General features: G+C 43.3%; 5 protein-coding genes across 7 annotated transcripts; 3 read left to right on the top strand and 2 right to left on the bottom strand.

Moving 5' to 3' along the window:
* Nucleotides 1-3,259: 3,259 nt before the first annotated feature.
* Nucleotides 3,260-34,431, top strand: LOC147437681 (ABC transporter C family member 14-like). 2 transcript variants are annotated; one of them, XM_086487178.1, is made up of 11 exons: nt 3,262-5,589; nt 5,823-6,143; nt 6,248-6,334; nt 28,230-28,916; nt 29,046-29,210; nt 29,294-29,588; nt 29,687-29,901; nt 32,544-32,849; nt 32,965-33,028; nt 33,365-33,604; nt 33,707-34,431. In XM_086487178.1, the coding sequence occupies exons 1-11, from the start codon at nt 3,541-3,543 to the stop codon at nt 33,808-33,810; spliced, it is 4,533 nt and encodes a 1,510-aa protein (XP_086343304.1). In that variant the 5' UTR covers nt 3,262-3,540; the 3' UTR covers nt 33,811-34,431. The 2 variants fall into 2 exon arrangements, with proteins under 2 accessions (XP_086343305.1, XP_086343304.1); XM_086487179.1 differs by lacking the exon at nt 28,230-28,916 and having other exon boundaries at nt 3,260-5,589.
* Nucleotides 34,432-84,052: 49,621 nt separating this feature from the next.
* Nucleotides 84,053-117,476, top strand: LOC147437680 (mRNA splicing factor, thioredoxin-like U5 snRNP). The gene is made up of 4 exons (XM_086487177.1): nt 84,053-84,298; nt 98,844-99,001; nt 99,081-99,147; nt 116,998-117,476. The coding sequence occupies exons 1-4, from the start codon at nt 84,167-84,169 to the stop codon at nt 117,094-117,096; spliced, it is 456 nt and encodes a 151-aa protein (XP_086343303.1). The 5' UTR covers nt 84,053-84,166; the 3' UTR covers nt 117,097-117,476.
* A 7,919-nt stretch (nt 117,477-125,395) lies between these two features.
* Nucleotides 125,396-191,634, bottom strand: LOC147437679 (uncharacterized). Its single transcript, XM_086486591.1, has 2 exons — nt 191,316-191,634; nt 125,396-125,643 (listed from the first exon to the last, which is right to left on the bottom strand). Exons 1-2 carry the CDS (start codon nt 191,632-191,634, stop codon nt 125,396-125,398), a joined length of 567 nt encoding a protein of 188 aa, XP_086342717.1.
* A 6,800-nt stretch (nt 191,635-198,434) lies between these two features.
* Nucleotides 198,435-248,665, bottom strand: LOC147437678 (RNA binding (RRM/RBD/RNP motifs) family protein). Of its 2 annotated transcripts, none has more exons than XM_086487175.1 (12): nt 248,386-248,665; nt 204,375-204,475; nt 204,136-204,274; nt 203,734-203,988; nt 203,505-203,640; nt 202,709-203,334; nt 202,537-202,629; nt 202,298-202,415; nt 200,007-200,068; nt 199,801-199,907; nt 199,419-199,506; nt 198,435-199,330 (listed from the first exon to the last, which is right to left on the bottom strand). In XM_086487175.1, the coding sequence occupies exons 1-12, from the start codon at nt 248,515-248,517 to the stop codon at nt 199,016-199,018; spliced, it is 2,172 nt and encodes a 723-aa protein (XP_086343301.1). In that variant the 5' UTR covers nt 248,518-248,665; the 3' UTR covers nt 198,435-199,015. The 2 variants fall into 2 exon arrangements, with proteins under 2 accessions (XP_086343301.1, XP_086343302.1); XM_086487176.1 differs by having other exon boundaries at nt 204,063-204,274; nt 248,386-248,604.
* Nucleotides 248,666-266,461: 17,796 nt separating this feature from the next.
* On the top strand, nt 266,462-283,783 carry LOC147437677 (pyruvate decarboxylase 1-like). Its single transcript, XM_086487174.1, has 7 exons — nt 266,462-267,123; nt 281,173-281,336; nt 281,434-281,995; nt 282,072-282,160; nt 282,546-282,663; nt 282,891-283,079; nt 283,329-283,783. The coding sequence occupies exons 1-7, from the start codon at nt 266,593-266,595 to the stop codon at nt 283,497-283,499; spliced, it is 1,824 nt and encodes a 607-aa protein (XP_086343300.1). The 5' UTR covers nt 266,462-266,592; the 3' UTR covers nt 283,500-283,783.
* The last annotated feature ends 4,575 nt before the right edge of the window (nt 283,784-288,358 follow it).

Below are 288,358 nucleotides of genomic sequence, written 5' to 3'. Positions count from 1 at the left end.
GGTCCCTCTCGCTCATGTCGCTGAGTGTTTCTAATTATCTCCACACACAAGTACATCTCGTACTTGATAGGTGTCATATTTCTTGACATCATTATATGAAACATATTCCACATGAAGAGAATACGAGTCTTAAGGACTCACGCTGGCACCTATTTCTTAAATTATGTGCCACGACAGAGTCCCTAAGTGCAGGTCAAATACGTTTATTTAAACCACTCTAAGTACATAGTATCATGAACAATTTCAGTGGCCAAAACTTGTCGGATACCTAGTAAGACTTGTTAATGTTACAAGTAATATTAAACAACAGTAATAGAGGGTTGTTTCAAGGTTTTTTAGGCTATAATTTTGCTTACCTATTAGGCATATAGCAAGGGTACGTCCTGTTAGTGAAAATGTTTCATTGTTTGTACCTAGATTTGATTTATCTTCACATTCTATGGTCCAAATGTTTTAGCAAGTCTATCGAGTGATTACTGTGGGAATATTTAGTTTCTTTTTGTAGAGATAATTACACAATTTATTCCCTCATTTTTCAAGAATGCTATGAGCATAACATCCACCATAAGAATTGGCAATTGCAACAGTGATGGAAATGCATGCTCGGATATGTTTTTGTTAATACATGCACACTGGGTGTTATGGGCCCTAGTGTTTAGCAAAGGCCTATTTGGAGCGGCATACAAATTCATGAAATTGATAGCTTATGAATCTTTTGCACCACAAGTGCAGTATCTCTATGGGATTTATTGTGGGTCTACCAACCACCATACGAGGTGATGGCTTGTATGGGTGCTTGTAGATAGATTTCCTAAACTTTGTAAGTTTATTTTAATCAAGTCCACCCTTTAATCAAGTTGGTTGTTCATAATCTGTATAGTTTTTGGAAGACTATTGGTAAACGATCGAGGAATACAACTCAATAATGCCAATCATCTAGACACGGATGGGCGGCTTGCAAGTGTTAATCTAGTGGTAGAGGATATGCTAAGAGCGTAAGTTAGCGAGAAGCAATCCAATTGGAAAGATTACCTCTCCAGTTTGGAGTTTGTTTATCATGATGCAAAGCATGTCGCGACTTGTTTATGTCAGGTTTTCAACCTCGATTCTCAATTATGGTGGCTACTGATGAATGAGGAATAACAACAAGTCAAGGGATTAATCTGTGCTGACTAGTTATGTCAGCAAGTTATTCTTACATATTCCAGTACCTTCAGAAATTCTGGAAACTGGTCATTCATTTAGCTACCTCTTAGTTGTAGTAACTCGTTTAAAATACTCGAGTCAGTTATAAATAGAGTCTACACACTATTTTGAATACAATCCATTTACAAAAAAACGATTACAAAGGGACAAATGTAGATAATCAAAATGTTCTTGTTGGCTTCATTGAACCTCTTATTGTACTGTGTATCGGTCAAATGGACAATTGGACTCGAGGGAGGTGCCACTATCAGTGTTCTTAAGAAGATATCCACTTTTGTTTTTGTAGATGAAAGCGCTTCTCCAAGGGGGGAGTAATGTCAGGCCAAGGGAAGGGCTAGGACACACATGCAATACATGGGTCTATATATAGCTATGAGCCAGAGGGCCAAGGGCCTATTTATAGTAAGGTTGGGTGGAGATGGCGTGTTTGTCCCCGAGTCCTTTCATCCAAGGCTAATTACGTTGCAGTAGAGGTAGAATAGCAGCTTCTTACGATAGCAACGGCGTCACACAATAGAGCTTACGACTGTGAGGTTATTACAACACCCAAAGCTTGTGCACAAAGAGAGAGAGAGAGAGAGAGAGAGAGAGAGAGAGAGAGAGAGAGAGAGAGAGAGATACCAAAGGATGATGATGATGTTCGTAGATCATTTGGGTTGTGATGCCTCTTAAGTTTGCTTCGTGATTGGTGTCGCAAAAATCTTGGACTGGTGTTGGTCGACACTGGACGTGGCAATGCTATATAGGCATCAAGAGCTACTAACTCTATTCGGTAGAAGCTATTTATTAAGCTTTAATTAAGTGTTGCTAAATATGCTGTATTGTCAAAAGCTAGTTGTTATGCGACATTGGATCTTGTGTTGATTAAGGGCTTGTAAGTATACACATTGCTTTGTATTAGGTTAGTTTTTTTGTCTAAGCAATTGAGGCCAACCAAGTAAATACTTTTAGAAGGTTAGAAATTAATTTTCATAGCAATGGAATATTTTATTGCTTCAAAGTTTTTCATGAGAGATTGCCCTTGATTGTGTGGACAAAAACCAGGCAAAGCTCTGTTCGTGGTGGGTGGTTTGCACAAACCGTCTTGCCTTAGCACATAAGTGGGGGAAAAGGTTGAAAGCAATAGCTTCACAAAAGTAAGCTCTCAAAAGTAGCAATTTCTATAGTGTTAAGTTTTGCCCCAACCCACATGCAATACATTGCCTTGTCACTCTCTCTTTGCAAATCACAAACTAGTGCCATCCAAGCATGACACATTTTTGAGGTAAAATGTTGAAGTGTATTAAGAAAGGAAAAGTTGCAGATGGCTCAATGGCATATGGCAGACCAGTGAAAGAGAAAGAGCTAGTCCTAAAAGGGGGAGATGAGCAAGGACACTAACCACATTAAGAGAGATTAGCCAATCAAGACACCAACAAGAGTATAAATGAACTCCAAGGTCCATTGTCTAAAGACCCACAAGATATAGAAAAGATGTGATAGTCCATGATAAGGCCGATCGCCCATTCTAAATTTCCATTCCAAAAAGAGTCTGCTGGCTACTAATCTTTTATATTAGGGTTGGTAGTTGTTCTGTGAGTGGATGGCATAAAGAATTCTTCCGAGGAAGTTGTAGGAGTATCTTCTCTAAATGTGGCAATATAGAAGGCCAATACCTAGATCTTGTGACCGAGACCATCGAGCACACATACCACAACTAGCTTATGCATTCGCAAGAGTTCTCTTCGAGAGTGCAAGCAACACTCCCTCTTGGGCGCTCAACTTTCCCTTCTTATTAAGTAAAATCTGCGACCCACAACACTCTTTTTTTGGTGGCTTTCCGCGCTTTGGGCACATGCGAGACAGGCTAAAAGAGAAGAGCAAAAGCAAGCTCTCGTTGAGCCTCCTCATTGGATTCGAGCGAGGATTCTGTGTGGCACAACTAGTCAAAGGAGAACGGGCTATAGCCCGTCTACGGCCGGCCCTGCCACGCCTGAGGCCGTGAGGGCTCTTCCCGCGCGCCAACATCCTTTTGCGTGACCGGCAAAGCCGGTGCGCCGGCTGGTCTATTCCCGCTCGACGCCACACATATCCTCCATGTTCCATGTGCAGTCGCTTATTAGAGTAAGCACTACTAAACGGGTTGGATCCTCTTCGATTAGACCAGCTCTGAGCTCTCTCTCTCTCTCCATCCATGACCCAACTCACATACCCACCCACATACAAACCCTCTCTCTCGCTCACACGCACACGGACATCGTCCCCCCTCTCATTGACCTGCCCTTACGCTTCGCCCCCCTTGCTCGATCTGAGCCGGCTTATGCTACCCCACACTCACCTCTCTAAGCTCTGGCTATGGCCTGGCTCCTCTCCCTCTCTTGCTCCGGTCCTGGCCCCCTCTCCTCCCAACAAATCTCCTTCTTTGAATGGATCATCTACGTCCTCTTCTCCGCTTGCTCCCATCATATCCTCCAATCTGCTCTCCACATCTTCTTCTTCACTCTCTACTCCCTCTCCCTGTTGACTCACAAACGCCACATTACTGAAGATGAGCAGAAAAGCGCCAAACACGCCATTGCCGGACCTCTCTTCATTTCAACTCTGGCAGTTCTGTGCCTGGCTACTTGTCTCTCATATGCTTCATTGGGGTGGCACATATGGTATGCATGTACATTGGCTGGATGGACAGAAATTGCAATCGCAGAGGTGGGTTTCTCTTTTATTCAAGCTATTGCTTGGACTACATTTGCATTGTCAGTGGGTCATGAGCTGCCGCAAAGGTTGGCAAAGCATCCCCATGTTGTCCGTGCATGGTGGTTCATCACCGGGATCGTCTCCAGCTTGCAGTTCATTTCAGCAATTGCTAGAATTTCAGGTTCTGGCTTCTCTTATGCAGCCTCTCTTAGAGTAGATGATGTCGTTAACATTGTAATATTTCCTGTTTCAATTTTCCTTATGGTTATCTCAACACGAGGTCGTACGGGCCTTAAGCAGCAAACAGAAAGTGGTGTTTTAGAGCCATTGCTCAACGGGGAATTAGACAAGAGAAAGCATGCCAAGGTAACAGGTTATTACACCGCAGGATCCTTTAGTAAAACATTCTGGCTATGGCTCAACCCTTTGCTTGCCAAGGGGTCTAAGACCACACTTCAGGTCGAGGACGTACCAGAGTTGTCGCCAGATGATAAAGCTGAAAAATTATATGCTCTCTTCCAAGCTAATTGGCCAAAAAAGAAAACAGATCACCCAGTAAGGTCAGCACTATTGAGATCCTTCAAAGAGCAGTTGTTATTTACAGGATCAGTAGCTTTTGTCAAGGCCATATCTATGTATGTCGGCCCGATGCTCATTCAGAGTTTCGTGAACTTTTTGAAAAGTGAAAACAGATATTATAGCGAAGGATATGTGCTGGTTTTCATCTTGTTAGTCGCAAAATTTGTGGAAGTGCTCTCAACGCATCAGTATCAGTTCCTCTCTCAGAAGCTGGGCATGATGATAAGGTCATGCCTTATAACAAGCATTTACAAGAAAGGTCTTCGGCTATCGAGCTCATCCAGACAAGCACATGGAGTTGGCAGGATTGTGAATTACATGACAGTGGATGTGCAGCAGATCAACGATTCCATTGTCCAGCTGCACAATACATGGATGCTGCCCCTCCAGATCATTATTGCTCTATTCATACTTTATCGGGCAATTGGTATCGCCATGCTGGCAGGATTTGCAACAATGCTTGTTTTGGGTGTCATGGTAACCAACAATAGCAGACTCTTGCGCTATTACTCTTTGCAAGTTATGGCCAAAAAGGACATCAGGATGAGGGCCACTGCAGAGGTTCTCAACTACATGAGAAGTATCAAGCTGCAAGCCTGGGAAGAGTATTTTCGTAAAAAAGTGGAGGATTGTCGGAAGGCCGAGTACAAGTGTCTGTCAAAGTTTCAATATGCACTAGCATCAAATGTAACTGCGTTAACCATCTCAACCTCAGTTGTATCTATAGTCGCCTTTGGTACCTGTTTGCTTATCAACATAGAATTGACAACAGCCAAGGTCTTCACTGTGATTTCCACATTCAACATCCTTTCGGAGCCCATTCGAACTTTTCCCCAGGCTATCATTGCTGTTTCTCAGGCCTTTGTATCACTTGACCGCCTTGACAAGTACATGTTAAGCACTGAGCTAGAAGGTTATGTAGTCAGGGATTCCCCTGGTGAGCCAGGGTGCTCGATCATTGTCGAAGGTGGAGATTTTACATGGGATGATTTAACAAAGAAGCCTGTTCTCCGGGGCATCAATTTCATGATTCCTGAGGGCCATTTGGTTGCCATTGTTGGCACTGTTGGTGCTGGAAAATCTTCGTTGCTAGCGGCGCTTTTAGGGGAAATGCCCAAATTGACAGGCAGTGTAAGAACCTTCTAGCCCATGTTATACTACTTTTATTGGAAATCTTTTGTTATCCAGTTGAGGTCAATTCCTTTTTGGTACATCTGCATCTACAAATATTTAGGATATGCTAGCAGCTGCTATGTAGCTTTGCTAGCTGGCATTGTAAATGTTCAATATTCATGCATTGCCAGGAACTTAGCCAGCATATTATCGTTTCTAAGCATTTGCTTATGTGTTTCGATTATTGTCAGGTCCAAGTCTATGGGAGTACTGCGTATGTTCCTCAGACTTCGTGGATTCAGAGTGGAACCGTGGAAGAGAACATTCTTTTTGGAATGCCAATGGACAGATTGAGATATCAGAGGACATTAAAAGCATGTGCACTTGAGCAGGATTTGGGTCTCTTTGAGTTTGGGGATCAGACAGAGATAGGAGAGAGAGGCATCAATTTGAGTGGTGGACAAAAACAAAGGGTGCAACTAGCAAGGGCAGTGTATCAAAATTCTGATGTCTACTTCTTAGATGATGTTTTTAGTGCAGTTGATGCTCATACTGGCTCTGCCATTTTTAAGGTCTCTTGTACCATGTTTCTGTTCTTTTTGACTACTATTTGATGGGGTTGTACTAGTTTTTGGGGCTGCTCTTTGGTGAGGCTCTTATATGGACATGTTTGCAGGATTGCTTACTTGGAGTCTTGAAGAGGAAGACAAGAATTTTAGTGACTCATCAAGTTGAATTTCTGTACAAAGCAGATTTGATTTTGGTATGTCGTGTCTTTCTTTCCATTTACGCAGAGCTGTACATTTGATCTATGGTATGGCAAATTTAGGATTGTGAAATTCAGATTTTAAAGTAGCAGGAAAGTTTTGAAGTTGTTCTGGTTCAATGCAGCATTGTTATGATAGAAAAATTACTTAGCTACATAGATTTGATTTTGCTCATTAGAAAATGCAGAAACGGAAGCTTAGACGTATCTATGTGTAGAAATAATGCTAACCATTATACGCTCACTCCATGAGATAAGAAGTAAGTGTGAGCCAATGAAGTGGCTTATCGCAAGATTGACTTGAAATGATTCTGATCACTTAATCAAGCATGCATAATGCCATAACCGCATGCGCTTGTGCGCGCGCGCACACACACACACACACACTCACACTCTGGCAATGATATAGAGCAAAGATACCAGACCTCAGTCTTGCTTAGTTAGTTGTTTGTAGTACCTCTCCTCTCATATGTGTCGAAAGAGGACAGAGGCTCCCCCAGCTCTCAAGGGAACTTTATATGGGCCTAAAGGCTCTAGGGGCTTTTATATAGGCCTAATGCCCCAGGGTTTGCAATAACTTTAAGAACACCCACACACAAGCTTTATCCTATGTCCACTTAGAGGAGTTTCCCATGCACGGGTTGTTCTAACACTCCCCCTCAATGCCGACTTAAACAAATGTCCATTGCGATAGAGTGAGCATTGCAAACATGGTTATAATGTGATGTGTCACAAGCTATAAATTAAGTGTTGTGAGATTCACGCCTTAACATTGGTGTCAGTTTGGGTAGATTGGGGGGATGTACTGGTGATATATCGATTCCCTTTTTTGCGACCATGGGTACATGCCATGGTTGTCTTTTGCTGTGAGTGGCTATGTAAATCATTTTTGACCTCCCGATGACTTAAATGACAGAGTGGGCATGATGGCATTTGGACTATTTTGGACAAGTTTAGTAAGCAGGCTCACTATACCAATGAAGAAGGCAATCGAAGCCGATCATATGGCTAAGGGTGTTTATTGCATCACAATTGTGATGATGTGGCATGTTATCTTAAAAGGACATGTTTAAGCGCTCGAGAGTGGCCGGAGAGTCATCCCATTGCTGAGGTTTACGACAGATGGCAGAAGGCCATCTACACTCCGACCAAGTAAGCAATGAAGACCACGTCAAAGCGGGGTGCAAAAAAGCAGAAGCTGTACTTGCAGGAAGAGTTTGATGAATCTCTTAAATTGAAAGTTGGCGAGTGATTGAAAGCACTCTTGGAAGGGCAGCATGTGAAAGGATTGTGCTGGCTCTCTGGCCCGGGATATCTACTTTCGAAGAGGCAAGTGGATCACAGAAGTGTGTTCCCTTTGAGGAACGACTCAAGTTCTTCATCTTGTTCCAGCAATTCTTCCTCTAGTTCCAATGAGGAAGAAAACAGACAAAAAAACAGTGTAACAAAAAATATTTCGTGTGTTTTGTTGTTTCGAGGCATTTTGTTTTGAAAATGCCAAGACGAAATGCAATACGAAACACACATGTTTCTAGAGGCTATAGGAAACCTAATATTTAGGAGTCTAGTAGGTGGATACATGAGCATACAAATGGTAAAATATGTTGCACATCATATACTACATGGCTAATTTTGTATTCAAAAAATTTAGACCTTTTTAAAAAGAAACTTGAGAAGTACATTTCATCACCCTGTTTCAAGTTTGTTTCGAAATGTTTGGAGACTGTTTCGTGTTTGGTTTCATTTCGAAGGGACAAAACACGTTTTCATGTGGCACTGGACGGAAGAAGCGAAAAAAGAACAAGAAAATAGTTTTTTTAGTATGGTTGACACACCACTATGAGCAGGATGTGATCACAGCATGGAACAATTTGAAGATGACACTTTGGCTACCTATAGTCGACGTTTTTGGGGTTTTGCCAATTGCTTTTGCTTCTGTTTGGAAGATCTCTTTTCGGGAGTAGATGGAACGGTATTGTTGCGGATTACCTAAAGAGATACGGTGATAATGTTTGAAAGGAAGCCCAAGAGCATTCAAAAGCTCATGGAATGTCACGTGCGCACTGCACTTGAGCCACATGGACAAGCTACTACTACAGGTGAGCATCAGCTTTAGTTACTATAGCTTAGGATCGAGCCTGACAACTTTGTGAGCCTCTAGAAGGACATGCATGATCAGGCAGGTCAATAGTTGCATACCCTCACTTGTAGGATATGGCCACTTAAGCACATAGGCATGTGAATAGTCACTAATGCCATTTAATTGAAATGACCCCCCTTCTTTTTATGAGGTCGTGGAGCTTCTTTGGTTATTGCTTGACCTAGATCTTTTTCCCTATATATGAGAGCTTGGGGCTCTCCCTATCGCCATCAGAACCGAATGCCCTCGCAGAGGGCAACCTACCATCTCAAGAGTTTTCCATCATACTACCCATAACATGAGATTCAGCCTAGCTTTTTGCATCAGATCAGTTCACAACATCTCTCTCTCTCTCTCTCTCTCTCCAAGCCGAGCTAGCGGCCCCTCCCCTCGTGGTGGAGGCATTGACTAGATTAGTATCCTTTATGCATGGTCTATGGGATCTCCCCAGGGACAACGCACGGTCTATGGGATCTGATAGGGACAGATACACTCGGCTTGCCTTGGAGTCATCTCGACAACTAGCTCTACGAGGCGATGCAACATGTTGGTATGGACATATGGCAGCATGGTTTCAGTCGCATGGTTTCAACATGGATAGATTGCCTCCGTTTCAATACTCCCTGGATGCACCCTTCTTGTCTCTCACACGGCAAGAGATCACCAGACTCATATTCCAAGATTTGATTCGGCTAGATACTAGGAGCACATGGATGCAACCGACACAGGAGTTGGGGACGAAGATGGCCTTCTATAGAGAGCATCTTCTCCAACTCACGGAGGACGGCTTTTTGGCTTGCATACATGGATACACACTTATCTCATGGGATAAGATGCGCTATCGGGCAGATACGCACATCCTCACATCAGCCCCAGATCGAGACTTGCCGATTTCGGGGGGTGCCAGCAGAGGCCAGGATATGTCACCTATGTAACTTAGAGCCAGAGACAGAGCTGCACTACACGTCATTGCCCGACGTACTATGAGATACGCGGCCGCTTCCACTTCTTGTTTAGAGAAGGTTTCGGACCTTTTGCTAGTCATGAGATACAAGGATCAGAGATGTCTCGGATTGTTCCTGCTAGAGCTGCGCAGACTTAGGGAGAGCTTGCTGAGGACATCAGGGGAAAGCCAGTCTCAGAGACGAATCACAAATTTCTTTACACCAGCCAGGGGAGAGCCAGAGTAGTCATTACAGCAGATCTCAGAGCCCACCCATACTAGAGGTGCGTTGATGCCCACAACCTCGGGGGGTCTCCCACCACCAATGAAGGCTGCAATAGAAGATACATCACTCTAGCTCGACGTGCAAGACGCCCAACTAGAGTACTGACCATGGAAGAGGTGGATGAGATCCAACAGCGACCGATGAGAGATTTCATCTGAACCCACCAACACCCCCCCCGTATCTCATCTCAATCTCGAATCAACCTCAGATTTATTTCCTTTCTCCTTAGTGTTTTAGTGTTCTAGTGTTCTAGTGTTAGTTTTTTGTAACTTTGTAATTTCTGTACTTAGGCATGATATCAGATTCACCAATTGTAAGTTTTTGGTCTCATAGGTCATTTTGGCCTTTCGAAGACGTTAATATAACATTTCATTTCATTTCATCTCTCTCTCTCTCTCTCTCTCTCTCTCTCTCTCTCTCTCTGTGCCTCTCTCTTTCATTGTGTTCAGTTTAGTTTCTCTCGAGTGAAGTAAAGTAATTTTATATTTGTGCGAAGTACTAGATTTGAGTTAAAGTTCTTAAACCGTTCTGTTGAACTCGACATTGGTATCAGAGCTCTGTATGTGCTTCGCCTTTGCAAACACAAGGGAAGAAAGGATCTAGTAAGAAGAACCAAGAACCCACATAACCTCTTAGATGTTTTTTGCTCTCTATATTGAAGAAGTTTCGTGTCCTTGTCTCGGACGCCCTGTCAATGAGGGTGCCTCTGGTATGAATGCGGGTACAACCTTGTGCTGGTGGTTGGTCTCTTGGCTCCCTCGATCCAAAGAAGTCTGTGATCTGTCTCTGCGACTGTCGTACTCCATGTCTCCTCAACAAACTACCTCTATGTCGGTGTAGCTCAAGTAGATATAAGCCAAGGCATCTTTGATCCTGATACCTCATGACTCTATCTAGGGGTCCAAAACCTTCCCTGAATAAGCAATGGAAGCGCCCTCGTATCTCATAATACACAGTGCAGTGGCATATGTAGTGTAGCTCTGTCTTTGGCTCTCTACCGCAAAGTTGACATATCCTAGACTCCGGTGGTATCCCTCTGAATCTACCCGTCTCAATCTCCAGCTGGTGTGAGGATGTGCGAATTTGACCAATAGCACATCGTAGACCATGAGACAAATGAGTGTCCATGTAGCTCGGACGAGTCACAAACCCATCTCCCGAAAGTTGGAGAAGGTGCTCTTTGTAGAAAGCCATCTTCGTGCCCAACTCCTGCATCGGCTCTACCCATGTCCTCCTGGTGTCCAACTGTATAAGATCCTGACGAATGAGTAGTGATCTCCGTCTGTGTGACTCGCAGGGAGGGTGCATCTAGGGAATACTGAAAAGGAGGCAATCTATCCATGCGGAGACCATGCCTCTGAAATCATGAGGTCATCTGCGCATACCAACATGATGCGTCTCCCTGCATCGCTAACTGTCTAGAGGACTCAAGAGCCAATCTAGTATATCTGCCTCTATGTGTATCCCATAGACTGTGCATAAAGGACACTGATCTGGTAAGAGCCTCAATCTCTATAGGAGGGGCGGCTACCTCCGCTCGAATAATCGCATGTGGTACGGAGGCCTTGGCTCTAATCATCCGGGATATCATAAATTGTGCACTATCCTCTGCAAAGTTGTGCAATGCATCCAACTGTCTGTGTGATGCCCTGTGGCGACTCAGATATCAATACAATATCATCAACATATAATAATAAAGGGATCCATGTCCCTGCTATCTGAGCGCCTCTGTCACCCTCTCTGTCAATGTAGTCAGAGACCTCATCTACATGCATACCAAAAAGTGTAGGGGACAAAGGACACCCCTGTTTCACTCCAATAGTGGAATGAACAATGTCAGAAATCCCCTCAAGAGTGCGTACCTGGCCAGTCACTGAGCCGTTTAAAGCCATGATCCCCCATATGATCTCTGTGGGTACTCCCAACTTTAGTAGCCTGTGCATCAATCTGGCCCTCGGCAATGTGTCAAATACTTTGTGGAAGTTCACAAAGCAACAATACATCCGTCTCCCATGTGCCCGACCCTCCTCAATAATAGCTCTGAGTGTAAGAATATGGTCCAAAGTGGAGAAACCGCTGCTCTTATGCCCTCATTTTCTGCCCATGTACTCAGTTGTTGTTCAAGAATGGATGCATACAACCGTGCCAATGTGTGCCCTATCATAATAGTACGGTAGTTCCCTTGCACCGTGGGGTCCATTGCCTTGAAGAGAGGTACAGTAGTAGATAATCTCCAGGACTCGGGTAGTCCCTCACACATGACACGTTTAAACAACCGCGCAAGAACCTCTGACAGCAAATCTCTAGCATGTATCAAGTGCTCTGCGACCAAACCATCATGATCATATGCTCTCCTAGTCCTCATCTTGTCAATGGCGTTCTTTACCATCTCAGTGGTAAAGAAGGTACTAGTGGTTGGACATGGCTCTAGAGGGTCTGGTAATGGTGGTTGCCCAGGTACTGTATATAATGATGCTGCATACTGATCCCAGATCTCGGGAGAGGTAATCACTGGAGGAGGTGAGTGCTCATGGAAGAGACGCCAGGCCTCACCTGAATCTCGACTCAAAAAGAGCTGATACAAATCACGTTCCATCTGGGCTAAAAAGGCCCGCTTCTTCCGTCGCACTTAACGCCGAAGGGCAATCCGAGACTGTCTATATGTAATGACTCCAAGTATAAGCTCACTCTGAATTTGAACTCTCATCTCTTTGCACTCCTCATCATACCAACTATTCTGAGGCATGTTCCCAGAGCGCCTTCTCTGATCTGGTTGAGTGTGTGGATATGCCTCTGCTGCTGCCCCATGCAAGATCCCCGTCAATAAAGTGGTGATCTCCTCCACTGTATATACAGGCTCGGCCACATCCGTCTGTAAATCTCTTCCACATAAACTGAATCCGTCTCTGGTGTAAAAGTATACCCCGTGTGTGCAATCCTCCGTGGTGGTGTCTGAGAGGCACTACACTGGAAAGAGACTGAAAAAGTCAGGAGAGCATGGTCCACTGCTACTCCAACAGGCCTAGGACCCACACTGAGATCCTAAATATTAGAGATGAAGCTCGGTGAAGTCATGACATAGTCCACTGTACTGGTCCCATGTTTGTGTGGAAAGCATGTGAATCCCCTAGACGAAGGAAAAATCTGTAGACCATTAAGTATGGCCAGACCATGCGTAGTCGTCATCTCCATGAGATATCTCCCATACTTTGTGTGCTCTCTATCCTGTGAGTGTCTGTCAAGCCCCATCTCCGACATATCCATCTCTCTAAGCATCTCCTCCGAGGTATCATAAAATACCGTTTGGGAGTTGGCCGTCCTGGCATTAAAGTCTCCCAAGAGAATGATATCTCCATCTCTAGAGAACTCCCATATGCCATCAAGTATAGAGAAAGGGGATTGCCCTCTAGGTGAGGTATAGACTGATGTGCTAGGGGGAAAGTAACATATAGCAATGTATAAGAACACCCACATGTATCTCGCCTGGTCATCTCTCCGGACAATCTGTAATAGCGGCTGCAACCCCTCCTTGAATAAGACTGCTACCTCTCCTGAACCTCGACTCCCATGTTGGGATCTAGCGTCTGGCCGACAAGCTGTCTCCCATAAATAACCAGTCACACTTGGCATCAACTGTCCAGATTTCTGACGTGTCTCTGAGTAAAATACAATGTCTCTATCTCTGAAGCTATCCTCAAAGGCACCCACATCCAGCCTATATGATCCATTACAATTCCATGCCGCCATCCGGAGTGTGGTCCCATATGTCTCTCACCGTCATGTTGTGCGTTTTTCCAAAACCATTACTGCATCTTTTCCTTCATGCACTTTTCCACATTGGTTTTCCAAGATTCAAAGCTTGCAATTGCCTCATCCAACTTTTTCTGCATAATACATTCCATTACATTCACTTCTGCCCGCATTAGAGCCTGCATCTCTAAAGGTTGAAATCTTCTAAAGGCTGAAATGACCTATGAGACCAAAAAGTTACAATTGTTGAATTTGATATCATTTATGAGTACGGAAATTACAAAGTTACAAAGAAGTAACACTAGAACACTAAAACATTAAGGAGAAAGGAAATAAATCTGAGTTTGATTCGGGATTGAGACGAGAAGGGTGGGGGGGGGGGGTTCGGTGGGTTTAGAGAGAGAGAGAGAGAGAGAGAGAGAGAGAGAGAGAGAGAGAGAGAGAGAGAGAGAGAAATGAAATGAAATGATATATTAACGTCTACAAAAGGCCAAAATGACCTATGAGACCTACTGATTACAATGATGAGTCTAGTACCAAGTCTGGGTACAAACAAAGAAAAACACAAACAAAGAAATTGATAGGAGTGCTACCGACTCCTATGGGTCGCTGGTAGGCTGATCAATGGTATCATGCCATTAAAGTACAAAGTGGGGATAAGTGTCACCATGATACAATATAGCAGTAGCATGAAGCCTATCCTGATCGACACTCTGGGTGTCGTGCTAGAATCCTGTGGATCCTCTGCCACAATCTCCGCCGGTGCTGCGTGGCTCCCCTCCTCAGTCGCGGTCGTCTCGATCTCCCTAACTCTATAGCTCGATCGATGAGAGTACCGCTGGTGTGTGTATGGGTGGGAACCGAGCTCTGTGATGGTGGTGTCCCCTCTGCCTCTGTGGTACTCAGGCTGAAGAAATCTGAGATGCGTCTCTGAGACTGTCTATGTCTTTGCCCACTCAATAGAGCGTCTCTATGTCTCTGTATCTCAAGTAGGAATAATCCAAGACATCTTTGATCCTGATATCTCATGACTCTATCTAACGAGTCAAAACCATCTCTGAATAAACAATGAAAGCGTTCCTGTATCTTATAGTAGACTCTGCAGCGACATATGTAGTGAAACTCTGTCTTTGGCTCTGCATGGCATAACTGACATATCCTACTGTCTGTTGGTATGCCTTTGAATCTACCTGCCTCAATCCCAAGCTGGTGTGAAGATGTGCGAATCTGGCCTATAGCAATCGTAACCCGTGAGATAGATGTGTGTCCATGTAACTGGGCCGTGTGACAAATCCGTCTGTCGTGAGTTGGAGAAGATGCTCTCTATAGAAAACCCTCTTCGTACCCAACTCCCGTGATGGCTCTATCCATGTCCTCTTGTTATCAAGTTGGATAAGATCCTGCCGAATGAGTCTAGTAGTCTCCATCCGTGTAAGAGCCAAAGATGGTGCATCAAGAGAAAACTGGAAAGGGGGCAGCCTGTCCATGCTGAAACCATGCCTCTGAAACCATGAGCTCATCTGTGCATACCAACATGATGTATCTCCCTGTAATGCCAGGTGTCTAGATGACTCAAGAGCAAGCCTGGCATACCTGTCCCCGGTGGTGTCCCATAAGCTGTGTACAAATGATACTGATATGGTGAGAGCCTCAACCTCCATAGGTGGGGCAGCCAGCTCCTCTCGTATGATGTCATGTGGGACTGAGGCCTTGGCTCTAATCAGCCTAGAAATCATAGATATCAAGGGTCTCTCCATGTTACTCCATCCAGCATTGTCAACAGACGGTCCCCAAACCTGAACCCCGTAGTGCATAACTGAAGCGACCAAAGTGTCGAAAAGCCAGAGCTTTGTTCGGGGTTCCTGGAACTGAACTTGCGAACAAATCCTCTCTAAACCGCCTAGGGCTGCATAGGCACGAGTCAATCTAGTGTCTGCTGCCACTTTCAGTGTGCCTCGGTCCACTAAAGACCACCCCAAGATATGTGTATGCATCAGTGTACTCCATATTGTCCTGCCCATATGTGAAAGTAGGTGCTGATCTCCTAACCCACTGTTGCGTGGTATTAAATACCATGACCTTGGTTTTACCAAGGTTGACAGACAATCCACTATCCTCTGCAAAACTATGCAATGCGTCCAAATGTCTCTGCATACCCTCTGGTGAGTCTGATATCAACACAATATCGTCAGCATATAATACAAGAGGGATCCATGTCCCCGCAAGCTGAGCACCTCTATCTCCTCCTCTGTCAATATAATCAAAGACCTCATCAACATACATACCAAATAAAGTAGAGGACAGTGGGCATCCCTGTTTCACTTCGATAGTGGAGTGAACTGTGTCAGATATCCCCTCTGATGTGCGTACATGACCCATCACTGAACGATACAATGCCATAATCCCCCATATCAGCTCTGTGGGTACCCCCAATTCTATAAGCCGGCGCATCAATCTGGCCCTCGGTGCTGTGTCAAAAGCTTTGCGGAAATCCACAAAGCTGCAGTATATCCGTCTACCATGTGCTCGACCCTCCTCAATGATAGCTCTGAGTGTAAAGACATGATCTAGTGTGGAGAAACCCCTCCTGAAACCAGCCTGCCCAGGTGCCCGCATGTCCATAATCTCTGCCCAACTGCTCAATCTATGCTCAAGGATGGATGCATATAACCGTGCCAATGTGTGTCCTACCATGATAGTACGGTAATTCCCCGATACTGTGGGGTCTCCTGTCTTGAAGATAGGTACAATAGTAGATAATCTCCAAGACTCAGGGAAGCCCTCACACATGACACGGTTGAATAACCGTGCAAGCATCTCTGCCAGCAAATCCCCAGCATGTATAATGTGCTCTGCTACCAAACCCTCATGATCCTGTGCCCGTCTGGTCTTCATCCTGTCAATGGCCTCCTTTACCATCTCAGTGGTAAAGAAGGTGCTCGTAGCCGGACATGGCTGTGGTGGATCTGGTAGTGGTGGTTGTCCAGGTACAGTGTATAAAGATGTTGCATATTGCCCCCATATCTCTGTAGAAGTAATCACTGGTGGGGGAGATTGCTCATGGAATAGACGCCAAGCCTCTCCTGAATCTCTACTAGGGAAGAGCTGATATAAATCTTGCTCCATCTGGACCAAGAAAGCTCGCTTCTTCCGTCGCACTAGTTGTCGTGTAGCAATACGAGACTGTCTATAGGTGATCACTCCCAATGTAAGCTCCCGCTGTATCTGAGCTCTACTCTGTCGACACTCCTCATCATACCAGCTGTTCTGAGGCATGTGCCCAAAATGACGTCTCTGACCAGGCTGAGTGTGTGGGTATGCCTCTGTCGCTGCCCCATGTAATGTCACTGTCAGCATAGATGTGATCTCCTCCACTGTGTATATTGGCTCTGATGTGCATAAAAGCCTACGTATCTCCTCTGCATAGACTGAGTCAGTCTCTGGTGTAAAAGTATAGCGTGGATGTCTACCACCCCGTGAGGCCTGAGATGTACTGTACTCAAAGGAGACTGATAATGTCAAAAGTGCATGATCTACTGCTATCCCTACAGGCCTCGGCCCCAGTGTGAAATCCTGAATGTGAGATAAAGCTCGGATGTGTCAGAACATAGTCTACAGTGCTGGACCCATGTCTATGTGGAAAACAAGTAAAACCTGTAGACAATGGGAAGGTCGGTAAGCCATTCAGTATGGCTAAACTGTGAGTAGTCGTCATCTCCCTCAGGTATCTCCCATACTCTGTATGCTCTCTGTCATGTGAGCATCTCTCAAGTCCCATCTCCTAACTCTCTAAGCATCTCCTCTGAGGTGTCATAGAAGACCGTCTGTGAGTTGCCTGTACGGGCATTGAAATCCCCCAAGAGTATGATGTCTCCATCTCTGGAGAACTCCCAGATATCATCATCAAGTACAGAGTAAGGAGACTGTCCTCTGGGTGAAGCATATACTGAAGTGCTGGGAGGAAAGTAGCATATGGCGATGTACAAGAAATGTCCAGTCTTTGCCCTCAGCCTCACCCACAAGTATCTGGCCTGATCATCTCTCCGAACTATGTGCAGTAGTGGTTGGAGCTCCTCTCTGAAAAGAACTGCTACACCTCCTGATCCTCTAGTCCCATGCGCAGATCTGGTGCATGTCCGGCAAGCTGTCTCCCATGTGTATCCTGATATGTGCGGCATCAATTGTCCTGGAGCCTGATGAGTCTCTGAGTAGAAAACAATGTCTCTGTCTCTGAAGCTGTCCTCAAAGGCCCCCACATCAAGTCTATACGAACAATTACAGTTCCAAACCGCCATCCTGAGAGTGGTCCCATAGGTCTTGCACCGTCATGTAGAGCGGTGCTCTGTAATCACTACTCGTCCATTTGCGTTAAAAGCTAACTTTCCCTTCTCCCTTGCTGCTATAATCTCTGGCATGACCTCTCTCATATGTGCAAGCTGTGAGAGCGTAAGATCATCTCCTAAAAAGATACCTGTTTTCTTGAGGGTTGGCCTCTTCTTTAAGAAGTCTTTCTTTTCTTCCATGGAGGGAAAGGGCAAAATGAGAGCCCGCTCTTTTGAACTCTCCCCATTACCTTCACTCTTCTTGCCCACTCTCCAAGCTTGTGTGTGCGAGGGCTTCTCCACCCCCATCATGGACATGAGGCTCTTCACCTCTTGGTCCACCTTATCTGAATCTTTTAGGCCGGTCACTCTCACGTGTAGAGCGCGTACCCTTCTTCGTTGTTCCTCTTCAAGTGTCTTGTTGATGATGTCGGGTGTAGTCGGGATTTCCTTGCCCTTTCCCTTCTTGACAACTTCAATCCATTTTTCAGCCTCATCCATCTTCTTTTGCGTTTTGGAGAGAACCTCCACCCATGAGGTCTTCTTTTCTCCTTCCTCCTTTATTTCTTTGACTTGTGCTCGTATACTATTCAGATCATCGATCATTGATGGCTGAATTTCTCCATCTTCAAGGCGTCCTCCCTCTTTGGTTTCGTCGAGTTCCTTCCTAAGGGCTGAGATGCTACCTTCTAGAGCTTGAATTTCATCCCGGAACTCCTTGCGTTCTAGTTCCCTCGCCTGTTCCTCCCTCTTTTTCCATTCAAGAATTAAATTCTTCTCTTTCTTCCACTCATCCATGTGGGCTTTGCATTCTTTCAACTCCTTTTCAATGGCAGTCATCCTCTTGCTTGTGACCATGTAGTGCGCCGCCATTCTTCTTGCCTTATTTGTTTCACTTTCTAAGAGAGAGGAGAGAGCGACCTATACGCACCGCATTATGCATACATGTGTTTCCACATTCAGCCTACATGGCATATATTTGCTTTCTGTACGTGTCAATGTGCAATTTCTGTGAGTTCTGCAGTTCCCAAATTTCTTGTAAAATCCCTGCAGGTCTGAAAATTGCAGGATTTTGAAATTTCAAAAGTTCGGAAAAGCTGAGACTGTGGAAATTCTGGTGGAAATTCCTCTTGCAATTTTTTGAATTTTGCCGGGTGTATGTACCTGCGGGTTGAGGCGGGGGGGGGGTTTGATGTATGTACCTGCGGGTGCGCTGTCACAGCAGCAGGTGTAACTAAGTCAGACTTTGTAAATAATTAATTTATTTACGAGAAAAGAATTATCTAATTAGTTGTGTGCACACCAGAATAGACCTAGCAGTTCTAAGGCCTCAGGTGAGCCTAAATGCTGGCTAGAACACCTCAGAGGGACCTTAGCAGAAATTACCCTGAAGCCCTAGTGATTGGGAAATCGGGTCTTCAGAAAGGGGTAAACAGTAGCCTCAGATTTTAGGCTCAGGAAAAATACGCGCGTCAGTACAAGCACATATGAGATGGGGTCCTTAGAACAGTGACCCTAAGGCTAATAAAGCTAATAAAGCCTTAGGGTAAGTTTCGTTAAATTAAATTTAACGGTCCATGCCCGGGCGGGTGGCCGGACAAGTGTGAACAGGTAAAGGCGGTACAGTGCCGGTGCGGCATTGCGCCGACAGACCTTTGGTGTTCTCATAAAAGAATCATTGGTAGCAGTTGTTAGTTAGTTGCACATTTTTAATTAATGAGCTAGAAGTTTTTAAAGTCAAAAGTTGAATGGTTTTTAAGTTTTTAAAGTAAGTGTGCCAAGTGGCACACTTACCAATGCAAACTAACTCTCTTTCTCACTCACTCTCACCCTCTCTCTCTTCCTAGCGTCCCCTCTCCCTGATGGCTATTTAGGAGCCCCCCCTCCCCCATTTTCAGGGCTGGCAGTGCACCTACCCCCCCTAATGTGAGCGTGCTCTACGCGGTGGAGCCCTCCATTGAAGCTTGAGAGCAGCCCCTTGCGACATATGTGGTAGCCTTGTGCTCCCATTGTCAAGAACAAAGGATCTCACAGTCATAGACACCTTCTGGTGAAGTTTCATCGCGAGAAGCTGCCGTAGACGCTCTCTTAGCAGAGTGCGGCTGCTGTAATTCTCTGTTTTCAGCCCCTAATCACCTCGATTAGGGCTGTTTTCAGCAAATCAGCCATAGAAATTCTCTTCTCTCTCCTTATCCTAAGTCTACATCAAGTTTGGCGCGATTCCATCGCGAAGAAGACCTCTGTTTCGGCGTAGGGGTGCGCACAGGTAAGAATTTCAGGTTATGTGCAGAAAATTACAGCAAGCATGTGCGTGTGCATTTTGCTTGTTTTCTCTTTTGTGTTCGATGCATGAATGAATGAGAATGAAGGCAATACATAACGGAAGATGGACTCTCCTCTGTGAGAGCTTCCGACGAGCTGTTTTGGAAGATAGACTCTCTTTTCGAGAGCTTCCAACCAGTCTCGTAGAAGATGGGAAATCCCCGAAGCAGAAAGAAAGTGGAAACACTTTCTCAGTCAGTAGTCAGAACAGAACAGAAGAAAGAATAGAGGACGGGCGTATGCCCCGTTCCTGTGCTTGTAAAGATTCTCCCTTAGTAATAAAGATATTCTCTTTATGGGGGGGGACCAGCCCATCTTCTGGTCCCCAATGAAGTGTCAAGTTTTCTCGCTCCCTCTAATTCTCTTGAGTATTTGAAGTGCAATTAAACGTCAGTTTACGCTTCCGTATTTTTGTGACAGTGGTATCAGAGCAAGGTCCTCTCTCTCTTCCTGAAGGGATTGACGACTCTTGGCAGACTGCAGAAATGGGAGGATGCGAGATAGAGTTATCTCTCCTTCAACAGCAGGTGGAAGAGTTGCAGAAAGCTCTCTCCCATCCAGAAGTCCAAAAGATTCTCCACACTCTTGAAAAAGGGAAGGAGAAAATGCCGATGGGGTCGGGAGAAATTCCGCAGAACCCAAAGGCGCCACAACCAAAAAAAAGATCCTTTGATTGGAACTTCCCGCATGCACAAGAGGCAGAAGAAATCTCCAGAACGTCATGTGCGGTTTAATCCAAAAGTTCAAGAGCAGGATCCCCCTGATTTCCCTCAGTTCTCTTTCATGAAGGATCTGGAAGACATAGTTTCTCCGGAAGACATGTTTCTCGACGATCCGTCGCAGCAAGAAGTACATTCAAGGGAAAGGACTCCTGTCCCCAAGGAGTCTAAGCATCGAAAGAAGGAGCACCATAAGAAGAAGCACCACAGGCAGAAAACATTCAAGTCGGGAGATAAAGATGTGAAATTCGACACCTACAATGGACGGCGTGATAATGACAAAGCTTTGGCTTTCATCCGCCAATTTGAAGTTGCATTTGCTGAAGGGAATTTCAAAGAAAGATCCAAGCTTCGCCATGTTAGTTTGTACCTGAAAGGCACCGCCAGCAATTGGTGGTTAACCCTTATCTTGGAAGATCGCAAACCCCAAGATTGGACCACTTTCAAGAAGGAGTTCTACGCACAGTTCCTTCCTCCAGACTATGAGGAAGAGGTAAAGAAAGAATGGGATCGACTTTCACAGTCAGAGAACGAAACCGTTCCACGCTATGTGGATAGGTTTTGGGACGTTCTCTTGAAAGTCACTCCATTCAAGAAGATTGACGATTCGGAGAAGATGCGCAAGTTTGAAGCAGGTTTGCATGAAGCCTTGCAAAAGGCTATGAAGCTTTACCCTCGAGGTAACTTGCAGATACTTATGGAATCAGCCTGCATAGCTGATGGAATACATGACAAGGGTACTCCCAGGAAGATGGAGCAAAGCACTTACCATGCTAAGCAGAAGGCTCTCCATGAGCAGCCTACCTCTTCTACTTCTTCTCAAAAGAAGAAAAGAACCGCCTCCGAAGCAAAAGCAAAGCCAAATCAGCCCAAGAAAGGGAGATATCTCTCTCGTGCTGAGTTGCGAACATACATTAGTGAAGGAAGATGCTTCAAGTGCGGACAAGTTGGTCATATGAAGGGTGACTGTCCTACCAAACCTCCACAACCACCCTCCTCCAATGCAGTCCCAGATGTACAGGGAAATACAACCAAGGATGGAAAAGAAAGAGCTCTTCTCAAAGCATGGGGTAGTATCAACAACCAGCGGGCTCTTATTTTGTTTGACCCTGGTAGCACAGACAACTTCATCTCTACCAAGCTAGCTGACGACCTGAACTTGCAGCCCAATCGTTTCGGAGTCTCTATTCAAGCGCAATCTGCTTTCAAAGGGCAGAACTCAAACTCTACTCCAATCATAGGGAAGTTGAATCTAAAGGTCGACGACTACAAGGATCAAGAGTCTTTCTTACTAGCTTCACTTGAAGGATGCGATGTTATCTTGGGAATGCCTTGGCACTACAAGATGCATCCCATTCCTGACTATGTTCAGAAAACCTTATCTTTTGCTCATAAAGGAAAGGAGTATCTTGTACTTGCAGATGCAGGTGATTGGCGTATTCCTATCGCCAACCACATTGCCATCAAGAAAGAAATGAAAAAGTGTGTTTCAGCGTACTTGATTTTTGCAAGAGAGAGAGATGTGTCTGTTTCACAACTTTCTTCCTCTTTAGAGCAAAAAAGACTTAAGTTAATAGAAAGATATAAAGAATGTTTTGCAGATGAACTTCCAAATGAACTCCCACCTTCGCGACCTGAGGATCATACCATTGATTTGATCCCAGGAAGTTCTCCTCCAAATCAGCCCCCTTATCGAGTTAGTCTAATGCAGCAAGAGGAAATTCTCAAGCAGGTTAACGAACTTTTGGAGAAGGGCTTAATAAGGCCTAGTACTTCTCCATATTGTTCACCTGTCTTGCTAGTACAGAAAAAGGGATGGCACATTCCGCATGTGCATAGACTATAGATCTCTAAACAAGATCACAATCAAGAATCGATTTCCAATCCCTCGGATTGACGGCATTCTTGATAAGTTACAAGGAGCCAGAGTCTTTAGTCGTATAGACTTGAAGAGCGGTTATCATCAAATCCGCATAGCTCCTCAGGATGTGCATAAGACTTCATTTAGAACAACCTTCGGGTTGTATGAATTTCTAGTGATGCCTTTTGGGCTCACTAATGCACCAGCTACATTCAACAGAATGATGGATAGAATCTTCCACTCATACAGAAGCTTTACAGGCGTTTTCTTTGATGACGTCTTAATCTTCTCAGAGACGGAAGACGAACACTATAAGCATCTCGCCTTAGTGTTTGAAGAATTACGCAAACACAAATTATTTGTGAATGCTAAGAAGAGTGAGTTCTTTCTAAAAGAAATCCACTATTTGGGCCATATAGTATCTCACAACCAGGTGAGAATGGACCCTGATAAGATTCAAGCAATTGTAGAATGGCCTACGCCAACTACAGTACATGATGTACGAAGTTTCCTTGGCCTCTGTTCTTATTATCGGCGTTTCATTCGAGCTTTTGCCGCGATAGCAGGTCCCCTCCATGACCTGACAAAGAAGCGGATTCCATTCCATTGGGGGTTTGGACAAAAACAAGCTTTCGAAAAGCTTAAGTATCTACTCAGTCACGGACCTGTTCTCACCGTCCCTGATCTTCGCAAACCTTTCGAGGTATACTGCGATGCATCTGGAGATTGTGTAGGAGCAGTTCTGAACCAAGAGGGTCACGCGATAGCCTATGAAAGTCGGCGCCTTAAAGATGCAGAGTTGCATGCCTCCATATACGAAAAAGAGCTAATGGCAGTAATTCATGCTCTTTCCATTTGGAAACACTATCTATTAGGAGCTGATTTTATTATCAAGACAGATCATCAAAGTCTTCGCTACTTTCTCACACAGAGAAAGTTATCAGAAAAGCAGATGAGATGGGACAACTTTCTTTCAATGTTTCATTTTCAGATTTTACACACTTCTGGAACAAAGAATGCAGTTGCAGATGCTCTCTCCAGGCGTCCAAAGATCAATGCACTCACAACAATTTATCATGAGGAACTAGAATCTCTCAGCGAGATGTATCCTCAAGATCCAGACTTCGCCACAATTTGGGCAGATCTTCAAGCTGGTCACTCAAAGCCACCTTATTCTATCAGGGATAATACACTCTATCGTCAACAAGCAATATGCATAGCTCAGCCCTTACGACAAAAGGTGATGGATGAAGCACATAATTCTCCTTATGCCGGGCATCGGGGAATTGCTTCCACCACTAGTGCCCTCGAAAGGTATTTCTTTTGGCCAACACTCCGTGCGGACATTGAAAAACATGTACGTGAGTGTTTAGTATGCCAAAAAGTGAAATATGACAGACATAAAGTTTATGGCAAACTTCAGCCGCTCCTTGTGCCTAACACGCCATGGGAAAGTATTGCCATGGATTTTATTACGGATCTTCCTCGATCCAAGAATGGAAATGATGCAATCTGGACTATAGTAGACAGATTCAGTAAGCAAGCCCATTTCCTTCCAGTAAAGAAGACGATCAAAGCTGATCACATGGCTAGAATATTTCTAGCTCAGATTTTTAAACACCATGGATTGCCAAAGACTATTGTGAGCGACAGAGATCCCCGCATGACTAGTCTATTTTGGCAGGCATTGTTTGAAAACTTGGGAACTAAGCTTGATTTTTCATCAGCTTATCACCCTCAAACAGATGGTCAAAGCGAAATCGCTAATGCTACTGTTTTAGATCTTTCAAGTGCTATGTTTCGGAACGACAATCCGAATGGGAACAGTACTTACCAATAGTTGAGTTTGCGTATAATAATACCATACATTCCTCAACTGGTAAAGCCCCCTTCGAAATTATTTACGGGAAGCCACTCTTACTTCCTATTATGTTGACCAAAGAAAACATCTTCGCCGCAGATGAATTTGTGCGCAATATTGATATTGCCCATCAACAAGTAAAGCAAGCGATTCTTCGAACTCAAGAGCAACAGAAGAGAAAAGCAGACAAGCACAGAAGGAATCTCAATCTTGAAAAAGGACAATATGTCCTGCTTCGGTTTGAGAAAGCTAGATTGAAAAAGCGGGTCGGCAATGGGAAAGTTGTCAAACTTTCCCATAGATTTTACGGCCCTTTCAAAATTACAGATAAAGTCAATGATGTGACTTTCAGATTGGATTTACCTTATAATTGGCGAATCCATAATACTTTTCATGTCAGTCTCCTCCGACCCTATGTTGGACCTCCTCCAGTGGCGCCAATACAAGAAGATCCTCCAGAAGTCGAAGAGACTGAGGAAATCCTTCAACCTGAACAGATAATACACCACTCGGAGAGACAACTCAAGTCGGGGAGTCTACATCGAAAGTATTTAGTCAAGTTCAAGAATTACACTCCTTTAGATGCAAAGTGGATGATTGAGTCCGATCTCAAGGACTACCCTGACATCTTGCACAGTTATGTTGACGCTCTACAGTTGAGGTCAACTGTTTAGAACCAAGAGGGATGTAACTAAGTCAGACTTTGTAAATAATTAATTTATTTACGAGAAAAGAATTATCTAATTAGTTGTGTGCACACCAGAATAGACCTAGCAGTTCTAAGGCCTCAGGTGAGCCTAAATGCTGGCTAGAACACCTCAGAGGGACCTTAGCAGAAATTACCCTGAAGCCCTAGTGATTGGGAAATCGGGTCTTCAGAAAGGGGTAAACAGTAGCCTCAGATTTTAGGCTCAGGAAAAATACGCGCGTCAGTACAAGCACATGAATGAGATGGGGTCCTTAGAATAGTGACCCTAAGGCTAATAAAGCTAATAAAGCCTTAGGGTAAGTTTCGTTAAATTAAATTTAACGGTCCGTGCCCGGGCGGGCGGCCGGACAAGTGTGAACAGGTAAAGGCGGTACAGTGCCGGTGCAGCATTGCGTCGACAGACCTTTGGTGTTCTCATAAAAGAATCATTGGTAGCAGTTGTTAGTTAGTTGCACATTTTTAATTAATGAGCTAGAAGTTTTTAAAGTCAAAAGTTGAATGGTTTTTAAGTTTTTAAAGTAAGTGTGCCAAGTGGCACACTTACCAATGCAAACTAACTCTCTCTCTCACTCACTCTCACCCTCTCTCTCTTCCTAGCGTCCCCTCTCCCTGATGGCTATTTAGGAGCCCCCCCTCCCCCATTTTCAGGGCTGGCAGTGCACCTACCCCCCCTAATGTGAGCGTGCTCTACGCGGTGGAGCCCTCCATTGAAGCTTGAGAGCAGCCCCTTGCGACATATGTGGTAGCCTTGTGCTTCCATTGTCAAGAACAAGGGATCTCACAGTCATAGACACCTTCTGGTGAAGTTTCATCGCGAGAAGCTGCCGTAGACGCTCTCTTAGCAGAGTGCGGCTGCTGTAATTCTCTGTTTTCAGTCCCTAATCACCTCGATTAGGGCTGTTTTCAGCAAATCAGCCATAGAAATTCTCTTCTCTCTCCTTATCCTAAGTCTACATCAAGTTTGGCGTGATTCCATCGCGAAGAAGACCTCTGTTTCGGCGTAGGGGTGCGCACAGGTAAGAATTTCAGGTTATGTGCAGAAAATTACAGCAAGCATGTGCGTGTGCATTTTGCTTGTTTTCTCTTTTGTGTTCGATGCATGAATGAATGAGCATGAAGGCAATACATAACGGAAGATGGACTCTCCTCTGTGAGAGCTTCCGACGAGCTGTTTTGGAAGATAGACTCTCTTTTCGAGAGCTTCCAACCAGTCTCGCAGAAGATGGGAAATCCCCTAAGCAGAAAGAAAGTGGAAACACTTTCTCAGTCAGTAGTCAGAACAGAACAGAAGAAAGAATAGAGGACGGGCATATGCCCCATTCCTGTGCTTGTAAAGATTCTCCCTTAGTAATAAAGATATTCTCTTTATGGGGGGGGACCAGCCCATCTTCTGGTCCCCAATGAAGTGTCAAGTTTTCTCGCTCCCTCTAATTCTCTTGAGTATTTGAAGTGCAATTAAACGTCAGTTTACGCTTCCGTATTTTTGTGACAGCAGGCGGGGGGGGGGGGGAGGATGCGCAGCGTGAGTGGGGTTGTATTCGTGAATTACAGCAGCAAGCGGGGGTAGCGGATGCGCAGCGTGAGGGAGGGTGCAGTTTGCGTGAGTGGAGTGCAGGTTACGCGAGGGGGGGTGGCAGCAAGTTACGCGAGTGGGGTGGCAGCAGGTTGAGAGAGAGAGAGAGAGAGAGAGAGAGAGAGAGTTATAGAATGGCGAAGTTCCGTTCCCAGATGCATTGGCCCCAAAGACTGGCGCCCCTTTCAGTATTTCTTTCTTGATTACAACTCTCAAGGGTCCAACTCTCTGCGACTTTGCATCTAGATGCTCCTAGAGAGTGGCTCCAAGGGTTCTTATAAATTGTACAAGGGATGTCCAAAAGCAAAGCCCTGAAAGAATCAGGTTGAAAAAAGCGCTTGATCTAAAAGCATTCGTCTCCAATTACATGGCACTAAATCAGCCCAGAGCCTGCCGTACAGGCCATGTCAGCAGTGAGGGCGTTTTTCGGCCCAACATGCCACAATATCAATCAGCGCAATTTTCGGGATTTTCTGTACAGCCACGTCAGCAGCAGCTTGGCAATTCTTTTAATTTTTAGTGTTTGCCCCCCCCCCCCCCCCCCCCCCCCCCCCCCCCCCCCTCTCGGCCTAACCTTCAAGTTGGCTCCAAGTTCCCCAGGGTTAGGTTTTAAAAAAAACCCTAACCCCTCGTCCTTAGTGTATGCCAGGTCACAAATTTGTGACAGGGCTGCTCAAGTATATTCTTACACTCAAGGTAGTTAAGCAAACAACACCCGATATCAAAAAGGTTTGAGGGAAAATTACCAAAATGTCCCTTGAATGTGTGGAAATGCTTGAAATACCCCTCAAATTTGAAAAATTCACAAAATGCCCTTGATTTTTGACAAATTTTGTAAGAAGTTCCCAAAATGCCCTCAAATTTTAGCAAAGTTCCCAAAAACCCCTTGTCAATCTCAGAAGCATTCCTGAAGACATTAAGGTTTGCATTTTTTTCTCATAGGAAGATTGGTTCTCCCTAAATTGAGGATGACAAAATCAGGGTTTTGATGATACTTTGAGATCATGACATGAAACACTTTATTGTTTGTAGACATCATTGCCACTGTTTGTGAGCTAATTAGTGAAAATTTCTGTATAAGGCAATTAAAACAGGGCTTCATTATCTGAAAATTGGAGCAATTTATCCAAAATTGATACTGATGTATTTTGGGAATTTTCAAAATTTCAGAGGTGTTTTGGGAATTTCTACAAAATATAGGGGTATTCTGGTAAAGTAACCCAAAAATTATTGCACCTGCCATGGTTGGAATAAAAATGTACAATTGCCTGTTTCTGTCCACCAAAGAAACCTGATAACCACCTGGTGATGGGAGGCCAGAACTAATGTACAAGGGTGGCCTGCCCTTGGTATTTGTTTGCACAGAATTTTTTGTCCCTCTATGATAACCGTTTCTGATGTGGTAGGTGTTGCAAGATGGTGTTATACAACAAGCAGGAAGCTATATGGACTTGTTAAAGGCTGGTGCAGAGTTTGGAGCATTAGTAGCAGCTCACAAAAAAGCCATTGGGAGTGTGGAGTCAGACTCAAAAGAAGACTCTATGGAGGTGGAAGATTTAAGGGTGGGCACCCCCACCAGTCAATTTAGTGATGCCTTTGATGAGAGTGTCAAGATGCTGACACGGTCAGGATCAGGATCATTTTCAAGCTCACAGGATTTGAAACGCAAGATCTCAAACTCTTTCTCACCATTGACTTTAAACGAAGTTCCGGGGAAGCTTGTTGAAGAAGAAAAAAGGGAGACTGGCAGGGTGGGCTGGAATGTGTATTGGTTGTACTTGACAAAAGCTTTTGGTCCCTTCTTTCTTTTGCTAGTATTGGTAGTGCAAATCATCTCCCAGACCTTTGCCATAAGCAGCGATTTCTGGCTTTCTTATGAGACTTCAGAGAGCTCTTTTAGTGCGGGTATGTTTATACGCATATATGCACTGCTTTGTGCATGCAATTGGCTGTTTGTAATCATCCGGTCAGTTCTTATGGCTCTCTTCAGCTTGAGGAGCACACAGAAATTTTATCTTGACATGCTAAAAAGTATCTTCAGAGCACCCATGAGCTTTTTTGATACCACGCCGACAGGAAGAATTTTAACACGGGTATGCATTGGATGAGTTCGTTTTTTGGAAGTAATATACAATGTATGCTTTGGGAAACCTGCCAGGAGAGGGAGTTTGTAATTAGTGGTATCACAACTTTCTTACTTGCACTATTCTCCATATTGACAGGCTTCGACAGATCAAGCCACTATGGACATCTTGCTGCCTCTTTCTGTCATGCTGGCATTGATACTTTACTCTGCAACTATAGGGGTTGTGATTGTGACCTGTGTAGTGACTTGGCCAGTCATCTTTGTGATCTTGCCACTTGCATGGGTGTATCTGCATTACCAAGTAAGTATCCCTTTTTGAATCTGCATGTACTTCAGGTTGTGAAAGAATGATCTTGTAATAGGTGGGTCATTCTGGTGTGACAGTCATTTTACATCAGCTCATCAAGAGAAATCACCCGGCTCGACTCCGTAACAAAGGCTCCTGTTATCCACCATTTTACAGAGACAATTGCTGGGTTTATGGTCATCAGAGGGTTTAGAAAGGAGGATGATTTTTTCAGCACAAATTTATCTCGGGTCAACACCAATCTCAAAATGGATTTTCACTTCAATGCTTCAAATGAGTGGCTTGGCTTCAGACTTGAGATTATTGGAGCAACGGTACTTTGCGTGGCGGCCTTTCTTCTTGTTGTTCTGCCTGAGAGCATTATCAGACCATGTGCGTGCCCACAATTTTTGTGATATCTTAAAAGTGAGAGGTCATTATGTGCCTGTTTGTCTCACTCTTCTGATGAGAATCGTTTCCAATTTTTGCAGCATTGGCAGCTCTTGCACTCTCCTATGGATTCTCTCTCAATACCACCCTAGCAGCATCCGTCTTCTTCAGCTGCATGATTGAGAACAAAATGGTTGCAGTGGAGCGTGTTGGTCAATACACAAGACTTCCAAGTGAGGCTCCAATGGTGATAGAAGGACGCGTACCTTACAAGGAGTGGCCTGGAAGGGGGCACATCAGCATTCGAGACTTAACTGTAAGCACAGAATTTACTTCTCCCTTTATCCCTTTCCAAAACTCAATACCTGGCTGTCTCATCAAATGCACCAAGCAACGATACCAAAACATTACTTTCCGTTTAGCATCTCTGTGGCCTTTTGATTGAAGTACCTGCAGTTATGTTACAGAATCCTTATAAGCATAGCCCACTGCAGGTATAAGATGGATCATATTTACATTCATGCAGTATCATGCTCATTCAGTGGATCCTCGGTATAAGGTGCCTCTGCCTTTTAAGGGTTGCATTGTGTGCAAGAGTTTCACTATAGGATATTCTGCTGATCTTTTCCCAAACCCAACTGAGGGATCCTGCATTTGTAAAGACGTTGCAAGATAGTTCATTCAGAGCTTTCATCCATCTAGTTCATTCAGAGCTTTCATCCATCTGGGCAAGTCAGGTTATTACTGCCTCAGGAGCATTGCTTTGTATATAAAGCAACCCTTTGTGCTGTGTGTGAAGCCGATAATCTTGCTAAAAGTCATTCCGAAAACACATCTAAAATGCCCTCAGCTTTCCCATAAGAATCTCTCACATATGTGTGATCTGCCCAATTGATCTGAGCCCTCTATCTAGTGTGGCTTTACTGAAGGAAGTCATGCGGTCTCCAAAAATGTCCAGGCAGCCAAGACAACTCTGCAGGACCACTCAACTTCCACTAAGGACGTCCCTTCTCAAATCCCAGGCATCCACTCAGACAGAGTGGCTCTCAGTAATAGCATGGCAAGAGGCACGGGCTTTTACTAGCCTCATCTTGAAGTTTGCAGAGTCAAAAAACCCGAATATGTTAGCTATTTAACAGTTCTTCTGATCCCAACTTCCAAGTGCTGTGTGAAGAGGCTTTAATTCTAGATTTAGGCTCTTTAGGAGTTTCTGTACTTGTTCAGTCCTTCGACTTTATAAAGAAGTGGAATGAAGGTCAATCATTTGACTCTTGAGATTGAATCTTACACACTCACCCACTCAGGGAAACTTTTAAACATGGGGCATCCATAGTCACCCCACTCAGGGCAACTTTTGAACACGGGGAATAAATGTGGAAAGCGAGAAATGCTGTGTTGGGACTGAAAGGCACTAGTCCTCGACATAGACTCCAGAGCTGTCTGATTATTTGGATGCAGCTTTTTAAAGCTGGGATGGTAAATGCGTGCTAATCAATGCATATGACTGTTAAGCCAGTCAATAACTCGAAAACTCTAAAACTTGCTTCAAAACTCTCTGTATTGAAACTTCGTGGCTACTCTGCATGGTGGTTGTGCTTTTTAAGTCAATGGGAGAGATCCTTGATTCCTTGTACCTGCTTTTTTTGAACTTCTTGTGAAAGATTTCATGTGATACAAATGCAGCTTTGATGCAGAAAACATGACTCTTATCCATTTAGGCTAGACAGAAGGAATGCTCAGAAATGTGAGTAACGAACAGTAAATTCAGTCAGAATGGTAATGTGAGGCTCTGGAAATCGTGGGTACTCTGGGTACCTCCAAGACGCACCATATCTCACCTTGGGGAATGGTAGAGCTTGTGTCTATGGGTACTTGGGTACTATCATTCGCTTTAAAGTTTGTGCTGGGCCTCAGCCCCAACTCTTGGGATAATTAAAGAGGTTCAGAATGATTAAAAAGCGAGTGTCCTCTTTGCCAAAGTTTTTGAACCATTAAACAGATAGGAGACAATAATTTCATATGCATCATGATTAGAGTAAAGCCATCGTGACTGAAAACACGTGTTGGGTTTTTGCCTTCCAGGCACTAAGCAAGAGATACTGAGGAACCCCCTAAGTAGTGCATTAGGAGCAAAAATATATATTTGTCTGCTAAACTTGTAGTCTTGTCGTGTGGGAATTCAAATAAAGGGGGTATGTATTTCTGCATAAATAGCTCTTTGTTTATCTACAGTCAGTTGTTAATTTCCTGGTCTGTGTATAGTAAGAGAGAACATAAGACGAGGTTGGGACAATGCTTTTGGATGGAATATTATTGCAGGGAAGAACTTGTTTATATGCTTATCAGACATGGTACATAAACCCTGATGGTTGTTTACACATAAGATGTCAATTGCAAGAAGCCAATTGTGTTAACACTTTTCTGCATGTTCTCCTGTCACAGGCTTCTGAGTATGCTGTGTGAAACGCTCTGCATTATCTGGCTTCATATGGTGCTTGTACAAAGCCAATAGGCTTAATCAACATGCTTAATCAATGAAGTTTACTTAGTACTATCTTACACCTACAACTAGGGTTGCTATATGTAAAGCTTAGAATTATGACATGCTTTGTACAAGTACTATCTTACAAACGTACATACAGGGTCGCTACATGTAAAGCTTAGAATTATGGCATGCTTTGTACAAAGGCTCAAGCGCAGGGTCTTCTGGATTTCCGTACTTTGCACGTTCACTCAAAGAATGGATGAGTTTGACATGGAAGTATCTGTAATGTATTTGCACCGCCTTACTGAGCATCCTACCCTGATGTTGTTTATAGGCTCGGTATCAGCCAACTATGCCCTTGGTTTTGAAAGGGATTTGCACGTTCACTCAAAGAATGGATGAGTTTGACATGGAAGTATCTGTAATGTATTTGCACCGCCTTACTGAGCATCCTACCCTGATGTTGTTTATAGGCTCGGTATCAGCCAACTATGCCCTTGGTTTTGAAAGGGATCAGTTTAGATATTCTGGGTGGACAGAAAATAGGGGTGGTGGGAAGAACTGGGAGTGGAAAGTCGACACTCATTCAAGTGCTTTTCCGCATTGTGGAACCAGCTGGTGGATCCATCTTGTTTGATGAGGTAGACATTACTTCTGTGGGGCTCTACGACTTGAGATCAAGATTGGGCATAATTCCACAAGATCCTGTCTTGTTTGAAGGCACCATAAGGACAAACATGGATCCTCTTGATATTCATACCGATGATGAGATTTGGGAGGTATTTCCATACTTACATTCCTTTGTGATGATCGATGAATAAGCATCAGTTTTCCTTTCTGTGTTCATTAATTTCAGATGATGAGCATTTTAATGGTTTTTTTTCTGAAAATCAGGGACTACAGAAATGTCAGCTGGCCGACATTGTCAAAGAAAGGGCAGATAAGCTGGATGCAACAGGTACGATTGTGGTTTCTGGTTTTCTGCTGTTTTCTGCGAAGCTTTCCTTGATGCACTCACATCCATACATACACGTACGTACGTGTTTGTATCTATGTATTATAGAGCTTTCAGTTTCTAGTTGTTTCTGTATGAGGTGCTTGTCATCAAGGATTCCTTCAACAAACTGACAGACATCTTAGAAAACTATTTTATGAAGCTTGCACCAAAAAGTGGCTTGTTTAAATTCAGAGCAACGTAGTTGGCGTCTTAGTCCAAAAGAGTAAATTTTGATGGTGCTCACCATAAAGTGAGTCTGGTCATATTTCAATATAATGGGTTTAACATGATTTCCAGTTGTTGACAATGGGGAGAATTGGAGCGTAGGACAAAGACAACTGCTTTGTTTAGGGCGGGCTCTTTTAAAAAAGAGCCACATCTTATTTTTGGATGAAGCCACTGCCTCCATTGATGCACAGACGGATGCTGTGCTTCAAAAAGTTATTAGGCAGGAGTTTCGAGACATAACAGTTGTGAGCATTGCGCATAGGATACCTACTGTCATGGATTGTGACAAGGTTATGGTACTTGAGGCAGGTATGGATTGTCATAGTTCATGATCGCTTTGCATTCAAAAAGAAGTTAGTTTCTTTGTATGTGGCCATCATGTTAATAACATTTTTGGCTTCTCCCCAACAGGTTACCTTAAGGAGTTTGATAGCCCAGCCAAACTACTAGAGCAGCATCCTACAACTTTATTTGCAGCTCTAGTCCGAGAATATACGACAAGATCTAAGGGGTGATGTTTTCTATGAGAGGATATTGAACAATTGTTCCACATACGGAATGGACGATGGTGGAGCACACAGCGCTGTTTGATGCATAAAAGATTTCTGCAGTCCTTCAGCAAGAGGCCAAATTCCACTTCGACAACCCATTCTGATGTTCAAAAGTCCTGTCATTGGCCTGCAATCGATGAGAATAGCGACACTAAAGTGATGGGACCGCCATCACCACCCTTACTACGTTCTAACACCGCATTCTTTACATTCTAACATCCTATATGTTATTCTTTTGGCAAAGCTAATCCAGTTTTGACCTAACAACACGGACCTGACGGTCGCTCCTAGAATTTTCCCTTCGAAGTTGGCTACACACACACACACACACACAACACTGAAGCCCCTTTTATTTGGGTCATGGTTATTCAGTACTCACTTGATAGTAGAGCAGGGAGGGGACACTTTTTGAATGTTGAGATGATGTGCCATAGTAGATGTGCATACATTCTTTCAAATTTGCAGAGCTGTAAAAAAGGATATTGCTACTTAACGACAATTGTCCATATCGATCTCTAAGTGGAGCCTTGGTAAATTTGTAAACACTCACTTCTTGATGGCGGTTCCAAATTGATTAGATCTTAACGTGTTGCATTTTTTAGAGAGTGCTTGTGTAGTGCTAGCAGGCTTTTTTGTTAGGCTATCCCAAGGGTAAGGCCATAGTGTTGCTTAACCGTTGTGGCTTACTAAAACTCTAAAATTCCAATTCTATTCCAAGAAATTTTCCTGTTGGTAGAGAATGAAACTATCAGTGAAAAGTGAAAGTCCTTGAAAAGTTATTGTTGCTGTCCTCTCTCTCACACAAGTTGAATGCAAGTGTTTTTTTACAACTTTTGGATACCATTCCATGGTAGATACTTAAGTTTGAAGAAGAAGAGGTTAACACATAGGCTATCTTTCATTCTGAACAGGTCTTTGATACTTTGGATGGAGTTTTTCCCACGATACTACACAAGAAGTTTTGGACAAATTCTCACAATATTTCCCACATTGTGACTTACCTCAACATCATGAGCTTCTGTGAGGGAGGGCATTGCATACCTAGCTAGGTATGATTGGGGGTAGGGGACTGTCGGCCCGGTGGGGGGGCCGAGGGTCCCCTGCCCCCAGTCGTACCTAGCTAGGTATGCGGTGCCTCTCGAGCAGAAGCTTATGATGTTATGCATTGTATGAAAAACACCGAGAAAGACTCTGTTTTCCTACATGAGAAAATTTATACATCTTCTTGTGCTAGCCCTTCTGATACAGTTAGTGTTTATGTGCTCTTGTTACTTGGTAAGCCTAAGGTTGGGTTCATACAAGCCTGGCGGAAAATCAAGAGCTTTCGCCTGCCTCCAGGCTTCTTTCACAAAGGACAGAGGCAGTAATTTTATACAAAACAAAAACAATTGAATCGGCTATTTATATTAGTGCAGTGGAAAGTTGCAGGCGCATGGTGTGGTGGGCGAGAGATCGAGCTGCACCCTCTGTTGCAAAGTGCAGGGTTTCTTGTAAATCATGGCATTAGAGTGATCCATGTGGATGGATCTTAGGCTTTAGCCATCCAACTTTCCCAAAATCAACCCGGTCTAATGGGGGTAGGTGTTCTGTACCTCGTCGTATGTTTAAAGCAAACGAGTTGATGACACAATGCAACCGTCACAATAACAGGTTGCAGACTCATTGAGGACAAGACAGTGATCTGAACCCACAAGCTCTCTCTCTCTCTCTCTCTCTCTCTCTCTCTCTCTCTCTCTCTCTCATATGCAAGAGATAATGCCGGATATTAGAGCGGTAGAGGAAAAGGGAAAGATTACTTTTTATCAAGACGGAAGAATGGTGATATTGGAGCGACGCCCTCTCATGATGGTGCGAGACCTATGGGACCACACTCAAAGTTGCTACTTGGAACTGTAATGGATCCCTATGCCTTGATGTGAGTGCCTTCGAGGATAGTTTCATTGGGAGGAACATCATATTTTACTCTGAGACACACCAAGCTCCTGCCAGTCTATGCCACATGTCAACGGATACAGATGGGAGATAGCCTACAGACAGGAGACTCGATTGGAGCACAAAGGACGAGGCTCGGGGGAGTGGCAATTCTCTTCAGGGAGGAGTTGCAACCATTGGTACATATAGCTCGTAGGGATGAGCAGGCAAGGTACATGTGGGTGCGACTGAGGGCAGAGACATGCAAATATCTCTACATTGCCATTTGCTACTTTCCCCTGAGTATATGCACCACCTAGAGGACAATCCCCCTTTTCTATTTGGATGATGACATATGGGAGTTCTCACGAGATGGTGACATTATCATCCTGGGGGACTTCAATGCAAGGATTGCCCAGTACCATACAATATTTTATGATACGTCAGAGGAGATGTTGAGGGAGTTGGATATTGCGGAGATGGGCCTATCTAGACTATCACAGGATGTGGAGCATACTGAGTATGGACGATACTTGATATACATGGGAATTGCACATGGCTTGTCCATCTTATAGCCTACACATATTTTTCGATGCGTGAGGTTTTACATGCTTTCCACACAGACATGGAGCTAGCATAGTGGATTATGTCATGGCGCAACCAAGCTTTATCTCTAGTATCCAGGACCTCACAATTGGACCCAAACCTTTTGGGGTGGTAGTAGATCATGCCCTTGTATCGAAGACCATTTGTTTCCAGTTTAGCACACATGCCACGGGTAGCATCCCCTACTCGCTACACCTTTATGCTGCAGGAGACAGACTCTATCTACATAGATGCGATCTACAGACACATGTGCACTGAGGAGCCTTGGCTACCCCTAGAGCATCTTACTACTATACTGACACAAACTCTACATGATGCAGCAGCGGAGGCATACCTACACGCCTAGCCTGATCAGAGATGACGCTCTGGGAGCATGCCCCAGAATAGTTGGTATGATGAGGAGTGCCATGAGATGAGAGCCAGACTTTAGAGGGAGGTGCTTTTGGGGGACCTCACTCATAGACAGTCTCAGATTGCCTTCCGACGCCTAGTACGATGGAAGAAGAGGGTTTTTTTGGCCCTCGGCTAGAGCAAGGTCTATATCAGTTATTCTTGAGTCAAGACTCATGGGGAAGCATGGCGACTTTTTCACGAGCATTCCTTCCCTCCTGCCATTACTTCTATAGAGGCTTGGGACCAGTATGCATCATCTCTGTACACACTTCTCGGACAGCCACCTCTTCAAAATCCCTTCAAGCCATGCCCACACACATGTGCTTTTTTCACCGCTGAGATGGTGAAGAAGGCCATTGATAGGATGAGAACTGGGAGAGCTTATGATCATGATGGCTTAGTGGCGGAGCATTTTATACATGGTTGGGACTTGCTTGCAGAGCTTCTAGCAATGATACTTGGAGTCTATCTACTAGTGTACCCATCTTCAAGTCAGGAGACCCAATGGAGCTTGGGAACTATCGCACTATCATGATTGGACACACATTGGCACAATTGTACGCATCCATTCTCGAGTAGCAACTGAGTAGATGGGCAAAGAAGGAGGGCATACGCTCAACCGGGCAAGCAGGGTTCAGGAGAGGTTTCTCTACTCTTGACCACATTCTGACACCGAGAGCCATTATTAAGGAGGGCAAATCACATGGGAGACGGATCTATTGTAGTTTTGTGGATTTTCACAAAGCTTTTGACACAATGCCCATAGCTAGATTGATGCGCATACTATAGGAGATGGGAGTACCCACAGAGTTGGTTTGGGAAATCATGGCATTATATAGATTAGTAGTGGGGCATGTACACACTCCAGAAGGGCTATCTACATTGGTTCAATCCACTAACAAGGTGAAGCAAGGCTGCCCGCTCTCCCCTACTCTATTTTGTATATATGTGGATGGGGTTTCTGACTATATTGAGAGACATGGTGATAGAGGGACACAGCTGGCAGGGACATGGATTCCACTATTGCTATATGTTGATGATATTGTGTTAATCTCCGACTCTCCAGGGGGGGTGCAACATCACTTGGACGCATTGCTTAGGTTTGCCCACGACAATGGTTTGTCTGTCAACCTTGGTAAAACCAAGGTTATGGTGTTTAACACCACCCCACAGTGGATCGGGAAGGCAACACCCACATTCACCTATGGCCATGAGACAATGGAGTATACATATGCTTACACCTACCTGGGGGTGGTCTTTAGTGGACCGGCATTCTCAGCGAGGAGAGCAATAGAGACAAGACTGACTAGAGCCTATGCAGCATTGGGGGGATTGGAGAGGATGTGTTCATAGACCCAGTTTCAGGAGCCTCGGATGAAGCTCTAACATATTGACACCTTGGTGGCCTCCGCATTGCTCTATGGAGTTCAAATATAGGGGCCCCTCTTTGGACCATCATGGGAGGTCGGGTCGCACTGATGGATGGAGAGACATGGAGAAGCCCTTGGTCTCTATGATCTCGCGACTCATCAAAGCCAAGGCTTCAGTACCCCATGACATCATTTGAGCAGAGCTAGCTGCCAGTCTCCTTTATACACCGCTTATGGGACCTCCCTAGAGAGAAATATGCCCGCCTAGCACTTGAGTCCTCTCGACAGTTTGCTATGCAGGGAGATAAAACATGCTGGTATGGGGAGATGACATCATGGTTTCAGGGACATGGGTTCAACATGGGTAGATTTTCCCCTTTCCAATACTCATTGGATGCACCCTTGCTGACTCTTACACAATCTGAGATCACCAGGCTCATTCGCCAGGACTTGACTCAGCTTGACACCAAGAGGACCTTGATACAATCGGCATAGGAACTGGACACGAAAATGGATTTCTATAGAGAGCATCTTCTCGAGATCACTGAGGATGGTTTTGTGACTAGACCCAGATACATGGACACCCACTTATCTCATGGGATACGACGCGCTATTGGCCATATACGCACATCTTTACACCAGCTTCGGATTGAGACTGGTAGGTACAATGGAGTACTAGCAGAGGCCAAGACATGTACCCTATGTCACATGGAGCCAGAGACAAAGTTGCACTATATATGCCACTGTCTAGTTTACTATGAGATACGAGGCCGCTTTCACTGCATATTCATGGAGGGCTTTATACCACTTTCTAGAGTCATGGGATATGAGGACCAAAGATGTCTGGAACTATTTTTGCTCGAGCTACATAGACACAGAGAGAGCTTGATGAGAGGAGAGGCTAGCCGGTCTCAGAGATGGATCACAAACTTCTTTAGAGCGGACAATGGGCGGCAAGAGGAGCAGCTACCTCAGGAGAGCTCACATTCTCTGTATACTAGAGGTACGCTGATTGATCGAGTGACCGAGCTTGGGAGATCTAGATGCACTCGACAGCGGAGAACTACACAATACCGTCGAAGACTGCATCAAAGGATTTGGGTCACTTTGGCTCGGCATGCACACCGCCCAATTAGACTATTGACCATGGAGGAGATTGATGAGATCCGCCAACGACCAATGATGGATCTCTTGTGATTCAACTTTTTTGAGGACCGTTCACCCTGCTCATCTTGTACCACACACATACCCACATTGTGTCATATTAGCCCTCATTCCCTACTCTGATCCTTCCCCTGCTCGTATCATACACAGTTCCCTTTTTTAGTACCTTTTCTTTTCTTTATACTTTTGGTACTTTGACATTTTATCAGATTCACCGCATTGTAACTTTTTGGTCTCATACGTCATTTTGGCCTTTTGAAGACGTTAATATAACATTTTTTTTGTGTGTGTGTGTGTGTGTGTGTGTGTGTGTGTTCATATTCAATCGTGAATGACCATCGACTCAGATTTCAGTGTGGCTAGTCCTCTACATGATCTGCTGAGTTTTTGTTCCTGTCCAGTGGTGCCATCAAATTGCCTGATAATCAGTACGAAGAGTAGTTTGATAGAACTTGCAATGTGAATTTGTAGACTTGCGAAAGGCGAAGTGATACTCTGATGTACGCATGCTATGGACTCATGTACATACTTTTGTGATCTCTGCACAGAGCTTCAAGTAGCTAAATTTCACATTTCTTCGCAATGCTTTTATCTAGACGTTTGCTCTTTAGGTAGGGTTTTGTTGATATATGTCCAAATCTTTGTGCGTGTTTAAACGTTGAAAAGCCATGGAAAGTTTTTTGGATGCCATTAATGAGATGAAAACTTGTCTTTATGAGGACTTTGAGGAGGCTCAAAAAGCTTGGAATGGTATGGCACCTGCTCTTGAAGTGTGTATTCCTGTGCAGGAACTCATTGACCCAATTGCGAAGTATGTTGTGAATGCAGTCATCTTGTTTTTTCCGAGGAAAATGCATACTATTTTTCCTATGTAGGATGTGGGGCAATGGATTGATTTTCTTCTCAAATGCCAAGCTGTCCATGGTGTTTATTTTGGTGCTTGTAGTTTTTATGAAGTCCTGTTGGCAAATACTGAAGCTAGAAATCTGTTGATGGAGATGTCCACTCTTCTTTAGCACACACATGAGCCATGTTCTTTTGTGGGCACTGACAAAGGATTATCAAAGTTTTATCTACCATAAATGCCTATTGTGGGTGAAAATAGTGGAATTCCCTCACACATGGAGACACTTTCTACCATTGTTCGTTGCATAGCTTGGGAATGTGATTTGTCCTCCAAAATTGGACGTGAACAGCAATAGGTTTTGCATTCTATGGGGATACTGACAAACCTACCCCTGAAGGCATTATGGTCGATTCAGGGGACCCGAGAGTGGGCAAGCACCCATTCAAACTCAAATGGAGCAAATTTGCAAACTCATGTTTTCGATGTAAATTTGGGCACATGCAATCCAAATGCCTTGAACCCGGTTTGTAGTCCCCCTCCTCCAACGATTCTGCCACTTGCTCCAGTCCCTACGTGCAAACCTATCAGTGAGGTTGAGAGGCTCAATGGTTAATCTAGCTCACAATGTGGAAAAAGGAAAAGCCAAGCCTTTCCAGTCTGTTGTTCCTAGTAATGGCAATGCTGTGAAAAGTAAGAATGTGGGGTCCAATGATTCTAATGCTTGGGAGGTGCCTAAAAAGATGGTCAAGATTCACACTCCACCCTCCTCTTGCAACTATGTTCCACCTGTCAATGCTATTAAGAATGCATTTAATTGCACGTTGATTGATGCATGGGAAAAAGTGATGCATTTTTATAAAGATGTACTTGTTGATGAGACTGCCACCTTGCATGTAAATTCTGTGGAAACTTTTTCTAAATTGAATCGATAGATCGGCTCTAGTGCAGATGTGGTGGAAGAAGACGTGCACATAGGCAAGTCTGACTAATTCCTCATGTTCTTTTGCCACTTGTACATATGATTTACCACATTAGATGCATCTCGTACAATGTGTGTGGGTTATGTAACCTTGATAAATGGCAGCTAACATGGCACTATGTAAATACATGTAGGGCAAAAATAGTTTATTTGTAAGAACACAATCAACACAAGTTTATTGATTACTATTCCTATTTTTCAGGTTATTAATTAGCATATGCTAGCTTGCATGGTTACTCCAGTGTTTTGATGAGGGCTCGACATGAGCTTTAGCTAGTTCTTGTGAGTAATGACCCACATGATCTCTGGGTGATGTACAATGTTTGCTGAATGGTCAAATGGAGGCATCTATGCACATACAGCCTCTGCACAAAGGGCCACCTTATGGCGGGATATCTTTTCTTATCGATGGACCTCCAATGCACTCCTTTGTGGTGATTTTAACAATACTTCTAATATGCATGATAGCACCACAAGCAATTCGCACATGTTGCTCGTGGAGAAACAAGCATGGGATCATCTCATTGCTTCTGCACATATGCTTGATTTATGGCATATATATCTTGATATTTTGGGATTTACTTTTCATCATGCTGCTCATTACTCTTATCACGTACGTCTAGATAGATGGTATGTAAACTCATAGAAGTACGATGATTGTGTATGCAATATGAGAATGGATTACACTTTGCAGCTATAAGATCATCATCCCGTTTTATTTAGTTTTTACTTTGTGCAATCTCTTTGTGATAGACCTCTTTCTTGAAAGCGCATGCTGCATATTAACAATGTGTATCTTACTTATGAGGCCTTTCGAGATATGATCTCTAGATTTGTTCCCCCTTGCTTGCTCACATGCATCTTGATCTTGACGTTTCTTGGTTTTGCTTTGTATTACGAGTGCAATGTGCTATTCAAGATTATGGTAAACAATACATTTGTTTATAAGATATTGGCTAAGTTGTTGGTGAACTAGATTAAAGACCACCTTCTTACATTTTTCTCATTAGTGACCTATTACCTTGATGCATTGTTTATAAGATATTGGCTAAGTTGTTGGTGAACAGGAGTAAAGATGACCTTCTTTCAAGAATTTATGAGTCTCAATGTGGTCTCATACAACGTCACCAAATCATTGACAACTTGGCTAATGTTCTAATTGGCATGGAATATGCAAAGTACACGTATCAAGATGTACTTGTTATGCAAGTTGATATTGAAAAGGCTTTACTACATTGCTGCTAAAATGCGGTGTCTTAGGTTTGATCCTAAATTAGCCAATATCGTTTATTTCTTGTATGCTCGTAGTTTGTCTTCGAGGATTCTTGAAGGTGAGATGATGGAATCTTGGCCTCTTGGCTCTTCAGTTAGGCAGGGCTGCCCACTTAGTGCATTGTTGTATGCTATTGCAACACACTCTTTGTTGATGTATCTCGATCATTTAACTTCCGTTGATTTTCTTCATGGCTTGCAGTTACCATCGGGTCACAATTTCATTGGGCAGGCTTATGGCGATGACTCTTTGTATATGCCTTGCAATTTCCACGTGATGTTCAAGGATGCTTTGGAGTTGTATGGGCTTGTGACTGGTCTTAGAGTCAACAAGCTTGAAAATTTATTACCCTACAAAGAGTAGCTGATGACCAAAGTAATCATCGATTAAGCAAAGTATTGATTCCCCATGCATCCCAAAGGCTTGATTTTGCATGTGATCTACACGCCATGATTTGAGTTGGTTTTTCACAACGGAGCACTTGTCCTACAAATGAAGGAGACACTCCAAAATCTAGAACCCACATTGACTTCTTCACCTCTGGAGGCCTTTGTCCCAAGCAATCATCCCAATGTCAAGAGATGTAGTACTTTCCCCCTTGTGATTGATTGTTCCCCTCAACATCGTGCTCTATGAAAAAGATACAAAAGAATTGTGCAGCAATTATGCAAACTCCAAGTGAGATCAAACTTGCAATAGAGCATTCGCCATGAGACCAAATATAAGAAGGTGTTAGATTGTGACCAAAAACCCGAGACTCCCAACTATTTTATCATGCCAAAATTATCATGTGAAAAGAATTAGTGTTCAAAGGAGAGTTTGCCTCATGTCAAGATTGAGACCAATATGCATAATCATGGTGGTGCATTTGAACAAGATCATAATGGTGCATTTGAACAAGATGCCAAGCATGACATGCTCTAGAAAAGGCCCCACCTTAGTTTTCATAAGCAATTACTTTCATGATATTTTAATATGAATCTTTCAATACTGACTTGTCATGCACGGTAAGCCTTGTCGTAGTAGCAATCTACAATTTCAAGATGAAGTAGACTGTTGGTAAATGCTTGAAATTTTTTTCTAAACAAAAGTTATGTCAAATTAAATTATTCCGCAATAGCCATGTCATCAATTTGTTAATCATGCATTCATTGTAACAGATTTGGATCCCCATTTCTTAGTATCTACATCTACATAAGTTTAAAGGACAACAAAAAGCTTAGTAGTAAAAGCTAAAAAACAAACAGTTTATTGATTAAGACAAAATATGAGCAATGTGGCCATGGGAGTAAGTTTGCATTAAAAAACCACACCTTTGCCAGGAGCTTTAAACAAAAAACACGAGTTAAACTTTTGTTGAAATTAAAACTATGAAAAGATAGGCAGGACACGCTCTAAGTGAGTGTCATACGGAAGTATGGTGGGGAGTTGGCACAATTTGTCTATAGAATTTTTAAGAAACCAAAGCTGCATCTTACACCATAATACAATTCCTACTATGTAAGCATGGTATACAAGAAGAGATAACGAACCTAAAATTCTCATCCATAAGTTGATGCAGGCACCACATTTTATCACTTTGTTATCTTTGCACAATTACATGTTTGCATCTTGTCATTTGAGTTTCTAACAATGCATAAAATTTATGAAGTTGTGACATTGCCAATTTAGATGCTATATTTTTTTCAAACTTTTAGCACCTTGTTCATCTTTGAGTTTGGTCTATTAGTTGGCTTTAAGTAGGTATGAGGACCTTAGGCTAAACTAGGCCACTTAATTGTTGATTTTAATTCCTAAATAGTCTATTAATTGTAGTAAATTTAGTAATGTTTTAGGCTATGAGGATATAGTTCTCTCTAGCTTATTCCACCTAAGTGTGACTTGTGTTGTGGAAGTCCATGTGTTAAGTTGGTATTTGGGACCTCGAGTCTCCCGGCTAGTTTATGCTCAAGTTGGTATTTGAGACCTCGAGTCCCCCAGCTACTTGTAGCAACTATGACAGCAAAAAAAAAAAAAAAAGAGAAAAGAGAAAGCAAATAGCACAAACTTCTCTTGTATTTTATGTTGATCACACTTAAGTGGTATAAGTGACAAGATCACTAGTCTTTAGACCCCGACAAGCATTCCTAGGGTTAACTACTCTTTAGTCGACAATTTTTAATTAACATTGGTCAATCTAGTACTTACTTTAGTCCTAGCTCTTGTGTACTTCTCTTAGAATCAACCTAATAGACCTTAACTCAATTGCATTTTATTTAGGTACTACGCTTGTTCTAGTTGGCAATGTTACAATTCATGTTTTTTTTTTCATTTCCTAGAATATCATTTATGCATCTCACTTATTACATGCCTGCACATGCTGCCTTTGAGCTTTCGCAATGTTGTTTTTCTTATGCTACAGGTACTCCTATTCGTGGATCCCGATGCTCCACTGTTATATTCCGAGGGTGGAATCTACATCAGGAAGGGGGGCATGTTAACCTCCGACATCCACTTCTAGTAGTCATGGGCAGGGGGCTTGTCCATCTAATAGGAAAAGGGTAAGAGTGATCGCCGATGAGAGCCGCACTCTAACTGGAACATTCAAGGGTTAGTTGGCTAAGCATGGGCGCCCAAGTGTGAATGGGCGAGCTCATATACAAGTCACCTAAACCTAAAAATTACTCATTCTCTCATTTGTGCAATTGAAGAGTGCTCTTGCTTCATCTCCATCTTCTTCTGCATCTCCTTGTGTGTGTGTGTGTGTGTGTGTGTGTGTGTGTGTGTGTGTATGAGAGAGAGAGAGAGAGAGAAGAGAGAGAGAGAGAGAGAGAGAGAGAGAGCATTGCAACAGCACAGTGGCGGCAAGGCGGTTGAGCACAGCACGACGGTAGCTCCCTCTTCTTCGTGGCGAGGAATCCTCCATGAAGGCTAGCGTAGGGCGGTGAGTGACACACCCTTGCACTCTTGAGCTTGCTAGATTAATCTGGTTGTGTACTTGCAGTCATTTGTGACTCGCACAGTGTACAACAAGTCCCCTTCTTTGACACGTGCGACAGATGCACACACAAACTTATGGGATGCCAATGCAGACATTCAATTTGTCCTTAATACACAAAACGTGCTTTGTTGCTTAAAGGGAAATTCATGCTAGAGCAACTTGACCCCTCTAGCACTGACCTATTCTTTGAAACAATGGTGGAAAAGTATGCTCACAAGCCAACGACATTCCACAATGTTTGCTTGGATGACTTTGTTGCAAACTTCAAAAAATGAGAACCACTTACAAGAAATCAAAGAGAGCCAAAATCATTCGCTACATTTGTTACAACACTATCAATGCCCGATCAATATCTATAGAGAGCAATGCTTGCTATTTTTCCCTTGGAACCAAAATAAAGAACAACTCTTGTCACATCACTCATCATTGAAAGATATTTACGATGAAAACTTTGAAACTTTGAAGGGAAATGAGGCCAAATTCATTAAGGAACCCATGACGACACAAAAAACACACAAAAAATAATGACTCCAACAACACAAGATTCTTCATGTGCCAACCACACCCATAATGAGACTGGTGGCGCCACCAACCTAGGGATACATCAGTCCAAGACATAAACAATCTTTCCAAGCATCTAAAACAATAACAATGCCTAATGAGGATTTCTTCAATGGTTTAACTATGCTTAACCCACAACAAGAACATGTTTTCAATGATGTAATGTTGAACAAGCATTTGAAACCAAACATTTCATTCCATCTCTTCCTGACAGGTGGTACATGACTCATCCAAGGCTTGTTGTGTTTAAATACAATCGCGGATCACCCCAAGAACCTGAAGTAATAAAAGCTTTACTCATGGCATACACAAGGAAATCTCCTTTCAACATTGGAGGTACCACCATACACTCGACTCTACATCTTCTATTGGTGACAATCGCAAACACGCAATATAGGCAACTACAACGAGTCATATTCGATGAGGTGTCCCTAATATGGAGCAACCTATTGCCATCATCGATGCACAATTGTGCACTATGTAGTATAAAACAAGAACATGATAAGCCATTCGGTGGTATGGAAGTGCTCCTTTGTGGTGACTTATGCCAAGCTAGCCCTATGAAAGATTCTTGGATATTTACTAACTAAACTTCCATACTTGAAACAATTGCACCATCTTATTGGCATGAATTCCCCGGGTGTTTTGAGCTGACAACTACAATGCACCAGACTCACTCTTACTATGTCAGCATTCTAAACAAAATACGCACAAATAGCCAATCCATTGAAGACATAGACTACCTAACTAGCAAATACCACCATTCAATACCAAACACCCATTCAATTTCATAAATATTTTACTCAAACAAAAACAAAGACGCCCACAATCTTAGAATTTTCCATGAAATGGAAGGAGACACACCACAATAGACATACACAACTCAATATGTAGCAAGAAGATACAAATACACTCCAAGTTGGGTTGGCATGGATGTGCGGTGAATGAGATGTGTGGAGTACTGCCAGTCCAAGTACTCCCAACACTCACTGTAGTGATATTCTCATTATACCGACCACCATCATCTCCTTTGAAAACCTTCTACAATGAATTGAACTCCATCCTAAAGCAAACAAAATCTCAACATCCCAATTCTTATTTTGGGAGATTTCAACATTGATGTGTGTGCCAAAAATTGGAACTACATAAAATCAAAGGATGTTCTATCATCCTACCAATTGATAAAGTTTATTGCCCAACCAACCATCATCTATGGGTCAACACTCGATCAAATCCGAGTGACAAATACTATCACATTGAAGAAATTTGGAACTACGTCTACTGGTCAGATCACTCATCCACTTACATTAGGCTTTAAATTTTTCCATTACATAGGTCACTGTGAGTTCTTACCTTGTTATTTAAATAAAACATTTCAATGGCCATTCAAAAGATAAATTTAATCCACAAATGCCTTTGTTTTCAACATATTGTTGTATGAACCCATAGTGTGTCTTTCCCATTGTACTTATAGTCCACTACATTGAAAGATTATGCACTCGGAATTGATTGAATAAAAGTTGCATTCAAAAAGTGACTTGATGTTGGGATCCTTTATCTCTATGAAATTTTCTCTTTTATCCAAAAACATTGTATGTGAGTTTTTTTCTTTTATTTTTCTAAATGCATCAACCTATTATTGTGCAACTACTTGGCAAAAAGGAGAGAATTTTATGTGTATATAGCAATCCTCAAAGAGGAAAACAACCAATGAGGCCATGGAGAATCTATTTGGCCCTATTGAAGATGATTTGGAGGATTTTGATGATCTCAAAGATCAAAATTGTGGGGATGAGTTGAACGTGGGCATGGAGATTTTGGGAGAGGAGCCACTTAATGCCACTTCTACAAGTATCAAAGAGAGCAAAGCACCATAGTAAAAGAAGAAAGCATCCATAGGAAAGTTTCAAAAAGAGTGGACACAAAGAGATACATTTTTAAAACACATTGTTTGAGGTAAAGAAGAGTTGATGAAAGGTGAATGGTGTGAAAAATAAAAACTTGTACTTGCAAAACCATTATGCTAAGTGATATTAAAAAGCATAGGCTGTCTAAGGAGCATACATGGGGTGATTGATGGTTTAATAGTGAGAATGGTCTGCAATTGTCTGCACACATGGGCATTGTGCTTACTATGAATTGTTCTAAGGTTATCTCACTAATATGAAACATGAATATTTTAAAACAAAAAAAGACTTGGCCTTGAGTAAGTATGAGAAAACATGCAAGCTATCTTCTCTCTTGGGCTTGATAATATGCCTATGCAAAAAGACTACTCTTCTTTCACAATACAATAACACACTACTCTTCTTTCACAATACAATAACAGAAAATAAATTTTTGTTCTGCATACTTGAGTATGTAAAGAAGTATCAACTTGAGCAACAGGTTTAGAGTCCTTTTAAAGACCAAGTCATTTTACATTAAGATATACACATTAATAATAAACATTGATAACCCTATAAGAATTCCTAGTTGTCATTATGTTCATGTGTGCAAGCAATTACACACCATTCTCACTACAAAACTATTTAGCATCCATTTATGCTCCTTATACTCTTTGTGCTTTCTAATAGCACAACATAATGGTTTTGCATCCATTACCCTTACCTCAAGGACCTTCTAGTTTGTAATTTTCACACCATGCACATTTTGTCAACTCTTCTTTACCTCAAACAATGTGTTTTAGAAATGCATACCTTCATGTCCGCTCTTGCTAAACCCTACATATTGATGCTTTCTTCTTTACTTTGATGCTTTGCTCTCTCCAATACTATGAAAGTGGCATTAAGAGGCTCCTTTCTCAAAATTTCCATGTCTAGGTTCAAATCATCCTCACAATCTTAAATTTAAGATCATCGAAATCCTCCAAATCATCCGCTCTAGAGCCAAAAATCTCCTCCATGATTCATCAATTATTTTCCTCTTTGAGGATTTCTCTATACACATATAATTCACTCTTTTCCTCCCAAATAACTGCACAAGAGCATGGTGGTGCATCTAGAAAAATAAAAGAAACAAACTCACATACAATGCCTAGTTGAATGAGAAAATTTATATAACAGAATAATATATCCTAACATCATCACTTTTTGAATGTGGCATTTACTCAAGCACTTCCAAATGCATAACCTTTCAATGCAATGGACCGGAGTGTATAATAGACTATAAGTTTATAAGTACAATGGGAAAAGTCACACCATGGGGTTTATACAACAATATGTTCAACTTACTCTAGCAAAGATACTAAGTGGAAACAAGAATGAAAGTTCAGTATGACCTACATAAGGCTGTTGAGAGGATTTTAATAATAAGAGGCCTCTTTATGAGAGAGAAAACAAGAAAGTGACACTAATATTTTCAAAAAATCTGTTATCATAATAAACTATTATGTATTTTTAAAACAAGTGTAACAATGAACTATTCATATTACAAATTAAAAAAACAAGGTGAAGAAATCACGGTGGCCTGATAAGGAAATGTAATGCAAAAGTAGACGAGGGTTGTGTTCGTAGAATTTATTTTTCCACAACAAATATTTTAAAAGGTTGTAGAGAGGGTATATTAAAAAGGGAGTAGTGGATATATGCCAAAAGGTGACTAATTGGTCAAGTTGTTTCAGTTTAGTTTGTTAATTTTTGAGATAAATATTGTAGTGAACTATTAAAGAAACCAATGTGATTATTTTAATATATTTTGGGATTTTAGATTTAATATCGACAGTTAAATGACATCGAAGTATGATCAAATGACATTGATCATTCCATTATGGAAACATTTCTAAAGGAATTCTGGTCCTAAGCAATTTTGTGTGACAATTGAAGTTAATAATAATATTTTATGAAAATGACAATAATCAATGTCATATCTTTTCTTGCAACGTTCTCTTAATAAAGTGTTACATGTGACATGTATATATGGGTTTCATTTGAAATGTATTTTATCAATATTGGGGGTGTCTAAACCTAATCTCTAATAATGTTACATGTTAACCTAAAATAACAAAGTGAGATTTGCATATTTAAACCAGAAGTTGAAAAAAATATCTTAATTGTGACGAAATTCTTTCATTTAAGGACAATTTACAATTTTTAGTTGTAAATTGTCTTCAAATGAAAGAAAAAATTACAACTAAAAAAGTATGTTTTTTTTTAATAAAAAAAGGTGAAAAGAAAGTCATTAGGTCCTTAAATGAAGGGACTCATTTACAAACTAAACAAATATATTAAAAAAAGGGAAGTAAAGTAAGCATTAAATGAAAGGACCAAGTTACATGAAATTAAATGAAATGGTACTTGTCCACCATCAACAACCTCTGTATCAAGACTCAAAAGGTGTACATTTTCTCAACCTTCCCCTATGGCTTTTTGCATGCCAAAAAAAGGAAGAAAGTTATAAATATTGAGTGTGACCCAATACTCAATTCCCCTCTTTAAAGAGAGAGAGACACAAATGTCAACACCCTCTCACAAGATTTTACAAGAAATATTAAAAAGGAAAGTTCGTTACCGTGTGGCACTAATCTTCTAGCTTTATCCATGGTCCACAATTGCACTCAAAATGCAACCCTTTACTAAGGCACTAATCTTCTAGCTTTATCCATGGTCCACAATTGCACTCAAAATGCAACCCTTTACTAAGGCTTTATGTAGTCCAAAGAGAAACTAAAATAAAGTCGCCCAATCTAAAGAGTCACAATTCTTAGAATCTTTTTGCATTCTCGCTTACATGATACAATGAGCATCCGTGAGCGCTATCGGGGTTGCTTGGCCACACTTTTACCTGTGACCCGAGTCATGGAGGGCAAGTGCTCAACCAACCAAGCTATCTCCTTTGAACAACAATTCTTACAATCTTTTTAACTAATGAGATGTTGCCAACATATCAACCTAAAAAATTGGAGTCAAAATTCTACTACAATGTTGAACCCTATCCATGATCATTCATACCTTCATATTACTCATGTGCATGATGTACCCGTGTGTCTATATAAGTATACATCACATTGGGTTGCGGGGCAAGTGCGTACGTGCACGCAAGCACACACATAATATATCCCCTTGATGCCTTTGGAACTTTTCTAAGGTATATATGTATAAACCTTAGAAAAGGATATGTACATATACCCTTGACACCTTAGGGTCCTTTCTAAGGCCTCATTTGACACCTTGGGGTTTTACCTAAGATTACACTTTCACACCTTTGTACATATACGAAGGTATATTTTGATGCCCAATTTAGGCCTTGAAGGCCAAGACGGCATTCAAAATTTTGGCCTAAGGCATGGGATGTTCTAGCAATTCACGGTTTGAGAGCATAGACAACACGTTGCAACAAATTTATTTATTTTCAATCAAATTGAAAATAACGTTAAACAACAAAGGACATCCATTCATTGAACCTTTGTTACCCAGCATTGGAAAAAATGTGTTATGCTATATGTACCCCTGTCAATTTGATGGGAGCTTAGACTTGAAGCAACAAAGTGAACAAGATGAAATGCATTTCATCAAATAGACTTGAATTTCACTCTTATTTCTTGTTCTTAACCTCCATGTTTCTGTAGAAGTGCCTTTTGCAACTAGTACAATTTCTCAAATATGCAACGATATTATTTGTGTTAAATTTAGTTAATGTTATTTGTATCTTATTTGTAGATTGACCTCTTGAATTTGTAACTCTTTTGGCATATAGAATTACAAAAAAAAAAATCATTCATAGATAAAAGGAAGTACTATACCTAATATAATGGAGAACATCCGTTGTAACATTTAAACATCCATTGTCATTTTCCTTTGAAGGCATCGTTATGTAGTCACAAACTGCACAATAGTCACCACCAAAATCCACCTTCCAGAGACACATCAGTGGGGGAAAAAAGAACTTTGCTAATCACTAAACTCTACAATAGAAACACTCCTATCGAACTAATCCTACCTACCCTCCATCACTTAAGTAATGAGGATCAACGTAAGTGGAGGTTGGAGAGCTCGGTCAGTAGCTCTAAGGCTAAACCGCCATCCTCATCATCAAGGTAGGTGTAATCCTCTTCGGTAAGTCCGTGTGTCTTGTCTGTCCAATCAGCATTATGGTCCTCGTCCTCTTCTGTGCATAATAGTATTAGGAATGTCACGAGGCGTGCATACTCAGCCTTGGCAAAAGGGTAAACTTGGGCAATTGGGCAAACTTCCTGCACAGAATAGGGATCCATTGTAGTCAAGAGGCGGACCAGCCACATTTCTCTCACAAGCGAGTGTTTCAACTGAATCCCATTCAGAGGAAATATGAGGATAACATAAATGCATTACTTGGGACATGTAAAAAGAATATTTGTAAGAATCATGCACATCTGTGAACACAAATAGAGGATGGTTAGGTGTTTGATGACATAGGTTTCTGTTTCAATTTACCTGATGTGACATGTGTAAGTCCAGGTCAATGATTTTGACTAGTATTGTGCACATTCGTTTGCTAATTGCTCTTGCTCTTTACCTTTTTTTTTTGTTAAACTAGGGTGGTTAGTTACTAGACACACACACACACACACACACACACACACACATATATATATATATATATATACATACAATCCCTAAAATTAAAAGCTCAAGGGTCAGGGAAAGAAGGGTAAGAGGAAAATAATTCAATAGGCTGACGTGAATGAAGACTCCCCCCTTCCTTGGGTAGATTGTACTTTAAAAGGATGTCATCACCTTTTGGAACCAGTTATTCCAATTGGTGATAGGTGAGGATTTTAGCCAATAGTTCTCTATTACCTTGGGTGCCTCATCGAGTTGCAAGGGTGGTAAGGTACTCTCCCATGAACGAACTTGAAGTAGTGCATCAAGTAATAATTGAACATGGAGGGTGTCGAATCTTTTGTAGCTTCATGGAGGCTGCCTATGGTAGGTGGAGGTTGTGTAGAATCTTTTATCTCTATGGATGCATTACATGAGGAGCTAGAAGCTTCATGGAACTCCCCCTTTCTTGAGCAAAGCCGAATAGATTGGTTTTGCCTTGGAACCCAAACTAGCTCTGGAACATGTGTGTAGCATTCTGTGATCTTTCCCTTCCCACGGTCTTCCATCAGCTTTGGAATCACAAGGTTTGACTCACATCATTTTATAGTGGAGAGGGAAGGACACGATTTACGTTTAGGTACCCAAATTTGATCATTTCCATCATAGTAGCCTTGGGCTTCTAATAGTTGTTTGGGAATCCAACATGATTTGGTTTTCACCTTCTTAACCTGAGTGGACGCCCTTCTTCGAGGTTTCCTTTGTGAATTAACTTGAACCATAGAGGGGTCCAATAACGATAGCTTGGGGACCCATTGATATGTACCCTTGGTCAGATCATGTGGAGCCTTTGCTGTAGCATTGTGTGTCGTAGCCATGGAAGTTGAAGCTTTAGAGGGTTATGCTACGAGCAAGGATGTTGTGACTTTTTGGATTGACAATATTTTGATGTTTTTTATGTTAAGAAGAGGTGAGATTTCAGGTGTTATTCCTTGAGCCGTAGGGCCATGAGTTGGTTTCTGCATCGTGATACTCCCAGTCTCCCATTCGATATTACATTTGACTGTAGACATCCATTTGCACCCCAGGTTTATATTATCCTCCATAATACCAATAGGCATGACCAAAAAGCTTTGAACCACGGTTCCATTGTCATAAATAACAGGAGTCTGTAGGATTCCAAAAACAATGGTCTTCTTCTTATTGACACCCTTGACTTGGATAGTGCTTGTGGATAGGGGTGGTTTTCCTAGCTGACACCAAACTCCATAGGATAACAAATTAGCTTGAACTCATGTACCAATAATGCATTATATAGTACTCTCCCATAGAGGCTATTTAGTTCAATTGGATATCATAGAGGTGGCTCAGATTCCAATGAATCATCATCAATGTCTTCAAAAAATGCTTCCGTGATTCCCAGATTAGCCTCTCGTTGGCGTCTAAGACGTTGTTGTCTTTCTTGAGCCTCAACTCTTGCTTGGATGTTTTTAAGCTCTGCATGTTCTTTGGCTGCTTTATTTTGATGGATGGCTTGTAACTCTTCCCGGATTAGAGGATCATAGTTGAATTTACTCCCATTGAGGAATCCAATGGTTTCAACTCCTTCTAGAGTCTCCACACGAATGGTACCTTGTGGGGTAATTTTACACACTCGATGTGGTCCTTTTCTCGCATATTTCAAATTTTTCTTTTTGTTACGCACTCCATACATAAGGACTTTATCACCAACATTGATATCTTTGTTCTTTAGATGACGGTCAAACCATTTCTTCCTTCTATCTTTCTCCACAAGTGCATTTTGTACAACCAATTGTCTTTCGTCATCTAGGATGTATAAGCGCTCAACTAAAGGGTTACCATCCCAACCTTCTTGTGAAGCTATGCGCAAACTAGGCATTACAAAATACCATGGAATAACTGATTCTTGGCCATATACCATTTTGAATGGTGTACAATTAATAGCCACTTTGTAAAAAGTACGATAAGCCCATAGAGCTGAAGTCAGCTTCATATCCCAATCTGTGTGATGAGCTTCCATCATTTTGGTAAAGATAGAGATTAGGTCTTGTTGGTACTCTAAGCTTGGCCATTTGCTTGTGGATAATAAGGTGTGGACTTATGGTGAGCTATCATGAAATTGGTAATGAGTTCTTTTATCACTCCATTTATAAATGAGTGCCATTGTCACTCACAATCTCAATGGGACAACCAAATCTTGTATTAATGTTCTCAAAGAGAATTTGGCAGTTGATCTTGCATCAGCCTTACGTGTCGACCTGGCTTCCGCCCACTTTGTCACATAGTCAGTGGCAACGATAATATATCGAGATTGAGTACTACAAGCTGCCAGACTAATTGGGCCTACAAAGTCCAAACCCCATTTTTCAAATGGTTGAGTCACTTAAAGAGGATGTAAGGGCATCCCATCTTTTTGTTGCGTGATTTTGTAATGTTGGAATTCATCACATCCTTTTGCAAAAAGTGATGCATCCTTGAATAAGTTAGGCCACCAATAGCCTAATTGCGACACCTTTCTAGCAGTTAGTTCCCCTGAGAAATGTCCTTCGGCTATACCCATGCGGGCTTCTTGTAGTATGTATAAATACTCATCCTCACGGGCACAACGTCTAAGAATATCGTCCTTCCCTAGCCTGTAGAGAGTTCCTTCAATGAGAGAATAAGGTTCACATTCTTTTAACAATTTTTGAGCTATGTCCTTACGAAGCTCTTTGAATGGAAAACCATTAACTAGAAAGTTCACAATCTTCTCACTCCATTCAATCATGATCTCGACTAGAAATAAGGAAGTATCGGGAAATTCATCATCGACTTCAGTAGGGGCTTCACCATTCGGCATGCGATACAAATGATCCGCGATGACGTGTGTTTTACTAGATCTCACCACAACGGTAAAATCAAACTCAAGGAGAATTAATAACCATCATGCTATTCTTCCCGTGGAACAAGGTTTATTTACTAGATACAACAAGGCTTGATGATCCACATAGAAAACAAACTTGTTGGCAAGAAGATAGTAGCGAAATTTCTTCACTGCGTAAATTATAGCTAAACCTTCCCACTCGATAGTGGTGTAGTTTCTCTCGGCATCATTCAATTGACGACTTGCAAAGCTGATGGGGTAGTCCAATTTATGTTCTCCTGGTTGAGCTAGAACAACACACCTAATAGTAAAGTTTGATGCATCAATATGCACATGGAAAATTATATTCCAATTGAGAACTCGTAGAATGGGAGCACTTGTCAAGGTCTTTTTCAATGACTCATAAGCATGGTCACACTCTACGGTCCATTGGAACTCAATAAGAAGCTTGTACAAAGAACAAGCTATATCGACAAAGTTTAAAATAAACCGTTGGTAATAACCAACATGGCCCATGAACCTTTGAACTCCTTTACAATTTGTAGGTGGTGGTAATTCAACAATGGCTTTAATTTTGCTCTCATCTGTGAAAATCCCATTTTTGGACACTATATGCCCTAATATGTCTCCATGTTTAACCCAAAATTGGCATTTGAAAGGGTTTAAGGAGATGTGATACAATCTATACTTCTCAAACACTTCTCATAAGCATGCCAGATGTTCTTTCCAAGAGGAATAAACACAAAGGTCATCTAAAAAAGCTTCGCAAAACTCCCTCAAATATTCTCTAAAAGCAGTGTTTAATAATCTTTGAAAGGTAGCAGGGGCATTGGTTAAGCCAAAAGCCATAACACAAAATGCGAACACTCCAAATTCGGTTATAAAAGCCATTTTAGCTTGGTCCTCTAGTGCAATTGTGATTTGATTGTATCCAGAGTACCCATTTAAAAGGTTATAAGCTTCCTTTCCCTACAACTCTTTCAAGTACATGTTCTGAATATGGCAAGGGATAATGGTCCCTCCTAGTGGCGGCATTGACCTTCTTAAAATCCACGCACACTCTGAGTTTCCCATTATTTTTGGCACAATCACTATTAGAGAAACCCATTCTGAGTGCTCAATAGGGTATATGAATCCGTATTTCACAAGCGTTTTCAATCTCTTTTTGAACGATCTTTGCATATTTAGGATTCATTGGGTAGGGTCGTTGAGCTGGTTTAGCCATGCTATTCATGGGGATTGTGTGTTGCACCACGGAAGGTGGAACACCTTTCATATCATGATATGTCCAAGCAAAGATATCCCTGAATTCCTTGAGAAGTTCTTTAATTACACACTCCTCAGTCTCTGTCAGATCTTGGGCAATGAAAACAGGTTTGGACTCTTCTCCTGGATCTATAAACTCTATTTCCTTAACTATTATTGGACCGTCATAAACTCCATTGCTTCCATCGATAGGTTTTCTTTGAGCCTTTGTATACACAACCTTACGTCCTCTGTGTTGTAGGATTTGAAATGTTCAGTGTGCAGGGTGTAAGTCTGTGGGGTCTTGTTATTTTGTGGACTGTGATTTTACTTCCGGTTCCTTTTGTTGTTGAGCTAACTCTCGATTTTGTCGTCTCCTTATGGTAAGGCTCAACTTTGGCTTCTCTGTAGCCTCTAGTTGTGCGATGTCAAGGGGTTGTGGACTACACCACATAATGCTTTGAAGGTATTCACCCCAGTTATCTACCAACTTCCGATGAGCATCACATGCCCCTATATAATTAATCCATTTTGTGGTAGATTTCTTTTCATTTATTCTAGCACGCACATTTGCTCAATATCGTCGCCTCTTATATCTCTTACTCTTCTTGTCTAATTTTTTATTACAACCGATCTCTAGTGAAGAGTTAGTCGATGAATTGCTACTTGTGTCTTCTGCTCCCTTGGATAGATTATCATCTAGGGTACCACTGGGCCATGAATGGTTTTTCCCCACATTTGCACTAAGAATTAACTCAGATTATTTGTCCTCGGAGTCTATTTCAATTGATGATTCTGACCCCAAATCATGTGGGCTATAGTCTTGTGAGATGCTACTGGCTCCAATGCCAGTAAAACCTTCATCTTGTAGGTCATCAAAAGCTATATGCATTGCTTCTAGCATATTTAAGGGTACGAGTAGTGGCATTTCATCCCCCTCAAGTGTTACCTAGGTCGTCCCCCTATTTCCCCAAGTGTCTATGGTTGCTACTAAGTGGATCCAATCCACTTTGTCCGACCGAGTGATCCAGGTAATACATCCATATAAGGAGAATCTTCCCCGGCATCAATGGTTGCTACTAAGTGGATCCAATCCACTTTGTCCGACCGAGTGATCCAGGTAATACATCCATATAAGGAGAATCTTCCCCGGCATCAATGTCCATTTTACATGTGTAATAATACTACAATGGGGCCGAGTGAACTATGGTGTCAGATCTATGATCAATTATAAATCCGTTTGCTAGAGGATGTGCTCGACCAGTTACAAGATCTAGACGAATAATAGAGTCCTGGAACTGCAAGTAGACATGGTTTTTAGACCAGTCATGCACCATTTTTGCTTCCCTCATGAAAGGACGTCCTAAGATCATCTCAGATGCCACAATGTCCTTGGAGAAATCCATAACAATGAAGATATTTCTTATTTTATGTCCAAAGACCTTGATCTTGAGATCTTTTAGCATCGTAATAGGTTTAACAATAGACCCATTGGCCATCTTTACTACTATGGTTGTGATCCCAAGGTGAGGTCTTCCCATAGTTTCCTAGCAATTGTTACTCACAATGCTAACTCCAGGGCCACCATCAAGGATTCCCTTCACAGTTAATCCCTTGGTAGTGATTGGTATGGCCGCATTGGATTCATCGCCCTCAAAGTATTGTCCCAACTTGTTAATAGGTATTTCTACAACAGAGTTCTCATCTAGGTTGGGTAGTGGATCTAAGTGTTCCTCTTCTATTGGCATCTCCCTAGGTCCATCCATCTATGCAAATTGTGGTAGCCCGACCTTCGGTTCTCCAGTGAGCAAAGCTCGAAGAGCTAAGAATAGCTCAGGGTCTCCATATAGTTTGGACATGTGGTGGTTCTAACTTCTGAAGCCATGAAATCCATCAATTTGGCAATATTTAATGGCACCTTTTGGGCTTTAGTCCCTTGACGTGGGGAAGATGGGATCCTCATTTCTTTGATAGGGTCAAGTAGTCCCTCTATAAACATTCTTTCCAACAAGAAGTGAGTACGCCCACTTTCCCATGACTTTAAGTTACTTTCTTCTTGGATGACACTAGGTATGGCTAGGGGTCTATGGACTTTCTGAGGTTGTTGTTGCGTAGGGAACAATGTGTCTGTAATCTGGATCTACCTAGGTGTTGGTTCTGGATCCCTTTGGGTATCTTCTACCAAACCCCTTAATTGATTTGACTCACTCGATCTCCTCTGTAGGGTTTGGATAAGTTCCTATCTTCTTTTTGGATCCTCGCCATTGTGGCTCATGATGATCTTCCTTGTTGGTTTCTTTCTTAGTGGTCCTTTTGGTCTCCATGGTTTCATCTAAATCAGAATCCTCTTCAGCGTCGTTCATATATATACGGGGTCGTCACACGAGTCCCTATGTTGGTCTTTGAACTGGGGTCTGATTTCGCTGCTTTTTGCATTCTCTTCCTTCGTGTTTTATTCTTCTTCTGAGATTGGGAAATTGATGCTGTGTCTCTTTCTTCAAGAATATAATTTTGTTTTTGGAGCATCAACTGTGTGAGTACGTTAGTGGTATCACAATTGTACTTTGTGATGGCTCCTCGATAACCTCAATCAAGTGTAATGGCATGATATTTGGCACATTTGAATTATTATGACATTGGGCAATCAAATGATCTATGTCACATCGATTGCACATGAGTATCTTGCAGTAAGAGCAGCTACTTGATAGATAGGTTTGACTTATCCCCAATAGTCCTAGATGTAGTATTGTGGACTTTCTTCAAGCGCATCAATCCCATAGGCAATATTAGGGTTTATATCTTCCTCACAACCTTCCAAACAAGGAATAGATGACTCACAACCCACTTGATTCTCGGAAGTGATTCTGGGATGTGGTTGCGGTCCTAGCACTGGAGGTGGTAAGGGTGTTGTTTGAAGAACATTTTGGGCCCGAGGGACCATGTGTTGTGACGTTTGTTCAAGAGGTGGGGCTGACATCAATGCAGGCACTCGATGTGTGGTCTGTCCATGCTAAGGTTGGTCTATTGGCCATCGCATGCTTAAATACTATGGAATCCTTAGCTTGATGACCATACCTCCCACAGGCATTGCAATTCCCATTGAATTTTACTCTAAAAGAAGGGAATTTACTGGAACTATGCAGACCATAGCATACTGAGCACCATTGTTGCTCCCTTCTTGGATACATATGATTGTTTTGCTGAGCACGATTGTCTCTAAGACTCTCTTGGATGGCCTTGGTGAGATCTGCTAAAGTCATCTCATATATCTTTGGCTCCTTAGCAATAGGCTTTAGGGTCAGTGGCTGATGCCCCTATGCTTGCGAGCTAGTAGATTTAGGCTCAACAGACACTCTTTCTCCTTGAATCATTAAATTATCCTCGAATTGGATCGCATTGGTGGTAACTAATTCCCAAGCGGTGATACCTAGGCCATTGTAGATATCCTCATGTCGTAATCCCCTAATGAATTTATCAAGCAATTGATTATTATTGAAGCGCTTATTTGGATTACAACGAGAGAGAGAGAGAGAGAGAGAGAGAGAGAGAGAGAGAGAGAGAGAGAGAGAGAGAGAGAGAGAGAGAGAGATTGGAAGAGTGATTCAAATGAAATTAGTTGTCACACTCGGATGATGAAGGAAAGTTGAGCTATAAATGTATTTCACACATGGTGCACGCAAAAATAGGTGGAAAAAGAGCAAAGGTGTAAGCTCAAGGTAGGATCAGGAAATAGAGGCAACGGTCCAAATTGGTATGGAGGATAGATGCACATGAGTTAGTGTCACTCAATGCATTTTGAACTAGATACAAACACTATAGTTCACAATATGCTTAGTGAATTTGGAGCCTTCATAGACACATACAAAGAGGGACCTTGCACCAAAGAAGGAGCTATAGAAGGAAGACCAAACTTCAAGCTAAATTGAGAAGCGTATGTGCACAAGCCAAGTAACTTCGGATGGCTTGGTGGAAGAGATTACGTGGCAACAACTACACCTTGACAATATTTACTTTGATTCAAATGTACCTTGCTCTATGTGTGTGTGTGTGTGTGTGTGTGTGTGTGTGTGTGTGTGAGAGAGAGAGAGAGAGAGAGAGAGAGAGAGAGAGAGGGGGGGGGGGGGGGGGGGGGGGGGGGTTTACATACAATAAGCTATGGATTTATTTCACATACAATGTTTTCAAAGGCAGGCAAAAATAATGGATCTAAGTAGATATATACCAAGGGGGACACTATCCCAAAAATGAAGCTACGAAAGAAAGGCCAAACTTCAAGCTAGTTTGACAAGTGGATGTGTGGAAGGTAAGTGACATTGAGTGGTGAAGAGGAACATAGTACATGGAAATTGTGTTGCACATAAACAATATATATTTTGATTCAATTGTAGGTTGTTGACCAAAGTTGAGAGAGAGAGAGAGAGAGAGAGAGAGAGAGAGAGGCTTACATGAAATAATCTATAGATTTTTTTTCATATAATATTCTCAAAGGTAGGCCAAAAAAGGGAGAACATGAAAGTTACACAAAAAGCAAGCCGGCTTTAGGGTTGGCAAAGTCTCTACCATGCTAGTAGGTTAGGGACATATATACAAAAGGCACACAATGTCAAAAAAGGAGTGACTAAAAGAAGGGTAGGATTGAAAGTGATCGACCAAATGGATATGCATAACCTAATCTCACTCAACGAACTTTGATCAGGGTACTTTGCTAGTAGTCACCAAAATGTCTCGAGAATCGTCAAAATTTCTAGCATACAACTCCTTGAAGCTTTCTTCAAAACCAAGCACAAAATCTACCATAGAACCAACAATCCGAGCATTGACAACACTATTATTTTCAGAATTGATGCGTGCATCCAATTTTGGGATGGTTGTGATATCAATGGACTTGTCACAAGGAGCACAAAATCCTCCTTGGGAACTTTTTGAACCTTTGTAGATTTACACAGTGGACATTGCTTCTCTAATAGAAGTGAGTTGAAGTTGATAAAGCGCAACACTGCCAACCTGCTACAAAGTCCACTACATTTAGATTTCAATTGCAAATACAATTGAGAAAAACACACCAATACACAGCAAGCATACCTCATGACCGTAACCTAAACTTTTGGTTTGGGCTTGGAAACTTCAACCAAGAATTGACACAACCGAGGGCTACAAACAAGGACTAGGATAGTGATGTCAAGCGCCGATAGTGTGTTGGTACAACCATTGAATGGAGCAATGTTGCAAGCCACACATATCACATTCTCCTCTTCTTCCAAATCAACAACCAGTTGCATGCAATCACCTTCACGAGAGTTCACAAAGCTCACCTACACGAGAACCATCAATAGCCAACCACAATAGAATCACTTAAAACCAAGCAGCAAAAAGCTAGTCTACTCACCACAATACGATCATCAGGCGCAGCAGCCCATCTGCGATCAACAGTTCACCTAATTGCACTCTTGCTTTGGATTAGAAGTTTTGCAAAATAACAAACGCCAAACTGCCCAAAGTAGCTCCTTTGTTCATTGGTGATGATGATTTGTTTGTTTCCCCCAAGAAGAATCTAATAGAAGTCTTAGGAAAGAAAGACAATGCCATTGGGAAGGGTTCTACCTTTATCACCAACTTTTAGGCATTTGCATGTAAAGAACAAGATAATATGTTCCCATCCCCTAGAGTTTTGTGCATTCTCTACCCTTATGTACTCATCAATGTGTAATCTATCCTAAAATTGAGTGATACAAGGCTCATACAACACTAAGGTTATCGTGTTTGTAGACTTTGTGTCCACAATCTCAGGGTTCAAGTACGGGCTGTACTTATCAGACGCTATTTTGTATGTACAGTAAAGATTGCCCTCAATAGAAAACTTGGGGGAAGCTTTGCCAATTTCAAAAATCACCAATAGCGGGAGAAATTCTCTTGCATATGTCACCAAAGACAAATTCACACCATCATTAGTAGGCTTGACATCAACTTGAAGTTGTTGGGCACCAACTTGTGTGTGTTGGGAAATGACCCATTGTTGGTCCTTGAAGTTCTACTTGAGGTTGAGTAGGCACACTAGGGGACAAAATAGGCTCAGCCTTGACTTTGGCTTGCACAAGAACTTCAGGCAGGACTTGCTTACCATCAATGGCCACCTCTATTGTTGCACCTAGAGGATAAACATCACTGTTATAGCAAGAAGCTAACAAAATCACTCACAATTGGTGCTTGTATTTTCATTGACTTTGTTGTGTTTTATTGCTAGGCATCCTCCCCCAAACAACCCTTCACTAGCCAAACAAGTCATCAAGCCATTTAGCACATGACACTTGCAAGAAAAATTGGTTCCACGCTTTTACCAAGTAAGGTTGCGCATGAACTTATTCAAAAATTTAAGAAGGCAAATTTGAATGAGGCAAAAAGCATAGGAAGAGGTTTGATGCCTTCAAGCCTTAGCTTTTCACCTATAAAAAAAAGAAGTCTTGGATATCCATATGAGGGCGAGGAGACTCAAATTTTGTGTTTGACTGCTACATATTCTCTCCAAAACAACCCTTCACTATTGTCAACAGCCACACGGATCATCAAGCCATTCAACATGACATTTGCAAGAAAAATTGAATCCAAGCTCTTACCTAGCAAGGTTGTGGACAACCTTATTCAAAATTTTATGAAGGAAAATTTGAATGATGCTTTCAAACCTTATCCTTGTACCTATAGCAAAAGAAGTGTTGGATGAATTTTCAGTTACTAGACCTTAATAACAAAGGAGCACATGACAGTTGGAGAGAGCTCTCAGGAAAAAAATTCACCATTAAACAAATGGGAGGTAGATGTGGCCACTCTTTTCAAAAAAAATCCTCCACATTACAATGCTCACAATAACCCAAGCATACTTCTTACTCTACCAGCAATCCCAGTGTGGCCTAGATAACAGCAAGGCTGGTATGGGCACGACAAAAAAAACTAGCGGTCCACTTGTGAGCTGTTTTTAAGTTCACTTGAGTGAAGCAACACAAAAGAAGAGAGGAATTGATGACGACATTCTAAACAACCCTAGCATATGGTGGCAAGAGTTGGATGATGATTCAAATCTTCTATGCTCCTCAATAATTCACTCAATCAAATTGAAAGGGCATGAGGTCATGGTTGGTGGGCATTTAGGGAATCTACACAAACAAAAAAATATTCATGACCAACATTCACTACCCACCAGCCACACACAAGCTATGGAGACAACAGGGTCAAATCAAAGAACTGCACCCAAATAAATCCCCAAATGCATGTTGAGATTAGAGATTATAGTTGAACCAGATCCACGTACTTAGTACATCACATTAGTAGACATTAACCACACTTATATGACGTCCAACATGGAAACTACGGCGTACATATGCCACCTAGTAAACAACCACAACCACGACGCACATCCTCGGTAGGCACTTTTGCCGCTATCACTCGCAATCAGCAGAGCAAGCATGTAAATATCTTGGTCATTGACTTGATGAAGCCCAATGTGTTCCAGATAATGACACTACGATAAAAGATTGAATGTCTTGGTGGGTATCTAGAGCTCATCTAGGTTTCTTTCATTCTTGAATATCAAGTCCTGAGTTCAAGTTCCCAGTCCCCTCTCAAGATTGAGATTTCCAGTCTTGAGTTCCCTCTTGGTTGTCCCACTTTACTTTCTGAGTTTCAAGTGTTGAGTTCAAGACTAGTCGGATAGGTCTTTGAGGTCTTTTGGGCTTGTTCCTACAATGTTAAAACTTCTCTTCTTCTTCTACCAATGATTTCCAGTGCTAAGATTCGAGCAGAAGGTTCTTTGCACCCCTGCCCATAGACTTGTTCTCACTATTGTAATGCATTGAACACCACATTATCACACCTCAAGTTGTCTGCTCATTTGTGGAGCTTTCAATGCCAGGAATGAAATTTTCTATGACAAAAACCTATCAAGTTGCAAAACTTGCAAGTCGTATTTAAGAACCAACAACCACTCCATGTACATGGAAATGGTCTCCAATGACTCAAGCATGTACAACATTACACGCCGTAGACATATTTCTCAAAAACAAAGCAATGAGCAATGGGGATGAGGAGAATATATCATATGTAGCAGAGGCACTTCCATTTCTACTACTCAAAAGGCGGACACAATAGAGAATCTTCCCGTTATCCAAACTACTAGGGTAGCAACTGCATCAAAAGATCAGATGGTTGACATGAAGAAGAGAAAAGCTTTCAACACTTCACTCTGTAGCAATACTCCCAAGCCGGCTGAGGTTAGGGCATAGCATCCAACCACAAATCAATGTGACATGGCTCCCTCTAGTACAGCCCTCAACAACTTTCTTCAACTCTGCAAAAAGCAACCAGTAGATCGTAAATAATAGATCACAATAACACATGTAACCATCAAAAGCTTCAAGTAACATAACATTCACAGATGTAAAAAACCTTGCTCAAAGTCCATCTCCTTGCTCGTACTCATGGCATCAAGACTCGTGCACTCATGAATATTGAAACTCTTTGCAAAATCAAAATTTGACGCCATTCTCAAAGACACTGTTGTTTCTAAACAACTGCCCTACACCGTGTACTCCACCTTGAACATGTAACACAAAACAACATCAACACTTTATATATACACAGCCAACTCTCACTCAACACCATTGAATTGCCTCACAACCTTAGCGTAGCAACACTATACCCACTCAGTGTGGAGAATGGTTACTCACCTCACCTATATCGACATCCACTTCCCCATCGGCCTGCTACATTGCAGCAACTGCCAATGTGTTGTCCATGCCATATAACAACCTCCACTGTGTCCTCTTCTCAATTGTGAAACGTAGTCAACGCAAAAACCATTTTCATCTCCTTAGAAGCGAAGTAACTCCCCTTCGCATATAGCATTGAAAACATGCAAGCATTAACACCCTCGTCCACACTGCAAATACGGAACAATGTGTAGGCCTTGAAACACCACATAGCAAAAAAGAAAGCATATAAACCTAGTCCAACTACCATGTGGCACCGATCCCAAATATCTAACCCATGGCTAGGATTTGCACCATGTTTTTGACCCTCACATCAAGGCCTTCTTTTGCAAGCCAAAAATAAACCAAGTGAATTCTTACTTATCAAGGCCTGCTTATTGCTACTTCCCATGCCTCGAGATGTTAAAGGTGCCCCAAAAAACACCAAAGAGAAACATTTTAAAATTTCAATGAAATCTATTACATGCAAGATTCAAATAGTAAAAGTTCTCTCTCTCTCTCTCTCTCTCTCTCTCTCTCACACACACACACACACACACACACACACACACATACACACACACACACCCCTGAAAATCATTTCAAAACACAGGGCTCCATGGCTATCATGTTTCCACTCTATGAGCTTTATGCAATGATAGCAAAGATTCAAGAAACGACCACAACCCACAACAAGAAAGTTAAACTTGCTCTCGCAAAGATACTAAGTGAAAAAAGACCACTAGAACAAAGTTGCCTAATATAGAGACAATCCTTACAATCTTTTTAACTAATGTCATGCCGCTAACATACCTGAACACTTGGAGTCAAAATCCAAATACAATGTTGAACCCTATCAGGCTTTTGAGACACTTTGAAGACGCCTCAATAAGAACGGAGGTTGTCCACACTAAAACTAGACACATGTTCAATTATAAGTAGAAATTTCTTGAAGCACATAAATACTTTAGACTTTGCCTTAAGCACATACACCCATGCATGTCTAGAATAATCTTGAATGAAAGTCACAAAGTACAACTGGTTCCCAAAAGAAGGAGTGCGCATTCGACCACAAACATCATTGTATACAAGTTGTAATTTGCAAGTAGCCTGCACAAAATTGTTTGGAAACTTAGAAAGCTGTATTTTTCCAAAATATAGATTTCACTCACATTCTCCAAGTGTGCCTCAAGTGGGGGAAATGAAGCACAAATCTCATATTTCTACAAACATAGAAAATTGGCAAAATTTAGATGACCAAAACGAGCATACCAAAGTTTTGTATGTAAAATGGCTTTTAAATTAGAAAGTGTGCATGATGAATCTTCCACAAATTCTTTTAACACGTTGAGTTATATAGCCTCCACAAGAAGAAGTACCACGTGCCACAATAGTACAGCAAAACTGAGATCGTGCAAAATATCTCTTTTCATTCACAAACTTGACTACAAGACCAAGTTTTAAAAGTGTAGACATAGACAAAAATTCTTCTTGATCCTAGGTACATACAAAGCATCCAAAAGTGTGAAAGAGCTACAACCTATTGTAGTGAGCACAATCTTTGTGTAAGCACAAAGGTCCTAGCTAGGTAGTGGGCATTGCCTAATGGCATGGATATACATCGACAAAGAACGGGGGCTCTCCCTAGGCCAAGAGCTATAAGAATAGGGAGGGGTTGACTAGGAGGAGGGTTAGTCATCACACTTTGAATCCACTTGGCCTTTCAGTGGTATCACACATGTAGACAACAGTTGTGGATTTTTGCATGCTTGTGCATGGTGGGGATAAAAGCGCCCTTACACACAAGGGAGTAGGCGAGGTCAACTGCACAGACAATAGTGGCTATGGATCCAAGTCCTTGCCTTGCTCAGCTAAAGCTTTTACCTCTCTTGGGCAACTCCAATCGAGCACCATAGCACGGGCTACGAGCTTTTCTTCTCTCTCTTGCATTGTCGTTGGTTTCCCACACCATAGCTTGGGTTTTGGACCTGTGTTTACTCTTGGCTACCCCTTTAGGGGTTAATTAAGGTCCATTTTTTGGTCACCCCCCCCTCCAAAGAGGTTTTTCCCACACAACAATTCTTCAAAACCTGTTTGAAGCTCGAATCTCTTAAGAGATAGACGAAGATTTCCTTCAAGAGGTATCCAAAGGGCTATAAGCAAATATAATTTAGAGAATTATGTTTCTAAAATTATTAAATTTTGCAAAAATCCTACATTTCAAGTAGGGCAAGATGTCATCGGATCAACCACCAATCACCAATTTGATTTCAAGATTGCTCCGCTTTTGGGGAGGAACATGGCCATCGAGGATATGCGGGCTGAGGAAAGCAATGGATTGCATGATGACCATGGGTTTGTTGATATCCAAGAGTTTCATGCTCTCCTCTGCTGGATGGAGCAAATGAAAAGACTTTGATGGCCATCAATTCAAACTTAATTTTGCTCATTGAGCTAGTTAATAACTTCATGATTCATATGGCCAAGGACTGGTCCCAAAATTTAGTTGTGGCTAGACAAGGGGCTAACAATAGACCTTTGGCAGGGCACGAGATCATCTTGGTTGAAGGACTTAAATTTGTTGGTGTATAGAGGCGGAACAGGAGAGAAACAAAGATGTTTTGAATACATTTTTTCACAAGTGGGTTGATGTCGATCATCTACATGTAAATCCATACGTATTTTGTACTCTCAAAACTAGTACTTGAAGGCGATGCCTACAAGAGTTGGACGTCACTAAAGCCATACAAAAATCATGCAACCTGACAATGATTCCAAGTTCTAGAAGGAGTTCCTTCCTAGCAACAATGACGATGTAAACTGGCAAGCTTGGTGTGAGCGCTTCATGCATACAAGACATCTTTGATCAATTATATTTCTTACAATAGAGAAGTGATCCTCAATTGGATAACCTCAATGCATGTCTCAAAGTGTGGGGATTCCTACAAGAATTGCACCCAAAAGTTAAAGCCAATATAACTCACATGCATCCTAAAACTTTACCAGATGTTATTTCTAACGCATTAGTGTATGATGCAGATGAGAAAGGGATATGAGCTAGGCAACCTACAACAAATAATCACACTTCTTCTCATGACAACAAAAACCATAAATGCAGGGTGTTTTCACATGATCAAGAAGGTGTAAAGAAGGCTAAGGGCCCTCAAAGATCTTTGCCTACAATAGATTTTTCAAAGGCAAAGATGGATAATTTGTGCTTCGTCTCTTCAACAAGCATACCAAGCGGGATTGTATTTTGAATAGAAGCACAAAACAGGATAAGGCCAAGGGCAATGGAAAAGAGGCAGTTAAAGGTAAAGACAAGGCCCTACACAATGTCTAGTTACTACAATGATTTCCATTTTTTGAGTTTGCTAAGGTGGAATTCTCTCTCTATAGAGGCACCGAGTGCTTGCTTATAGTTTTAATGTAGTAGCAGCCAACAAATCCACTTGATTTAGTCCACCTTCGTGGATATTTCAGTGGGCTTGTCTAGCTTCTCTGTACATGAAGATAAAAAGTTGAATTTTTTTTTCTCAAAGTGATGAACTTAATCAAGTTTTCACGAATATAAAGATGTTTCCAGATGATCTACTTCAAGTTTACCTCTAGAGAGGGAAGCCTTGACACACATTTCTGCTTTTCAAAAGTAAAATTACAATGATGGAATAATTTTCTATTGATGATAGGTATCTACTCCACGGGGGGGGGGAGTATATGTACCCATGGACTTAAACAAGAGGCATAATATTCTTTTTGAGTGTCCCTTTAGTCCAAGTGCAAGTCATCCTAGTATTAGGAACACCTATGCATTAGTTGGACGAAAACTTTAATGTCGAAGTTTACACAAAGATCTACAAAAGCACATGATAAATTTCCAAAAGTGTTGTGACAAAATACTCTATTTGTGTAGTAGCCTCATAGTAGCAGACCAATTCACCAAGATGTTTATTCCAGTGAAAATTACGATCAAGGCTGAAGAATTAGCAAGACTTTTCATGGAGAATGTGTGTAAGTTATTTGGCCTTCTATCTAATATTGTTAGCAATAGAGACATGAAATTTGATGGTCATTTGTGGAGAGCAATCTTAAGCAAAGTGAGCAAATGACACTGAGACGTAATGTGCTTAGTTGCACCACTATCAAAGTACCACACATGATCCACATATTCAATAAATCGTTAAGACAAATATGGACTTCCAATGAGCCTTGTCACATCCTAAATTTTAGGAATTAAGGGCTAAAATGTGGGGGATTTAGGGGACACAAGAAACCATTAGTAGGTTGAATGGTGGTTTTGGGCCTCTTGAATGCCCCACTATTCTTTAAAAAAGACATGTAAAGGATCTGATTGAGTCATTTAGTGAAGTGTGACTCTGGCCCTAGTAGCTTTGGAAGGATTTTCTTTTTTGATAACCAGCCTTTGAAACATGAGCTTAGAGTCAAAGAGTGACCACTGCAATCAAGAGGAGGAATTTCACGTGCAAGTGTAGTGAACAAGCTCCACGACATCCCAAAATTTTAAGAACATGTGAAAGTGTGAAATAAAAATTGTTTTGATGACATAATTTTGCAATTTAAAACACTTGTAACTGATTAACATTTGGGAAAGGCTTTTTTAGATTTTTGTAAAAGTAATAATATTGTTGTGATTGTGTGAGCATTGAAAATTACAATCAATGAGACTATATGAGGGAACCAACAGCGGGACAGTCTGAGACACTGAAAGTGTACGTGGATGCCAAGTGGGACATTTTAAGGGATAGGGTGGCTTTGCAAAGCTCTAATAAGTAGCCACATCAAAAAGTGACACAATTGCAACGTAATCAGAATAAACTTGCAAGCATTGGGCTCTACCAAGTGGAGGTCATAGCCTGACTTGACCAAATCTCTTGCACCACATATGTTGTTTAGTGTGTGTACATGTCAAGTGAAACCACATGGATTTCAATGTGAGCTCTGAACGCTCCTCACCTTTGAGGCTTTGCACCAATTGGGTGTTGCCACATACAGTGGCACATAGAAAATTCTGCCATTTGTCAGTTTGGGACTTTGATACCCCTCTTCAATTTCAATTTTCAAAGCTTCCCTCCATCCAAAGGCTCACCCTGAGGATTTAATGTGGTTAAGATCCCATGACCTTTCCTCAACTCAACAAATGCGTGGACCACCTTTCCCTCTGGTCACATGAGAGGCCAAGATAATGGGTTGAGGAATTTTAGGAGTGCCCAAGTTAACGCCCTTAAATGGAAGGCGGTTGAGGTAGGTTCTTCATTTAGGTTAGCTGGAATGTGAGGTAGCACTCAAGATCATGAGTTGGATTCGAGTCAATGTAGAAGTTACCATTTAGTTCGTGCATCTAGCTAGGTGTAAGTCATCAAATAATAGCCCATCTAGAATAAAGGACTTCTTGGGAAAGTTGAGCTCTAGGGAGACCATTGGAGGTAGTTTATGCAGTGGAGACCTTTTGTGGCACAGAGGTCTCCTTCAAGCTTGGGAGGCTTCATAAGTGAGAGACTAGCATCCTCATCCTCAACATCCATGGTAGTTAGCTTTCGCATTGGGAGAGGTGGTGCAAAAAGAAGGCGTTGGATCCAATGGATCATGCAATGACTCCATGGAAGACCTCCACTTCCAACAGATGCATCCACCCAACTAGATCCTTATATAGGCTATACCCTACTCGTATATATAAGAGCCCTTGCCATGTGTGCATCTTGTGGGATATGGAAACACTAAGCCTTATTCCTACAAGCTCATGGTTGATAGGCTCTTAGCCATTCTACGCTCATAGGCACTCTTAGCTAAGATGTGAGCCTCTAGGATCATAGGCTATAGCCACAAGACCATTGTCTCAACAAGTAGACATCTCCTAAAGGGGGTTGTTGTCATCAACAATAGACTTAATGGAGACTTCAAGGCAGCCAAGCACTCAGGAAGATCCTCATCTCCTACGGCTGGTCTAGTTTAGACTCCACAAAGAAAGAGCTATGATGGATAGTGGGATCCACTCCTATGTCAAGGTTTTTTGGGTCACATAAATGATCCATGTGTTTATATCCACATAAAATCATTACCCCAATCATGAAGAGTCTTTGTGTGGCTTAGCCAATGCAAGGAAAGTCTCGCTCCATTCAGGCAAGATGCACGGCCAAAAAGTCAAGATCAAAAGTGAAGGTTTGAACCTAGAGAGGGACCTGCCAAACATTACCCATGGTGTACATGGTCCTTTGGTCTACTAATGTAAGTGTGAAGGGTTATGGCTTGGTATGTTGCATACCAAGATCTACCATGCTAGACTTGGCCATGATTAATCTCTAAGCCTCCATCCAAGATTTCTCTTGTAAGCTGCTATCTAAGAATAGAGACTATCAAGTGTGGGCTTTTGCAATCTCTGAGACAGTGGATGAGTAAGTAATCATTTATGAAGTAGCTCCTTATAGAGTGACGTCCTTGCCACTAGGACCATCTAGGGCAAATTATTGCAACTGTCTCTCTGCAAAAAATGGTATCTAGATGAAGTGGATCATATTTGAGATATGCTAAAATGTAGATCCTTTGGATGTCATAGCCTTGTTAGTGGTGGAGAGCCAGCTTTGTCCTTACCTCTCAAGTATTGTAGTTGCCACCTACTTCTTGAACTGAGAAGGAGTAGGCTATCGTATATTGGAAGAAGGCTAGGGTGTCTTGAAGGACAAGGCCATGTTTAGGTTAAGGTTTTCGATATGAGTATGGAAGGTTTGAAAAGGTGAGGGTATAGTAGCATTATAGAAGCCTTGAGGTTGAATTTTTGTGTGAAGATGAGGGGTAGCTAGAAGAGAGTAGGCATGCTACTTTGCAATTTATAAGGAGCAACCATGGGAAATGACGGGGATACTCATGTTGAACTTACTAGATTATGTTATGTTGCAAGTATCTAAAGCCGCGAGGGGTGTAGGTATGTAAGTGTATCACGTGCACTCAACAAAAGGGTGTCATATAGTTCATATCAGTTTACAAGCTTATGCTTACACGAGGGACGTTTGATTTTAAATTTTTTTTAAAGTGAGATATTTATAAGAAAGAGGGGTAATTTTATTCCAATCAACAAAATGTGTAAAGGGGGTTTTTTATTGGGCGTTGTTCGCACATGATATAGAGGATTTTGTAAGGTGCACCCCTCGAGTCTAAAGCTCTTTAGCTAGTGGGAATGTTTATCGCGCCATGAACACTCTTCTCAAATAAATGGAAATACTAGGCTGAGAGAGGATATTGTTGGGAAGGATGATCTAAGTCGACATAGTACATGCCACACTAAACCAATACTTTAGACTCTACTGTTCATTGAGCTCCTTTGAGTCCCTTTCATCTACTCCAATGCTTCATGTCAACTTGTCTTTCTTGTATAAGTGTAGTGAGAGAGGAATTTTCCTCTTGTAGATCTTGTTGTAACTTGAGTGATTTAAGCTCCTTCGATAAAGAAACCAGAGGGCTAGATGCAATTCTAAAAAGAAAGTGGCAAGGTTCTTTGAATAGTCTTCTTGCTTATTCAATTTTTGTACCTATCAAACTCATTTAGGGTAGACTCCGGTTTGGGTGGCTATCAAAGAATCTATTGTGATGCCTTAGGGAGATCCTTCTCAACCTTCTTTCTTACCATAAAGTCTACTTGTAGTTGGGGAAACTTGGCCACCAGGCCCTTAGTCATGGCCATTAGCTCTATGAGGATCTCCTCTACTTGTAGCACAAGGTTCTCTAGCTTAACTAGAAGCTTTTCTTCAAAGTATCCTAGTGGCAAGGCATCATAGAATTCCTTCTTTAGTGTAGCCTAATGAACAAAGAGGTTCTGTAAGAATTGGCTATACCACTTATCAAGCAAACTATCCAATGCTTAAGATAAGAGCACATGTCACCGAAAGATGTAGAAGGTAGAGGTAATGCCGATGGGAGCCTTCGAGCACGTAGAAACAATTGTTTCCAAGTCTAATATAGCTTTGATGGACTTCTAAGAGGGCTCACATTAGCATCCTTGTATTACCTTGTATGGATTATACATACGCTCAACTTAAAAAGAAAAATGTCTTGATTACAATCAATCCAGCTAATATAGCTCCATTGGACTTCTAAGAGGGAACACGTTGGTGTGCTTACAATACATTGTATGGATCACACATAAGATCAACCTGAAAAGCAAAGTGACTTGTTTGCAAGTAGTCTAGCTAGGTATATCCACTAGATGACCACCAGACATAGCACATATCTACTAACATAATATGGCGGAAGGGGGAGCCCTTTACACGTGTTTCAATCTGCGACTTGAAGGCTAAAGTCCAAAACAAAAACAAGCCCCTTTGCACACGATAAAGAGGGGGAGAGGAGGAGAGAGAGAGGCCGCCAAAGGCGGTTGGCCGTACTAGTACCAACTAAATTCACAGAAGAGTTGACAAGATGAGAGGGAAGGGCAAGGATGAGAGGACAAGAAATACCGTCAAGACAAGAGGACATGGCGACCTAAAGGCTAAAGTCCAAAACAAAAACAAACCCCTTTGTACACGATAAAGAGGGGGAGAGGAGGAGAGAGAGAGAGGCTGCCAAAGGCGGTTGGCCATACTAGTACCAACTGAATTCACAGAAGAGTTGACAAGATGAGAGGGAAGGGCAAGGATGAGAGGACAAGAAATGCCGCCAAGACAAGAGGACATGATGAGTAGAGAGGAATAGACATGAATAGGATGAGAGGATAGGACAAGAGGAAAGGCCTAGGAAAGGTGGAGTAGAGATGATCAGAAAAAAGGACCACTAGAAAGGATGAGGACATGACAAGAAGCTAGGACAAGTTGACATCGTGACCCACCTTTGAGACATATCCAATGCGTCAAATTTTTTATGAGTTCATCAAAATTAGAAGGGCTTGTTTTAAAATTGCCCTTCTATACAAAAGGGGAATATCATAGGGTACATGTCAATGGGATACTAAGATGCACATTTAGTTTAGAACACACAAACATGCTATAACGTTGAGAACTGCGCAATGGCAGTGTTCGCTCAACTTGTGAGGAGCTAGAGCAGGGAGGCTCAGGGGGCTTGCTGTGGTAGGGACTGATGGTCGCCATCGCGTAGCAGCCTCTGGCCGGTGGTGCTTTGAGGAGCTAGAGATGATGCCAGAGGGTGCGGGAGGGGGCTCTTGGCTGCCCCTCCCTCGATCTCGCCAACTTTTCCTACTCACCAAAATCTTTTTGGAAATGGTGGAGGCAGCCCCTCCAAGCCCCTTGCGGTGCTACTACGGTAGTTGTGAATGCTCGGGGTTTGTTTTTGCTTGTGGAGCGAGGGTCCATGTGAAGAGACATGATTCTTGCGGCAACAGCATGTCGTCTGGTGGCATTCATGGGCTGCTCCATTCCTACGGACGAGGGTGCTTGGCTCACCCAAAGAACCTGTTGGTGGTTGCTGGTTCGGATTCTCTGGTTTTTTTTGTTGTTGGATTCCCAGTGGATTGCAGCACTTTGATGGGAGATTTTTCGGGGCAAGGAGTGCTCAGGTGGTAGTGGGTCTCTTTGGTGGCACCTCAGATGCTCTCTTGGTGATGGGGACGACATGCCCTGCCCTGTCGGAAGTATTTGGCTGGTCTTGTTCTTTTTCATTGCGTTATGTATCCTGATGTCGGTTTGGTGGTCAAGGGCTTACAGTGGCAGTGTACTCTCCTTGGTGGCAACCCCCAACCAGACCTGCTTTGGTTATGTATGTCTCAGGGTTGCTTCATTTGTTAGCCGATGTATTTGGTTCTCTGGTTATGTGTGTCCTATGAAATTGCTTGGTATTTGTGGCTCATGTTGAGCACGAATTTTGATGTAAATGTTTTGGATTATATAATATATTGACCCACGGGTTTTGCCATAAAACAAGTGATAAAATCACAAGGCCTGCCTATGATACACTGTATTGAAACAAAGACAATTGATTGGTCATGAGAACTTATGAAAAAAAGCTGATATTATTTAATCGCTTATTTATCATTCACTAACCATTGATAAGATGGAAGCAATAAAATAAGAATAAACTTTGCTAAATAGTGAAGGGGTAAATCAGAAGAAACTTTACTAAATAGTAAAGGGGTCATGTTTGTCAAAGTGTATTACCAAAAACAAAAAGTTTTAAGGTAAGAGTTAGGGAGAAATGCTTTTGTTGATGCTACACAAGAGCAATCATGTTTGTCACTGTGCATTACAAGTCATCATTGATGAAAGCAACGAGGGTTTGAAGGAGGATAGTTAAGAAATAAGAGTTGCATGTGTGAATGCATAGATTCGAGCGAATATCCAATAGTCTACAAGAGGCCTTTGACACAAGAATTATTAGTATAAGGTTTCATATTACTGTAGAGAAGTTGTCCCTTTTTTTCCTTTAGGATTAGGCATCTAGAGGCCTTGCTTTCTCAAGACCAGCAATTTCAAGCATCCAATTTTTGCTCCTCCAAAGACGAAGTGGCATGCATACACAAACACAAGACAAACACAAAACCATCAGTGGCATGTGTGTGTGTGTGTGTGTGAGTGTGAAAGAGAGAGAGAGAGAGATTTTCATGAATCATTTGTGCTACCTCAAGAAACTCAATACAAATGCTTGACTTGCTAGAAGCATGCAACAGTTGGCTAGGGGCACTGCCGTCTACATCAAGAGTATATACTAGTGCTAACGTTGCCCTTGTATGGTGTATCGATGCTGCAATAACAAACTCTTGTATGATATGCTTCATCTCCTAGTCATTGCCATTTATTTTCAAATCATTATGTCTGCACCTCGAGGTCTGCACTCAAGAGGAAGGGTATAGCAAGGGTGGGAATAAAATGGTACAGCTAGCCCAAGAAAGAATCAATCGTAGTACCTGCATGTGTAACGTGGAGATGGGGTGAATCTTGGCAGGTGGGTTGAGATGCAAACGCAAATAGGAAGAGGCATATCCCCCAAAACTTGTTAGCAAAGGAACACACAAAACCCAATCAGTGACATTCATCACAAATCAAAAAAATAATGGCCACGATATACCTCAGGCCGCATCATACTAATCCAAATTCCAGCGTGCTGAAGCTTGCAACAAAAGGCTTTGTAGAGAACAAAAAGAAAAATGACGCTCTCCTCATCTCCTCGGTCATGGCATAACATGCGGTAACATCAGTGTAAACACCAGTGTCAAACCAACCTCACTCACAAACCTCATAAGCTAGCATTGAAGTAGCCTCACAAAGCAAAGTTGCAGCAAAATTGGGTGCCTGCTTTTGCCCAATCGCTCCTACACCAAAGCTGAATCTCAACATTGTCCCATCATTTTTCTGCTAGGGTTTACCAATGACCAAGTTGCGTCACAATAGCCGCCTCCTAGACCTCAAAGCTCCTATTGATAAGCACCTTGTAACCCTAGCAATCAAAATCTTACACCCCCCCCTCCCCCCCGCGCTCTCCTCATCTCCTGGGTCACAACATAACATGTGGTAGCATCAGTGCAAACACCACTGTTGAAGCCTGTCAGAACAGCACATGAAAAAATAGAGTCAAGCCAACCTCAAACACAAACCTCATAAGCCATCATTGAAGTAGCCTCACAAAGCAAAGTTGCAACCATTCGGTGTCTGCTTTTGCCCAGCCGCTCCTACACCAAAGCTGAATCTCAACATTGCCCCGTCATTTTTTTGCTAGGATTTACCAACGACTAAGATGTCAAAAAGGAAAACCTTACGAGGATGTGCTGCAAACATAACCTTCCCACCCAAGTGAAGCCTGAGCAAGCGTAGCTCACTACACAATAGCCGCCTCCTAGACCTCAAAGCTCTTAATTATAAGCACCTTGTAACCCTAGCAATCAAAATCTTGCACCCCTTCCCCTCCTCCCTGGCCCTCCAATGATGAATGATGACTTGGAGACCCCCTCTTTACAGCTCGATCCATTTAAAAATGGTTCATTAACTTTAGAAACTGATCACAAAATTTTTTAATGCAAAAAACTCACAAAATAAACCAAAAAATATAAATAAAAAATAAAAAATATTTTAATTAGCAAAAAGAGAAAGCATCTCTATAGCCTTTGCCCTTTGGACATGACCAAAGAAGACATGCCCAAAGAAAAGAAACAAAAGTACTATGTAATCTCTTATAATCTTCATGCATTTCCAAAACTATAAGGGAGATCTACACTAAGGCTTGTAAATAGGATTCTTCTGATGATGTTTAGAATCTATGAAAACTAGCTTGTAACTTTTGTGATATTTTGTCATTCTAAGGGTGAAATCAAAATATGTCCGACCATGGGGAAGTATACCATTTTCTACTAGTATGAATTGGCTCTACTTTCACTTTTCTATTTTCACTAATTTTTTATTACGTAAAATCTTTCCAAGATGCTTTAGCATCTCCAATTAGCATCTCCATTCAACTCACGACTTAAAACCATTGCTAATGGGTGGAATTTGACTTCATCACCTGGAGAGTATAAAGCTCATCCTTAACCACTAAGCTACAAGCCCACGCCCTTTGGGGTGCCTTTAACTATTAAAAAAAAACAACCCCCCCCCCTCTTGCTTTCCCTTTTTTCCCCCCACCCTTCCCTTTTCCTTTCCTCTCCTCCCCCCCCCTTTTTCCCCTTCTCCTCCTTTCCCTTTCCCCCCCCCCCCCCCCCTTTTTCTTTCTTGCGCCCCCCCCCTCCCCCACCCCCCCAAAAAAAAAAAAAAAAACTAATTAATGGCTTTCCTCAAAACCAACGTTTTGGGGACCTAGGTAGAGTGAAAATGGAAGGCTGCAAGGCCTTCTTGGCCCTCCAAAGCCACACAAGAGGTCCCCCAAAAAAAACTAGGTTGAGAAAGAAATCCAAGCATGAAATTTGGCCTTTTCCATAGCGAACATTAAGTCAAATAATAGATTGTCATCAAACACCTATGTAAAAACTTATCTTCTACTTTTTGGCATGCCCAAAGGGCAGAGGCTATAGAGATCACTTCTCTTTTTGCTAACTAAAATAGGTAAAAGGTTTAGTTGTATTTTTAAACATTTTTTGACATGTCAAAAATGTTGATTGATTGAAATAAGATAGTGGGTACTCATTGAAATGAATTATGTAAATCTAATGATGGACATGTCCTGAGTTTTGAAATATGAAATAAACTCTTATATATCATCAAGGAAAAGATTTTGGGTTGCCCAATGCCTTTGGAAGCATGAAACGTTGACAGCTTTACATGTTAAATGATAAAGCTTTAGAGGCTCCACAAATCCCAAGAGTCACCTTTTCATTTTGAAATTTGTGTTACCCACCTTTTCATTTTAAGAAACTTGAGGTAATAAACTAAAGTTGTCATTTTTGTTAGTTAAAACTTTATGGAAGGAATTTATCATTTGGGGCTTTAACCTTTAAAGATTTTTTATTTTTATTCTTAAAGATTTTAAAGCTAAGTTTAGAATTTAAAGATCTAGAACTTTTAAAAGTAAGGTAGACAATGATCCAACGAGGACCTATAGTTTTTTTTATTAGTAGAAGGTAAAACTTTGAATTAAAGAAAGTGAAAATGTTACATGGATCCACAAGTAGGGGGAGGGTCACCCTGAGACACTAGAGTTTTAGAACTTAGAACTTTAAAGTTTTTAAAGTGGGATTTACAACTTAGGGATCTACAGTTTTAAATTTGTAAAAAGGGCTCTAGAGCTTAAAAATGTAGAGTTTTAAAAGTAGGGTGTAGAGCATAGGGATCTAAAGCTTAGGGTGTAAAGCTTAAGGGTGCTCTTTTAATTCAATTCTATGTGAACGCTTATGTTTTTTTTTTTCAAAAGCTTAGAGATGTAGTGATTTTAAAGTGGGATCTACCCTCAGATCGATGCCTAAAATTGACGCCTACTTTTTTTGTCAAGGGCTATTTTGACTATCAAAACAATCTCAAAATTGCCTGTCATTTTTTGTATTTATATCTTTAAGTTAACGTTATATATGGCCAATTATATAAGTTGATTGCATTACACAAAGCATATGAAAGGGGGCTTGAAAAATTGGATGTCAAAAAGAATTTTTTATCATGCCTGGCAGGCCTTGTGATTTTATCACTTGTTCTTTATAGCAACTAGTAAAACGGCGCCCCGAAGGCGGCATGGTCCCTCTTATTCTCAAACCCCTTGCTTCCACTGCCTATTCAGAGAGGGTTTTGGACCACTGGCCAAAGTTATGAGATACTGGGATCAGACATGTCTTGGGCTATTTTTATTGGAGCTCACAGACATAGGGAGAGCCACTTGAGGAGATCATACAGAAGGAGACACTCACAGAGGGAGATCACTGATTTCTTTCAGACTATATACGTGGCATTCAGATGAGCAGGAATCAGAATAGACTTTAGAGTCCACCTGTACCATAGGTACATTGATTGACAGGGCCACTGAGCTTGGGAGATCCAGACGCCTACGACTACGAGGGTCATCGAGAGAGAGAGAGAGAGAGAGAGAGAGAGAGAGAGAGAGCTTACACACGCGTAGGGGATAGGGGGGGGGGGGAGATCCCTCCCCCTTTTATAATAGTATAGATTTTTCTCTATTTTGGGGTGGAATTTCTCCTTTTCCCCTTGCCCGGGCCCAATGTTCGAGAAAAACCATTTCGCCAAACATACAAAATTCCCTTTCTTGAATTTGCAAAGAGGAAATTTTTAAAAATTAGGTTATTTTTCTCTATTTTGGGGTGGAATTTCTCCTTTACCCCTTGTCCTCAACAGGCATTTTGGAATTGAAAACGACACGATATTAAGCTTAGACACATTTTTTTCGAACACTGCTCGGGCCTGAGGCCGCACGATTGTCCCGACCTGTCACTATTTTTCTCTATTTGGGGTGGAATTTCATTTTTTCCCCTTTCCCTTGCCCAATGTTACCATTTTTCCAAACATAGAAAATCCCTTTCTTGAATTTGCGAAGAATTTTTTTTTAATAATATTATTTTCTCAAATTTTTATACTATTCTTCTCTATTTTGGGGTGGAATTTATCCTTTCCCCTTGCCCAGACCAAGAGTTTGAGGAAAACCATTTTCCCAACCATTCAAATTCCCTTTCTTGAATTTGCGAAGAGGAAATTTTAAAATTCTACAGTATTTTTCTCTATTTTGGGATAAAATTTCTCCTTTTTCCCTTGCCCGGGCCTAATGTTCGAGGAAAACCATTTTTCCAAACATACAAAATGAAAATTTTAGAAAATTAGAATATTTTTCTCTAGTTTGGGGTGGAATTTCTCCTTTTCCCCTTGCACTCAACATGCATTTTTGGAATTGAAAACAACACGATATTAAGCTGAAACACATTTTTTACGAACACTGCCCGAGCATGCGGCCATGTGATTGTCCTATCTGTCACTATTTTTCTCCATTTTGTGGTTGAATTTCTCCTCTTCCCTTTGTTCGGGTGCAGTGTTCAAGAAAAACCATTTTTCCCAACATACAAAATTTCCTTTCTTGATTTTGCGAAGAGGAAATTTTAAAAAAGAAAAATCATTCTCCCAAACATACAAAATTCCCTTTTTTGATTTGCAAAGGGGAAATTTTAAAAGATTAGGTTATTAATCTCTATTTTGGGGTGCAAATATCTCCTTTCCCCTTGCTTGGGCCCAATGTTCAAGGAAAACCATTTTCCTAAACATTGAAAATTCCCTTTCTTGAATTTGCGAAGAGGAAATTTTAAAAAATTAGGTTATTTTCTCAAAATTTTACACCATTTTTCTCTATTTTGGGGTGGAATTTCTCCTTTTCCCCTTGCCCGGGCCTAGTGTTTGAGAAAAACCATTTTTCCAAACATACAAAATTTTCTTTCTTGAATTTGCTAAGAGGAAATTTTAAAAAGAAAAACCATTCTCTCAAACATACAAAATTCCCTTTTTTGAATTTACGAAGAGGAAATTTTAAAAAATTAGGTTATTTTTCTCTATCTTGGGGTGGAATTTCTCCTTTTCCCCTTGCCTTGAACATGCATTTTTGGAATTGAAAACGGCACGATATTAAGTTGAGACACATTTTTCTTGAACACTACCCAGGCCTGAGGCCGCATGCTTGGCCCGGCTACATCTCTCTCTCTCTCTCTCTCTCTCTCTCTCTCTCTCTCTTCTTCAAGTTGTTTCTCCCTGGCTCTCGACATTCGTACACAACTCGTATAAACCTGGGGAGCCGTCATTAACTCTCTCTCATTCTCCCTCTTTGGGTTCGCATCCTGACCAGTGCTCAAAAAAAACTTTTTTCCAAAAGCTTGGCAAACCTACATATGAGAAAGTTTAGAGGTAAGATGACTAAATTTGAAGGTTTTTACACTAAAGTACATTAAATTTCTTTAAATATTATAGTTTTTCTTACCTACCTTCAATTTTGTAGGTGGTATTACACTAAGCCTAGGTTTTTCTCGAGCAAATGTCTGATTCCTGAGGTTTGCTATTCACCGGACTCTCTCTCTCTCTCTCTCTCTCTCTCTCTCTCTCTCTCTCTCTCTCTCTCTCTCTCGACCTGAGCACGCAGCTACCGCATCTCTTGCCGCTCTGTGTGTGTTTTGCACAGTGCTCAGAGCCTCAAGCCGGAACTCTCTCTACTGTTCTACCTTAGAGAGCACTGCCGACGGCCTCAGTCTGCTGGCTCTTTCACTCTCTCTCTCTCTCTCTCTCTGTTTCTCTCTCTTTGCGTTCGCACGCTCTGTGTGTGTGTGTGTGTGTGTGTGGTTCACACTCAAGGCTTGAGCCTGTCAGCGGCCCGCTCTTGTTCGCACGCTGCAAGGCACACTGGCCTAAGCAAGGAAATAATGCCATGTGGCAGGGGGGGACCCGGAATTTCTCCTTTTCCCCTTGCTCGGTGTTCGAGGAAAACCATTTTCCTAAACATTGAAAATTTCCTTTCTTGAATTTGCGAAGAGGAATTTTAAAAAATTAAGTTATTTTCTCAAATTTTTACACTATTTTTCTCTATTTCGGGGTGGAATTTCTCCTTTTCCCCTTGCTCGGGCCTAGTGTTCGAGAAAAAACCATTTTTCCAAACATACAAAATTCTCTTTCTTGAATTTGCTAAGAGGAAATTTTAAAAAAGAAAAACCATTCTCCCAAACATACAAAATTCCCTTTCTTGAATTTACGAATAGGAAATTTTAAAAAATTATGTTATTTTTCTCTATCTTGAGGTGGAATTTCTCCTTTTCCCCTTGCCTTGAAGAGGCATTCTTGGAATTAAAAACTACACGATATTAAGCTGAGACACATTTTTCTCGAATACTACCCGGGCCTGAGGCCACACGCTTGGCCTGGCTCGTACATCTCTCTCTCTCTCTCTCTCTCTCTCTCTCTCTCTCTCTCTCCTTCAAGTTTTTTCTCCCTGGCTCTCGACATTTGTACACAACTCGCATAAACCTGGGAGCCGCCATTGACTCTCTCTCATTCTCCCTCTTTGCGTTCGCATCCTGACCAGTGGTCGAAAAAAACTTTTTTCCAAAAGCTTGGCAAACCTACATATGAGAAAGTTTAGAGGTAAAATGAATAAAGTTGAAGGTTTTTACACTAAAGTACATTATTTCTTTAATATTATAGTTTTCGTTACCTACCTTCAATTTGTAGGTGGTATTACACTAAGCCCAAGTTTTTTTCGAGCAAATGTTTGATTCCTGAAGTTCGCTATTCACCGGACGTGCTCTCTCTCTCTCTCTCTCTCTTTCTCTCTCTCTCTCTCTCACTCAGGGTATGAGCACGCAGCTGCCGGATCTCTTGCTGCTCTCTTTGTGTTCTACGCAGTGCTCAGAGCCTCAAGCCGGAACTGTCTCTATTGTTCTGCCTCAGAGAGCATTGTCGACTGTCTCAGCCTGGCTCTTTCACTCTCTTGCTCTGTTTCTCTCTCTCTCTTTGCTTTCGCACGCTCTCTCTCTCTCTCTCTCTCTCTCTCTCTCTCTCTCTCTCTCTCTCTCTCTCTCTCTCTCTCTCTCTCTCTCTGTGGTTTGCACTCAAGGCCTGAGCCTCTCAACGGCCCGCTCTCGTTCGCACGCTGCAGGGCACACTGGCCTGAGCAAGGGAATAATGCCATGTGGCAGGGGGGGAGCTGGAATTCCCTCCCCCATTATCCTTAGTATAGATGACCCATGAGCCTTGGAATTTTGGGTTTTTTTGGTAATGTCCGTTGTAGATCATGATGGGTATCATAATCGCCCTTGTTCTCGAAGACAAAGAGGGTTCAAGACAAAGTAAAGGTAACCCCTTGAGGAGGAGGGGACAACTGTGGCGAGTTACCGAGTTTCAGCACTATCTAACACGGGGTATTGAATGAAGTATAAGCGGTGGGATCTAGGGCGTTGAAGTGAAGCACATTTCTCGCGAAGCAGGATTGCAGTCCGATTTGTCTTTGTTTATTTATTTTTATTCATGTTTACTTTCTTGGTCCGTGTTTACTTTTGTCTTTGTCCGAGTTCACTTTATGAGAGAATGGCTTCCCCTTGGAGACAAGCAACCCAACGCGGACGCGTGGTTAAAGCATCGGGCTCCAACGAGGAGGTCTTGGGTTTGAGTCTCTTGAGGGGGGGGGCGGGGGGGTTCACATGTTAACGTGTTGACTTTTTTCTCTTCGTCCTCTCTCCTCGAGATTCTCGTAGCCTGTCCGCGATTGTTGGTCCCACCCAGGGTACTGTTGGTCCCACCACCCTGGGTCTGAATGGACCCGTGTCAAATATTGCTGAGGGTGAGTTACCCCTTTTTCTCAAATAACATTGAAACCCCCCGTCCCCCCCGAATTAAGTCAGCCGTCTGCGTGTAAGAGGGTTTTGCCCACCGACCGTGAACCGGCGTCGGGCGGTCGGACAGATCAGAACTCTCTCTCTCTCTCTCTCTCTCTCTCTCTCTCCCCTTCCTACGATGAGCTATCTTCTTCCCAATCTGAGCAGCAAGGAGGAGGTGGATAAACTCATCTGCGACACTCTCGACAAAGTGTTGGTGCTTCGTTTTGGAAGGGCGTCTGACACTGTCTGCATGCTCTTGGACGACATCGTAAGTATGCGCTTTCTGTTTATGTCACCCCTCTAGTAGCTGTGTTCTGTTGTGGACTTGAAAAAGAACTGCAGAGACATACACATTGTGTTTCTTTCTTCGTACCCTTGTGTTATTTGACGTATCGTATTTGATCAAACTTACCAAACTTGTCTGGTTTTTCCAATCGAACTTATGGAATTTCTTCGGTTTGGAACCATAACCTCCATACAGGATTACTGTATGTAAAAACTATGCATAATGCTACTTACAAAGATACATGAGAGCATCTTACGGAGAGTACAATGCTACCACTATATAGGGCGTATGTGACAACGCTTCCAGAGTCGCACTAGTAGTCCTTTACGAATGAGAGCTAGTGGGGTGGATAGAAAGGTCTTTTTTAGGTGGGTGAGGCTACAACTACATGATCATCTACATTGCTCTATGGTAATTTGTTCCATATGGATTGAAGTTTGTGACAACAGGATGGGTGCTTTAGAGATAAGGATGGGGAGCGAAGGCTCACCGTACACATACCAGGGATCATGGAGTGCTTCAGCCCAGTTCATAACACAGTAGGTGGTCCAAGTCTTATGACTTTGAGGAGTCTGAGATGCTACACCCCTTGGATGACGCAAGAGTAGAGATGACCTCTGAGAACACTGCGGAACCCTTTGCCTATGGCAACCACACAATTTGATTATCGTCCTGTTATCGACGGGGATGGCAAAGTGGCCCAACTCAAGAGGCTTGATATGTATTTCACAATTTGTCCTAGAGGGCTAGTAATGGGGACGCTCCCTCTAAAGGTTGTAAGAGTCCTGCAGCTTTGTGTTTTTAATACTTTGTCTTCTGACGCACTATGCCTAGTCCGCACAAAAGCATCCACATTTCACTCGAGCTGAGGGCCAATAAAAGTAACTCTCTATGCCAAGCATTAAATGGATTATGGCACACTTTCTGCGGCAATATGTACAAGAGACGTCGCACAATTTCATTTCCAGATTGTCTATGTTGAGAGCAAGAAGAATGTGATGTTATCCTCGACAACTTGTAGAATAGGGAACAATTTCAAGATACACACTTAAGTTTAGTTCATTTTCAATTATGCAAGTCTAGTCTTTATGGGTTATTTGGAGAGAGAGAGAGAGAGAGAGAGAGAGAGAGAGAGAGAGAGAGAGAGAGAGAGAGAGAGAGAGAGAGAGAGAGAGAGAGAGAGAGCTTGCTTCTTGTCTGCCGTCCCGCCATTGCCGTTGCTGCGTGCCCTTCCCTCATTCTCCTAGTCACAAACGGGAGCGCATAGCAATATAGAATATACTCCGATAAATAGAATTTATCACTTAATACTGAAGCCAGAGGATATAGAGAGAAATAAATAAAGAGAGAGATAGAGAGTGAGAAGATCGACACAGTACTGGGGACGAGAAGATGGGTTGGTTCCCTTAGTAGTATCTTTATTATTGAGGAGAAGTCTATACAAGCACTTAAACCGAACGTATTACCACGTTTGTTCTAGAATAAGACTTGATGGTTCTCGGAAGCCTCGGCTTCCTATTCCTAGGGAAAAACCTGTAAGGTGCAGCGGAAGTGAATGTTGAACTTTGCTCAAGATGAGTGCTCCGAACTGTGCTCAAGGTCCCTTTTACTTATGAAAGGGAGAGCCTTCCGTTCCTTTAGTGAGAGAGTGCAATGGACACAAACAAAGTGATGAACACTGTGAATGAAGGTGTTGAGACTAAGAGAAACAAATACGATACCAGACAAGTTGTCAAACCCTCCTCCGAAGGCCCTTCTCTCGATGGCGAGAGAAGTCTATGCTATTGATTGTAGAAAAATCGGTACAAGATGCTGATGCAATGTGTATCAAGGTTGTCGACTACGGCGGCGACAAGGCTGAAATGCTGAATGCGGGAAGTGTGGGATTTGCTGCTGGCCAAACGCTGAATTTGCTGTCTTGGAAACGCTGATCTGAGGGTTGCAAAAACGCTGAAAGGCTGGCTTCAAAATGCTGGTCTTGTTGGATTCAAAAACGCTGAGAGGTTGGCTTCAAAACACTGGCCTTGCTTGCTGAAATCGCTGATGTTTAGGGCTGAAAACGCCAGGGCTTCAAGGCTGAAAACGTTGAGGTTTAATGCTGAAAACGCTGGTGGTTCATTGCTGAAAACGCAAGGTTCTGTAGAGTCCTTGCTTGAGAGAGAGAGGGAGAGATGCCTGCTGCAAGGTTACTTGCCTGTGCACTTCCTGCTCTTCTGCCAAATTGCACTAGCGCTAGGTTTTCTTTTTTACTTGCTTAGTTCAATTGCCCTACCCAGTTCCTAACAAAAGTCACTTAAAAATAATAAGTGAAAAATGGCTAAAATAGGGAAAATAGGTTCTGTGCACTGGCAAATGCTCCTGATGGATTTTGATGGTAATTCTAATGATCATGCTGTGTGCAACCAGAGGATATGCATGTACTCTTAAGTGCCTGGGCATGAACGGTCCGCGAACAGACTCACAAAAGTGCCAGAACACTTCCTAAGCTAGGCTAATTGAACCCCTGTCATGAAGTAGCTTGTCCACATGCACATAGGGTTAGATGTGCACGTGACAAAACCCTATTCCAAGGAACTTTCGTTCCTTATTCCAAATCCTCAAGAATCAAGGTTCTCGCCTCAATGACATTACCACCACGAGTCTCAAACCACACATGTTGGATCTCACCTTCCAGACTCAGGGCATGGCATCCCTGCAGCTCTTTTCCGACTAGGTTTCCAGAGTCCTCTTTCTGCAGAATAACTCTTCTTCCTGGACATGAAGTCCTTCCGTGGGAAATTTCAACTTCCAAATCACTTCTCGAGAGTCGACCACTCTCGGATTCGTGGTTCTACTTCCCAAACTCGGATATGAAACCCTTGGGCTGATCTGGCTCTAGCTCCTTAGAGCCCTTTCTCCTGCAGAGGCTCATGCCTTCCTCTGCTCCTACTCCCTCATGAAGAGTAAGTACATCTGCAAACACACACACAAACATGGGATAGCAATTCGTATGGCGAATCCACAATTGATACCTCTCACTCTTTGCACGAGAAAAGCGACCTCCGTGCTTCGTAGTCTCGCGATCACTTGCGTCTTCTTGCGGCAAAGTCTCCCCTTGCTGACGGTAGCAACTCCTCTTCTGAGAGAGGGCGTGTGATGCTTTTATCTCCCCCTGGCCACAACAAGAATAGCTGACCGTAGAGATCGTGGCCATTTTTCGTTTTTTTTTTTTCTATGGGGCTCTTCTGCGAGAAAAAGAGAGAAAAATCGATGGTTGGTTTTTACTGCTTTATTTAATCAATTGCCCATTTATTAAGTGGGCGGCCGGCCGGTCACCTTTTAAAAATGGTCTGAATTTGCTCAAAAACTCAATAAAACCTTATAACTTAAAAACAATGCTTTCACAGTACTTCCCAGGCATCTTTGGATGCAATCACATCATCTTCATTCAAGTGCTTGTGTCACGTGACACATCCAACCCTATGTGTCCGTGGACAAGCTACAGCATGATCAGGGTTCAGTCAATCCACTCAGTCTAGATTTAGAAGTGATCTGGCACTTTTGTGAGTCTATTCGTAGACCGTGCATGCCCAATCACTTAGTGTAGATGCATATCCTCTGGTTGCACACAACATGATCATCAGTATTCCCATTAGATTCCATCAGATTCCATCAAGGGAATTTTTCAGTGCATTAGCCTATTTTCCCTATTTTTGACATTTTTCACTTATTAATTTAAGTGACTTTCCAACAAAAGTAGGTAGGGCAATTTTGCTAAGTTTTTATATAAGCAAACCAAAGTTAGCACTAAATGGCAGAAGAGGCAACAGGAGCCAAGCTCAGCAGGCAACTTCTCATCAAGACCTTGGTTGATTTCCTCCAAGCAAGAACCTTCGCCATAGCCCCTTCCCTCTCCTAGCGTTTTTGCACAGAATCCCCAACCTGGCGTTTTTGCATCAGATCTGCATTGCCAACAGTACCCAACACCTAGCGTTTTTGCAAGGACCACAACTGCTAGCGTTTTTGATCATCAGATCCCCTGGCGTTTTTGGATTTCAGCAGTAGTTAAAGACCGGCAATTTTCACCTTAAGTGTAGCAGATTCAGCCCGGAAAGACCATGAGTTTTCAGCATAAAGAAACCTCAGTTTTCAGCCCTAAACCTGCAGATTTTCAGCTACAAAGACCCACAGAAAACAGTCCCCCAAATCAGCGTTTTGGACTAATCGCAGATTTCAGCCCATAGCATTTTTGGACAGCAGTAGGAAGATTGCAGATTTCTGCCCTTAGGTCGACTTCGTCATCACCGTCGTCATCGTCGACATAGCCTAGACTTGCATCAGTCCCATGCAATCCATTTGTACTAGATTGTGAAATCATAAGTAGACCACTCTCATCGACGAGAGTGGGGCCTTCGGAGGAGGGTTTTACAACGTCTCTGGTGTCGTATCTCTCTTCTCTCTCTATCTCTCAGTCTCATACACTTGCATGCACAGTGTTGTTTGTGATCATAGCATTCTCTCATTAAGAACGGAAGGCTCTCTCTTTTATAAGAACAAAAGGAACCTTGAGCACAGTTCGGAGCACTCATCTCGAGCAAAGCGCAAACATTCATTCCGTTGCACCTTACAACTTGCTTTTCCTTGTGCACAATTCTAACATAGTTTGGAATTTCCTCTTGACTATAGATATTCCCTTTCCGATGCACCCGTCACCCACCTTGTGATGCATCAGGAATACCTATCACCTAGTCCTTTCCTATCGAACTTACGGTACAATCTCCTTCACGATGCTCTGTAACAGACTTGGACACTCCAAGTCAAGATTCTACCGTGACACGACAAGAATTCACTTCAAAACAGCTCACACACAGTTCACAATTGATTCGACACGGCCCAGCGGAGTTCCGTGCCTAGAGATATTGGCCCCAAAGACTGGCATCCCTTTCGGTATTTCTTTTTGTATTAATCTGTTGAACAAAGTACACGGAGTGGGAGGCTCTCACTCTCAGACTGTCACAAGGACGTGGCAACTGTTAACTATGTCATGAGGATGTGGCAACTGCTAACCTTAGTTGTTGGTTTCTTTCCAATGATTTTTGTTTTGTTCTTGAGACCCTCTTTTTGAAGTTGCAAATGGTCGGACATTGTATGGCCAATGTGAACGGTAGTTTCACCCGCAGACGGGAAGTTGGTCGGCACTGGAATTCGTATAGTAAGAGGATCTAGGCTCAGTCCAAGGTCATGCAGGTCCCCCCGTCACACTTAGCAAGTTGGTGGATACTAGGAAGTGAACTCAATAAAGGCATACAGTCAAGGTGGGATCACCAACAGAAAGTATCCGATAGTTGGGCCACATTGCACTTTTGGATGCGGTCCCAATGAGGATAGATGGTTAGAAGACCAGTGGGTGTACGGAAGCATCTCCTAAAAATTAGGGAACTGCTATTTTGGGCCGTGAAATGTGTTCGCATCATTACCTTCGGAATGACAAGGGGAACATTTTACAACCCTGTCGTGAAGTCAACTGGGCAACTTGTGGGAGATTTTTAGGTGGCCACCCCGAAATGGGAAAATGCGTGTAATTGTGCCAAGTGGCGCATTTTAATGCACTTTCCTCATGCATGAAGAGGTAGTGTTGATTTTTAAGCTGGGAGGCTCATTTTGCAAGAACTGTTAGAGGTTAAGAGCTATGGAGTGCTTTCTTTCCACTCTATGTACAGTGCGGTGCTAGGAGTGATGCCCTGCACACTACACACTGCTCTCTCTCTCCCCCCTACGTGCAGTTATTTGATGCCCCACAAGAGGGCTCTTCATTTGACTGATGTACAACGTGTGGTTTCATGCTTTTGTGCTGAGGCAAGAGCCTCCTTGAGCATGAACTGGGGTAGTTAATTGCTACTCCAAAGCAGGCACCGGTGAGGGTAATAACCTCACTGTACAGGTGCGTTTTCAGCGCTGTGTATGCGTTGTAATTTGACTGTTTTTTTGACTCTACGTTGTTATTTACCCTCTCAATGTATAAAGAAATACCGAAAGGGGCGCCAATTTTGGGGCCTACAGGTTGTGGGCGTCTGCTCGGGACATTCTAGCTTGCGAGCCGTGTGTGTACTTAAGTGTTAATTCCCGTTGCAAGTTCCTTTTGCAAAGTACTCTGTGTGTGTGTGTGTGTGTAAAGTAAAGTAAAGAATTTTGGGTGAAAGCCAAAGCCTACCGCCCCACAGGCCGGTTTCAAGGTTCCGTTTGGGACATCAATCACTTTTCCCTCAAAGAGTGAGCCTCGGTTGTTTTGGGTAAAGACACAGAGTAAAGGAACGCGGGATTACACTATGGCCGACAAAGGGAAGGGCATTATGGAAGAGGGTTCCTCTTCGAAGGACAAGCAGGAAACTCCTATGGTCTTCGAGATTGGTGAGAGTCACGTCCACGTCAGTGTGTACCTCCTGTTGATGTGAATGTCCCTCCAGTACAGGGCTTTATGACTGGGCAACTTGAGGATGATGCGTTCAGGACTCAGTTAGTTGCCGCGGTGAATGTCTTTTCGTAACTGGTGCAGAACCCAAGGTTTATGGAGTTCTTGCAAGTGCCACCAATGCAACGACAAATAGGCAACCTACACCGCGAATAGAGCTTGTTGAGGCTCAAGCCCAAGTACTTCATGCGACTCAGCAGGATAGGGAACACTCGCATGTTGCGGAGTCAAGGGCTCCAAAACAGGTTTCTCCCGTCCTTGAACAGGTGGTTAGGACGCCTATTCCACAGGTTATGCTTGTTCAGGCCGCCACCTCTCGGAGCTCACATGCTGGTTTGAATGGACAGGAAACTGGTTACTAGGCAATGCATCCAGCTTTTCCACCACCCACGGTACATCCTTGGTATTTCGGGGGTGGATCGGTGTTCCAAAGAATGGCTGGTTATGTGCTTGGAAGTCAGCCGTACATGCCAGGAACAGTGTTTGGGGGTATGCAAGGCATGATGCCAAACCCCATGTATGGTAGCATCGGCATGCAACAAGGTTTTCAGAGCAACCCGGGGCAGTTTGGGGTGCCACAGGCTCATTTTGGCATGGCTGGTTTTTCTGGACAGCAGCCAGATATGGCACCTCTGACGCAAAATGTTAATGGCCAAGATGTGCCGATGATGCATACTACAGTGCCCATGTTGCACCCTATTCCTTATGACAATTTGGGGGCATTGGAAAAGCAAAAAGTTTACAAAGGTGCAGCTGTAAAGTTCAGCAATTTTACTGGCTTCAAGGATAAAGCAAAGGCTCTCACTTTCCTCCGGCAGTTTGATATAGCTTATGGAGGAGGGAATTTTATAGACGCCTCTAAGGTCAGGAAAGCTAAGGTCAGGAAAGCTGCCACTTTCTTAAAGGACAATGCGCTTACGTGGTGGACGACATTGTTAATACAAGGACAGACACCTGCCACATGGGTCTACTTCAAGCAAATGTTTGCATGTGCTTGGCTGTCAAATGAATTCGAAGCTGACGTCATGATAGATTGGCACCAGCTTACTTCGGCTACGTGCAAGAGCTTGCTAGAGTACAATCGGAGGTTTTGTAAAGCGTTACTCTCAGTAACCTCCTACAGATTCGTGCCATTGACAGAGCAGATAGAGAAGTATTGTTGTGGGCTGCCTAAAGGGCTTTGAGACTACTGTACCAAGACAGAGTGGCTACCCTCACCCAGCTCATGGAAGTTGCTAACACTGGTCTTGCCTTGTTGAAAGGAGAGGATAGTGGGTTTTCGAGCAACGAGAAAGGAGGGAAACAAAAAAAAAAAATCAGCGAAGAAGCCCTTTGTCAAAACGGCTCCTGAAGTGTCACAGGGGTCAGAAAAGGCCACCAAAGACAAGGATTTAGCCAGGACTTTTGGACCGCAGGCAAAGAAACAGAAAAGAAAGCCTTTTGTGCGCAAGTCGCTCGAGGAAAAGAAGGTCCTAATGGTTGAAAATAAATGCTTTATATGAGAGCAACGTGTTCACTTTGTTACAAATTGTCCCCAAAGGAAAAAACCAGCTGGCTCAAATGATAAAGAGGACCAGAAAGGCAAGAAGCCTAAACCCACTGCAGGTTTGGTGCCAGATATGGTGGGTGATAGGCCCAATACAGATGCCAGTGAGTTATGCAGGGCATGGGGTAAAGTTAGAGATCAGACGGAACTCATCTTCTTTGATTTAAGTGCCAAAGCAAACTTTATCTCACCAGAGTTAGCTATGAAATTGGGCATCAGAGCTGAAGAGATGGGGTACACAGCAGAGGCAGGGTTGGGGCCACTCAGAGTGTGTTACTCCCATTATTGAAAACTGCGTCTGCATATTCAATCGTGTGTGGACACGGAAGAGTTCTTTATCATGCCATTGGAAGGGTGCAATGCGCTACTTGGAATTCCGTGCTGGATGCCTTCGGCAAGACAATCACCCTTCAACATAGGGACAAAACTCATGTTTTGGACGTAAAGCTCAAAGGGGAGTCTGTCCCTATTGTATCTGCTTCCGCTATCACTTCTGTGATAAAGAAATATCTTTTTGTGTACTTGATTTTTGCACGTGATGTCTCGGATAGTTGTCAGTCAACTTTATTTATGTTAGATAAAGAAAGGTCAGCATTTTTGCGAGAGTTTAGTGACTGTTTCTCTCATTCATTTCCGTCGCAATGCCGCTAGAGAGACCTGAGGATCATCGGATAGATTTGGTGCCAGGGTGTAGCCCATCAAATAGACCTCCCTACAGGCTTAGTGCGGCGCAGCAGAAAGAGATCATGGGCCAGGTTTGAGGACTTATTAGAGAAGGGGCTGAATCAACCTAGTTCTTTACCCTTTTGGTCCCCAGTGCTCCTAGTGCAGAAAAAGGATGGCTCATGGCGCATGTGTATTGATTACCGTGCGTTGAATAAGAATACCATCAAGAATAGGTTTCCTATTCCTAGATTGATAATATTTTTGATCGTTTAGAGAGTGCTGCAATTTTCAGCAGGATAGACCTTAAGAGTGGGTACCACAGATTCGTGTAAGGCCAGAGGATGTGCACAAGACTGCGTTTAGAACGACATTTGGTCTTTATGAGTTTCTAGTGATGCCGTTTGGGCTAACAAATGCTCCTGCCACGTTCAATAGAATGATGGACCGGATTTTCCGCTCGCATCAACAGTTTGTTGGGACGTTCTTCGATGACATGATAGTCTATTCGAAGAATGAAGAGGAGCATAGGCGTCACTTGACCATTGTGTTCGAAGAGTTGCGCAGTCACAGGTTACTTGTCAATCCTAAGAAAAGTGAATTCTTCTTGGAAGAGATCCATTTTCTTGGCCACATAGTCTCAAAGGATGGTGTCAGAATGGATCCCGCAAAGGTTGAAGCTATTTAGACATGGCCAGACTTGAAGACTGTGCACGATGTCAGGCAATTCAAGCGAGGCCTTCGGAGGGGGGGGGGGGGGGGGGGGGGGGCGTGAGGATAAGGGGTTGGAGAGGCGAGGGCAGCGAGCAAGAGGGGGGCAGCGGGCGGGGCTCGTGGACAGACAACGCGCAGGCAGGGGGCAGCGTGCAAGGGCGAAGGCGAAGGGGAGCTATGGCGAGGTGGAGCAGGAGCAGGCGGGGGGGGAGGGGAGCGCGCAGGAGCAACAACGAGCCAGCTTCTCATGTACAAAATTCCCTTTTAAAAAATCTGGGACAAGTCTAGGATTAAGTTTTTAAGATGTCTTATCCTTTTTTTTTTTTTTTTGCTTAAAGTTGAGTACTTGTTTTAAGCCAAGTAAGTTGCGTCAACTTATTTTACACATGCCTTTTTAGAAACATTTTTAAGTTAATAATGTTTTGTTTTATCTAATTTTGTTTCGTAGCAAACAAAGTGATTTAGTTTGTTTGTTTGTTTGTTTTTGTTTTTCTTTTCTTTTCGTGTGTCCCTTGCTTTTATAGTTTTATGAGTGCTTTATTCCCTCTTATAATTCGTGAGTTCAGACTATTCTGAACTTATGAAGGTATATTGTTATGCTGCCGAAATTTGGCCAAAACAGGTGGTATCTAATTGGATATAGGTAAAGAATTCCCAGGACTCTACTTTGTAATTTACCCTCTCAAAGTATAAAGAAACACCGAAAGGGGCGCCAATTTTGGGGCCTATAAGTTGTCGGCATCTGCTCGGGGCACTTAAGTGTGAATCCCCATTGCAGGTTCCTTCTGCAAAGTACTGTGTGTGTGTGTGTGTGTGTGTCTAAAGTAAAGTAAAGAATTTCGGGTGAAAGCCAAAGCCTACCGCTCCACGGGCCGGTTTCACAGACTCTATGTCCAGATGCTCTGAGAAGTGGGAGGCTTGCCCACACTTATAAAGAGATTACAAGGAATGCCAAAAGCAGAGCCCCAAAAGCTGTAAATAAAAAGCCTTCTAAAAATAAAGCTATCTCTCTCTCTCTTGCTTGTTGCGTAGAATAAAGCAAGTCCAAGGCTGATGTTGTCTGCCGTAAACATCGCCGCAAAAAGCGGATTTCCGTACAGCAGTGCCGTAAGCTGGCTTTTCCGCTTTTCCCTCCGCAAAACGTGGAGGTGATTCCAGGGGTGCTGACCGTACGGCAGTACCACGTCATCATTTGAGCGTGTCTGTCGGGACTATTCCATGCTAAAGGGAAGGTGTGTGTGTGTGTGTACTGGGCAGCCACGTCACCAGTTTGTGACATACCTCCCTCTTAAAAGCATTGTGATCGCCCTCAATTACGCCTGCAAAACAGACAGAAGCCATAAACTGTCGTAGCAGAAATTGCCTATTAGTACCGACGCACTAGGAACACACATCTAGCACATGTACCAATCAAGAGTCACATCACACGACATCACAGGACATCACTTGACATCACAGGACAAACCACATTCAACATTCGTTCGGATCTCAGACCATGATTTATCGGCAACGCAATTAGCAATCGCATCTAGATCCACTCAGGACCTCATAGATGCCCGATTGACTAATCCCTATTGCAACCATGTCTATCGAGATCATTCGGATCAAAATGCTGCAATCATTTCGTCTATCGGTTCCTGCACTTAAACAAGTCAAGAACAAATCAGTATCATATTATCGCGAATTCTAGTTCATAAAGTCATACAGCAGAATACTGTCATATCACAATATCCGTGAAACTCAAAGAGACATCAGTGACTTAAATATCAAAAATCGAGGCAATCTGTTGACAAACGAGCGGAGCAACTCCCCTCTTGTGCATACCCACTTCACCAAATTCTGCCCAAGCTGAGTTCGGGGTTCCATTTGGAATAGACTATGCTAAACCAAAAGCTTCAAGGTAAAGATTCACAATCTGAGGAGTATCTGCTAGGTCCTCCTCCTCCATCCACTTCTCATCCAATGCATGATAGTTCTTGAATTTAACCAAGATGTCTTAATGTGCCAATATCTGTTCGGGAACAAGGATCTCATTGTTTTCTTCCACTTCGAGTTGCTCATCAGGCTCCCCATCTTCAGGCACATCGCCTTTAAAAGGCTTCAAGAGACTCACATGAAAAGCATTGTGAATCCTCCAAGTGTCGGGCAACTTCAGTCTGGATCTGATACAAAGTCAGAGTAACAAAATAACAACAGTACAAAACAAAGATATATACTATGGGATCCTAGACTGGTCGATGTGAACTAAGCAAAAAATGGGCGGCTTGTTGGGATAGGTGAATCACAGGAGATCTAGCATCGATCGTTTGTGGATCTCATCAATCTCCTCCATCATTAGTAGTCTGACCGGGCGTTGTGCATGCCTGGCTAGAGTGCTCCGAATCTTCTGACGTAGCCTCCGTCAATGCTGTGTGGTCCTCCGTAGTCGTGGGCGCCTTTATTTCCCCAGTTCAGTCGCTCGGTCGATCAGTGTGCCTTTGGTGTGAGACGAGGGGGAGCTCTGCTGTGGGAGTGGCTCTTGTGGCTGTCCCGTGTTTGCTCTGAAGAAGTCTGTGATCCGTCTTTGAGACTGGCTAGCCTCGCCACTGATCAGGCTATCTCTGTGTCTGCGCAGCTCGAGCAAGAACAAACCCAGGCATCTCTGATCCTCGCATCCCATGACTCTTGAGAGTGGTCCAAAACCCTCTCTGAACAAGCAATGGAAGCGGCCTCGTATGTCGTAGTAGACGGGGCAGCGGCATGTGTAGTGCATCTCTGTCTCAGGCTCCATGTTACACAAGGGGCATGTCCTGGCCTTTGCTGGTACTCCGCTGTATCTCCCAGTCTCAATCCGCAGCTGGTGAGAAGATGTGCGTAACTGGCCAATAGCACATCGTATCCCATGAGACAAGTGGGTGTTCATGTATCTGGGTCTTGTCACAAAACCATCCTCCGTAAGCTGGAGAAGGTGGTCTCTGTAGAAAGCCATCTTCGTGCCCAATTCTTGTGCTGGCTGAGAGAGAGAGAGAGAGAGAGAGAGAGAGAGAGAGAGAGAGAGAGACAGAGAGAGAGAGAGAGAGAGAGAGAGAGAGAGAGAGAGAGAGAGAGAGAGAGAGAGAGAGAGACAATAGCACATCGTATCCCATGAGACAAGTGGGTGTTCATGTATCTGGGTCTTGTCACAAAACCATCCTCCGTAAGCTGGAGAAGGTGGTCTCTGGAGAAAGCCATCTTCGTGCCCAATTCTTGTGCTGGCTGAGAGAGAGAGAGAGAGAGAGAGAGAGAGAGAGAGAGAGAGAGAGAGAGAGAGAGAGAGAGAGAGAGAGAGAGAGAGAGAGAGAGAGAGAGAGAGAGAGAGAGAGAGAAATGAAATGTTATATTAATGTCTTCAAAAGGCCAAAATGACCTATGAGACCAATCAGTTACAAAATAGTGAATCTAATACCATGTCTGGGTACAAAAGAACTAGAAGTGGAACAAAATACTACTACTACTACTACAATCTAAAACTACGTGGGTGTAGCAGCTGATACAATAGGTACCCGGTAAACTGGATGTAACAGTGTGTGAAACAAAGATGGAAGAAATGGTGAGGATCCATCCTCATCTGCACTCTGGATGTCGAGAGAGTATGGCTCGAATCTTCTGTTGTAGTCTCCGTCGATGCTGTGTAGCTCCTCTCCTCAGTCCCGGTCATCTGTATCTCTGTAGCTCCAATGCTCGGTCGATGAGAGTGCCAGTAGTGGTCGAATGAGTGTGGGACGAGCTCTGCAGTGGTGGCTGCTCCTCTGGCTGTCCCATATCAGAAATCTGTAATGTGTCTCTGGGACTGCCTCTCTCTAGCTCTCCCCAGTAAAGTGTCTCTACACCTGTGTAACTCAAGTAGATATAGTCCAAGACATCTCTGATCCTCATAACTCATGACCCTAGATAGAGGACCAAAACCCTCTCTGAATAAGCAGTGGAAACGCCCCCGTATCTCATAGAACACTGTGCAATGACATATGTAGTGCAACTCTGTCTGGCATAATCGGCATATCCTGCTGTCTGCTGGTATCCCTCTGAATCTACCAGTCTCAATCTCGAGCTGATGTGAGGATGTGCGTATCTGACCAATGGCACAACGCAAACCATGAGACATATGTGTGTCCATGTAGCTGGGTCGAATCACAAACCCATCTCCTGTGAGGTGGAGAAGATGCTCTCTATAGAAAGCCATCTTCGTGCTCAACTCCTGAGGCGGCTCTATCCATGTCCTCCTGGTGTCGAGCTGGATCAGGTCCTGACGAATGAGTCTAGTGATCTCCACCCGTGTAAGAGACTGCGAGGGTGCCTGAAGAGAATACTGGAAAGGGGGCAACCTGTCCATGGTGAAGCCATGCGTCTGAAACCATGAAGTCATCTGTGCATACCAACATGAAGTGTCCCCCTGTAGATCTAAATGTCTGGAAGACTCAAGGGCCAGTCTAGCATATCTGTCTCTAGTAGTATCCCATAGGCTGTGCACAAAGGACACTGATCTGGTAAGCGCCTCAATCTCCATGGGGGGGGCAGCTAGCTCTGCTTGAATGATCGCGTGAGGTACGGAGGCCTTGGCTCTAATCAATCGGGAGATCATAGATACCAAGGGCCTCTCCATACGTCTCCAACCATCCTGGCCTACAGAAGGTCCCCATACCTGTACCCCATACATCATAGCTGAGGCTACTAAAGTATCGAAGAGCCATAACTTTGTCCGAGGTTCCTGGAACTGAACCTGCGAACACATCCTCTCCAAGCCTCCCAAGGCCGCATAAGCTCTGGTCAGTCTAGTCTCTACTGCTCTCCCCAAAGAAAACCTCGGCCCAGTGAAGACTATCCCAAGGTAAGTGTATGCATCTGTATACTCCACAATCTCTTGACCATATGTGAAGGTCGGTGCCGATCTCCTGATCCACTGCGGTGTGGTGTTAAACACCATGACCTTGGTTTTACCAAGGTTTACAGACAATCCACTATCCTCTGCAAAACTGTGTAATGCATCCAACTGTCGCTGCATACCCTCTGGTGAGAGAGAGAGAGAGAGAGAGAGAGAGAGAGAGAGAGAGAGAGAGAGAGAGAGAGAGAGAGAGAGAGAGAGAGAGAGAGAGAGAGATTATTTTCATGATTTTTAACACTCACATCCTCCTTTTGAGCAGCTCGCAAAGTCAGCAAGGGAGGTGTCCAAATTTGCTTCCATTGCAGTAGCGGATGTTGATGCTGAAGCTATTCAAGTATACGTTAAATATTTTGACATAACAGTGATTCCGGCAACTATTTTCTTCTTCAATGCTCAACATATGAAAATGGACTCTGGGTAGGGTGATAAATGTAATGATGGTACAAGCTGTGTTCTAGAGTTACCTTCTCATAGATTGGATGGCGCATCTTTGCAGCTCTCCTGATCATACGAAGTGGATAGGAGCCTTTCACACTAAGCAGGATTTTATCGATGTATTAGAGGTAGGCTTTTGTGTGTGTGTGAAGTTTGAGTGCACATTAAAGTTTTTCGAAGGCTGAATTTTGCCAATCTCACCAGAGCTGAAAGGATGAAAGTGCAGTTAGTCTTTTTAAAGGCTGAAGGTGTGGTTAGGGTACATGTAATTTTACAGGGTAAAGACATCCATCAATCATTTTATGTTTCTTTTTCAGCAGCATGTTGCATTTAGCATACCAACATTTCCAAGGTGGTTTAGGCATAATACAGCATAATAGGGCCGATGGTAAGCATTAAACTCAAAGAAAGGAAATTGTATGCTGCCATTAGCTAAGAATCAGGTTCCCCTTAGGCTGTACAAATATCTAGAGCGTGGGAGTATGTAGACGTATGACTAGGGGAATGACATCCTTCCTTGCTCTGAATTACCCATTATAAATCTCTCTACAAATTTCCAAGAGAGATGGAAAAGGAAAAACGCTTCTCTTTATTCCTGGGAGAATCGTGTCATGGGCATTACAATACCATATTTCCATATGGATGCAAGTGCTAACGACATTCCAAACAAGAGAAAACGCTTTTGAACCTCCAAGCTCTTTGTATCTTCTCTCTAGTCCTTCAAGTGTCCACTTTCTCTCTTATTGGATCGCAATCGACTCCAAGCAAGGAATCAACAATCTTTGTAAGCACATAGGACGAGTGTCATCAAGTGATGACATGTTAAGACTCGTAGATAGATAGAATGTAGTAGGCTGGAGGAACTGTTGTAGGTTAAAGGCAACGGCCAGCATGGATGGTATGAGAGGTCTGTTGATTCGGCTGCTTAGGTGCTGATGAAACAGTATTGTTGACGCTGCATACCTACACAACCAGGTAGGGACGTAGGCAAAGAAGCATTTTGTGTGGCCTAAAAGCATGATGTAGACCTTCAAACTCGCCACTCGGATTGTGTGTCGTTTTTTTATCTCTTGTCTCTAACGGTGTGGTTTTCAAGGTCACCACTTGTCTTTGCCTAGGACCAGTTGGTTTACAAGTCCATTGCAAGATATTCAATATCCTCTAATGCAAAGATGTTGCACCTATGGTCTTCAAGAAACTCTTTGAGTTTGGAGACTAATCAAGGGTTGAGGTATGTCCAAGAGGACATGCAGAAGTGTGAACGAGTTGCAGAGTTTGAGCAGATTCTCATGCATTGTATGTTGGTTGGTGCATTGGTTGAGCGTGCCACGGGCAAGTTCATGACGATAGTTCGCATCTAAGTTCAACAATGAATTTCTTCAGCTGATAATAAGGAGACAAAGACACGGCCTAGGTTGATTGATCGAAATCTCGCATGCGAGTGGTGGCGAAGGTGGTGGATCATCCGGCGGCGAAGGCGGTGGGCCCGAGGGAACCTAAAAAGCAGCCACTATGTGTACATGCTGTAGGTAGTAGCTTTTTTGCATGCATGATTTGAGTCTTTTTGGCACGATTTGAGAGAGAGAGAAATGAAATGAAATGATATATTAACGTCTACAAAAGGCCAAAATGACCTATGAGACCAACTGATCACAATGATGAGTCTAGTACCAAGTCTGGGTACAAACAAAGAAAACTACAAACAAAGAACTGAGATAGGTGTGCTACCGACCCCTATGGGTGGCTGGTAGGCTAAGCAATGGTATCATGCCAAAAAGGTACAAAATGGGGATAAGTGTCACCATGGTATAATAAAGCAATAGCATGGAGCCTATCCTGGTCGACACTCTGGGTGTTGTGCTAGAATCCTGTGGATCCTCTGCCGCAATCTCCGCCGGTGCTGCGTGGCTCCCCTCCTCAGTCGCGGTCGTCTCGATCTCCCCAACTCTATAGCTCGGTCAATGAGAGTACCGCTGGTGTGTGTATGGGTGGGAACCGAGCTCTGTGATGTTGGTGTCCCCTCTGCTTCTGTTGTACTCAGACTGAAGAAATCTGAGATGCGTCTTTGGGACTGTCTCTGTCTTTGCCCTCTCAATAGAGCGTCTCTATGTCTTTGTATCTCAAGTAGAAATAATCCGAGACACCTTTGATCCTGATATCTCATGACTCTATCTAACGAGTCAAAACCATCTCTGAATAAACAATGAAAGCGTCCCCGTATCTCATAGTAGACTGTGCAGTGACATATGTAGTGAAACTCTGTCTCTGGCTCTGCATGGCATAACTGACAAATCCTACTGTCTGCTGGTATGCCTCTGAATCTACCTGTCTCAATCCCAAGCTGGTGTGAAGATGTGCGAATCTGGCCTATGGCACATCGTAACACAAGAGATAGATGTGTGTCCATGTAGCTGGGCCGTGTGACAAATCCATCCGTCGTGAGTTGGAGAAGATGCTCTCTATAGAAAGCCCTCTTTGTACCCAACTCCCGTGATGGCTCTATCCATGTCCTCTTGTTATCAAGCTGGATAAGATCCTGCCGAATGAGTCTAGCACTCTCCATCCGTGTAAGAGCCAAAGATGGTGCATCAAGAGAATACTGGAAAGGGGGCAGCCTGTCCATGCTGAAACCATGCCTCTGAAACCATGAGCTCATCTGTGCATACCAACATGATGTATCTCCTTGCAATGCCAGCTGTCTGGATGACTCAAGAGCAAGCCTAGCATACCTGTCCCTGGTGGTGTCCCATGTTAAGCGCGCGGTGGTGTGTGCAAGTGAAAGAGCACGCGAGGAAGTGCAGTGTGTGTGCAAAGAGGGTGGTGAAAGCCAGCAGGAGAGGAAGCGCTAGCAGAACGATGAGGGAGAGAGAGGGCTCACGTTTTTGGGGAAAACTCAATAAGTGAGTTTTGGGTTTTCCCACTTTTATTATAAGTGACCTTTAAAACATGTGTCCAGGTTCAATATGAACATGGACAAAGTATAAAAATGTACAAAAAGGGGTTATTTAGGTCTTTAACCCAACAACCTCCCACTTAAAGGCATAAATGATGCCTTTAAGTTAACCAACTCCCACTAGCTATATGCAATGCTCATGTTGAGCCTTAGCAAGACTCTTGGTGAGAACATCTGCAGGGTTATCCTGTGTTTGAATCTTAGTCAAGGTGACTAGACCATCCTCCAATATCTGTCGTATGAAGTGGTATCGCACATCAATGTGCTTTGTCCGTGCATGAAACATGGCATTCTTGGCCAAATAGACAGCACTTTGGCTATCACATCCCAAGACAGGAGTACTAGCAGGCATACCAAGCTCTTTGACAAGTCTGCCCAACCATATGGCCTCTTTAGAAGCCTCAGTGGCTGAAATATATTCAGCCTCAGTAGTACTCAATGCCACAATTTTCTGCAGTCGTGAACACCAAGAGACAGCACCACCAACAATAGCAAACACATAGCCACTAGTGGACTTCCTGGTATCCAAGTCACCTGCCATATCTGCATCACAATAGCCCTGCAACTTCAGGTCACTTTTGCCATAGCATATACACCTAGATTGTGTATCTGACAAGTATCTCTGAATGCATTTCACAGCTTCCCAATGTGCTTTGCCGGGATTGGACATGTATCTACTAACAACTCCCAACGCATGGGCAATGTCAGGACGAGTGGCAACCATAGCATACATAAGAGAACCACAAGCTGATGCATAAGGGATTCCCTTCATAGCATTCATTGCCACGTCATCCTTTGGGCAATCGGCTTTGCTAAGTTTTGTGTGTGGAGGTAAAGGTACTCCAAGTGACTTAGCTTCAGCCATGTTAAACCTGTCAAGTACTTTAGCAATGTACTTTTCTTGAGATAAGAAGAGCAATTTCAGTTTTCTATCTCTCTTGATTCTCATGCCCAAGATGTGCTCAGCATCACCTAAATCCTTCATTGCAAAAGCTGAATGAGCTGACGTTTAAGAGCATCAATGGTAGACTTATGCTTCCCAACAATCAACATATCATCTACATATAGCACAAGGATTATAGGACTTCCATCATTATCCTTCTTTGTATACAAACAATGGTCTGAATAGCTGCGTTTAAATCTTTGAGACAGCATAAAAGTATCAAACTTTTTGTACCACTGACGTGATGACTGCCTCAAACCATACAGTGCCCTTCTTAGTTTGCATACAAGTTCCTTTCTATCAGGAACTACAAAACCCTCAGGTTGCTTCATGTAGATATCTTCATCAATGTCACCATGAAGAAAAGCTGTTTTTACATCCATTTGATTCAATTCTAAGTCAAGCACTGCAGCGAGAGCAAAAAAGACACGCAATGTCGTAAGCTTTACAACAGGAGAAAAGATCTCTTGAAAGTCAATCCCCTCTTTCTGTGCATACCCTTTGGCAACTAACCTTGCTTTATACTTGGGCTTTCCATCAACACATTTGACCTTGTAAACCCATTTGCTAGGAAGAGCCTTTCTTCCTTTGGGCAATGGCACAAGATCCCAAGTATTGTTTGCATGCAAAGATTTGATTTCCTCTTGCATCGCAAGCTCCCACTTACTGCTTAACTCACATGATTTTACCTCTTTATATGTAAGAGGCTCTCCCTCATCTGTCAACATAATATGATGCAAAGAGGGGTCAAAGCGCTGTATCAACCTTCTGACACGAGTAGACCTGCGTACCCAATGATCTACATTCTCAGGCACAGGTTCTACATCAGGAGGCAACTCATTTTCAGCATGCTCATGCTGCTGAAAATCATTTTCAGCCATGACAGGTGGCTGTCCATCCTCATTTGGAGCATCTAAATCATGTCCTACCTCTTCTGGCTCAAGGTTAACCAGCTGATTATCAATTTCAGCTTGCGGTAATGCATCCTGAGGCTCTTTTTCAACATCAATAGGTGGCAAGAGAGGCTGAAATTTGACCGATTTCTTGTCAATTTCATAAGATGTAGCATTTTTCAGCAATTTAGCCTCATTGAACACTACATCTCGGCTGCGTACAACCCTCTTAAACTGAGGCAACCATATCCTGTAGCCCATTTCACCCTCTTCCCCATAACCTAGGAAGAGTCCTTGGATGGACTTGGCATCTAGCTTTGTCCTCAAGTCATTACGAACATGGACAAAAGCCTCGCAGCCAAACACTCTCAAATGATCATAAGAGGCAGGTTTGCTAGACCAAACCTCCTCTGGAATGTCATTTTTCAGCGTACTGTTAGGAGAGCGATTGCATACATGAATGCAGTTTTCAAAGCCTCTCCCCAAAACCCATGAGGGAGATTAGCCGTGGACAACATGCAACGCACTCTCTCACATAAAGTACGGTTATACCTCTCAGCCACACCATTAGAAGATGGATTATAAGGGGCTGTCAACTCCCTTTTAATCCCATATTCTTCGCAATAACGCTGAAATTCACGTGTACTCCCCCCCATTGTCAGATCTCAGACATTTAAGCTTACTACCCTTTTGCGTGCTCACAAAAGCATGAAACCTCTTAAATGCATTAAATGTCTCGCTCTTATTCTTTAACAAATATGCCCAGCCTTTCCTAGTGCAATCATCAATGAATGTAACAAAGTATAATGCACCACCAAAAGACTTAACAGGCATTGAACATACATCGGAGTGAATTAAATCAAGAGCATTAGCTTTGCGTGAGACACCAGAATAATAAGAAGACTTCTTTTGTTTACCATACAAACAGTCATAACAAAAATCTAACTTGGTGCCCTTTACATCAACCCTCTTCAAAGAGGAGAGCACATCAAGTACCTTCTGGCTCATATGGCCAAGTCTTTTGTGCCACAACTCCATGTGAGAAGCAACTTCGGCCACTGCAAGAAACTTGCCAGGCAAAGCTTTGCCATGTAAATAGTACAATGTACCACTCTTGCATCCCTTGACAATGAGCATTGATCCCTTAAGCAACTTCTATGAACCCCCCGCAAAAATGGTTGTATAACCCTGCGCATCCATCTGGCCAACAGACAATAGACTCTTCTTGATGCCTCGTACATACCTTACATCTTTAAGCATAAACTCTTGGCCACCATTGTTTAATGCCAAGCGCACAATGCCCATTCCTTCAATGTCACAAGCATGGTTATCCCCAAGGTAAACCTTGCCATACTTGCCTGCATGATAAGAAGCAAAACACTCCACAGATGGAGTCACATGAAATGAGGCACCCGAGTCTACTATCCAAGACTGTGTAAGGCCATCATTTGCACTTAGCAATGCATCAATGACATCTCTACGTGAGATAAGCATGTCTTCTGCATTTGCTACAACAAAATCTGAGGGGCATGAAGTTGCAACCAAGATCTCCTCACTGTCGGATAACTCTATGATAACCACACTAGAGGATACATTGACAGTCTCCGAATCCTTGGAGGAGGTACCTGTTGATTTTTCCCCTTTCTTATCCTCTGTCTTCTTCTTCTCCTGTGATTCCTTCTTTTTTTCTTGCTCTTTCTTGAAATACCTGCAATCTGGCTTCTTATGGCCTTTTTTGCCACACTGGTAACAAGTCACATCCTTATCCCTAGACTTGCTTTTACTCCAGTTTTGAGTCTTGGTACCTGTATTTTGCTTCTGACTTCTGCCTCTCGCATTGTAAGCAGAACTGCCACCTTCCCCACCACTAGATTTGCGTCTAATTTCCTCATTTAAGATGGAGCCTCGCACTCCATCATATGTGAGGTTGGGGCTATTACTCAAAGAAACCACAAGCGTTTCCCAAGAGTCTGGCAAAGTTATCAACAAAAATATGGCTTTCAACTTGTCATCAAAAGGTTGAAGCCCAGTATCCTGTAGCTGACTCATAACACTGGTGAAAGCACTTAAGTGCTCAGAAGCCGACTTGGCTTCGTCAAGCATCATGTTCACCAGTTTGCGCATCAAATGCACCTGATTCACAGGGGTGGCATTCTCATAAGTGGCCTTCAACTTATGCCAAATTGCATGTGCACTGTCCAAGCCCTTTATGTCCACCAGAATGTCATCGGTCACAGCCATTTTGATGTAGGCCTTTGCCCTCTTGTTGAGCTTGGCCCAATCCTCATCTGGCATATCCTCAGGCTTTACAGCCAAAAGAGCGTCCTCACAATCCTTGAGGAACAAAATCCCCTGCATCCTGTCCTGCCGTAGGTCGAAACCTGTACCGTCAAATCGCTTGATTTCCATCAAGCTCTTGGTATCAGACGACGAGGAAGTAGAGGCCATTTGCACGGATAAAAATGCAGCAGAAAGTGTCTACACAAAATCTGAAAATTTTTAGTGATCACAATGTACCGCACGTTGCATACAATGTGCTGAAAATTTCAGCAATTAACAAGTATCCCCAATGCGTACTTGCATAAACCCACAAAAGGCGTACATAAACCTCAATTTGTGTACATAAAAACAATCCAATTCTGAATTTTTTGCAAATTTACTGTTTTGGCTCATCAATTTGTATCAAATGGACCTATTTTGAGTGGGAAAAGCAAGGGGCATTCACGGGGATCGATTTAGAACACCTGCGTTTTGCTGTTTTGACCTGTAATTTTCTGTTTTTTACCTGTTTTGACCTAATTTCAGCCTGTTTTAGGCTGTTTTGGTAACCCTAATCACCCTAGGTGACACCAGAAGCAAGGGGCTTCGCCATGAAAGCGGAAATTTGACGCAAGAGAAGCCTTTCGCCTGCTGTCCAGCCACCTTCGCAAAGCTTCTGAAACCCTAATCTGGCTCTGATACCAGTTGTTGAGCACGCAGCGGTGTGTGCAAGTGAAAGAGCACGCGAGGAAGTGCAGTGTGCAGAGAGGGGTGGCGAAAGCCAGCAGGAGAGGAAGCGCTAGCAGAACGATGAGGGAGAGAGAAAGGGCTCACGTTTTTGGGGAAAACTCAATAAGTGAGTTTTGGGTTTTCGCACTTTTATTATAAGTGACCTTTAAAAAATGTGTCCAGGTTCAATATGAACCTGGACAAAGTATAAAAATGTAGAAAAAGGGGTTATTTAGGCCTTTAACCCAACAGTCCTATAAGTTGTGTACAAATGATACTGATCTGGTGAGTGCCTCAACCTCCATAGTTGGGGCAGCCAGCTCCGCTCGTATGACGTCATGTGGAACTGAGGCCTTGGCTCTAATCAGCCTAGAGATCATAAGTATCAAGGGTCTCTCCATATTACTCCATCCAGCACTGTCAACAGACGGTCCCCAAACCTGAACCCCGTAGTGCATAACTGGAGCGACCAAAGTGTCGAAGAGCCAGAGCTTTGTTCGAGGTTCCTGGAACTGAACCTGCGAACAAATCCTCTCCAAACCGCCTAGTGCTGCATAGGCACGAGTCAATCTAGTGTCTGCTGCCCCTTTTAGTGTGAACCTCGGTCCACTAAAGACCACCCCAAGATATGTGTATGCATCAGTATACTCCATACTGTCCTGCCCATATGTGAATGTAGGTGCTGATCTCCTAACCCACTGTGGCGTGGTATTAAATACCATGACCTTGGTTTTACCAAGGTTGACAGACAATCCACTATCCGTTGCAAAACTATGCAATGCATCCAAATGTCTCTGCATACCCTCTGGTGAGTCTGATATCAACACGATATCGTCAGCATACAATAACAGAGGGATCCATGTCCCCGCAAGCTGAGCACCTCTATCTCCTCCTCTGTCAATATAATCAGAGACCTCATCAACATACATACCAAATAAAGTAGAGGACAATGGGCATCCCTGTTTCACTCCGATAGTGGAGTGAACTATGTCAGATATCCCCTCTGGTGTGCGTACATGACCCATCACTGAACTGTACAATGCCATAATCCCCCATATCAGCTCTGCCAATTCCATAAGTCCGTCTACCATGTGCTCGACCCTCCTCAATGATAGCTCTGAGTGTAAAGACATGATCTAGTGTGGAGAAACCCCTCCTGAAACCAGCCTGCCCAGGTGCCTGTATGCCCATAATCTCTGCTCAACTGCTCAACCTATGTTCAAGGATGGATGTATATAACCGTGCCAATGTGTGTCCTACCATGATAATACGGTAATTCCCCGGCAATGTGGGGTCTCCTGTGTATAAGGATGCTGCATACTGCCCCCATATCTCTGTAGAAGTAATCACTGGTGGGGGAGACTGCCCATGGAATAGACGCCAAGCCTCTCCTGAATCTCTACTAAGGAAGAGCTGATATAAATCTTGCTCCATCTGGACCAAGAAAGCTCGGTTCTTCCGTCGCACTAGTCGTCGTGTAGCAATACGAGACTGTCTATAGGTGATCACTCCCAATGCAAGCTCCCGCAGTATTTGAGCTCTCCTCTGTCGACACTCCTCATCATACCAGCTGTTATGAGGCATGTGTCCAGAACGACGTCTCTGACTAGGCTGAGTGTGTGGGTATGCCTCTGTCGCTGCCCCATGCAATGTCACTGTCAGCATAGATGTCATCTCCTCCACTGTGTATACTGGCTCTGATGTGCATAAAAGCCTACGTATCTCCTCTGCATAGACTGAGTCAGTCTCTGGTGTAAAAGTATAGCGTGGATGTCTACCACCTCGTGAGGCCTAAGATGTATTGTACTCAAAGGAGACTGATATGTCAAAAGTGCATGATCTAATGCAATCCCAACAGGCCTGGGCCCCACTGTGAAATCCTGAATGTGAGAGATAAAGCTTGGATGTGTCAGAACATAGTCTACAGTACTGGACCCATGTCTGTGTGGAAAACAAGTAAAACCTGTAGAAGATGGAAAAGTCCGTAAGCCATTCAGTATGGCTAAACTGTGAGTAGTCGTCATCTCCCTCATGTATCTCCCATACTGCGTATGCTCTTTGTCGTGTGAGCATCTCTCAAGCCCCATCTCCTCTGGCTCTAGCTCTCTGAGCATCTCCTCTGAGGTGTCATAGAAAACTGTCTGTGAGCTGTCTGTACGGGCATTGAAATCTCCCAAAAGTATGATGTCTCCATCCCTGGAGAACTCCCAGATATCATCATCAAGTACAAAATAAGGAGACTGTCCTTTGGGTGAAGCATATACTGAAGTGCTGGGAGGAAAATAGAGAGAGAGAGAGAGAGAGAGAGAGAGAGAGAGAGAGAGAGAGAGAGAGAGAGAGAGAGAGATGAGGGAGGGATGGATGAATGGATGATGAAATGAATGTTATATTAACGTCTTTAACAGGCCAAAATGACCTATGAGACCAATCTGTTACAAAATGGTGAATCTAATCCCATGTCTGGTGACAAATGAACTAGAACAAAGATGCTACTACTAGAATCCATCCTTATGTGCACTCTGGATGTCGAGAGAGTATGGCTCGAATCCTCTGTTGTAGTCTCCGTCGATGCTGTGTAGCCCCTCTCCTCAATCATGGCCATTTGGATCTCCGTAGCTCTAGTGTTCGGTTGATGAGAGTGCCGGTAGTGGTCAAATGAGTGTGGGCCAAGCTTTGCAGTGATGGCTGCTCCTCTTGTTGTCCCATATCTAGTGAAAAAAATCTGTAATATGTCTCAGGGAGCGTCTCTCTCTATCTCTCCCTAGTAAAGTGTCTCTACATCTATGTAACTCAAGTAGATATAGCCCAAGACATCTCTGATCCTCATAATTCATGACCCTAGAGAAAGGACCGAAACCCTCTCTGGATAAGCAGTCGAAACGGCCCCGTATCTCATACAACACTGTGCAATGACGTATGTAATGTAGTTGTCACAAACTGGTGACATGGCAGGAAGCCCCCGGACACACTCACTGTTGACGTGGCAGCAGATCTTGTAAAACGTGCCAACAAGCTGATGTGGCAGGTCGTACGAAGCTCCGCAATTTGCGTTGATTCGCTGATGTGGCATTTTACGGATTTCCGTAAATCACGCTGGCTGAATTTGCTGCTGTTGGGACAATTGCTTTTGAGTTAAATGCTTTTGGGGCTTTGCTTTTGGGCATCCCTTGTACTTATAAATAAGTGGGCAAGGCCTCACTTCTCAGAGCATCTGGACGCAGAGTCTGAGAGTGAGCAGTTACCTACTCGCTTGTACTTTGAACACAGATTAATATAAAAAGAAATACCGAAAGGGGCGCCATTCTTTGGGGCCAATACCTCTGGGCACGGAACTACGCCGAGCCGTGTCATCATTGTGAATTGTTTTGAAGTGAATCTTTGTTGTGTTGCAGTAGAATCTTGACTTGGGGTGTCCAAGTTTGTTACAGTGGTATTAGAGCACATAAAGATTCTTCTTCTACGGAGGATCCGATCCTTTTTGCAGCGCACACAGCTTTTGGGAAAGAATCTTCGTGCCCTGATCTCGGACTTATTAGCCACTCCCACCCTTCATACATCACCCATCAGGCGCGCTCCCGTCTTCATCGTTCTGTCTTACTGCGCATAAAACCACAAAGAATCCCAGATTACACATGGGTTCTCGTGGAGAATCTGACAGAGATGGCACCTCTCAGTGGGAAGGCAAAGAAAAGCTGAAAATCCGGCCCGGAACTGAAGAAAAGAATGAAGATTAGGGCAAATATTTTTTTTCGAACAAGTTTGCCAGAACGGAGTACAAAGGTCAATTGCAGATTGGCACATGTGTGGTTAAGTACTCCAGATACCCGAGATTGGCGAGACACCTGAAGAATTACCCGAAAGACACAAAAAGGCAGCAGATCGACACCGTTGCGATTTGAAAATTAAAGGAAGACGATTGGGTCCTCTTATGTTTTGAGAAGCCACGCGTGAGAAAGAAAAACGGAAAGGAGCGGCTTTTTCCAAAGCTTAGCATGAGATACTATGGACCTTTCCAGATAAAAGAAAAGATAAATGAAGTTGCCCGATACTTGGAGAATTGACAATGCTTTTCATGTGAGTCTCTTGAAGCGTTTAAGGCGATGTGTCCGATGATGGGGAGCCAAATGAGCAACCCGAAGTGGAGGAAATCAAGGAGATACTCGTTCCAGAACAGATATTGACACATAAAGATAGAAAGATTAAAGGTAAAGTGATTAGGTGGATCTTGGTTAAATTCAAGAACTATCCTGCATTGGATGCGAAGTGGATGGAGGAGGAGGACCTAGCAGATACTCCTCAGATTGCGGAACTTTACCTTGAAGCATTCGGTTTAGCATAGTCTACTTTGATAGAACCCCGATTTCAGCATGGGTGAATCTAGTGCAACGGGCTTGCACAAGAGGGGAGTCACTCCGCTCCTTTGTCAACAGATTACCCTGATTTTTGATATAGAGTCATTGATGTGCCTTTGGGTTTCAGGGATACTGCTGGGCTGAGAGTATTCTGCTGTATGACTTTATGAACTGGAATTCCCAAAAAATGATAATGATTGATTTGTGCTTGACTTGTTTGAGTGTAGGAACTGAAAGACGAAATGAGTGTAGTATTTCGGTCTCATAAATCTCTATAGGCATGATTGCAATATCGATTAGTTAATCGGGCATTTGTGAGGTTTCGACTGGATCTAGATGCGATTACTAAATACGTTGCCGATTAATCGTGGTTCTAGATTTGGAATGAATTTGAATGTGATTTGTCATGTGATGTCATTGATATCGGATGATGTAACTGTTGATTGGTACATGTGCTAGATGTGTTGTGCCTAGTGCGTCGGTACTAACAGTCAGTGTCTGCTAAGACAGTTTATGGCCTCTGTCTGTTTTGTCGGCGTAATCGAGGGCGATTACAATTCTTTCAAGAGGGGGGTATGTCACAAACTGGTGACGTGGCAGCAGGCCCCCTGTACACACACTGTTGACGTGGCAGTAGATCTCGTAAAACACGTGCCGATAGCTTACGTGGCAGGTCGTACAGAGCTCCGCAATTTCCGTTGATTCGCTGACGTAGCATTCCTTACGGATTTTTGTAAGTTGTGCTGGCTGAATTTGCTGGCAGCATTTGGGACAATTGCTTTTGAGTTAAATGCTTTTGGGGCTCTGCTTTTGGGCATCCCTTGTACTTATAAATAAGTGGGCAAGGCCTCACTTCTCCAAGCATCTGGACGCAGAGTCTGAGAGTGAGATCTTGCCTACTCCCTTGTACTTTGAACACAGATTAATATAAAAAGAAATACATATAGGGGCGCCAGTCTTTGGGGCCAATACCTTGGGGCAGGAAACTACGCCGGGTCATGTCATCATTGTGAACTGTTTTGAAGTGAACCTTTGTTGTGTCACGGTAGAATCTTGACTTGGGGTGTCCAAGTTTGTTACAGTAGCTCTGTCTCTGGCTCTAGCTGGCATAAGCGGCATATCCTGCTGTTTGTTGGTATCCCTCTGAATCTACCAGTCTCAATCTCCAAATAAAGTGAGGATGTGCGTATATGACCAATGGCTCACCGCAAACCATGAGACATGTGTGTCCATATAGTTGGGTCGAATCACAAACCCATCTCTTGTGAAGTGGAGAAGATGCTCTCTATAGAAAGCCATCTTCGTGCCCAACTCCTGTGGCGGCTCTATCCATGTCCTCCCGGTATCCAGCTGGATCAGGTTCTAACGAATGAGTCTAGTAATCTCCACCCGTGTAAGAGACATAGAAGGTGCCTGAAGAGAGTACTGGAAAGGGGGCAGCCTGTCCATGGTGAAGCCATGCGTCTGAAACCCTGATGTCAGAGAGAGAGAGAGAGAGGTTTTGAGAGAGAGAGAGAGAGTGAAACCGGCTGTAGGGCGGTAGACTTTAGCTTTCACCTGATCTTCACTTGAACTTTACGACATAAAAAACTTCACGAATAAGTCTGCGAGACTGGAATTACAGTTCAAAGTTCAAAACAAACCACGGCTTGGCATCTAGAGTTCTCCCAAGCAGACAGCGACACCGTGTTGGCCCCAAAGACTGGCACCCCTTTCGGTATTTCTTTATACTTATTACACTTGAGAAAAACCTGTAAACTTCTACAAGTTGTCGCACTTTTATCGGGCTGAAATTCCCCTACTCTAACCCAATTTCGGCAGCATAACCACAGTAGAAGTCTCCACGGACAAAATCCCAAGTAAACAATGACTTTCCACGCACTTTACAAAACTTGGCGAGAAATTACAGCACGCTGAAAACTCTATTTTTGGCTTCCAATTTGCGCCAAAACGCCTGTTCGGTGATTTTCTAGCTTCCCCTAAGATCCTGGGACCTGTAGGCATCAAAATTGGCCAAAACCCTAAACCTTCAAAAAATTACAGCATGCTGTAATTCTCTGTTTTGCGCTCTGATTCATGTGCCGAACACTTTTGTGAGTAGCCCTTGAGCTCCCCAACTTGTAGGGTCACTTGCCCTTTGAATCAGACGAGATTCTTCGTGGGAAATCTCTCTAAATTGTCCTGTACAAGCACCCGAGGCTTTCCCCAGGCTCCCCTCGCATTACCTTGCCGTTTGCGAAACCCTAAACCTGCAAAAAAAACACAGCAGGCTGTAATTTTCTGTTTCGCATCATTTTGAGCGGAGCAAGCACGTCTACGCGTCTCAGAAGCTCCCGCACGCAATGGGACAGCTCCCCTGTAAATCGGACGAGTTCGTTTTCGCATTCCATCGTGTTGGCACTGTGCATACTTGAAGGGGATTAGCAATTAGCTAATCCGGTTCCTGTACATAAGGCTCTTGCCTTAGCAAACGCGCTTAAAACCCCCAGAAGTGTGCATGGTCATCTGAGAAGCCCAACTAGTGGGGCATTACCATATGTGCAAAGGAAGGAGAGAGAGAGAGAGAGAGAGAGAGAGAGAGAGAGAGAGAGAGAGAGAGAGAGAGAGAGAGAGAGAGAGAGAGAGAGAGCAAATCATCGCGCTACATGAGACAAGGGAGAAGGGCAAGTTTTTAATTAAAGCTGTCATCACTGGCACCCACTACTCACCCACACTGTGTAGCACAATTTTGATGCCGCCGTACCCTCTTGGATAAGGCCTCTGGAAGGTGTGTGTTGGCTTGCATGCAGCTCCCCTACTGCCAAGTGTCCATTTGACTCCTTTTCATTTAATTTCCTAGTACCCACCAACTTATAAAGTCTTGGCGAGGGGCCTAAATGACTTTGAATTGAGCCTAGCCAACCTTTTACTTCTCGGATTTCAGTATCGATTGGCCCGACCATCTCGTGGCGACCTACCCTTCTTGGCTATGGGTGAAACTCTCGGCGAATGGCCGTTTCACACTAGCCATGCAATGTCTGGGCATTTGTGATTTCAACAAGAGCGTCCCAAAATTAAATAAAAATCAAGGGAAAGAAACCAACAAATATATATAGTGGTTGTCACAATCTTGTGACATATATAATATCCCCCTCTTAAAATCGCAAATGTCCTCGATTGCATGCCATAGATGATTTAGTGTTCTTAGCACCCTGTTATCATCACATGTATCCTCAAGAAAGATTATGAAACATGTATAGAATTGATTCGTGAAGTTCCTTTGTGTCGTAAAGTTCAAAGTAAAGATCGGGTGAAAGCTAAAGTCTACCGCCATACGGGCCAGTTTCATGGTTTCGTCACCGGGACAGAATCACTTTTTCCTTAAGAAGTGAGCCTTGGTTGGGTTTTGGCGATGACACAAAGCCCAGGAACTTAGAATTACACTATGGCTGACAGGACGAATGACACCAGGTAAGAGGGTTCCTCTTCATAGGACAGACAAAAAGTTCCTACAATGTTCGAGGTTGGCGAGAGTTCACAGCCACCATTGTCTGTACCTTTTGTTGATGTGAATGCTCCACAAGTTTGAGGGTTTATGACTAGGCAATTGAATGAGGATGCGTTCAGGACACAGTTGCTTGCTGTTGTGAATGTGTTTTCTGGGTTGGTGCAAAATCCTAGGTTTATGGAATATCTCCAAGCGCCACCAATGTCATAGCAGACAAGGCAACTTTCTCATGCAGGAGAGCTTGTTGAAGCTCAAGTCTGGTCCCTTATGTGTCCTAGTAGGGCAGGGAGCACTCGCATGTTGCGGAGTCAATTGGGCTCCAAGGCAAATTCCTTTTATCCTCGAACGGGTGGTTAGGATGCCAGTTCCACAAGCTTTACCAGTTCAGCTAGCCATCTTTCGGAGTCCAAATGTTAGTTTTAATGGACACGGAACCAATTTCCACGCTGTGCATCAGATTTTTCCACCACCCACGGTATATCCTGGGTATTTCGGGGGTGGATTAAGTGTTTCAGATCATGGCTGGTTATGCGCTTGGAAACCAACAATATATGCCAAAACCAGTCTTTGGGGGTATGCAAGGTATGACGCCAAACCCCATGTATGGTAAAATTGGCATCCAACAAGGGTTTCAATGCAATAGAAGTGTACATCGTTCAACAAAAGTATAAAGGTCTAATTAAGTCATTTGTGCACATATTTGACAGTTTTTCTTGCGGATGCATGCAATGATAAAAGGGTGCTTACCACACTAAATCATCTATGGCATGTACAGTCACCAAATGTATTGCAATATTACCTTGAAGCCCCCAACTCAGGTCACTTCAGTAGAGCAAGGGTCAAAGGACTTAACATGTGCTCAAAAGAGGGGTGATGATAGAGCTAGCACTTCACATGTACGTAAGGATTCAGTGCAATAGAAGTGTACATTGTTTGACAAAAGTATGAAAACAAACCACGGCTTGGCATCTAGAGTGCTCCCAAGCAGACAGTGACACCATGTTGGCTCCAAAGACTAGCGCCCCTTTCGGTTTTTCTTTATTCTTATTACTCTTGAGAAAAACCTGTAAACTTCTACAAGTTGTCCCACTTTTATCAGGCTGAAATTCCCCTACTCTAACCTGATTTCGGCAACATAACCACAGTAGAAGTCTCCACGGAAAAAATCCCAAGTTAACAGTGACTTTCCACGCACTTTAGAGCACTTTTAAGTTACTTAGGTTAGAAATCCACCTTTGAAACAGTTAGCAGATCCAAGAAGTGTGTCCGCTTTGAGGATGACCCCAGTTCATCTTCGTCTTGAGACAACTTTGAGAGTTCCTCTTCCTCCGACTCCAACGAGGAGGACGAAAAGCATCGGAAGCACAGAAAGACTCGGAAGAGCAAGAATGGTCGGGACAAAGGATCCAAGAAGAGCAGATCCTCAAAAGGATCTTGGAACCACCGAAATTATTTTGATAGTTTTGACGAGGATACATCGTCCTCAGACAATTTTGAATGGGATGAGTCAATGTTTGGAAAAAGTAGAGACGAGGTTACAGATTGAGTCAGTTTGACCATCTTGAACAGAAGGGTGGGAGGACCAAGGATTTCAAAGAGGGTGGGCAAGCACTTCAATTTGACACCTTTTTCGCGCTACAAAGACACCCACAAAGCTCTTGCTTTCATCCACCAACAATTCGACATTGTTTTCTCGGGAGGGCGCTTTTTTGAACACTCTAAACGCATGGAGTGCTCCCATCGTTGTCCATCATTTGCTGCATCATCAGCTGCGTTTCAGCCCCGCTTAATGCGTGAGATTGGTTGCGTTTTTGCAGCCAGATCTGCGTTTTCACAGCCAGCCATCAGCCCTTCATTCCTGTCACATTGGGAGCGCAATTCAGCGCTAGATCCACCCCTTGGTGGCCATTTGCAAGGAATCCAAAGGTGCATCAAATCAGCCCCGGAGGTACTTCAGTTTGAAGAGTTACTGTGGTGACATTCCCCATTCGAGTCAGTAGAGTCTGCGTTTGAGGTATTTTATGTGTGTACATTCCATTTACTCAATCAAAAGCAAAAATCACATTGGCAACGGTGTGGGAGGCCCTTGATAGGGTTGGTTGGGACCCCACGGGGTCTCTCTCTCTCTCTCTCTCTCTCTCTCTCAGGAACCATCATTCGTGCCAAGTAGCACACATTCAAGCAAGGAAGAAGTAAAGATTTGTGAAGTGTAAAGTCTAGAACTTGTCACCATTTTGATTCTGCTGCACCTGACATTATGAGACCACAATGAGAGAGAGAGAGAGAGAGAGAGAGAGAGAGAGAGAGAGATTGCACTCCAATTCTGAACTGCATCTATGGTCTTATTTTGCTTTGTTTTCAGACAATTTTTAGAGGAGCAATGAAAGGGAAAATGATTGTTTCTTCTCCAATTCCACCTGAGAGAGTGCCTAAATTTCAGCTTCTTTACAAGGGAATTTGAGAGAAATTAGGATGTGCATAATGACTTGTGATGGGAATGGCCGCATCTCCGAAGGAGCTCCTTAACTCACATGTATGATTAACTGATTGCCACTTGCACTCGTGGCAATACAGAGACCCAGTTATCGTGTTAAAAAGCCTCTGGTGCTCAGCATGCACTTGTACTACAAATTAAATAACAAGTCACGACTGCTAAGGAAGCTCAAACAAGAGAACAGTTGATGGACTTTGAAAGTTGGTCATTGTTCTTTTTGCATTTTTGTTGTTGAAATTGGAATGGCATACAATTGACAGTAAGACCAAACAGTACTATGTATTTGTTTGCCTTAATTTGCATGAAAGCTCACCCATAGTGAATAGTATTTAATTGTTTGGGGGCAATTTTGTCTTTGTAACATTCATGCAATTATGATGTGCCTTCGATGAAGATGCAACCGATGGATGTATATGTTAGGAGATGTCAGAGAATTTCCTTGAAAACCAACAAATAGTCTTGGTCACTCATTGTATATTTATGGGCATTTTGTGGTATCACAACTCTGTGATGATCAGCTTTTGTACATTTTATGCCCTTGAGATGTTTATTTTAGAAGACTTTTTCTTGGGAAAAAAATGTGTGTGTGTGTGTGTACATACTACATTTACCCATGTTAGTAACAACTCGTTAAACTTGTATAGCATCATTAGGTCGTTTAAGTTGCCAATCATTCACAATGAATGCTTTCAAAGGAGCTTGTGAAGTGTCCTTTACTAGGACATGGACCTTAACACCTTGATATGTTAACAAGATGGTATTTCAAGGTTCAATGAGTGTCATTGGCTAAGTAAGCTCTTTGTTTTTTTTACTATTAAATTTAGTTGTGACCGTGATTGATTGTTGAAGAACATAGACCAAATTGTTGTATCTATGTAGGTCATATTTACAAACAATGTACCTGGACCATAATGTTTTTTTTGAAACGTTCATATTTTGAACCTGGTATCTCCTTATTTTTTAGTGCGTAAGGAGTTGTAGGATGCTTGGGTGCCATAACTTGCACATCTAGATCCATAAACCTAAGTCAATTAGGACTACATTTTCCAATCTGAGATGCAATTACTGTATGCAAACAATACATGGGAGCTTGTTCCTTTGCCCAATTCTAAAAATTCTCATAGTTATTTAAATCAATAGTTATGTCAAAAGAGTGATTATAATGAAAGTATCAACCTTAAGACATGATTGTCTCTCTTGATGATAGAGAAAAAAAAACACAATGTGATGCTTTATCAGGAGCAATGAAGTTAATAGCCAAGCACAATTTACTCTTAGACGAGGGGAACGACCATGAAAGGGTTAATGTTGATGAGCACCGTGTGGGGAGAACTTTGCAGCAAAGTAGTAGAAACGATGGAGAATATTCCTGCATGCACACTCATTTTTGTTACATTTTGGGTTGACTAGCCGCTTTGCCAAAAAGCAACAAAAGAGAGTGCATATATCATGCACCCACTTGCCTAAAAATAGGTCGTTAGAAAGGATCCTTGCATGATTTTGGGCAAGCTCCATTCACCCCGTCTTTGCTTAGTGATTACATAAGAGGCGTAAAGTGCTTATGATGAATTTAAATATCTCTCTTTTCTAATGTGTTGCTTCTACATGTAAATACCACCTTAATCATCGTGGTAGTTGAAGTTTAGGCTTCTCCTCTACAGAAATCTCAATCTCTAGCCATAGCGGGATGGAAAATCATAATGGTTGCCTTGTTTATAGGAGGTTGTGCTTGGTAGATGAGGTTTATATTATGGAATACTAAGACTTCATAAGCTACATTGTCTCTAATGATTCTTCACAAACATGCAATTGGATAAGCATGCTTCTTTAAGAACATTCATTTTCGAGATTTTGGGGGAGGGGGTAAGGGTCCATAAAATCTTATCATTTCGTCCCCGCCCCCCTCTCTCTCTCTCTTTCACACACACACACACACACACACACACACACACACACACACACACACACACACACACACACACACACACACACACATTTTCATGTTTTTTTCATTGAATGATATCTAGCTATGGTCGAGCAACTTGTGACCATCTTTACTTGCTAAAAGAGATTAAAGAGAGCGCATTTTTATCAAAGCAAGATGGTTTTCTCCTATTTTTTGAGGATGGATCAACGTAAAGAAGCACCATCAATGATACCTAACCGGAATAAGGAAACTAAGTATCTTGGGGCTTGCCCGACACCATGGGAATTGGTGATTCTGTGATACACCCTATTGAGGCAAATCAACATTTCGGTATGTTGAACTTTGATGTGTCTTTGAGGGAGGTGAAACTAGTAATGATACTACTATGCCTACCTTTCTAGTCTAATTGACTAGTGTAATGTTTGCCATGGGTATGGGTATCCAATGTACTTTTTCTTGAATCGGAAGAATTCTAAACATTGTAATAGCATGAAAAATAATATGATTTGGCTAGAGGCTAAAATTAATGACATAAAGCTCTTGAATGGAAAGTACACGCAATTGGCTATTTTGTGCACAAATTGCAAGAAGCACATGGGGAGAATCTCCAATGGACTACTTTGCTAACCAATTGCAACAAACTTCCAAACATTTTTGCAGGCTCCATTGATTGTTAGCCAAGAAGCTTACACAAATCAAATCTCCTTGGATTTAAAGGGATTCTCTGTTAAGGAGGGGATGCAATTCCTCTTGAGAGTTCCTTGAATCTCCAAAAAGGAGCAAACGTTAACTTGCAACCAATTATGTAGGCTCCATTTGATTGCTCTTGTAGGTCCAAATCAAGCTCCTTCCGACCAAGAAGCTCACAAAATAAAAGAGAAAGCTCCTTGGATTTATGGGGGTCGCTTCAAGGGAGGGAATGAAATTCCTCATGAGAGTCTCTTGAATTTCCATGAAGAGTAGACAATAACCTTCTACTACTAGAAGAAGACAAACCCATCAAGACTCACAAACAATTGCATCCATGCAATATAGAAATATCTCTCCAAACGGTAACACAAAACTATGTTTGAAATGAATCTTCCTTAAATAAGCATACCATAAAGAGAAGCATGAGGATCTTATAGAGAGCTCAGATCAAAGTTTATCTCTAAGAAAACATCCGTAATAATCTCTAAATTTCTTTACAAGAGAAAAAACTCCAATTCAAGATGTGTGCACACGCACGTGTGGATGTGCATGTGCCTATGCACATCTCTCTCTCTCTCTCTGTCTCTCTCTCTCTCTCTCTCTCTCTCTCTCTCTCTCTCTCTCTCTCTCTCTCTCTCATGTCATCTATAACATCAGAACCATGGAGCACCTATGGTATGCACGGACAGGTGAATAGAGCACAATGTATATGCAGAGCTCCAGAAAGAAATTTTGCATCGCTACTTAAGGGGATTTAGGAATTTAGTCAAGTGGTTTGTGCATGGCCACTTTTATCCCTAGGTAAATCCCCATGTAAGAGACTTCTGGATGGTCATCCATTTGAGTTAGTCCCCAATTGGTTTGTTGTTTTTGAACACTCAAATGATGGAGGCATCTTATATTGTCAGACTTATCTATGCCTACGTCAGTTAAATGACAAAAGAAAAAAAAGATACTATCACACATGAATGCTACCAAGCATGTTTAGCGATTCAGATACTAGTCTCAATGATCAATATAAATGACCAAAGAAAAAAAAGATATTTTCGCACATGGATGTTACCAAGCATGTTTAGAGATTAAGATACTTGTCTCAATGAAAAGATGAATAATCTTAAAAGACTGTCAACAAAGTGACCTTGTATGAAACCATATGGTGTGGGATGCATGATTTTATCTGAGAGTACTTTGTATACATTTTTGTGCTCAGCTCTAGCATAGAGGCAGGAAGTGAAGTCCAAGAGGTGCTACACGTGAAAATGAATTTGTATTTGAGAATAGATAGTGTCCTTAAGGGAGGAAGAGTAAGAAGAGAAGAAAGTAAGGGAGGTTTGTTACATACATTTACAAAAACATGAGTATGAAAAATTGTGGTCAATAAATGGCAACCAAGTAAAATCTCAATGTAAGTGTCAAGGGAAAGAGGTCACTCTACCCAGTGACACACTGCGAGAGACTTACAAGCCTATTTACCTATTGGTGAGAAGATCATTTTTTGTTAGAAATGGCACACCGATATAAACTAAGAGAAATGGCAATGAAGTGGCTTGGAAACAAGTAAGGTTGTGGGGAAAAAGCCAAGGATGCCAAGCCAAAAATAAATAAATGTCTTGAGAAAACACTCTATAATCTTTGGAGGTCTTCTTGAGAAAACACTCTATAATCTTTGGCCAATGGTTTAAAGATCTCTAAAGATAGGTAGACAAAAATTACCTAAAAGGGAAATTCATATTGTCCAACCAAGTAGTATGGTGGAAAGGGTTGGATACTTTTACTCAACTATTCTAGGTTGGTTGTTAGAGTTAGTTCAGATCAGTAATACAAGAGACAAGGGATTAGGACTCAAGAATCGTGTAGAGTTAACTCTTAAGGGTCAAGTCCCTCAAAATGATGTAGTGGCCCCTATTTATAGACACCTGACTGGACTTTGACTGACTGTGCACTGTTTCGGTTACCATAGTAACTGCTCTATAGTTACTGTCTCTGAAAGTTTCTAGTCCAGTCGCCTGCTCAATGGGCATTCCCTCCATCAACATTCTTGCAATGCCACGTCAAGGAAGAAAATACCTCTTTCTCTTCCATCCCTATCGACTCTTCCAACACTAACAACCCCCCTCCCCCCAAGCCAACTTCTACATGGCACACAGCCAATGGGTTTGCTCCACATGCAAGTAATAGTAGGTGGTATGTCCCTGGTACTTGTGTGAACAATGAAGCCCCCCCCCAAAAAAAAATCACCTTTGTTCCTCCTAGAAACATACATAGATGTCGTTATCTTCCACCGTCGTCGTCTGAATGAAGCCCATGATGTTAATGCTGCTCTCTCTCTCTCTCTTTCTGTGTGTGTGTGTGTGTGTGTGTGTGTGTGTGTGTGTGTGTGTGTGTGTACCCTTATCTCTCTTTTCATTTGGGAAAAATCTTCTCTCTTCCTTTCATTTTTGTAGGCAGCATTTTTGAAGTGAACAACTATGGGGAATTTGACTCTCATCTCTTAATCTACATACAATGTCCTATGGCACTTGCAAGGGTGCTTCTTCTTCAACAAAGTCCATAACCATTGTAAAAAATGATCCAAAATCTCCTTATTTATGGAGATAGCAACACAATCACTCCACCAACGACATCGAAAACCATGATTATGGAATATTTGGTATGTTTGCAAGAGACCGTAAACAAGCAAAGTCCATAACCATTGTAAAAAATGATCCAAAATCTCCTTAGTAAGCAACACGACCACTCCACCAACGACATCGAAAACCATGATTATGGCATATTTGGTATGGTTGCAAGAGACCTTAGTATGAGATAGCAACACAACCACTCCACCAACGACATCGAAAACCATGATTATGGCATATTTGGTATGGTTGCAAGAGACCGTAAACAAGCAAGGTGAAGACTTATGGGCACTTGCAATGGAGAATGGCATGCTAAAGGCCTCTCTAAGGGTTCTTGTTGTTGAGAATGAGCATCTCAAGAGGAAACTTGAGATGCAAACAACACGTTTGATGCAACTTGAAGAAGACGTCAAAGAATATAAACGCTCTCTTGTGGACCTGAATGCTTTGAAGGAGCATATGAGCAAAGTGCAGTATGACCATGTGTCGAAAAATGAGAAATTTGACGACATGAGTTGTGATGTATGCGACATGAAAAATGTATGCACAAACAAGTCTTCAATTGATTTATTGGTAGCAACGTGGTTCCTGATTCCTCTCTCATGTATGCTATGGCCCAAACAAAGAATGTTGAGGGGATGTGGATATAGAAGAGTTGAAGGAACAGAAGCAACACTCCAAGAACATTGTTATTTGTGGAATTCCCAATTAAAGACACCTCCTTCTCTTGCCATTTTTATCAAAGATTTCCTCAAAACTGACTTTGACATGTCAAGATTTATGGTTTATAGAGCACGTACAATGGGTAAGCAAGGAGCTCCTCACTTTTGAGAATGGCCAATTATATGTACCATGATGAGTTCAAACAAAAGATTATCCTTCATAATAGTTGGATTTATTTGAGGGATACAAAATGTTTTGTATGTGAAGATCTCACTATTAAGCAACAAAATGTGCATTGCAAGGCTTATGAGGATAGAAATAAGAAAAACAAGGAGATCTCTCATGAAAAAAACATGCCCAAGGAGAAGGAAAGTTCCTTGAGCAAATATGAACGTGTAGCCTATGAGGCTGAGTCACAATTAAAAGTATGCTTTTGGTATTGCAATGGATACCCATGGAATGTGGGGATTGGCATAGATGAACCAACAAGCAAAGCCAATCTTGTACTTCTTGTTGAAACTAGGGAGCATGATACACAAAGGATTAACGGGTTGGAAAAGTACAATGTACATTCATTGATGTGGTCAAAGAATCAGGAGCAATGAAGAGGGCAATGAGTGGTAGCATGTATGATTAAGAAAGGGTTGGAAGATTGTGTATCAATTGTGAAAGATGACAAGGAAAAATGTTATGTATGGTTGAAAATTATGACACCACAAAGAGCACCCATTTTTGTAGTCGGTTGCTACATTTCTCATCAGGATTTTCCCCTTCTATGCTTGCATGAATAGAAATCTGCCATTTGTTGATTTAGAAGAGGACATTGCTTATTTTAAAAGAAAAGGTGATGTTATTGTCTTTGGGGATATGAATGCTAGCAAAAAAAATTACAACATGATAACAATTTGATATGCCCTATATTTCAAGGGTGTTGGAGGAGGTCCACTTATATGCTCCTTATATGATTGTACTTCAATGGATGAGAAAGAGCTGGATCACTATGGAAAGTTACTTTCACACATGTGCAATATCACGGGTATGATCATTGCCAATGGTGTAGCTTTATGGAGTGGAACCAATGGATTTACTTGTAAAAAACACAATGGGGATAGTGTGATTGACTATATGCTACTCTCCAAAGCCATGATGTTTTACGCTTGGTCAATGGACCCTGCAATCAGACCATTGGACCTTATATATTGATCTTAATGGTGGAGATAAAACTAAGCATGATTAGGTCTCTCCAATTTTGAAAAATTAAAAAGCCATCTTAAGTGCATAGTTGAAGGGTGAGTTTAGGAAATGAAAAACTCATGAAGGTGGAAATTCAAAAGAGTTTTTGTGTCCATATAAAGAGGTGGTCGACTTCACATTGGTACATTCTTGTTTCTCTTCTCCTTTATTTTTCCTTTAGCGTTCTTTTCTTTGAAGTGTCCTTGCACTATGTAGGTAGTGTTTTTTTTTTATATCATTAGAAATACCTTTATTTTTAAAGCATGAAAATCTCAACCAAAGGGAAAAGAAGTTATCTCTTTGTATGGATTTCAAACGGGCACCAATGTATATTGAAATGGTTGAGCAAAACTTACGGATGACAAATATTCAATATGAGGCACCATTAGAAACTGAATGGGAAGCTTTCAAGAAAGTTATTTGTTCTTGTGCCAAATTCTAGGAAATGCATAAGGTAGTAGAGCTCTATCTAGCTTTTTCATTACCAACTGCCCCTTTAGAAGTTTCTGTTGGAGCTGTTGTAATCTATCCAGTTTGACTAAGGGCCGTTGTGTCTGGTCTGTGTCTTGAGCTTGCTTTGTAGTGCTGCCCGATTCCTGGTTTTTTCCATACCAACTGCTTCCTTGGGATTTGCAGGTGCACTGATTTTCTTTTTGGCAGTGTCTGCTAGAGGGGTAGATGTACTGGTTGGTTTCTATGTACATGCCTAAAAAAATTTCAGCAAAGTTGAGATTTTTGACTTCTTAGCCACGCTGAACTTGTATCTATATTGGGAGCTAGTATTTTGGTAGTGTTCTTTCCCTTCCCTTTACCTGTTTCTTTGTTTCTTGTATCTTCAAAAGTTGATGATAAAGTTATCTTGTGTTGCTGCTAACCCATGACTTTATTCCAAGCAGTCTGAACATTGGAGTGAATTGGGAAAGAGTGTGCCTAGTAAATAAATTGCCATACATGACAGGCCTTGAATAGATTTTGAGATTTGGCCTTGGCAATCTACTGCATGACATTGGTGTAGAGAAACTGGCTGATATTGATGCTAGCCTCTGGGTTAAGAATCCTTGCTAAAAACATGGCAAAAAGCTTTTCAAAAATGTATGTTGGGTTGTTTTTTAGACTGATTGCCTTAGCAATAAATCTACACACTGGTGTGCAGTTCTGCTACTATTGGGATGCCTGGTGCTCCAAAATCCCTCTTTTTTCTAGCATGTGCATCTTCATTCAGATATATACTAACTTCATCAACAGTGGCTTGTACAGGTTTTCTTGCATTTGGTAACTTGAGAGCATGAGCCAACTCTCTTGTGGCAATTTCCAATGATACACCATTCACCTGTGCTATTCCTTTATCTGCATTAAAGGTATTGAGAACCTGTTGGGTGACGTCTGCATCATAAGGAAGCTTGGTGGCTTCAACTACTACCTCTAAATGCCATAGCTTGAGCAATTTTTGTCTTTCGCTTGGAACACATGTTTGCCTATTTTACTATGTGCCACAACACCCACTGCTTTAGCAATTGATGCCAACAGAGATTCGTTTTTTGTAGACATTTGTTCAACGGTATGCTTCATCTGCTCCGACATTTTCTTCATGTGTAGAGAAAGTATACTCACTTGTAGAAGTAGGCAATTCAAAAAAGGAATAGCGAGGCGTGTTCGATAGAGGAGTAGTGACTGTTGGAGGAGTCATTGTGAGAGGGGTGACGGGGTTTTCTACGGCAGCTGTGAAGTTGTTAAAGGTGAAGGAGTAAGCTCTGGAGGATATGGTGCAAGTCGCACAGGTTTCTACGTGAGTAAAGTGAGGAAGTTCACACTCGTCTCATTGTTACACACACACACACACACACACACACACACACACACACACACACACACACACACACACACACACACACACACACACACACACACACACACACACACACACACACACGTGCACACACACACACACACACACACACACACACACACACACACACACACACACACACACACACACACACACACACACACACACACACACACACACCATGAATGCTGCACTCCTTTCTTGCCTTGGATTTGTGTGCGTCATTTGTGACATGTTATTCATACATTGGCTGCTTTTGATTGTTATTATTGAAAAGATTCCCTTATGATGATGGCATTTCTTTCCCTTTGATGACAATTATATGGAGTTGTACTTATTGTCTTTTTCCTCTGAATCAGAATTGGCTTGGCCGGTTAATTGCATGTCTGAATATGGACTTAGTGTTGCCTATGACTGCTGAAAGGGTGAGACTGTGTTGTCTTTGCCAGTTGTTGAGTCTAAATTGAAGTTGATGTTGTACAACTAATTGGTTCTAACCACTGTTGTGTCTCCACTTGTCTGACATGGAATAAGTCCAAAGGTGCATCTTCTGATTCTAGATGCATTTTTGGTACTTGTTCCACTAGGATTTTCTCTGATCTTGCATAATATAGTTTGATCTTGGCCCCATTGTAAGCCTCTCGTAACAGTAATCCGGATAAGTCTTTGAGTTTTATCATGCCATTGGTCTATACCCAATCAACCCCATAGGGTTTAGACCAAGATATCTTCAAATTTTGAAAGGTGTCATGCCAGTAGTAACCTTATAGGCAGTGCAATAAGCACATAGTGCTATCTAAAGTTTGGCATCCCAATGGTCTGATTCCTTCTGAGCTATTTTTGTGAGAATGGACTTGATGGTTTTATTGCTACTTCTACCTAACCATTGCCCCTGGGATAATAAGGCATAGATTTTTGGTGCTTAACTAAAAAGATCTCATTCAGTATTTGAATGGTTTCATTGATGAAGTGTGTTCCCAAATTTGAGGCAACCTTGATTGGACATCCATATATGTATATGATGCTCTCATACAAGAATATATAAACTTTAGACTTTTTATGATTAGTGCCTTTTTCCTGTTCTCTAAAAATCCCCTTATTTTAAGGAAAAATTATAGACATCTTGCCGTTCTAGATCCAATCCATCATCTATTATGGAAAAGTTCAACATCTACTGGTTCATCTTTTAGTGATGCTTTAGAGTGACCTTCTATGCTTCTGGAAAGAAAATCAGCACCATAGTGTGTTTTTCCTGGTTTGTTGAAGATTTTGAATTCAAACTCCATTAGAAATATCATCCATCTAATGAGCATTCCCTGAATGATCACTTTGTTAATTAGAAAGAGAAGTGCCTGATGGTCCACATAGAAATGAAACAACGTTCCCAGTAGATAATGCCTAAAATTTGTAGCATTGAACACCATTCCATTGCTTCTTTCTAGCTGGTCAAGTAACCTTGTTCAACAAGGCTAAATCTGCAACTGGCGAAGTAGATTGGGTAGTATGTCTTCCCATCAAGCTGAGCCAGTATGCCCGCATAGCCATTCCAAATGCATCAACATGCACATGGAAAATCACATCCTAGTTTGGTTGGCGAAGGATTGGCATCGTGTTGATTGCAATCTTTAAGCACTAAAAGCTTTGCTCACATTCTGGGGTTTAGACTCAAGTGCAATCTTCAGCTCTAGCTTGAGTGCCCTTTGCACGAGATCATTAAAATTTTTGGTTGGTTCTAGAACCTCCTGTTCCTTGAGCTTTTTACTTCTGAATGCATTTAGAAACCAGGCTCTCATTCTTTTCTTTAATGGAGGCTCTTGCAATGGTCTGGTTAGTTCCTTGATTTTCTTTACATAGCTCCTAACTGACAACTTGCCTTGTTTAATCTTGTCTAGCTTACACAGATGTCTTTATCCCTCCTATTGTCTGAATATTTCAATCTGAAAGCCTTGATGTGTTGGGTAATGACAATACCATTTCCTTGTTGCTTTGTTGAGTGTCTGGGAAAGTATTCCACCCATTCATCTTCATCAATATCGTTAAGCTCAACCTATTTCTCAAAAGCTTGGATGTGAACATCTAGGTCATCCTTTTTGCCTCCTTTGAATACTAAAAACAAAATTAGTGGAATCCTCGTGATTATTGTATCTGGTTCTAAAAACAAGTGTTGACCGTTGGGTCAACAACACAACATAACTCAAGTTTTGTACCAAAGTCTTATCTTTTGCGAGTTATGAAATGATGTGGATTATGGCTATAAACGTCATTTGTAATGAGTAGTTATTCTAGTTTCAGAAGCCGGGGTGTAATGGCACTTCCAGATTGTGAATACAAAGCCATTTGACCCTTTCAACCCCATTTTTGGTTAAACCTAAGGTAGTCTTAGTATGGTCCATAACGGAAATTCAAAAGCGAAGATAGACGAGAGAGCACAACATCCAAACAAAGGGAAAATGGGGGAGCAAGTCATATTTATAGGACTCCCGAGGACATTGATGACATTTATTGACGTGCATCATGTGGCCGCCGTGCATCATGCAGTCGCCGTGATGATTACGCCACGTGTCAGCCGTCGTGGAACGGTCGCGCCACAACGCGAAACTGGTGCCGCCACTCCAGAAAAGCACCGCTATCGTGTTTTGGCATGACAGCTTCTTGTCTCATCATAACGCGATACGGCCAATCCAGAGTACTCAAGAACGCCCCGTATCGTTTTGTGACGCGACACCTTTTTGTCGCGCCACAACGCGATACTTGTGGTCAAACTAACCGCGACCTTACTTATCGCGTTTTGACGCGAGAACATTTTGTCCTTTCACAACGCGAACACTGCAATTCGGAACCATCAAGGTCCGCCTCCTTGTGTTGTGCCGCGACATACCGTTGTTGCTAGGGCAACCCGTTGGGGCGCTTCTTTCCTCGTCGTGCCACACCGCGAATAGGCAGTGCCACTAATTTCGGCACCACCAATATCGCTTTTTGTCGCGATGTGCCACGTGGCACGTAATCATTATGCTCGCACGCTTTCCGTCATACCTCGCAATGTCATGATTAATGCAGCCGCCTCTTCTCATGATTAAGATGTGATTATACTTATTCCGCTAATATAAACATCCCCCCCCCCCCCCCCCCCCCTTTTTTTCTCATCGTTTTTTCTGAAGTGTCTCTAGTCACTCTGCGTTTTTACCCACATCTAGATTTCCATATTTCCTCGCATTCTCCTCGTTCAGGTCATGGCCCGCACAAAGCAAATAGCAAGGAAGGTTTATCCTGGCCAGTCTGGTCCACAGGGCCAGGCTAGCTCGTCTACAGTGCAACAGTGAACATCGCAGGTGATTCCGGGAAAGACCATGCCGCAGTTACGGGCAAGACCATGCTGCAGTTACGGGCAACAATGCGAAGAAGAAGATACGAGCAGAATAGGAGCGTTCTACTCGAACTTCGTAAGCTCCAAAAGCACATTTCATTGGCAATACCTAAACTGCCATTCCAGAGAGTTGTTCGCGAGATTTGCAAGCAACACAACCTGAATTTCTGGTGGTCTCGAAGTGCAATGGGGTGCTTGCACGAGGCCGCCGAGGATTTTTTTGTAGAGCTTTTCCAAGACAGCTACATTCTCTCGACCCATGTCCCTAGGGCAACATTGATGCCGCGAGACATCAACACACTTCGCCTTCTCAGGTTCAGGTATGACAAAACAATATCGCCTGCCGGTATTTCAGACCGAAAGATGGACAATATTCTTAGAATACCACCTATTGACAAGGTCAAATTTCATGAAGTGTCTACACAAATTCATCAATACAGCACCCGTCTCAACACCGAGGGGGACACAACAGAAGACGATAGTGAAAGATTGAAGAAGGTACGCCTTGAGATGATGGAGGAACAAATGGTAGATGTCATCAGCGACGCCAACGCTGATGATTTGTCATTGTTGTTTCCCTATTTCCATGTTGGCCTTCCTCTGTGGGGACGCATTCTGTATTTTTCCTATCACGTCCATGAGATTGCAATTTTACAGAACCGGACGAGAGAACTCACAGACTCAATCATCAATTGCTTGCTTTGGTGCGTGCTATTCTTTTTTTCACAATAAATTCTTTTAATATATTGAATTTTGTATGACACGAATTTCTTTACAGTTTTTTAGGTTCAAATTTGCCTTGGAATATGCAAAATGATGTCGTCGTCCTTGACTCGAACCTCTTGGTCATTTTGATGGCCGAGAATACATCTTTAGTGGAAGTAGTTGACTGGTTCCAGTCAATGAACATGGAGACGGCAAAAAATTTTGTTTTGGCTATCATGAAGGGTACGCAATGTTTTCAATAGTAAAATTATTTTATCTTGAACTCTAATTTGTTGTGATGACATATGTTTTGCTTATGTTTATTTGTAACAGCGCTCATTGGAGTCTTGTTCTTTTACACCTTGAACGAAACCGGTGCTACCTTGCTAATTCAGCCCATGGATTTCATGGTGAAGTACGTAGGTAAGAGGTTTTGTATTTTGTTCGACATCGCATAGAATTTTGTTAAAAGTTGCTTATGAAATTTAATTGTATTTTGCGCAGATCTGTTCGGAAGCTTGTGTCTGCTCTTGAAGCTTTAACGCAAGAGTAGATATATGATAATATTACGATTATTAGTTGCAAAGTCCCTAAGCAGGACGATGGCTACTCTTGTGGATGAAGGGTTTTAATCAATGCAGAAATTTTGTTAGGGGTCATGCTTGTTGGAAGTCATAGAAGTGTAAGCATTTAACACTCGTTTACAGATCTGTATCTTAATAAGTTAGTAGCTATGTTAATAAACATGATGTTCTTAACGCAGGTAAGAAATTTGCAGATTATTCAAAGGCTGATGTTTCTTCGTTTAGAAACAGAATGATTGAAAACTTGATCAATTGCGCGACCATGCGTCTAGACGGAGCACATGATGCTTTTGTCCCGCCAACACCAAGGCCCACGCCTAGGCCTCCGCCGACAAGATACACCTTGTCTGCCATACCAACACAAGCACATATCAATATCTCCCCAGATGCCTCCCCAACCCAAGCTCCCACCAGCTCTCGTCCTCAAGAAACAGCTCCAGAACCCTCAAACCCCCCACTCAGCACCTCTCCTACTCATGAAGCAGCTCTAGAGCCCCCAAACCCCCCACCCAGCACCTCTCTTACTCATGAAGCAGCTCCCGAGCCCCCAAACCCCCAAGCCACCACCTCTCCTCAACCTCAACCAACAGCCCCCACATCACCGCACGCACAAGATTAGAAGAGATTATGAAATGTACTTTTGACAAATTGATTACAAGCAATGGATCGAAATTTGACTTTTGTTTTGATTATGGTTCAAAGTTTACAAAATGCTGTGTACAGCTTTCCAAAAAAATGGGAAAGTGAGGATCCAATAGTGTTTGGTAATGTAGAGAGTTGCCTTTGTCAAGTAATCTTTGAGAATAGTATTTGAATCATTGTGTACAGTTAGTTCACTATTTCAAGTCTGTCGCTGGTAATCTGTGCACAAAGAGTCGTATTTTCTTGTCTGTGAGGTACCTGCAATGCAATGTACGCGATAAGACATTGGGATACATGAGCACGATAGAAACATTAACGTATAAAAGTAATACATGTAGCTTAGTACCTTTCGCAAGTTACACTTGAAAACAAATTTTGAAGGCAAATTGAGATCAGACTCATTAACAGATCCTCTCGAACCTGTCTTAAAGTGACATTTGATCTGACCACAACAACTATAAGTAAATAATTTGAAAAAGCAAATAATTTGAAAACCATATCTCGATGGACATCAAAGGTCAGTTGGTAGCTATGGATCAAGATTAAAAGCATTGTCACTTAAATCTTGATCCATAGCTACCAACTGACCATTCACTCGATGCCACCTCATGTAGTAGAAAGAAACTATAAAATTCTGTGATGCTGTCATACACTTGCACACAACCGAGCGCTTGTCAACTTTGCACAAAATGCCTTCAGAATCACTGACATCCCAATTATCATCCAAAAAATCAAGGCAAGTTTGGGATTTGCAGATGAACATGGTTTGTGTTTTTCTAACCTCCTCATCGTGGAAGAAATCTATAAAGACATGTAATGGCATAAATAGATTGACTCGTACTTGCCTACTTGCAATGTTTGGTCGCAAACACTTCAAAATTTCCTGATGAAGCTTGAGTCTAAAACACTCAGAGGTTTTTGAAGTTGGAACTGGCCACTTTGGGGAATCTTGTTGGGGAAGAGGGAAAGGTTTCAGAGTGCCAAATCCATGGATAGAGCAAGGGGCGTTGTAAAAGTAGCCGTAAAAGAAAACTCCCCTCTTTGCGAGAGCTCTTCTCGTACTAGTTCTGTACATAAGTTCTCCCACCGAAGCATGAAAAGCATCAAACCAATTATGCACTCAACTGGTTGCCACTCTTCTTTGATAGAAGGATAAATATCTGCAAAAACAAAAGATAAGAGAATGGTCATAAGAAATAGTCAACAAAATAACTTGAAGAATCTTTAAAGACTTTTTAGCAATATAGTAGTCACACAGTTTGGTCTATGAGCAGGAAACCCCAAAGGTGACTGTTGTAGTCGTAGTTCGGAGTGCATATATGCATGCTCAATGAGCACCTCTTTCGCTGTCTTTCCCGTTTGAGACAAGCAAAAATCTTTCACACGTCCTTTGTAGCTGTTGATGAATTCATTTTCGATCCGCTTTCTTCTTCTTGTTTAAAGCAGAACCCAACTACCAATGGTGACTATGGTAGACATCCAGCGACCATGGTCTAAGTCAAAGCTGTTGAATAGTTCCACAAATTTAACAGAGGCGGATGGTCGTCGTGGTCGTCTTCCTTCCATCTTTGCTTCTATTAGCTGCGAAGTGACACTACGCAAAAACGATAGAAGAAAAGAGGCTCACTAGTTTACACAAGAAGTAGTAGCTTGAAAAGTGTTCATCAAAAGGTGTGCCTCATTGAATGTGAATTATGGCACATTCGGCGTTCGTCGGCCATGGCAGGGGAATAATTTGCACAAATCGCGTCATATCTTCTTATTCAGATCTTTTTAACAGAAAAAAAAACTCTTTTTTGAAAACGCAAAAATTTGAGATAAAAATCAAATAAATTGGAGCTACCGTTGTGGTGACTCAAACTCTATTGGTCGAACAACATTCTCTCTCTAACGCCAAAAAGTCCTTTTTTGAGTCCAAACTTTTCCTAATGGAAATGAGCACTGGATATGGGAACTGAAACTCGCATTGTATATTCAGATTAGACTAGTGTGCAAGCACAATGATAAGACAAGCTCAGTGTTTGATTTGGATTACAAGAGCAGAACATCTCCAAGATACAAGAGACAAAGGATTAGGACTCAAGAATCGTCTAGAGTTAAGTTAGCTCTTAAGTGTCAAGTCCCTCAAAATGATGTAGTGGCCCCTATTTATAAGCACCCAAATGGACTCTGACTGACTATGCATTGTGTCAGTTACCATAGTAACTACCCATATTTATTGTCTTTGAAGACCATATTAGGTATTTTGGTAAAAATCTCACATTATGGGAATCTCCAAATCGACCGAATTCATGTAATTTGGGAATTTTCCACTTAAAGTGGGAAAAATTGAGGTGTGTGGCTAGTAAATAAAGTGAAAATCTCATAGGATTGTGGTGTTGATAAACACCAAAAGTCAAGAGGATGTACAACACATGGATTTGAATAATAACTATAAATTACATAAAACAAAGGAAGATACAAAAAAGATTTTGTTTACAAATTGACTAGTATAGTCACAATAGAAGCTCCACATAATTCTACTCCACATTTGATACCATATCTGAACTTTGATCCAAGTGTGGCTGATGTGCACGAGTGAGGCCTTCTTTGGCTTTTAGAGCATGTCTTTCTGGAATCTTTATTCTAGAAAATGGTCCTTCTTTGTTGGGTCTCCAGGACCAAACAATTGCATCTATAGTTTCCCACACTTGTGGGTCCTTATAGTTGACAGCCCAATAACCCTTCCAACAATTACTGTAAGCTTGAGTATCTGTCATCCCACTTTTTCTCGCGCAAGGTGCCCAATATTGAATCAAGAGTTTTCTGTAGTTTGGTGATGTAGGCTCATTATCAATGTCAGATAAAGCCATTGCAAGCCACACTGGATAGATTTCTGTGTCACTCGGAACAAGCATAAGAAAGTCACCTTGGTGCACATCAGACATAGGGTCAAACTCTTCCCTTGGCCTATCTCGTTGAGGCCCACAAAAATGATCGTTCAACTCTTCAAGGCCTAGGAATCTTTCTGCTCCTTGTTGCAAATTCATTGTAGTGCTTTGTAGGTGAGAATATTCTTGAGTTTTTGGCCAAAACATTTCATACAAGACTCCCTCTGATATGATTGCTTTTCCAATCTCTTCAATTACCTTACTCCAATAATCTATCACGGGTCTATAATATCGCGGAATACTTGAACCATTCCCTAAATTTTTCCAAAATTTTATATAGTTCTTTAGCCCCAAAATGACTTCTTCGTGGGCCTTGACATACTCCGCCATTTGTACTAGAGGTGGATCTCCATGTGGTAACATTGGCTTGCCTTCTGTGTCTGTTTTCCAAAGGCGAATACTTCCACTCCAACTTGATACACCTACATGTGCCTTATATTGCATCATTGGTGTCTCATCCTGCATAAAGAACCTGAACTGAAGCGGTTTGGAATGTCCAACAAGTATGTCTTGTCCATCACAAAGATAGCCATCACAATATTGCTTGAAATCGGGGATCTTTGTGAGAAAAAATGGAGCTGGAGATGAAGATGAGCTGTTTCGTAATGTATCCATCAAATGTGGCAAAGTATAGGTTTGTGTAACTCTCAACTTCTCTGAAAACCTACTAAACATGGCGTCTATGTCCTCATGTGTATGCCCAACCATTAAAAATCCCAGCTGGATGGTTTTGAAAACACCCCTTGCAACAAGCATTGACAAATAGGCAAATAAGTATCGATTTTTGTTTTCCCCTGCACAATTATCCAATTGTAGCAACAAGTTCTCTGGCAATCTGCGAAATGTTGACCCCAATTCCTCTTCTGCAATTTCTGACGACTGCACAATGGGCTCTTTTCCATCACTCAAGTTATGGTAGTCCAAAGCATCCCTTGAGTTCAAAGCATGTAGTAGTGAAATATTGCTCCTTGGAAGTCCATTTGTTACTAGATCACCAAGAGGATGCTTATCTATCCTCTCGAGGTTATGTAAACAATTAGCAATTGAGCCAATTGTAAGATTTGGATCAGCTGGCCACAAACCATTCAAGACAAAGTGTCCGTAATGACCTTCTCCATGTCCATGAGTGATCATGCCAATCAATGCCACCTGCAGATTATATCCTGAATCCACACCCTTGGGAACAATGCGTAATCTAGGAATGGCAGTCTTCTTTTGATCCATCTTATCATGGATTATGCATACATATTTTTGTGGTTGAGTTTCTGAATACGTGCGCCATGCATAATATAGGCTTCTGCAACTCTTTTGTTGTGCCATGTGAACTTCTCTCTCCCTCAAGAGAAGAGCTCTCTCTTCAAGAGAAGGTTTAGCTTCTAACCTTGCCTTGATTGAGCTACAAATATTGCACTTAGAGAACTCACTCGTCTTTGTTAAAGTGACATGTGGGTACTCTTTATTCCAAATTCTACCAAAAGAAGATTGGGATAGCTTCTTCTCATAGCCCATTTGGTCAAGTGTCGTGTTGATTTCACATAAAATATCCACTTGTTTGTATGTTGATGGAATCACCAATTGAGTCTCTCTTGAGCCATCTAGCAGTGTTCTACTTCTATGTGGCATCTTCTCAGAGTTGTTTTCCACAAACTCATTTAGTAGTGCTCTTGCTAACTAGTATGTTGAAGTCCCCTTCTCAATGTACATGTGTTCCCATGTACATATTGGCGCACACCATTTTCAAAGTTCTCCTTGTATCGATAAAATGATGTCTTTGGTATTCCATGTAGCTCATACCATGCTCTACAACAAACAATAGAGCCATTTAGCCTGAATTGGTATCGTGACTTCTCATCTTTCTGATAACATATAGAAAGAACATCATAAACATAATTAGTGCGTGATTTTTGAGACTCTCCCCAAATTGTTGTCGTAACCTTGTCACCATATCACGATCTGCAAATTGGCAGCATTTTTGTGCACAACAATCAATGCATGATACCCTTTGAATTGATTTGTTTGAAAGGTAAAAAGTCGAAGCTGGTGCTGCTTTTGATTTTTGAGTCCTGTTCATGAAAGTGTATCGTCTCTTCCTTGACAACTGGACAACATTACTCCCATCAAGTTTTTTTCCAACATTGCCATCGTTGGATACATCCTCATATGTAGCATGCATGCCATCAACAGGAACAAAGCGTTGTAATGGGCTCCCATTCAACATTGTTGTCTGCTTGATGGGCCACTTTAGCAAAGTGATGCTACCCACTTCAACCACATCATCAATGCTTGCATTTTCTCTTTCAATACCCACACCCACACAATCAGGACCAAGTTCCTGAAAGTTGACATAATCATGTGGAAATACATATAAAATGGTCCCTTCATTCATGGTTTGCATCATTGTGTCATCTTTTAAAAGGACCCTCTGATTTCTCCAAGACTCTCGAATCATTGCTTCAAATTCTGGGCTTGTCATAGGTATTGCATCTGTAACTAGAGGATCAGAATGATCATGTTCTTCATCACCATTGTAGCTTTCGTGTGGATCAATTAAGTTCCCATTTAATACAAAAGATTGCAAAAGAAGCTTTGACCATCGAACAGCGCTCCATAATGAGCCTTGGAGAGATGAAGTATCCATTGTAGGAAAAGGTAGGACCACATCCTTCAAGCATTCCTCCACTAGTATGGAGACATTTCCCAGCCCTATCTTTGTACCACCACAAGTGGAATCTGGATCTGTTCTACACACACAACCAATACCAACGATTTCATTGTCAAGTATCATATGTACTTTCTCCCCAGATTCGAAGTCCATCCTGTAAGTAAAAAGATTACATTGTTAAATCCATAGTTATAGAAAAATACTCTTCAAACCAAAAATCATGCTACAACATGAAAAAGGTTTGCATAGGTTGGACAAGTGGTGAACCTTGAGACCAAATCCTCCTTGCTATATTAATGGAAGCAAGGTTGGACAAGTGGTGGACCTTGAAACCAAAGCCTCTTTGCTATATGAGAGCATAGGTTGGACAAGTGGTGGACCTAGTTGTAATACCCACTGCCACCTATCAACTACTATAGGACTATGCTTTCCAATGTCCAAGTATCCCTTGAGTCTTTCAAGGTTGAACACGTGGTGGACCTTGAAACAAAAATCCCCTTTCTATATCAGAGCATAGCTTGGACAAGTGGTGGACCTAGTTATAATGCCCAATATCCAAGGTGAAATACCTTAGGACTTTGCTACCTTGCTTGCCAATGTTTACGTAGCCCCTCATTTCTTTAATGGAAGTAAGGTTGGACAAGTGGTGGACCTTGAAACCAAAGCCTCTTTGCTATATAAGAGCATAGGTTGGACCTAGTTTTAATACCCACTGCCACCTATCAACTACTATAGGACTATGCTTTCCAATGTCCAAGTATCCCTTGAGTCTTTCAAGGTTGAACACGTGGTGGACCTTGAAACGAAAATCCCCTTTCTATATTAGAAAGGTTGAACACATGGTGGACCTTGAAACGAAAATCCCCTTTCTTTATCAGAGCATAGCTTGGACAAGTGGTGGACCTAGTTATAATGCCCAATATCCAAGGTGAAACACCTTAGGACCTTGCTACCTTGCTTGCCAATGTTTACGTAGCCCCTCATTTCTTTAATGGAAGCAAGGTTGGACAAGTGGTGGACCTTGAAAGCAAAGCCTCTTTGCTATATGAGAGCATAGGTTGGACCTAGTTGTAATACCCACTGCCACCTATCAACTACTATAGGACTATGCTTTCCAATGTCCAAGTATCCCTTGAGTCTTGCAAGGTTGAACACGTGGTGGACCTTGAAACCAAAATCCCCTTTCTATATCAGAGCATAGCTTGGACAAGTGGTGGACCTAGTTATAAAGCCCCTCCTTTCTTTAATGGAAGAAAGGTTGGAAAAGTGGTGAATCTTGAAACCCAAACCCTTTGGCTATATATAGAGGATATCTTGGACAAGTGGTGGGCTTAGTTGTAGTATCCAATGTCCAAGGTCCAAGGTGAACTATGTAAAGACCTTACTTCCAAAAACAGAGTCGTACAAGTGGTTCTCCTTGAAACCAAAACCTCCTTAGTGTATTAGAACATAGCTTGGAGAAGTGGTGGACTTAGTTGTAATGGTGAATGTCCAAAGCAAACTATTATAGGACCTTGCTTCCCAAATCAAGTTTGGACAAGTGGTGGATCTTGAAACCAAAACCCCCTTACTCTATTAGAGCATAGCTTAGATAAGTGGTGGACCTAGCTGCCATGGAAAATGTTCAATCTGAACTGCTGCAAGACCTTGCTATTAAATGTCTAAGTAGAGCTAGCTTCTTTAATGGAATCAAGGTTGGGAAAGTGGTGCATCTTGAAACCAAAAGCCCTTTATTGTATTAGAGCATAGCTTGGACAAGTGAGGGACCTAGTTTTAATGTGTGATGTCCAAAGAAAAGTATTACAAGACCTTGCTTTCCAATATTTGAATTGGTCAAGTGGTTAAAACTAAGTATAAAACTTTGACCATTTTCTTCTCGAATTGCCAAAAAGCTAGTTTTAGACACCCCTAAATGAAAATGGTTTAGGGTGGCCTTAAACAATGTTTTTTCAAAGACTTGAACAAAAGGGTTGTCGAAGAGTAATGACAATTTATTGTGGCTTGAAGTGCCTGAGTATGTGAAAACAAGCCTAGGTTTTCCACGAGGCAAAAGGTGACATAATAAGAACATTGGAAAGTTAGGATTGACCATGTGGCCTAAACTTTGGCAAGTGAAGTGGTGGCCAAGTTTTGTGGCACAGTGTGCACTTGGTCCTATATGTGTTGACCACTTGGCTAAATCTAGGACCATAAGGCCAAACCTTTGGCACCTTAAATATAGTATGGGACATAATCTAGAACTGCTATAGTAAATTAGTAGTATAGCTAATATGTTAATATTTGTATTATATTTAAGTATATGCTAATATAATTTATGTTCAAAATTTCACTAATGAAGAATGTTCCCATTTAGCACTCCAGATGCGGGGTCTTAGGGCAATGCCACAATGGGGTGACAAGGCAGCGCTTCCACGTGAGGTTTGGGGGTAGCGCTCTTGATGGGGATGTGGAATATAGCGCTCTCGATGGCGAGGCTTGGGAGGTTGATTTTGGGATATTGTTCTGGGCGGGGTCCGGGGCAGCGCCCCGGGCAGGGTCAAGGGGCGGCAGCCCAAAGATTTTTTTTTTATAAAGTGAATTCCTAGTATAGAGTTACGCATGTTTTTCATATTTTCAACCATGATTTCTTTAATTTTGGCCGTGTGAATTGGTTAATTTTTTATATTGCTTTTGTTTTTTTTAATCCTATGATAAAACATGGACTTGTAGCATACGTGGCATTCTAATAAACCCTATCAAGATTAGGCACACAGAGAGCACACGAGAAACGCACACAGAGAAAGCAGGCGAGTAGCAAACACACAGAAAGCGCACACGGATCGCACACAGTTGGAGTATACGCGCGCGTAGAGGAGCAAAGCTCGGCAATCGTACACAACACACAGGTGGAGTGCACAGGATTGAAAGTTCGCGCACAAGATAAAGAAACAACAGCGTACACAACGCTTTCCAGAAGGGCAGGATCGGGCAGTCTTCTCTGAGACATTGCACACCTCACGAATAGAGAAAAAATAGGTATTTCCTCTCTCTCACTCTCTGTCTTTCTCCATATAGAGAAGATGGTTCTCTGTAACTCTTCTTGCACACACACTCTCTCGTCAAAAGACAGAGATACATAGTTTAAAAGTATCCCCGCACACATACACATATTCCCACACATCGTCTTCTCTCTTCCACATACATAACCACAGTGAAATCTGTTATCTTGCTGTCTCTCTCTTGAAAATACATGCACATATTCCCACACATCGTCTTCCTCAACTTCCACATACATAACCACAATGAAATCTGTTATCTTGTTGTCTCTCTCTTGAAAATACGTGCACATATTCCCATACATCGTCTTCCTCTCTTCACATACATAAACACAGTGAAATTTGTTATCTTTCTCCCTCTCTCTAAAAAACAGGTATTTATCTCTCTCTCTCTCTCTCTATCTATCTTGTATCTTGCTATCTCTCTCTTGAAAATACATGCTCATGTATGTGTGCGTCTGTGTTATCTATGTGTATGTATGTATATTTTGTGTTATTTCATTGTAATACTCATACATAATGCAGATACACAATTACACTTAATTACGATATGCACACATAGTATATATACATACATAAATATCACAAATAACTAACACATTGTAATACTAGTAAAATTGAATGGAATGACTTACTTGCGTGATCTGTTAAAGTCGATTCTTGTAGCGAGTTTCTGGATGTATGTGAGCTGATTTTCCTCTAATCCATTTGTAGATATGATTGTAACTTCTGTTCTCAAAAATAGTAGTGTTGTTTAGTGATACACCTAATGGACATAAATGGTTTAAACTAGGACATGTAGACCAAAAATACGTGTATTTCTTTGGATGAATATATACACTTTTTGGTGACCCTTACCACAAGTGGTGGACCTTGAGACCAATGGACTATAAGGACCTCCAACAATACCTTGTACACTCAATCCTTCTTGGTATCTAGGTTGGACAAGTGGTGGACCTTGTTCAAATTCTCTAACCACTCTCTCTAACATGGTGACATAATTTAGGTGTGATAAATCATATCTATGCAAAACTAATATCAGTTAGGCTTGTTAATTTGAATTTGTTTGAATTTATGTACATATATAATGATTTGAGGTTTGCATATTTGAATTTAGGTGGTATAATGATATCTTTTTTGTGGTAAACTTGAATTTAAAATCAATTTCGCGTGGAATATTTTAAATTTAAGTAGTAAAATTTAAATTTTTTATAAAAAAGTTTGAATTTTAAAATTTGGGCGGATAGTTTAAAATTTAGAGCGGGAGATATTTAAGATTTGGTAGGGATATTTTAAATTTAGGCGGGAAGGTTTTGAATTATAGCGAGATCTCCCTTACATAAGAAGTATAGGTAGGACAAGTGGTGGACCTTCAAGCTAGAGCATCCATGCTACTGGACATGATAGGTAGGGGAACTAGTTGAATATTGTATGTATAATAATATATGTAATAGATCTAGCTTGGACAAGTGGTGGACCTTGGACCAAAAAACCCCCATGTAAAAATATCATGCACATTCCAAGTGCAAAAAAAATATCATTTAGAATATAGCCTTATAGGTTGGACAAGTGGTGACCTAACACCCAGATATTCTTCATATAATGACATAGAGTGAAAAACTGTGAATCTGAGACCAAACCATGCTACTAGCGATAATAGCTTGGACAAGTGGTGGAACCTTGAAAGTAAACCCCCCATCTACGAAATATCGTGGGTTTAAGGTATTTCGATGGAGCCTAGCATCTTGGAGACATCGTGCATCTTGCTTCTCTTCATGTTTCAATGGAGCCTATCTTGGACAAATGGTGGAGCATCCTTCTCTCCATGTTTCAATGGACCCTAGCTTGGACAAGTGGTGGACCTTTACTTCTCTCTATTATTCAATAGAGTTAGCTTGGACAAGTGGTGGACCTGAACAAAACCCCCATTAAAACCTATCATGGGTCACTCCAAGTGGTGATAAAGAATAACCTTTAAGATATAGCTTATAGGTTGGACAAGTGGTGGACCTTAACACCTAATATTCTTAATATAATGACATAGAGTGTTTAAGTGGTGGAATCTTGAGACAAAACCACTCATGCTACTAGCACTAATAGCTTGGACAAGTGGTGGACCTTGAAACAGTAAACCCCCATGTTTCATAGATTAGCTTCGACAAATGGTGGAGCATCCTTCTCTCCAGTTTCAATGGAGCCTAGCTTAGACAAGTGGTGAACCTTGCTTTTCTCTATGATTCAATAGAGCTACTTGGACAAGTGGTGGACCTTTGCTTCTCTTTTATGATTCAATAGAGTTAGCTTAGACAAGTTGGTGGAAACCTTGCTTCTCTCTATGATTAATAGAGTTAGCTTTGACAATTGGTGGAGAATCCTCTCACCATGTTTCAATGGATCCTAGCTTAGACCAAGTGGTGGACCTTTGTTTCTCTCTATTGAATTTCAATAGAGTTAGCTTTCAGTGGTGGGACCTTCGAACCATAACCCCATGTAAAACCTACATGGTCACAATTATGTGGTAATAAAGAATAACCTTTAAGATGTAGCCTTATAGGTGGACAAGTGGTGGACCTTAACACGCGCATATTCTTAATATAATGACATAGAGTGGAAAAATGGTGAATCTTGAGACCAAACACCTCAGGCTACTAGCAATAATCGCTTGGACAAGTGGTGGACCTTGAATGTAAACCCCTCATCTACGACATATCGTGGGTTAAATGTTTTTCAATGGAGCCTAGCAACTTGGAGACATGGTGCACCTTGCTTCTCTCATGTTCAATGGAGCCTACCTTGGACAAATGGTGGAGCATCCTCTCTCCATGTTCAATGGACCCTAGCTTAGACAAGGGGTGGACCTTGCTTCTCTCTATGTTTCATTAGAGTTAGCTTGGACAAGTGGTGGACCTGGAACCAAAACCCCCATGTAAAACCTATCATGGTCACTCAAGTAGTAAGAAAAATAACCTTTTAGATGTAGCCTTATAGGTGGACAAGTGGTGGACCTTAACACCCACATATCTTAATAAAAGGTGTGAATCTTGAGACCAAACCACTCAGCTACTAGCAATAATAGCTTGGACAAGTGGTGGACCTTGAATGTAAACCCCTCATCTACGAAATATCGTGGGTTTAATGTTATTTCGATGGAGCCTAGCATCTTGGAGACATGGTGCAGCTTGCTTCTCGTCATGTTTCAATGGATCCTATCATGGACAAATGGTGGAGCATCCTTCTCTCCATGTTTCAATGGACCCTAGCTTGGACAAGTGGTGGACCTTTGTTTCTCTCTATGTTTCAATAGAGTTAGCTTGGACAAGTGGTGGACCTTGGAACCAAACCCCCTGTAAAACCTATCATGTCACTCCAAGTGGTAAATAAAGAATAACCTTAAGATGTAGCCTTATAGGTTGGACAAGTGGTGGACCTTAACACGCGCATATTCTAATATAATGACATAGAGTGGAAAAGTGTGAATCTTGAGACCAAACCACTCAGGCTACTAGCAATAATAGCTTGGACAAGTGGTGGACCTTGAATGTAAACCCCTCATCTACGACATATCGTGGGTTTAATTTTTTCGATGGAGCCTAGCATCTTGGAGACATGGTGCACCTTGCTTCTCCTCATGTTTCAATGGAGCCTACTTGGACAAATGGTGGAGCATCCTTCTCTCCATGTTTCAATGGACCCTAGCTTAGACAAGGGGTGGACCTTTGCTTCTCTCTATTTTTCAATAGAGTTAGCTTGGACAAGTGGTGGACCTTGGAACAAACCCCCATGTAAAACCTATCATGGTCACTCCAAGTAGTAAGAAAGAATAACCTTTAAGATGTAGCCTTATAGGTTTGACAAGTGGTGGACCTTAACACCCACATATTCTTAATAAAAGTGGTGAATCTTGAGACCAAACACTCAGGCTACTAGCAATAATAGCTTGGACAAAGTGGTGGACCTTGAATGTAAACCCCTCATCTACGAAATATCGTGGGTTTAATGTATTTGGATGGAGCCTAGCATCTTGGAGACATGGTGCAGCTTGCTTCTCGTCATGTTTCAATGGATCCTATCTTGGACAAATGGTGGAGCATCCTTCTCTCCATGTTTCAATGGACCCTAGCTTGGACAAGTGGTGGACCTTTGTTCTCTCTATGTTTCATAGAGTTAGCTTGGACAAGTGGTGGACCTTGGAACCAAACCCCCATGTAAAACCTATCATGGTCACTCCAAGTAGTAAGAAAGAATAACCTTTAAGATGTAGCCTTATAGGTTGGACAAGTGGTGGACCTTAACACCCACATAATATTAATAAAAGTGGTGAATCTTGAGACCAAACCACTCAGGCTACTAGCAATAATAGCTTGGACAAGTGGTGGACCTTGAATGTAAACCCCTCATCTACGAAATATCGTGGGTTTAATGTTTTTCGATGGAGCCTAGCATCTTGGAGACATGGTGCAGCCTTGCTTCTCCTCATGTTTCAATGGAGCCTATCTTGGACAAATGGTGGAGCATCCTTCTCTCCATGTTTCAATGGACCCTAGCTTGGACAAGTGGTGGACCTTTGCTTCTCTCTATGTTTCAATAGAGTTAGCTTGGACAAGTGGTGGACCTTGGAACCAAACCCCCATGTAAAACCTATCATGGTCACTCCAAGTGGTAATAAAGAATAACCTTTAAGATGTAGCCTTATAGGTTGGACAAGTGGTGGACCTTAACACGCGCATATTCTTAATATAATGACATAGAGTGGAAAAGTGGTGAATCTTGAGACCAAACCACTCAGGCTACTAGCAATAATAGCTTGGACAAGTGGTGACCTTGAATGTAAACCCCTCATCTACGACATATCGTGGGTTTAATGTTTTTCGATGGAGCCTAGCATCTTGGAGACATGGTGCACCTTGCTTCTCCTCATGTTTCAATGGAGCCTACCTTGGACAAATGGTGGAGCATCCTTCTCTCCATGTTTCAATGGACCCTAGCTTAGACAAGGGGTGGACCTTTGCTTCTCTCTATGTTTCAATAGAGTTAGCTTGGACAAGTGGTGGACCTTGGAACCAAACCCCATGTAAAACCTATCATGGTCACTCCAAGTAGTAAGAAAGAATAACCTTTAAGATGTAGCCTTATAGGTTGGACAAGTGGTGGACCTTAACACCCACATATTCTTAATAAAAGTGGTGAATCTTGAGACCAAACCACTCAGGCTACTAGCAATAATAGCTTGGACAAGTGGTGGACCTTGAATGTAAACCCCTCATCTACGAAATATCGTGGGTTTAATGTATTTCGATGGAGCCTAGCATCTTGGAGACATGGTGCAGCTTGCTTCTCTCGTCATTTTCAATGGAGCCTATCTTGGACAAATGGTGGAGCATCCTTCTCTCCATGTTTCAATGGACCCTAGCTTGGACAAGTGGTGGACCTTTGTTTCTCTCTTGTTCAATAGAGTTAGCTTGGACAAGTGGTGGACCTTGGAACCAAACCCCCATGTAAAACCTATCATGGTCACTCCAAGTGTAATAAAGAATAACCTTTAAGATGTAGCCTTATAGGTTGGACAAGTGGTGGACCTTAACACGCGCATATTCTTAATATAATGACATAGAGTGGAAAAGTGGTGAATCTTGAGACCAAACCACTCAGGCTACTAGCAATAATAGCTTGACAAGTGGTGGACCTTGAATGTAAACCCCTCATCTACGACATATCGTGGGTTTAATGTTTTTCGATGGAGCCTAGCATCTTGGAGACATGGTGCACCTTGCTTCTCCTCATGTTTCAATGGAGCCTACCTTGGACAAATGGTGGAGCATCCTTCTCTCCATGTTTCAATGGACCCTAGCTTAGACAAGGGTGGACCTTTGCTTCTCTCTATGTTTCAATAGAGTTAGCTTGGACAAGTGGTGGACCTTGGAACCAAACCCCCATGTAAAACCTATCATGGTCACTCCAAGTGGTAATAAAGAATAACCTTTAAGATGTAGCCTTATAGGTTGGACAAGTGGTGGACCTTAACAGCCACATATTCTTATTAAAAGTGGTGAATCTTGAGACCAAACCACTCAGGCTACTAGCAATAATAGCTTGGACAAGTGGTGGACCTTGAATGTAAACCCCTCATCTACGAATATCGTGGTTTAATGTTTTTCGATGGAGCCTAGCATCTTGGAGACATGGTGCACCTTGCTTCTCCTCATGTTTCAATGGAGCCTATCCTTGGACAAATGGTGGAGCATCCTTCTCTCCATGTTTCAATGGACCCTAGCTTGACAAGTGGTGGACCTTTGTTTCTCTCTATGTTTTCAATAGAGTTAGCTTGGACAAGTGGTGGACCTTGGAACCAAACCCCCATGTAAAACCTATCATGGTCACTCCAAGTAGTAGAAAGAATAACCTTTAAGATGTAGCCTTATAGGTTGGACAAGTGGTGGACCTTAACACCCACATATTCTTAATAAAAGTGGTGAATCTTGAGACCAAACCACTCAGGCTACTAGCAATAATAGCTTGGACAAGTGGTGGACCTTGAATGTAAACCCCTCATCTACGAAATATCGTGGGTTTAATGTATTTCGATGGAGCCTAGCATCTTGGAGACATGGTGCAGCTTGCTTCTCGTCATGTTTCAATGGAGCCTATCTTGGACAAATGGTGGAGCATCCTTCTCTCCATGTTTCAATGGACCCTAGCTTGGACAAGTGGTGGACCTTTGTTTCTCTCTATGTTTCAATAGAGTTAGCTTGGACAAGTGGTGGACCTTGGAACCAAACCCCCATGTAAAACCTATCATGGTCACTCCAAGTGGTAATAAAGAATAACCTTTAAGATGTAGCCTTATAGGTTGGACAAGTGGTGGACCTTAACACGCGCATATTCTTAATATAATGACATAGAGTGGAAAAGTGGTGAATCTTGAGACCAAACCACTCAGGCTACTAGCAATAATAGCTTGGACAAGTGGTGGACCTTGAATGTAAACCCCTCATCTACGACATATATCGTGGGTTTAATGTTTTTCGATGGAGCCTAGCATCTTGGAGACATGGTGCACCTTGCTTCTCCTCATGTTTCAATGGAGCCTACCTTGGACAAATGGTGGAGCATCCTTCTCTCCATGTTTCAATGGACCCTAGCTTAGACAAGGGTGGACCTTTGCTTCTCTCTATGTTTCAATAGAGTTAGCTTGGACAAGTGGTGGACCTTGGAACCAAACCCCCATGTAAAACCTATCATGGTCACTCCAAGTAGTAAGAAAGAATAACCTTTAAGATGTAGCCTTATAGGTTGGACAAGTGGTGGACCTTAACACCCACATATTCTTAATAAAAGTGGTGAATCTTGAGACCAAACCACTCAGGCTACTAGCAATAATAGCTTGGACAAGTGGTGGACCTTGAATGTAAACCCTCATCTACGAAATATCGTGGTTTAATGTATTTCGATGGAGCCTAGCATCTTGGAGACATGGTGCAGCTTGCTTCTCGTCATGTTTCAATGGAGCCTATCTTGGACAAATGGTGGAGCATCCTTCTCTCCATGTTTCAATGGACCCTAGCTTGGACAAGTGGTGGACCTTTGTTTCTCTCTATGTTTCAATAGAGTTAGCTTGGACAAGTGGTGGACCTTGGAACCAAACCCCCATGTAAAACCTATCATGGTCACTCCAAGTGGTAATAAAGAATAACCTTTAAGATGTAGCCTTATAGGTTGGACAAGTGGTGGACCTTAACACGCGCATATTCTTAATATAATGACATAGAGTGGAAAAGTGGTGAATCTTGAGACCAAACCACTCAGGCTACTAGCAATAATAGCTTGGACAAGTGGTGGACCTTGAATGTAAACCCCTCATCTACGACATATCGTGGGTTTAATGTTTTTCGATGGAGCCTAGCATCTTGGAGACATGGTGCACCTTGCTTCTCCTCATGTTTCAATGGAGCCTACCTTGGACAAATGGTGGAGCATCCTTCTCTCCATGTTTCAATGGACCCTAGCTTAGACAAGGGGTGGACCTTTGCTTCTCTCTATGTTTCAATAGAGTTAGCTTGGACAAGTGGTGGACCTTGGAACCAAACCCCCATGTAAAACCTATCATGGTCACTCCAAGTAGTAAGAAAGAATAACCTTTAAGATGTAGCCTTATAGGTTGGACAAGTGGTGGACCTTAACACCCACATATTCTTAATAAAAGTGGTGAATCTTGAGACCAAACCACTCAGGCTACTAGCAATAATAGCTTGGACAAGTGGTGGACCTTGAATGTAAACCCCTCATCTACGAAATATCGTGGGTTTAATGTATTTCGATGGAGCCTAGCATCTTGGAGACATGGTGCAGCTTGCTTCTCGTCATGTTTCAATGGAGCCTATCTTGGACAAATGGTGGAGCATCCTTCTCTCCATGTTTCAATGGACCCTAGCTTGGACAAGTGGTGGACCTTTGTTTCTCTCTATGTTTCAATAGAGTTAGCTTGGACAAGTGGTGGACCTTGGAACCAAACCCCCATGTAAAACCTATCATGGTCACTCCAAGTGGTAATAAAGAATAACCTTTAAGATGTAGCCTTATAGGTTGGACAAGTGGTGGACCTTAACACGCGCATATTCTTAATATAATGACATAGAGTGGAAAAGTGGTGAATCTTGAGACCAAACCACTCAGGCTACTAGCAATAATAGCTTGGACAAGTGGTGGACCTTGAATGTAAACCCCTCATCTACGACATATCGTGGGTTTAATGTTTTTCGATGGAGCCTAGCATCTTGGAGACATGGTGCACCTTGCTTCTTCTCATGTTTCAATGGAGCCTACCTTGGACAAATGGTGGAGCATCCTTCTCTCCATGTTTCAATGGACCCTAGCTTAGACAAGGGTGGACCTTTGCTTCTCTCTATGTTTCAATAGAGTTAGCTTGGACAAGTGGTGGACCTTGGAACCAAACCCCCATGTAAAACCTATCATGGTCACTCCAAGTAGTAAGAAAGAATAACCTTTAAGATGTAGCCTTATAGGTTGGACAAGTGGTGGACCTTAACACCCACATATTCTTAATAAAAGTGGTGAATCTTGAGACCAAACCACTCAGGCTACTAGCAATAATAGCTTGGACAAGTGGTGGACCTTGAATGTAAACCCCTCATCTACGAAATATCGTGGGTTTAATGTATTTCGATGGAGCCTAGCATCTTGGAGACATGGTGCAGCTTGCTTCTCGTCATGTTTCAATGGAGCCTATCTTGGACAAATGGTGGAGCATCCTTCTCTCCATGTTTCAATGGACCCTAGCTTGGACAAGTGGTGGACCTTTGTTTCTCTCTATGTTTCAATAGAGTTAGCTTGGACAAGTGGTGGACCTTGGAACCAAACCCCCATGTAAAACCTATCATGGTCACTCCAAGTGGTAATAAAGAATAACCTTTAAGATGTAGCCTTATAGGTTGGACAAGTGGTGGACCTTAACACGCGCATATTCTTAATATAATGACATAGAGTGGAAAAGTGGTGAATCTTGAGACCAAACCACTCAGGCTACTACCAATAATAGCTTGGACAAGTGTTGGACCTTGAATGTAAACCCCTCATCTACGACATATCGTGGGTTTAATGTTTTTCGATGGAGCCTAGCATCTTGGAGACATGGTGCACCTTGATTCTCCTCATGTTTCAATGGAGCCTACCTTGGACAAATGGTGGAGCATCCTTCTCTCCATGTTTCAATGGACCCTAGCTTAGACAAGGGGTGGACCTTTGCTTCTCTCTATGTTTCAATAGAGTTAGCTTGGACAAGTGGTGGACCTTGGAACCAAACCCCCATGTAAAACCTATCATGGTCACTCCAAGTAGTAAGAAAGAATAACCTTTAAGATGTAGCCTTATAGGTGGGACAAGTGGTGGACCTTAACACCCACATATTCTTAATAAAAGTGGTGAATCTTGAGACCAAACCACTCAGGCTACTAGCAATAATAGCTAGGGATAACCATTAAGATATAGTCTTTCAAGGGGTGAGAAAGAATAACCATTAACATATAGTCTTATAGGTTGGACAAGTGGTGGACCTTAACACCCAAATATTCTTAATATAATGACAGAGAGTGGAAAAGTGGTGAATCTTGAGAGCAAACCACTCATGCTACTAGCGATAATAGGTTGGACAAATTGTTGATCTTGAATGTAAACTCCCCATGTACAAAATAACGTGGGTTTAAGGTATTTCGATGGAGGCTAGCATCTTGGAGATATGGTGCAGCTTGCTTCTCTTCATGTTTCAATGGAGTCTATCTTGGACAAATGGTGGAGCATCCTTCTCTCCATGTTTCAATAGACCCTAGCTTAGACAAGTGGTGGACCTTTGCTTCTCTCTATGTTTCAATAGAGTTAGCTTGGACAAGTGGTGGACCTTGGAACCAAACCCCCATGTAAAACCTTCATGGTCACTCCAAGTGGTCAGAAAGAATAACCATTAAGATATAGTCTTATAGGTTGGACAAGTGGTGGACCTTAATACCCAAATATTCTTAATATAATGACACAGAGTGAAAAAGTGGTGAATCTTGAGACCAAACCCCTCATGCTACTAGCGTTAATAGGTTGGACAACTGGTGGACCTTGAATGTAAACTTCCATGTTTCAATAGAGTTAGCTTCGACAAATGGTGGAGCATCCTTCTCTCCATGTTTCAATGGAGCCTAGCTTGGACAAGTGGTGGACCTTTTGCTTCTCTCTATGAGAAGAATAAAGTTAGCTTGGATAAGGGGTGGACCTTGGAACCAAACCCCTATGTAAAACATATCATGGACATTTCAAGTGGTGAGAAAGAATACCCTTTAAGATATACCCTTATAGGTTGGACAAGTGGTCGACCTTAACACCTAGATCTTCTTTATATAATGACATAGAGTGGAAAAGTGGTGAATCTTGAGACCAAACCACTCATGCTACTAGGGATAATAGCTTGGAAAAGTGACTGGCCTTTACGTTAAACCCCACATGTAAACAATATCGTGGGTTTAAGGTATTTCAATGGATCCTAGAATCTTGGAGACATGGTGCAACTTGCTTCTTTTCATGTTTCAATAAAGCCTATCTTCCACCAATGGGGGATCATCCTTCTCTAAATGTCTCAGTGGAGCCTAGCTTGGACAAGTGGTGGACCTTTGCTTCTCTCTATGTTTCCATAGAGTTAGCTTGGACAAGTGGTGGACCTTGAAGCCAAAACCCCATGTAAAAAATATCATGGTCATTCCAAGTGGTGAGAAATAATACCCTTTAAGATCTAACCTTATAGGTTGGACAAGTGGTCGACCTTAAAACCTAGATCTTCATAATATAACGACATAGAGTGAAAAAGTGGTAAATCTTGAGACCAAACCACTCATGCTACTAAGAATAATAGGTTGGACAAGTGGTGGACCTTGAATGTAAACCCCCCATGTACGAAATGTCATGGGTTTAAGGTATTTCAATGGAGCCTAGCATCTTGGAGACATGGTGCAGATTGCTTTCCTTCATGTTTCAATGGAGCCTATCTTGGACAAATGGTGGAGCATCCTTCTCTCCATGTTTCAATGGAGCCTAGCTTGGACAAGTGGTGGACCTTTGCTTCTCTCTATGTTTCAATAGAGTTAGCTTGGACAAGTGGTGGGCCTTGGAACCAAACTCCCATGTAAAACCTATCTTGGTAACTCCAAGTGGTGAGAAAGAATAAAGTTTAAGATATAGCCTTATAGGTTGGACAAGTGGTGGACCTTAGCACCCAGATATTCTTAATAGAATGACATAGAGTGGAAAAATGGTGAATCTTGAGACCAAACCACTCATGCTACTAGAGATAATAGGTTGGACAAGTGGTGGACCTTGAATGTAAACCCCCCATGTTCAAAATATCATGGGTTTGAGGTATTTCAATGGAGCCTAGCATCTTGGAGACATGGTGTAGCTTGCTTCTCTTCATGTTTCAATGGAGCGTATCTTGGACAAATGGTGGAGCATCCTTCTCTCCATGTTTCAATGGACCCTAGCTTGGACAAGTGGTGGACCTTTGATTCTCTCTATGTTTCAATAGAGTTAGCTTGGACAAGTGGTGGACCTTGAAACAAAACCCCCATGTAAAACCTATGCTGGTCACTCCAAGTGGTGAGAAAGAACAACCCTTAAGATATAGCCTTATAGGTTGGACAAGTGGTGGACCTTAACACCCAAATATTCTTAATATAATGACATAGAGTGAAAAAGTGGTGAATCTTGAGACCAAACCACTCATGCTACTAGCGTTAATAGGTTGGACAAGTGGTGGACCTTGAATGTAAACCCCCCATGTTTCAATAGAGTTAGCTTCGACAAATGGTAGAGGATCCTTCTCTCCATGTTTCAATGGAGCCTAGCTTGGACAAGTGGTGGACCTTTGTTTCTCTCTATGTTTCAATAGAGTTAGCTTGGACAAGTGGTGGACCTTGGAGCCAAACCCCCATGTAAAACATATCATGGACATTTCAAGTGGTGAGAAAGAATACCCTTTAAGATATACCCTTATAGGTTGGACAAGTGGTCGACCTTAACACCCAGATCTTCTTAACGTAATGACATAGAGTGGAAAAGTGGTGAATCTTGAGACCAAACCACTCATGCTACTAGAGATAATAGGTTGGACAAGTGGTGGACCTTGAATGTAAACTCCCCATGTACAAAATATCGTGGGTTTAAGGTATTTCAATGGATCTTAGCATCTTGGAGACATGGTGCAGCTTGCTTCTCTTCATGTTTCAATGGAGCCTATCTTGGAAAAATGGTGGAGCATCCTTCTCTCCATGTTTCAATGGACCCTAGCTTAGACAAGTGGTGGACCTTTGCTTCTCTCTATGTTTCAATAGAGTTAGCTTGGACAAGTGGTGGAACTTGGAACCAAACCCCCATGTAAAACCTATCATGGTCATTCCAAGTGGTGAGAAAGAATACCCTTTAAGATATAGCCTTATAGGTTGGACAAGTGGTGGACCTTAACACCCAGATCTTCTTAATATAATGACATAGAGTGGAAAAGTGGTGAATCTTGACATCAAACCACTCATGCTACTAGTGATAATAGGTTGGACAAGTGGTGGACCTTGAATGTAAACCCCCCATGTACGAAATATCATGGGTTTAAGATATTTCAATGGAGCCTAGCATTTTGGAGACATGGTGCAGCTTGCTTCTCTTCATGTTTCAATCAAACCTGGCTTGGACAAATGGTGGAGCATCCTTCTCTCCATGTTTCAATGGAGCCTAGCTTGGACAAGTGGTGGACCTTTGATTCTCTCTATGTTTCAATAGAGTTAGCTTGGACAAGTGGTGGACCTTGGAACCATACCCCTATGTAAAACCCATCATGTGCATTCCAAGTGGTGGTAAATAATACCATTTAAGATATTGCCTTATAGGTTGGACAAGTGGTGGACCTTAACACCCAGATCTTCTTAATATAATGACATAGAGTGAAAAGTGGTGAATCTTGAGACCAAACCACTCATGCTACTAGGGATAATAGGTTGGACAAGTGGTGGACCTTGAATTTAAACCCCACATATACAAAATATCATGGGTTTAAGGTATTTCAATGGAGCCTAGCATCTCAAAGACATGGTGCATCTTGCTTCTCTTCATGTTTCAATGGAGCCTATTTTGGACAAATGGTGGAGCATCCTTCTCTCCATGTTTCAATGGACCCTAGATTGGACAAGTGGTGGACCTTTGCTTCTCTCTATGTTTCAATATAGTTAGCCTATATTAGACAATTAGTAGACCTCGAATCTCTCCATGTTGTCTAGAGCTGAGCTTGGACAAGTGGTGGACCTTACTTCTCCCTTCCCTTAGTTTACTAGCTTAAATGATCACTATGTATACTTGCTTAGATCTAGCTTGAACAAGTGGTGGAACTTGTATTCACACAAACTTAATCCATTACAAAAAAGTATATGTTAAAATAACATTTGGTTTTTTTTGTTTCAGGAAAGATGGCTCCAAAAAAACAGGTTGCAAGGGTTGCTGTCTCAGTTGACTATACTTGCAATGATCTTAGGAAATGGTATTTGGACATACATGGTATAGAGGGTGCACAATTTCATAAGGTGCATCTATTTATTGCCAAAAAGGAGAATGACAGCTTGTTTGAAGATGTTGGACAAGTTGTGGAAGCATCTGTCTCTGTAGTTGATAGTCATCCAGAGGTGGAATGCATTGACATTCTAGTTCCAATGAATCTAGAATTTCAACTATCTCCAGGAGCATATGCATTGGAGCGCATGTCTAGAAACAAAGAAGAGACAATGTTTTCTCGAGGATGGAAGTTTGCAGAATCAAATCCAAATATCACAGCAGATCAACTTCAAAGCTCCATCATTGCCACACTACAACGAAAAAAGGTGAAAGCTTCACGACCACCATCCACAAAGAAGCAAGCAAAAGTGCAGAAAGTAGAAGCTAAGCGAACTAGTTCCATTTTGGATGTAGACAAGGCATCTTTGGCATCCTCATCAACAGAGGGTTCAATGTCAAAGATGAGAATTGTGGATCCAATGTTTTAGAAGCTGAGGCCATGAAAGGACAAGAAAAAGATACAGGTGGAATGAATAAGTACATAAATTATTTTCCTTTCCAATATAGGGAATTTGATATCCCTATTCAAAATTGTTGGCTTGCTCCTGATCACTATAATGCACGTATTATGGATAAAAAACACGCTGAAAGTGTGTTATTTGGATTTTCACGGAGTACGACCAAGCCTGCAGCATGTGCATATTTGATGCCTGTTCGAAATGCAAAATCAAAGAAGGGGACTCCTTTGGCAGTAGAAGAGGTAGAGGAGCAAAAAATTAAAGATTATCATTATTGGATTCTTGATGGGCAGCATTCAATCTATGCTGCAAAAGTTTTGCTTCACAATGAACAAAACAACAAAGAGATCTTTGAAAGACTGATTAGCGTGTATAAATTTAGAAAGGCTCGCATTGTTGTGAATGCTCCTCCATTTGTTGCAACTGCTATATCTGCCATTGCAAATGAGGAGGCTCAGGCATTGTATGTCAAGCAACCTTACAGCCAAATATTGAGACATTTACGGAGTCAATGGATCTTCTCAGGACGACCACCAAAGGCAGCAAGTGGAATTGCAGAGGGACATGCATCTCGTGCCGGATGGGATGTAAGTTATTTTCTTTGTCTTTTTGATAGTGTTTAATTAACAAATCTTGCTCAATAGTTTAATTATTTCTCTATTTCTTTTTAGGCTTTTCTTCGATTGGCAAGAATGAGTGCAGCAGCAAGTTGGATTGCTAAACAGGCACACATGGTCACGTACTCTGATTTAGTTTATGATTGCTGGATAGAAATCATTGAAAATCTAGAAGAGGAGAATAAGAAACCCCCAACAACTGTATTTAGATACCTTTGTGGCCTTGAGGAATCAGAGGTAAAGACTATTCAAGAAGAGATTAGAGATGAGAAGATTTTACTGTCAAAGAGTGCAAAGGATGGTGATGCAACTGACATGTATGATCGAATCAAGCAGTTGAAGCAAGACAAATTGATTCAAGATGCACTTCTTGAAGGCTTCAACAATTTGAATGAGTCTTCACCATGTAAAGACTGGGAGGAGGTGGTCAAAATGTATAACATCAATGATGTTGTTTATAAAACAATTTTAATGCTATGCGAGGAATGGATCAGATCTAGTTTGACGCGTGGAACAAAGAAAATGGCTTTTCCAGATGGAGCAATAAAATACATGCAATGGGCAATTCACCTTCAAAAGGAGAAAACTGAGCCTAGAGATTTGCCATGGTCAATCTATGTGGTGAGCCTACAAATGGAAGGCAATCTCTACTTGATGCGCCACTTCAATAATAAAGTGCCTATTGGCTTATGTGTTTTAGATATGACAAAAAACGTTGGAGGCAATTTGAAGTGGAGTGAGGAGACATTTAACAATGCTTTGGATGGGATCTTGGCTATTGCTGGAGGGTCAACAGATCCTGGATTTGTCTTTCTTGCATTTGTGGATTTCACTAACTTCACAAAATTGCAATGTGCCTTTCACGCCATGGGAGATAATCTGAGCTACCATTGTTGTGGTGCATTGCATCACTTTCCATCAGCTCCTTGCAAAGGAGCAATTCAATTCCTAACAGTTATTGCCTTCTTGGGACAAGGCAATGCATTTGAAGACCTGAGAAGAAGATCAGAGGAACATCCCATGCCAATTGATTGTTCTCTTCTTCAAGTAGCAGATAACGATATGTCAGATTTGCAATATTTGGAGGCCAAAAAAAGAGCTTTGGTCAAGCACTACATTCGTACATATTGTTTTGAAGACCGCAAGCTTGTTGATGTTTTTGGTGATGGCTCCTTGGTTGCACAAGAAGGAATACAACAGAAAAAAGAAGTTATCTGCTTAATTGATAGTGTGGAGGAGGCAAAAAGCGTGGAGACCATGCTGCTAGACTTTGTTAAGTCTCATGAAGATATAGAAAAATGGGCTGGACTTCAACAATCCACTTCGCAATCAGGCGACATTGTGCCTGTTACAGAGGAGTGCTCTCCACAAAGAGAAGAAGAACAACAACAACACCATCCTCTGTCAATGGAGGACTTTTTGGAAATGGAGACACGTATGTTTTGAGTTTCTTGTGCATGTTAGTGTTTCTTGTTACTGATTTGATACTCTTAATGTTAGATTTTGCTTTATATAGTATTGATTGAGTTTGTATTTTTATCTCAAGCATTCAAGGTTTGAATGTAAATAGTAAATTACTTGAGTTTTTGAATGGTGGATCTGTAGACTAAAACTATAACATTTAATACTCACAAAGACTTAATTACTTAAGAGCTTGAACTCAATAAGTTTTGGACCTTTTATCAATACCCCCTTGATATGATACATTAGATCGTAGCATGGTTAAATGGTGATGCTTCATAAATTGAACCTAGCTTAGACAGGTGCTGGAGCCTAAATTTAAACTAACCTTGCTAGAAGGGAGCTTATGTTTGGACTTTGAGAACTAGCATAAGTAATCAATTAGAGCATAGATTAGACATGTGGTGGTGGCCGGCCTTAGAGACCAAAATCTTAATGAGCTTGGAAAGGTATTTAAGTACTGCAATTTACTTAGTTTTAGTACTCATTAAATGCATAGCTTGACAAAAGGTGGACCTTACATGGATCCTAATTTCAAGAGGTGTGGTAGACCTTCAAAACAAGCTCATATAGCTTGGACATGTGGTAGACCTTGCATGAAGACTAGTTTAGACAAGTGTGGTACACCTTGTAACCAACACCCATTTGTTATATTAGCTTGGACAAGTGGTGGACCTTGCTTTTATGTTTCAATGGAGCATATTTTGGACAGGTGGTAGACCTTGTTTCTCTCCATGCTTCAATGGAGAGAAACTTTAGCTTGGACAAGTGGTGGACCTTGTTTTTATGTTTTAAAGGAGCATATTTCGGACAAGTGGTAGACATAGTTTCTCTCCATGGTTCAATGGAACCCACCTTAGACAAGTGAAGTACCTTGAAACCAAACCCCCATAATACAACCTACTAAATAGGTTGGAAAATTGGTGGGATATGAAACCATCCATGATAGAGCATAGTATAGGTGAAAACGTAGTGGTCCTTATATCAATTACCCATGCATAGCTTGGACAAGTGGTGGACCTTGATTCTCTCTATGTTTCAATGGATCCTATCTTGGACTAGAGATATATCTTACTTAGTTCCATGCTTCAATGGATTGTAGCTTGGATAAGGAGTGGAACTTCAAACAAAACTCCACAGCATAGCATATATTAACAATTCATGGGTTTTATAGAGATTGTCTTGCCTATTTTGGAGAGTTGGTACACCTTTATTCTCCATTCTTCAATGGATCTGAGGTTGGACAAGCGGAGCTGGAGAAGTGGTCAACCTTAAAATGAAACCTCCCATGCTACAACCCATCATAGATCGTATATGTAGTGGACCTTGAAACTCTTTTATGTCCCTAGCTTAGAGAAGCATTGCACTCTTGATTATCTCCATACATGAAGGCAAGGTTGGACAAGTGGTGGACCTTCAAACCAGAATCTCTATGCAATAATAGGCAAGTGGTGGAGCTTGTTTTCTCCATGTTCCAATGGAGCCTAGCTTAGACAAACAATGGAGCTTGCTTCTCTCCATGTTTCAATGGATCCTAGCTTAGAAAAGTGGTGGAGCTTTGCTTCTCTCCATGTTCCAATGGACCATAGCTTAGACAAGTGGTAGACCTTGAAAAACACCCCCCGTATACAACATATTATGGGGTTTTCATGTTTCAATGGCTCCTAGCTTGGACAAATGGTAGAGCTTGCTTCTCTTTATGTTTCAATGGATCCAATCTTAGCCAAGTGGTGGACCTTGAAACAAGAATCCCCCCCCCCCCCCCATGTACAACGTATTATGGGTTTTGAAAGCACTGGGAGAAAATAATAGCTTTGATAAGTGGTGGACCTTGCTTCTCTCCATGCTTCAATGGAGCCGAGGTTGGACACATGTTGGAGAGAAGATGGTTGCCCATGAAATAAGACCATGCATGCTATAATCAATCATATGTTGTACACATGGTGGACCTTGCAATTGTTTTATATGCCTAACTTGGACAAGTGGAGGACCCTTGATTACCTCCAGATATCAACAACAAGCCAAGTTTGGACAAGTGTAGTACCACCAAACCAGAATCTATATGCTACAATAGAGTATAGGTAGGACACGCGATGAACCTTGATATCAAACCATCCATGCTACTAGAGATGATAGGTTTCACATGTGGTGGAACCTTGTATCAATGTTCTATGTGTAGTTTTTGACTAGTGATAGACCTTGAAACTAATCCCTCTAGGCTACAAGAAAAAAGAGATGGATGAGGAGGCTAGACTACTTTTGTTGCATCAATGCATCCCATGTTACCACATATACTATAGGGTTCTTGGATAAGTGTTGGATCTTGTGTCAATGCTCCATGTCTAGCTTGGACAAGTGGTGGACCTTGGTTCTCTCTATGCTTCAAATGGGCAATAGATTGGAGACACAGTGGCCTTTTTTTTCCAATGATTTTATTTTTTGGAAACCTTGGAGGCACCATGTAAGAGGCACTCTAAGTCTTCCATACAATGGACCTATTGGACTATAAAATAATGATATCTTTCTTTGATATTGTCATTATTTTATGCATAATATTTTCTTCTTTTTGCAGACACAAAGGAGTTAAGTGATATAAAAACTAGATGTATTTCACACTATGATTGGCATGAAGATCCTTTTGGGACACCAACTTTTCCTATTCCCAAAGATGTAATTTTCCATATTAACGGTGTGGATTTTGAAGTGCGACTTTCATGTATTGAAGGAGCTGGTTATGGGCTATTTGTGCATACTACCCTGGAAAGTGGTTTGACTATTCTAAACTATGGAGGGCATAAGTATAGATTTCAAGACTGGAAAAAGATATGCAAAATATTTCCAAGAGCTTATAAATATTCTCTTCTAGAGGATCCAAACATAGAAGAAGAGGAAGATCAATCATACATTATTGGTTGTGTAGAAGAAGGAAACGTGTCGGGCTATATAAATAGTTCTCACAGTACAAATGTCTGTCCCAACGTACGCTATACATTTGATCCAAATTTTCCACCTTGGCATAAATGCACCTCTTCACACATCAAGTCAGAAGAATATGGCCATGTATGCATTGAGACTATTTGTCAAGTTGAAGCAGGAGAAGAGTTGTTTGCTGACTATAACTTTACTTGACATTGTAAAGTATTGTACATGGATGGAAATCTCAAGTACATGCATCATTTTCATTTTTCATGGATGAAATCTCAAGTAAATATAACATTTGATTATTGTTTAGTTTATGCTCAACGAGAATCTAGAGTGCTCTTATGCTTTGTGTGTTGTCTAACATATTTGACTACCTTGGCCATAGAATCTTGATTCTACTCTAGATTTGTGATAAATCTTACCAAAATTTAATCAATGTCTAGGTTGGACAAGTGGTGGGGCTTCAAACATTACTGTCTTAAACAAGTGGAGTTATCTTACTTGAATAAGTGGTGGCCTTTGAATCCAAATCTAAGCCAAATCTCTAATTATTTTCTTGTAGTCTAGGTTGGACATTTGGTGGACCTTGTATCCATGTTTCCTCAACAAGGGTGGCTTTTAGTTTTCACTTTAAGTACTCATCTTTAATAAAGTGTAGGATGGAAAATGTTGAGTTAGTAGATTGTATTTTAGACAAGTGGTGTTTGGTGTACGAATGCTGAAAATGGTTGCAAGGATTCTAACAACGACTTTACCTTAAATAAATTTCTTACTAGGAGTTCTACATATAAATATGGTGAATAAAATTCTAGTGGTTTTGAGATACCATTTGTGTGTGTGTTTTCTTAGATTCACAAACTGGGATGGATAATGCTCCTATGGTTCAGTCAACAACTATAGAATCCATAGATTCTATGGTTTCTAAAGTGCCCAAGATGGATGATATTTCTATACTAGAGTCTAGTGTTGTGCAACTTGAGCAAGCTTCCAATAATGAGAACCAAGAAATCGATGCTTCAAAAATGCAACATACATCAAAAGAGACTGAAAAGTCCACTCACGAGCTATTGCCAATTGGTACTACGTCATGTAGCGTAGATGTTGAGAAATCCATGCTTACAATTATATTGGATTTAAATGGTCTATTGTTGAAACGTTCCCCTCAACCATCCTCACACCACAACTCAGTGCAAATGGATTCAAAAAGATATATTATACTCAGGCCAGGTTGCATCCAATTCTTGAAGACTATTTTACAAAGGTTTAATGTTGCAATTTGGTCGACAGCTACTAGGAATAATGTGTATCAAATCCTTGCAGCACTAAACAACTTAGCTGAGGATACATTGCCTTTCTTTGCAATTTGGTCGCAAGATGTTTGCTACACCGCTCAAACTCAAAAATTGTTTAGACCCGACAATCCAAACGTTGAGGCAATGTTCAAGCCTCTAGCCAAAATTGCCATGGGGTTTGAATGTGATCCACAAAGAACAGTGCTTATTGATGACTCTCCTTACAAGGGATGTATTTCACCAGCAAACAATTGCATTTTTCCACCACAATTTGATGCTGAGAAGATGGTTGACAATATGCTCTTGGAGGAGCTACTGCCATACTTGATTCAGCTTGATGAGAGAAGGGATGTGCGTGATTTAATTGCTTCTAATCGTTATGGACAACCTATAGTGACAAATGATAGTGAATACAAACAAATCATGGAGTATTGGAAGCAGAAAAATGATGTTTGGTCAGCTAAGGTGTTCTTTACAAGAAGAATACCACCTGCAAAAGGTGACAGAGATGAAACTATCATTGAAGATGCAAGTGACACAAGCCACCGCAATGAAATGAGAAGAGCCCAAATACAAGAGATCTTGGCAAAGGAGCGTACACCCATTGAAAGCATGAAGGCGTCACAATTGACCACTTTAGCTAGGCAATTGGGTTGTAACACAAAAGGAGTTTTGAAGGCAACCACAGCAAAGGCTTATATAAATAAGGTGAAAGCTGAGAACAATCTTCTAAGGCTGGATAGAAAGCAACCCTAAGGTACTAGTGACATGTCATATATTCTTGATACACATGCTTGAACACTCATGTGCATGGTATCTAACAAATCTTTCTTTTTATTCCTTCTTGCAGGATCTTACAAAGGATACTACTAGATGGAGCTCAATCAATAGAGATTTTGATATTTTTGCTCAAAATAATGAAGCAGTCACCTACATTTTTTGTTTATCAATTTCTTGAGAGACTTTATTTTAGTTTGTAATCATCAAATGAAATGAAAAGTATCCTTCTTATTAAGATTGTTGATCTTTTTCTTGTTCAAACCTTTCAATTGTGATTTATAGTTTTGTTAGCATGAGATTGTGCTTTTTTAGTTTGAAAAAAACTGTCAAAGATCCAAGTCTTTTTGGCTTTACTTAAGTTATTAATTGTGAAAGATCCAAGTCTTTTTGCTTTACTTAAGTTATTGATTGCCTATGTAATAGTCCTTAAAACAATATCGGATGGCTTTCTTGCTCCCATGTCTCACATTGGTCTTTAGGTAAGACAAGTGGTGACCTTGAAAGTATGGTCTCATATCTCGATCAAGTGAAGAGACATGAAGCTTAAATATCACTACTATGTATCTAGTGTTAAACTCCATCGAGACAAAGACTAGATAGCCAAATTGCAGTCGAGTTTAAGTGAAAAATCCATTTGAGCTAAGGTAAAACTTATAGTGCCTCATTTTTCTAGGATTCTACCCCATCAAGGAAGTTAGAATCTAGCACAAACCAATTAAGACTCTTTTGGAGCCTAGATAGGACAATTCGTGGAACTTATGAAACTTATTATTGAGTTAGAGTCTAGTTTAGATAAGCAAAAGATCTTCAAACCAGCACTTGACTTTCTTACTATTCAATATTCAAAGTCCCTTGAGGCTAACAAATTACATACCCACTTGTAACCTAACTAATGAGTAATTATATAGATCTAAGCAAGTATATATAATGAGTCTTCAAACTAATAATCCAAGGGAAGAGAGTAGCAAGGTCCACTACTTGTCCAAGCTCAGCTCTAGACAACATAGAAAGATGCTAGTTCTACTAATTGTCTAATTATAGGCATGGAGAAATGATAGAAGGTTGACCACTTGTCCAACCTATCATCTCTAGTAAGATGGGAGGTTTGGCCTTAAGATTCACCATGTAACCAACCTATACATCATTGTATTATGAAGAGTAAAAAAGCAAAGCTCCACCACTTGTCCAAGCTAGTTCTAAAATCCACATGGAGATAAGCAAGCTCCACCATTTGTCGAATATCTCTTCCATTAAAACATGAAAAAACTCATCTATGTTGTATAGGGGGACTTTTTTCCAAGGTCCACCACTTGTCCAAGCTAGGATCCCTAGTAGCACGAGTGGTTTGGTCTCAAGATACACCACTTGTACACTCTATGTCATTATATTAAGAAGAACTATGTATTAAGGTCCACCACTTGTCCAACCTATAAGGTTATATCTTAAATGGTATCCTTTCTCACCACTTGAAATGCCCATGATATGTTTTACACGGGGGTTTCATTCCAAGGTCCACCACTTGTCCAAGCTAACTCTATTCAAACATAGAGAGAAGCAAAGGTCCACCACTTGTCCAAGCTAACTCTATTCAAACATAGAGAGAAGCAAAGGTCCACCACTTGTCCAAGCTAACTCTATTCAAACATAGAGAGAAGCAAAGGTTCACCACTTGTCAAAGCTAGGCTCCGTTGAAGTATGGAGAGAAGTAACCTCCATCATTTTTCCAAGATAGGTGCCATTCAAACATGGAAAGAATCAAGATCTACCATGTCTCCGAGATTCTAGGCTCCATTGAAACACCCTAAAACCATGATATTTTGTACATGGGGTGTTTACATTCAAGGTCTACCACTTCTCTAACGTATTATACCTAGTAGCATGAGTGATTTGGTCTTAAGATTCACCACTTATCCACTCTATGTCATTATAACTGGGTGTTAAGGTCCACCACTTGTCCAACCTATAAGGGTATATCTTAAATGGTATCCTTCACCACTTGTCAAGGTCCATCACCACTTTTCCAACCTATAAGGTTATATCTTGAATGATATTTTTCCTCATCACTTGTAATGTCCATGCTATGTTTTACAAAGGGGTTTTGTTCCAAGACCCACCACTTGTCCAAGCTAACTCCATTAAAACATAGAGAGAAGCAACGGTCCACCACTTGTCCAAGGTAGGCTCCATTGAAACATGGAGAGAAGGATGATCCACCATTTCTCCAAGATAGGTTCCATTGAAACATTGAGAGAAGTAATCTCCACCATGTCTCCAAGCTAAGCTCCATTGAAATACCCTAAACCCATAATTTTGTACATGAGGGTTTTACATTCAAGGTCCACCACTTGTCCAACCTATTATCCCTAGTAGCAAGAGTGGTTTGGTCTCAAGATTCACCACTTGTACACTCTATGTCATTATATGAAGAAGAAATATGTGTTAAAGTCCACCACTTGTCCAGCCTATAAGGTTATATTTTAAATAGTATCCTTTCTCACCACTTGAAATGCCCATGATATGTTTTACATGGGGGTTTCATTCCAAGGTCCACCACTTGTCCAAGCTAACTCTATTAAAACATATAGAGAAAGAAAGGTCCACCACTTGTCCAAGCTAAGCTCATTGAAACATGGAGAGAAGGAACCTCCACTGTTTCTCCTAGATAGGCTCCATTGAAACATGGAGAGAAATAAGCTCCACCATGCCTCCAAGTTGCTAGGCTCCATTGAAATACCCAATACCCATAATTTTTTGTACATGGGGGGTTTACATTCAAGGTTCACCACTTGTCCAACCTATTATCCCTAGTAGGTTTGGTCTCATGATTCACCACTTGTCCACTCTATGTCATTATATTAAGAGGAATTAGGTGTTAAGGTCCACCACTTGTCCAACCTATAATGTTATAGCTTGAATGGTATTTTTTCTCACCACTTGTAATGCCCATGACATGATTTACATGGGGGTTTTGTTCCAAGGTACACCACTTGTCCAAGATAAATCTATTGAAACATAGAGAGAAACAAAGGTCCACCACTTTTCCAAGCTAGGCTGCATTGAAACATGGACCTTAATACCAAATTATTTCTAGTAGCATGAGTGATATTTTGTACATGGGGCGTTTACATTCAAGGTCCACCACTTGTCCAACCTATTTCCCTAGTAGGTTTGGTCCCAATTTCACCACTTATCCACTCTATGTCATTATATTAAGAATAATTGGGTGTTAAGGTCCACCACTTGTCCAACCTATAAGGTTATATATTGAATGGTATTTTTTCTCACCACTTGTAATGCCCATGATATGTTTTACATGGGGTTTTTGTTCCAAGGTCCACCACTTTTCCAAGATAACTCTATTCAAACATAGAGAGAAACAAAGGTCCACCACTTGTCCAAGCTAGGCTCCATTGAAACATGGAGAGAATGATGCTGCACCATTTATCCAAGATAGGCTGCATTGAAACATGGAGAGAAGCAAGCTTTACCATGTTTCCAAGCTAGGCTCCATTGAAACACTCTAGGGGGTTTTATTTCAAGGCCCACCACTTGTTTAACCTATTATCCCTAGTAGCATGAGTGGTTTGGTTTCAAGATTCACCACTTGTACACTCTATGTCATTCTATTGTGTTAAGGTCCACCACTTGTCCAACCTATAAGGTTATATCTTAAATGGTATCCTTTCTCGCCACTTGAAATGCCCATGATATGTTTTACATGGGAGTTTCATTCCAAGATCCACCACTTGTCCAAGCTAACCATATTCAAACATAGAGAGAAACAAAGGTCCACGACTTGTCCAAGCTAGGCTCCATTGAAACATGGAGAGAAGGAACCTCCACCATTTCTCCTAGATAGGCTCCATTAAAACATGGAGAGAAGTAAGTTCCACCATGTCTCCAAGATGCTAGGCTCCATTGAAATACGCAAAACCCATGATATTTTGTACATGGGTGATTTACATTCAAGGTCAACCATTTCTCCAACCTATTATCCCTAGTAGGTTTGGTCTCACAATTCACCACTTTTCCACTATATGTCATTATAATAAGAGGAATTGGGTGCTAAGGTCCACTTGTCCAGCCTATAAGGTTATACCTTGAATGGTATTTTTTCTCACCACTTGTAATGCCCATGACATGCTTTACATGGGGGTTTTGTTCCAAGGTTCACCACTTGTCCAAGCAAATTCTATTGAAACATAGAGAGAAACAAAGGTCCACCACTTTTCCAAGCTAGGCTCCATTGAAACATGACCTTAATACCAAATTATTCCTAGTAGCATGAGTAATATTTTGTACATGGGGGGTTTGCATTCAAGGTCCACCACTTGTCCAACGTACTTTTCCTAGTAGGTTTGGTCGCAAGATTCACCACTTGTCCACTCTATGTCATTATATTAATAATAATTGGGTGTTAAGGTCCACCACTTTTCCAACCTATAAGGTTATATATTGAATGGTATTTTTTCTCACCACTTGTAATGTCCATGATATGTTTTACATGGGGATTTTGTTCCAAGGTCCACCACTTGTCCAAGCTAAATCTGTTCAAACATAGAGAGAAACAAACGTGCACCACTTGTCCAAGGTAGGCTCCATTGAAACATGGAGAGAATGATGCTCCACCATTTATCCAAGATAGACTCCATTGAAACATGGAGAGAAGTAAGCTCCACCATGTTTCCAAGATGCTAGAGTCCATTGAAATACCCAAAACCCCTGATACTTTGTACATGGGGGGTTTACATTCAAGGTCCACCACTTGTCCAACCTATTATCCCTAGTAGCATGAGTGGCTTGGTCTCAGGATTCACCACTTGTCCACTCTATATCATTATATTAAGAAAAATTGGGTTTCCATATCTAAATGGATCTTTGCTTGGATAAGTGGTAGACCTTGAGACCTAAATACCCATTCTACACTAGAGCATTGGTTAAGCCTTATACACTTCAAGAATACCTTTAACAACAAGTAGTAGTTATTAGTTGACTTAAGTCTAGTTGAACTCCATGGTATTGAGACTAAGAGAGAGTGTAGCATAAAAAAGAGTCAGGATTTTAATTTGACTTTCTTTCTATTAATGAGTAGATCATAGATGGATTTTGGTATCTAATAAAACCTTAGGGTAGACAATGTAAAACTCATGTCTATTGTTGTGTTTGCATTAAGTGTTCTTGTTCTTTAATTTCAGAACCATTACAGAAAAATGGATTGGCTATATGCTAGCATAAATTGAAGAAAACTATTGAATTACCCATCCAACCTCCTCCAAGACCTTGTCCAAGGAATGAATCACCTCCTTATCACCTACCACTTGCTTTCAAGGACATCAAAAGAGTACTTATCTTGGATCTAGAGGGGTTACTTCTCAAGACAGTTGAAATGAAACATGGAGATTCTATGCCATCTTGGGCTCAACACATGCGACTTGTGGAGGACAAAGATGAAGTTTATCATGTGGTGCGACCAGACGCACAAAGTTTTTTGGATTTTTGTGCTGAATACTTTGAGCTATGGATATGGAGTTGCTATAACTTAACAAGGGTGCAACGCATCACACAAAAGTGTTTTCCTGAGCAGTATACCAAGTTCAAGGTGTTTATGAGTAACAAAAATTGCCAAAATCCAAATATCATGTTAGGATTTACAAGGGTTTATCACAAAAATCTGAGTGATATTTGGAAGATATTTGAGGATTTGGATGCAAACAATACCTTAATTTTTGATGACACTCCATATAGGGTGATGTGGAACATGCCAGGGACATATCTTATATTTCCAAAGATGTGGAGGCAAACTTCCGAGCAACTTCAAAACTTCTTGCAGAGAACCATAATTCCATGGTTGGTAGGATGGTTGTATGCAAGAGATAAGAGAGTCTATACATACAACACAATTGTAAATCAGTATAGTGATTCTGAGACAAATTATGTCCTTGGTGTGTACTTGTCAACACGAAAGCATTGAATAAATATGGCTATAAGATGCTTTTTTTATTCTAGTGTGTATCTTTCAACATTTGTATAATTTGATATAGTCTTTTTTTTTTTTTTAAAGGTGTGTCAATTTTATGAACACTTGAATGGAGTGCACCCTACTCTAACGGGACTTCAATGTACTATTGGAGTGCATCCTATTGTAAGGGGACTCTGATGTATTGCTAGAGTGCACCCAAATTTTGGGGACTCATTTTTTATTTGATTGGGGCCTATGTTGGGTCATATAGTAAAAGAAATTCATTTTTTGTCAATTCATATCGAGGTTGCATTTATTTGGAACTATGAAAGAATTGATGTTTGATGTCAAAATAAAACTTGTAAGTGTGGATCAGAGAATTCATGGACTTTAAATATGTGAGAGGGATCTTTTCCTTGGGCACAAATGTTTGCTTCAAGAATTTTGTCATTACATACTTTATGTGAAAGAGTTTTAGAACCTAAAAGACTTTGAAAACAAAACTATGGAATCTAAGTGCATGTATTCTTGAATGGCTTGAAAGTTGATGTATACATGCATGTCGCCTTGATGAAGATTTAGATCTGACAAGATGGAAAGATATAATTCTTGGACGTTACCTTTGTCAATTTGGTAATAACATATTTAACTTTCTTTTAATATGGGTGGAAAATATATTATTATGTGCATTTGGAACCTAATTGCTTGACCTTCAAACCAAGATTCCTATGTTATTTTTTCATATACTTTTTTGTACTGAATTAAGATTGTGGATGCAAGGTCCACCACTTGTTCAAGCTAGATCTAAGAAAGTATATATACTGAGTCTTCAAACTAGTAAACCAAGGGAAGAGAGAAGCAGGGTCCATCACTTGTCCAAGCTCATCTCTAGACAACATAGAGAGATGTTATGTCTACTAATTGTCCAATATAGTCATGGAGAAATGATAGAAGGTTGATCCACTTGTCCAACCTATCATCTCTAGTAAAATGGGAGGTTTGGCCTTAAGATTCACCATGTAACCAACATATACTTCAGTGTATTATGAAGAGTAGAAAAGAAAAGCTCCACCACTTGTCTAAGGTAGTTCCAAAATCAACATGGAGAGAAGAAGCTTCACCATTTGTCCAAGATAGGTTCCATTAAAACATGGAAAACCTCATATATGTTGTACATGGAAGCTTTTTTCCAAGGTCCACTACTTGTCCAAGCTAGGATCCATTAAAACATGGATAGAAACAAGGCTCCACAACTCGTCCAACCTTTATAGCTGCGAAGTGTACCGGTTGTCTAAACTAGGCATGGGAAAATAATAGAAGGTCCACCACTTATCCAATATATTATCTCTAATAGCATGGAAGGTTTGGTCTCAAGATTTAGGAATTGGTTGACCTGTATTTCATTGTATTATGATGAATTTGGTTTTAAAGTCAACTACTTATCCAAGCTATAAGTTTATATCTTGAATGGTATTCCTTCCCATCACTTAGAAAACCAATGATATGTTGTACATGGGAGGGTCTGTTACAAGGTCCACCACTTGTCCAAGCTAGTTTCATTGAAACATGGATGAAGACAAGCTCCACCATTTGTTAAATCTAGACTCCATTGAAATCTAGAAAATCCATTCTATGTTGTACATGGGGTTTTTGTTTTAAGGTCCAACACTTGTCCAAGCTAAGATCCATTGAAACATGGAGTAGAGAAACACTCCACCACTTGTCCAAGCTAGGCAACATTGATAGTAGTTGGTTTATTTTGAAGATCCACCACGTGTCTAAGCTAACTCTATTGAAACATAGAGAGAAGCAAAGGTCCACCAACTATTCAAGCTAGGCTCCATTGAAACATGGACAGAAGCAAGCTCCACCATTTCTCCAAGATAGACTCCATTGAAACATGGAGAGAATCAAAGGTCCACCATTTCTCCAAGCCAAGATCTAGTTGTCCAACCTATAAGGTTATATCTTAAATGGTAATCTTTCTAATCACTTGGAATACCCATGATATGTTTTACATGGGGGTTTTATTCCAAGATCACCACTTGTCCAAGCTAACTCTATTGAAACATAGAGAGAAGCAAAGGTCCACCACTTGTCCAAGCTAGTCTCCATTGAAACAAGGAGAGAAGCAAGCTCCATCATTTCTCCAAGATAGGCTAGCATGGATAAGTGCACCTTGAAACCAACCTTCCTATGAGGCAATAGAGCATATGCTACATATTTTATGTATGCCCCATGTCTCAAATTAAGAAGTTATAGATTGGAAGTGGACCTTGCTTAAATGTCACATGCAATAAATTAAGGAAAAATATCCAAGTGGATTGTATTCCTCAATGGATCCTTGCTTTCACAAGTTGTGAACCTTGAGTCACTTTTACATTAACTTGGACAAGTGGTGGACCTAGAAACCAAGCTCTCCATGTTGAGATAAGTTGTAGGTAGGACAGTAGAACATAGACAACGATAATGGATGCAATATACTCCTCTCCTAATAATCCAATTGATTGAAACCATGATATTTTAGTTGTTTTCATTGTGTATTGTATGTGCATAAAGTGGAATGAGACCTTAAGAAAACTCAAATTTTTGACAAAATCTCTATATTTTATACATGATATATTGAAAGTTGTCCAACCTGGGAATTGGGATTTTCCCACTTTACCTAATATGGTCTTTTTGGACGTTTCTAGTCCTGTCGCCTGTTAAGTGGTCGTTCTTGCCATCTACATATGGGATTCTTGGTCTAGTATTTTAAGCACTATAGTTCTTAAGGTAAAATTGTGTGTCCCTAAGAACGTAAGAGGTTAATACATAAGGTCCGATGGTCTGATTCTGGGGTCCATTGGCCAAACATAAAACTCTTTATGCAATACATGATTGCTTTGGAGAGTAGCATATAGTCAATCACATTATCCCCATTATGTTTCCTACATGTAAATCCATTGGTTCCACTCCACAAAGATACACCACTGGCAATGAGTATAACTGTGCTATTACACATGTGTAAAAGGAACTTTCCATAGTGATCCGGCTCTTTCTCATCCATTGAAGTACGATCATACAAGTGAACTTCCTCCAACTCCGTTGAAATGTATGGCATATCAAATTGTTGAGTATCATCTTGCAATGTTTTTGTGCGAGCATTCATACCCCAAATACAATAACATCACTTTTGTCTTTGAAATTTCCTCTTCTAAATCAAAAAATGAATGATCTATATCCATGCAAGTATAAAAGGGGGAATCATGATGAGGAATGTAGCAACCGGCTAATGGTTGCTCTTTTTGGTGTCATAATTTTCAGCCATACATAACGTTTGTGCTTGTCATCTTTCACAATTGTTACAAAATCTTCCAATCCTTTCTTAACCATACATGCTACCCCTCCTTTTCCTCTTCGTTTTGCTTGAGATTCTTTGACCACATCAATGAATGTACATTGTAATCCTCCAAGCCGTTAATCCTTTGTGTATCATGCTCCCAAGCTTCAACAAGAAGTACAATATCGGCTTTGCTTGTTAGTTTATCAATGCCAACCCCTATATTCCATGGGTATCCATTACAATTTTAATAGCATATTTTCAATTGTAACTCGGTCTCATAGGTCACGCATCCCTATTTGTTCGATGGACTTGGTTGCCTCCTCCTTGGACACATTTTCTTCATGAGAGATCTCCTTGTTTTTCTTATTCTTTTCTTCATATTCCTTGCGTGCATATTTTGTTGCTTAATAGTGCAATCTTCACATACAAAACATTTTGTATCTCTCAAGGATAATCTTTCGTTTGGTCTCATCCAGCATGGTGCATACAATTGTCCGTTCTCCCAAGCGAGGAGCTCCTTGCTTACCCACTTTATGTGCTCCATAGACCATAACTCCGGACATGCAAAAGTGGGTTTTGAAAAAATCGTTGATAACAATGACAAGAGAAGTAGGTGTCTCTAACTTCTCTTCGAGAATTCCACAAATAACAATGTTCTTGGAACATCGTTCCCGTTGCTTCAATTCCTCCACATCTACATTCTCAACATTTTTTGTTTGAACCATAGTGAGGAATTAGAAACCACATTGTTACCACATACATCAGCCCAAGGCTTGTTTGTGCATACATTTTCATGTCGTATACATCCCGGCTCATGGTGTCAAATTTCTCCTCTTTCAATACATGGTCATGCTCTACTTTGCTTATGCGCTCCTTCAAAGCATTCAAGTCCACAAGAGAGCATTTACATTCCTTGACTTCCTCTTGAAGTTGCATCAAACGTGATGTTTTCATCTCTAGCGTCCTCTTGAGATTCTCATTCTCAACCACAAGTACCCTTAGTGTGCCATTCTCCATTGCAAGTGCCCGCAAGTCTTCGCCTTGTTTGTTTATGGTCTTTTGCAACGATACCAAGTATGCCATGATCATGGTTTCCAATGTTAGTGGTTGGGTGATTGTGTTGCTATCTCCACGCTTAGGAGATTTTGGATCATTTTTCACAATGGTTGTGGACCGAGTGTTGAAGAAGAAGAACCATTGTGAGTGCTAGAAGACATTGTATGTAAAATAAGAGATCAAAGTTTCCTTCTTGAACCTGTTCACTTCAAAAATACTGCTACAGAAATGCCTTCCATAACTCTAAAATTTTCTTTCTTTACATCAATGTGTAGAGGGAGTTGTGCTCTTGGATTGAGGCTATAGATCACCCAATCGGAGTTTGGATGAAGTAGGTATGATCAAAAGAGTGAAGTGCTGTCGAGATAGGGCGTTGGAACAATGGATAAGAGTCAAATTGATTGTGCACATTATGCTCACTGCAAGTTCAAGAGTCTGAGTACCACACACTACTAGAGTGCTGATCTTTTGGTCATATCCGAACTTGCTTCTCTCACATTTTTAGCCATGACTTAGACCTACAGACTTTCATCTCCCAGCCACAGTGTGGGCTCTCCATTTCAACTCTCATCACCACAATTTTGGAGCGTTGAGAGTCACTCATCAGCCTACACATACTACATCACATGTAACTTTGGTCCCATAGGTCATATGTGATCCCCGAGGACAATAATAAAATCTCTCTCTCTCTCTCTCTCTCTCTCTCTCTCTCTCTCTCTCTCTCTCTCTCTCTCTCTCTCCTTCCTCTTCTTCCTTGACTTATGTTTTTGAATTATATCTAACTAAAAATCATTGTGCTTTGAAAAGGTAAAGATAGATGAAGCAACAACGTACTTATGTCATATAACAAGTTGGTGCCACATTTAGTGGACAAGACCCTATCTTTCAAGAAGTATTTTTGTTCTCCTTTTTATACCTACTAGTAATCTACACGCTAGTAGCATATCCAAGATCAAACTAATGTTATAGATAACAAAATTTTAGTTTCTTGTGTCCTTTTAAGAAACTTTAAGACATCCTTAAATGAGATGGTATCTAGTCCATGAAATATGATGCTGACATGGGTTCAAGAAATTCATGATGAGACTCTGAGCCACAAGATGTTCAAAGCAACAAAGTGTAGCCATTGTAGTGACAAAAGCCGGATTAAGCCCACACAATTTCTTCATAAAAGTGGCAAGCTCAGCTCCCATGAAAGAAAAGTGATCAAGCTCTTGGTTATATTTTGAGCTAAGACCAGAGTTTGGTTAATTGATTCAAAGATCATAGTACATCCTCCTTAGGCTCCATATCAAGTGTTGCAAGAATTTTGACCCAATCGGAAAGCATGGGTAAGATAGAAGATTTCTTTTTAGGAGATAAAGAGGAGTGATTAATAAGTTGTGATGCATTGCCAACAGCGGGTGTGTCAAAGCCTAAGTATGTTGGCCTAATTTTCACAGCAGGTCTCATTAACGAGAATATCTCTAGATGCTCTAATGCGTTCGATCGGAAAAATGCTGGAGCCAGCACGTGGAGGAGAGAGGGGATACAGAAGAGAGGGGGATTTCGCATGGCAAGACGAATGGCTAGATATTTTTTTGGTTGACGTCGCTGAAGTTGCTGCTTTGTAAAGCCAAAGAGCGAGAGCGCAGGACAATGGTGACCCCGTAGAGGTGAGGAGCACAACAAGGGAACTCAAGAGATTGAGCGTTCGCTCTGTGTGTGTGTGTGTGTCGTGCAGAGCAGGCTTAGGGTGGACCGTATTCACTATAGCACGGCAGGCTCCAAGGATGTTCAGGATGCAGTGGGTGTCTTGCGCAGCAGAGAGGGAACTGCGATGGAGCTGAAAGGATGCAGGAGCTGGGCGTGGTGTAGGAGAGGAGGTGGACGGCGGGCAGAACAGGACCTCGACGTGATGGAGGAGAGGAGGTGGGGGAGTGTTGCGTGTGCATCACCTCCACATTGTCGTAAAATGCATTATCCTTTTAGTATGGTGGGAATCTCCAACCTTAATTAATTAATGGATCAACAGTAGACCCAGTATGTCTGCAATCCCAACCTACCTAGTTGATTGAGGAGACCTTGTGTTTAGCGCGTGCGCATGTGTGTGTGTTGTTGTTGTATTAATTATAATACTTATACACAAAAGAATGTTATGTTAAAAAGACAATTGGCCTTGGCCAAAAGCAAGGTCTTTGCACACAAATGATTTTGTACTCAAATATTAGTTTTGTACAATATGGTTAGAATAAAGTAAAATTCTAGGTATCCTATACATTACGACTACAAAAATTATGTGGATGAAGTAGCCTTCATCTTCAAGGTCAGATTGTAGCGAGCCTAAACCTCTATAAGAAAAGATAGAATTCTTACCTACATCCATATAAATAAGACCACATATTTTGTTAGCCTTAAGTAGGTATTGCATGTGTGAAAGAGCCTATTAGTTTTTATCGGTGTCAAAACTTAGAAATGATTAGATTAAGTATAGTTCTACTACTTAGTTTAATCTTTAGGAGTTTGGTACAAAACTAAAAGTATTTAATGGAACAATGGTCTAAAAAGTACGACACAAAGAGGTAATGACATCGTCAAAGGTTCCAAAACATGTTCCATTTAAAATAAGTTTGACCTTTTCTTCTTCCTTTTATTATTTAAAGGTCATTATCCATCTTGGCTTCCATCAAAAGGACGTGGCAAAAATTCTTTGGAAGATTTCAACAAGTTTTTCTTTGTCGGATGAGGTAAGTATTGGTTAGAGTCAAAGACTGACAACCACATGTACGTGTGTGTGTGTGTGTGTGTGTGTGTGTGTGCTCTTTTTGTCTATGTACACTGAGAACTAGTGCAACCATTTCTTTGGTTTTATCGGTGAGCCCTTTTGATGAACCATCCCACATGTCATGTTGGTGAGCTCCTTCATATACCATTAATCTAATCATGTTCTCATCCCTTGGCATGACATAATATACGAAGCAATCACATGTACGCAAACAAATGGGCGGTTGACTGCAATAGTGGCAAGTAAGCTTGCCACCAAGTCCGGCGCAAAACTTGCCCATGCAAGGTAATTTTAGCATGATTCCATTCAAATGCGTGGTGTTTGACTTTTCAAAATTAACCAATTTGGGACAAGTTTCATTGAGACGTTTTAGAGCACCTGCACACTGACTTTTGCGACACACTCCAGGAAATGCGATATTTGAGGTTTGCGGTTTGGTCCAACGGTGTGGATCATATTTATGTTCCATAGCATCGATTGGATAAACCTTTCCTAAAGTCGATGGAAACTCAAACACCAAGTTACCATTGTACACCTTTGGTATTTCCAACACTTGTTTGATTTTCACTATCTTTGAAAGAAGCTTTGTCAAAGTGTTGGGATTCATCATTGCATTAAAAAATGACAAAATACTATTTGTACTCCTTACCTCGATAGAATTTTCCAATGCTCGCTCTCCAAAGAGGTGTTCCTTTCTTGAACGACTAGCAAGATCTATGTAGGGAATATCCACCAATGGAGCAGCCATGCCACTAGAATTTGAGACTGTGTCATCTTTGACTAGCACCATGAACTTTGTAGAAAGAGATTTGTCCACAACATAAAACTCCTCTCCCAAGTGATTGCTTGTTCTCTCCACATTGGTACTGTCAACTTTTCACTTCCAACCATGACAATTGCATGAAAAGCAGAAAACATTTGTGGCAAAACATGCTTCTGTAGATATTTAACCCCAAAGATAATCTTCCCATTGGTAAAGGAAAAAGCCCTTTTAAAAGAAAGGAAGTCTATAGTGCATGACATGATATTCGAGTAGAAAAGATAAGCAGGAGATTGAAAAGATGAGAGTGAAAGTGTTTAGTTGCGTTTAGAGGATTTAAGAGCATTTTATATCGATCTTAGTAGTTATTAGTAATATTTAATAATTTTTTAAATCCAAAATTATAATTAGTCTGTTTAATTTGCATCGCACTCTCTTGTTTACTCTCTCTCTCTCTCTCTCTCTCTCTCTCTCTCTCTCTCTCTCTCTCCCCTCGTGTGAATCACACATACTCAAATCCCCCCCTTTGTTGCCTCTCTCTCTCTCTCTCTCTCTCTCTCTCTCTCTCTCTCTCTCTCTCTCTCTCTCTCTCTCTCTCTCTGGGCGGTAGGGTGACGGGGGGCAGCCACCAGGGAACGCAGGGAGGCAGCGCAGACGGGCATGCACTGTAAGGGGGCGGGGGACGACACAGGGGACAGCAAGGGGGTGGCACAGGGTGCGCATTGCAAGGGGCGGCTGGGGGGAGGGGGGACACAGGGGGTGGCAACAGGGGGCAAGGGGCGGGCGACTCACAATCCACATGGACTTCCACGTGGAATGCCATGTGGTGCACTACCCTCTGCGTGGCATGCCACATAGCCACCACATTGATGTGGTACCTACATGGTACACCACGCAAAAGGGAGTGCATTGCGTGGCAATCCATGTGGACTACGGGTCGCCCATAGTCCATGTAGATTCCACATGGACCCCACATTGCGTCCCCTTGCCGCCCTGCACCCCGTCCCTTCCCGTGTGCGTCCCCCTTTTGCCATGCGCCCCGCCCCTTCCCGTGCGTCCCCCCGGCCCTCTGACCCCCTGTCATGCGCGTCCCCACCTTTTCCCTCTGCCTGTCCTGTCGCCCCGTCCCTTCTCGTGCATGCCCCCTGCGCCTGCCCTACATCCCTCTCCCCTTTTTGTGTGCATCCCTCTTTCCCCTGCGTCCCATCCCTTCCCGTGCACCCCCCGTCGTACATGCCCCCACCTCTTTCTTGCGCCTGCCCCGTTGCCCCCCTGCACACCACCACTCGTGCCCCTACACACACCCGCTTGTGCCGACCCCCCCGCCCCTTTCAAATGCCTATGAAAGCTTACTCATCTCCTCTTTTTTTTCCTCATAGTTCTATTCTTCCTTAAGTGTTAGTGATCTCTATCTTTTAGAAAAGCAATTTTTTTTTTCCATTCCTTCGTACCTTTCCAAACATTCCACTTCCACTTTCTTTTATTTCATTTCTCTTAAACCTTCTTCCCACATCTTCAAACCTTTCATATTACTTTCACATTTCATCATTTCTTTGAAATCCATAAGCACCGTAATTAACAAAGAAGATGCCAATTTTAACAAGAAAACGGTCTAAAGACGTGGACTGCCAAAAAGAAATGACAATTCAAATCACCCAAGGAAAAAAATTCTCTGCACACCACTTAAGAGAGCGGTTTTGTGGTTGGAGCGTCCGATTTGACGACGATGCAAGAGTCTCGTTCGACGAGTGCAGTCACGTCGACGACCATCCTTGTGGAAAACACAGATAATGATCCTCTTACTGATTTATTTGGATCCGTGTTTGATAGCCACATCTCATCAGGTTGGATTGATACACATGTTGTGCCATACAATCGCTTGTTGCCTCACATCCCTCTTTGCCGTCTTTTTGCCAACCCGGCCAATAGAACGAATGATGATTGTGTGGTTGTACTAACAACCTCTATAGTCAAAAGAGGTTACCAAGCCACAATGGCTTGCTTCATTGTGTTTGAAGCTTTTTTCGGACAAGATCCTATACCATTCGATTGGCGTGGCACTTACAGTAGAGAGTTAGTAATGTCGGCCACATTTGATGACTAAATTAGAGACCGAGCTCTCTCGCATAGAGGAGAACATGTTCATCATTTGGGATGGCAACCACCGGCTCCATGCATGGAAAGATTGGGTATTGCAGGAGCGGTTGGATGAATTCTCTACACTAAAGGTTGAGTGCACGATTGTGAACTGTGACCTTGCGGAGATGGCAAAATTTCTCTTGGTACTCGGCATGATCAACAAGTAAGTTTCTTCACATTACTATTGGTGCACTTGATATTTTCAATTGTTAATATAGTGTTTCATTTAAAACTAGGGTGATGCGAGTCCATGTGCCTCACACCACTGCATACGATATATTTATGATGCAAAAACTAGCGCTTGCGGACCCACAGTCCTCATTGGACAAATTCAATGAAGACGATAGGGAAAAAGCTTGTAGGGCACTTCATGGGACGGATTTTGAACTTTACAATATTAAAATCGTGTATTTTAAATGGTGAAGTTATTCCTCTTGTTTTTTGTAGATGGTGGTTGGGCGCCCTTAAAATAGGCCTTCGCAGTCTATACCCCAAGCATCCCAGCAATGCGTGGGTGGAGTCTGAGAGAGAGGAGAGAGATATCTATCCTGTGATTCGATAGAGAAGCTCCATGATAAGAAAATGTGAAGAGATTGTCCATGGTTTTTGGACTATGCAGATGGCGAATTTCTCGAAGACGAAGTTGAAGCATACAATGGTAAGTCATGTTTTTCTTGTTCAACTAATGTGTATAGTTTGCTATAGTGTCCTCGCTTTCTTTTGTACTTGCAGCATTGCACAAGAAGATAAAGGTTAAGGGCAAAAGCTTAGGTGTCACCATCAATCAACCTCCCATTGATGCCATTTTCTCTAGCACGACCAAGGGACGTTGAAGCCCAAAAACAACTCAGAAAAAACCTAAACAAGATAAGAAGAGAGGGCGACTAGTCATCAATGATTTTTCAGAGATCTCGAAGGAACTTCGGAGTGAAAGGAGCGAGCATGAAGGTGGAGGCTCAGATTATGAGCAAGGTGATTCTAAACGTCACTTGGAGTTACGCAGATCTAGTCCTTCCCAAGCCTTGAGATCCTGAGGTCCCTAGCGAACCATATCCATTGCTACTGGACAAAGCAAGATAGCTACCCAGTTTCTATTCAGCCACCCGAACCACTTGACTTCATTCCCCTAGGTAAGAAATTCCACCACAAACAAATGATTGTTTTGACAACAGCAAACTTGTGGTACCTAATATTTCATTAAATTTTGCGTTTGACACAGTTTGGGCTCACTCTGATGCACAAGTGGCAGAAATTTCAAGCATTGGGCTAGTCCCAATACATCTCGCAGTGCTTGTTGATGTATGCCATCTACAGAAGGCTATCATGGATCCAAAGATTTCTTCTGAGTGAGATTATGACACTTTGGCTTCCACTTTGAATTTGGTAAGCACCCTCTCAATCTTCTTTTGCATGGTATTTATGTATTGTAGGAGCCTTCGAGTGATCCAACGTTTGATTGGATCTCTCTCACACTCTGGCAAAATAGAGCCTGATCAGCCGCTTGGAGGGGTGCGACTTGTGTGGGCAGACCTTCCCACAAATTGCAAACTTGATTCCAGCATTGATGGCATACTCTGATGGAATGCATTCTCTATCAAGCTCGTTGCTAGTGTGTTTATCTTGGCTGCAGATTTTTTACTCTTGGATGGAACAGTAGTCATGGCATGCCGGGCAGACCACTTCGCACTCATCACCGAGGAGGCTCGCTTGCACGATTTTTGCCATCTTCCCTCTTTGCATGGTGTCACTCACATATGCTATGATAGATGACTTCACGGATCCAATAAGTTCTCAACCATTTCTCCAACGAATTTTATGGTTGGTAGATATTGGTGTGTTTTTTGTTTGAAACGGTACTCATATTGCAAGTCGTGACCTTATTGTTGGTCATGTTCACACGTAAAATTGAAGGCCTTCTAGTTTCCACTATATGATCGTCAAGTAGGAGATGTGGCAGCTAACAACGATAGATTCGAGTTTGATTGTGACATGATTTGAGAGCCATTACGGGAATTTCCATGGACGCTAGATGCCCTTGGAGCATCATTTTGTCATGGAGTGGAGAAGAGCGAGTTCTTTTCTCTCGGTAAGTCTAGGAGGACACCTTTATGCTCAATTTTTTCCATTGAACTAGCCCGCTAATGTGCCATTGAAATGGCTGCTAATGTTTGTGCTTTTGTAAACAGGTGGTTGTTGGGCACCTTCACAAAGGTTGGGGATGCAGTTTTAGATAGTCTAGCAGGTTGTGGTGGCTTGGCAATGGAGTACAATTATCTACGACGCCATTGTATCGGCATTAAATGGGACAAGAAATTTATTTTGATACATATTCAACCACAACAGCGGCTTCCTACTGGTCTAGGATCGACACATCATGTGGGCGAGGTATCTCGTAGAGCATAGTCACAACCACCCTCATCTCCTTTACGACGTCGCCAAGAGTCGGTTGTGCCATCTGCTCCTCCTTCAAGTAAACCTCCAGCCATAGTTCCTTGATGGCCAAGCTATGGTCAACCGCTCTATGGTCACTATTTCCCACATTGCCCATGGGGCCCCCACCTGCTCATGCCCTAGTAGCGCAAGCCCCACAAGATTTGCGGCCACCAGGAACTTAAATCCCAACTTGTATTGATTACTCCATATTAAGTCATTTCTATGTAATGATACACCTGAACTTACTGGTTGGTCATACTATGTTTTAATTTTTGCTCAATTTGTACGTGTTTGCTCTATGTTGATGTTTAATTTTGTAACTATGTTTAATTTTTGAAGGCAAGTCAATATGGTGGTTAATCTATTAGTGTTTTTTTTTCTTTCGTAATATTTTAAGTGAAAATATTACGAAGGACATGGTGTAAACGACCCTTGAAGTAAAGCCGCTGAGTTTTTTTAGTAAGTAGCCAGAAGAACACCATGTTTCATTCATTCATTCATCGTGGACAACGCGATCAACGTGGTCAATCCCCTCCCCATGTTGACCCCATCAACAATGTGCGCACCACTTATATTCTCAATAGTGTATATGCTATGAATGCAGTATGCACAGCACAGAGTGCATACAACTACACTGACTCTCTCCATACATTCGATGAGGCCACAAGCTCTATATTCAACGCCATGCAAAACCTTGATTTCAATGCACATCCAACCAAGGGGAAATCGATCAAGTTGCCGCACTATCCAACAATGCAAGTATGATATGGGAGGAACATGGTTTTGGCAACCCATAGGAGTGTACATTCTTTGAACGACACGTGGAGGCTTGGGTAGAAGTGTGGATGTCATACATTGTTGGGCAAAGAATAGCCAATCGAGGAAACAATCAAAACAACAACAACAAAAACTAGATCTCACCGTTCCTCGGTAATGTTGGAGAAGTAAGGCCTTGACGTCATATTAGCATATTGTACTTGTTTTTTTCTCCATATCTATTTTATTGTAGTTGTTGTTTTAAGTTGTGTACTTTAAACCCTTTTAATAATAGTCTGTGGTGTTTTTATTGCAGTCTTTAAATGTTGTTCAAAATTTAATTTCATTATTATGGAGTGTGAACAGTTGAAATTGATTTGTTGCATATGTACGAGTGCTCACAAGGGTGACAAAATAGAAGGACACTTATCACGTTGGTGGTTAATCTTGTTGCCCAACATATATCACAACATTTGAGAAGACAAGTTGCATGTATGAGTGAGAGGATAGTAACATAGAGAGATTTATAAATTATGAACGTTTGATCGAGACAGAGAGACAGAGAGAGAGAGAGAGAGAGAGAGAGAGAGAGAGAGAGAGAGAGAAGAAGGAGAAGATGATGATGATGATGATGGAGAAGAAGAATCTTGGGTGCTATGGTGATAGAACCATTTACCACTTTTTTTAACACACATACAAGCATCGTCAAAGCACACACATATCTCAGAGAGAGAGAGAGAGAGAGAGAGAGAGAGAGACCGACGGAGAATAAAGAGAAAGAATAAAGTTGAGAAGGGAAAAAGAATCTTCTTGAAATTTGCTCGCCGGATTCCAAAAAAGCGCTCGGCAAAAAATTACGTCCCATCTAAACTTATTATAATCTACAATTTTTTGTGCCACTAGTTATAGCTTACAATGTATATAAAGCTCTTTTTGCAAATATGAAATTGCAACATAAACAAAAAAACACAGCATAGAGGGAAAAAATATGTGACATTTTGCACCTTGAAAGGAATTCTTGTTTAGGTGATGAACATGGTTATGAGCATAACCAAAAAAATTGACTTTGGAGCTTCCATTAATCACACGTGGACCATGAAGGCTTACAAATTCAAAATCCAAGCAATTAGGCACTCAAATTTGTCACAAATCTCTAAAGTCCCAATCTCCCTCTCAAAGACACTCAATTATCAGAATCACATAGCCTTGTAGAGAGGGATTGAGATGAAGTTTGAAAGCTTAGTAGATAACCATGATTACACAACTAACATTTTGGGCAGCTTCTTTGTTGTGTTGCAATAGATTAGCAGATAACTATTGATAAGAACAGAGAACAGAGATATGTGGGGCTTTGTAAGATCTTTAGAGAGTGTATAAGCATGCCATGGCTTCTTCGGAGAGTCTCTATGATGTACGTGCACTCCCTTATCACCACGACAGAATTGAGGCTTCTAGAAGGAAGAGAGAGAGAGAGAGAGAGAGAGAGAGAGAGAGAGAGAGAGAGAGAGAGAGAGAGAGAGAGAGAGAGAGAGAGAGAGAGAGAGAGTAAATAAAGTTAGTTGCATGCTGACTTTGCTTGATTTGTGACTTGATTTACTTTCCCCTTATCCCTAGCCTCATGTCATATGGATGCAATTTTGTGTATTTTTTGTACTACTCTTAGACGTAGAAATTATGGTTCATTAGTATTTTGAACCCGTCTCGATCTGTATGTTGAAATCCTAAAATGGTTTTTCCTAGTTTAATGAGGATACCATGAGCTTTTAACACCCTTGTATCCATTCCCCAAGTTTATAAGAGCTTCTTGGGCAAAAAGAATGTCTTTTGAGGTCATTATTTAGGGTGTTTTATCACCAAAAAGGTCCATTGAAACCTATGGCTTGTGAATGTTCAAGGTTTTTTAGCATTTATAATCTTAATGTCTCCATCTCCACTGATTTTGTACCCCATTTGAGGGTTTACACAAGAACTCTCTCTATAGCTTAGAGAGAGAAAAGTTGTTGGTCAATCCTAGTTTTCATTTTGATCACTATGAAATATCTTTAAGCAATCAGAATGGAATTTTATTGCTTTCATAGTATTATGGCTTGACCAAAAAATAAATATGTTGTCATGGAAACTATGCTAGAGAGAGATATCTTCATTTCCATCTTTAGCTTGGATAGCAAACATAACTCGATCTCCTATGGAATCTAGAACAATTAGAAAACTTCTTGTGGTTAGGTAATTTTGCACAAATGTGGAAAATTATATAGTTCCTTCATTTGCCCAATATAATTCTTACTTAGCATGAATATCCCTTGTCCTTTGCTCTTCCATTAAAGAGAGGGTATTACAGAGATCATCTCTTGAATATACCTTGGAGGAAAGATTCATACAAAAGCTAGGCTATAAAGACACTCACAAGGTAGCCCACTCTCCAAGAGCCAATGGGAGTCAACCCAATACTAGAGGCAGTTGATCCACTTTTGACTTTAGAGAGAGTTAGAGTCATTCCTCCAATCGCAATCTACCTCTAGTAGAGAATGGAAGTCCCAATTTATAGACTTTATCTAAAGGAACACTCATGCATCCCCTCCTACCACCAATAGAGGAGTCACACTGCAACATGCAAAGAAATTGCCTAATCTTGTAGGTCTTATCAAGCACCCAAATACTAGATTGCAAGCCTCCCCAAGGACTCTTTGTGACTGAAAAAATGGCAAGCCAACAAGATGAAATCAATTGGCCCTTGAGACAACAAGCCTCCCATCAAGACTATAGCATACCTCCCCTCAAACAAAGATCAACAAACACATGCACCAACCAACAACAACAACAACAACATGGCTATCCAAGACAACGGTGTTGCTTTAACAACAATGAGGCACAAGCTACAACAATAGCATGCCTCTCTTCAAACATAAGGCTAGCACAAACACATGAGCCAATCAATGTGACAACATGGCTATCCACTACAACATTGCTACCTTGACAACAATGAAGGGCAAGCAACAACAAGAAGGCACCGTACAACACAACAATATCTTCAACGCATCATTGACAGGGGCATTCATCTTCTTCTTGTACAACATGGAGATTGCCTTTGCCTTTAAAGTCTTTGTAGCTCTCATGGATGAAAAGAGCTTCTCTTTTTAATGGGACTTTGGTTGTCTACTCCACCACCTTTGGCTTTGTGTGCCATTCCTTTGCACCACACCCCTACAAATTATGAAGGAGTACGATCGGAAGTGCGGCGCGAGAGAGAGTGCGAGAAGAAGAGCACGACGATATGGTGAACTCGCTCTATTGTAATGTGTAGAGCATAGTGAGTTCATATTATGTTTTTACAAAAGAATATGTGTACATACCTAGGTGACCACATTGGGCTTTATACCCCAACAACCTCCCACTTAAAGTCCAATGTGGTACTTTAAGTGTGAGAGAAGCTACTATACAAGCTAATATACAAGAGATGTAGAGAAGTGATGTACTACCCTACACCTAACTGATTGCGAAAATGCGCAAATCTCTCTGAGGGAAGTCCTTTTGTAAGTAGATCAGCAGGATTTTCTGTGGTGTGAACTTTGACAAGCTGAATTTGCTTATCCTCGAGCATTTCCCTGATGAAATGATACTTCACATCCACATGCTTTGTCTTTGAGTGATAAACTGGATTGCGAGCCAATTGTATAGCACTCTATCACAATATAACACATGCATCTCTTCTTTGATTCCCAAATCTGTTACTAGTTGATTAAGCCAAATTGATTCTTTGCATGCCTCTGATGTTGCAACATATTCAGCCTCTATAGTAGACTGAGTAACACAATCTTGTAATCTAGAACGCCATGATACTACTCCACCAGCCAATGTAAAGACATACCCTGAGTAGAACTTCGGTTGTCTAAGTCACCTGCATAATCTGAGTCTATAAAACCCTTTACACTTAGCTCCTGACCCCCATAGCATATACGCATACTCTTTGTAGCTTTCAGGTATCTCAATATTCCTTTCCCTGCCTCCCAATGTTTCTTGCCTGGGTTTGACATGTATCGACTTACTACTCCCACTGCAAATGTAATGTCTGGGCGAGTAGCAATCATTGCATACATCAAACTACCCACTGCAGACGCATATGGAATCTTATCCATTTCAGCATGTTCTTCCTCAGACACAGGACAATCATGTTTGCTAAGTTTCACATATGGTGGCAATGGAACACTCAATGCCTTTCCCTTTTCCATATTGAAATGTTGCAAAACCTTGTCAATATACTTTGTTTGAGATAACCAAATCAACTTCTTTGATCTATCTCTCTCAATGCGCATACCAAGTGTATGACTTGCCTCACCCATGTCTTTCATGTCAAACGATTTTTCCATCTTTGACTTCAAAGCTGAAATTTTTTCCAAGTGCTTGTCAGCAATCAACATGTCATCCACATACAAAATAAGGATCAGCCAACTGCCATCCTTAGCCTTCTTTGTATATAGACAGTGATCGAACTTACTACGTTTGTAGCCTTGCGAAAGCATAAACTTGTGGAACTTATGGTACCATGCCCTCGGTGATTGTTTTAAGCCATAAAGGCTCTTTAACAACTGGCATACCAAATCTTCCTTGCCTTTCTCAACAAACCCTTCTGGCTGCTGCATGTAAATTTCCACATCTAAATCACCATGCAAGAACGCTGTCTTGACATCCATTTGGTGCAACACCAAATCTAATATGGCAACCAATGCAAGAAAGCATCTCAATGTAGTCATCTTGACCACCGGAGAGAAGACTTCATCAAAGTCAATGCCTTGTTCTTGCTTAAAGCCCTTGGAAACAAGCCTTGCTTTGTACTTTGGCTGACTATCATGAGCGGTGATCTTATACCTGTAAACCCATTTACAAGGTAGAGCCTTTTTGCCCTGTGGTAATTTAACTAGCTTCCATGTCTGATTTTTATGCAAAGCTGTCATCTCTGACTGCATGGCCAATTGCCAATTCCTGGGGTCCTTCATTTGCACTGCTTTCTTGTAACATGAAGGCTCATTGCAATCAGTCAACATGACATAGTTCATAGATGGAACAAACCGATCAGGAGGTCGTGTGATACATCCAGATTTACGCAAAATAGGTGGCTCAGGCTCAGCCACAACCTGTGGTTCCACTCTATCCTATCCTTGCTCCTCTTGAGCCCTGACATTTTGTCTTGCACGTGCAAGTCCATCTTCTTGGAAGACAACTCTTCTAATATCCTCAACCCTCTCTGGTTTAGAATGATATTTGGCTTCATTAAAGTGAACATCATTGCTGCGGATAACCTTTCTGGATTCGGGATCCCAAAGTCTGTACCCCATCTCACCAGAATTACCATAGCCTAGAAAGATGCACTTTCTACTCTTTGGCTCAAGTTTGTTCCTAAATTCCTTTGGAACGTGAGTATATGCCTCACAACCAAAGACTCTAAGATGCTTGTATGAGGGCACCTTGCCTGACCATACCATCTGTGCCACTGAATCCTTCTACAAAACCTTGCTAGGAGATCTATTTATAAGATGAACAGCTGTTGATACAGCTTCAACCCAAAACCCATTTGGCAGTTGTGCATTAGACAACATACTTCTGACCTTCTCTTGTATGGTCCTATTCATCCTCTCAGCAACACCATTTTGAGGAGGATTGTAAGGAGCAGTAAGTTCACGTTTATACCTTTTGACTCACAAAAGTCCTGGAAGGCCTTTGAAACATAATCTCCACCATTGTCAGTGCGTAAGCATTTAAGCTTCTTGCCACTATGATTCTCCACAAGTGTCACAAACGTTTTGAAAACACTAAACGCTTCATCCTTGTGCTTGAGAAAGTAAACCCATACTTTCCTCAAGTAATCATCTATAAATGTCATAAAGTAAGAAGCTCCCCCTAGAGATAGGTTAGGCATAGGTCCACACAAATCACTATGAACAAGTGCCAACTGTGTATCTCTTCTACTGCTTCTATGCTTATGTGGCTGCTGTGTTTTCTTACCATACAGACAATGTTCATATAATTCAAAATCATTAAATGAAAAGCCAGGCAAATAACCAGAACGAGACAAGATTTCCATTCCCTTCTTGGACATATGTCCTAACCGGCTATGCCACAAACAAACGTTCGGCTGCTCAATTACATTGATTACATTTTTAGAGACATTTGATACATAAATCATGTAAAGTCCTCCAGACTTTACTCCATGTGCTACTGTCATAGAACCCTTGGATATCTTCCACATGTTTTGTGTTGGAATTAGGGTTGCAGAGAAACACACACAGCTTGGAGAAGACGAAGGAAGCTCAAGGCACACAATAGAGAGTGTGTTATTTAGTGTGCAATGGAAAGATAGATAGCCCTAGAGTGATGGGCGTATATACAATGCACGGGGGAAAAAACCTCCTAAAGAGGGAAAAAATGCCCCGGCGGTCCTAGTGTGTTCACACACATCACTACCACATGTATATGGTAACAAATCCCCCCTGGAGTGATGCGGTGAACGAGAGCTGGCACATGAGTAAAGGGAAGTGCCATGCCCTGAGGACATGATCAGTCCACAAAGGGGAGTAAGCCCAAAGCTTTGTGGAAAGCTTCAAGCTTCTCACGAGACAATGCCTTTGTGAAAAGATCTGCAAGGTTGTCCTGTGTTGACACATAAGGCAAGTTTATCTCTCCTGCTGAGAGCCTCTCCCTGACATAGTGGTAATGCACCTCAATGTGCTTTGTGCGAGCATGAAAAAATGGGTTCCTCGCAACTGCCAATGCGCTCTGACTGTCAGTGTAGATAGTGTTGGTAGTGTCCTATCCAACACCCAAATCAATCATCATAAGGCGTCTGCGCCATACACACTCAACCGTAGCTGTGAAGACTGCCCTGTACTCAGACTCACAACTCGAAGTGGCCACAGTAGGTTGCTTCTTGCTCAACCATGATATACATGAACTGCCAAGCATGAAACAAAAACCACTTGTGGACACTCGCGTGTCAAAACAACCAGCCCAATCTGAGTCCGAAAAAGCATGTAAGTCTGGCGGCAATGATCCCCCCTTGGGATAAAACAAGCCAAGATGTAAAGTGCCACTAAGGTAGCGGAAAATCCTCTTAACAACCTGCCAATGCTTAGACCCTGGGCTATGCATAAATCTGCTGACCTGTGAGACTGCAAACTGAATATCCGGCCTCGTGTTGCATACATAAATGAGGCAGCCAACAACAGTTTGGTAAAGAGTGACATCAGTAGGATCGCCAGCATCATGTAGACTCAACTTCAAACCTGTTTCCATGGGAGTGGCAATAGGTTTGCAATCCTCAAGTCCGAACTTACATAGCAATGTCTCTATGTAACTTTTTTGACACAAGGCAATACCACCATCACACTGCTTAAACTGTATACCCAAGTAATGATGCAACAGCCCCAAATCTTTCATCTTGAAAGTAGCATTCAAATCAGCCTTAAATTCAGCAATGTGTCTCTCATTTGGTCCAGTGATCAGCAAATCATCAACATAAAGAACCACAATGAGAAGTACATCACCCTCACACTTTACATACAATGTGCTTTCTGTTGGACTGTTACGAAAGCCTTGTTTGACCAAATGAGTGTCAGCTTTCTCATACCAAGCACGAGGAGATTGCTTCAACCCATACAAAGCCTTGTTACATTTGCACACTTTGTCCTCTTGTCCTTTTATGACAAAACCGCGAGGCTGCGTTACATAAACTTCCTCAAATATGTCACCATTCAAGAAAGTAGTAACAATGTCTAATTGATGTACATCCCAACCAAAATGAGTTGCCAATGCACATAGAAAACGCACAGTAGTCATACGACAAGTGGGAGCAAAAGTCTCTTCATAATCTATGCCTTTTGCTGTGCATAACCCTTTGCAACAAGTCGAGCCTTATGGCGATCGATCTCATTATCCGGCTTGCGTTTCAACTTGTAAACCCACTTCGTACCAATGGCCTTTTTGTCAGGAGGCAAATCACATAAGTCCATGTGTCATTTTCTATAAGTGCATCATATTCTGATTGCATGGCAGCCATCCAATTTTCTGAATTTTGTGCTTCATCAAAAGTCAGAGGCTCCTCAACATCATGTAAGCTAGACACAGCCAAAGCATAACAATCTGATGCATAAGATGCATAGCGAGAGCCTGAACGAGTACGACTAGACAAAGGTGCATCCAATTTACTGTCATGCAAAGTGTGCACCAGCCATTTTGGCATACCTCTAGCCTGCTCATTTTCAGCCCTTTCCTCATCAACTACATCATGTACATCTGCATCAGTAAAACAGGCTAATCTAAAACATTTTCAGAATCCCCCATAGGCTGTACATTTGCCTCATTGGAACTTACATTCGTATTTCCACCACTGAAAAGAGGCAACAAAGTGTCATAAATGTCCTGTGAGCTTACATTACTGTCTCTAGTACATGACCACAAGGGCTGAACAGAATCTTCCACAAACACTACATCCCGAGAAACCAGAATACGTTTTGTTTGCGGATGATACAACCTGTAACCTTTGCTTTCAGCACTATAACCAACAAAAATACATTTGACAGCCTTATCATCCAATTTTCTGCGCTGCACTTGTGGCACCAATGCATATGCCAAACAACCAAAAACACGCATGTGCTCAATATAAGGTTTTCTATCATGCCATGCTTCATATGGAGTAATAGACTGCAAAGCTTTCGTAGGACACCTGTTAAGTACATAAGTGTCACACATAATGGCCTCAAGCCAAAAAGAATGCGGCAAAGCTTGAATTTTGACCATACATCGTGCCATTTCCGTTAGTGACCTGTTTTTCCTCTCAGCAACACCATTTTGCTAAGGTGTATAAGGCACTGTACATTGGTGTTTTATCCCACGACTAGCCAGAAATGCATTAAATTCATGAGACATATACTCCGCCCCTCGATCGGAACGGAGGGTGCCCATAGTACATTTCAAGACATTTTCAGCCATAGCCAAAAATTGTTTGAAGCACATAAAAACTTTGGACTTCTCTTTAAGCGGAAATACCCATGCATGCCTGGAGTAATCATCAATGAAAGTCACGAAGTACAGGTAATTGCCCAAGGACGGAGTTTGCATGGGCCCACAAACATCACTATGCACAAGCTGCAACCTGCATGTGGCCCGAACTAAACCATCCTTTGGAAATTTAGAACGCTGCATCTTACCCAAAATACAGCCTTCACAAACATGTTTGACAGGTGCTTCAAGAGGTGGCAAAGAAGCAACCATATCAGATTTCTGCAAACGCAGCAAACTGGCAAAATTCAGATGACCAAAACGTGCATGCCAAAGTTTTGCATCTGAAATAGCTCTTGAATCTGCAACAGCATTTGCAAAATTTTGTCCACACTTGTCATAGAAAGTGAGCTTATACAGCCCACGGCACAAAAGCCCAGATGCAACAATTTCATCACCAAAACTGAGATCATGAACTATACATCTGTCATCCACAAATTTGACTACAAGTCCAAGTCTAGCAAGTGCGGATACAGATAAGAGATTCTTCTTGATCCCAGGTACATAAAGTGCATCAACAAGTGTGAAGGAACTGCCATTAGCAGCAGTGAGCACAATCTTTCCAACTCCCTGAACTGGATAAGAGGCGTTGTTGGCATAAGTGACTGAATTCCCATGAGGGACAGACTCGAGAGAGGTAAACAATTCACGATGTGAGGTAATGTGCTTTGTAGCACCACTGTCGAAATAACACACATGTGAATCTGTAGCAACTGACAAGCATGCATCATGGACAGCAAGATTGTAAGTGCACTCTGCGCTAAAAGCCTATTCTGCATCAACATCAGCAACACAATCTCCTTTCATAGAAGACTCAACAATGGGTGCATTTGTAGTGGAACCAGCATTTGCAGTGGAACCACCCTCTTTCTTCTTAGCCTCTTTGGCCTTCAACTTAGGACACGACTTGATCAAGTGATCATTGGCTTTACAATAATGGCAACGCATCTTATTTTTGCCCTTATCACCAGAATTGCCAGACGAAGTACTGCCAGCAGAAGCATTAGGAACAGAATTTTTGCCACTCGCAGCAGAACCATAAGAAGTGGCTGCATTACTGTTACCACCCTTTCTTTGAGAAGCAATAAAAGCCTGTTCAACTGCACGCTGCCTAGTCCTGTTTTTTCTAGAACGTGACTCTTGCAAAAGCAATGTGCACAATGCATCAAACTTGACAACTTCAGGGTCATCAATCTCCAAGGACTAGCAAAAGTCTGGTAGGAATCTGGTAAGGCATCAAGAACAGTCTGCACAAGGGAACTGTCTGAAATAACTTCCACTGCAGAAATAAGTTGCTCATTGATATCCTTGACACTAGCAAGGAAAGTGTCCATATCATCTTCCTCATGCATAATCTTTGACTCCAGCTCTTTACGCAGCAAAGCAATTTTAGCCTCATTGCGGCTTGCATAAAGACCTGCTAGAATATCCGAAGCCTTTTTTGCAGACTTTGCTGAACGTATGTGACGAACAATGGTGCGCTTCACAGACAACGCAATTAATGCATGAGCCTGCGCATCCTTAACATCCCAACGAGCTTGTTCTGCCATAGGCAAAACAACTCTAACAGCTGCAATCCTTGCAGCAAGACCTGCAACATCCTCAACATCGCCTACATCCTCAGAACCAGGACGTACATCAATGCCCTGCACAATGTTCCAGACACCCTTTGACACAAGAACATGTTGCATCATATAAGCCCACATAGGGTAGTTGTCCCCATCCAACCTGTCCTCAGTAAGAAACATCTTGAACACATCTGTGTTGTTGTTGTCAGCCATGGTAAATGCTGGACCTGATGTGAAAACTGCCCGAAAATAGGAGAAATGGAGCGGGAACAACCTGTGCTATATAGCACAAACCGTAGAAGACTATAAGGCACCTGTTATGCAGAAAACGGCACTGACAGAAATTCTGCACAAAATGACGAAATAGCATGTGCAGTACTGCCTGTAGTGGAAACGGAGGTCGAAATGAGCCCAAATCAAAATTCTGAGCAGACCAAGCTCTTCAAGCTTACCCAAAAGTTTTTTCGACCTGCGAACGCTCGCCAAAGCTCACTGAAATCGGAGAAAGTGAGCAGGTGTATGCTGGAGCAGCTGGCGACTAAGCTCGGGAGGACGTGACCTGCTCTGATACCAATTGTTGGGATTAGGGTTGCAGAGAAACACACAGCTTGGAGAAGACGAAGGAAGCTCAAGGCACACAATAGAGAGTGTGTTACTTAGTGTGCAATAGAAAGATAGATAGCCCTAGAGTGATGGGCGTATATACAATGCACGGGGGAAAAAACCTCCTAAAGAGGGAAAAAATGCCCCGGCGGTTCTAGTGTGTTCACACACATCACTACCACATGTATATGGTAACATTTTGTCCAAAAGTGGTGACGTAGCTAGCATCATCAAGTAAACCTGTGCTGATCAAGCTCTTTTGTAATTGCAGGAACATGTGTCACATTTTTCAGCGTGAAAGAAGAGCCATTCTGAAACTTCAATTGAACATCTCCAACACCTAAGATCTCACATGTCTGCCCATTGCCTAGCCGAACATGATCTTTAGTGGTCACATAAGAGGTAAACCACTCCTTGTTTGGAGACACATGAAGTGATGCTCCTGAGTCTATAATCCAGTCACTCAGTGCATGTCCATCAGATGTTGTAAGAAGAACTGAGTCTATTGTATTCTTCAAGAAGTAGATGTCTCCTGACACTAGACTTTCATCCTCTGCAACAGTGTTTGTCACATTTATTTCTTGAATCTTCACTGAGGACTTGTTCTTCTTACCATGGTCTTCAGCTTTCTCTTTGCCTTTTTCTGCTTTCCATTCTCTACAGTCTCTTTTCATGTGACCCTTCCTGCCACAATGGTAGCATTCTATGTCACTCTTGCCTTTAGCACTGTGGGACTTCCTACGAGACTAATTTCTCTTTCCACCTTTGTACTTTTCTTTGGTCCTTCCCCTGACAACTAAGGTTGTTCCTTTGCCTTTGTCCATTGTCTTTCTGTTGGTTTCTTCAGTAAGCAGACTGCCTTCTACACCTGCTATGGTCAAACTATCTAGAGGTGCAGAATTACTCAAAGCTGTGCGAAAAGTGTTCCAACTTTTCGGCAATGTGATCAACAGGAACATAGCTCTAACAGGTTCATCAAACTTGACACCTTGAGCTGACAACTGACTGTAGATGGTGTTGAATTCATTCAGATGATTGGACATAGGTGTCCCTTCTTTCATCTTCAAGTCAACAAGCTTCTTAAGCCATTATACCTCTGAAGCTGTCCTCTGCTTCTCATAAAGATCACTCAGCTTTGTCCATGCTTCATAAGCTGACATCTCGTCTGCTACATTGAAGTAAACGCTTTCTGCCAGAGTCAACATATTGGTAGAAAGTGCCAATTCATCCATTTTGCTCCATTCATTTTCGTCCATATCTTCCGGTTTTATCCCCTTGAGCTTTATAGGTTTTATATGCTTCTTTTGTACCAACACGTGTCAAATATGCTTCTTCCACAATGGGAAATTGGTTCCATCCAGCTTCTTGATATTGTAAAGAGCAGTGTCCTGTGATCCAACCATAGCTACGCTTCACAGTAGTTTACTTTCCTGGGAAAAATTCGGCAGAGTTTCCCCTGTAAACTGACCTCAAATGAACAAAAAAGCTTCAGATTCTGCAAAAATTTTGGCAGTCTTCTTTGTAAAATGGCTATGGTGTCCTAAAAAACAGACCAAAAAACAGCTCAAAAACCCACTGTCTCTCCAACATTGTAAGCTGTGGGTCTCTCACTGTACTGTCTCTCACTGTCCTGTAAGCATAGACTGCGACAATGCCTCAACGGCAGTAAAGCAAAGATGCAATTCCAACTGTCTAACTCACAGTCAATACATCCTAGCTGCCTATCTTAGGGTGCTTGAGGGATCGCTCCAAGACCTGTATCACCGAAAGGATCTCAATATTCGAGAATTCCCCAGCTCAATAAAACCTCACTCGACCCTCAACAAAGGCTGCAGTAAATCTGACAATACATAGACTTCCCACAAAGTCATACATCCACAAATTTCCCACTGTATGCTGTAACCGCTGCGACGGTTGTTTGCTGCGTGACTCACAGCCAACAAACTCTCAACAGACATACATCATCTCTGACAATACATCCCATGTGGAAGTACCTGCAATGTCAGGATGACATCTGAAATATCAAGCAGCAAACACAAGCTACCTGATGAACTAGTGGATATCGCCTACAGTCTGTGTGTAGATGCGCCCGTGTCGTATGTGACACACCTCCAAGAACTGTGAGCCATCCTTCGATGTGTAGACAGCCACAAATCAGCACTCTGGGAGTGCCGATATCCTCAGCACCTCAGTCGTAAGCCGAAACCCCAAATTTGCAGAGTCGGATTTGCACCCGCCGAGACCACGTAGTCGAAAATGGCCGGCGCAGAACTTTGTCGAAATGACCTCAGAATGAGATTCTGAGAACACCAATACCTTCGGGCTGTCCCACAGGATTTGGGACCGTGTCTTCGCCTGTCGAATCTCACTCCAATCTGAGCAGGTGACTCTAGCTTCCTGCAATGCTGCCCCGAGCTTCGATTTGAGCTCTGATACCAGTTGAAGGAGTACGAGCAGAAGTGCGACGCGGGAGAGAGTGCGAGAAGAAGAGAACGACGATATGATGAACTCGCTCTGTTGTAATGTTTAGAGCATAGTGAGTTCTTATTAGGTTTTTACAAAAGAATATGTGTACATACCTGGCGGCCCGCCCACTTACCTGGGTGACCACATTGGGCTTTATACCCCAACAAATTATAGCTGGCAGCCCTCGAGACAAAGTTGCCTTCGATTAGGGAATGTCTTCCCACCTATACATAGATTGGGGTTGTGTCAAATCCCTTTACATGTCTAGGGCTCAAAAGAACTCTTTGATTTGAATTGAAACATAGCATACAGATGATGTATTTGGAAGGGGAATCTCTCCAACACCCCTCAAGTGAGGTGATAAGGATAAAACCCTAAAATATTTCTGTAAGGTGACGTGATGATACTTTGAGAAGTACAGTCATAGAATAAGGCTTGGAGAATTTTGCTCAAGCACAATAGGTCAACCATCTTGAGTTTCACAACAATACACATCGACAAAATAGGAATGAACTCTTTCAATAAGATAACATGTGATCTTAATTTGAGAAGTACACTGAGAGAATAAGTCTTTGAGAGTTTTGGTCAACCATCTTGATTTTCACAACAATACATCCTGACAAAATAGGATCGAACAAGAACTGAATCTTAATAAGACATGTGATCTTAATTTGAGAAGTACACTGAGAGACTAAGTCTTTGAGAGTTTTAGTCAACCATCTTGAGTTTCACAACAATACATCCTGACAAAATAGGATCGAACAAGAAATGCTACCTAAACCTCTCAAGCTTATTTGACCATGTAGTAACACCTTGCAGAGGTTGTAGGTCCTTCCAAATGCTTCAAGAGTTTGGACAAGTTGAGTGTGCCCTGTTGGAAACTCCAATTGCCTTGAGACTTGTTTCAAGGGAAGAACAAAACTAGCTTTACTTGAACTCCGAAGGTCACCTTCATCTGGTGTTTTGAAGAAATGACTGCTCACTTTCTACCTAAAATGCAAGAATTAAAGAGGTGGCTCAAATTAAGAAATTAGAATGAAATTTAATACATAATCTTTTTAATCTAGGATTATGTATTAAATTTCATAATATTTCCTTAATTTCAGCCATCACTCACAAACATGTATTACCCTGTCTTTTAGTTTATTTTGTAACACACGTGCCAGGGCACTTACATATTGTTTATCCTTTATTGACAAGCTAGACTCATATACATCAATCTATCTCCAGAAGAAGTTAATAAAGGTCTCTCTCTCTCTCTCTCTCTCTCTCTCTCTCTCTCTCTCTCTCTCTCTCTTCGCCATACATGAGGAGGCCACCATGAGAGAGTCAGTAGACACAGCTCGCACCACAGAGTACGGCCATCATTTGCTCAGACTAGGCTCTCGTTATTTATAACGGGATGGCACAATGGCCTACTTCAAGAGGACTGACATGCATACCACATGGAGTTGCATTCGGGGGGGAGCACCGTGGATTACATCATGGGGCCCAGAGAGGCCACCCACCTACTTAGCTCTTTCACCATTCCACCCATACTGATTGGAGTCGACCACACCTATCTTGCATTCTCATTCACTAACGACACCACACCCCACACACCCATGACACGTACCCCACACACCATGATCCATTTCACACATGAGCTAGCCCCCTTATACTCGACAGAGATCGAGAAGGGACTCCTCCTGCTCCACCCCTCTACACCACATCACATTTGTTCTTCAGACATCAACCATTAGCTCTCTCCCGCACACCACCCATACAGGACACTCCCCCTCCCCCTTCCCAGGGGGACAATACCACAGAACTACTAGTACGATGATGAGTGCAAAGACCTCTACCGCTGGTTGCGTGCACAACGGACTCTTGGAGAGACCACTGATCGAGAGGCTAGACACTCACATGCCGAAAGCGGCGATCTTTCAAGGAGGCACAGGAGCTAGAGCTATATCACATGTTCGTGAGCATGGACAATGTCATAGCATGGCGCACCCTCCAGGAGCCACGACCGACTACCCCCATTGAGGATCCACAAGTATGGCACGAGTACGCAGAGAAACTCTATGAGCTATCGACCCAGCGTGCGATTTCACAACCTCCTGGGCCTCGACCCACGAGTATTCTCCTCCTTCACAACAGAGATGGTCAAAAAGGCCATCCACTAACTATAGCACCGCCGATCATCAGACCATACAGGTTTAGAGAGTGAGCACCTCATTTATATAGCCGCCATGATAGCCCCATTGAGCGCACATGCACTCAACCGGGTATAGGGGAGGGCTTCCCAAAGGAGTTGACCAGACACACCATTGTGCCGACCCACAAGACTGGAGACACTTTGGACCCAGGGAATTACAGGACTATCACAATCAGCCATACACTGGCCAAACTATATGGGACAGTTCTTAAGGTTGAGTTTAGTTCTTACTGGTAGTTCTTACGGGGAGGTTGAGTGCCTACGGGGTCTTGGTCAGGCACGGTTCAAGCGGACCTTCTCTACTATCGACCCTTATTGATGGGACAAAGGTGCGAAACAAGAGGCTTTACTGCTACTTTGCGTCCCACAGGAGAGGCTCTTTCGACGAGTTTGGGGATACCTCTGGAGATGATATGGGCCATCTACGCTCTGTATGAGAGAGTGACTGGGACAGTTCATTGCCCAGGCGGTATGTCAGAGTCTATTGCTAGCACCATTGGTGTTAAGCAAGGATGCCCCCTCTCCCCAACACTCTTCGAACTCTATATCGACAAGATCTCCGTCTACATCCTACGAGCGGGAAGGACAGGAGGGGACCTAACAAGCACCACAATCCATATTATGCTATATGTTGATGACATTGTATTGATTTCAAAGTCAAAGAGCATGGTACACACAGATTAGAGCATGGTTCAAAACGGCCTGGACCTGGAGAGGTTGCAGTAAGACCCCAACTCCCCCAGCTTCATCTCACGTAGTGAGAAACATAATGATCCAACAAGATCTCTGGTTGTTCTATATCAAACAAACTTGGATCACATCTCCTCTCCAACAAAAGATGTCACACTACAGAGACCATTTTCTTACCATACTGGAGGACGGGTTCATACAATGACCATGCTATAAGGACACCAACATGCCACACAACTCACGGTGGCAATTGGTCAACGCAATGTCATCACACAAACTAGAGATCGAGGTGGGGCGAACTCATGACATTCCCATGGAGGAGAGTGTGTAGAGTATGCAGAGAGGAAGTGGAGAGGGAGGAGCATTTTATTTGTAGATGCAAAGCTTATGCGGATCTCAGAGGCCGATACGAGCCCCTATTCAAAGGGCAGCCTACCATCCGAGATATCATGCACTCTCAAGATCAGAGACAACAGGGGCGCTACTTGCTAGAGATACAGAGGCACAAGGCCACACTTCCGATAGACAAAAGACATACACACATGTATACTTGATTTGTCTCATAGGCCGACTTCGGCCTCCTCACATAGACTTCAAAAAGCTCTCTCTCTCTCTCTCTCTCTCTCTCTCTCTCAATATTTGTATGCGAGTGCTGCTTCAGGATGACCCAAACACACTCCAATTAACTCTCTGCATATAAAGGATATACTTCAAAGTTTTTCAAGCAGAGCTTGACCAAAGCTGAATTAATAAGAAGACTCACCATGACTTAAAGCACTGATATGCAGATAAACTTACTTTGATGGCAAAGTTATGACTATTGTTCATGCTGGTCATTAAGAGCCACGCTTACGAATATGACGTCCACTAGTTGAGACAGTGCTATATGTAAACTCTGACAGAACTCAAGGTTGAAAATTACACATGTTTTAAGAAATTTCCATATTGAGCACATGAGACATCGACCTCCACTAACCCAAGCCTGTTCAAATTGCTGGCCAAAAGTTTACATAGAATACATTACAGTTGTAGCCATAATTTGATATTTGGAGGGATGACTTTATATGAACATATGTGGGTTTGTGCAATTTTCCCAGAAACACACAAAGGATGGCAGCACAGTGACCACAACGCATGGCCAAGGCCTTCAAATGGCAGTTGCCAAACCACTTGTGGCAGAGCTAAGTCCACTTCACTCAAGGTGGTGGACACTTTCACACCTACCAATGGACGGGCGTCCCATCAGCCACAAGACAGATAAACAACGTAGAGGATCTTGGCTGACCTTAAGAGGACACTGCATGCATTAGAAGAACCCTAGAACGACCAGAGACCCTCGAGGAGCATATGAGGCCCCTCATCCACCCATACTTTGCATGAAAATGTTGGCACAGACCTCCCATGTGCATCTGACCATAATCAATAGGGCAGTTTCTGTTGCCCGTGTCATATTCCCACCCCTCGCTCCATTCAGCTGCCACGTTCTCCCACAGATATACATTTGTATTTCCTACGTTGCTCCTTTCTGCCCTTCAGCAACCCCTGATTTTATTGTTGAGCACTTTGATTCCTAATGTACGTGAAAGACTTCACCCCTGGACGCATCGATGTTCCTTGGCCTGCTGGCTTGAGTCCATTCCCAAGCGAAGGGCTTCCTCCCGTTGCAGTGGAATCCCGTTTCCATTGCAGTTTGGTGGGTGTTACATAAGCAGCACGCACGCTGGCAAACCCAGGTGAATTATGAGCGTTTCTGAAAAAGCGACCCCTGGAGGAAGGCCTGGACAGCAATGAAGTGGGAGATCTGATAGAAGCCGCCTGACTAGACAGCATCTCTTGAATATTCGAGGAATCTGTTAGCACAACCTGAATAAAAAAGTACTTCAATAAATGTGCGGTTCGCATCTAGTGCCAGCCAGGATGCCCTTCATAAATGCTGAAGCAGTTTTTTTACCTTCAATATCCGGGAGAAAAACGAAGTTTCATTCAAAGTTAAGGCCTTCTCTGCTTCTGCCTTCGCACTGAACTCAACATACGCAGACCTATAGCACAACAAAAGTCAGGCAGATAAAAAACAACCCACACTGTTTATATTGGCTCTGCGACTACAATGAAGAATATGACTCTATGACTGAACACCACACCCCCCTGAACTTTGAAGAGCCGAAGAAGTGTTCCCATTTGGGGTATATATAGCTCTTATCTTCTACGTGCCACATGAGAAAAACGAGTACAAGCGTGAAAACATCCATGCAGACAACAGCATGCTCATGAAAACACACACTCCTATGTTTGCAGGGACAGAATTCGACACAAGTTGTTGTAATCTCGATTACCCTTTGGGTTTCCCTGTTGCTGCATCAGTAAGCACCACCACCTGCTCTACCTTCCCACACTGCACAAAATGAGCCATAATAGCCTCCTTCGATGCAGCAAAATGAATCTACACAATCAAGTTTTCAAAAGCATTAACGGCTGCAGAAAATCAAGTGTCCTGTAAGAACTAAAATTGGGCTTCTTGTATGTAGTGGGGAGCATTTACATTGGCTACAAAGACTGTACGGCTTTGCAAGCTATCCTGCATCTTCAGAACTTCGTCAGTGCCTGTGGTAAAAATTCAGGATCAACAGATTGACATGAAGATATAACATGGACACCACTTAATAACTGCAAGAGAAGGGATTACAAAGCTCCAATCCAGGAATAGAGGTCATACTAGACAACAGCCAGTATGTGTCACTAGACACAGTGAAGTAGTTATGCAGGTGCAAGCATTTTATGAGCTTGTTGATTTTAAAACCCAGAATTAATTTTATACTGGGAAAAGTTCAAGGACAAAGAGTGGATTCTCAGACTGTGAGCTCCTCTAGCATTGTCCCTTCTCCTCTTTATGCACTATCTCCATTGTGTCCAACCTTGTCTAGAGATCCACAATCGTTTCCTCTTTCTGCTTTGATAGTTGCAACTTATTCTTCTAGTCTCTTGACCTCTCCTCTCCCATGATGACTGCTTACTACAGGCGGAGGGAAAGGTGGGGACCGGGGTTTTCTCCATCAAAGCTGCAGCAAAGGTGTCCCCCCCCCCCCTGGTGAGTATTAGACCCCTGGAGGTGCCCAATGATAAAAGGGCTTCCCCCTCAGGCTTAGCCCTTGTCCCTTGCGGGAGGGGGTTGGAGCCTCTATTCTCTGGCTTACACCTGCTGGCCTTGATTACTGAAATCAGCTCAAACGCAGAGTCATTGGAGCTGTGGGTGCTGCCAAGGGGAGCAGCGAGATCTGCAACGAGATTTATAAGCAGGCCCTGTGCTTGACAAAAGCAAAGTCTGTGCTTCGTGTGCAAGCGAGTAGCCGACAGACGACGATGGAAGCAGAATGGAGTGAAAGCCATTATAGGTGCTCCGGGTTTGCTCACAGAGAAAAGACAAAATGTGATTTTGTATTTCCTTAAGTTTTCCTTTTCCTTCCACGGGGGCGGCGGGGGCGGGGGGGGGGGGGAGAACCATATCTACTGCAGCATGGGCAGGTAGGGCAACATACATGACAGCAAAAACAGTCCCACGACGCCGTTAAAACAAAGTGGGGGGGAAAACTGCACAAAAATTGTGTAGTGGGGCATTGGCAGGAACAGACCCTCAATGCGCCTAAATCCACGCCTGATAATGTAAGGCTCGCCAAACCGCAACCGAGGGCCAGGCAATAATGAGCAGAAACAAGAGAACCAGCAGTGCACAGCATCCAGAAGGTGAAAAATTAACAGCTGCAGCATAAAGAAGGTGAACCTCTAGCAATGCCAATTGTGTATTGAGGAAAATCTTAAAGCAGTGGTGTGAACACCTCTGAAGGACATTGTTTCCCCACTCGTGGATTTGACAAATGGAACGCCTTCTTTGAAGAAAGTGCTCTCAGACCCAAAAGTGCCTTCTTTTTGCTTAAGAGAGGTTTGGTCGCTTCATTTCCAGACTTGAAAAACGCATTAGAATTCCCACATAAAAAGGGTTTGCACACAGCCTTAGCATCTGCAGGTCTCTTCCAATTCTTCAGATTGGCAGCAGTACAAGCAGCAAGCAAGGACATAGCCCTTAGGTGGCTGAGCTCTAGAAACATGCTGAACTCACATGCTGTCACCACATTAAGGAAAGTGCAGGGGCCACACAGCATATTGTAATTCCAAACCCCGCATTGTAAGCACTATATGTTGGGGGTTCTTGAAATGAACATCCCCCTCTTCAAATTTTTCCAAGACTACTTGGCACTATGTCAACCACTTCTAAAAACATGGTCTGAAGCTATTGGTTGGTGTGGTTTCTAGCATATTTCTTCAAAATCAATACAAATTTTTTTGTTCGAGGTAGCTATTGAAACTTCCAAAAAATCACAATAACATACATGCATCCATGCTAAGTGTGTACACCAGATTGTAAGAATGAAACAGTGAATCTCATGCTATAGATTCATCGAAAAGTATGCTTATTAAGAGCTCCGTTATCACCAACAATTTCACTCTGGCCAAATCATGTTAAAAATTTCAGCCAAGGAGATCTAATAGCTTTTACATCGAGGTGTTAGAGCTGATGGATGCAAATTTGTATATAGATTTTGGGGTTATTACTCTGTTTGTAACCAGCATACATTTTTCTTTGACCAAGGGATCTGGTAGTTATTAATTGAAGATAATTCAAAAAACAATGATGATATTAGAGAAGAATGAAGTTAAAGCAACAACATCCACACATTTCAGAAAGGTAAAATTTTTCATCCAAAAATACCAATAAGCTCAACTGCTGCATAATCATCTTCGTATCCCATTAATAGATCAGGGAAGGTATAACCTCACCTGGCAAGATAGAAGAGTTAGCATTTTGCATCTCTTTATTTGAATCGAATTGCTTAGCACGCAGCTTCATCATTTCCATTTGAATTTGGTCTAAACGCTTCTTCAATTCAAGGACGTTCTGACAAACATTCTCCACACCAAATTACCTTCTTGCATAAAAAAATGCTGCTCCCTTTGACACATCCTAATGAGAAAAAGCAAGGCAAAAGGAAATACTAGCATCGCACACATGTACTTACTTTATGGCTGTCATCCTCAGGCCTTGCAAGCTGGGTTTGTAACTGCTCCATATGAGAACTTCCAGGTTGTTGGCCTTGCGAGCACACAACATGCTGATAAATAGCAGAATTCTGCTCAGAACTTCATGGATACAAGACTTCATAATGAAAATTTCAGAGAAAGTGTCACAACCTTTTCAGAGGAATCAAACTGCCTTGAGGAAGGCGTTGCCAAAGATTCATGTTGTGCTCCTCTGATTTCTGTATCCACAATTCTCACTGGTCCATTTGCATACAACACTCTCTTGGACTCCTTATCCACACTTCTAGGGACTCCAACAACCATTTCTTGGTTATCATTCCCTCGAAAATGTTGAAAGCGTGTATGGTTGAGAACATTGGCCTCCTTTACATGCACCCGACGAGGACGATCTTGGTGAAAACTATCTGGCCTTTCAGCAATTGACTTTTCCGTTGCATGCCCATTTCGCTCATTTAAATCCAGATCTGACAGCCTTGATTGGTGCACTGGGAGCTTTCTCCCATCTTCATCCTCATCCATGTATGTATCTTCACTCATGAACCTTCTCTCCCATATCCTTGTAGAGTCCATATCACCTTGGATACCCTCATCTTTTCTACACTTGGTTGTTCTACCCAATCTATCCCATACACTACCTATGAAGCCTCCATTGTCATTCTGTTCGGTTGGTGCAACACCTTTAGCACATACTGGCAAAGCTGGTAAGGCTATCTTTTCGTCTTCGACATCATCAGCCTTGACCACATTTTTGTATGCCCTCGTATCTTCAAGCTCATCTGAATCATGAAATGTCACAGGTAATACATGTAATATCAGAATGACAAACTGCCACAAAACATTGACAAGCAGCATTCTTGGCATGCCACTAAATCAATTGATTCGCTAAAATAAGAGAGACCAACGGCCAAGAAGAGAAAATTCGATTGAAAAAAAGCCTGTAGCTCACCCACTTCAGTCGAAACAACTGATCGTAATCGTTTTGAACCAGATTTTAGTAGACCTGTGACAGGTCCCACTGCCTCTCTTACAGCAGATTGCAAGAGCCTACGGGTGGCATTCGCACATACAGGAGAGGCATGTCTCTGCATATGCATAAGACAGTAAATAAGTTTAACCTGTTAGTAATGTGGCATTTCCAACTGAAAAATCATCTCCTATATAAAAATCGAATTTACCTTTCGATGATGTTTTACGTCTGATCTCCTCTCTCTTTCTATGCGAATCTGGGTATCGTGGAAGGAATGCAGTTGCTTGACACTATGTTGAGAATGCTTACCTGCAATTCTGTCCTTTGCTCCAACCTTCTCACTTTCACTTCCAATTTCCATGTTCCCTACTTTAGGAGGAGAATCATTCAAATCAGGAATATTTCTTGCATTGTTTGAAGTGTGTAATCTCTTCTCTCCATGTTTGTTTCCTAAAGATGACACCTACATTTAGAAAGCTCAACGGTTATTCAAAAATCCTAACTACCTGAGGTCTTGACAAAGAAAGAAAATCTTACTGCACTCTGGCAATAGGGGTGCTTTCTTTCAGTAAGCATACAATTATCCGCCATATGCTACACAGGCGCACACCTGTACATCAGCTTGGACAAGTTTTACTCTCCCACTGTCTGCTTGTTCTACCTTATGCTCCACTCCATTACCACCCAATACTGGTGCTTTTGAAACAGATGCATGCAGATGTAGGTTCGAGCACAGATAATCCCATAGCCTGTAATTTACAGCGTAGACAAGTATTTAAGGCCTCAAAGCACACAAATTAATCATACCCTTACTCAAGCACAGCTGTAAATTAACTCAGGAGCTCATACCAGGCTACAAAAGATTCACTTCTGTCGCCCAAGAAGGCTTCGAGATCCTTGACAGCCTGGGCTTGTTGCTTGCCATGTGCCACTAGAACTAGTATATATTGCTGCAACATTTAAACAGTTAGCTTTTCAACAAAACAAAGAACACATGAGATGCCTGTAAATCGTAGAAATTACAGTGCGCAACATGGTTTTTACGACAAGACTAAAGAATCCATTTCCTAACCCAAAACAACCCATATTTTTCATGTACTGAACGTATGTTGTTCTGTAGAAGATGCTTGGCCAAACTCTCATGCTCAACAGTTTCTACAAAATTCTTGAATCAAAGATGATTTTGATTCGATGAAAACTATTAATTTGTAGCAGCATACAACTTATCAAGCAGAAGCTGTCACCGGGAGGTGTATCTTGGTTTCTATTCAATTTATTTTAGTTCTTTTAGTTTCTATTTTCTTTCTTTTTCCCCGAAGCTCTTGAAGCAGGCAAGCCGACAAGACCTAGAGATTCTACAAATAAACATTGCCAATGTAAAGCAGGCCAAGGCGAGTGGACCAAGGACGTCGCTTGTGTTTGAGCGAGTCAGCACTAAAATCCAAGGTGTGTGGGTCACTTAAAGGGCCTTGGACAACCTTTTACATGTGGACAAAGTCAGTTATGAGGTTGAGTGTGAAATGAATTAACGAGAGGACAATATTGGTTCTGGACATAAAAAATAATCAAAAGCGTCATGCTGCCTAAAGAAATTTTTGGCTAATTTGAGGGCTGATTTTTGCAGGAGTTGCAAGTTTATGCAACTACGATGTGATCAGTTATTCGAGAAACCATAGTTACATGGGACGGCGGGCTGTGGACGGGAACGGGGACGGGACGGCAAAAGTCAGGAAACAGGGACGGGGGTTGGAACGGCAAAAAAAAAAAAGAGTTTTTTTGGAATTTTTTGACCTACACACATGCCACACACATAGAGCAGCACTTTGACCATAAATTTACACTAAATAGACCAAAGAACACGAGTCATATAGGTAGAAATGTGCTAATAAAATATCGATGATCGATGGATACAAAATGAGAAGTGCATGCCACAAGGGCTCAAGAGTCAAAAAGCCTAAACGACTTAGGACAAGCCTGAGGCCTCAAGGATAACAAAAAGTACAAAGGGCTATGTAGTAGGTAGAGTCGTAGACTCGAGAGTCGAGTGATCAATGATCATCAAACTCAAGAAGTGCTCGCCTGCCGAATCTCCATATCATCGTCGTAGTCGAGGTCGTCAGCGACGTATGAGGGCTCGGGAGGCTCGCATTGAGGCTCGAAGTCCTCCTCTAGCTCCTCCAAAAGAGTATCGGCCATAGATGGATTCTCTTGTGCCATCTCCCACTCAGTGAAGGGATCTGCCTTGTGTGTGACGCTCTTGGCAAGCATGCGTAAGTTAGCGTTCACAAACACCAAATCATTGGCCCTCTGAACCCCAAGGCGATTCCTCTTCTTAGAGGCAATGTGGCTGTACACACTCCATAGTTGCTCCAAGCAACTAGTGGTACATACTTGGCTAAGGACACGAACAGCCAAGCGCTGCAAATGTGGGCCATCTCCTCCATAGTCCTCCCACCACAAAACCGAGTCAATCTTGTTCCGATCAAGTTGTGCATCTACACATCCATAGGAGCCCTTCTTTTGCCTGTAGTTGAGTAGCTCGTCTCTAATCTTGCGCCTAATGTCATTGCTAGGCTCAAGGCGCTCCAATGCAAGCCGCCATCCTTTGCTCACCTCCTTGTCGGTCTCTTGACGCCTTCCCTGAAACTCAGGGTCAAGCACATAAGTTGCCGCATGAAGTGGAGAGTAGTATCCATTCCACCTCGACTCACACAAGCCATGAATCTCCGCATACTGAACAGGGTCGGGCACGAGCTTCTCAAGTGCCTCTATCATCCGATCCATGGCTTCGTAGACTTTGCCAATGCATGGCTGCAAGCCATCCACCACTCAAAGTAGGTGTAGAATAGGCTTGACCATGGCGTCAAGAGTCTTCACCTCCTCCCACCAAGCGGCGTCATCGGCCCATTCTTGGCATTTCAATCCTGTTGTGCTGATGTAGACTCCGGCATGGCCTGGAACTCATCACTGAGAAAGAGGCCCCTTAAGGCTCCGCCACATGTAGACAAGCTGCCTAGCATAAGCCAATTGAATGCAAATCTTGTCTCTGAATATTTGAGCAAGGACAAGTGGCTCCTCTTTGAGAATTCATGGCGCACTTTTTGATGGTTGAGCACAAAGGAGACAATTCGAGAGGCGTCACCAATGGTGGGTGAAAGCCATGACAAGTTCCCTATGTCCTTGAGGAGGTTATTGAGGCAATGCGCCATGCAAAATGTGACATGGATGCTGGGATACATGCCCTCAATGATAGCCACGGCTGCCCTATTTGACACCTCTCCATCTACAACCATACAAATGACATTCTCCGGGCCGGTGATCTCTATGGTGCTTGTCCACTCCGCAGCAAGCATCTCGGCGGCCTTGCCACTATCGGATGCATCATGTGACTCCACAAAGTACATCTCCCCCCGAGAGTAGGCCACCACACAGTGGATGGACTGCTTGCGGGTGTCGCTCCATCCATCTACAAGGAGAGAGATGCCATTGGTCTCCCACAAATCCTTTGTTGCTTGGGCCGCTTGCTCCACGGCAAGCTTCTCTTTGTCAAGGAGGGTGGTGCGAAGCCTCTCCGATGAAGGTGGCACATAAGAGGAGCCATATTCCCCTATTCTCGTAACCATGGTTCGAAAGTATGGAGACCTATCCACACAAAACAGAGCATGTTGTGTTAGTATGGAGAGTCGAGAGTCGAGAAGTTAGAACCCATTATGAATACAAAATGGAAGATTGCAATGTGCATATGCCAAGGGAAACTCACCGCGAAGCATGGAAGGCAATGTGGTCGTGGAAGAAGAATCAGGCAACCGACCTATCCACCTCTTCCTTCAATTTAGGATTCCAATTTTCGTTGAGAGTGCTTTGGCGATGCGGAACGGAAAAGGACGGTGTAGATGCATGGCTCTTGAAGCCTCGAGAGATGTCGTCAAGGTTGGCTTCCCTTTGCTCTCGCGGTGTCACCATGGCGGAGGGATCAACGGCAACAAAACGGCCCCTCTTGGCCGCTTCCGCGACCTCATACACCGTGAGCTTCTCAAGAAGATCCAACCTCTTCTCGGGAGTTACTCAAGGGCAAAACTTCACCTCGTGACTGGGTTCATGAAGAAGATGGGCTCGCACTTTGTTTGAACCACCCGTTCTCTTGTATGGGCATAGCTTGCATGTCCATGGTCTTGCACCGCCACCTTTGCCACGCGTGCTAAAGTCGACTTCATCCCACCACGACCACATTTGCACGGCGGGCCTCCTTCGAGAAGAACCGGCTTGAGAAGTGGAGTTGGCTTGAGATGACATGATGGAGAGACTCGAGAGAGTAGAGCTTAGAAGTTAGAGGAGTTAGAGGAGAGCTTCAAAGTGGGCAGAAGAGGGAGAGAGTGGAGACTCAAGGGTAGAGTGTAGAGCGTACGGGCCACGGCGTATAGTCATGCTTGAGCCTTGAGCAATGAGGCTATGAGTAGAGAGGAGAGCTTGAGCCTTGAGGGAATAAGTATTAAGAGGCCCAAGGGGGCTTTTATAGCCTCCCAAGGGCCAAGCCCCCCCAAAATATGGCAGTTGGGCTGCAAACAACCGTTTAAAACGGTCAAAAACGGCTATTTTTATCCGCCTGAAAACCATTGTTCCCGGCCGTCCTCGTCCGACCCGGTCCGTCCCCTTGCGACCCGCCCGTCCGGCCAGAAATCCAATCGTCCCCGTCCGTCCCCGGCCCGGTTGCGGCCGCCCCCCGGCCCTAGGGCCCGTCCCCCCCGTCCCCTGTAACTATGCAAGAAACACCAACTACAGAAACTGAAAAGAGATAACTCAAAATTGTAGACAAGACACAGCAGAGTAGAGTTCTCCACTCAGATGAGTGAAGTAGAGTTCTCCACTCGGATGTGGTGGCATAGAAGCATGGGAACGGGGAACGGGGTCGGGGTCGGGGTCGGGGTCGGGTCGGCTGAAATTAGGGAATGGGCCTAGAACGGCAAAAAAAAAAAAAAAAAAAACATTTTTTCTCGATTTTTTGGAGCTACATGTATGTACCGTAGTGCTAAGAACACTTCGAACATTAATTTGCAGCAAAAAAGATGAGAAACATGACTCGTAATAGCAAAATACGCCAATAAAACATCGATGGCATTATGGCGAATACAAGTAGATGAGTATATACCTCAAGGGCTCAAAATGGCAAGTGATAAAGAGGCAAAAAAAGGCTAAAGCCTAACTAGGGAGGGGGTGAGCCCACAATGGTACATCAAACCCCGAACGTGCTTTCCTCATGAGAGTAGATAGAGGCTTGCCGCTTGATAGAGTAGATGGACGGAGCGGAGGTTGAGAGAGAGAGAGAGAGAGAGAGAGAGAGAGAGAGAGAGAGAGAGAGAGAGAGAGAGAGAGAGAAATGAAATGAAATGTTATATTAACGACTTCAAAAGGCCATAATGACCTATGAGACCAATTTGTTACAATGTAGTGAATCTAATACCATGTCTGGGTACAAAAGAAACTAGAACAAAATACTACTGCTATACGCTGGAACTATGTGAATGTGAAACAATGACAAAATGGGGGGTGGAGAAATGGTGAAGATCCATCCTCATCTGCATTATGAGTGTCGAGAGAGTATAGCTCGAATCCTCTGATGTGGTCTCCGTCTATGCTGTGAAGCTCCTCTCTTCGGTCGTGGTCGTCTGGATCTCCATAGCTCCAATGCTCGGTCGATAAGAGTGCCAGTAGTGGTCGAGTGAGTCTGGGCCAAGCTCTACGGTGGTGGCTGCTCCTCTGGCTGTCCCATATCTAGTGAAAAGAAATCTGTAATCTGTCTCTGGGACTGTCTCTCTCTAGCTCTCCCCAGTAAAGTGTCTCTATGTCTATGTAATTCAAGTAGATATAGTCCAAGGCATTTCTAATCCTCATAACTCATGACCCTAGATAAAGGACCGAAACCCTCTCTGAATAGGCAGTGGAAACGGCCCCGTGCTCATAGTACACTGTGCAATGACATATGTAATTTACTCTTATCTCTGGCTCTATCTGGCATAAGTGGCATAACCTGCTATCTGCTGGTATCCCTTTGAATCTACTAGTCTCAATCTCAAGCTAATGTGAGGATGTGCGTATCTGACCAATGGCACAACGCAAACCGTGGGACATATGTGTGTCCATGTAGCTGGGTCGAATCACAAACCCATCTCCTGTGAGGTGGAGAAGATGCTCTCTACAAAAAGCCATCTTCGTGCCCAACTCTTGAGGCGGGTCTATCCATGTATTCCTGGTGTCCAACTGGATCAGGTCCTGACGAATGAGTCTAGTAATCTCCACCCGTGTAAGAGACAGCGAGGGTGATTGAAGAGAGTATTGGAAAGGGGGCATCCTGTCCATGGTGAAGCCATGCGTCTGAAACCATGATGTCATCTGTGCGTACCAGCATGAATTGTCTCCCTATAGCGCTAACTGTCTAGAAGACTCAAGGGCCAGTCTAGCATATATGTCTCTAGTAGTATCCCATAAGCTATGCACAAAGGAGACTGATCTGGTAAGCGCCTCAATCTCCATAGGGGGGGGGCAGCTAGCTATGCTCGGATGATAGCGTGAGGTACGGAGGCCTTGGCTCTAATTAGTTGAGACTTGAGAGATCATAGATACCAAAGGCCTCTCCATACGTCTCCAACCATCCTGGCCTACAGAAGATCCCCATACCTGAACCCCATACATCATAGCTGAGACTACTAAAGTATCAAAGAGACATAGCTTTGTCCGTGGTTCCTAGAACTGAACCTACGAACACATCCTCTCCAAGCCTCCCAAGGCCGCATAAGCTCTAGTCAATCTAGTCTCTGTTGCTCTCACCAAAGAAAACATCGGCCCAGTGAAGACTACCCCAAGGTACGTGTATGCATCTGTATACTCCACAGTATCATGACCATACGTGAAAGTAGGTGTTGATCTCCTGATCCACTGTGGTGTGGTGTTAAACACCATAACCTTGGTTTTACCAAGGTTTACAGACAATCCACTATCCTCTGCAAAATTTGTAATGCATCCAAATGTCGTTGCATACCCTCAGGTGAGTCAGAGATTAACACAATATCATCAGCATATAGCAATGCGATCCACGTCCCTGCCAGCTGAGCACCTCTATCGCTCTCTCTGTCAATGTATTCAGACACCTCATCAACATACATACCAAATAGAGTAGGAGACAATGGGCAACCCTGTTTCACCCCAACAGTGGAGTGAACTAAGTCAGATATCCCCTCCGGGATGTGTACATGTCCCATCACTGATCTGTATAAAGCCATGATCCCCCAAATCAACACTATGGACACGCCCATCTCCTGCAGCCTGCGGTACCATGTCAAATGCTTTGTGGAAATCCACAAAGCTACAATAAATCCGTCTCCCATGTGACTTGCCCTCCTCAATGATGGCTCAGAGTGTCAAAATATCATTGGAGAAACCCCTCCTGAAACCAGCCACCCTTTGTCCGTACACCCTCACCCTCTGCCCAATTACTGAACTGCTGCTTAAGAATAGATGCATACAACCGTGCCAATATGTGTCCAACCATAATAGTGCGGTAATTTCCTGGCTCTGTAGGATCACCTGCCTTGAAGATAGGCACAATAGACAACCTCCAAGTCTCAAGTAATCCCTCACACATGACCCGATTGAACAATATTGCAAGAACCTCGGCCAGCATATCCCTAGCATGTATAAAGTGCTCCGCTACTAGACCATCATGATCATATGCCCTCCCGGTCCTCAACCTGTTAATGGCTCTCTTTACCATCTCAGTGGTAAAGAAGGTGCTCGTAGGTGGACATGGTTCTTTAGGATCTGGAAGGGGGTCCTGTCCAGGAACGATGTCGCATACTAGCCCCACACATCAGGAAAAGTAATCACTGGGGGAGGGGAGTGCTCATGAAAGAGTCGCCATGCCTCTCCCAAGTCTTTACTCAAGAACAACTGATACAAATCTCGCTCCATCTGGGCCAAGTAAGCTCGTTTCTTCTGTCGCACAAGGCGTCGAAAAACAATCCGAGACTGTCTGTAAGAGATGACTCCTAAAAGAAGATCCCTCTGAAGCTGGGCTCTCATCTCTCTGCACTCCTCATCATACCAACTATCATAGGGCATGCTCCCAGAATGTCGCCTCCGATTCGGCTGAGTGTGTGGGTATGCCTCTGATGCTCCACCATGCAATGTCTCAGTCAAGTAAAGTGGTGCACTCCTCCACTGAGAGGCATGGGCCAGCTGTGCATAGGCAATCCCAAATCTCCTCTATATAAACCGAGTCAGTCTCTGGTGTAAATGTATAACGGGTATGTGACCTGCTTCCTAATGTCTCTGTTGTACTATACTGAAATGAGACGGACAATGTCAAGAGAGCATGATCCACTGCTACGCCCTCTGGTCTGGCTCCCACTGTGAAATCCTGAATACAAGGAATAAAGCTCGGTTGTGTCATAACATAGTCTACTGTATTGGCCCCGTGTCTATGTGGAAAGCATGTGAAACCTGCTGCTCCGAAAAATTGTTGTAAGCCATTAAGTATGGCCAACCCATGTGTAGTCGTCATCTCCGTGAGGTATCTCCCATACTCTGTCTGCTCTCTGTCATGTGAGCATCTGTCAAGCCCCAACTCACCCACATCCAGCTCCCTAAGCATCTCATCTGAAGTGTCATAGAAGTCTGTCTAAGAGTTGCCCGTTCGGGCATTGAAGTCTCCTAGAAGGATGATATCACCATCCCTAGAAAACTCCAATATATCATCGTCTAGTATAGAGAAGGGTGACTGCCTCTGGATGCAGCATATACTGACGTACTGGGGGGGAAGTAACATATGGCAATGTATAGAAATCGACCTGTGTCAGCTCTCAACCTCACCCACATGTATCTAGCTGCTAGTATGATCATCTCTCAGTACAATATGTAGTAGTGGTTGTAACTCCTCTCTACATAGCACTGCTGCTACTCCTGAACCTCTACTTTCATGCTCAGATCTCGAGACTATCCTATGGGCTGTCTCCCATCTGTACCCCGCCACATGTGGCATGAGCTGTCCAAGAGCCTGGTGAGTCTCAGAGAGGAATACAATGTCCCTGTCACTGAAACTCTCCTCAAAGGCACCAACATCAACCTCATAGACCCATTACAATTCCAAGTAGCCATCTTCAGTGTGGTCACATAGGTCTCACACCGTCATGTAGAGTGCCGCTCTACAATCACCACCCGACCATCTCTGTAAAAGGCTATCTTCCCCTTGTCTCTAGCGGCCCTAATCTCTGACATGACTTCCTACATATGGGCAAGCTGTGAAAGGGTGAGGTCGTCGCCAAGATAGACCCCAATCTTCTTGAGGGTGGGCCTCTTTTTCAAGAACTCCTTCTTCGCCTCAATAGAGGGGAAGCGCAAAATGAGAGCCCTCTCTTTCGATGTATCCCCCATGCCTCCAGTTTTCTTGCCAACTCTCCATGCTCTTGCATGTGTCGCTTTATCTATCCCCATTAGCACCATGAGCTCCTTCACTTCTTCGTCGACTTGATCCCTATCTTTAAGGCCGGTGACCCTCACATGTAAACCCCTTGTACGCCTTCGTTGTTCCTCTTGAGGTGTCATGTTGATGATAGTGGGAGTGGGGATTGAAACTTGATACCGCTTTTCCTTTGCCCTTCTTGGCGACTGCAATCCATTTCTCTGCCTCATCCACTTTCTTTTGGGTTTTGGTGATCACCTCTACCCATTCTTGCTGCTTCTCTTCCTTGATGGCTTGCATTTGTTCTTTGATTACCTTAAGTTCTTTCGTCACTGAGGGTTGGATTTCTCCCTCTTCAAGTCCAACATTGGCTCTTGCTTCGGCTAGCTCTTTCTTAAGGGCTGAAATCTGCTTCTTGAGTTCTTCAATTTCAGTCCGAAGTTCCATTTTCTCGTCAGTTCGAAGCTTGTCCTCGCTGATTTTCCATTGAAGGAAGATCGCCTTCTCTTTCTTCCACTCTCCATCTCCACCTTGTACTCCTTCATCTCCTTCTCCATGATTGCTAACCGCTTGTTGGTGGCCATAAATGTGGCTTTCTTCCCTGTCGGGGATGCCATGAGATAAGAAAGAGAGAGAGAGAGAGAGAGAGAGAGAGAGAGAGAGAGAGAGAGGGAACGAAATCCACCTTATGTAGACAGGTATCTCCACACTATGCATACATGTCTATTCCACATTTATACACATACATTTCCCCGATTTTGCAGTCTGTCTCTACTTCTGACCCTGCTTAATTTATGGCCTCAACCAAAAATCTGAAAAAAACTTGCTACAACTTTGACATCCGTATCGTTTTGTCGCGCTTTTATTGTTGTCTCATTGATCTGCATGCATGCTGCCCTGATACAAATTGCCGTGCAAGGCTGCAGCTGCAGTTGGGTATGTTGTTGCTGCGGGTAGGCACGTCAGTTGCTGCAGGTGCTGAAGGTGTTGAATCTGCTGCTCGTGACCTGCTGGAGAGCAGCCTGCTACTCTATCAGCAGCAGTTCTCCATGAGAGAGAGAGAGAGAGAGAGCTAAAAACAGCCTGTTGACTGCTGCACGAACCCTAAAACAAGCCTCTGTCTGCTGCACGATGTTGGGTTAAAGGCCCAAATGGCCAACCCAAATGACCCCTTTTGTGTATAGTTTTTAAAGGTTACTAACCTTTGGCCAAGTTCACATTGAACTTGGCCACTAACTTAAAAATGATCCTATACTTTAATAAAGGGAATGAGAGCCCAATTCACTCTCAACTTATTCCCCTTACAAGAATCGTGCAGCCTCTCTCTCACTCTCTCTCTTCTACTTCGACCTCTCACGCCCCATCTCTGCACACCATCGCCTCCTCTCCAAGGCTCAAATGGCCAACCCAAATGACCCCTTTTGTGTATAGTTTTTAAAGGTTACTAACCTTTGGCCAAGTTCACATCGAACTTGGTCACTAACTTAAAAATGGTCCTATACTTTAATAAAGGGAATGAGAGCCCAATTCACTCTCAACTTATTCCCCTTACAAGAATCGTGTAGCCTCTCTCTCTCTCTTCTACTTCGACCTCTCACGCCCCATCTTTGCACACCATCGCCTCCTCTCCAAGGCTCAAATGGCCAACCCAAATGACCCCTTTTGTGTATAGTTTTTAAAGGTTACTAACCTTTGGCCAAGTTCACATTGAACTTGGCCACTAACTTAAAAATGGTCCTATACTTTAATAAAGGGAATGAGAGCCCAATTCACTCTCAACTTATTCCCCTTACAAGAATCGTGCAGCCTCCTCTCTCTTCTACTTCGACCTCTCACGGCCCATCTCTGCACACCATCGCCTCCTCTCCAAGGCTCAAGTCTTGCACATCTCCTCGTGCTCTATCACTTGCACACATTGCTGCGCACTCATCAATTGGTATCAGAGCAAATTTAGGGTTTGCTTCCAAACTTGCAAACGTTGATTTTCAGCCAAGGAGGTCACCTTTCACGCGAAGTTTTGCAATTTTATCGCCAAAGGACTCGTCCCCGGACACTAGAGGGCTCCTGGCTAGTCAAATTGACCTAAAACAGACTGAAATTAGGTCAAAATCAGCAAATTACAAGTTATGACAGGAAAAAATACAGGTTTTGCAAATCATGTATTAAGGTGAGGGAACATCTTTACTAGGTCCCCACTACCCGAAAACAAAGAAATTGCTGAAAAACAGGTCCCAAAACAGGTACTTTCAGCAAATTTCAGATTTGCGCAGGTTTTTGCAAGTGTATTTTTGATGCATCTACATTGAGGAAAGTGCAAAATGATGCAATTTATGCACATTTGACAAGTTTTGGCTATGTATGACCATTTGTGGCTCAATTTTCTGCATTGATGCTACAAATTGGGACTTTTGCTCATACATGCTTCTAAAGGCTGTGCATTAGCCTTATGCACGTCCTGTGAGGCTAAAAACAACTAACATTGTTGTTTTTGAGCACAAATTCACTTGCTGAAATTTCCTGCGCAGAAATTTCAGAAATTGTTTTTTGTGCTGTAATTGACCCATTTTGCCCCAAATTACTCCTGTGACCATTTGGAGCTGTAGTGCACACTTCTGTGAGGTTATACTCCGGTTTTGTTGCATTTTGCCCAAAAATTCAGCATATTATCCCTCTTATTCGTGCATCTATGGCCTCATCTTCTTCGGATGTGAAGAATCTCTTTGAGATTAGGAGATTCGATGGAACAGGTTTCGACCTTTGGAAAAACAAGATCCAGGGAATCCTATTTCTTAAGGATTGTGAAGGGGCACTTAAACAGGTAAAGACACAGGATATGTCGGATGAAGCATGGGTTAGCCTGAACAGGAAGACAGTTACATACATCAAAATGGCCATGATCGATGAGACAGTCATTGATTTGAAAGGTCTCACAAATGCTTTTGATGTGTGGGATAAGTTAAAGGCGATGTATGAGAATACAACGCCTGTCAACCAAGTGCATTTGATGCGAAAACTTGTTGGCATGCAGCTAGATGAGTCCAAGAGCGCTGCAGAGCACTTGTCGTTGTTTACAGGTACTTTGTCGCAATTACAGGATTCAGGTTTGCCTCCTTTTGATGATAAGCTGAAAGCTATCTTCTTGCTTATGACCTTACTTGATTCATGGGAAACATTGGTGGTTTCATTGTCGAATAACCCCAATTTGACCTTTGATGGTGTTAGGGGTTCTATCTTGAATGAGGAAATCAGGAGAAAAGCAGGTGGAGAGGGCAGCTCTGCCAACATGGTTAGAGGCAGGACAGAGAAGAAGAATGTCTATGCACAAAGGAGTAAGAGTAAGAGTAAGGAAAGGGGAAATGCCAGCAAAGGCAAGGGTGATGTGACTTGCTATCAGTGTGGCAGGAAAGGTCACAAGAAACCCGATTGCAGGTACTACAAAGCCAAGTTAGAACAGAAAAAGAATGGTGGAGACAAAAAGAAAGAGAAGAAGGAAGTCAAGACAAATGCACAGGACAGCTCAAAGGACAAAGAGAAGGCCAATGTGGCTTCTAGTGTTGTGATTGAGGAGCTGTCAGATGTAGAGGACATCTTGTGTGCCACTTTGTCAAATGATGATGCTTATGACCTTGATGCCTCTCTTAATGTTCATTCACAAGACATGAAGATCACCAAGAGTGATCTTATTGATGCTTTGTTGACTGTCAATGATGCATTATCCCAGACTTGGATAGTTGATTCCGGTGCTTCATTTCATGTGACTCCTATCAAGGAGTGTTTCTCTACTTTTGATGCAGGCAAGCATGGCCATGTATACCTTGGAAACAATCATGCATGTTCCATTGAGGGTATTGACACTGTGCATCTCTCCATAGATGGCACAAATGAGCCTGTCTTGCATGATGTTAGATATGTGCCGGGAATCAAGAAGAGTCTGCTTTCTGTTGGTCAGATGGATATGCATGGTTACAGCATCTTGTTTGAGAGAGGATCATGAAAAATGACTAAAGGCTCAAGGCTGATTGTAAAGGGCACAAAGAAAGGGACACTTTACTGCATGCATGGAAAGGCCATGTTGGGCAAGTTTATTGCGTTGGCTGAAATTAACTCTCACATGGAGTTGAGACTCCGGGCTCGCTGCTGCTCGCACCTCTCCCCCCTTGCGCCATCGCCCTCTCTCACTCCCTCGCGCTGCTCTCCTGCTTGTCCACCTCGCGCTGCCCCCTTCCCCTCGCGCTACCCCTGCTGCTGTCCGCTGCACTGGCAGCCCGCAGCTGCCCGCTGCCCAGCTCAGCCAGCTCTCCCTGCCGCTCCCCCCCCCCCCCCGCGCTGCCCCCCGTTGCTGCCTGCTGCCCAGCCAGCCCGAAGCAGTTCCCGCAGTCATCCACGCCAGCCCGCCCCCTCCCGCTATCCGCCCCCCTCGCTTGCTTTTTACCGTTAGCCTTCTCCCTCTCCATTCTTGCTTGACGGGCGTCGCCAGCACCATTGACGTGCTCGGTCCAACAGGTCTTCCCCCCCTTTTTTTCGTCGACGATCCTCCGCCTTTTCTTTACCAGTAGCAGACACAGATGGCGGCTCATGCTCCACCGCAGAGGGACTCCAATGAAGCCCCCTCGCCTGACCCCGCTGAGCCCACCATTCGACTTGCTCTTACGCCGGCAGAGCAAGCGAGCCTTGCCACAGAGGTAGAACGCTTGCAGGCGACTTTTGTCATCTGCAAGGTTCTCGGCACTCGTCCCAGCAGAGGAGAGCTGCGAGACCTTCTCCAGGCCCGCCTCCTCGCAGAGGTGGGCAAGATCTTGGATGTCCAGATTCTCGGACGGGGGTACTACCAGATTGAGTTCGAGACTTCCGAGATGGCCTCCAAGGTCATAGCTATGAGTCCATTGGCCATCCGAGCATCACGCGCCCACTTTCGACAGTGGCAACATGGTTTTGACCCGTCTTCGGATGTGCTAGTAGAGGAGGCGGACATCCCCATCTCAGTCTGCTTTCCGGGTTTACGGAGGGAGTACCTTCCACTTCTCTCCAGGATTGGCTCCGCCATCGGAACTGTCCTGGAGACACCTCGTACGGCAGCATCAGTAGCTGCCAAGGCGGCTGGCATCCCTTCAGTTCGAGTTTTGGTCAGAGATACCCACACGCTCCCGAAGGTCATCCTTCTGCCTCGGGTGAGTGGGGGTTGGTTTAGACAGAGTGTGGAGTACTCGGGTCTCCCGAACCAGTGCTTCATTTGCAGACAGATGGGCCACCTAGCGAAGGCCTGTCCACGGAGGAGACCACGACCCGCACCCCAGCCTCAGCCTCAGCCTGCCAAGGCTGGGCCGCAGCCACAGCCAGCGACACAGAGCACAGATTCAGCGCCACCCTCAGAGCCTGGGGCTCCAGCGGAGGAGGGGTGGCAGCAGGCCCGTGGCCGTCGACGCCAGGGGCCACAGCGACAGCCTGGCACTCAGAGTAGCCCCCAGGTGCCTCCTCAGCAGCAGTGGGTTCCCACGGGGAACCGCTTTGGTCCTCTTGAGCAGGAGGAGCCCCCTACGCCAGCCACCACCTCCGCTTCACCCTCGCCAGCCGCTCCGCCTTCCGATCTCCCCTCCTCCTCCTCATGCCCTCCCCCGCCCTCTGCTACCGCTCACTCCCCACCTCGCCCCACCCCGCTTCTCCTCTCCCCCGCCCCCCCCCAGCCCCTTCTCCCGCTCCTCCTGCTTCAGTACCACAGTCGGCTCAGGAGACTGGACCCTTGCCGGCGGCCAGGAGATCTCTTGGCAGCGCCTTCGCCACGAGTCGCCTAGCGAGAGAGGGTCAGCCCTTCATGCGGCCCCCACTGCAGATTCAGACTTCTCCTCTTGCAGCTATCCCTCGTGGTTTGACGAGCTTTGACCTCCGACGCCGCTGGGATTTCTTCGATTACGGGTTTACTCGTTTTCTTGGCGATTCCGCAGCAGACCACGAGGCAGCTTGCTTCAGAGTCCACGCTTTGTTCCTCGCCGCTAGGGGGACAGAGGCCTTGGACTCAGCAGTTGGTTTCTCCTTCCCCCTATGTGGCAGGACTGAGACAGAGTGGTCCCTCGACTCAGTGGTGGGATGGTTGCATACACAGGTTCTCGAGTTCTCTCACCACATGGGAGAACTTGGAGTTACAGATTTGCTGCAGACTTTGTGGCCACTGGCCAAGTTTGCGATGACACCCCCAGACTCAGCAGGATGTAGGCAAATTGTGGTGTACTTTTTTGCTGATACGAAGTGTTTGCCTTGCTATGTATACATTCACGAGGACTCCTGGAGAGAGGAGGTTGCTTTGCGCACGGCTCGCTCTGCTTGGGCTTGGGCCAGGCACTCACTACAGGCTCGCCTATCTAGAGGACGCTCGGATGCGGATTACTCCCCATCCAAGCCTGCCTCGAAGATGGCCCGTCTTGCTGCTGCGGCAGTATCTGTTCTCTCTCGCTCCCCATGAGGATTGTCTCGTGGAACGTGCAGGGATTAGGTGGGCCCTAGTTTCAGCGACAGCGGGGCCGATTGCGTCAGGAGCTTCAGCGTTGCCTTGTGGGAGGAGAGATTGATCTCCTTATGCTTCAGGAGCACCATTTGTCTGAGAGCCGCATTCGGCGATGTGGTCAGATTTTGCGGGGACGTTATGATACCTTTTGGTCAGCTGCTTTTGGACCTGGAGGCATCTAGGGTGGGGTATGTATGACTATTGCGGACTCATTGCAGCAGGCCATTGTAGGCATAGGGATTATTGTGCCAGGCAGGGCTCAGTGGATTACTTTGCAGGTTCAGGGTGGCCTTGTGGGCTTCCTGAACATCTATGCGCCCTAGGTGGCGAGTGCTCGTGCAGAGTTTTGGTCACAGATTGTTGAGTCCTTGCCACAAGTTGACCATTGGTGTGTAGGAGGGGACTTCAACATGTTGGAGGACCCCTTTGACAGGATCGGAGGAAGCCATGCTACTGTACATGGAGTCGAGTTAGCAGCTTGGGAGAGGTTGTGTATGACTTTGAGGGTCTCGGATACATGGCAGCATTCTGGCTTTGTGAGGCCTCCAGAGAGTCTTGCCTTCTCTAGATCGGACCGCAGAGTGGGAGGAGTGAATCTATCGCGCATAGATCGCTTCTACACTAGTGACCACTTCAGTGACTTGGGAGGATCAGTAGGCATCGTGGCAGAGACATCCTTCTCGGACCATGCACCAATGATCCTCACAGTGGCAGACAGGCAGAGGAGTGGGAGCAGGATGCTTCGCATCCCAGAGCGGGTCTTGTTGGACTCAGCACTCAGAGAGAGGGTAGAGGCTCTCTGGACAGAGGGCATGGACAGCCAGGCTCTTCCTGCAGACAGAGTGGCCTTAGGCCTAGCTCAGCTTAGCCACTTTTTTTCTCCAGGAGTCTTTGGCTCGACGGGCTGCAGCGAGAGAGGAGTAGCAGCGTCTCAGACGAGCCATTGCTTCACTACAGAGGATGCAGGAGCAGCATCCAGACAGTCCATGGTTGGAGGAGCAGCTACAGTAGGCTCGACAGGAGCTTGCTTGCACAGAGGAGAGGCGCCATGAGTTTGCCTTCCACCGACAGGCATCTCAGTGGACTCAGGTGGGTGACAAAGTGACAGGTGTTTTTTTTCAGACAGTGGGACCTCGGCACTCGCATCCCAAGGTCAATCAGTTGAGGAGACCCGATGGGTGAGTTGTTTGTGAGCCTGAGGATATGCGTGCAGTTGCTACTGACTTTTACCGTGAGCTACTGTCGGTTGAGCCCGAGTCAGAGAGACAGGATGCATGCAGGGAGCAGGTCTGGGCACAGATGCCTTGTCCTGTGACTGAGGAGATGCGGCAGAGGCTTGAGTTACCTCTTCAGCTTGAGGAGCTGCACACGGCTCTTAGGGCCCTCCCTCGTGGTAGCTGTCCAGGTGAGGATGGGCTGACTTTCACCTTCTTCTTGGAGTACTGGGACCTGCTTGGCCCAGATCTTTGTAGTGCCTTTCAGTACATTCTACACACAGGAGTGATGCCGGATAGCATGAGTGAGGGCCTGATTTACCTCATTCCAAAGGAGGGTGGCTCCTTGGATGAGATTCAACAGTGGCGTCCCATCACCATTCTCAACTCAGCCTACAAAATTCTTGCCAAGGCTCTGAGTTTGAGGATTCAGCCACTTTTGGAGAGCCTTATACATGGGACTCAGACAGGTTTTGTCAAGGAACGCAGTATCCTTGACAACATCTTCACTTTTTGGGAGGCTTCTGCCCTGGCACGGCTCCGTGGGGAGGACCTTGTGATTCTTCTTCTCGATTTTGAGAAGGCATACGACAGAGTTGACCGGGACTTTCTAGAGGGCACGCTACGTAGGATGGGCTTCTCAGAGGCTTGGATCAGAGGGGTGTCAACTTTGTACAGGCAGGCCCACAGTCAAGTGCTTTTGGCAGGAGGTAGAGGTGAGCGCTTCATGCTCACACGATCGGTCAGACAGGGTTGTCCTCTTGCCCCCTTTCTCTTTCTGTTCTATGCGGAGGCGATGAGCAGATTTTTGGTGTCACAGCAGGTTGGTTTGAGGGGCTTAGCACTCCCTATACGGGGAGATCGAGCTTCTGGACGCTGAGTTTGCCGACGACTCAGCCTTGTACTTAGAGGGCCAGGAGGCCAATTTACACAGATGTGGGCAGGCCTTGGAGACCTTCTGCTGTGCATCGGGCGCACTGATCAACTGGAGAAAGACAGTGGCTTTCTCAGTTGGTAGTGCTCCTGTGCCAGATTGGATGCCAGGAGAGGGTTTCAGGTGGATTCCTCCAGGGACTGCAGTTCGGTACTTGGGTTGTCAGGTTGGTTTGGATTTGTCCCCTGAGCAGCAGATTGCTCCTCTTCTCCTGTCCATCAGGAGAAAGCTGTTACATTGGAGCTCAGCACGACTTTCGCTAGTTGGTAGAGTAGTAGTTGCCAACCAGGTGTTGTTGGCGACTATGTGGTACATCCCTTCTTGCTGGATCTTCTCGAGTTCTTGCATCAGCCAGGTAGAGAGGTTGATCAGGAACTTCCTTTGGTCTGGTCGCGACACTCAGATTGCCCGAGCCAAGGTGGCTTGGTCGGTCATCACACTTCCTTGTTCGCAGGGAGGGCTTGGGATCATTGATCCAGCACAGCAGAGCAGAGCCCTTCTTGGGAAGTTCGTCGTCAGAGGACTTCTTCCAGGCGAGGAGCCCTGGAAGGAGTTCTTGTTGCAGAGGCTTCGTGCCAGGGTGCCTCAGTCAGGAGGCCCTTGGCAATCTTCGACCAGATGGATCTTTACAGAGTTGCGCCGAGTTGGTTTGAGCAGGAGACTGGAAGACCGATTCGCTGTGAGTTTGCTTCGTTCTTGGGAGCTATTGCGGCGTGGCCTAGAGCAGCGGCAGCCGACGTGCACGGAGGAGCGCCTACGGCAGCCCCTCGTCTGGAACCCCATGGTTAGCACTCAGAGAGGCCACTTGGTTGGGAGTAGGCCTCATGTTTCTTGGGGTCCCATGGCAGCAGGTCCAGCGCGCTCTCTAGGTGACTGGCTAGAGTTCACAGGTTTGTCAGAGGAGGTGCAGGTTGTCCAGCTACAGGGCATGAGAGGGGTTCAGAGCATGTGTCAGGACATCTCAGAGTCAGTTCCAGCTGATTGGCTCATGCCTCTCGAGCCAGTAGCACCCCGGTGGATGGGAGCCTTCACACGACTGGAGGTTCTCATTTCAGTCAGGGCTTGCTCAGAGACTGTCCCAGCCCTGTTCTTCGAGCTTCAGGGTGGGGGACGATTACAGAGAGTTGCAGTAGAGGCCCCGCAGGTAGCAGAGTGTTGTTTCCAGAGGATCCGAGTTGTGGGCATCTGTGGGAGGACTTGCGTCATAGACTCTGACCCAGCAGCTCTTGAGACAGGAAACTGGAGGCTATGGGCTTGGGAGTGCTGTCCACTGGCACGAGTACAGTGGGATCCTGGTGAGTGGCTATGGAGGGACCTATTCTCTTCTGCAGACCGCCCAGGAGTCCCTTTCTTTCAGTACACTGTTCGGCTTGGACGTCATATACTTGCAGCACAGAGAGAGGCCCGCCCCGCTGCAGCACGTCATTGGCAGGAGGAGGGTCTCACAGTTGAGTTCTTCGCAGCTCTTTGGCAGAGGCTGTGGGACTCCAGACAGCCGAGGCGCGTCACCTTGTTCCAGTGGTTGGTTGCACACAGAGCCACAGCAATAGGGAGCTGGCTTGTACATATTGGTCTCTCGGCCGCATGTACAGCCTGTGACCAGTTGGTGGAGAGTCAGCGACACTGTCTTTGGGACTGCCCCTCGGCCTAGCAGGTGTGGCTACGAGTTCTTCGGCTGATGCCTGCCCTCTCCACGGCTCGACAGTACACTTGGGGGGCGGCGGCTTGGTCCACCCTCACAGGCCCGGCACTTCAGTTTGAGCTATCTTCCACCAGCAGGATGATAGTGATACAGGGGGGTCGACCTACACTCCAGCCTGCTACAGACCTTACTCCACAGGAGTGGAGCAGTGAGAGAGCGGAGTGTTGGGAGCTCATCAGCGGCCTAGGTCTCTGGTTCATCTGGCGGGCCCGTTGTTTCCGCAACTTTGAGGCTCGCCCTGTACCACCAGCGGAAACTATTCGTGACTTTTGGCTAGAGCTGATCCACACTCTCAGAGGACAGCTTGAGGGACTACAGGGCAGCTCCGACCGCATGCGGGAGCGCCACGAGGCTTTCCTTCGTCTCTGGCGCCCTAGGCCGTTTTACTCCATGGTCCAGGGGGTGCTCAGATGGCACTATTGTCCACCTGTGTGGCTTTTCCCTCCTCCCATCTCTTGATTTAGCCCCATTGTATATATGCTGTTTTTTCATTGGGAGAGTCTCCCCATCATGTTTGTTGTAGCCCTCTCTTGCAGAGGTGGATGTAGCCCTATGGGCAGCTTTCATTAGCTAATAGAAGGATCTTTTTCTCGGAAAAAAAACTCTCACATGGAGTTATGGCACAAGAGGCTTGGCCATATGAGCCAAAAGGGCCTTTCTAAGCTTTGTACTTTGAACAAGCTTGATGCTAAAGGCACAAAGCTTGACTTTTATAATGAATGTCAATATGGCAAGCAAGTAAAGCGTTCTTATTACTCCGGTGTCTCTCGTAAATCTTGTGTGCTTGATCTTGTACAATCTGATGTATGTAGCATGCCTACTAAGTCTATGGGAGGTGCATGCTATTTTGTCTCCTAGGAAAATTTGGGTTTATTTGCTTAAATCTAAGGATGAAGCCTTTGCTGCGTTTAAGAAATTTCATGCATTTGTGACCACCCAAACAGGTAGAAAGCTGAAATGCTCGCGTACGGACAATGGGGGAGAGTTCACAAGTGCTGAATTTAACAAATTTTGTGAAAATTTGGGCATTAAGAGGGAGCTTACTGTGCCATACAGCCCCTCTTCTAATGGTGTGGCTGAAAGATTCAATATGACACTTTGTGAGAGGGTGAGATGCATGCTGTCCACGGCTAATCTCTCTCATGGATTTTGGGGAGAAGCTTTGAAAACTGCAGTGCATATATGCAATCGATCCCCTCACATGTCTTTGAAAGGTGACATCACTGAAGAGGTTTGTTCTGGCAAGCTTGCTTCATATGATCACTTACGCATTTTTGGTTGCGAAGCTTTTGTGCATATCAGACCTGAGTTGAGAAGCAAACTAGATGCCAAGTCCATTAAAGGCCTCTTCATGAGATATGGTGAAGAAGGCGAAATGGGTTACAGGATTTGGTTACCTCAGCTCAAAAGGATTGTACACAGTCGGGATGTTGTTTTTAATGAGGCAAGGCTGCTTCAAAACAATTGTGCCTCAAAGCATGAGCATAAAAGGGTCAAATTTCAGTATGACCAGCCACTTGTTAGGCCTATTCTTGACCCTCAGGATGCACCACATATGGCTGAAAATGTAGATGATCCAGTGGTGTTTGAGCCAGATGATGTTGGGCAGCAAATTGAGGCTCCTGAAGGGCATTTGCAGCCACAAAACAATGTTGAAAATGGAGCTGAAAATGATGTACAGCAGCCCATTGTTGATGATTTTATCATGCCACCTGATGTAGACCCATTACCGGATAATGTGGATCATTGGGTGAGGCGGTCTACTCGTCCAAGACGGACTGTGAGTAGATATTATCCCTCTTTGCATTACATTATGTTGACAGATGAGGGAGAGCCTCTTACGTATAAAGAGACAAAGACATGTGAGCATAGCGACAAGTGGGAGCTTGCTATGCAGGGAGAGATTAAAGCTTTGCACGCTAATCATACTTGGGATTTGGTGGAATTGCCCAAAGGTAGGAAGGCTATTCCTAACAAATGGGTGTATAAACTCAAGACAGTTGATGCAAAACCCAAGTATAAGGTAAGGCTGGTTGCAAAGGGATATGTTCAAACCAAGGGCATAGACTTTCAGGAAGTGTTCTCTCCTGTAGTGAAGATGACCACTTTGCGTGTATTGTTTGCCATAGTGGCTGCCCTTAATTTGGAATTGGACCAAATGGATGCATGGTGATGTGGAGGAAGAGCTTTACGTGGAGCAACCCGAGGGTTTTGTTATTCTTGGCAAGGAACATTTGGTATGTATGCTCAATAGAAGCTTGTATGGGCTGAAACAATCATGTAGACAATGGTACAAGAAGTTTGACCGCTTCATGCTCAAACATGTTACAAAAGAAGCCATGCAGACCATTGTTTGTATACCAAACGTGATGAGGATGGCAGCCCTATCATTCTTGTGCTCTATGTGGATGATATGTTGATAGCTGCAAAGAAAAGAAGCAATGTTGATGCTCTTAAAGAGCAGCTGAAATCTGCATTTTCAATGAAAGACCTTGGGGCAGCTGAACATATACTTAGAGTGAGGGTTAGAAGGCAAAGGGACCAGCGCATATTGTATTTGTCGCAAGAAAAGTACATTGAAAAGGTGCTGGACAGATTTAACATGGCTGAAGCAAAGCCTCTTGGCGTGCCATTGCAACCATATGTCAAAATCTCCAAGGATGATTGCCCCAAGTCAAAGGAAGAAGCCAATGACATGCAAAGTGTGCCTTACGCTTCAGCTTGTGGTTCACTTACGTATGCTATGGTTGCTACTAGGCCTGACATAGCCCATGCAGTGGGAGTTGTGAGCCGGTTTATGGCTAATCCAGGCAAGTTGCATTGGGATGTAGTGAAGTCCATTATGAGGTACTTGAAAGGGACTAAAAACAAATGCCTCTGCTATGGTAAAGAACCATTGCAGTTGTAGGGATTTTGTGACTCTGACATGGCTGGTGATGTGGATACACGGAAATCCACAAGTGGTTATGTGTTTACTCTTGCAGGAGGTGCTGTTTCATGGTGTTCTAGATTGCAAAAGATAGTTGCATTGTCTACTACAAAGGCTGAATATATTTCAGCCACTGAGGCTTCGAAAGAAGCCATTTGGTTAGCAGGCCCCACAGGTGGCAGAGTGCTGTTTTCAGAGGATCCGAGTTGTGGGCATCTGTGGGAGGACTTGTGTCATAGATCCTGACCCAGCAGCTCTTAAGACTGGCCACTGAAGGTTGTGGGCTTGGGAGTGTTGTCCATTGGCACGAGTGCAGTGGGATCCTGGAGAGTGGTTTTGGAGGGACCCTTTCTCCTCAGCCGACAATCCAGGTGTCCCTTTCTTTCAATACACTGTTCGTATGGGATATCACATACTGGCAGCACGGAGAGAGGCTCCTCCTGCTGCAGCACCTCATTGGCAGGAGGAGGGTCTCACAGCTGAGTTCTTGTCAGCTTTTTGGGCGAGGTGGTGGGACTCCAGACGGCCGCGACGAGTCACTTCGTTCCGGTGGCTGGTTACACATCAGGCTACAGTAGTTGGGAGCTGGCTTGTACATAGTGATCTCTCGGCAGCATGCGCAGCTTGTGACTATCCTGTGGAGAGTCAACGCCATTGTCTTTGGGATTGTCCTTTGGCACAGCAGGTTTGGCTTCATGTCCTTCGGTTGATGCCAGCTCTTTCCACGGCACAACAGTACACTTAGGGGGCAGCTACTTGGTCCACTCTCACGGGCCCGGCGCTTCAGTTTGAGCTGTCCTCCACCAGCAGGATGATAGTGATGCATGGGAGTCGACCTACACCCCAGCTTGCTACAGAGCTTACTCCACAAGAGTGGTGCAGTGAGAGAGAGAGGAGTGTTGGGGGCTCATCTGTGGCCTGACACTCTCGTTCATTTGGCGGGCCCGCTGCTTTCGCATCTTTGAGGCTCACCCTGTACCACCAACAGAGACTGTTCGAGATCTTTGGCAGCTCTGAGGACAGTTCAAGAGACTCCAGGGCAGCTCCGACCACATGCGGGAGCGTAGAGAGGCTTTCCTTCGACTCTAGCGCCCTCGGCCTTTCTTCACCATGGTCCAGGTTGTGATGAGATGGCACTACCGTCCACCCGTGTGGCTTTTCCCTCCTCCCATCTCTTGATTTAGCCTCATTGTACATATGTTGTTTTCTCATTGGGAGAGTCTCCCCCTTATGATTGTTGTAGCCCTCTCTAGTAGAGGTGGCTGTAGCCCTATGGGCAGTTTCATTAACTAATACAAGGATCTCTTTCTCGGAAAAAAAAAGAGTCTATTGTCAATGATCGAGATCCTTGCATGACAGGAAACTTTTGGCGTACCTTGTTTGATAACCTTGGCACGAAGTTGATTTTTTCTTCTGCATATCATCCTCAAATGGATAGGTAGAGTGAGATCGCTAATTCCACAGTATTAAATATGCTGAAATCTTATGTGTCAAAAAGACAATCTAACTGGGAGAAGTATTTGCCCCTTGTCATGTACGCGTATAACAATACCGTTTGTCTACGGAGAAAGCACCTTTTGAGATTCTTTATGATAAGCCTTTGCTTCCACCAATCCTTGTCACTAAGGATAAGATTTTTGCAATAGATGAGTTTGTACAAAATTTGGACACGGCCTACGGGTAAGTTAAGAGAGTAATTTTGCGCTCTCAGGAAAAACATAAGAAAGCTACGAACAAGCACAAAAGGAATCTCGACTTAACAGTCGGTCAATTAGTCATTACTCAAGTTTGAGAAGGCAAAACTAAAGAAACAAGTGACTCATAGAGGGAACGTGGTAAAACTTTCCAATCGTTATTATGGGCTGTTTAAGATAATTAACCAAATGAACGATGTGACGTTTCGATTAGACCTACCATCTAATTGAAAGATCCACAATGCTTTCCATGTTAGTTTACTCCGGCCATATGTGGGACCGCCTCCAAGTCAGCCTATTGCTAAGGAACCTCCTGAGGTTGAGGAAACAGAAGAAATACTCCATGCAGAGCAAATCATTCATCATCAACAACGGCCACTCAAGTCCGGAAAGATTACACAGAAGTATTTGGTAAAGTTTAAGAATTATTCTACTTTGGATGCTCAGTGGATGACCGAGTAGGAACTAGCATCTTATCTTGAGATTCTGCAAAAATATGTACAAGCACTACAGTTGAGGACAACTGTTTAGAAGCCAGAGGGATGTTGCTAAATGGACTCTTTTCTTATTTCTCTGAGTGATTTCTTTTTATTGTAATTAGGATATTTAAATGTGTACACTTGAACCTTAAGGTTAGAAACTATAGACCTATTGGAATTATTAAAAACCATCAGGGGCGGACAACCCTGATGTGTCATATGATGGATGACATTAAGCATCACAAAGGGTTGTACCCTTAGTTCGGTAGGAGAGAGCGGGAAACGGATATTCCTGATACGTCACATGATGGGTGACGATCCATTGGTCTGGCAGGTGTCACGAGGACGTGGCAACTGTTAACTATGTCACGAGGACATGGTTGTGCTTAAGTGTTAATTCCCGTCGCAGGTTTCCTTTGCACGTTCTCTGTGTGTGTGTCTAAAGTAAAGAATTTCGGGTGAAAGCCAAAGCCTACCGCCCTACGGGCCGGTTTCAACAGGAAACCCGAATTAGAAAAAGGAATACACGTAAAGACGCAAGCACAAGAATAAAGATGGGTTTTGAGAAGCTTTTTCTAAAAAGCGGATTATTTTAAAGTATTTTCCAGAAAGAGCGAATGCTTTCCCGCGAGGAATCTGTGTTTGCATTGCATCTGTGCCCGAGAACTGCATTTGGGGAAGCTTGGAACGTGACTATAAAGCATAGATTTTCAGCTCACCCAATTTTATTGAGTTTTGTCCAGGTTCAATTTTTTTTAAAGTGATTGGCCACCCACTTAATAAGTGGGCATCCCACTTAAAAGTATAATAAAGCCTCTAAAAAAAAGCCAGCGCTGTTATCTTACGGCTGAAAAAAGAAGCCAGCAATCTCTCTCTTTGCTCGCCAAAAACAGCCCGCATACTCGTTCTCCTTCTAGTGCTACCTGGCAGCCCCTATTCCAGCCGGCTCCGTGTAATGTGCAAAGGAAGTGAATGATGGTGCAAGCTCAGGATGAATGATCAGTGGATGCTCAAGGTTCTTTTTACTGAAGGGAAGGGAGAGCCTTCCTTGACTTAATGAGAGATTGTGCAATGACCAAAACAAGGGAGTGGAAAACTATCAGAGAGTGTTGAGAGTGATAGAGAGAGAGAGAGAGAGAGAGAGAAAGAGAAAAGATACGAGACCAGATGGGGTCCCAAACCCGCTTCCAAGGGCCCCCCTCTCTATTAGAGAGGTATTTGCTTTAGATTGCACAAAGTGTGGTATAATGGTTCTAAATGTTGTGATGCTTGACGACGACGATGATGATGTCGACGACGATGCCGAAGCTAATGGGCTGAAATCTGAAAATGCTTTTGGATGCTAATGGAAATCTATTGGTGCGGTGAGGCTCTAGCGCTGAATTGTCATCGTCAGCGACGACGATGGCTGAAAACTGAAAAACGCTGACTGGTCTGCTGACTGAAAGCTGAAAATGGTGTCTTAGCTGCGATCAGAATGGCGACCGCAACGATGGAAGGCTGATCTGCTGTCGTACTCGGCGGGGTGCTGATGACGAAGCAAAAACGCTGATACAAAACGCTAGGTAATGCTGGCTGAAAACGCTGGTGTATAGGAGGCTGCTTGGTACTTGAGGGGTTCGTTGCTCTGCTCCTCTGCCTTCTTCAAGCGCCCCAAGGGGCTGATTATATAGGTGCATATAACTGGGCCGGGCAGCCTCCTAGCAAACCCCACGATTTGGGTAAATGAAGGGTCGTTTTAGTTAATAAAAATCTCTGTTAAGAGGTGGTCCATGCGCGGTAGGGAAATTGGTCATGTGCGGTGAAAATGCTTTATGCTTGATGCAGGGTACTGATGCTATAGCTAATGGGTTGTGCAATCAAAGGGTATGCAACTACTCTTAAGTGCCTGGACATGCACGTCCTGCGTACAGCGCACAAAGGTGCCAAAACACTTCCTAGGCTACCTAAAACCTAGAAGTAGGTACAGCTTGTCCACATGCATATAGGGTTAGATGTGCATGTGACATCCCCCCCTTTTCAAGGTGAGGTATTGGTACCGAGCTGTATGGCTTCCATATAGTCCGCCAACAACTCTTGGGAGTCTGCGAAGGACTCTTTGCCGGCCCACTCTGCTACGTGGGTCCCGCGATACTTGAACTTCCGGAAAGTCTACAATGCTTGCTTCTTTGGGCCATGCCGAAAGCGACACAAAACATCTGCTTCGGCTCCAATCCTTCAACTTCGTCTACGATGTGGGGTTCACCTTCTTCAAGAATCTCCTTTGAGGAATATCCCTGAAACCACTTCAAACACAAAATCATCCACACATCTGTTCCTTGTCGAGTGACTGAAAAAAGACCATGCTTCGTAAACGAGTGTGCATAAAATGCACATGAACAGTGCAGCGGAGTGCAAAACCATTCACCAAATATATGCCAAAGGTGTGATCTAAACTTGACTTTTCGACCTAGAATGGTGAAACATTGTGTTTGCCTTGAATGCCAACTCTTTATCTTTTCGTGATCTTCATGCATCTTTGCTCATCCCTGAGTGAATCATGTGCATCGTGCAATATGGAGTTCCTATGAGAAGGTAACACATAAAGACGGTGACGAAAATACAAGAGACTGTCATGAATGAGAGACTCGAACAATGCATATTGACTAATCATGCGAACCAAAAATACGTCCTGAATGGGTATTGTGGACCTCGACTCGAGAGCCAAGATCGGTGTTGCGTGACTAATTGTATCTGCAATTGGGTTAGCTTTACTAGGAGCCAATCAATCAAACTTGCAGTTTGCTCACAACACTGGAACCGTCTAGCTTGACGTTGACCCCAAGGTGTACTCGGTACAGACTGGAGCAACTTGAAGGCTTGATGATCCTTACGAACAATCAAATCTCTATCATGCAAAAAATGTGTGTCGTGCTTAGGAGAAGGAATAATTGAAAGAGATTCCTTTTCATGCATTGACAAATTCTTTTCTAAATTGTTGAGAGAGACTGTGAGACTACGTGTTGTATCCTCTTTCAAAACATGAGAGTGAGAGATTAATGGCAAAGATTGAATGTCCTTGTCACAACGAAGAAACACGAGAGATGCTCTTCGACTATATGAGAGATTGTGTTTTCTTTCCAACTAACTTGTGGATTATAATCCTTAAACCATTTGATGCCAAAAATCATATCACATCCTTTGAGAGGAGAAATCACAAACTTACGACGAAAACCGACGTTTTGAACTAACACTGTCACATCAGGACATTCATGCGTGAAAGAAGAGTTCATGCCAAGAGCAAATCCAGAGATCACAATGGGATCTATTGGAAGAGCTTCTAAACGTGCACGCTTCACGAGAGAGTCACTAATCACATCATGCATCCTACCCGCGAATCAAACAAGATCACAATGCATTGATTATCCACATCACCATAACAATGCATGAGAGACTTATCTGTATGATCATTAGAATTTGGGACACATTATTGTTCTCACTGATTGCATTAACAGATGATGTGGATTCTGTGGGTTCTTTAGGTTCTTTCTTAAGACAAACTCTTTTTATGTGACCTTTAGTGTGACAATCAAAACATCTTCCTTCCTCTGCAAATTCGGTGAGTTCTTCAAGAGTTAACCAACCTCCTAAGATTCCTTGAGCAGATTTTTCATCAAACGTCAACTTAGGGGTGTCCTGAGTTTTAGCCTTTCCTTTACTATCATTGTGAAAGTTTTGTGTTCTGGGTTAGAGGAAGATTGAGAAGAAGAAGAATTACGTTACGCTTACCATTGTTCTTACCGTTGGTCTTACCATTCTATCTTGAGGGGTACTTGATGTTAGACTTACACCACTCTACTGCTGCACAGGTCTATGGCATACTTGTACGACTAGTGTGCCTTCGGGTTGGCCACCCTTGGCATATGCATTTAGACTGTATCGTCCGGCCGCCCACTTTTGGGCCGACCACCCACCTTGTCCGAGCGCCTTCATATTTCATTTATTTCTTGTTGGGTCGTGGGGGATTTTTTCCAGGCATTGCCCTACCTCCCATTGGGCACCTATTTATGGGGCAAGGGAGGTACCCACTTCCACCGATCACAAATCTCATTTGGTTATTGTGTATTGGGTCTTCTGCTCATGGTAGTCATGTAGGGCTGATCGCCCCCTCTTCACCATATCTTGCATTTGTGGTCTATTGTCTCTCTCTCCCCCCCCTCTCTCACGCTTCCGCACACGCGCACTCTTACATGGTATCAGTCGCCAATACACATGGTATCAGCAGCTTCAAGCTCTCCATGGAAGAGGCGCTTTTGCATCAAGTTCTCCTCCCAAGGGATCGCAACAGCTAGCGTTTTTGGAAAGCGTCAGCGTTTTCTACAAGATCTGCCATCGTTTTTGCAATGACCAGGCACGCGAAGAAACAGGCCTTTTTTGTCACGGAGGACTCCCCTCTACCTGCGTTTTTGCAAATCAAGCCAGCGTTTTTGCTTTTGGCTGCCAGCGCTACAATTCTGAGGCATTTTCGTCATTGGAATATCCCTCCCCCTACCTGCATTTTTGGCCATCTCTGGCGTTTCTCGCAGCGTTTTCCACAGAGGGGGGCAGCGCTCAGCTTGGCCCACATGGATCTTGCTTTCCCACACGGCTTCGCATCCGATGCGTTGCAGTCGACAATCCTCTTCATCTACTACAGATTTCCGCCATATACACCTGCTGTTTTTTTCCTCTGTTTCAGCCCTCCGACGGCTGTACACACATAGAGAAACCCTCCCCACACCCTCTGCATCGCTCCGGATCCTGCTGGGAGCGTACGAGCACGCTGAAAATCGCTGGACAGCAGCGTTATCATCACCTCGCAGTTGCGTTTTTGGGTGGACAGCAGACACTTGGTTTGTTTTTTTTACAGAGGATGAAGTTACCTCCTGACAGGACACCCCTTGGAGGTGGTTCGTGCGGTCTCTCAGTGACTGCTGCACTACACGATATCTTTGACGTCGGCTTGATCATCTACGGACGTACGATCCTTGGGAGATCCATTCATTTCAGCCATCATTTGGCGGTTGCACACTCCACATGGGTGGTGACTTGTGGTTTGCTATGGACATACCTATGCACATTGCATTCATCAGGGGAGTTCACACGAGATATGGCCATGCTCATGGCATATGGGATTCCGAAATTCAAAGAGAAGACGCCACCATCTTTGGTGGACAGACACTTACCACTTGACCTCGACACGTCCAATCACTTGCTTACATAGGAGCATCTACATGGAGTTAGGGAGAGGATCTTGGATCTCTTCTTGGACAGGTTCATTGCTTGGATCCACAGACTGGAGTGTGATTTCAGTGCTTTGGACTCTCTTGGAGAGTTTACCCGCGAGATGCGGGAGATCAGGCATCCCACGACTACATCCGAGTCACTCGGAGTTTGGCTTGGATGGTAGTGCAATTGCTTTTCTACACTCCCGATCATTTGGATTGCTACCTTTAGAGTTGCTTACACTCACCCTCGGTAACCTCTTATCCCCCTACCTGGGCAGTAGGCCACTCCCAGCTCATTCACATTGAGAGCCACACCGAGTTGCGGTTTGGTGGCATTGTTGGCGTGGATTGTGTTTTTGGTTGACACCGGAGGATTGGAGGCATGAGATACAGGCAAGACGGCGCAGACACTTTGGTCTGGACTTTCCTCTTCTCAGATGTTATTCATAGCACAGACTTCTCAATCTGGCTTCTCTTCTTCATAAAGGATGATTACGGTGCAGACAGCTTGGTCTGACCACACCTCTTCTGAGAGGCCCTTCACAATGCAGACTGCTGAGTCTAGCTTTCCCCTCATCTAGGATTACCCTACCTACTGACAGGACACCATCCGGTGGTGATCCATGCGATCTCTCGAGGACTGCTGTAGCTTACGATAGCTTCTAAATTACAGACTGTTTAGTCTAGCTTTCCTTGATTCGCAAGACGTTTACGATGCAGATTCTTACATCTGGCCTTCCTTGAGTATTACATAGCTTAGCTACCTCGCCACACTGGGTTGGAGGTTCATGCATTGACAGGCTTCCGATCATTCTCATGACGGTTCATGGGCTTCACCATTTTCTCCAGACAGTTTGACTACAAACACCACAGATCCTATTGGGCACGACACTTGCAGGTCTATTGCACTTCTTTTGTTGCTTTCACACTCAATTCGGAACCTTCACGTAGTATCTTCAACCTGTATCGGCGGAGTACAGCACTTTACTACACTGCTCGTGACGGCACTTTACCATGGAGATTTCTTGGTGGTTGTGACACCCCAAACTGTTGCTACACTCGCGGGTTCGCCAAAGTATTGTCCTTCAGTGGACATCGCAGCAGACATCTTCATCATTTGCCTCACATTCTCGGCTTCACGCAGTTTGTTCAACATCAGGTGCTGAGAGGGGGTGTTAGACTTACACCACTCTGCTGCTTCAAAGGTCTAGGGAATACTTGTACGGCTAGTGTGCCTTCGGGTTCGCCACCCTTTGCATATGCATTTAGACTGCATCATCCGGCCGCCCACCTTGTCCGGGCACCTTTATATTTCATTTATTTCTTGTTGGGTTGTGGGGGATTTTTTCCAAGCATTGCCCTACCTCCCCTTATTTATGGGACAAGGGGAGTACCCACTTCCACAGATCACAGATCTCATTTGGTTAGTGTGTATTGGGTCTTCTGCTCATGGTAGTCATGGGAGGCTGATCGCCCCCTCTTCACCATATCAAGCGTTTGTGGTCTACTCTCTCTCTCTCTCTCTCTCTCTCTCTCTCTCTCTCTCTCTCTCTCTCCTTATTTTCTTTCGGCTTACCTTTGTTGTGCTTCATATCTTGTGCTAGAGCGATTCTGACGGCGTCATTGTAGTCCGTAGGGTTGAAGACTCACACATCGAACTTGATGTACTCGTCCAACCCAAAGAAGAAAGCCTCCTTGAGATCCTCATCCGATTTACGCAATTTTACGCCAATCTGCAAAATACGGTTAGAAAAAGATATAACAGGAGTGATATTTTACTTGAGACCACGCCAATCTTCTTTTAATCGATCTAGGTACTGCGGTGGCATAAAGCGAGCCTTGAGCTTGTCTTGAAAGTCGACCCAACTGAAAGAGAGGGGTACACCTTCCTCGGCATGCTCAAGATGCTCAGCCAATTGTGACTCCTGCCAAGCTTGATACCAATTAGTGGCATCACCCCCTAGATACATGACAGCAATCAAAATTTTACTGTTGCTGGTTTTCTTGTTAGTCGCAAAGTAAGCATTAAATTGATGCAACTAAGAATGAATCACACCAAGCATCCATCTTACCATCATACTTACTGAACGTCAATTTCTAAGTGACTGGAGTGTTGGAGTCGTCGCCTCTACCTGTGCTACATGATGACTCGCCGGCCTCCTTAAGTGGCTCTTCATGGAGAGTACCTGTAGGACCAACTCCTGCATGCGTTGGTCCCTCTGCGTCTCTCGCTCTTAACTCCATAGCCGCTCGATTTTCTTCGGCCGCTATGCGTTTGTAAGAGTGACCAACGGAGAGGGTGTGAGCCACGCGCACCAAAAACGTCAGCAAGTCAAAAACACAAATCTGCCTGCAAAAAACGCAAGGCTGATCTGGGGCAGATTTGGTGCGATCTCTGGCAAGGAGAGAGTAGCACCTGTAGTGAAGATGCAGATCGAGGCCAGGAGATGCAAAAACGCAAGGCACTTGCAAAAACGCTAGGTTGTTGAAAAACGCTAGGCTGAAAATTTTGCAGGTTCTCGCGATGGATGGTGCAGTTCTACTAGCGCTTGGCTTAGGAGGTGAGATCGTTGCACATTCACCACAACTTGGTGACTGATACCATGTGAGAGTGAGCAACAGAGAGGGTGTGAGCCACGCGCGTTGAAAATGCTAGAGAGAGAGAGAGAGAGAGAGAGAGAGATTTTTTACGTCTGTGTCAAGCCGAAATCGGCCTATGAGACAAATCAAATATACATGGTGTGCATGTCATCCGTCTATCGGAGAGACAAATGAAACAAAACTGATACAAAACTAAACTGAACTGGTAATAAGTAGTGATGTACTGGAGATGGTGATGGTGATATATCCAAGGGATATCTGAGGAGGGGATGGAGCTCTATCTCTGGCAGTATGTGCATGTCTATATGCTCAGGGTAGTACAATCATGAGAGTGCATCAAGCTATCTAGCTCCATCCGTACTAATGGGGGGTGTAATATGTGGTACATGGGCGGGTCTGGTGCCAGGGCTGCCCCTATGAAAGCTGCAGGGTCGACCCTCATCTGAGCCACTCGCTCCTCAGTGGCATGGCGCTCTCGGGCCCCGATCTCCTCGATTTGTCGATGGTGGAGGCTAACCCCCCTGTAGCTACTGACTCGTGGTCGTCGTCTAGCTCGGCTCGCGTCGGCATGTGGGAGTGATTCGGGGGGGGGGGGCCTGTAACTCTCTGAAAGAAGTCTGTGAGCTGCAACTGTCTATCCTCTGTCTGTGTAGCTACGTGTGTCTGTAGTAGTGTGTCCCGGTGGCTCTGTATCTCTAATAACAAACGCCCTAGCTCTCTCTAATCTCGAAAGTCCATGATCTCTCGGAGAGTGGGCTGCCCTCTTAATAAAGCCTCATACCTGCCTCTGATCTCAGCATATGCGCTGCATCGACACACAAAATGCTCCTCGCTCTCCACCTCCTCTGTGCATGCTCTGCAGACTCGCTCTTCCCTGCAGACTCGCTCGTCTCCGAGGACAACAGTGTCTCTCCCAGTCTCAATCTCTAGCATGTGTGATGCCACTCTCAACTGACCAATCGCCACCCGCAAGCTATGTGGCATGTATGTGTCCATGTAGCGTGGTCTCTGTATGTACCCATCAGGTAGTATAGTAAGGAACTGGTCTCTATAGTCTGACATCTTCGTCCCCAAGCCCGGTGACTCCCAGACCCTCCTGATGTATAGCTGCCAAAGGTCTTGTCTCAACACCAAGTTCCTCTCGCTGCGAGAGAGGTGGAACATAGGATGAGTAAGGGTCGTACTGGAAGGGTGGTAGACTCTCCATATCAAGACCATGTGCCTCAAACCATGCTCTCACCTGTGAGTACCATGCTCTCTCATGCCCACTCTCTAATAGTTGTATAGCTACCTCAAAAGCCCTGAAATTAAGTATGTCGGGAGGCAGCTCTCTCATCCTCTGGATGAAACAGATTGTCTAGAATAGTGCCTCTACTACCATAGGTGGTGTGGTGAGTAACTAATAGCTTTGAGCCTCGCGTGCTTGCTCACGCTCAAGCTCCATAGTTGCCCTTCTTTCTTCACAATCTCTATCCATGGCGGCACGATGAGCCTCTTGTTGTAGCTTCATCTCCATCATCGACTTGACCAAAGTCTCCACAGGGCTTGGTACAATCCGTGGCGTAGGTGGGGATGGAGGAGGATCGGGGAACAATCCTCCTGGTGTAGAGACTTCTCCTCCAACTCCACTCTCATCACCTTCATGCAAAGTATCCATTCCGCTTCTGGTGATGACCATGCACTGAGTACTGGGATACTTGGGTTCTATGAGACTGCGTTGTGCGGAAGCGTGAGAGAGGAGAGAGAGAGAGACAATAGACCACAATGCAAGATATGGTGAAGATGGGGCGATCAATCCCCCATGACTACCATGAGCAGAAGACCCAATACACAATCAGTATGATCTCTGTGAGATGAGATGTGGAAGTGGGTACCCCCCTGGCCCTATTAATAGGTGCCCAAGGGGAGGTAGGCTTGTCAGTAGGTAGGGTAATCCAAGATGAGGGGAAAGCCAAACTCAAGAGTCTGCGATGTGAAGGGCCTCTGAGAAGAGGTGTGGTTAGACCAAGCTGTCTACACCGTAATCATCCTATATGAAGAAGGGAAGCCAGACTGAATAGTATGCGCTGTGAAGAACCTCTGAGAAGAGGAAAGGCCAGACCAATCTGCCTGCGCCGTCTTGCCTATATCTCCTGTCTCCAATCCTCTGGTGTCAACCAAAACAGAATCCGCGCCAACAACGCCACCAAACTGCATCTCGGTTTGGCTCTCAATGTGAATGAGCTGGGAGTGGCCTACTGCCCAAGTTGGGGGATAAGTCTGTTGTAAGGTTACCGAGGGTGAGTGTAAGCAACTCGCAAGGTAGCAATCCAAATGATCAGAAGTGTAGAAGAGCAACTGCACTACCATCCAAGCCAAGATCTGGGTGACTCCAGATGTAGTTGCGGGATGCCTGATCTCCCGCATCTCGCGGGTAAACTCTCCAAGAGAGTCTAAAGAACTGAAGTCCCACTCCAGTCTGTAGATCCAAGCAATGAACCTGTCCAAGAAGAGATCCAAGATCCTCTCCCTAAGTCCATGTAGATACTCCTATGTAAGCAAGTGATCTTACGTGGGGAATCAATGTCACAACCCAAGGTGGGCTGAAAACAGACAAAACAGCAAGTGTTTATGGCTGAAATCAGTAGATCTGAAGAGGATTTTGACCGGTAATGTACCAGATGCAAGGCCGTGTGTCGTAGGCAAGATCTAGTGGAGCAAAGTTGAGCGCCCCTCTGTCCACCCAAGACGGTGGTGTCTTCTCTAGGAAAGTCGGAATCCCATATGCCATGAGCATGGCCATATCTTGTGTGAACTCCTCTGATGAGTGCATAGGTGTGTCCAAAACAAACCACAAGTCACCACCCCCTCTGGAGTGCGCAACCGCCAAATGATGGCTGGAATGAGTGGATCTCCCAAGGATTATACGCCCGTAGATGATCAAGCCGACGTCAAAGATACCGTGTACTCCAACAGTCACTTAGAGACCGCATCAGCGCATGGACCACCACCGGATGGTGTCCTGGCAGGAGGTAACTTCATCCTATGTGAAAAACACAAGCCAAGTGGTTGCTGTCCGCCCAAAAACGCAACTACGAGGTGATGAAAACGTTGCTGTCCAGCGATTTTCAGCATGCTCATACGCTCCCGGCATGGTCTGGAGGAGTGCAGAGGGCGTGGGGAGGGTGGGGAATCAATGTCATAACCCAAGGTGGGCTGAAAACAGACAAAACAGCAAGTGTTTATGGCTGAAATCAGTAGATCTGAAGAGGATTTTGACCGGTAATGTACCAGATGCAAGGCCGTGTGTCGTAGGCAAGATCTAGTGGAGCAAAGTTGAGCGCCCCTCTGCTCCAAAAACGCAGCAGCTGTCCAAAAATGAAGATGGCAGCCAAAAACGCTAATGGAAGGAGGAGGTTTTCGCAACGAAATTGCCCAAAAACAGTAGCGCTGGCAGCCAGAAGCAAAAACGCCAGGTGTAAATGCAAAAACGCAGGTTGAGGAGGTTCTCCTACGACAAAAAAACGCAGATTTCCATCGCTTGCCTGGTGCATGCAAAAACACTGGCAGATCTGTGCTCCTTTACAAAAGCACTAGCTATTGTTGATCCCTTGGGTAGAAAGCCTGATGCGGAGATGCGCCCTTGGATCATCGAGTCGGAAGCTGCTGATACCATGTGAGAATGCGCGTGTGCGGAGAAGAGAGAGAGAGAGAGAGAGAGAGAGAGAGAGAGAATAGACCACAAACGCAAGATATGGTGAAGAGGGGGCGATCAACCCCCGTGACTACCATGAGCAAAAGACCCAATACACAATCAATATGATCTCTGTGAGATGAGATGTGGAAGTGGGTACCCCCCTGGCCCTATAAATAGGTGTTAAGGGGAGGTAGGGCAATGCCTGGAAAATCCCCCACGACCCAACAAGCAACAAATAAAATATGAGGGCGCCCGGACAAAGTGGGCGGCCGGACCATGTACAACCTAGACTATGGGTGGCCAGCCTGGAGACATACTAGCCGTACAAGTATGCCCTAGACCTATGTGAAGCAGTAAGTGGTGTAAGTCTAGCCCTAACACGTTCTTGGGATACTTAGGTTCTTGAGTACTTGGGTTCTTGGGATAGGTGCTTAGGTACTTGACTTGCAATCTGCATTTAAGAAGACTTTTTTTTTTTTCCAAGAAAAAGATCCTTCTATTAGTTAATGAAAACTGCCCATAGGGCTACATCCACCTTTGCAAGAGAGGGCTACAACAAGCATGATGGGGAGACTCTCCCAATGAAAAAACAGCATATATACAATGGGGCTAAATCAAGAGATAGGAGGAGGGAAGAGCCACACAGGTGGACAGTAGTGCCATCTGAGCACCCCTTGGACCATGGTGTAGAAAGGCCCAGGGCGCCAGAGTGAAAGGAAAGCCTCGCGGCGCTCCCGCATGCGATCGGAGCTGCCCTGTAGTCCCTCAAGCTGTCCTCTGAGAGTATGGATCAGCTCCAGCCAAAAGTCACGAACAGTCTCTGCTGGTGGCACAGGGCGAGCCTCAAAGATGCGGAAACAATGGGCCCGCCAGATGAACCAGAGAGCTAGGCCGCTGATGAGCTCCCAACACTCCTCTCTCTCACTGCACCACTCCTGTGGAGTAAGGTCTGTCGCAGGCTGGAGTGTAGGTCGCCCCCCCTGTATCACTATCATCCTGCTGGTGGAAGATAGCTAAAACTGAAGTGCCGGGCCCGTGAGGGTGGACCAAGCCGCTTCCCCCCAAGTGTACTGTCGAGCCGTGGAGAGGGCAGGCATCAGCCGAAGAACTCGTAGCCATACCTGCTGGGCCGAGGGACAGTCCCAAAGACATTGTCGCTGACTCTCCACCACCTGGTCCCAGGTTGTACATGCGGCCGAGAGACCACTATGCACAAGCCAGCTCCCTACTAATGTGGCTCTGTGTGCAACTAACCACTAGAACAAAGTGACGCGCCTCGGCTGTCTGGAGTCCCATTGCCTCTGCCAAAAAGCTGCCAAGAACTCAACTGTGAGGCCCTCCTCCTGCCAATGACGTGTTGCAGCAGGGCGGGCCTCTCTCTGTGCTGCAAGTATATGACGTCCAAGCCGAACAGTGTACTGAAAGAAAGGGACTCCTTGGCGGTCTGCAGAAGAGAAGGGGTCCCTCCAAAGCCACTCACCAGGATCCCACTGTACTCGTGCCAGTGGACAGCACTCCCAAGCCTATAGCCTCCAGTGTCCTGTCTCAAGAGCTGCTGGGTCAGAGTCTATGACGCAAGTCCTCCCACAGATGCCCACAACTCGGATCCTCTGGAAACAGCACTCTGCTACCTGCGGGGCCTCTACTGCAACTCGCTGTAATCGTCCCCCACCCTGAAGCTCGAAGAACAGGGCTGGGACACTCTCAGAGCAAGCCCTGACTGAAATGAGAACCTCCAGTCGTGTGAAGGCTCCCATCCAACGGGGTGCTACTGGCTCGAAAGGCGTGAGCCACTCAGCTGGAACTGACTCTGAGATGTCCTAACACATGCTCTGAACCCCTCTCATGCCCTGTAGCTGGACAGCCTGCACCTCCTCTGACAAACCTGTGAACTCTAGCCAGTCACCTAGAGAGTGCGTTGGACCTGCTGCCATGGGACCCCAAGAAATATGAGGCCTACTCCCAACCAAGTGGCCTCTCTGGGTGCTAACCATGGGGTTCCAGACGAGGGGCTTCCGTCGGCGCTCCTCCGTGCACGTCGGCTATCTCTGCTCTAGGCCACGCCGTAATAGCTCCCAAGAACACAGCAAACTCACAGCGAATCGGTCCTCCAGTCTCCTGCTCAAACCAACTCGGTGCAACTCTGTAAAGATCCATCTGGTCGAAGGTTGCCAAGGGCCTCCTGACTGAGGCACCCTGGCACGAAGCCTCTGCAGCAAGAACTCCTTCCAGGGCTCCTCACCTAGAAGAAGTCCTCTGACGACGAACTTCCCAAGAGGGGCTCTCCTCTGCTGTGCAGGATCAATGATACCAAGCCCTCCCTGCGAACAAGGAAGTGTGATGACCGACCAAGCCACCTTGGCTCGGGCAATCTGAGTGTCGCGACCTGACCAAAGGAAGTTCCTGATCAGCCTCTCTACCTGGCTGATCCAAGAACTCGAGAAGATCCAGCAAGAAGGGATGTACCACATAGTCGCCAACAACACCTGGTTGGCAACTACTACGCTACCAATCAGCGAAAGTCGTGCTAAGCTCCAATGTAACAGCTTTCTCCTGATGGACAAGAGCAGAGGAGCAATCTGCTGCTCGGGGGACGAGTCCAAACCAACCTGACAACCCAAGTACCGAACTGCAGTCCCTGGAGGAATCCACCTGAAACCCTCTCCTGGCATCCAATCTCGCACAGGAGCACTACCAACCGAGAAAGCCACTGTCTTTCTCCAGTTGATCAGTGCGCCTGATGCACAGTAGAAGGTCTCCAAAGCCTGCCCACATCTGTGTAAATTGGCCTCCTGACCCTCTAAGGACAAGGCTGAATCGTCTGCAAACCCAGCGTCCAGGAGCTCATCTCCCCGTATAGGGAGTGCTAAGCCCCTCAAACCAACCTGCTGTGACACCAAAAATCTGCTCATCGCCTCCGCATAGAACAGAAAGAGAAAGGGGGCAAGAGGACAACCCTGTCTGACCGATCGTGTGAGCATGAAGCGCTCACCTCTACCTCCTGCCAAAAGCACCTGACTGTGAGCCTGTCTGTATAAAGCTGACACCCCTCTGATCCAAGCATCTAAGAAGCCCATCTTGCGAAGCGTGCCCTCTAGAAAGTCCCAATCAACTCTGTCGTATGCCTTCTCAAAATCGAGAAGAAGAATCACAAGGTCCTCCCCATGGAGACGTGCCAGGGCAGAAGCCTCCCAAAAAGTGAAGATGTTGTCAAGGATACTGCGTTCCTTGACAAAACCTGTCTGAGTCCCATGTATAAGGCTCTCCAAAAGTGGCTGAATCCTCAAACTCACAGCCTTGGCAAGAATTTTGTAAGCTGAGTTGAGGATGGTGATGGGGCGCCACTGTCGAATCTCATCCAAGGAGCCACCCTCCTTCGGAATGAGGTAAATCAGGCCCTCACTCATGCTATCCGGCATCACTCCTGTGTGCAGAATGTACTGAAAGGCACTACAAAGATCTGGGCCAAGCAGGTCCCAGTACTCCAAGAAGAAGCTGGGAGTCAGCCCATCCTCACCTGGACAGCTACCACGAGGGAGGGCCCTAAGAGCCGTGTGCAGCTCCTCAAGCTGAAGAGGTATCTCTAGCCTCTGGCGCATCTCCTCAGTCACAAGACAAGGCATCTGCGCCCAAACCTGCTCCCTGCATGCATCCTGTCTCTCTGACTGGGGCTTAGCCGACAGTAGCTCACGGTAAAAGTCAGTAGCAACTGCACGCATATCCTCAGGCTCACAAACAACTCACCCATCGGGTCTCCTCAGCTGATTGACCTTGGCATGCGAGTGCCGAGGTCCCACTGTCTCAAAAAAAGCACCTGTCACTCTGTCACCCACCTGAGTCCACTGAGATGCCTGTCGGTGAAAGGCAAACTCATGGCGCCTCTCCTCTGTGCAAGCAAGCTCCTGTCGAGCCTGTTGTAACTGCTCCTCCAACCATGGACTGTCTGGATGCTGCTCCTGCATCCTCTGTAGTGAAGCAATGCCTCGTCTGAGACGCTGCTACTCCTCTCTCGCTGCAGCCCGTCGAGCCAAAGACTCCTGGAGAAAAAAAGTGGCTAAGCTGAGCTAGGCCTAAGGCCACTCTGTCTGCAGGAAGAGCCTCATTGTCCATGCCCTCTGTCCAGAGAGCCTCTACCCTCTCTCTGAGTGTTGAGTCCAACAAGAACCGCTCTGGGATGCGAAGCATCCTGCTCCCACTCCTCTGCCTGTCTGCCACTGTGAGGATCACTGGTGCATGGTCCGAGAAGGATGTCCCTGCCACGATGCCCACTGATCCCCCCAAGTCACTGAAGTGGTCACTAGTGTAGAAGCGATCTATGCGCGATAGATTCACTCCTCCCACTCTGCGGTCCGATCTAGAGAAGGCAAGACTCTCCGGAGGCCTCACAAAGCCAGAATGCTGCCATGTATCCGAGACCCTCAAAGTCATACACAACCTCTCCCAAGCTGCTAACTCGACTCCATGTACAGTAGCATGGCTTCCTCCGATCCTGTCAAAGGGGTCCTCCAACATGTTGAAGTCCCCTCCTACACACCAATGGTCAACTTGTGGCAAGGACTCAACAATCTGTGACCAAAACTCTGCACGAGCACTCGCCACATTGGGCGCATAGATGTTCAGGAAGCCCACAAGGCCACCCTGAACCTGCAAAGTAATCCACTGAGCCCTGCCTGGCACAATAATCCCTCTGCCCACAATGGCCTGCTGCAATGAGTCCGCAATAGTCATACATACCCCACCCTAGATGCCTCCAGGTCCAAAAGCAGCTGACCAAAAGGTATCATAACGTCCCCGCAAAATCTGACCACATCGCCGAATGCGGCTCTCAGACAAATGGTGCTCCTGAAGCATAAGGAGATCAATCTCTCCTCCCACAAGGCAACGCTGAAGCTCCTGACGCAATCGGCCCCGCTGTCGCGAAAACTAGGGCCCACCTAATCCCTGCACGTTCCACGAGACGATCCTCATGGGGAGCGAGAGAGAACAGATGCTGCCGCAGCAGCAAGACGGGCTATCTTCGAGGCAGGCTTGGATGGGGAGTAATCCGCATCAGTGCGTCCTCTAGATAGGCGAGCCTGTAGTGAGTGCCTGGCCCAAGCCCAAGCAGAGCGAGCTGTGCGCAAAGCAACCTCCTCTCTCCAGGAGTCCTCGTGAATGTATACATAGCAAGGCAAACACTGCGTATCAGCAAAAAAGTACACCACAATGTGCCTACATCCTGCTGAGTCTAGGGGTGTCATCGCAAACTTGGCCAGTGGCCACAAAGTCTGCAGCAAATCTGTAACTCCAAGTTCTCCCATGTGGTGAGAGAACTCGAGAACCTGTGTATGCAACCATCCCACCACTGAGTCTAGGGACCACTCTGTCTCGGTCCGACCACAAAGGGGAAAGGAGAAACCAACTGCGGAGTCCAAGGCCTCTGTCCCCCTAGCGGCGAGGAACAGAGCGTGGACTCTGAAGCAGGCTGCCTCGTGGTCTGCTGCGGAATCGCCGAGAAAGCGAGTGAATCCGTAATCGAAGAAATCCCAGCGGCGTCGGAGGTCAATGCTCGTCAGACCACGAGGGATAGCTGCAAGGGAAGATGTCTGAATCTGCAGAGGGGGCCGCAAGAAGGGCTGACCCTCTCTCGCTAGGCGACTCGTGGCAAAGGCACTGCCAAGAGATCTCCTAGCCGTCGGCGTCCCTCTGTGGCAGAGCTGGAGCCTCCATCTGTGTCTACTGCTGAGTCGAAGAAGCGGATGGTGAAGAAGAACTGCAATCGAGTACGCCGAACACTAGTCCGAAGAAAAAGCGATGCAGAGCCAGGTGCAGAAAACCTTCGGGGGCAATGCGGACCGGGGGGGGGGGGATGGAGGGAAGGATACAGTGGCGAGCGAAGGAACAAAAGGCTGCCGGGGGGGGGGCCGGGGGGGGGAGAAAACAGCCAGGGAATAGGGGGGCAGCGGGCGGGTTAAAGGGCAGCTAGGGGCGAGAGCGGCGGGCAGCTGGGGGCAACGGTGGCGGGCTGGGCTGGGCGAGGGAGACAGAGCGAGGGCGAGAGGGGGGGGCAGGGGAGGCAGCGCGAGGGCGAGGGGCGGCAGCGCGAGGGCGAGAGAGAGGGGGGGGTGAGGGGCAACGATGGCGCAGGGGGGGGGGGGGGGGGGGGGGAAGCATGCAACAGCAGCGAGCGCCAATTGAGGATGGTGCGTTACCAGATCTGTTTTCTTCATACACCGCTTGTGGGAACTTCCCAGAGACAGATACCAATGGAAACCAACTTATAAATCGCATTTAAGAAGACTTTTCTCTTACCCAGGCTCAACTCCTTCCTGCGGGTGCACACCTGGGCAGCCTTGCACTCACACCAAGATTGCTTTTTTCCAACTAAAATCAATTGGACTGTCGCTAAGTGCAAGGTCCGCTCTCAATGAGTGGAAAAGAGGAACGAGGAGAGGTTGGAGTCTGGACAAGCCCTTCTTTTTTGAGTTACCTAGGAATATATGTACTCGATGTCTCGAGTGAGAAAACCCTCTCACTTAAAATTCCAATAATTCATTTAGAATTACTTTTTTGTCAGATAAAGCTAATTTAGCAACATCCCTATAAACAGTTGTCCTCAATTGTAGAGATGCAACTGAGCTAGCAGGGGAGAAATCGGAAAAATTCCAAATGTTGCTCAATGGTGAGTTGAGGTAGCCCTTTCTCAAAAGAGAACTTACAAATTAAATTAAATAAAAATTCAATATTTCAATACTTACCTTACCGGTTTGAAAGTAGCTAAGGTACTTGACTCCATTAGGAGAAATTCATGTCCTTCTAGTGCCTCGAGGATATCTTTTCAGCAATCATCAATCTTATGAGTCGCGTAGAAACTTGTCATTCGCGTCTTTCCAAAGATCAGAAGTTTCCTTATCCGAGAATCTGTTAACTCAATTCCGTCTTCTCAACATCGAGAAGAATAATCTTCCTAGAAATCAATCTACTTATCTGTCCTTGCAAGTAATCCTACGTTGTTAGTCTTGAGGATATTAAACCTCTTGAATCCTCTAGCATTGGGCATGTCCAAATCACTTGTGCACGGCAAATTTGGACGAACATCCGGGACATGGTGATCCAATCTTTGTGGCTGTCTACACTCAAACAAAGTCTTCTTCACCCCATTCATCATTCGCACACTTTATTTGCTACCACTTTGACACCTCCTCCTAGTTGAAAAACAAATCCTGACACGACATGCAATCATAGATATGCCTTCCTATTCACTAGAACGAAGCAAAAGCAAGTCTCCTTGTGCTGAGGAATGCAACTGCACTCCTTCAACTGCTATGGTTTTCAAGTGGTACACACTCGCTTTTGGACCCTCATGCTATCTACGAGCATCGGCATGCATTTTTGACAACACAAAGGGAGGCACTAAACATGGGAAAATAAAGCGTCATACTCCCTTCTCCCCCCTCAAAACAGACCTCTATATGGATGCCAACTATATGGATAGCCAACCTACAACCCAAAAACCTCTACGCTCACACACACACACTCACAATACACACCACCCTTCATAGGCTCACCCAGAGAGAAACTCCCCGGCCAGTAAAACACACACACACCACCCTTTATAGGCTCACCCAGAGAGAGAGAAACTCCCCGAACAGTAAAACATCTTTGAGATACACTCTTGTTAAGAGCTCTATCATAGGTATCAATATAGGCTCCCACACACAACCCAAGCCACCCACAAGCAAACATAAATACTACGGTTTGCATACTGAGTTTTTGTCACAGCTTTGAAGATGCATGGAAGACTTAGCTCATCACGGCTAGACATCCACTAAATAAAAACAAGTACGACAAAATGGCAAGTCCATATTACACAAGCACAAAGAACCCCTTATACATCTTCTAGTTCTCTAAGAGTTAACGTGCATTTGCAAAAACCTTACTACAACTCACGTCTTCCAAAAAAAGGCATACACTCTTTAGAGTTATGATGAGAACACTTTTCCTTGTTCCACGAGAAGAACATGAATAAGTATTATGTGAAGATAAGCTTAACTACAAGTCTACATGCAATAAACTTTTCGGGGAAAGTGATCTCAACCGACAACATATCTTGCAAATATGTGAATATGTGCTAGAAGAGTCAAAATGGTAATAATGCTAATTAAGCAAGGCTACTTCATCCATACAACATAAATGCAACCACCCATGGGAAACGAATGATGTGCAAACTGAACGCCTAGAATGACGTCTCGTAATAGTTATCGATAAAGTAAACATCAGCAAGGAAAACGTGTTACTCATGTGAAACCTGGAACACGGTATCAACCATGCAATGGCATTGCATTTACTATAGGTGCCTGAGCGTCACTTTGAGTTTCCCTCAGGTGTGGTGTGTGTGTGTGTGTGTGTGTGTGTGTGTGTACATGCGTGCGTGCGTGTGGAGATAGGCCTGAGAATACCGCAAGAACATCATCTGAGTAATCGCCCATAAACTCGGTGAGCTTCTTTAGGATGACCTTCTGCAGGGAAGCAGCACCATCGCTCCCCATATTCAGAGTAAATGTACGCCCTATCTCTCGCAAAGGGTTCATGATCTCCGCTGCAACACACAGACTTCCCTGTTCGCGCTGCACCACTCTCGCAGGCCCGCATCCAGCCTTCGCTTTTGTTGTCGCACTTCCAACAACAATACAAAGAACAAGCTGTTCCAAATGTGTTGCTAATTATTTTACTTATTTTGCAAGAAATGAGAGACCCTGAATTTGTGAAATGAAAAATGAAGTTATATAGCCTGGTCAGCCTACTCCCACATGACTACATTTACGAAGCCCTACTAATCTCTCCCGCCACTTCATAGAGAGAGGTTGAGGATCCCCTAAGATAGGATTTGATGCTCATTTTCCCCTTTGTATGCGATTCTTCCTGTCGTTGAAGGTCAAACTTTTCTTGAATTAGTTATTAAAAGGGCTTGTTCAAAAATTGCCTTGCAGTAGAAAAGAGGAATAAAGTGCACCTATCAATGCCAATAGAAGGGGAACATATTAAGATGCCCATCTAATTTAGAATGCATAGACATGAGTCTTGTCTATTCTTCATGTATACCTGAAATGCTAGTTGGAGAATGTTTTGACCTACACTCAGGCTCGTAAATAGATATTCTACTTATATTGTTCAACAAACATGTTGCCTAAAATTTGACGTATAATTTTTGTGATATATTGTCATTAGAAGTGCAAAATTAAAGTATGCCCTTCCATAGGGAAGAGTCCCTACTACCACTTTCTGTACTTGTCGTTTGAAAGAATAGAAAGCCCTTCAAAACCGTTTCTTTAGATTGAGCAAAATAGTCTTCTGAGGTATATTGAAATTTGAAAGATGTCACTAGGTATCGAATATTGGTCTTTACGCACCCACACATCCACCTTAACCACTAGGTTATGATCCCGTTGGCCTTTTCCAATAGTTTTGAACTATGTGCCCAATGAAAATACACCATTTTACAATCTGCAAAAATTTAATTTTCATGATTGTTGTGAGTGACACATTGAGACTTTCATCCTCAACAAATAGATAAACACCAATAAGAGTTGAACTTGCATGAGGGTTTACATCCCTCCCTAATCATTCTAGCGTTGAAACATTACCTTTGGGAATCATAGAAGCAATGCAAAGAAAGTTCATGTGGGAGCATGGAGCAAAAGCACAACTTAATATGCACAACTAGGAAAGAATCGGGTTCATCACCACCCATCCATCCTATTCATAGGATTTGCTGGTATATAGCCCCTTTTCTCAACCTTGCCTAACAAGACCCTTGTCTTAACATCACTTCCCCTTCCTCTTGAAGGAGTTTTGTGGTAAAAACAAAAGTGAAAATATTCTTTTTGATAATACTATTGTTTTCCTATTACAATTTGTAATTGGGAGTCCAAACATAGGAATTTATCAAAAAAATAATTTCTTGTTCTCCATCAAAGCTCTCTAATGGATGTGAACCCACTTGCCTTGAGATGCCTTGCCTTGTCAAATTGGCACATAAGACATAATGTTTAACATTCATAAGTAAACACAACAAATAGAATTGCCTTTATATTCATGCATAGGTCTAGCAATCATGAGGGTGAGGGAGTCATGAGTATGAACAACACTTGGACTATTGTGACACTTGTAAACAAATTGGTGCCCAGGGTTTGAGTCTAAAGGTACAAATACTCTCCCTTCATTAAGTATGCACCCATCATTAACGTAGAATTGTTAACCTCTATCGAGATTTTCACTCATCAAAGGAAAAACATGTGTCCGCTTATCATTTATTCCACGCTTTTTTTGAGAGACAACTCTAATTTTAACCATAATCCACATCTTTGCGCATAACTGCTAGTCATGCACACATTTATTTCCTTTCATATGTATAATAATTCTCATGGTCTTTGTTATGCTTCTTATTTTCAAAAGCCACATGTTAACCACCTTGTAGTAGTTGTTGCACTAAAGACTCAATTACTAGCTTCTACTAGAGAAGTGACTAAAGCTACGTAAGGTTATCCTCGGGGGATCAACCAAGGAAAACTTATCGGACCATGTACGTGCAAGGAAGGGTTTTTTAGAAGAATTATATGACCATGTGTGAGGGTTTTCAAAGGTATATGAGCAAATAATTCATAGCATCAAAATTTGCACTCACTATAATATGTGGTTTCTTTTTATGTGGCATGGAGGGAAAAAAACCAATTTCAAATGTATTCAATTCAATATGTGCAAGATGCTTCCATTATTGTTATCCGTGTATAAAGATGACTACATACAGAATTCAAGATTACACCATTACACACAGATAATGTACAAGAGACCAAACCAAATCCATTGTAATAATATCATCATTCTTATTAGAATACAGCTTCATCATTAGATACAATTATAGAACACAGAGCGCATTTGGCTTTATAGATCCCCATGAACATAATGGTACAAAAGGGTCGCAAATTAGTGCTCTTGCCGATTCATACATTGATTAAGGTTTTTGGCGGCCTAACAATTATATACCATCAAAACTTGCATTAATTGTATATATTTTCTTATGTCGGTACTTTAGAATTATAGTCAATTTTATTTGTCTTTACTTTGTTGAATTTGTTATGCAATAAAATCTAGATAACAACAAAATTTAGATAAGAAGTGGAAGACAAAGGACCATAATAATTCCTATCAAAGTTTTTTGTTGTGAATGATTCCTCACTTTCTTCTTTTAGGGAGTTACCAAGCCCAAGTATGGCTTTGGTTTATTCTTTAATAGAAGCTAAAGGTTTTTTAGTCATCATTTATGTTATAACAACTCATATCTTTCCACAAAGATTTACATTTTTATATATCAATCATACAAACACTTATATATATATATATATATATATATATATATATATATATATATATATATATATATATATATATATATATATATATATATATATATATATATATGGGTTATAATAAACTTTTTCAGTTGGGGGGAGAGAGAGAGAGAGAGAGAGAGAGAGAGAGAGAGAGAACTTGACACGAGGCAACTCAATGAGAATGAACCAACTAAACCATATACTGTACAAGAGTGGTGGCTTTTATAGGCACAAGAGATGCAAATGACATCAGTGACTGTGTCGGTATACAATGACCTAATTCATTATGTTAGGTGTAGGGTGCTAGCCTATAGTAGTATCCCATTGAGCTAAAAAATCCCCCTTCAACTCATGAGGTGATCTAACCTATGAGGTCAAACAAAGCTCAAAAAAAGTGATCATATTGAGAAAAAGAAGGTAGGAATGCTAACATAGAATCCTTAGGCTTAGAGGTGATGATGCACCAATATAACACTAGATAAACTATCAATGCATGGCTCAAAGTCAGCCAGTGTGGCTCAAAGGCATCTGTACTAGTATTCAACAGTTGGGCCATACATTGCCCTAGGCACTATCACAAGCTAGTAACAGGGGAAGTTAATGCATGGAAGGTCTTCCTGTGTGCTGTTAGCACTCAGGGAGGTGCACTATTCAATACCTCCCTATATAATGTGCATTCGTAGAGTAATTTAAAAATTCCCTTTTTTAGATGTTTGAATGAATAAAATTATCCTGTATTTCAAGATTTTGTTCCAAAATTGAATATAGAAACCCCTTATTTTAATGTATCTCATAGTGGACATATGTAGGAAGACCAAGTTGATGAAGAATCTACCATAAACACCCCATCAACTGCAAACTATTGGATACACCTCGGATTTGCTACCACCAACCTTTTACCAGCAGAATTCCATTTTGAGCATCAGTTGGCTAACAGAAATTTGAACCATAGACCACACTATGTCCCACAATCCCCATTTCTAAACTGTGAACACGTCACGTCTAAACTTTCCTAGACAATGAACTTTTAGGATACATCATGTCCACAATCCAGCCAACAACAATGGATTTCGTGCACATCTATAGTGTTTTGTATATGTCGCATTGGTGCCTTGCTAGATGCATATTTCTTGCACTCTGACTCACGAATTCAAACACCGATAACTTGAACTCCAACACAAGGGCCCGAATCGTGTATAGGGAACTCCTTTTACCCCTCTCTATTGCTCACAAGCCTCTCTCTAGCTGAAGCAAGTTGCGGCAACGTCCACCTGACTAGACGTGCCATGCAGATTTCTTGTATTGAATATCTATTGCCACTATCCTGCCAAGCTTGCCTTTGCTTTTGTCCTCTTGCAAGCTCTTGCATTTGCCTTTGGCTTCAGAATCTTGAGACAAAACGGATCTCCACCTCGCTTGAGGACCTCCTATGTACGAATGCAGCTTACTAGATACTACTCAATACACTTTCCATAGCTAATTGTTGACGTTAGTCTTGTTTCACCTTCACTACTCGAGAAGTTGAGACACACTTTTGGTGTGTTTTCACCACGTTGCTTGTTGAGCAAGCAAAACAACATGCTCTCTTTGTGGCCTTGTGCTTCAAAAATGTCAGCATAAACATGTCCCCAAGGTTGTCTAAGAATAGGATCACGTGCCCTCCATTGCGTGAGTGTTTCAAAATCCTACTTGTAGAAGCCTTCAAGTTGCCAAAGAGACTCTTTCCTTAGAGTGCTTTCGCACGCTGTGGCTGCAACGTTTTGAGTGACGGCAGCAGGTTTGTCTCTTCTTCTCGACTGTGTTGAAAATGTAGAGCGAGAGAAGAGAGATGCTGGGATAAAGGGCCACATGCCCGTCTTGCATCCCTATTGGGTGGTTGTACATGGATCAACATTAGAGCTGTGTTTCAGTAGGAGAGTTTTGGTTTAGCATCAAAACTCTGGTTCAGCATCAAGTGTGCAGACAGTGTTTGTCACTGCAACATTATGCGAGATTCAAGTGGAGCAACAGCCTCGTGGAGAGTGTACACAGACTTGAGGTACTTATGAGCTTCGAGCTCCTAAATATGTAAGCTGGGTAAGTCAGTTTTGAGTTAGGCAAGCAACAAGGGTATCTAGCAAGGGTTTTCTAGAGTGTACCAAAACCTTTTTTCGGTGTTGGCTGGATCTGATGTCTGAAATATTCAGAATTTCTCAAAAGCTTTAATTCCAGAAGTGCAGAAGATCTAAATTTGAGTTGCTAAAGTTGAATCCGAATTGTTGAAGCTGAATTGGATTTTTTGATACTGGCTCAAAACAATATGTGCAGCTGATTTTGTTCTTCTTTGTCAGTGGCTATTAGTGTTGCAGATCACATTTTATATTTCGTTCAATAGAGGCTTCAAATTCTTGTTTTTGGTTAAAGTAATGGCAAGCAACAATGACAACAACAACCTTTTGCACATCAAGAAGCTTGAGGGTGCACACAATTTTGCCATGCTACAATGTCTTGGTGCAAAAGAAACAGGTGAAGCCTATCAAGACAAAGGGGGTAAAACCAGCAAACATAGAGCAATCGAATTGGGAAGATCTGGATGAGCTTGCATGATCTACAATAGAGCTTTCACTTTTCAATTCTTTGTTATTCAACATAGAGAAGTCGAATTCTTCCTATGCTATGTGGACTAGACTTGAGGAGTTGTATGCTAATAAAAATGCTACTAGTAAGGTTTATTGGTTGAAGAAGTTGATGGACCTTCGGATGAAGGAAGGAACAACCATGGTTGTACATCTTAATGAGTTCAACTCGATTTTCAGCCAACTAGTTGCTCTAAAATTCAACATTTATGATGAATTCAAAGCTACTTTCCTACTATGCACTTTACCTGAAAGTTGTTATCATATACATATGGTAGTGATGTGTGTGAACACACTTAGGACTGCTGGGGTATTTTTTTCCTCACTAGGAGGTTTTTCCCCCCGTGCATTGTATATACGACCATTATTCTAGGGCTATCTATCTTTCCATTGCACACTAAGTAATGAAGGAAGGAACAACCATGGTTGTACATCTTAATGAGTTCAACTCGATTTTCAGCCAACTAGTTGCTCTAAAATTCAACATTTATGATGAATTCAAAGCTACTTTCCTACTATGCACTTTACCTGAAAGTTGTTATCATATACATATGGTAGTGATGTGTGTGAACACACTTAGGACTGCTGGGGTATTTTTTCCCTCACTAGGAGGTTTTTCCCCCCGTGCATTGTATATACGACCATTATTCTAGGGCTATATATCTTTCCATTGCACACTAAGTAATACACTCTCTGTTGTGTGCCTCGAGCTTCCTTCGTCTTCTCCAAGCTATATGTGTTTCCCTGCAACCCTAATTCCAACAATTGGTATCAAAGCAGGTTGCCTCCTCTAGGGCTTATTAGCTAGCAACTCCAACACACGCCAGCTCACTTTCTTTGATTTCAGTGAGCTTTGGCGAGTGTTTCTGCTTCGGGCTCATTTCGGCCTTCGTTTCCACTACTGGCAGTACTGCACATGCTATTTCATCATTTTGTGCAAAATTTTTGTCAGTGTTGTTTTCTGCATAACAGGTCCCTTACAATCTTCTATGGTTTGTGCTATATAGCACGTGTTGTTCCTACTTTGTTTCTCCTCTTTTCGGGCAGTTTTCACATCAAGTGCAACATTTACCATGGCTGACAACAACACAGATGTGTTCAAGATGTTTGCTACCGAGGACAAATTGGATGGGGACAATTACCCTATGTGGGATTACATGATTCAACATGTTGTTGTGTCAAAGGGCGTCTAGAATATTGTGCAGGGCATTGATGTACGTCCTGGTTTTGAGGATGCAGGCAATGTTGAGGATCTTTGTAGGTCTTGCTCATTTTGCGGTCTAGCTGGCTCCTCCATAACTGTCTATGTTTCTTCCATGACTGCCTCAGGGTCCACCCTGGCTTGCTCATGCCCCTCTACAAGCTGGCTCAGCCTGCCCATCTGTGTCATTTCTCTCGCGCGTGACTGTGTCCTTTTGTTGTTTAATTCAGCCATAGAAGGATCTGTATGTCGTGCACGAGGATGGAGAGGGGGGATGTTCAGAATATCCATTGTTCTTATATCCCGGATAGGTACTGGCTAAAGCACCCCATCGTAGCGGAAGCGCAGCCTCCGAAGAGTGTCAAAATACCACGGCATGATAGTAACGCGGTGTGCATGGGCAGCCAATATATATCCATCGCTGAAGAATTCAACGAGGTAGTCTTCTGCAATTTCTTGAAGGCAGAGAAGTGCACTGCTGGCCCATCACATACCGACTCTCCACTGCTCGCAAATCTCTCGCACTACTCACTAGAAAGGGAGACGTGGAATAGCCAGTTGAACGTGTCATTCGATCTTTCGTATAAGCTCTTGCAGTACACCTCTGTGCGCCTCATATCAGCGTCTTCTTGCTTGAGCATTCAAAGAGTCACATGTTGCCCTTCTAAGCGTGGCCTTTGCACGAGGCATCTCTACAAATAGCATAACAAAAAACGACATGTCATTTGTCAACACAAGGGACTCAAGATTTCAAAAAAGGTCAGTACCAAGCGAACAGGTGCATCGAACAGAGTTTGCCTTCCCTTATTCGCTTGGTACTGACCTCAGAAAAGTGTAATAGCAAACATCATTTATATTTTCTGAGGTCAGTACCAAACGAACAGGTGCATCGAACAGAGTTTGCCTTCCCTTATTCACTTGGTACTGACCTCAAAAAAGTGTAATAGCAGACATCATTTATATTTTCTACGGTCAGTACCAAGCAAACAGGTACATCGAACAGAGTTTGCCTTCCCTTATTCGCTTGGTACTGACCTCAGAAAAGTGTAATAGCAAACATCATTTATATTTTTTGAGATCAGTACCAAGCGAACAGGTGCATCGAACAGAGTTTGCCTTCCCTTATTCGCTTGGTACTGACCTCAGAAAAATGTAATAGCAAGCGAACAGGTGCAACAAAATACCAATGTGAAGTAGACGAACAAGAGCTCCAGTGAACTCAAGATGAGTCCATGCTGACCTAATTGTCATGTCGTGCACTCCCATCACCTCCCCTAATCTAGGGGGGGGGTGGTACCACTGCTTCTCCCTCCCACGTCTACCTCTCATAACGCATGGCGGTACTCCAACCCACCGCCTCACAGACCACTCATCAGCCAGAACCTAGGCCCTGCTTTTCAGGCATGTTCGTCTAGTCTATTTAACCGACAATTTTTTTAGAACCTCCCTCAAGGTTTTGCAGAGCAACTATAGGAAGTTTGGAAAAGTGGTGATGCCTTTCCAAGGGACACTCCCGTGACACCAGCAGGACTGCATCCGGGCCCTCCTCATGAGGTCTCCCCTTGGTCCTCCCTCGATGGTACCCTTAGTGTTCTCCATCGACACAGCCTGGGAGTGGATGCTGTCAACATGGGAGTCAATCCTCGAGGTAAGCCGTTGGTAATTCTGCCTTCCTCAGGTGTAAAAGAGCAATGGAAGATATCCCACACCTTTTCCTCAACTGCCAAACCAACACCCCCATCCTTTCCCCCTTAGTACCAACCCTTGGAAGCTCATAAATTCTTTCCTTTTTGTTCCCAATTTTCAAGCTCCTAGTTTGAAGATCTTATTTGCTGGATGCTAACCTCAAGCTGGAACAAATGAGGATCTACAGCCACATAGTGTCAATCCTCAAAGACTCTTTGGAAGAAGGGCTGAAGAACTGCAGGGATTGCTCGCCAAGAATGGCTCTCTATATGTTATCTATAATTGGGTACAGGAGATGAAGGATGAAGTGCTTGAGCTAGCCAGTAAATATGAGGAAGCCCTGAACTTTGCCAACAAGCTTCAGGAAGAGATAGACTGGCTGTGAAGAAACAGGATTAACTTCTAACTATTTATTGCCAGTTGTATCCCCGAAAATTAGTAGACCACTTTTGGTAAAGTCTGAAACTTGGCCTTTGGGCCTGTCCCTAGTGTTTACTAAGTCTCATCCCCCTCCATGGTGTTAAGTTGTAATTTTGCTTCTCCCTTATAAATTTAAAACGCGTATTTGGTTTTAAAAAAAAAAACAGGTGCAACAAAGGGTTTACCTTCCCTTATTTGCTTAGTACTGACCTCATAAAAGTGTAATAGCAAACATCATTTATAAAGACGATGGTCAGTACCAAGCGAGCAGGTGCAACAAACAGGGTTTACCTTCCCTTATTAGCTTGGTACTGACCTCAGAAAAGTGTAATAGCAAACATCATTAATAAAGACGATGGTCAGTACCAAGCGAACAGGTGCAACAAACAGGGTTTACCTTCCCTTATTCGCTTGGTACTGACTACACAAAATATAAGTGCACAAAAGTGTAGTAGCATACCTCTTGACTGTGTGTAGAGATCTGCGTCACCAAAGCACTGCAGAACAGGAGTAAGAGGAGGATGCGCAAAAAGGAGGAGCACTAGAGAGTAAGAGGAGATGCGCAAAAAGGGTTGGGAGCACAAAAAAGATGGTTTGCTTACCACGTAGGGTTGACGGGGGTAGAGTTAAAATGATGGAGAGTAGAGGATGCAAAAAGAGACAGAAGAGCGCTCATCGGAGGCGAGGGTATATATAGTTAAAATGTCTAGCGGGGGTACTGCTTCTAAACTTAGAATGCTTACCTCGACGAGAGTGACAACTTCACTTATGCACATGATTGCACCCGATATTGTGGTTGGTAGATCGTACTGCATGGGAATCCGAGCCCATTTATTATTGGTTGTCCTTGTGAGCGCAACCCACGTGCCTTTTTCGAGTGATTGTTTAGAGTCAGACGTCGATCGCCCTTGCAGTTGCCGTTTCCATCTCCAAGTAGAACAAACAGATTGCCATTGCCTTTGCCTTTTTTGCGCTCTTCCCCTTGGCCACCTCTCGTGATCCTGCGTTTAGAGTCAGACGCCGATCGTCCTTGTAGTCGCCATCTCCATCTCCAAGTAGAACAAACAAATCGCCGTTGCCTTTGCCTTTTTTGCGCTCTTCCCCTTGGCCACCTCTCGTGATCCTGCGTTGAGCGACCTCCACTGGTTTGAGTCCTTCGTTGTCGCGTCACCATCGCCATCGCCACCTTTTGGTTCTTGCTCTCAGCGGCCTACGAGATCACCATCCAACTCGGCGCCATTGGATATTGAAGAGACAGGTTCTTTCTCCCTCTCTCTCTCTCTCTCTCTCTCTCTCTTCCCCCTTCCTGTGTGCTGTTAACTGTGTACGCACTGAAGCCACTGCATTACGGGGTTAGAGCACAATGGGACAACACTCCAAGGGCCAAAGAGTGGTCGTTAGGGTAATATTAGAAGTCTCACACCGCATGGTTGGAATAATTACTCCTTATGTGACCGTGCCTGAGTTGTTATTCAATGCTATGTTTGGGCATAGTGAGTGAGTATGCCTATATATCTATTACTGATAACATTAAATGCCATGTTCTAATCCACCTGTTTCAAATGGACGTGGGTACAACGAAAATTCAACTTGGGTCAGAACCAAGCGAATAGGGCCCTTCGGAGATTCTTGGTGCCCCTATTTGGATGGTTCTAACTCAAGTGATGTCACCTATTATGACATTAGTGCACGGGACAGAAAAAAGCGAATAGAGACCTTGAGGGATACTCGAGGCTCAATATTTGCTTGGTTATGACACCAAATACAAACCAATTTTGAAAAGTAGTTTTGGCTTGTTTTTTCTTTCAGTCATGGGGGATCATAGTCCTGGAGACAGACGTTGTGGGTACAACGGAAATTCAACTTGGGTCAGAACCAAGCGAATAGGGCCCTTCGGAGATTCTTGGGACCCCTATTCGCCTGGTTTTGACTCATGTGACGTCACCTATTATAACATTAGCGCATGGGACAGAACCAAGCGAATAGAGACCTTGAGGGATACTCGAGGCTCAATATTCGCTTGGTTATAAATACAAACCAATTTTGAATAGTAGTTTTGGCTTGTCTTTTCTTTCAGTGATGGGGATCATAGTCCTGGAGACAGACGTTGTGGGTGAGGATACATGTGAAGAAAAACTATTCACGTTCTTATACAACGCTCGTGCTCATCACCGTGCACTAGAACTATCAGGAATGTTTAATGCAGATTTTTCTATACCGAGGATTATAGATTGCTCATTTGAGTACCTACAAACCCATTCTCAAAAATATGAGACAGTCATTTGTGACAATTCCATGGCAGTTGATGGCATGAGATATATGCACCTAGCCGACCTTGACCCTGACAAGAGTGCTTCAAGGAGATTGAATCGCTATCTAGAAAAGTGTCCCTCCAATGCACTGCTTGTACAAGACAGGTGTATGAAGCACTTCAAAAAGTGTCGCTTAGTGGCATTCTACCACGAGTTTGTTTGTTACTTATACTTGTAGACGGATGGTGAGTCAAAGACTTCCCAGTCAACAACTTTCACTAGTTGTCCATTGGCGCCGGAGGAAAAGGTAGAGGATGTGGAGGTGCAGTTTGACCCAGAAGAAGTGCGAATAGAGGTATTAAAGGAAACATTTGATGCGGGCTTAACTCTTGCTTCTCTTGCGGATGCAACAATAGAGTGCAAGCAAGAAAGCCCAAATAAGGAAGTGACTTTTCCTCTGAATTGCGCTCCCAGCTTTGCTATGGTGGGCGACACCCACCACGTTCTGCTCACAGATATCATGCATGAGCTGAATATACTGGAGGACTACTGCCTAGCTGCAATTGCAAATTTTTGTGAAGCAGACATGGGATTTGTGGATGATGATGGAGTGGACCAACATCTTATTGCTGACACAGCTATCCACGACTCACAGTTTACTTCAAGGTGGCAACTGATCAAAGATACATTCAATGAAGCGAAGTCCGGAGAGGCCAATTTCCCAACAAATGAGTAGTTTCAATCGACAACAAAACAATTCGGCTTGGAAACCATGGGTAGGCCCGTGGCACCCAGAGCTCAGGTAATGAATAGTCAGTCTATTCACTTGTGGGGAAGGTCGATGCTGGAAATGGACGAGAATCAGATGGTAATTTTTAAAGGCATTGAGATGGTATTGGAGATGGCCCAGTGATAAAATGTCATGATCAATTTTTTTGTTGACAGGTGCTAGTGTATGACAATAGTTTCCTTAGAAGAGCGGGATGCTCACGGCAAGGGCTTCTCACTGGAGTCCAAGGCAAGGATGCGGCGTTGTCTCACTACATCGGGCGTTTCAACCACAAAAAGGTTTGTAGAAACAATTCAAGTACTTGGAAATTGTACTCATCTCACTTACGGCCCATAAATTCATTACTATTTTTTTGTAGATCATAATATACCACAAGGAATACTCCGAGGACAATGCAAAGTTCCCACTGTTTGCAATGAAAGTTATTACAAGATTGTGTGGTGGGCACCCCCTCCCATTAAATGCAGAAAGATTAATTCTGATTGAGAAACAGTTTGCTCTACACGTCTTTGGCATTGGGTATGGGTGCCAAGCACTCAGAGCCCCCTATTTCATGTCCTACACATCTCATGCTCTGGCTGCAGGGGTTGAAGACCCGGAGAGCTTAGATCCATACAACAAGCGGCTGTTTTTGAGGGAAAGAAGACGCCTGATGCCTGTGGGGATGCTGCCATCAACAGAGGAACGAGCTCGTCTACAGAGCTTGCACATCAAAGAGGTACAAAGTGAGGAAGAAGGATGTGCATCGAAGAGGATAAAAACAACGGGCCTAGGTCCATCTTCTCCCTCAGGTCCATCTTCTCCCGCTCCTGACTCGTGACTGTCGCCACCTCGCATGGCGAGAATTAGTCGTCTATAAGTCCATTGGTGTAACTCTAATAGGCTATTGGCCTTATCCTTTCCTCCCCCATGTCTAGTATGCTTAAAATAACCTGTTCTTGCCATGTAGTGGGTTTTTTCCATGTTTTGTGTGGACCATATTGATAGTGAGCCATATGTTTCAGCAAAATATGGACCATGGTTGAACAGTATGTGCTGCATTGAAATAAAACATTGGTAAATAGAGTACAATTTGAAAATTTGTTTTGTATACGTAGAATGCTAACCTACCATGTAATGTGTGATATGTTGCCCACCCCACCCTGTAAGGTAAGCCTTCTTCCAATCTAGCAAGGCTGCTTGAAATGATGTGAGCTTACTTTGGTCCCAAGAATGCTGCTCAACGTAGTGGAAAATTTTATCTAGTGATTTCCACACATTCGCCTTGTGATTTTGGATTGCCCCACCACCAGCATTGTCTTTAACCACTTTATGTAACTGTATCCATTTGTTGAACATGTTTCTCATTTCTTCTCTATCCGAATCTTTGAGGCTAAAGCCAAGAAACCTTCTGGCCTTCACGCCGCCTATCGATGCTTTCCTAGGTACCTTGTAACGACTTTGAGACATCTTAGGGTCTTCTTCGATTTTGACATTGCCTCCATGCAAACCAATGTCTGAGTGCACTCCCTCTAATGCTTTGATCACTCTTTTCGACTCACTCTCTGGCTTTAATGTCCATGCAAAACATATGTACAAATGAACCACCTTTTCAATTATTCAACAGAGTGCATGAAGTGTACAGACGTGAACTCTACTCAGAGGAATATCAAGCACTGACCTAAAAGTTTTATCTTGAAGATGTCTGTTGGTAGCTCTATTCCATTGCACACTCTCAAGAGATTGTGCATTAGCCATGCAATATAAGCATGGATTTGTCACAGCTGCTCTCTGTGTTATGTTGTACATACACTTAAGAATCTTTAAGTCACCTGCCATGTGCCATTCCACTCTATAGTCACCAAATTCTTCCACTGAAAGAACGACTCTGTTTCTTTGTTCATTGATGATAGAAGGAATTTGGGTTTGACTAAAAACCCAATCGAGGATTTCAAAATTTCCCTTATCAACTTGCAGTGAAAAATGAAAACACAAAATCAACAACCAAATAATCAATATTTTTGTTATTATAGAGTGAACGAAGTATATCTGAAATGATCCTAGAGTTAAAATGTTGTTTTAGGATTACACGCTGAAGTATCGTGGATCCTCTTTCGTTATTGATGGATCCAGAGCTTTGTTCATGAGGGTAGTGGTGACTCTCTCCAGCTTCTTGTTCTTCAGGACCTCGCACTCGTCGAGCTTCAAAACAAACTTGAGAACCCCACCGCACTCCTCTCAACTGATGTCAAAGAAGTGAACTGCATACCTTTGCAATGCTTCAAGATCAATGAAGAGGTTTTTGTGCTCGTTAAAATGTACCTCTTTGCCACCCTTGCCTAAGAACGTTGCTTCAATATGGAATGGTGACCCAAGTTTCTCAAACACCTCATCGTTTACGTGCTGGCAAGCAGCCTTTACATGTGATGGCTTTGGCAGTAATGATCCTCTCTGTAGTTTATTTTGAGACTGTTTAGCTAATGCTTTGAAGAGTGCCCTGTATCCCATATGCGAGATGCCACTCTCATCAAGTATTGCTTTCACTTCCATTGGTTCCAACTGATTCTCGTTCATGAAGGAGGTAAGGAGCCTCCCTGTCAACTTACGAAATTTTTTCTGAGTTATCATCTCTTCAACTACTTCTTTTGGAACTAGATGTTCTTTTGGAACAAGTATTGCTTTCACTTCCATTGGTTCCAACTGATTCTCGTTCATGAAGGAGGTAAGGAGCCTCCCTGTCAACTTACGAAATTTTTTCTGAGTTATCATCTCTTCAACTACTTCTTTTGGAACTAGATGGTTGTAATGCACTCCAGCATTGAAGCTTGCACCGTTTGAGTTTGGATGCAGTAAAGACCTGCCAAAAAAGCACCATGCGTTACGATCATGTATAGGAAAGTGTATCCATTTCTTAGTGAAGCACATTGGAGATACAAAAGCAGAAACAAACTTCGAGTTACCTTAAAGCTCGTATTCATTTTTTCAGGCCACCACTACCAATCTTCATGTTCTCAATGTTGCACAGATCTCGCTTTCTTTTCCGACTACCAAGCACGGTGTCTTTCTCTCGCAAACTTGTGATCTTCTTCTCAAGGCCTTGGATTGTCTATTTGTTTGAGGAAATCTTTTGAGAGCATGTTTCATTAAGTTTGTTCTCCATCGCCAGGAAGTTTCTTTGCCTTTCCGCATTCAATCCTCTCATTTCCAAATGTTTGGTGTATCCCAATAGCCCATCCTTGCCATCGCCTGTGAAATGTAAGAGGTTAGTGATATTAGCAAAGGGAGGTGACGCATTTGTCGTAGGATCCTTTGGATAAATAGACCCATCGGTCCACAAATTCAAATGATGTTCCTTGTTTGTCCTTCTAAGTCCTTTCTTCCATTGAGATAAGAGAGACTCCCTCCTACGTTTCTACAACGGTGCGTACTCTTGCAATACATCAACATGAAGATGATGTGTGTTCTTTCTTTGGGTAAGTGTTAAAGATGAAGGGGCTGAGGATTGCAAGTTCAAATTGGTGTTTTCATCAGAAAAAGAAGCGTTCTCCATTCCTAGAGTTGATAGAAAAAAAGATAGACACTCGAAACTCATGAAATATCTCAGGTTTTGGGAGGGAAGACCATATTCTCAAGTTTAGAGTTGATAGAGTTCGTGTGGCTTATGTTTCTGGAGGGAATGCTTGTAAGTTGGCATTTCAAATCATTAGTCATACGGTTAGTTGGATTCCTGACAAGAGAACGAAGGATAAGAATGATAAAGACGGCGGCTACCTACCAAAGAATGTCATTTTGGCTTTTTGTTGGGGCAAAAAAGTATCACATAAAATGCACAATTTAACATTTTCATTTTCTCTCTCTAAGTTTACGTCGCACTTCTTAAATAGGGCCCAAAAGTGAGTCCAACTTTCTCCTAATGCCCTTTGAGAATGGTAGCAAACGAGATGACTGGCTTGCGAGCTGCAGATGCACTTGACGCCTTATTAACGTTCGTATAGATGGGACACTGAGGGACCCTGTCTTTGAGGGTATTTACCTCGAATTTGAACCCTTGCGCTGAGGCCATTTTCTCCCTTGTTTCCTCAAAGGGTACTCTTTCGATCAAGACCATTTTGTCTTTTTTCGTGGTTGAAGCTTTTGGCGAATTGGGGCTCGACATAATCACATCCTCCAACGGTCTCCAAACCGAGCCGTCGCCTTCATCCATCGGCACGGCTAGCCCCATTTCGGGTATTTTACCCTTCACTAGCATCTTTGAAAATTCAACGATATCGGGTTTCATTACCCTCGTTGACTTGGTTAACCTCAAGCCCGTAGGAGCAACGAGGCTTTAAAGCCCTTTATAACCACACCTTAAGTGGGTGTAATAAGGACTAACACTAAAAAGCACAAAGTGCTCAAGTAGAAGGTCAAAAAGTAAACACAAGCGATTATTAACTTAGGTAAGCACCAACGATTATTAACTTAGGTAAACACAAGCAATTATTACTTAGGTAAGCAATTATTATCTGTGAGCAACACGACAGCGCAAAAGGAGCTTTGATGGCAGCTTAGGCTAGCGTGTGAGGAGAGAACCTCCGAAGGTGAAGATGATTTAGATGACTTAAAGGGTGTGCATTCTCGTCTGTATAGCGAGCTAGGTAAAGAAAAGAAGGGTGACACCCCTCTGGGTGTACGTGAGCTACCACAGAAGAGTTCCAAGGGGTGGGGCAAAGTTGTGCCGCGGGAGCAAAACGGGAGGGTGCGTAGGTTGCTCTCTCAAGGTAGTGCTTCACGCTCTCTGCAACCAGGTGCTTGCTCCTGATCGGGAGCCATCTGATTGTCAATGTTGGCAGTGTCTTGTCCAACACCCAAATCAGCCATAAGGCGTCTGAGCCATACACACTCAACCATAGCTGTGAAGACTGCCCTGTACTCAGCCTCACAACTCGAAGTGGCCACAATAGGTTGCTTCTTGCTTAACCATGATATATATGAACTGCCAAGCATGAAACAAAAACCACTTGTGGACACTTGCGTGTCAAAACAACCAGCCCAATCTGAGTCCAAAAAAGCATGTAAGTCTGGCGGCAATGATCCCCCCTTGGGATAAAACAAGCCAAGATGTAGAAATCAAACTGGAACATTTATTCCATGTAAAATAGAAAATCTTTTGACTTTACATTTGAAAAAGGCCTGTCATTTTTTGCTTTCTAAAAGAAACCTTAGTGTTGTGTTGGGTTGGGGAGACTTTCATTGTTTTCAGTGCATGACGGAGACTTACTTTAAATGTTTATTTCACTTTCATTTCATATCCTGACATGTCTTGATTTTTTTTGCATTCTATTGTTTTAAAGTGTCAAAGTAAAACTTCATTTGCATAATTCTAGTAAATTCTATGGATACACACACACATATATTAATGAGTTTTTTTAATTTCACATTTCATTTCACAACCTCACATGGCTCGACTTTTTTTACATTCTATAATCTAATTCTAGTCAATATTCAGGAAAGTCTCTTTTATTAAGCGGCCGTCGCGACTGAGTTTCTTCCCTCAAAGAAGCGAACCAGAAATACTAGCATAAATTAAAATTTGTAGGATTTTTGAACTATTTTCTTGCATATTTCACTAGTTTTTCTTCCCTTTACCATGGTTTGCAATCAAATAGTCTCCATTTTCAATCGGCTCAAGGCTAAGCTGAGGCAATCCTTTCTTGAACAATGAATCTACTTAAACTCAACCTAAATGATTTTATCACGTTCTAATTATTTTAGAAAGCCATCGTGATTCTTTCACTTGTTACATTCTGCAAAGGCTGTCATTTCTTACAATCATACCCTTCACTTTTGCATTTTAGATTAGATGTTCTGGAAGGTTTTTTGAAGTGACCAGGGAATGACACATGGAGGCAATCCTTTCTTGAACAATGAATCTACTTAAACTCAACCTAAATGATTTTATCACGTTCTAATTATTTTAGAAAGCCATCGTGATTCTTTCACTTGTTACATTTTGCAAAGGCTGTCATTTCTTACAATCATACCCTTCACTTTTGCATTTTAGATTACATGTTCTGGAAGGTTTTTTGAAGTGACCAGGGAATGACACATGGAGGCAATAGAAGCCAAAAATAGGGAGCATTGCATACGGGGTGTTTTTCACATCCAAATACACACATGGATGCCAAGTGTGTAGGTTTGAATGCTGACATGTGTACTTCACTCTCGGGCATTCCTTGTAGAGTCGTGGGAGAGTGGAGTTCTGCTATCTCTATGTCTCTCAGACTTCAATAAGCAGCTACCTTCTTTGGGGTTGATATCTACTCTGTGAGAGCTTCCTCTGTGCAGGGCTCCATGGCGGAGACTCATGCAGCTCCCACAGACGATTCCTCTTCACAAAACTGCAGCACGAAGTCGCCGCTGCCGCAGCCATTGCCGCGCCCACGACAGGTTCAATATCCTTACACTCACATTGACCCAACAGCTTCCTCCCTCGGTCGTCATATTGCACGCCGTTTAGTGGAGATTGGTGTGTCGGATGTCTTCACCGTGCCCGGAGACTTCAACCTTGTTCTCTTGGATCATCTCCTCTCCGAAGGGTCTCTCAAGCTTGTGGGCTGCTGCAATGAATTGAATGCTGGTTATGCTGCAGATGGATATGCGCGAGCGCGGGGTGCTGGTGCCTGTGTTGTCACATTCACTGTTGGGGGCCTTAGTGTCATCAATGCTATAGCCGGTGCTTACAGTGAAAATCTTCCAGTTATCTGCATTGTTGGCGGCCCTAACTCTAATGACTATGGGACAAACCGCATTCTCCACCACACAATTGGCCTTCCCGATTTTAGCCAGGAGCTCAGATGCTTTCAGCAAGTTACATGCTGCCAGGTCTGTCTATTCATGTTCCTGCAAAAGTTCCTTTCAAATGGTACATGGTCTGAATCAGTTAAGACTGGTAGGGGTAGTGAAAGAATGTGAAACAACATAATGATAAGGGCACTGGGACTACAAAAATTCACACATATGTCCATGGAACTACGAACAGACAGAAATACAACCATGATTTTAAATGTTCATAGATGATGTGCTTAATAAGAGCATGTACAACACCATACAACACTGCAAGGCTTAATATTCGGAAACTAGGGGTTGGGCACTCATTCATGGATCTGGCAAGGATCTTGATTACACTCTAAAATGGCACCAGCTGTAGCAACAAGGCTCGGTGTACTATCCTGATCGAGGGGACTCATGGCAGCACATAAGGATTGAAGCCTCTATCTAGTCTCTATCAGCACCCCCCCCCCCCCCCCCAACCCCAAAAAAAAAAAAAAAAAACCTTCTGTTGTTTACCATCAAAACAAGAGTGATATTTTGGATGATAAATTCACAGCATTATTTTTGTTTCGTACTTTTTTCAACGGCATATTTGTTTGTTCTGTTGGATGCAAAGTTGCGACTGCTGTTTTCTCTTGCTTAGGAAAGTAGTGCTGTAATCTATTTGAGACCAATCGTACGCAAGCGTCAAATAAATAGTACAAGATATGGTAGTTAGGAAAATGCAAATATTCAGTATTTTAGTATATTCTTACGACTTATAAATGGTTTCTTGGAACGAGATTATTTTAATTGTCCACTTGGTGTTACTCTTATATCAATATAAGACTTATTTTGCATTGCAATGATTTTTAAAACTTTGAAAGTGACATTGCAAATCCATAGGATAGGTGTTGTACATTTGTCAAAAAAGAGGCAGGCTTGGCTTGTAGCTTTTACACACCACAATTTTCCTTGTCATTATGAGCACTATTTTATGTCTTCGCACAAAGGAATTTTCTGTGAAGCTCACTAAACCTATGTAATTATGTCCATTATCTGATGGACTTGTGGATAGAAAGATGAAAGAAGATATGCTAGATCTTTTGGCGAAGGGTTTGAGGAGTTGACTCAAACTATGACTAAGTGGTTTAATTTATCTTTTATATCTTTTATAAATAAGAAAGAAAGTTTGTGGCTGATACAAACCAGATTGAACTGACGTATCCGTATTAGACAGCGTAATTGCATAGCTTGACATGGTATGTGTGTTCAATATACTATAGGGCTATGTAGTGTGTTGGTACCGACCATCACCGGGATGCAGAAGGACAAGCCAGTCGTCCTCAAAGTTCGGTTGTCTCGGTTCGGAACCGACCATCACCGGGATGCAGAAGGACAAGCCAGTCGTCCTCAAAGTTCGGTTGTCCGAACAAAACCTCGAATGAACTTTCTCTATTTGTTTTTCTTTATAGCTAAAAAGTATTGTTTGAAAATTTGTTTGAAATGGAAAGTATTTGTTTTGAACTTGTTTTGGTGCCGATTTAAGATGTTTGATTCTGGTTTCAATACTGGTTTCAATGATTGGTGATTTTACTCCCGAGTAGAGTAGTGAGAAATGATGATTGAAAAGTGTTGTTTTTGACTCTCGGCCCGGACCTGGATGGCTAAGCTGGAGGAGTATTAAGAAGTCTGAGCAGTGATTACTCTCAGCACCTCCAAACGACGCAGACTACGGTCTGTGGGGCGTTTGGTTGTAAAAGGCCTCTATATCTCCCGGCCCGGACCTTTTTAGGTTATGTGGGAGGAGTGATGAGGGAGTCGTTGAATATCTCCCGGCCCGGACCTTGTTAGGTTATGCGGGAGGAGTGTTCATCGGCGGCTTTATGTTTCTATGTCTTGTAACATGCATATGTAAGCATTTGTGCTGCATTGTGATGTGCCAATTACTGAATATTCTTAATTGGATGAGATTGCCTGGGTATGTAATTTTAGTGCATCAAGACACCCGTGGAAGATCAGTACGGTCACGGTGTGATGGCTAATTTTACTACGCGGAAATATCAAGAGTTCCGATCTGGACGAAAGGAGAAGCTAACTCCTTGATCAAAAGAGCCAAAAGGAGAAGCTAACTCCTTAACAAAAAGAGCAAACTGATTGTCCCTCGGAATGTCCCTCGGAATGACCCTCGGAAATTTTTGAGCTAACTTGAGTTGTTTTGCAGATATGTTGTAATCGCGGACGATTACTCTCTTTCAAGAAGGGGAGATGTCACAAACTGCTGACGTGTCAAAGCCCTAAAGAAGGGAGCCAAACTAACTCCTTGATCAAAAGAGTCGAAAGGAGAAGCTAACTCCTTAACAAAAAGAGCAAACTGATTGTCCCTCGGAATGAACCTCGGAAATTTTTGAGCTAACTTGAGTTGTTTTGCAGATATGCTGTAATCGCGGACGATTACTCTCCTTCAAGAAGGGGAGAAATCACAAACTGCTGACGTGTCAAAGCCCTAAAGAAGGGAGCCAACTTGCAGATGTCGGCTGAGGGGTTTAAACCCTAAGAAGAACAAGTAACTGAAGAAGAAGTCCTACCAACTTATGGGGACCCTGTCCGATGGGGCCCCAAGTGACATAAAGTAAATAAAACAGGACTCATACACACACAAGAACTTGCGAAGCAGGCTGATGATGTGGCAGATTTTTGAAAATCACGTTGACTGATGACGTGACAAAATTGTACGGATTTTCGCTTTTCACGCTGGCGGTGCTGACGTGGCAGGATTGTACGGATTTTCGTAAATTGCGCTGGCAGCTTTTTGGCTTTGCTTTTGGACCATATGCTTTTGAGTTTGAAGGCTTTTCATTGTAATTGCTGTTTAGGCCAAGGGTCTTTAAATATGAGGTTAGGGCTCATTCTCTGGCATGCTTCCTGGAGAAGGTGCAGAGTCTGGAGTACCGGCTTGTATTGAGTTGATGCAATATAAAGAATACCGAAAGGGGCGCCAAGTTTTGGAGCCAATACTCTTTGGGGTGGAATTCCGCCACTCTGTGTTGCGTGTCGTCTCTCTTTCAGTTCAATTGTTATTGAAGTGCTAAATGTCTGTTCAGTCTATTCTTTTCTATTGGCACGTGGTGCCCGTCTTGTGACACTCCGTCACCCACCTTGTGACAAGTACCCGTTCCTGCTGGCCTTACAGATATTCCTGTTCATAGTGCTCGTGTCATTACTCTGAATGACGCACTAGAAATATCTTTACTCGGATGTCTCCAGTGAGAAAAACCCTCTCATACTTTAAATTCCAATAATTCAATTAGAATTCTTTTTTTGTCAGATAAAGCCAATTTAGAGAGAGAGAGAGAGAGAGAGAGAGAGAGAGAGAGAGAGAGAGAGAGAGAGAGAGAGAGAGAGAGAGAGAGAGAGTGTGGTCGACACGGCACGTCCAAGACACACTGGTCTCAAAGACTAGGGTCCCTTTCAGTATTCTTTATTAGTACACATCGCAAACGCAAAGTACAACTCCCCCGAGGGTCCAACTCTTTTCGAGACTCTGCGTCCAAATACTCTAAAAGAGTGGCCCAAGATCTCTTATAGACAATATAAGGGATGCCCAAAAGCATGGCCCCAAAAGCTCCTAGTCCAAAAGCACTAAGTGCCAGAAGCATCTACTTTATTTATGGTTTAGGCTCCTCGGCCAAGGTTTTGTAAGTTGGTTGGGTTAGGATTTTATCCTAAGCCACTTTGTCTTTTAAGCCTCTCGAGTGGTCTTCAATAAGTTGGTAGATCTTCTTCTTCGTCTTCTTTTGCTGGTAGGGTTTAAGCCCCTTAGCCGGGATCTATTCCATTGGTCGGAACTTGGTGGTGCCACATCATTGACTTGTCACATACCCCTTTCTTAAAAAACAGTAATCGTCCTCGATTACACTTGCAAAACAACTAAAGGATAGAAACTTTCTTCAGTAGACACTGACTCTATGTGCTCATGTACAAGACTCCACAAGATAGTACATTCACAGAACATGCAATTTACAAATTACACAATTGGTTCACAGTGAACACTGTGTTTCAATCATTCAATCTAGTCATCTCATCCCGTCCAGGTCTCTCGATACACCTAGATCCTTGTGTAGCCATCTCATCCTTCAGGAACTTTGGTGCACTCCCCATAGTATCCAATCATAAAAATAGTTCTTATCGTCAATAAAAAATTATCGAATTCATTCCTAAGCTCACTACATGTGTCTAGGTGTGAGTTTGGCTTGTGCCATGTCATGTGTGCAGAATAGATCCGGCGAGGGACTAACATTGGTATTAGAGCCTCCTTCCTACTCGTATGCACAACATGACGATGTTCACAAAACCACTAGAGCTTATGGGGTCGTGATGGCCTAGCTTGACAGGCTCTCCCAACTCTTGTATAGGGTGGTATGGGATGCTACTCGCAAGAGAGGAGAGCAAGGGGGGCATATGCCAAGCCGATGGTGGGAATTTGGCGAGTTCTTCTTCATGGATTCTCGTGTGTGGAATGTTGATTTGCCAGTGGCAGTCACATGGACGCTTGGTATGCCATTGCTTGTCTCTCCGTCTCCATTTATTGCATGAGGGTGTCCTCGAGAGCTTCCAGTTCAAGGACATGGCAGCCCCTTTGTATGCAATTGGTGAGAGATTTTATTGCACTTGGGGTATGACTTTTTCAGGAAGTGGAGATGGAGAGGGAATTTTTGTAGTCGTCGTGCTTGAAATATAGTGGTCATATTTCTTGCTCGCCGTTTTGAGGTGCGTAGAGAATTAGCTTTCTCTACCGAAGGCATTGCTTCGCAATGTATTGAGGTGCGTAGAGAATTAGCTTTCTCTACCGAAGGCATTGCTTCGCAATGTATTGAGGTGCAAGGCAGCATGGCTGTGTTCTTTTCCCACTCCATGGCTGCAAGCGTTTTTTCCGCTTGGCTGCAAGTTGTGCAGGCAGGCACAGTTGGGCGTTGTACAACAGCACTGGCGCAGCGAGCAAGCAGCAAGCGAGCACGCGCGGGTGGTGAGAGCGTGGACCAGCAGCGTTCCCACGGTCTTTTGCACTTGCTTCGTTCAAGTGGATAAGATTGAGTGTTTCAAGACGATGTTCAAGGTGGAGATGGATGAGAAGACCCTGGACGCTTACTCGTCGGAATTCAAGGACTTCGTCCACAAGACGAAAGCCTTGGAAGACCCGCAGGTCATATTGCAGATGCTTTATCGGTTCTTTATCGGTTCGGGTTGCCGTCGGCTTACCGGAATATAAGTTTGCCAAGAACTATGATAATAACTTGGCAGCTTTGGGAGGTGGCCCGACGGACGGGGAAACTCCTCGCCGTGGTTACTCCACATCAAAGTACAAGCGTTCAAACGCTTCGGCAACCACAAGTCAATTATCGGACCCTCCACAGAAGAAATCGAAGAATGACGACAAATCAAAGGTAGGTCGTATGGAAGATCAGAAGAAGAATCGTTGTTTCGACTGCCATCAGACCAGCCACTTTCGCGGCGACAAGGCGTGTCCTATTCAAAAGAGGAAGCCATCTACCTCCGCACTGGCAACTATTTCGGTAAACGTCGTCGACAATCCAAGTACTTTGTCCTTTTCTGTTTCAGACATTTCTCATGTCAATGCACATAGCTACCCAGGTTGTCGCATTAATAAGGCTATATTTGGTCCGCATGATCTTCTGCGTGTTAAAGGAGACGGTCTTATTCAACAACGACTACTCATAATTTTATTTCTTCTCGTGTGGTACAACACTTAAGTTGAACACGTCACATGTAGACCGTCTGTGTGTGGTCTGTTATGTGGAACGTAGGAACGATCAATGGACTGAGGTTGTGCCGCGACTCGACCTTCGAACCAGCGTTACCACGAAGTCTTTGACTTCCGCATCATGGGCCTTGAGTATGTAGATGTTATTTTAGGCATGCCATGGTCTCCTGTCTATCGGTTATGCATCGCATACAGTTTTCTTTGAGCTTGATGGTGTGTACTGTAACCGGCCTGTTCAATCCAAAAAGGGCGGTAGACTTTACTTCAAACCTTGATTTAGCTTTCACCCATTATTAGTCGTCTATTACACCTACGCTATAGTGACACAAGAGAGGGGAATGGGATACAGATGCTAGAATGCACCTGTATGAGAAGACCGACACCAGATTGGCCCCTAACTTAGGCGCCCCTTTCGGTATTTCTTTATTGTTTAAAAGAGGGAATAAACGCTGTGGTTCTTTCCAAGCTGCCCCGCACAACCTTGGCTGAATTTTGACTGTGCTGGCCTGATTTCGGCAGCATAACTGTACTAGAACCCTTCACGGTCAGTATTCCCACGCATTAAATGACATTCCGGACGCATACGGGCACTTTGCAAAACCTGGCGAGAATCTGCAGCACGCTGAATTCTCTGTTTTCAGCCCCGAAAATGCGCCAGATCACCTGTACAGCTGTCCCCTTGCGTCCCCGAACCTCCTGGGGGTATTAGGGTCCGTTTAGGGCCAAAGCCCTAAACCTGCAAAAATACACAGCAGGCTGTAATTCACTGTTTCGGGCTCCGTTTCGCGTGCCGGTCGCATCCGTAGCAAGTCCTCGAGCTCCCGCACCTGTAGGGCTACTTGCCCTTTGAATCGGACGAGATTTCTGGCGTGAAACCTCTCCGAATTCACTTGTACCTGCGGGGGGATTAGCCGCTAGCTAATCCAATACCTGTGCAAGAGGCTCTTGCCTCGGCAATCGCGCATGAACCCACACAACTGTACATTGGTCAAATGAAGAGCCCACTAGAGGGGCATAACATACTGCCAAAGGGGAGAGAGAGGGCAGTGCGTAGCGTGCAGGGCATCACTCCTGGCACCGCACTGTGCATAAGAGGGAAAGCAAGCACTCCATAGCTCTTAACCTGTGACAAAACTGAAAATGAGGCTCTCCCCCTCCTAAATTCAGCACCAACTCTTGTTGCATGAGGCAAGTGCACCAGAAGGTGCCACTTGGCACATTTATAAGCATTTTCCCGTTTCGGGGTTGCCGCCTAAAAATCTCCCAACCGGCTGCCCAGTTGACTTCATGGCAGAGTAAGAAAATGTTCCCTTTGTCATTCCGGAGGTAATGACGTCAACACATTTTCAGGTCCCAAAATAGCAGTTCCCTAAATTTTAGGAGATGCTGCCATTGTATCTTTCTAGGTCATCCGACCCTCTTTGTCACTTCGGCCACATCCAGAACTGAAATGTAGCCTCTGTAGCAAAGGATTCCACTTTGGCTAGTCAATGACCCCACTTTGGCTAACCATAGTCTTTGTCCAACCTTAGTGCTCTCTTGTCCTCAGGCCTGGACTCCCTCTGGACAGTTCCACACTAGCTATGCAATGCAGGGCAGTTAGATTTCCCGAGGGGTGTTTCCAAAAAGTGAAAGTAAATAGATAATAAGAAAGAAATCAACAAAAAGGATAGATAGTAGTCACACGCTGGTGACATGTACCATGTGGTCGAGGAATCTCCTTCTTCCCTGACTGCCGATTATGATGTAAATTTGCTTTCAGTAATGAATTCAATGCATTGTTTCATGATTTCAGTATGCAATTTGCAGTTTGTTAGGTTAAAGATTTTGTTGTTAATGTCTCGTCTCAATGTCATTCTCTTCTTTTGAAAAGTGATGTTACTACATTGGAAACTTCTTTGTCTTTGTTTGATCATGATGTGACTATTAAGCGTTATTTGGATTCCGTTTTGGTTGAATTTGCGGATGTTTTTTCGTCGTATTTACAAGATGGGCTTCCACCGTCTCGTGGGCCTGATCTCGATCATAAGATAGAGCTTTTGCCCGGTAGCCATCCAGTCTCTCGGAAACTTTATGGTTCAGTTCGAAAGCAAGATGATGTTGCTAGCCTCATCAACAAGTATCTCAACCCAACTTGTCTATGCAGAGGTATAAGTTCCAGATGAGGATAAAATTGCCATCCTTCTCAAAACCCTACCAAGTAGCTTTGATAACATTGTAATTGCGCTCAAGGAGAAAGATCCCATTTCCGCATTTAGAGATATAATCAAATCACTTCTAAAGGAAGAAAAAAGAATTGGCACTTACACAAGGTCTCAAAATAATGCATTTGTTATATATGGTTAAGGTTTCTCACATTGTGGAAAAAGCAACCACAAATCACAACGTTGCTTCCGCATTAAGGTGTGCCCTCATTGCAACAAGAAGGGACGTGCACCCAACCGGTGTTTCTTTTTTTTTAATCCTTCTATTAGTTAATGAAACTGCCCATAGGGCTACAACCACCTCTACTAGAGAGGGCTACAACAATCATAAGGGGAGGCTCCCAATGAAAACAACATATGTACAATGAGGCTAAATCAAGAGATGGGAGGAGGGAAAAAGCCACATAGGTGGACGATACTGCCATCTGAGCACACCCTGGACCATGGTGAAGAAAGGCCCAGGGCGCCAAAGTCGAAGGAAAGCCTCTCTACGCTCCTGCATGCGGTCGGAGCTACCCTCGAGTCTCTCAAACTCTCCCTTGAGAGTTTGGATCAGCTCTAGCCAAAGATCTCGGACTGTCTCTGTTGGTGGTACAGAGCGAGTCTCAAAGATGCTAAAGCAGCGGGCCCGCCAGATGAACCGTAGTGTCAGGCCGCAGACGAGCTCCCAACACTCCTCTCTCTCACTGCACCACTCCTGTGGAGTAAGCTCTGTAGCAGACTGGAGTGTAGGTCGACCCCCTTGCATCACTATCATCCTGCTGGTGGAGGATAGCTCAAACCGTAGTGTTCGGCCCATGAGAGTGGACTAAATAGCTACCTCCCAAGTGTATTGCCGTGTTGTGGAAAGAGCAGGCATCAATCGGACACGAAGCCAATCGAAGGACACGAAGCCAAACCTGCTGTGCCATGAGACAGTCCCACAGACAATGAGGCTGACTCTCCACAGGATGGTCACAAGCTGCGCATGTTGCCGAGAGACTACTATGTACAAGCCAACTCCCCACCTGTTGTAGCTCTATGTGCAACCAGCTAGTGAAACAAAGTGACTCGCCGTGGTAGTATGGCGTCCCACAACCTCGCCCAAAAAGTTGACAAGAACTCAGCTGTGAGACCCTCCTCCTGCCAATGAGGTGCTGCAGCAGGACGAGCCTTTCTCCGTGCTGCCAGCATGTGAAGTCCCAATCGAAGAGTGTACTGAAAGAAAGGGACACCTGGATGGTCGGCTGAGGTGAAAGGGTCCCTCCAAAACCACTCTCCAGGATCCCACTGCACAGTGGACAGCTCTCCCAAGCCCACAGCCTTCAGTGGCCAGATTGCCTATTCCAGATAAGCCATGGGAAATCATTGCTATGGCTTTTATCTTTGACCTTCCAAGAACGTCAACAGGGAATGATGGTATATGGACCATTGTTTGCAGGTTCAGCAAGCAGGCCCATTTTATTCCTGTCAGGAAGAAGATAAAATTTGACCAGATGGCACAGTTGTTCATGTACAATGTGTTTAAGTACCATGGTATGCCACAGTCGATTGTCAGTGATCGTGATCCTCGTATGACGAGTTTGTTTTGAGAGGATTGTTTGAGAACATGGGGACTACGCTCAAGTTCTCGTATTCGTTTCATCCACAAATTGATGGACAGTCAGAAGAGGCTAATTCTATTGTCTTGGATCTGCTGAAATGTTTATAAGTCAAATAATAAGGGCAAGTGGGAATAGTATTTGCCTATGCTTGAGTATGCATACAACAATACGGTGCATTCGTCCACAGGCAAGGCACCTTTTGAGATTGTTGAAAGTGGCAAAAAGGTTCCTCCCATTTTGCATACAAAGGACAAAATTTTTGAGGTTGATCAATATGTTCAGAACATGAAATGTATAAGAAAATCAAAGTTGCCTTGAGAAGACTCAGGCAAAGCAGAAAAGGGTTGTTGATCGTCACCGTTGTCAATCACTGTTTTCACCTGGTGATTGGGTTCTATTGAGGTTTGAAAAGGCAAGGTTAAAGAAGATGAAGGGCAAAGCACGGTTGTTTCCTAAGCTCAGTATGCGTTACTATGGGCCTTTTCAAGTGCTTGATAAGATCAACGATGCTAATCACACTAAATCATCTATGGCATGTATATATGGCATGCAATCAAAACGTTTGGGATTTCAAGAGGGGAGTATGTCACAATGCTGTGGCAACCACTAACCTTGGTTCTTGGATTCTTTCCCTTGATTTTAAAAAACAATTTGGGACCCTCTTTTTGAAGTCACAAATGGACGGACATTGTGTGGCCAGTGTAAAACGGCCGACGGTTGAGAGTTTCACTTGCAGTCGGGAAGGGAAGGTTACCACAAGATGGTCGGCGGGCCACTCGGCACTGGAATCCGAGCAGCAAAAGGGTGTCTAGGCTCAGTTTAAAGTCAGTTAGGCCCCGTGCTGCACTTTATAAGTTGGTGGGTACTAGGAATTTAAACCAAAAAAGGCTAAGTGGACACATGGCGGTAGTAGATGAATTTGCTAGATCTGCATGAAGAGGGGGGTGCCCATTTTGAGAGTGGAGGCTGATTTTTGCTTCTAAGTGGCTACAATTTGTGTGTGAGTAGTGGGTGCAAGTGATTATAGCTTTAATGGAAAGCTTGCCTTTTCCCTTGCTCTATGTAGCACGTTGATTCCACTCTCGTGCATCTCTCTCCCCCTTTGAATACAGAAACGTGATGCCTTGCTCGAGGGCTTTTCATCTGTATGTACAATTGTGTAGGTTCATACGTGTTGCCGAGGCAAGAGTCTCTTGCACAGGTACTGGATTAGCTAATTGCTAATTTCTCGCAGATACAAGTGAATTCGGAGAGGTTTCAGGCGAGAAATCTCATCCGATTCAAAGGGCAAGTAGCCCTACAGGGGCCGGAGTATGAGGGCTTGCTACGGATGCGATCGACACGCGAAACGGAGCCTAAAACAGTAAAATACAGCCTGCTGTGTATTTTTGCAGGTTTAGGGTTTTGACTCCCCTAATACCCCCAGGAGCTTGGGGAAAGTGATGGGATCACTGTACAGGTGATCTGGTGCATTTTCAGGGTAGACAACAGAGAATTTAGTGTGCTGCAGATTCTCGCGAGGTTTGGGAAAGTATCCATATGTGCCGGGAAAATCACCTTTGGCATGGGGATTTTGTCTGTGAAGCCTCCTACTGCAGTTATGCTGCGGAAATCATGCTAGAGTAGGCAATTTTCAGCCCGGTAAAAGCGGGACAGCTCGTACAGGTTAAGAGCTATCCTTTCCACTCTATGTACAGTGTGGTGCTAGGAGTGATGACCTGCACACTACACACTGCTCTCTCCCCCCCCTACGTGCAGTGATGTGATGCCCCACAAGAGGGCTCTTCATTTGACTGATGTACAGTTGTGTGGGTTCATGCGCGATTGCTGAGACAAGAGCCTCTTGCATAGGCACTGGATTAGGTAGTTGCTAATCCCCCGCAGGTACAGTTGAATTCGGAGAGGTTTCACGTGAGAAATCTCGTCCAATTCAAAGGCAAGTAGCCCTACAAGTGCGGGAGCTCGAGGACTTGCTACGGACGCGACCGGCTCGCGAAACGGAGCCCAAAACAGGGAATTACAGCCTCTTGTGTTTATTTTTGCAGGTTTAGGGTTTCGGCCCTAAATGGTCCCTAATATTCCCAGGAGGTCCGGGAACGTGAGGGGACCGCTGTAGAGGCTTATGTTTGTATTACAGAAGGTTCATCCGCAAAATTTTATAGCTTCACCACTTCTTGCACTACAAAGGGAGGGAGTTACTTTCAAGTGGACAGCCAAGGGAATTCTAGCCTTTAAACAATTGAAAGAAAAGTGGACTTTGGATCCAGTAATCATTTTGCCAGGTCTTATAAATCCTTATGTGGTTCAATTTGATGCATGTGGGAACAGCCTCGGTACAATTCTAATGCAAAATGGTCGGACTAGTGGCACATGAGGGCAGAATTATCTTGAAGGCCGAAAAGAACTTACAAGTTTATGAGAAAGAGAATTGTTAGCAGGATTCACGCTCACTAGTTGGAAACACTATCTGCTAGGAGCTGATTTTGTTGCCCAAACAGATCATCAAACCTCACGATATTTTCTCACACAAACCAAGTTGTTGGAGAAACACATGTTGATGTCCTTATTTTTGTGCTAATTTTTGCGATTTAATGGTTGTTTTAGTGCTAGGCTTCACTATGGTTGAGTCTGCCCTTGATCTCCGAAGTCATGACAAAAACTCAGTACGGTGAACTTTGTGTTGATGTATCTCATGTGTGTGGTGGTGTATGTGGTGTTTGGAAGCATACCTTGATCTCTGGAGTCATGACAGAAACTCGGTACGCTAAACTTTGTGTTGAGGTATGCTCATGTGTGTGTGGTGTGTGGTTATTGGGAGTATATGGTAGGACCTAATTCTACACCCACTAGTGGACACTGACGACGCTAGTGGAGATGTTGTGGTATTTAGTCAATACTATGCATGCTAGAGCTGATGGTTATATTGTCCTGTGGGTGACTACCATGGGTCTATACTTTGCACTTTCCGTCAAGGGTGAATCTAGGCTTATTTTGGATTCATCTGGGTATATCTTGTCGATGTTCCATCTCCATATTGTGCACGTGGAAGAGAAAAAGAACGTGGTTGCGAAAGCCCCAAATTTCAGTAGTGTTAGGAGATGTCAGCATGTATTATTGGCTTGCAAGTGAGGTCGCTTGTAGTATTTCAAGCGTGGGGTATGTCACCTGGAGGTATATTTTTTCTTGTTGCCTTCTTTAAATATGTATTACATGTTTTTATTTATTTTATTTTTGCTTGATTTCCCCAAAACCCTTGGAAAGCGGCAAGTGGACATTGCATTGCGATGCGGAACAAATGCAATCAAACGAGTTTCTCACATCGCGAATCTGGGTCGGTCAACCGGTGACTCGTTGGGCTAGTCAGCACTGAATTCTGATGAGTATGGAAGCATGTATGCACCTAAATGAAATTTGTGCCACACTTCAAGTCACTAAAAACTTTATAAGCTGGGAGGGGTTAGAAAACTGAACCATAAGGGACATAGTGGACACATGTCAATAGAAGAGCCACCTGCTTGACATCTCACACTCTAGAAGCTCAAGCCAGCTTGGGGGCACCCAAAAATGGGAGTGCGGGCTGTTTTTGGGTGGATTTTCAGGTTCACAGATTTAATGGAAAGCTTGCCTTCTCCCTTGTCTCATGTAGCACGATAATTCTGCTCTCGTGTATCTCTCTCCCCCTTACACATATGGTAATGCCCCAATGGTTCGGCTCCTCAAATTACTATGTACAGTGTTGTGGATTTTATGCGTGTTTGCCAAGGCAAGAGCCTTCTGGACAGGAACCAAATTAGCTAATTGCTAATCCACCATAAGTACGCATAGTTCCATTGCGACAAATTGCGAAGTAGGAGAGTTTTCTCGTGTGAAAACTCGTCCAAATCAAAAGGGAAGTGTCCCATTGCAGCAGGAGCTCGTGAGACACTTAGCGATGTGTTTGCTTCGCTCAAAACGATCCAAAACAGAGATTTCAGCTTACTGCATTTATTTGCAGGTTTATGGTTTCACACCTAAACTGCAAAATAACACCTAGGAAGCTTCGGGAAAAAGCCATGGGTTGGTTATACAAGAGTTTGGGTACCTGTTAGTTACCAAAACAAGAAATTACAGGACGCTGTTTTACTTGTAGCTCCTCAAAAAGCTTCTAAAATGTTAGGGAGCTGTCCTAGGGCTTTTTGGCGCCTCTATGCTGCCAAAAGTAGGTTGAAAATCTGCAATTCAGCCCTTGACAGGTTTGGACAGCTTGGTGGGAGTTTGGTCTAAGTGATCGGATCATTTGTTTTCAATTGAATAAAGAGATACCAAAAGGGTCTTTGGGGCCTCCGGGGAGTCGGTCTTCATGTGCGTAGTGACAATCTAGTTGCTGGCCGCATCTGTGTTCTCTTCTTCTCAATCCTCTGTGTGAAATCAATAGGTAATTGAATTAGTACAGCCCTTTACTGTGTGCAAGCCGGTTTCAGAAAATCGGGGAGGGGGAGGGGGTTGTGTTGTGCGCTCCTTTCTTTCATTCATTGAGTTTCATTGATGCTGATTGAGTGCATTACATTTTCAGGTTGTGATCCAAGACTTGGATAGTGCCCATGAGCTTGTTGACAAGGCGATCTCCACTGCCTTGAGAGAAAGTAAACCTGTCTATATAAGTGTTAGCTGCAATTTGGCAGGGCTTCCTCATCCAACTTTTAGTAGAGAACCTGTCCCCTATGCAATTTCACCCAGGTTCATATTCTGGCTCTGAATCAGTACTTGGATGCTTATCACAACACGATTCTTACATTCTTTTTTCTAATCCTAATGTATCTTTATAATGCCACAGGCTCAGCAACTGTCAAAGTTTAGAGGCAGCAGTAGAGACGGCTGCAGATTTCTTAAATAAGGCAGTAAAGCCTGTACTAGTAGGGGGTCCAAAACTGAGAGTTTCTAAAGCAGAAAAAACTTTTCTAGAGGTTGCAGATGCGGCTGGTTATCCAGTTTCTGTGATGCCATCAGCCAAAGGATTGTTTCCTGAGATACACTCGCATTTCATTGGAACATACTGGGGTGCTGTTAGCTCCCCATTTTGCTTGGAGATTGTGGAGTCTGCGGACGCGTATCTACTTGCTGGGCCTGTTTTCAATGACTACAGCTCGGTTGGGTACTCTCTTCTCCTTAAAAAGGAAAAGGCAATCATAGTGGAGCCAGAGCGAGTCTCCATTGGCAGTGGACCTGCATTTGGTTGCGTCTTGATGAAGGATTTTCTGAGTGCCCTTTCGAAGAAGTTAAAGCAAAATACGACAGCTCATGATAATTTTAAGCGCATATATGTGCCACCCGGTGTGCCAGTTAAGGGTGCTCCAGGAGAGCTATTACGTGTAAATGTGCTCTTCAGCCATATCCAGGTTAGCAAGGGTACAGAATATGTTCATGATATAAGCAGGGTATTACACACTCAGATTAGGTTTTGATGTTCTGCAGAAGATGCTGAGTACAGAAACTGCTATTATATCCGAAACAGGAGATTCTTGGTTCAATTGTCAAAAGCTCCAGCTTCCTGATGGCTGTGGGTGAGTATAAAACATATATCGTTTTTGTGTGTGCATTGCTCTCTATGCATGCATGTGTGTGCATGCGCGTGTGCGTGGGTGTGAAGTCACATTGAGCAAGACGCATGCACAAAATTTGCGGTCACTTAAACCCTAGACTGTGAACCCTAAACTTGTGTGTGTGTGTGTGCGCGCGCGCGCGCGTGCAGGCGGGCGTGTATGCATGCTCTGAGATATGGGGGTTACTGCACAAAAGGATTTAGAAGCATTTTCCACTCCAGCAGCACAATTGAGCCTAGTGTTTAACAACATGAAACGCTTGCATATGCGCACATGCACAAATTGCTTTGGTCTATACAGATATACATGAGTAGTTTTGATGGGCCGTGGCTGTGATGTTTGACAGATACGAGTTTCAAATGCAGTATGGCTCAATAGGGTGGTCAGTTGGGGCATTGTTAGGTTATGCCCAAGCAATGCCAGAGAGGAGACTCATAGCATGTATTGGAGACGGTAGCTTCCAGGTGAGTGCTTGTACTTGAATAAGCAAGGCCACCTCATTTTTGTGTGTATGATTTTCTTGCTAACTTGTATTGGGTGCAAGAGTCACTCAATGTGACTGCAAAAGTTTAAGGTTTAGCATTTAGGGTTTAGGGTAGGCAATAAATAGTTTAGGATTGATTGTCATTCTTGGGTGTCACATGCCTACCATGTTATTTCTCGGGAGTGATTGAGCTTTTTCACTTTGCAGGTTACAGCTCAAGATGTCTCAACAATGATCGGGCAAGGGCAGAAGAGCATCATTTTTCTTATCAACAATGGAGGATATACGATCGAAGTAGAGATTCATGATGGTCCCTACAATATCATTAAAAATTGGGATTACACTGCAGTAGTGGATGCTTTTCACAACAAGCAGGGGAACTGCTGGACTACAAAAGTAAGCTCTGATGAATGTTGCGTGTCTGTGAGCTTTACCATTGCTAATGATGAGAAGACCAGAGGGGAAAATATGGAGCAAAATCAAGCCTTTTTCTCATTATTCAACAATGTAATTACATTGTTAGGGTATTGAAAGAGGGAGCAGGCATACGTAGGAGTTCAGAGGAGTGGGAGTCCATAGCATGAGAGAATTCTTCGGCTTGGTAACATAAAATTTTTAACCACCACGAAATTCTACTTTTTTCAGGTGAAAACAGCAGAGGAGCTTGTTAAGGCCATTGCTTCTGCACAAGGAGAAAAAAAGGATTGCCTATGCTTTATTGAGTGCATTGTTCACAGGGATGATACTAGCAAAGAGCTGTTGGAATGGGGTTCCCGTGTGTCGGCTGCAAATAGTAGGCCTCCAAATCCTCAGTAGCTGCGAGGAAGCATTTTTTGGCTTGAAGATCAAGTGCCTCTGAGAAGGACGTGAAGCTGTTTCTTTTCCCTTCTCAACCTTAATATGTTATCCTGAAAAAAGTTGTAGATTTGTGCTATATATCAAGTCATTTTATGTCGCCTGTGACAGTGAAGGTAGAGTGGCAAGGTGGCTCTATGTTAGTATACATTAGCTGGGGAATTGTCTCTGACCATTCTTGGAACCTTGTTTATTTGTACCAGAAAGCGTAAGAGATTATAAGTATTTGGTAATACTTTTTGACATCCTTGGAGCATGTGTCATGCATCAATTTCTTGCCCCGTCTCAAGCATCAATTCTCTCTCTCTCTCTCTCTCTCTCTCTCTCCCCCCCTCCCCCCAAAGAGTGGTAGATTGGTTATGCCATTTCCCTCTTGAAAAACAGGTCTTGAGTTCTAACTCTCCTCGTCGGATAGATCTTTAAGGTCTCTTGGGATAGTTTCCTACGACGTTAAAATTCTCTTGTCCTCCTCTCTCTCTCTCTCTCTCTCTCTCTCTCTCTCTCTCTCTAACTCTGCCTCTGTTGTCACATCCACACAGTTCCACATTGTAGGGGTAGTATTTTTGTAGGGGTATCAAATTCACTATTTTGGTCTCATAGGTCATTTTGGCCTTTTGAAGACGTTAATATAACATTTCATTTCATCTCTCTCTCTCTCTCTCTCTCTCTCTCTCTCTCTCTCTCTACCCCACAGTGGATCAGGAGGTCAGCACCCGCATTCACATACGGTCAGGAGACAGTGGAGTATACAGATGCTTACACTTACCTTGGGGTGGTCTTTAGTGGACCAACATTTTCATTGAGGAGGAGAGACTAGACCGACCAGAGTCCATGCAGCATTGGGTAGATTGGAGAGGATGCGTTCACAGTTTCAGTTTTAGGAGCCTCGAACGAAGCTTTGGCTCTTTTGAAACTTTGGTGGCTTTCGCATTGCTCTATGGATCTGAGATTTGGGAACCCCCATTGGATCATCATTGGAGTTGGGTTGCAGTGATGGATGGGGAGACATGGAGAAGCCTCTAGTCTCTATGAGTTGCTTTCATTGCTTGTTCAGAGAGGGCTTTGGATCACTCTCCAGAGTCATGGGATACAAGGACCAAGGTCTATTTTTGCTCGAGCTGCGAAGACACAGAGAGACCTTGATTAGAGGAGAGACTAGCCAGTCTCAGAGACCGGTCACAGACTTTTTTAGAGCAGACACTGGACAACCGGAGGAGCTACTACCACAACAGAGCCCACATTCTCCTCGCACCAGAGGCACGTTGATCGATCGAGCGACCAAGCTGGGGAGATCCAGTCACCCACGAATCTGGAGGACTATAGAGCATTGACGGAGGCTGCATCAAAGGATTCAGATCACTTTGGCCCGACATGCGCGATGTCCGGTCAGACTACTGACCATAGAGGAGATTGATGAGATCCGCCAACAACCGATATTGGATCTCCAACTTAGCTCTTTCTGAGGATACACCCACATTGTGTTGTATTAGCTCTCCATTTGCTTCACACCCCCCACTCATATCCTACACAATCCCAGCTAGTTGCTTAGTTCACATCTAGTAGCTTAGGATTCCATAGTATTTTTATTTTGTTACTCAGACTTTAATATAACATTTCATTTCATTTCATCTGTGTGTGTGTGTGTGTGTGTGTGTGTGGACTCCTAGCACCTCTCTCTTGAATAACAAGTCTTGAGTTCAACTCTCGTCGGATAGATCTTTGAGGTCTCTTGGGATAGTTTCCTACGACGTTAAAATCCTCTTCTTCTTCTTTCTTCTTCTATGCATTGCCCAAGGGGCAGTCACCATACATCATTTTAGTCACCATGCATGATTTTAGATGAGGACATATGGGAGTCATCTAGGGATGGGGATGTCATCCTGCTCGAGGAATTCAATGCCAGGACGGGCCACTCTCAAACAACCTTTTGTGATACTTCAAAGGAGATGTTAAGAGAGCTGGATGTCAATGGTCTGGGGCTGGGGCCATGTGCTCACAGGATGTGGTGCATAATGAGTAGGCAAGATATTTGACATGGGCACTGCACATGGACTTGAATGGCCTACAAAGGTTTCCAATAGGGAGTAGGTTCACTTGTTTTCCTCACAGACATAAGGCTAGCATAGTGGACTATATTATGGCTCAGCCGAGTTTTATATATATTCAGAATTTTACAGTCGGCCCAAGCATGTTGGGATAGGAGTACATCACGCCCTCCTCACATTTACAGTTGCATTCCAGTTTAGTATAGCTCCGTTGGCCCAGGTATCTATGCATAGTCGATACACTTTTACCTCGGAGATCGACTTCTACATGGATAGTATTTACAGACACTTGGCCAGAGAGAAGTTGGGACGCCCATTAGAGGAGCTTACCCAGATATTGATAGAGACTTTACATGATGCAGCAATAGAGACATACCCACACACCCAACCCACGCACAGACGACACTCTGGGAGTATGCCCCATAACAGTTGGTATGATGGGAGCGTAGAGAGACGAGAGCCACACTTCAAAGAGAGCTGCTTCTGAGAGCCATTACTCATAGATAGTCACAGATACCCCTCGGACGCCTAGAGTGACGGAAGAAGAGGACTTATCTTGCTCGGTTAGAGAAGTTGTACCAACTATTCTTGAGCGAGGACTCAGGCGAGACATGGAGATTTTCTCATGAGCATTCCCTCCACCAGCAATCACATCCATTGAGATTTGGGGCGCATATGTATCATCTCTTTGCATAGTTTCTGGGCAATAGTCTCTACCCAACCCTCTAGAGCCATGCCCACAGACATGTACTTTCGTTACCGCTGCGATGATAAAGAAAGCCATTGATAGGATGGGGACCGAGAGAGTATATGACGATGATGGATTGATGGTAGAGCACTTTATACATGCTAGAGATATGCTTGCAGAGCTTCTTACAATAATGTTCAACCGAGCCATGTGTGAAGGTTTTCCAGATACTTGGAGCATGTCTACTATTGTGCCTATCTTCAAGGCAGGAGACCCCATGATACCGGGGAATTTCCGTACTATCCTGATTGGGCACCCACTAGCTAGTTTGTATGCATCTATTCTTGAGCAACAACTGAGTAGATGAGCAGAGAGAGCAGGCATTTTGGCATCAAGCCAGGCAAGTTTCATGAGGGTTGTTTCTACTCTTGATCATATATTGACACTCAGAGCTATTATTGAGGAAAGCAGATCACATGGTAGGTATCTTTGTGGATTTTTGCAAAGCATTTGATATGGCTCCTAGAGCTCGACTGATGCAAAGACTGTAGGAGATGGGAGGACCCACATAGTTGATATGGTGCGTCATGGCTTTATTCAAGCCAGTCGTGGGGCAAGTTTATAATCCCGAGGGGTTGTCTGAGCATATTCACTCCACTATCGAAGTGAATCAGGGATGCCCATTCTCCCCTACATTGTTTGGTGTGTATGTAGACGAGGTTTGAGATTACATTGAGAGGGGAGGCGATAGAGGAACTCAGCTCTAGGAGGGACATGGATATCATTACTACTGTATGCAGATGATATTGTGTTGTTCTTAGATTTTCCAGAGGGGATGCAACAACACTTGGATGCATTACACACATTTACTAGTGATAACGGCTTGTCGGTGAACCTTGGCAAGACTTAAGTTATGGTGTTCAAGACCACAGCTGTGGTGTTCAACACCATAACACAGTGGGTTAGGCGATCTGCACCGACCTTCACATATGGTCAGTAGGCGGTTGAGTATACAAATGCACACACTTACATGGGAGTGGTCTTCTGAGGTCCAGTGCTCTCCTTGAGGAGAAGAATGGAGACCAGACTGACGAGAGCATATGCAGCTTTGGGCAGGATGGAGAGGATGTATTCTCAATTTCAGTTTCAGGAACCTCGAACAAAGCTCTGGCTATTTGATACGTTGGTTACTTCAGATATGCTTTATGGGGTGCAGATATGGGGACCATCACTAGACCATAATAGTAGCCGAGCTGACAAAACTGATGGATGGAGAGGCCTCTGTTCTCTATGATTTCCTAGATGATTAGAGCCAAGGCCTCTATATCAAACAAGATTATTCGCACAAAGTTGTTCCCTGGCGCTTCCTCGCTTGTCATAAAGGCACTTACCAGATCCGTATCTTTTATACACAATATTTGGGATCTCCCCAAAGATAGATATGGTCGCCTAGCTTTAGACTCTTCTTGATAGCTTGCCTCACAGGGAGACACATCTTGCTGGTATACACTGATGAAATCATGGTTTCACCTACATGGATTTAGTATGGGCAAACTACCCCCTTTCCAATACTCACTGGATGCACCTCCTTATTCCTCACATGAACGGAGATTACCTGCCTCATCAAACAGGATTTAGTATGGGCAGACTAACGAGACTACCCGCCTCATAAGACAGGATTTGATTTAACTAGACACCAGGAGGACATGGACAGAGCTTGGCACAAAGATGGATTTCTACAGAGGGCATCTTCTCCAACTCAGAGAGGATTGGTATGTGATTAGACTTGCCTATATGGACACTCATTTATCCCATGGGATACGATGTGCTAGTGGTTAGATGCGCACATCATCAGGAGTTTTTGTTGTTTTTGTTGGAGATTGAGACTGGCAGATGTAGGAGAGTACCAAAAGAGACCAAGATTTGCCAGTTGTGTCATATAGAGCCAAAGATAGAGTTACATCACATCTCATTGTCCGGTATACTATGAGGATACGTTGTCCGGTATACTATGAGATATGTGCCACTTTCACTGTCTACTTAGAGAGGGCTTTGGAGCACTACCGAGAGTCATGAGATATCAGGAT

This window comes from Adiantum capillus-veneris, chromosome 17 (genome assembly GCF_014529385.1).
Source record: "Adiantum capillus-veneris isolate H3 chromosome 17, ASM1452938v2, whole genome shotgun sequence".
Lineage (NCBI taxonomy): Eukaryota > Viridiplantae > Streptophyta > Polypodiopsida > Polypodiales > Pteridaceae > Adiantum > Adiantum capillus-veneris.
Note: the sequence above shows the minus strand (reverse complement) of the source record. Positions and strands in the feature narration are given on the sequence as shown.

Excerpts from the sequence above, each read along its gene's own strand:
- LOC147437681 (XM_086487178.1), top strand. The coding sequence starts at position 3,541 with ATGGCCTGGCTCCTCTCCCTCTCTTGCTCCGGTCCTGGCCCCCTCTCC. Across the intron at positions 29,589-29,686 it reads TGAGAGCATTATCAGACCAT|CATTGGCAGCTCTTGCACTC; the intron begins GTGCGTGCCCAC and ends CAATTTTTGCAG. Across the intron at positions 29,902-32,543 it reads TCAGCATTCGAGACTTAACT|GCTCGGTATCAGCCAACTAT; the intron begins GTAAGCACAGAA and ends TGTTGTTTATAG.
- LOC147437680 (XM_086487177.1), top strand. The coding sequence starts at position 84,167 with ATGAGCTATCTTCTTCCCAATCTGAGCAGCAAGGAGGAGGTGGATAAA. Across the intron at positions 84,299-98,843 it reads GCATGCTCTTGGACGACATC|CTCGCAAAGTCAGCAAGGGA; the intron begins GTAAGTATGCGC and ends CCTTTTGAGCAG. Across the intron at positions 99,148-116,997 it reads ATTTTATCGATGTATTAGAG|ACAATTTTTAGAGGAGCAAT; the intron begins GTAGGCTTTTGT and ends CTTTGTTTTCAG.
- LOC147437677 (XM_086487174.1), top strand. The coding sequence starts at position 266,593 with ATGGCGGAGACTCATGCAGCTCCCACAGACGATTCCTCTTCACAAAAC. Across the intron at positions 281,337-281,433 it reads CCCTATGCAATTTCACCCAG|GCTCAGCAACTGTCAAAGTT; the intron begins GTTCATATTCTG and ends ATAATGCCACAG. Across the intron at positions 282,161-282,545 it reads CAGCTTCCTGATGGCTGTGG|ATACGAGTTTCAAATGCAGT; the intron begins GTGAGTATAAAA and ends GATGTTTGACAG.
- LOC147437679 (XM_086486591.1), bottom strand. The coding sequence starts at position 191,634 with ATGATGCAACATGTTCTTGTGTCAAAGGGTGTCTGGAACATTGTGCAG. Across the intron at positions 125,644-191,315 it reads GGCTAAAATTGCTTTGCTGC|ACGTCACCCAACAGGTTCTC; the intron begins GTAAAGAGCTGG and ends CTTATGATGCAG.
- LOC147437678 (XM_086487175.1), bottom strand. The coding sequence starts at position 248,517 with ATGAACCCTTTGCGAGAGATAGGGCGTACATTTACTCTGAATATGGGG. Across the intron at positions 204,275-204,374 it reads AGTGAATCTTTTGTAGCCTG|GCTATGGGATTATCTGTGCT; the intron begins GTATGAGCTCCT and ends TGTAAATTACAG. Across the intron at positions 203,641-203,733 it reads ACGTAAAACATCATCGAAAG|AGACATGCCTCTCCTGTATG; the intron begins GTAAATTCGATT and ends ATGCATATGCAG.